Source organism: Sarcophilus harrisii, chromosome 2 (assembly GCF_902635505.1).
Source record: "Sarcophilus harrisii chromosome 2, mSarHar1.11, whole genome shotgun sequence".
NCBI classification, from domain to species: domain Eukaryota; kingdom Metazoa; phylum Chordata; class Mammalia; order Dasyuromorphia; family Dasyuridae; genus Sarcophilus; species Sarcophilus harrisii.
In genome coordinates this window covers 443,477,639-443,710,694 of record NC_045427.1, presented here as the reverse complement: position 1 = coordinate 443,710,694, position 233,056 = coordinate 443,477,639, and the positions used below count along the sequence as shown (strand labels likewise).

At 35.1% G+C, this 233,056-nt stretch overlaps 3 protein-coding genes and 1 pseudogene across 3 annotated transcripts; 2 read left to right on the top strand and 2 right to left on the bottom strand.

Annotated features, from left to right (window-relative positions):
- Positions 1-10,439: 10,439 nt before the first annotated feature.
- On the bottom strand, positions 10,440-11,980 carry LOC116421733. Its single transcript, XM_031954206.1, has 2 exons — positions 11,671-11,980; positions 10,440-11,112 (listed from the first exon to the last, which is right to left on the bottom strand). The coding sequence occupies exons 1-2, from the start codon at positions 11,819-11,821 to the stop codon at positions 10,499-10,501; spliced, it is 765 nt and encodes a 254-aa protein (XP_031810066.1). The 5' UTR covers positions 11,822-11,980; the 3' UTR covers positions 10,440-10,498.
- Positions 11,981-29,768: 17,788 nt separating this feature from the next.
- LOC100931002 lies at positions 29,769-38,110 on the top strand (annotated as a pseudogene).
- A 1,625-nt stretch (positions 38,111-39,735) lies between these two features.
- LOC116421732 lies at positions 39,736-42,718 on the bottom strand. The gene is made up of 2 exons (XM_031954205.1): positions 41,772-42,718; positions 39,736-41,543 (listed from the first exon to the last, which is right to left on the bottom strand). Exon 2 carries the CDS (start codon positions 41,501-41,503, stop codon positions 40,193-40,195), a length of 1,311 nt encoding a protein of 436 aa, XP_031810065.1. The 5' UTR covers positions 41,504-41,543; positions 41,772-42,718; the 3' UTR covers positions 39,736-40,192.
- A 74,757-nt stretch (positions 42,719-117,475) lies between these two features.
- Positions 117,476-227,531, top strand: MEGF9 (multiple EGF like domains 9). Its single transcript, XM_023507383.2, has 6 exons — positions 117,476-118,231; positions 181,300-181,507; positions 204,167-204,306; positions 218,299-218,442; positions 220,145-220,414; positions 222,757-227,531. Exons 1-6 carry the CDS (start codon positions 117,688-117,690, stop codon positions 223,206-223,208), a joined length of 1,758 nt encoding a protein of 585 aa, XP_023363151.1. The 5' UTR covers positions 117,476-117,687; the 3' UTR covers positions 223,209-227,531.
- The last annotated feature ends 5,525 nt before the right edge of the window (positions 227,532-233,056 follow it).

Here is a 233,056-nt window from a genome sequence, read left to right as displayed (position 1 = left end):
TACATTTTGTGGAAACTGTAAACACATACACACACTCTCAAGTCATTGAAAGTTGTCACTTGTCCCTGGTTGCCAAGATTTCTTCTGAAGAGAAATGCTGAGAAACAGAAAACATTGAAATGGGATTTTTCTTTTTTTTTAGGTCCCATTGTCATTGTTGTTCTACAGGATTTTTTTTAGAGGTTGTCTACAGATCAAGAGTTATCTGAACCTCCCAAATTTTATTAAACTATATTTGAATTATATGAAACACTATAATTTCCAAATTGTAAATTCATTAGAAGGCTCATAACACCAGAGATCTAGAGTTGGAAAGGACTTCAGAGGTCCATCTAGTCCACTTCAGTCAGTTTCAAATCAGGAAGCTGAAATCCAAGGCCACACAGGTAGTATATAGCAGGACTAGGGTTTAAATCCAGATCTTCTGCCTTTTTGTATTTCTTGATTTCTAATTCAAACCTTAGTGTCTGGTCCTCTCCCTTTGGAACTCAATAGCTTGTGAAATATAAATTGCTGTGCTATAAAGGAACCCAAGCATCTCATCTATAAAAAACTGCTAAAGAAGTTTTAACAGAGAACCAATAGAGATAAATTGGGTTGATCCATTGTAGTGAACATGATTTAGAGAAAGATGCAATAAAGAAGACTGAGAAGGAGTAATTAGAGAAAGAAAAAACGAGTCATATCATAAAGACAGAAGAGAACGTCTAGGAAAGGGAGGGGAGAGTAGCTAATTGCATCAAATACTACAGAGAAGTCAAGAAGTATGATGCTTGAGAAGGTATTAGACTTTGCAACAGTAAATGGGGAATACAATTTCATTTGATTGGTGAGGTCAGAAGTCAAAATACAGATTAAAAGAGGAATTGTAGGTACCTAGCATAAAGGGTTTCTTAAGGAGTTTAGTTATGAAAGGAAAGAAGTCAGATGATAATTAGCAGATAGTTAAATAAGTTAGGGTTTTTTTTGTTTGCTTTATTTTATTTTTTTTTTTTTAAAGGACAGGAAAGGCATGGACATGTCTGTAGGTACCTTGAAAGATGTCAGATAAGAGGAGAGAGAAAGTTGATGGTGAAGGCAATCTACTAGAAAAGATGGGAGGAGATGTGATCCATGGTACATGTTGAGTAATTGGGCTTGGCAAAAAGGGCAGCTTCTTCAAGACCAGAAGAAAGGATGTAATTGGGATAGATATCTGAATTATATGAGATAAAGAGAATTGCAGGTGAATAGCCTTAGTATTTTCAGTGAAGTGAGGTAGAAGATTTCTGGAAGAAGAGAGAATACCGTGGGAGGCTTGAGAAGAGCTGAGAAAGTTTGGAATAATTCCATTGGAGGTGATTGTCTTGCTGTAATGAAGGCCAAGTTGAAATTAGATAATATAAATGTGTAGTGGACCCAATCAATTCTTCCAACTCTTCAGCAATACATCAGTAGGAGTGAAGGACACAGAAGGTATAAATGATCTAGGGTTGGGGTTTGGCAAAACATGGTCAGCCTCGGAAGGGGGCAAAGAACTGGAGAGTAAAGCGTAGAATCAAATTGAGTTGGTTTACCAAGGGATCAAGATAAGTAATAAAGGAGACTATAGCCAGTATAAGGGTAATGGTCAGAAAAGAACTGAGGAGTGAAAGTGATGGAGTTCATGGTCATGGAAAGTTTTTGGATGAAAAACATTTTAAGAAGAAACAAACAATACTGTTACTGACTTATATTATAGAGTACCTAGACAGAAGGATAATATAAATAAGGAATTCAAGAGACCGGAAGCATTATGCTGTATTATTGAAAGAAAAAAAAAAAAAACTTATGACCTCCATGTTAGGGTAAGTGTTAAAGAAAAAAGTTTCATTTAACATTAATCTGTGTCCAGGCCATTTTTAACTTAGATTGAAGGATGTCCAAACTAGCATAGTTTCCCATGCTTTCTGGTACATCTCTGCTATCTGAAAATTATTTGAGGAAATGTTTATAGGAATCTTGAACCAAGAAAAAGTCATAATATGTTAGTTTGGAATAGCTTCCAAGCTATTCCAAAATAGTTAAGTAACAAAGTTATCCTTTCCTTCTTATACTACTATCTTCAAAGAATCATTGGGTTCCTAGGTAAACACTACTGTAATCAATACATTAACTTTTTCTCAGTGGAGAATCACTCCATCATTTAAGAGGATGTACAAAGAATAGATCAATAGTCCAGTAACTTCAGGGAGTAGGGAAGGCTATATTTTAACCAGATAGGTACTTTCTGTTCTAAATTTTGGTTGCCACCCTTAAAATATTTCTCTAAGAAAGGCTTTCATGGGAAGCCTGGAAAGGAAAAGACTAGAGAAATATATTAGTATTTTCAATTTTACTAAAGAAGAGGCTTTGAATGTGCTTCTACAGTAATAAGGGACTTTACTTATCTGACATATTCTCTTTAAGAAAAAAAGCCAATAGCTATATGACCCAGGGCCTCAGCAAAAAAAAAGAAGAAAAGAGTCAATAATAAATTTACTTAATTGCCAATCAAAAGTGAGCAGACTAATGTTCTTTCTTGCTATAAATTAAACATTATTCAGTAACCTAAGTCTCCAGTTAGGGGAACAGATATGGCTGGCATACATGAAATTTTGCCTGCCTTTAAAGATTATTTCACTTTTCCAAAAGTAGGAGAAAAGGTAAGGGGAACTGCTATTTTTGACTTAATTCTGATGAATAGGTAGGGAGAAACTGTTGCACATCTACTCCCCTTAGAATTTATGATCAAAGAGAGGAAAATTAGGCATAGTCTGATGTATATACCATAGACTTGGGGAGTGCCTGTTTCAGAAAATTTGGAAAAACCACCTTGGGATCTTGTGGACTAAAATTCTACAGGGAAAGTTCATTTTAAAAGGATGAGCAGTTTTGAAGAATGAAATTCTGAAGATAAATAATTGAGATGAGAAAACTTTCTGAAATTTTCTTAAAAAGAAATGAAATTACAAAATTTGAGAGTTGCAAGAGACCTCAGCAACCATCTCTCATTTCAAGGAATCCCCGCTTTAAACTTCTACTTGACAACCAAGGAGAGAAAACCCTTTTTCTTTCAAGGTTATCCTGTTCCCTTTTTGGATTATTAAAATAAAATGATTTTCCTAAACTTGAGCCTGTGCAGCTTCCATCCATTGATTTTGGTGATAGCCCTTTTCCATGTAACAACCCTTAAGACAGTTGAAGAGAGCTACCACAATCGCCATTCCTCAACCACAGCTAACAGATACAGGTAATACCAGCAGCCCTACTGGCAATGATAAATCACCAAATCCATAGAGCTATCCTCTCCTCTTGATATTAGCTAATAATAATAATAGAGTACCTAATATGTGCCAGATACACTGCTAAGTACTTTATAAATACCTAATTTGATCCTCGCAACAATTCTGGGAGATAGGTGCTATTATCTCCATTTTACAGTTGAGGAAACTGAGACATAAGTTTAGTGACACAGTTAATAAATGTCTGAAATTAGATTTGAACTAAATTTTTCCAAACTCAGGCCTAAGACTACTATACCACCTAGATGCCCCATGACAATTATGATTCCCTTTAAATCAGGCCTAAGTACAGTTAATCTATCCCCATATTACTTGACAAGATTAAAGACTACTATGCTAAATCTTTAAAACATTAATGCTATGGGGCCTGAACAGTACCTAAAGCCTAAGAAGAATAAATACAAGATATTCCTTCCACATTATAACTATGGTATTTGATAGATTGTGGGTCAGCATAAATTAAATGGTACTTTAAGGGGCATTTTGCAGAAGTTGCAAATGACACGTGAAAGCCAGCAGATGACACAGCCTTTAACCAAATATTTCACCCAAATTTTACAATAAGATACTATAAATAGCTCATCAAAGAAGAAAATTAAAACTTCTGTAGTATGAAGGGAGTACTGTACTCTTAAATCCTACAGCATGGAATGGATAATTAATGCCAAGACATGCTCACTAGGCTACAATTTGCAGGTTCTTTTCTGTCTTGAAAATGTCAGTACAGAAATCAAGATAGCAGAGTAAGGCCAGGACAGAGGTGAATTCTCCCAACGTTACTCTAAAACTTTAAAATAATTCCTTAAATTAGATTTTGTAGCTACAGAGCCAACAGAAGTGAAGGAGACATTTTTCCATCACAGGAGAGATCTGTCATACAGAAGGTGAAGGCCTGGAACACCACACCAGCTTGGAAGCACCAAACCTTTCAAATTCTGAGAACTAGCTCTGAAAACAGCTGCACAAAACCCTCTGAAGTTTGACCCTACCTCCCCATCACCACAGGAACAGAGGCCAACTCTAACATGAAGTTCAAAGTAAAGAAAATAATAATTTAGGGAAAAATGAGCAAACAACAACAAAAAAAGAACACAATCATAAGCTACTACAATTGCAGAGAAGACTAAGACGTAATTTTAAATGAAAATGGCAGTGTGAAAATGGCTACAGATAATTCCTCAAAGAAAAATGCTAATTGGACCCAAGACCAGCAAGATTTCCTAGAAGAGTTAAAGATAGAGATAAGAGTAGCAGAGGAAAAATTAGGGAAAGAAATGAGTGATTCAAGAAAATTATGAAAAGAGAATAACGATAAAAGAGGCACAAAAAATATTGAAGTAACCACCTTAAAAAACAATAGGCCAAATGGCAAAAGAAGAGCAAAAAATCATTAAAGAACTTCTTAAAAAGCAGAATTGCTCTTTGAGAAAAAAAGAAGCAAAAAAGCTCATTGAAGAAAATAATCCTTAAAAAATAGAATTGGGCATCTGGAAGATAATGAAGACTTCAAAAAGTAATTGAAAAAAAAATCAAAAGAAAGGAAAAAATAGAAGAAAATGAAATATTATTGGGAAAACATTTAAGAGAATAGATTGAGGAAATAATTTAAGAATTATTGAACTACCTGAAAGCCATGAACAAAAAAAGAACCTAGACATATTTCAAAAAATTATGAAGGAAAACTGATGATAAGATATAAAAAGGATATCTTAGGTCCAAAGACTAAAAGAGAAATTGAAAAAATCTATTGATTAACTCAAAAAAAGATCTCCAAATGAAAACATCCAGGAATTTTTTTAGCACTCCCTGATCAAGGAGAAAATGTTGCAAGCAGCCAGAAAGAAACAATTTTAAATATCATGAAGCCACTATTAGGATCACATAAGGCATTGCAACTTCCATGTTAAAGGAACAAAAGGCTTGGAATACGAGGTTCCAGAAGGTAAAGGAGCTAGGATTGCAACCAACAATCACCTATCCACCAAAACTGAATGTAATCCTAAAGAGGAAAAAAAAAATAGATTATTTAATGAAATAGAGTACTTCCAAGCATTTCTGTTGAAAAGACCAGAGGTGAATAGAAAATTTGACTTTGAAATACAAGACTCAAGAGATGTATAAAAAGTTACATGAATATAAAAGAGTAAGTATGTAAGACTCAACTTAAATTGCTTACCTTCTTATATGGGAAGATGATACATGTAAGTTCTACATTGGGCAGTTAAGAGTCTATGTAGACTGAGGGCATGAGTGAGTCAATTATGTTGCAATGATCTCAAAAAAAAAAAAAAAGGGTGAGAAAAAAGAATGCAATGGGAGGAGAAAGGGAAAAGTAAAATGGAGAAAGTTTTTTTTTTCTTTCCCCTCCCCCTCACAAATTTATACTACCCAATAGGAAATAGGAGGGATAGGAGATGAGAGGCATGACTAAATTGAAGTTGGATTAAGGAAGATCAAATGCAAAACAGACCTGAGGAGGAACAATATAAAAAATGGAAGGATAAATAGAAGAAAATAGGTTGGAGAAAAATAAAAAATAATCATAAGAGTGAATGTGAATAAGATAAGCTAACCCATAAAACAAGCAAATAGCAGAATGGATTGGAAACCAGAATTCAACAATCTTGTCTACAGGAGAGAAACTTGAAACAAAAAGATACACAAGAGTTAAAAATAAAGAGCCTGAACAGAATATATTATACTGCAGCTGAAGTCAGAAAGGTAGGAGTAGCAGTCATGATTTTAGAGCAAAAGCAAAAATAAACCTAATTAAGAGATAATCAGGGAGACTGTTACTAAATGCTACCATACTAAACAATGAAGTAATATAAAGCAAGTTTTTTTTTTTTTTTAAATAAAAGCCTCATTTCTCAACTGTATAGGGAACTGAGTTAAATTTATAAAATAGGAGCCATTCCCCAGTTGATAAATAGTCAAAGGCAGCGTTCAGAAGAAATTAAAACTATAGTCATGAAAAAATTGCTCTAAATCATTATTGATTAGAGAAAGATAAAACAGAAGGACCACCTCACCAATTAGAAATGACAAATGCTGGAGAAATTATATACAAATGTAAGGAGGACCTTAATTACATGTAAAAAAATAACTAAAAAATTTTGAGTTCCAAATTCTTTCCTTCCCCCCGAGATAACAAGCAATTTGACACAAATTACATATATAATTATGCAAAATATAGTTCCATTAGTCATTGTTATGAAATAAAACAGACCAAAAAAGAAAAATAGTATGCTTCAATCTGCATTCAAATTTCATCAGTTCTTTCTCTGGAAATGATTGGCCTTTTTCATCATGAGTCTATTCTTGAGAACAATTTGGAAATATTTCCAAGGGACTATAAAATTCTGCATACTCTTTTTGGTCCAGCAATAATACCACTACTAGGTCTGTATCGCAAAGAGATCAAAGTAAAAGGAAAAGTATCTATATACAAAATATTAATAGCAGTTCATTTGTGATGTCAAAGAATTGGAAATAAAGATGTCCATCATTTAAAATGGCAAGAATTATTATGAACTTATGCAAAGTGAAGTGAGAAGAACCAGAAAATCTTTGTGCATAGTGACAGCAATGTAATGATAATCAGCTGTGAAAAATTTGGTCACTGATCAATACAGTGATCCAAGATAACTCCAAAGGACTTATGATGAAAAAATGCTGTCCATTTGCAGAGAGAGAATTGATGAACTTAGAGAAATTGAATTATAGTTTTAAAACTTTTTTGCGTGCTTTTTTTGTTAATGTGCACGACTTAACATGTATAATTGACATCATTGTTGCCTTTTTAGTGGGTAGGGGAGTTGTGGGAGAGGAGAGAATCTAAAACTCAAAATTTTAAAAGAAAGTTTAAAATAAATTTTTTGTTTGTTTTTGTTTTTTAATAATGAATTAGCTGGGGCCATGTCAACTCATTAAACATCTGAGTCTTGGGGAGACTGTTCATGATGATAAACTCAGATACCTTTTGTATTAAAAAAGCAGTCAAGAAGATTACTTACATGTCAAATTTTTATAGATTAAAAAGTAACATTAAAATTAACTCTCTAAGAAAGAGAAATATTTGTGGTTGACCATTTGTTTCAAGAGGATTCTGCCTTATCTGATGGTCTTAGAGATTCCTTGAAAGGCAATTTTGAAATGCTGTTTATATGTAGAAAAACATACTTCCTAAATGGCCAAAAAAAAAAAAAAAAACTCTTGAAGCAGAAGAGGAGTCACAATCTCAGTTACCATTCAAAATGTGTGTGTTCCTTATCTTCTAAGTGTGTAGACAGTTTGTATACATGTGTGTGTATACTTATATATGCATACACATAAACATGTTTGTGTTTACATGTGTATAACATACTATGTTTGCATATAATATGTGTGCGTATATAATTTGTGTGTATGTATAATATAAATTAGATTCCTATCTTCTTGAAGGAACTTCTAAGGGTGAACTTACTGGGTGAGATCATTCTTTCCGTAATTGACCTGAGATTTTATTTCACTCCTGACACTTGTATATTCTATCGTATAAAGTGATATGTATGGTTTCCTTGATTACTGTTTTATTTGCTTGTTTCAATAAAATGTTCTCACACTAAAAATGAAAATGACAATTCTGCTCATAATCATCTTCTTTTTGGTAAAATTTTTATAAATGAGTTTATATTTTAGCCCAATGTTGCCTTCGGCAGCCATTTTCTCAGTTTGGCAAATAAATCATATATTTGCTGTCCAAGTCAAATAATAAGTGATCATAATAATAAATAATAAAATTTTTCTGTGACAGGGTTATGCTAAAAGTATCTGAGATTTTCTGTAAAAGATAATATAACAATAAATGCATGAAATTAAAAAAAAAAAAAAGCTAAGTCTGTACGGTGTTTGTCTTCCTGTCTTGTAATATCTTTTATGTTCCACAAGGATTCAAATATTGCCAACACTAGCTCAATAATTCCACTTGTCAGTTCTTTCAGTACCCAAGGGTATAGTTCATCTGAGCCAGGTGACTGGCAATTAGGCACTTTTGACTATCTCCAAGCTTATTTATATTGGGTATCAACTCCCACCAGCTTCTTCCATTGTCATTCTCTTTAATAGCTTTTCATTTTTCAAAATATATGCAAAGACAATTTTCAACATTCATCCTTGCATTGCACCCTTGTACAAGAAGCACAAATAGATTATCTCTGTGTTCTAAATTTTCCTCCTTCCCCTAGACAATAAGTAATTCAGTAAATGTGTAATTCTTCCAAACACATTTCTACATCATGCTGCACAAGAAAAATCAGATCAAAAAGTAAAAAAAACGAAAAAGGAAAAAAACAAATAACAACAACAAAGGTGAAAATACTATGTTGTGATTCACATTCAGTCCCCATAGTCCTCTGGATGTGGATGGCTCTTTCCATCACGACTCTATTGGAATTAAGCCTCATTGTTGAAAAGAACTATGTCCATCAGATTTGGTCATCACACAATCTTCTTGTTACTATGTACAATGTTCTCTTGCTTCTACTCATTTCACTTAGCATCAGTTCTTTTAAGTCTCTCCAGGCCTCTCTGAAATCATCCTGTTGATTGCTTTTTATAGAAAAATAATATTCCATAACATTCATATACCATAAATTGTTCAGCCATTCTCCAATTGATGGGCATCCAGTAAATATATATTTCAAGAAGATATGAATAGACCATGGAAGCAAGGGTAGTTAATGGGGGATGAATGCAGCAAATGGGTGACAAAGACCTGTTACAAGAATGTCAAGAGCAGCACTAAAGCATGGAATGCATAAAGGTTTGTAGTGAATGCTAAGAACAACTGAAAAGGCTTGTAAAAGCTAGGGGAAAAGAATCAAAAAAAGGGACAATGATAATGAATAAAACCAGGCTAGAAGAGTAATTTATTTGAGTATTTGAAGGGACTATATTATGATTCTATTTATAAGGAGGAAAAAAAAAGTATTTTTACAGAATCCTAACGGCTTCATCAAGGATGAGTTAGGGAGTTAAAAGTTAAACAAAACAAAGGATATAGGGGGTGTATTAGTTCCATTCAGAGGCCTTGAAGAGGAGAAAGAGAAGAAAGGAGGTGGGGCTTGCAATTTCTTGCACTAAAAGTAATGCTCATTGATTTGAGAATGATTAAATTGTAGCATAAAGATGTAAAAGAATATTATTGCACCAAAAGCAATGATGAAAGACAATTGCAGAGAATCTTGGGTAGTATGAGCTGAAGTAGAGTGAAATGAGTAAAATCAGGAGAGAAAAAAAAAGGAAAATATTTCTGAAAGACTTAACTCTGATCAATGCAATGACCAGTTATGTCTTTTGAGGACCTATAGTGAAGCATATTACAAAAAAAAGGGATGGACTCAAGATGCAGAAAGAAACATGTTTTGAATATTGCCACTATGGATTTATTTTATTTGACTGTGCTTATTTATTAAGAACTTTCTTTTTCTTTAGCCATTTTTTTTTCTTTTTGGAAGGGAGAGAGTGAGAAAGTTGGATGGTTAGAAGGTGATGACAGGACATATTTTTGAAGAACCCAAAAGAGGCAGAAGGAAATTCAGAATGAAGCACAAATGAGATAATTTAAAAGTAATCTGTGGACTTTATTATGAATACATATGTGTGTAAATATGGGTATACATATATGCATAAATAGTATATGGCTTGAAAAAGATTCATAGATTCATGTACAATCCTTTTGTGTTCTGTTATATATATGGAAATGCTCTTTTTGGGGAAATTTCAAGTTCAAAATAAAGTTAAAAAAGAATTTCAAAAATGTAAATTTAAAAAAATAGATTATCTCTGGCCTGCTTTAGAGAAATAGCTTATCAGCGTTAGAGAAGACAGAAATTTACTAGCTAAATTTCAGCAAAATGTTTTGCATAATTGGTGGATGGTACTGAAAAATGAGTATCTTAACTTAGTATATATAACTTTCTCTGACGCTATGGATCTTTTGGAGGTTTTTTGTTTTTGTTTAAAGCTCTGACGGTAATAAAAACCAGATATAATAACTAAATGTAGAACTACATATATAACTTATATATATTATAAGTTTATATTAATTTTTTAAAAATAGCCATTTATAGTCAAAAAAAAGTTTAGAAGCCACTGATTTAAGCAAATGGGATTTATTTTGGCATTGCTTCCCTAGGATTAGACTCACAGAATGATCAAAAAAGCAGCACCTCTTCCATATCTAGGGAAAACACCTTCATCAAAACATCATTAACATTTTTAATTAAGGATTCACCATAATTCCATATTCTGTCATCCTTAATGAAAAGTTTTTGAATCATATATTCAGGACTGGCATATCTGCAATGGTATATAAAGCCCACATATGGGCTAACCAGAAAAGTATGATTGAAACTCTTTGGGACCCTGTGGACAGAAATCTGAATCACACTATGGGGTTTGACTATCAATTTCCTTGGTTTATCATATCTCTGTTGGTAAGTTTCCCTGTAAATATGCTTTAGGATATCAACTCCAGGGATAACCATCCATGATGAAATGTTATATTTGAGGTGAGGTGCATAGAGAGTATTAGGGAAGAGAAAGCTCACAAACATGAAAACTCCAAACTTTCCCTGATCTACATCAATAGTTCTCATCATTGTTTTCCAATCAGGGAAACCAGCGGGTAGCAGAATTTCATCAATGTCATTCAGCACCACAAACTGACTTCTATGCATGTTTCGATAGATGCAGTCATTGAGAGCTGTCACTTGTCCATAGTAGCCAATGTCTCCTCCTGCGATATCAAATTGCCAAGTAGAAGAAGCTGTAAGGTAAGATGTTATGGGCCATGGGATGACTTCAGCTGTACCTTCATCAACATAATGTTCCAGGACTTTTTCTAGAAGCTGACTGCAGTTAATTTTATAGATCATGACTGTTTGAGCCCCAAGAATTTTATACATCTCCATGCTTTGTATGAATTGTAAAACATTATTGTAATTTGCAAACATGGGGGAGATACATACTGTGAAGTCTGAAGAAGGCAGATGGGCCTCTTGATTTCTGATTCTAAATCTTGGTATCTGGTTGATGTCACCATTTGGTGACCAGTGAATTGATACATACTGGGCGTTACAGTTCTGGGGCTCCTCACAGAGCAGATTAACAGCACCATAAGAGAACCCAAAACTGTCCTCAAGAGCATCTATCACTGCTCTGATTATGGAAATGTTACCCAAGGGTTGGCAGCAGAACCAGCAATAAAGCTCTTTCACTTCCCCTTGGTGAATGATGCCAATGATGCGGGTGAGATTCAGATACCTCTTATCAAAATAAGGGGCTATGATAAAAGTTTTGGAATTTTCTAAGGGGGTGATTGTACCTCTAGCAATCTTCCCTCTGCATACATCTGCTGGCTTTTGATGTTGGAATGGGTTCTCCATTGATTTCATCCAGTAAAATGACAATGAGTTCAGGATCGCAACAATAAAAATTGTCATGAAAAAAATCTTTACAAAATTTATATTTGGCATTTTGGTGTCAAAGATCTCAATATTTCAAGTTGCAGATATGTGGTACCTGAGAGAAACAGAAAATCTAATGAGATTAATTTCTTTTTTTACACATAGTTGTCTCTGCCCCAATTACAATCCCTTCCTTTGCCTGGAATATGCTTTCTTTTGAAACATACTGTGGACTTTCCCTGTACTTCTTCTATAACATCACCAATTGGCTTTTTCTTCCCTGTGACATCAGGATTGACAAACCAATCAGATTCTGAGTAAGGCCCCCCCACCCTTTCCTATAAAACTGCTGGTTCCCTGAAGCATCTTGAGAATACCAGGAGAAATTATCAGTGTCTGACAGGGTCTACTAGCAGGCCAGGAAAGTATCTCTTTCCTAGATCATAATTTCCTTGCTTTCATCTAAACCTGAAGATCATTGTACTGAGAACCAGGATCTTTGTATATCCTGAATTCTCTGGAGTTCTGTCTTCATCCTTTGGGTGACTATGATAACCATCTGTCTTTTGGTCTTTCTTCTTTTATCTCCCTCCCTTCATCTTTTGTGGGAGTAAAATGAATCCCTAATGAAAAGACCATCTGTATTAGCATTACTAGATGTTTGGTTTTTTTCTCTTCTGTGGGCATCTGTAAGTCTTCAAAGGCTCCTGAAATAATAGGAAGGATATAACAATCCTCATTCCCCACCTTATCCATCTACCTCATTGTCTGCTACAACTGATAGGATTTGAGAGGCAAGGCCCAAGTAGGAAAAATTTTGTTAGCAGTTCAAGTGACTTCACCAAGCATTTTAAAGAGCCTATTATTAAATTTCATTTACAATCTTCAGGCTTCCATATATTTCCTGCTTTCTTTTATCAGTTTCCCTTGGGAAAAAAATCTCAAGTACAATTTTTTCTTCTTCAGACAAAATAATCCAAATCTTACTGTGAGTCCTGAACGTTAACCCCTAAGTCTGATTTATACATCCACAGCCTCAAAGCCAGACACTAGTTTCAGTTTCTCTTTTATTGGTGGCCTCCCTGGAAAGAGACATGGAAAGAATACCTCTGGGGGAAGAAATTGGTTCTTAGACAAGCAGCCCAAAGTTACCAATTACATATCTTACAGATGATGTCTTGACATCACCCATGATATTATTGGTGCTCTTTGAAAATAAAGGATGGACTTAAACCGTTTGCTCAGCAATGCTAGAGACTGGACTTAATTGTCTGGAAAAGGGCAGGATATGAATAAAAAGCTTGATTATATGCTCCTCAAAAAAGTTAACTAAAAGACTTCAACATGTTTATTGATATTCAATAATATTCAAATAACCAAGCTTCTTAATTCTTTAATTTCTTCTACTTCCATAACCTATTTCTCCTATGCATCAGTCACATGTGAGGAATGGTCACATTCTTAATTTTGCCATCACTCACAAGGTTCCTTGAACAAGATTTCCAAAATTCTTTTGTATCCCCATAACTCATTATTTCATCTTTCCCTATGACTTCCCTTAATATATTCAATATCCTTACTGTGACTCTATCCTTCCATTTCTGAGTTCTCTCCCAGGCTACCAACCCAGCTCTTTATTTTCCTTTCCCGTTATCAAAGAAAAATAAGAAAACCACCACATTATATTTAGGGTAATATCTGTAAGGGTCACATGCTAAACATGTAGCTATACTGCTCCCAGATTGATGAGGAGGGGCTTAGGGAAGAGAAAGACAGATAGAGACAAAGACAGAGGAAGGGAGGGAGGAAGGGAAGAAAGAAGAGGAAGGGAGAGAGAAAGAGAGAGAGAGAGAGACAGAGATTCTGAATTCTCTGAGAAATAGAGATGATCTGGTAGCTTCTTTATATTCTTAAAAATAATCTAGATCTTTTTCTTTTTAGTTGAGGATTATATATGTATAATGATACATATTGGAACAATTGTTTATCTCAAGGAAATGAACTCTTTTGCTTTATCAACAAGACAGGACTTAGTATATAACTCCTTGGATGCAAAATCTTAATAGTTGCAGTTCTTCAAAGAAAATACTTTAGCATTTTGTCACATTCTCAGAATTAATAGCTTTTGATTCTGTTTATTACGTTTCCTCTCTATTAGTGGAATACAAATACAATTGATAGCCTTAATTTCTTAGCTTTTACACCTCTCAATTTTATAGTTAGTTAGTTCAGCAGTACAATGCCCTCAACTCTTAAATCCTCTTGCCATGTATGCCTTGCTAGATTCAGCCATGTTACCCCACCATCAAGCCTCCTTTACATACCTACTCATGTGTTGCTGAACAGAGCTAGAGAATGTCATGAAAAGTTGACTGGATCAATAACAAATTTATGTTACCTGATCCCAGCTGAATTTATATTACTTGTTCCACCACTGAAAATGTCTGAGGCAGCATAAAGAAATGGATATAAAATACAGCAATACAACAACTGGTTTCTCAAGGCAATCTTTTTATACCAGCTTACTAGCTGAGTCTCTTCCAGTGGTCAGCAACCTGTGACTCAAGGACCACATCTGGGATTACTGCTTGCTTTTGTATGATGTGAGTATTTAAAATGGTTTTTATATTTTTAACACAATAAAATGTGGTAACTTAATATCTGGGCTATACAAAGGCAGAGGGTGGGCCCTGATTTCTTCTCAAGTCTCCTATAGTACTGCTTTCCTTTACTTTCTGTAGAGCAGGGCTTCTTAAACGTTTTCCATTCGAATATTATTGTTCTTTAAAAAATGACCAGCAGGATGAATACAGAGAGGTTTGGAGAGACTTACATGAACTGATGCTAAGTGAAATGAGCAGAACCAGGAGGTCATTATACACTTTAGCAACAAATACTATATGAGGATCAATTCTAATGGAAGTGGCTCTCTTCAGCAATGAGAGGATCCAAATCAGTTCTAGTTGATCAGTAATGAACAGAACCAGCTACATCCAGCGAAAGAACACTGGAAAATGAGTGTGGACCACAACATAGCATTTCCACTCTTTCTATTATTGTTTGCTTGCATTTTTGTTTTTCTTCCCAGGTTATTTTTACCTTCTTTCTAAATCCAGTTTTTCTTGTGTAGCAAGGCAACTGTACAAATATGTATACATATATTGTATTTAACATATACTTTAACATATTTAACATGTATGGGACTGCCCGCCATCTAGGGGAAGGAGTGGAGGGAAGGAGGAGAAAAGTTGGAACAGAAGTTTTTGCAAGGGTCAGTGCTGAAAAATTACTCATGTATATGTTTTGTCAATAAAAAGCTATAATAAAAAAGGGGGGGGAATAAAAAATAAATAAACTTTTTCCATTCATGAACTCCTTTCCCCTGACCCAGGGGAATATTTTTACGTGACCCAGGGTATATAGGTATATAAAGTAGCCATATAAACCAAACATTTATTGATAATAAATCAGAATTTTATGAACCCCCTATTCAGTTACATGACCTTATGTGGGGTAAACTCACAGTTTAAGAAGCTTTGTTATAGAAGATTTCACCTCATACTTTATTGAGAAAATAGCACCTATTCTCTCTGAACTTCTTCCTCTACTCTATATCTCAAATCACCCTGACATCATCATCTTCTATTCTTTCCTCCTTTAATCATTTAATTAAGTTCCTACTGTGTGTGCTAAGATCTGGGGGTAGGAAAAGAGGCAAAAAGGAATCTCTGCCCTCAAGGAACTTAAAATCTAAGGGAGGGGACATTTTAATTGTTTTTTAAGTCATTCAGTCTATATATCTTGTTTAAATATACTTATATATAACATATGTATATGTAAATATATCTCTAGCTCTATATGTTCTATCCTGTTTGTATATAGCATAAGTGGTCCATCATATTACATAGCCTCCTCAAGAACAAGTACTGGGTTTTTTGTTTTTATTTTTGTTTTTGCCTTTCTTTGTATCCCTAAGCTTGGTACAGTAGCCTGGTACATAGTGAACAATAATAAATATTTGATGATTGTCTAATAGCCAAACTTCTAGAAACTTTTGTTGTTAAACTCAATGCCCCAACTTCTTTTTCATTAATTTAACTTTTTCTAATTTGGCTTGTAAACCTCATTATTAAACTGAAACAATTGTCTCCAAATTTACCCCTGTCCTGCTAGTTGCCAAATCTGTTACTTTTTTTCCCCTCATACCTCTCTTCCTGACTTTTCGGTAACACTGACATAGCTCTCTCTTTCTCTTGGTTCTCCTACTACATATCTGACTACACTCTCTCAACTTTCTTTGCTGGGTCATCCTGGGTCCCCTGCTCTTCTCTCCCCTTCATCCCTGGAGTCCTCATCAGCTCCCATGGATTTAATTACCATCTCTAGATAGATGACTTGTGTATTTCCATAAATCCAGGCATAGACTCTCTCAAGCTTCAATCCCATGTTTCCAATCGCTTGTTGTCCACTTCAAACTGGATGTCTCATAAACATTTCAAACTCAATATGGCTGAAAATTAACTCCCTATCTTTTCTCAAAACTTACCTCTCTTAAAAACTTTTTCGTTTCTAGGGAGGTTACCTCTTCTTCTCTTAATGTAAGTCAGTCAATAAGCATTTATTAAGTATCTGTTTGAGCAATTCTGCTTCACATAAATCCAATTCGTTCACAAGCCATGATATCATTGGTAATCTTTGAAATGAAGGACTAGTAACAATGACCACCATTAAATACTGATTATGTGTCAAGCACTGTACTAAGCATTAGTGCTCCAAGTTGTCAACTTTGAGTCATCCTTGAAAACTCTATTTCCCCCCTTCAAGATGTGTGATCAGTTGCCCAGTCTTGTCTATTCTACAACCACAGTATCTCTTGTATCCCTCTCCCGCTCATTAATTTAGGTTCCTCCCACCACCACCATCAGGATCCCAGGATTGTTTCAGTAGCCTTTTAATTGGTATTTCAGATTCAAATATCTTCCTTCTCCCATACATCATTCACTCAGTTGCCAAAGTGATTTTTACTAAATCTTTGAACATATCACACTCCTGCTTCTAGCATGATCTCCAATTTATTTTGTACATATATTGTTTGTACATAGTTGTTTTTATGTTGTCTCCTCCATTTGACTGTGAACTCTTGGAGAGAAAGGATCATTTTTTGGGGGGGAGGCCTTTCTTTTTTGACTTGTACATAATAAACATTTAAAAAATGTTTGCTGACTTAACTAAGCTCAAATGCAAATTCCTCTATCACTTTAAAGATCCTCAAAACCTATCTCAAATTTACCTTTCCAATCTTATCTGTTACTCACTTTTCTCTATGATCCAGTCAAATTGATCTTCCTACTTCTAATCTCATTCATGGCTCTCCATCACCTGTCTTTATAACTTTGTGCTTGGAATTCACTTATTTCTCACTTTGGCCTCTAGACTTTAATGTTTCAGTATAGACAGGTAAAAGGAATAAATTAAGTAAGAGACCTGACAGAAGAAACAAACTGATAGAAATAGAAAATCAGGATGATGGAGAAAGGCAAAGAAGGAGGGAAAAAAAGGAGAGAGGAAGAGACAAAAAGACAGAGAGCCAAAACAGAGAAAAATCATATTAAGGACTGTACTTCTGTACAGTCATGAACTATAGTAAAAGGACCTTAGTTCTCAAAATAGTAGGCACCACTATTCTCATACCCAGTTAATCACTTGGGCTATATTATTTAAAATGATATCACAAATAATTGTACTTTGAGATGCTAAATAGCAGACCAAATTATTATTCATGATTTTTTTTACCTGTTTTTCATCTTTAAAATTTTCAGAGATTTCATTTGACTCCTAACAAGGGGTCAACTGGTCACAACTCTGCTCCCTTTCTTCACCCCCACGGATTTCTTAATTTGAGAAGAGAGAAAACTAATAGACTATCAGACTAAGGTAGTTGGGGCACAGAGATTTCTACCTAAGAAATGCTGGAAGAGAAGAGAAGGAAAAGGTGACAGCTGTGCTCATGCTGTGGCAGGCCATATCTTCTGTTTCTTCTGTAAGATCATGAGAGATGGCCTCTAAAAGAACAAGCTAGGCAATGTGTTTTTATGGTTGTGCTCCCTACATTACAGGAGTGTGGAGAGAATCATTAGTTTGGAGGAACTGGAAGATCCTGTCCTGTCCTGCCCCATTCAGTCTAAATTCCATTTGTGTTTTTCTTAAATCTATTTTGTTAAAGAATACATTTACCAGATTTTATATTATTTCTCATAAATACCTATAGTTGACCCTTATGTTACTGGGTATCACTTTGTATTATGAAGGCTCTATGGAAGTCATGAAAGAGAAAGGGCCCTTTTCCAGTTAACAGGACTGGAAACTCCTCTCTTCCCCCTATTCCCAGCTCTCTCACTGGAGGCATAATCATCAGATATTTCATATCTACGCTTCTAGGTGTGGAACTACTGTAAATTCAGGTTCTATTTTATAATATCCCATAAGTGCAGTCAAGATTTCAAAGGTTGCCATATCAATCAAGTAGAGAATTTTGTCAATGGATTTCTGTGGCAATGACCAAATTAATATTCTTCGAGCTATTTGCAGGACTTTGGATGTTCACCTTTGTGATTCAAAACTTTAGAAAAATTCACTTGTATTTTTTCAATCTAGATTATAAATTTTGAAAATTAGTAGATCTTTGAAGATTAATAGATTAAGGCACTGGGGGAAAAGTCTTGATTTGAAATAAATAGACAAAAGGGAAAATAAATTATTAGTGGGGATCATTCTTGCTTTAGTGCTGACCCACTGACTGACTCTAGGATCATGGAGAATGGATGATAACTTTTAAAGTGAAATGAAAACTTTGTCATGATTTTCTATTGTAATAAGCATTCTGCTACCTGTTTTGAAAGTCTGCTCTGAATCTCTCTCTCATAGGAACTTTCCATTTGGTGTTGTGAACGATATGTTCTGTCCTCACAAAGAAAAACAAGGAAAAGCTGTCATATAAACAGTAGTGGTAACTAAAGAAAAGACACTCAAATCAAGCTCTTTTGCCCCAGGCAGAATGACAAAATTAGTCTAATTAACATAAGTAGAAAAATAGCTGGGGGACTGGGAGGTAAAAGAAACTTCCTGGGAGCTCTCTTTTCAAACTAGAATTGTAAATGTTGGTCTCTTATTCTGGGTCATCCTTTCTGTTTTTCTTACACTTCCAGAAATAATAATCTGTTCTCATGATTTATGAATAGATATCATGAAAAAACATGGTTAAAGCTTGGTAACCTCTTTCCATAAGATCTGGATTGATCCAAAAATGATCCCTTAGCATTGTTAAACTCTCATATTTTTGTGAAATAAATCAACTCTTCAAAATATTCAAGTACTAAATATTACCTTATTTGAGTTTCTCAATAACTTTGGGAGATAGTAACTTTTTGCTACCTTCATTTTACAGATCAGGAAACTGAGGTAGACAGAGGTAAAGTGACTTGTCCAGGGTCACATAATTGTTCTTCATTCTCAAAGAAGACCAATGACATTATAGGGTGACATCTTGACTTGTACATGAATTTGACTTAAGTGAGGCAGAGCTGCATAAAGTCATGGGCCTCACTTTGACTTCCAGAGTCATTGAACTCCAGTAGCAAGACAAAATTCAGGACAACCTAGGATAATCTAGTTGCAGTAGACACTCATGTCTGACAAAGCTCTAAGTGCTTACAGATGCTTTCATGGCCATTTGGGACAAGTTGTCATCATGTATTCTTTCTACTGAGGGAAGTCTTTACATGCTTGGAATAAACACCCCTCTAACTCACCATTGGGTCCATGGTCCATCAGTTATCCTCAACCTGGTGTAACCCTCCTTGTGAAAGGTTTACTGGGATGTGGCTGCTGCCCATGCTACAGCTTCTTGGACACAGTTGAGACTTGAGCGCCAGATGGACACCAAAGAAACCCTGAAAAGGGTTCAGCAAACCCTCACACCAGAGATCCCAGGCTCTTTTGAATTCCCAAACACCCTTATTACTTTGCTAGTAGGTATCTGAGCCCAGATCTTCCGGAATCTAGGTCTGATGCTCTATCCATTGTACCACCTGTCACAGGAAAGGAAAGGGAAGAAAAGGATATCCAGGTGTGACTGTCTGACTGTCTTTCTGTCTGTCTGTCTGTCTATCTATCTATCTGGATTTTGATTCCAAGCTATAAAAGGTAAAGAAGGAAAATATGTTCATTACGTCAAATGGCTGCCTGCTGAAGTTAAATTAATTGGTGGAAGCTCATGATCCTAGAGAGCCTCCATTGGAGCCAACTTGCAGAGTGAGACTTGGGGATGTAATTCCAAAAGGGACACCACACAAAGTCATTGCAAAAGACCCTTTTATAATCATTAAAGTCCTTATATGGTAACATTTTCTCTTTATATTACTATCTGTATTTGAAAGTAAGAAAAAGTCAATTTCTTTAAGCTAGCTCACAATTCTAAAGTGTTTTCCCCTCAATGTCTTTGAGAAAGAGAGATAAGGGATTACTCCTGTTGTTTTATAGTTAAGAAAACTGAAACTCAGAAAGATCAGAATCTCATAGCAAATAAGTGGCAGAGCCAGGGGGGAGTGTGAGTTTCCTTACTTGGGATCCCGTGTTCTTTCTGTGATACCTGGCAAGATACACAAGAACTGGGATTGGAACTCAGGTCCTTGGACACCAAAAGCACTTTTCCTAAGCTGCTCTTGTAGCAAAGCTTGCCTTGTCTTACCTCCAACAAACTAGTTTTAGAACTAGAAGAGTTATTTAGTGCTTTTTTTTAAGTGAAATACTTCTAAAGAACATAGAAAAAACCTTATATACTATATAAAGACTCTAAATTTAATTTTAAAACTTTTACAAACAAACAATATGAGAAATCAATCAAGAAAGAAAGTCAACATGAATTCCAAGGACACATTTTACCCTAGGATTGTGTTTTTCATGACTGCAGCAAAAATCAATAACTGTTTACTTTGAGAAAATAATCAAAAGAATAGCATTGTTCCCATGAGACTTGCTAAAAGCTTTTGAAAGACTAGATAGACACTTTAAATTAAATCCTAATTCCAGAGGGTATTATCTCTCACCAGAAGAACATTTTCAACACTTGAATATTGGCTATGGTGAACAAAATGACCTTAATGACTCTGAGGACTGCAATTTAGACAATAGATTGTAGATGACCCTTATTTTTCTACTTGTGGATATCCCAGATTTAAAAGTATTTTTGTAAATATGTTGTATGATATTCCCTCCAAAAACTATCTCCCATGATGAATATTATATTAAAAGCAAAGAAAGAAAGCAGAAGATCAAGACTTTCAAAAGCAAAAAGACTACAACCTGGTTGAATTGTTCATTTCTTGTTCCATTATCAATTTCTGGTTGGGACTGCATAGGCAGCACCAACATCAATCAATGTCACTAGCATGTTTGGTAGATGCAATCACTGAGGGATTTCATTTTTCCATAACAGGTGATCTCTTCTATTTCTTTGGAAAAAAGCCAGGAATAAGACATGATAAGATAGGATGTGCTGTGCTAAGACATTACTTCTATTGTCCTCTTATCAATGTCATACTCTAGGACTTTTTCCAAAACTTGACTGCAGCTAGTTTTGTAGATCATGACAGTCTTGAATGTCAAGAGCTTTATACATCTCAGTGTTTTATATAAATTGCAAGACATCTTTGTAATTTCTAAACAAACAATGCTAAGGTTCAAACAGTGAGTTAAGAAGAACTTTTCTTGATTTTTGATTACAGATGTTGGCATCTGATGGATTCTCCTTTCTGGGCCCAGTGAATAGCTATATACTGAAAACAGATCAGCTGTACCACAAGAGAATCCAGAGTTAACTTGAAAACAATCCATTCTTGAGTTGATTAGGGAAATGTGGCCAGAGGGCTTGCAGCAATACATTTTTATGGCAAACCTTTTTTTTTTTTTAATTTGTAATTTTTTTATTATAGCTTTTTGTTTACAAGATATATGCATGGGTAATTTTTCAACATTGACAATTGCAAAACCTTTTATTCCAACATTTTCCCTCCTTCCCTCCACCCACCCCCCAAATGGCAGGTTGACCAATACATGTTAATTATGTTAAAGTATAAGTTAAATACAATATATGTATACATGTCCATACAGTTATTTTGCTGTACAAAAAGAATCGGACTTTGAAATAGTGTATAATTAACCTGTGAAGGAAATCAAAAATGCAGGCGGACAAAAATAGAGGGATTGGGGATTCTATGTAGTGATCCATAGTTATCTCCCAGAGTTCTTTTGCTGGGTGTAGCTGACAACTAAGTCTTGCTTCTGTTCTCTCTTCTCCCTTCACACTGTCACTACCCCTCCCCAATATGTATCTTCATCATCATCCATCTGGAATATAGAAATAGCTGCCATTCAAATGTTGCATCCTCATTTCCTCTCTCTGCTAATTTGTCCTTAAGGCTGCCACCTTAAAAAGATTCAACTCTGAGCAGAAGTCTCCCTTGCCTATGCCACAATCAGTCAATTAACCAGCATTTATTAAGTGCCCGCTATGTGCTAAGTGCTGTGCTAGGTGCTGGGGATATAAGCACAAAAGCAAAATAATTCTTAGCCTCAAAGGACTTACATGCTCACATGGTAAATAACATGTGCACATACTGATATACATAAAAGGAGATATACTAAGCTACTTTGTTGAAGAGGAGGGAAGTAGCAGTAACTAGGGAGACCAGGAAATGCCTTGTGTAGAAGGCCATGTTTGAAGTCTTGATTCCAAGACACTAAAGTGAAGAGAGGGTAAATTCTAGGAATGGGGTCAACCAGTGCAAAGGCATGGAAATAGCAAATGGAGTGTCGTGTGTAAGGGACAGCAAGGACACCAATATGTTGGGATTGTAGAGCATTGGGTCTGGAAAGTCAGAATGAAGCTAGATTGTGATAAATTTTAAAAGCTAGATATGTTAGTTCATATTTGATTCTAAGATCACTCAAAATTTGATAGCTGTAATTGAAAAGCTGTTTCTAAGCTTTTGGTGATCAATATATGGCAAGGCACAAATATAAAAAGATATATTTGCAAAGTGTGTTTACCATTGTCATAGAGACTAAGCTGTGTGAAGCCCAAATTGAAGATGGCTTCCAAGTAGATGATGAGGTACTCCAGATGTTCCTGTTAGTGCATAATATCATATTAATAAAAACAAATTCCATTATAAATGATTCCCTCAGTGAAATGTTTAAACACTTAAAAAATATGGACCTGGAAGTTCACCTAGGAAAATCCTAGTGAAAAAGAAGCAAATTTCTTAGAATTTAACATGCAGTTTAATGGGCAGGGCTATTCATTTAACCTGTCACATATATCATAAATGGACAATGCACTGACTTCAGAATTAAATAGGAAAATTAAAGTCTGGCTTGCATTTATGACTTTGTGCCATATTTTCAATGATCATAAGCTTTATCTTGACACAAAAACCCAGCTTTTTAATATTAAATTCACTCAGTGATATTATGTATTTGTGAATTATTAAAATTGAATTACAAAAAATAAAAATTGTGGTTGCCTCAAAAGGCAATGAAGAGATATGTGGTAGGAGTGAAAAGACTTTACTACTCATAAAACATAGGTGATTGGCCTATGTGGGTCACTCCTTAAAACATAGGCTGATATTCCCTTCCTGGTTTTATTCCAATAGAGAAGTAGATGACTCAAAGGTTTTCACTGTGTGATGAAAAATCTTCTAAAATGGTCACAGAACCAGAAGAATTGATGACTTGGGGTTTGCTGAGCTGGTACTGAGCAAGTATACAAAGAAGAAACCTGCTTCTACATCACTTTCTCCTTTTGCTTTTTGGTTTCTGTTGTTGCAGCTGTGCAGAAACAGGATGACTTTGAGCTATGTCCTCAAGAGCCAGGTGGGAGAAGGGTGCCTGCCTTGGTAGTGGCTGTGAACATCTGGCCATTTTTGTTTCTGAAGTCTGCTTTTTCCCGATCTCAAGTAAATGAATATTTGAAGGTATATGTTGTATCTTTATGAGTTCAAGATATCCTAAAGTCCCATTGGAGGTTCCCCTAGTGACCACAGACAACAGAAACAGCCAACAGAATATTTAATGGCCAATGTCAAAAGAAGTGATTGGAAATGGGTGTAGAAAGATAGACCACCTAAGGATGGTGATAATTTTTAAAAGTGTGAATCTTCAGGAGAGAAATGCCAGAAATGAATTCAAGAAAGGCAGTAATCCTGGGACCTAAGATAAGTAGCACCCCCAGCAGAATTAAACCTAATTGGGGATATAAAGAGGACTATATTGAGGGAGGAAAAGGATTTCTACAATTAGAAGTGGGAGATGTCATTTAACAGATGCCTTATTATTATTGTACTTTACTTTCCCACTTTCCCATGGATGTTGTTCTGAACTTAGCTTTGTAGACCAGTCCTCTGATGGCTTAGACTTATTTTAATAAAATGAGACATTTGGAGACCAGTTAATAAAAGAATATTTACTTAGCATAGTAGGAGAAGGGTATTCAACAAGATAGGCATTGAGAAGAACTCAAATTCATTCCACTGTGCAAAACCCCTTTGATTGAACCCTGATCAAGTTCTGGAGAGTTACTGGAACTTTTTGTGGTCACTGTATTCAAATAGCCAGGAAATGAAAACTACAGTCTGAGCCTTTAATCCCCTGAGTCAATCAAGATTTGAAGTCTGTCTCAATATCATAGGAAGGAAAAATTAGCTTAACTTGCATGGTGGGATGAGTTGAGATAGTGCTCCTATCACATAGGTTCTGTGTATTTGAAGAATACATTCTCAGATTATAAAGAATATGTATTGTAACTACTGTCCTTACTATGTTATTTCAGTAAATCCCTTTTCTAAAAGTTAATGAACTCTGACTGACTGTTAATAGGGGGGATTCTGATGCAATTTTAGGAATTAAAATGCTAGAAACCCCTAGTTATTCCTAGATGACTACATTCTAGTCAGTTGTTCTCCAAGGATCTGGCCTGCAAGAGTGCACATAGGATGGGTAGTGACCTCAGAGAAGGTGTTATACTTAAATACAAGAAACAGCATTCAGCAACATATGATAAGAAAAAAATTGATCTGATCATATAACAAAAGAAAAAACAAATATAACAATTGCTTTCTTTGGTTGTCAAATTTTTTAAATCCCACAAGGTATCTCAAGAACAAAAAATAAGTACCAATTCCTAGGACTCCAGTCACTCTGTAACATAGGAGGTTATCAGGACCTGACAGGTTTTCCTGGCCTTAATTTCCCCATATTGTTAGCTTATCTTGCATTGATAGCTTTCTGGAAGTGAGAGGTAAGAAGAGAGTATCATAGGACAAGAGACCTAGAGCAAGGCTTCTAGCTCACTAAGTAGATCTCTTTTTTTTTTTTTTTTAATTTTATTTATTTATTTATTTATTTTTTATTTAATAGCCTTTTATTTACAGGTTATATGCATGGGTAACTTTACAGCATTAACAATTGCCAAACCTCTTGTTCCAATTTTTCACTCTTACCCCCCACCCCTCCCCAGATGGCAGGATGACCAGTAGATATTAAATACATTAAAATATAAATTAGATACACAATAAGTATACATGACCAAAACGTTATTTTGCTGTACAAAAAGAATCAGACTTTGAAATATTGTACAATTAGCTTGTGAAGGAAATCAAAAATGCAGGTGGGCATAGATATAGGGATTGGGAATTCAATGTAATGGTTTTTAGTCATCTCCCAGAGCTCTTTCGCTGGGCGTAGCTGATTCAGTTCATTACTGCTCCATTGGAAATGATTTGGTTGATCTCGTTGTTAAGGATGGCCAGGTCCATCAGAACTGGTCATCATATTATATTGTTGTTGAAGTATATAATGATCTCCTGGCCCTGCTCATTTCACTCAGCATCAGTTCATGTAAGTCTCTCCAGGCCTTTCTGAAATCATCCTGTTGGTTATTTCTTACAGAACAGTAATATTCCATAGTATTCATATACCACAATTTATTTAGCCATTCTCCAACTGATGGGCATCCATTCAGTTTCCAGTTTCTGGCCACTACAAAAAGGGCTGCCACAAACATTCGTGCACATACAGGTCCCTTTCCCTTCTTTATGATCTCTTTGGAATATAAGCCCAGTAGTAACACTGCTGGATCAAAGAGTATGCACAGTTTGATAACTTTTGAGCATAGTTCCAAACTACTCTCCAAAATGGTTGGATTCGTTCACAACTCCACCAACAATGCATCAATGTCCCAGTTTTCCCATCCCCTCAACAATCATCATTATTTTTCCTGTCATCTTAGCCAATCTGACAGGTGTGTAGTGGTATCTTAGAGTTGTCTTAATTTGCATTTCTCTGATTAATAATGACTTGGAGCATCTTTTCATATGACTAGAAATAGTTTCAATTTCTTCATCTGAGAATTGTCTGTTCATATCCTTTGACCATTTTTCAATTGGAGAATGGCTTGATACTAAGTAGATCTCTTATGGATTATTTATAGGAAGATGTGGAACTCTTTGAGGACAAAGATTGTCTTGCTTCCCATAACAAGGATTTAACACAATACCAGCGTATCTTGGATATTTGATATATACTTGTTGGTTGACAGAAGAATTAACAAGAATCCCACAGAATAATTAGAAGGATGATGCTTTTGTTTTTAACAGAGATGAATTTTTATCTATACTAATAGAAAGAGCATAGCTAGGAGATCAATGACTACTGTATCAGGGAAGAACTCATGGGAGAGATGATGTGTGAATTGCATTTTGAAAAGTGGGTAAAAATTAGACAATAAGAGTTTTGGAGTTGGGGAAGAATAAGTGCCTTCTGAATGAATACTCATGAGACCTATCAACACATTTAATTATGTTACTCTACCTGCCAAATATTTTGTCTAAAATAGCCACTCTATTGACTAGGGTATTCTAATCAAAGATTCATTCATGGGGATCAGTGCCTGTCCATCAAATTACCTGTAAGCTCTCAAGAATGGAATTGATTTAAAGCATTTGGCAATGGCTATGCAGTTCTGTAGCTGGCTATAGCCCAAGCTTGATTGATGAATCTCTGGGGATTTTTATAATTTGTTTATATAATTGATTATGAGGTAGGAACAAGGCTCTAATTTGGACAAAGTACAATGTTTGCCAGGTTCAAAGCAGCTGAGGTAGTACAAGATAAGCAGACTTTTATTTTTAAGGAGCTATTCTATAGCATTTATGATTTTGGCATCTTTTAGATCATTGGATAAGTATTGAGCCCAGAATCTGGCAGTCCTGAATTGAAATCTGACCTCAGACACTAGCTTTGTGATCCTAGACAAGTCATTTAATTGATGTCTATCTTAGTTTTCCTTAACTGTAAAATGGGAGCAATAGCACTTATTTCCCAAAGTTGTTTTGAGGATCAAATGAGAAAATATTTGTAAAGAGATTAGCATAGCATCTATTACATAATAGTTCCTTAACAAATGCTTGTTCTCTTCCTTTCCCTATAAAGAATTTAGTTCATTGTTTTAGTTTGATGGAGTTTAAAAAGGGATCAATAAAAGAGTTATATTTCCTTTGAGAAAGGAGAAATTCAAAACCAGCAGAAGTTAACAAAATATCTAATAAGAATATAGTTTGAACTATAAATATTTAAGCATAAAAAGTAGAATTTTTTAAAAAGGATACAAATTTTGGAACTAAAACAAACTCTTAAGATGGCTCGTTCTTGTGAGGCACATATTACTGATGCCAACAAAAGATAAGAAAACTGAAGCTCAATGAATTTTAGGCTATTGCTCAGGGCCATCTTATGGTTCATGCCAAACTGGGACTTGATTACTTAGGTCATGTACTCTAAATCTAGTAGGATTTCCATTACATTCCAGTGCTCTCTAACATGCCCAACAGTCACACCCTGATAAAACCATCTCAGCTGATGGCCTAAAACAACTAAGGATATAGGGATAGGCAAAAGATATGAACAGACAATTTTCAAATGATGAAATTAAAGCCAATTACAATTATGTGAAAATATGCTCTAAGTCACTATTGATTTGACAAATTCAAATGAAAACAACTCAGGTACTATCTTACACCTCTCGGATTGGCCAAGATGACAGGAAAAGATAAAGATAAATGTTGAAGGGGATGTGGGAAAACTGGAGCACTGGGACATTGTTGGTGAAGTTGTGAAATGATCCAGACATTCTGGAGAGCAATTTGGAATTATGCCCAAAGGGCTATAAAACTGTGCATACGCTTTGACTCAACAGTGCTATAACTGGGTCTATACCCCCCCCCCAAAAAAAAATAAAGGAGGGAAAAGGACCCACATGTGCAAAAATGTTTGTAGCAGCTCTTTTTATAGTGGCAAAGAATTGGGAAAAGAGTGGATGTCCATCAATTGGGAAATGGCTGAACAAGCTGTGGTACATAAAGGCAACGGAATATTATTGTTCTATAAAAAATGATGAAAAACTGATTACAGAAAGGCCTGGAAAGATTTACATGAACTGATGCTGAGTGAAACAAGCAGAACCAGAAATACATTATACACAATAACAGCAAGAATGTGCAATGATTCTCTATGAAAGGCTTGGTTCTTCTCAGTGGTTCAGTGATCCAAAGCAATCCCAATAAACTTTGGACAGACAATGCCATTTGAAACCAGAGACAGAACTATGGAGATTGAATGTAAATCAACACATGCTATGTTCACTTCTTTATTCTGGGTTTTTTTATCTCTTCTTTTATTTTTCCCTTTTCCTCTGATTTTTCTCTCTCAGTGTGATTCATAAAGCAATGTGTAATAAAAATAAATAAACTTACTACACTAAAAAAAATAAATAAATAAAAGGGTAATGGTCAGATCTATATGATAAAACAAAGGAAGAAAGCTAGGTCTTACTATTAAGGCCTTTTGGTTCTACTAATTGCCATGCACTCATAAAAGCCTTAGTTTCAGACATCTGAAGTAAGTCCAGCAAAATACTAAATATTGATAATTGTGAAATGATGTGGATATATTAATGAACTAACCTTAAAGAATTGCTGATAACTTTGAAAAATATGTGGATATATTAATGAACTAACCCTAAAACAGTATAGATAAAAGTTAATCTGTCCCCTCAAAAATCATTTTTTTTCTCTTTTTCATCTCTGAACCCTCCCAAATTATCTTGGGGTTTATTGGCTATTCTTCTTTCTTAAGGACCATGCCTTAAACCAAAAATCAATCTGTTTCTAATTGGCCACCAGAGTCCTAGGCTAAGATCCTATTTGGTCATTGTTTGATTTAATGTAAATTAAATTTACATTAGATTGACTCTAACAGTCAAGATTTAATGTAATAGCAGACATTTCTGCTTTGGCCAGAAACTTTGAGGGTCTTCTGCTCCCAGATTTATTTATTCTTTTTTATTTTTGACTAGGTGAAAGAGGCCATTTTTTTTGCCTCAATTGCTACCTAATTTTAATCAGTGAATAGATGTTACTTCAGTCACACTGAGACCTGTTGAAGATCTTAGCTTAAAAAAGCCAAGGTCTCCCATTTCATCTAGAGCCATTTCCTGTCATCCTGAACTATATGTTGTCACAGGAACCACAGGATGGGTCTGGAGAGGAATGTGAAGCTGGTTATCTTGCACAGCTCTTCCCTCACTCAGATCAAATTCATTTGCATGTCATGTCAGAGCATCACCTCCCTGATGTCATGCTCCTCTTTGAAAATCAAGCAGAAACAACAATAACAACAGAAATCAGAGGAAGACACCCCAGTCGTGGGACGGTAGCATGTGTGTGGCCAGTGTTACTGGTATGGAACCAAATTGTCTAGCCTCTGAGTGCTTTAGGGGTCAGGCTTTAGATGGAAGATGGTAGTGGCGTATGAGCCAAGGATACTTATCTCTAGAGCTAAGCCATGTCCTGGCCGGACCCGGGTTTCTGTTTTTGATGTGGAGTACTGCAGCATTTAGGACATGGGTGTAGGTAAGTCAACCCCCTGCCCCCATCTCACACAACACCCTGGAACACAGATAATATCTGTACCATGGATAGGAACGAGAGAGGTTCCTTTTGTATCCTTTGTAACAACAGTACTTTGAGTCCAGGATCATTGGGGGAGAGTGTCCCATGTGAAGTCTGAGAATGGCAAGAAATTGTGCACCAATTCTTCAGCCCAAAGGAGGTCCTGGGAAAGGCTGCATCCTTGAACAACAAGTGACATCATTTAGATTTGGGCTGAGGTGTTACTAAGGCAAAGGTTGTGCTGCTTGTTGACAGACAATGCCCCACATCTTAGAGAAGCAACGACCAGTGACTGCAAGAATAATCAACAGAATATGGAGAAGGAGTGGGTCCAGGCTGAGGAAAAGCAACTGCAGGTGAAAGGTACAGAAAGAAGAGGGAGGAGGAGCCACAGCATCTGGAGAAGGAAAATTGGCAGTGTAGAAAATCATGAAACAAGAGGATGCCTGGGAAAGGGGAAAAATTAAACCCAGAAGATTGTGGACCTCACTATAGCGGAGATGGGGGTGGGAAATGGGTGGGAGGACAAAGGGCACATCCCGAGGTAGAGTAGAAAGTCTTAACAACTCCTCCTGAGTTACATTTATCCCTGGGTCACCCAGGGAGAGATCAGCACCCTGATAGACTGAAAAGGCAGCAGCTGAGCACTTAATCTGAAGAGGGCCCCTACCTGCCTCTGGTTGTTCACTCCTCTCTCCATCCCTTTCCTCTCTATATTCTGTACCACTCAGAAAGTTCACTATGGATAAACAGTACAACATGAAAGCCTCCAAAGCTAACTCTACCCTAGATTCCACTGAAAGGCTGTCATGTACCTTTTTAACACCTTTATTGCTATGAAGTTCACATCTGAAGAGAAAGATCCATTTTCCAGAAGTCCTTTTTCTGTGTAAAACTATCAAGTAAAACTATAAAGAAGCTACAGGACAGTCTCCTGATGCTAGGAATAGGTGGGTGAAATCTTCCCATGTTACACACAGTGGGCAGAAGTTGGAATATGGCTGGGGAGTTAGTATTGTGCTTGGAGTGATTACCTTAGTGCAGGAGGGAAAGCAGGCAGAACAGGTGAAGGGGTGTGAGTCACTGGGAGCTAGTTGTTAGGGATTAAGAAGTATCAGTTGTGTATCCCTGGCAGGTTGTGTGATTTGTCTGGTGCTGATGCCTAGAGATTTCTAGCATAAGCTTTAATTTGTAGGTATAAGGGAAGTGAAAGAGGATTACGATATTATGATGAGAAAGATGCCCCAAAGCAGCATTATTGAGACATGTTTCTCCTAGTGCCTTGTCACAGTTTTTCTTGCACTTGGGAACAGTGATAATGAGTCCCATGGTGTAGTTCTTAACCTTTGATAGTTTTACACAGAAAAAGGACTGTTTTTCCATAATGAACTTTCTGAGTGGTACAGAATATAGAGCATTGGATTTAGAGCCAGAAAATACTTGAGTTCAAATCCAGTTTCAGACACTTAACAGCATAACCTTGGCCAAGTCACCTAACCCCTGTATGCCTTGGTTTTCTCGACTGTAAAATGAAGATAGTAATAGCATCTAACTCCTAGGGTTGGAAGGTCAAGTGAGATATTTTTAAAGTGCTTACTATATGCCTGGCACTTAGGATTCACTAGGTAAACACTTGTTTCCTCTCCCCTTTTCCTTTTAATACAGTAAAATCCCCAGGTCTTTTCCATTTTCCTTGGGATGCATTGTCTAAGCAAACTTCTCTCATTTTATACTTGTGGGAGATGGATAAGAACTGGACTTGTGATTTCATTGATAATAAAATCTCCTTCTACCGATGTAGACTGAGCATCTTCTTTGAAATTTATTGTCTTGGAAAGCTTCCTGGATCCCTGAGAGGGAAAATATCATGCCTTGGGCCACACAAGCACAATGTGGCAGAAGTAAGGTTTGAACTCAAGTCTTTCTGGCTTCAAGACTAATGCTCGATGTTAGACATATTCGAAGAGCCTTGAACTTTTTCTTATTGGTAGATAAATATACAAAAGGTAAAGAACAAAGGTTAAAATATTTCAAAGATGATAATCAAACTTAACTCCCAAACTTAACTAGGTAAAAGTGTTGCTTCCCTACCTCTGCTGGAGTGATTAGCACCAACACACTTCAAGGTAGCATTCTATTTTCTACTCAAGGATTGAAGGATTCCTTAAGGGGAATGATTAAGGAAGGAATCCTGTAGTTCTAGTCATTTTAGTAAATTAATTAACTATTGTTCTAGAATGTTAATCCAAAATTGTATGAGGTTATTATCTTATTTGAGATAACTTATAATTATTATCTCATTTAAGATAAAACACTCAGTGCAATGCTTGGCATTTAGTAAACACTATATAAATGTTAGCCATTATTAGCTATTGTTAATCTCACCTTCAATTCCCCCCATTGTCCTAATCTATGGAGATTATTAATTTTTTTTTATTCTGGTCCTAGCATCCAAGTATTAGGTATTAGCTACCCCTCTCAACTTTTGACAAGCATGCCTTCTATGGCCTCATCTCATTTTTATAAGAAGAAGATTCCTGGGAAATACCAGCTTCTTGGCTAAGGCCAGAGGGACAATACCAAAATACTACAAAGAAACAAAAACTCTTAACTTTGCCCTCTCCTAAGGTTCTGTAGGAAGGGCAACTACCATTTTTGCATCATTCTTTTTCAGGAGAATCCAAGCCCATAGGATACTTGCATAAGGCTGGAAACCTGGTTGATTGTTGTCCTTTATTCTTGAAGAAGACCAAAATGACATCACTATGTTAAAGTTAAGTTACAGTGTGTCTGATGTGGCTGATCAGATCAATAAGAATTCGGAATGCTCTATCACAGCTTAGGCATAAATAGTTCCTGTGAAGATCGGGGATGGATTCTCTAAATGTGTGCATCTTGCACTTTTTTTGAAGAACTTCAATTCTGCTTTGCTTATGGAGCACAGCACCTTCTTAGATGAAGGTTCTTTGATAATGAGCTCATGCAGGGGGATCCTATGCCAGGGTTTCCCATGTCTAACAATCAATTCCCAAGTTTTTCAAAGACCTCTGTGCTTCGGTAGAATGAGAGTAGAAGAGACTAAAGTCTCTATGTATGCAGAGTGGGTGGAGAGGAGGGAGGCATATAGTAAACACTATATATATATATATATATATATATATATATAAAACACCTCTAACAACTTCAAGTTTCTCTTCTAGGGAAGTCTAGGGAAGCTGGGGAACTGAATAGAGCCCTGGAATGAATGTAGGACTTCTTAGAGGGGAAGAAGAATTATATTGTTTAAGGGAAATAGTTTTTAAATGCATTTAATGCATTTTCTTGAAGGTAAAATAAAGTCTGTCATATACCTAACATTCATTGTTATTTTGAATACTGTATGGGAGTTAGGAGTTTCCCTCCCTTAGCTGTAGAGAAATATATGTGACCTACATGTTATATTCTGATACTTTCCAGTGAGAACCCTAGGTGGGAAGCACAATGGATCAAAGAGAAACGATTGTAGCTGTCCCAAATAGTGCTAGAGCATGACTTGCACTGGAACAAATGTTGACTTAGTGATGCTACCTCTGTGGTGCCTTGGAATCCACTCTGACAATTGTATTGGGAGTAATATGGTGAGCTGGGTACTACTGTCCCCTTCCTCCATGCATTAATTAATTAAAGAAGAGAGCAATGATGAAAGACATTTAGGTTTGATGTCTTCCCAATTGTTTGAGTCAGAGGGTTCAGAGCTCAGTTTAGGTCCTTTAGAGAAGAGCATGCCAGGGGATCCTCAGAGCAGAGGATATCTGTCTCTGTAATTCATGAGAAATGCTAAAGATTATGGAGGGTAGGAAATTTGCTGAATTCAAATTAGGATCATACAACAATAGATTTGTTGTTATTCAGTTGTTTTCCAGTTTTGTTTAACTCTTGATGACCTATTGAGGTTTTCTTGGCCAAGATACTAGAGTGGTTTGCTATTTCCTTCTCCAGCTCATTTTACAAATGAGGAAACTGAGGCAAACAGAGTTAAGTGACTTGCACAGTTAGTATTTCCAGGACCGGCACTCTTATCTACTATTCCACCTAACTGTCTCTGTAGACCCTGGACTGGATAGAAACCATTGTTTCTATATTTCAAAAAGCCATTGAGTTTAATCCATTAGTTTTACAAATGAGGAAATTGGGTTCCTTGGGAAATTAAGTGGCTTTCCTGAGGTTTTCCTTAATCTTTCCTTAATTTTCCTTAATAATTAATTTCTTTAATCTCATGGAGATTAAGTATCAGATATAGTGAATTTATGACTCCAAAGTCCCCTGATGATTAGGCATTTTATTCTATCTTCAGAAGTTATTGTTAAATTAAGACAACTCTGAAGTATCATTACACACCTCTCAGACTGGCTAAGATGACAGGAAAAGACAAGGATGAATGTTGGAGGGGATGTGAGTAAATTGGAACACTAATACATTGTTGATAGAATTGTGAACTGATCCAACCATTCTGGAGAGCAATTTGGAATTATGCCCAAAGGGCTATCAAACTATGCATACCCTTTGACCCAGGAGTGTTTCTACTTGGCTTATATCCCAAAGAGATCTTAAAGAAGGGAAAAGAACCCACATGTGCAAAAATATTTGTGGCAGTTCTTTTTGTAGGGGGAAGGAACTGGAAACTGAGTGGATGCCCATCAGCTGGAGAATGATTGAATAAGTTATAGTATATGAATGTTATAAAATATTATTGTTCTGTAAGAAACTATCAGCGGGATGATTTCAGAAAGGCTTGGAGAGACCTACATAAACTTATGCTGAGTGAAGTAAGCAGAATCAGGAGATCATTGTACTCAGCAACAAGAAGATTATGCTGGCTGTGGCTCTTTTTAACAATGAGATGATCGAGGCCAGTTCCAGTGATCTTTTGATGAAAAGAGCCAGAGAGAGAGGACTATGGAAACTGAATGTGGATCACAGCACAGCATTTTCTACTCTTGTTGTTGTTTCCTTGCATTTTGTTTTAGTTCTCATTTTTTTCCTTTTGGATTTGATTTTTCTTGTGCAGCAAAATAATTGTATAAATATGTACACATATATTGGATTTAACATATATATTTTACCATATTCAGCATATATTGGATTACTTGCCATCTAGGGGAGGGATGGGAGTAAGGAGGGAAAAACAGGAACACAAGGTTTTGCAAGAATTAAAGTTGAAAAATTATCCTTGCATGTTTTGAAAATTTAAAAGCTTTAATAAAAAAGATAATAAAAAGATAAAATTTTTAAAAAAGAAGTTACTATTATTCACCCCATCTGCAAAGGTTAGGTGAAATTGTCTCCATACCTTCTGAATCACATAGTTATTGTATCTTCTTCTGTCTATGTTGTCTACATTGGCACATTTGTGTCTAAGGAAAGGATGGGATCGATGAAGAATGTGCTCTCTGAGTTATGTCCCCTAGAAAAAGTCATGTTCACACTTCTTTCATTAAGAGATATTTGTACCTTGGTTCCATCTAGTTAAGATACTTTCAAATAAAAGACCATGCATTTTGAGGTATAATGAATAGAGGGCTGAACTTGGAGTTATAAAAACTTGTCTCAGATATTTACTGAGCAATTCACTTAAATTTCTCTCTGCCTCAGTTTCCTCATCTGTAAAATGGAGACAACATTACTGATCATACTTATTCCACAAGATTTTTGTGAATGATAAAATAAAATAATGTCTTAAAAAGGCAAATACTATAGAGAATATAATACAGTTTTAAGTTTTGATAGATTAAAGCCTCATCAAAACTTTTGTGACAAATTGTAGAGATGTGAGAAGTCTCTTCCTTCTCTCCTTCTAAAACCAGCTCACATTCTTATTAGATGCAAGATTCATTCTTTTCTTGGCACAAGTGGTTCAATATCATTAACTCTGAGGAATTTGAGTAGAGAATAAAAAAGTTAAAATCTACCTGAGAACTTCCAAGTCTTTAAAAAAAGTGTTTTGAAACATGTATTGAAAACCTATTAGGAAGCTCTCCTTTTGTCCTGCCTCTGTCACAAGAACTCTCCATCTGGTGCTGTGAACAATATGTTCCTCATTCTCAGAAAGAAACAAGACAAAGGACTCAGATAAATAAATCAGAGATCTTAAATATCTTCACCAACCAGCCTGAATATAGAGATTTTCCCTCTAGTCTAATATAGGTGTTGTCATATTTTTGTTAATAGTTTTTTTTAAAAAAACAAATTAAAATTTCTATTTAACAGGGTATCACTCCCACAGACTGTGATCTTTAATGAGAAATTTTGGGGGAATATTCACAACACTTGAGTCTTGGCAATAATAAATGTACCCAATGTTTGGTGGCATCTCTTGGATGGGGCCATAATACTTTATGAGCTGATGGATGGCCATGTGAATAATAATTTGGGGACAGACTTATCATTTTCTTGCATTTTCATATTATACAGTGTGATCTCATGATTCTCTAGACATGTATTACATTATATCAACCCCAGCAATTATATTCCATGATAAAATGTTATATTATAGATTAAAAGAAAAAACAGTCAGGAAAGAGATAGTTTTCAAATTCAAAAATTCCACTATCTGTTTGTACATGATTTTGTCCACCATTGCTTTCCAATAAGGGTAATCCACAAGTAACAGAATTTCATTGACATCAAAGAGCAGCACAAACTTGCTTTTTCAAAAGATCTACTTTGAATGGGATTACCATAGCAGCCTACCAGAAGGGAATTTATTCTTCAGATTATAGCAGTGATAATAAGAGTAATATTAACCCTAAGCTTTATTACAACTTTAAATTCTATTGGTCTGTAGGAGAGCTTTACCATTGACTTTTATGTTTCACTAGTGGCTGACTATCATTGTTTATATCATTGCCATGTTTTTCAAACATTTCAGATAAAAAACCTTGGCTAGGATTTACAATCATCTGAATTAAGGGAGTTATGAACTGGACCTGCGATTTCACTAGTCTAGAGACCAGTTTCTTAAACTGTGGATCACAACCCCATAAGGAGTCTCATAATTGAATGTGGCAATCATGAAATTATGATTTATTATCATTAAATGTTTTATTTTTTTAATTTATATACCTATATATCTGGGATCATGTAAAAATTGCTCAGAGAAAAGAAGCTCTTAAATGGAAAAAGAATCCCTGGTATAAAAAACTAAGATAGAAGATTCCCTTTACCAATGCAGGTCAGCATTTTCTCTGATATTTTTGTCCTTAAAGATTTGCTTAGAACACTGATATGTTAAAAGACACAGTCAGCACAACCAAGAGGAAATGGGACTGGAAATCAAAGGCTAGCTCTCTACCTAGTACCATTTAAATTCACTTTCTAGAAATCATAATTTCAGTTTATTTTTTCCTTATCTTTTACATTAGGCAAGTTTTTCCAAATTCTTCACCCTCCTATTCCCCCTTTCTTAGAGAATATAGGAATTAAAGTTGTAAAAATTAACAAAGGCTACATCTAGTGAACAGCTGCTGGTGCTGGTACTGCAGAAGGAACAGGAGGCCCTGGTAGCCCAGGAGGTCTGGATAGCTTCAGCAGTGGGACCATGGTCATGGCAGGGGCCATGATCCAGGTTTAGGCCATGGTCACAGGGCCCAGGTAGGAAAGACTGAAGATAAGGAATGGGTTCCTGTCACTAAGCTGGGCTGCCTAAGCAAGCACATGAAGATCAAGCCTTTGGAAGAGATCTTTTCTCCCTTCCTATCAAGGAGTCTGAGATCTAGGATCTCTTTCCTGGGATCTTCTTTCAATGAAGGTTCTGAAGATCATGCAGAAACAAACTAGAGTTGGACAACAGACCAGGTTCAAGGCTTTTGTGGCCATTAGCAACTACAATGGCCATGTTGGCCTGGGTCTCCAAGGAAATGGCCATAGCTATTTGTGTGGTGCTATCATTCTGGCCAAATTGTCCATTGTTCCTGTGAGACAAGGCTACTGGAAGAACAAGATTGGCAAGTGTCACACAGTGCCCTGCAAGGTCACTGGGCATTGTGGACTAGTTCCTGTGTGCCTCATCCCTATCCCTAGGGGTACTGACATTGTCTCAGCTCCTACACCTAAGAAACTTCTCGTGATGATTGGAATTGATGACTGCTGACCGTCTGCAAGAGGCTGTATTCCACTCTGGGCAACTTTGCTAAAGCTGCCTTTGATGCCATCTACAAAACATATAGCTATCTAACCCCAGACTAGGTCTCCCTATCAGGAATTTAGTGAACATCTTGTGAAGACTCACACTCGTGTTTCTGTCCAGAGGACCTAGGCAGCTGTTGTGGCTGTTTTTTTTTTTTTTTTTTTTTAATGAACAAGGAATAAACTGAACTATACCTGTTAAAAAAAAATAACTGAGGTGTTTTTTTCTGTTTGTCCCTGCTTGTTGGATGATTATTGTTGGATTGAGTAGTCTCAGAAAAGTGAGGAACTTATGTGTAATTATCAGAATGCACCTATGTCTTGGAAGTGAAAAGGCTTACATCATGAGATGAAGTGTATTCTTTTAATTGCTTTGAAAAAAGAAGCCCAATCCAGGGAGTCTTTGTGTTCTCTGGGTTTTAAATCTCCAAGATTAGTGGAATTTCTGACTGGAGAAGGGTAGGGAATCTTGATTTTAAAATAAAAAGGCAAAAGGGAAAAGGATGAGACATTTTTAATGACAATCATCTCTGGGGTTCTTTCTTGCTTTAAGACAGAATAGCACATAAATCTCATTTACTTACTTTGATTATTGGAGCTGGAATCTTGACAAACAACTTTAAAATTAAATGAGGACTTTGAATCATAACTTTATTCTGCAGTAAGCATATTGTATTGTCATACATGTTAAAACCTGCTATGAAACCTTTTCTCTTTGTCCCACCTCTCCCACAGGACTTTTTGATTAAATGCCATGCATTATATATTTCTCTTTCTCAGTAGAATTTTTAAAACAGGAGAGGAACCTGCATACACTGTAATGCTCAGTACTCATGGCCAAAGAGCTCTCATCAAGTCTTCACCTGCTCCCAGCAGACTGACAAGATTGAACACTTAGGCTAACATAGATAGGCAAATTGCTTGGGAACTGGGAGGAAGAATTCATGTATTTACGCTAGCATTATGGAGTGAAATTGGAGTGGAACAGTTATTTCATTTGGATTCATCTATTCTCTACCACCATAAACTCCCCTCCAAGATTTATCAATAAAAAGGACTTCATACAGAATTATCGGTTAAAGTTTGAGAACATCTCCATTTACAGCAGCAACCTAAAGAGGCTGTTAGTTTTTCCTACTTCTGTGGGATAATTAAATACTTTTGAATACTTGAAATCGGAAAAAATTAAGTAAATGAATCTGTTAATAGTCATATACACTTTTCTATATGTTTAAAACATACTAATTCTCACTACTCCGTTTTGTAAAAATTAAGACTGTTTAAAGTATCATTTGGATAAAAGATTTTGGCAAGCAGATTAACAGCTTACAGTGGATATCTAACCAATTTAGGAAAATAGGCTATTTTCAAGGACTTACCTACTCCTCTTTGCTCAAAAGTTTTAATAATGACAAAATCCCATTATCTTTTCATTTGTGTAAATTTGATAAGATAAATTTTTTCCCTTTACTGCTATTGTCTATATTTAAAAAAGTAAAATAAAATCCATTTATCATGGTTTAATCAGCAGGGGTCCTCAAACTTTTAAAATAGGGGGCCAGTTCACTGTCCCTCAGACTGTTGGAGGGCCCGATTATAGTAAAAACAAAAACTTTGTTTTGTGGGCCTTTAAAACTTCATAGCCCTGGATGAGGGGGATAAACGTCCTCAGCTGCTGCATCTGGCCCATGAGTTGTAGTTTGAAGACCCCTGGCAGTCAAATCAATTCCCAATTACAGACTTATGTGCAAAAGTATATGTTTATTTGAAAGACTTTAAATCTTTTTTATTTTGATAGTGAAAAAGAAAATTTGAAACAATGATTCAAAAGATTCTTTGTAAATTAAATGAGGAACTAATTTTAAAAATATCGATTCCCAGGATTTTATATTTCTCAATGGTCACATTTTTACCAACTAGTGAAAAGTTTAAAAAATTTTTCCATCTCAATGTGTGTAGATAAGAATTTATTCTTCTGAATTGCTATTCTAAGACCATTCTCTTGCTCTTAGGACCTTCCTGAGTTTCTTAGGACATCTCTTTTCTGAAGTTTCTCAGACTTGACTGTCTAGTCTGGATAGCTTTCACCATTTCTTTTGTCTGGTTGTTATTGATCCAATGGGTAGTTTGAGCAGCTAGAATTTCCTTTGGCTTTGCTGAGACCTGTTCCAGAACTTGGACTTCATTTAACTTGGAATGATAAGATTAACATTCATATCCCATTTTGTGGGAATAACTTTTGTACAACTTGGTTAACCTTTTTTACTAAGGATGGACCAAACTGCCAGATTGTGTGATCCCTAACCAGAAGCTTCTGAGAAATATCCCTAGGATGAACATATCTACAATGGTAAAAGAAAGCTAAGTCTGGGGAAACATGAAATTGAGGACCAAAGCCTCTCAATACCCTGTGGACAGAAATTTGAATAACATTGAAGGGAGAAACCATCATTTTCTTTGGCTTATACTTCCAAGGTTGGTAGACTTCTCTGTACACATGTTGCAAGATGTTCACTCCAGGGTAGACCCTCCATGATGAAATGTTGTATTTGGAATTAGAAGTAAATATTGACGTTGGAAAGACAAAATTCTCAAACAGGAAAATACCAGCATGTGGGCTACTTGCTTTTATTTTTCTCAACATGGTGGTCCAGTTGAGAAAGTCTTTGGGCAGTAAGATTTCATCAATGTCATTCAGTAACACAAATTTACTCTTTAACATATTTCGGTAGAGGCAGTCATTGAGGGCTGTCAGCTGTCCATAGTAACCAATGTCTCCCTTCATTTTAGAAAAATGTGAGGCAGGTGAAACATTGAGGAAGGATGTTATAGGCCACGAAATTGTTTGTACTGTCCCTTCGTTGATATAATATGCCAGGACTTTTTCCAACAGTTGGCTACAGTTGGTTTTGTAGATCATGATTTCCTGAACCCCAAGAATTTTATACATTTCAATGCTTTGTATAAATTGCAAAACATTATTATAATTTCCAAATAGGGGGGAGATACACACAGTGAATTCAGAAGACGGGTTCCAGGTTTCTTGGTTTCTTATTTCAAACCATGGCATTTGGTTGAAGTTTCCTTGCTTGGCCCAGTGAATTGACATATACTGGGCATTACAGTTTTGAGGAATTTCACAGAGCAGATTAGCAGCACTGTAAGGAAATCCAAACCTATCACCAAGAACATCTATCCCTGCTCTGATAACAGAAATGTTGCCAGAAGATTGGCAGCAAAACCAGCAGTAAAGCTCTTTTACGTCTTTGTGATGAATGATGCTGATCACTCGGGTTAGATTTCTAAATCTTCTATCAAAATAAGGTGCAATGATAAAAGTTCTGGTATTTTCTAATGGGGTAATCGAACCTCTGGCAATCTGTCCTCTGCACAGAGCCAAGGATACCTTTCTTCTTCTGGGTTCATTTTCCATGAACTTCAACCAATAGAATGATAGTAACCACAAAATCGAAGCAAAAACCATAACTACAAAAAAAGTCCGTAGAAAATAAATGGTTGGCATTCTGATTTCAAAGACTAGTATATCTCATTGCCTTTGGTACCTGAGGGTTACGAACATAAATGGAATTATATTTTTGCCAAACAATAACAATCAGTAACAATCTTTGATTTAGTTGTCTTTATCTTCCTTTCTTTTCCCCCACTCCCCACTCCATGACACCTTTCCTTCCCCTAAAAATGTTCCTGAAAATACAAGAACATCTAGTTCCTTTGTGTATATCACTAATCAATGATTAAAATGGAAGCAACAAATAATAACTCTCCCTTACTTTAAAAAAAGAGGCTGTCTTCATGTTTGCTAGATAGGAATTTAGCAGTTATCTTGATCATCTTCTCATGTGGCTGCTCTTGCTGCTTGTGTGCCCATTGTTTCTGTCCTCGTGTCTCCCCATATAATGCTTTGTTTTTTAAAAGATAATCATAGAAGTGTAGAATCCTAGAACTGGAAGGGATCACAAAGATCATCTAATCCAATTTAATTTAATTCACATGAAGCAGAAATACTCCCTACCACAACCTTGACATCTATATTTCTCTATATTTGTGTCTCATTCTTCATCTTATGTCACATAACATTCCTGTGTGTTAACTGGTGTTATTTCTGCCTTGTGTTCCATAGACCATGTCTCTGTCTTCCTCCTGGTATTTCTTTATCCAATGAATCTTTACTAGCAATCCATGTTATTTCCTCTATTCTATGTTTCTCCCTAAAGCTCATATCTATATCTATGGCCTGTGACTCATGTCCCTCCTTAATCCTACATCTATGCTGGTATTCTTCATCTTCATCTGTTTCCCATATCTCTGATTGTCCTAAAAAGAAAATGGCCTGAGGTTTTGGACTCCAGAACCAAGGATGGGTCTGAGTCCTTGACAATGTACCTGAGTGTGCTCAATGTTTCTACCTATATTCTGTATCTTTTCTTATATTCCCCTTCACATCTTAATCAGTATTCTGGGTAACTGCATCTGTTCTGTGTCTACTCCTCTGCTTCAGAAATCTGTCACTGTTCTATATTTCTGCTTGTGTTCTAATCTCTACATACAACAAGAATCTCTGATAGCATTCATGTCTCTCTCGGGGTTTCTTGTTTCTTTCACCAGCCCCTCCATCTCTTGCCATTAATTTGCTTGAATTAAGCCCTTGAACTGATGCTTGAGTTGTTCAATATCCTCCCCCTGTCCTGCTCTGGGGGCCAGCTACACAAGCACCTGAGAATGGGTGCCCCTCACCTTTCTGTCTCGGAAGTCAGAATATCTCCAGCCTTCTCTTTGGATCCAATTCTGTTTGTTGCCAGGCAACTATAGGAAAGAGGCTCTCTAGGAACACACTGCTCTCAATGCCCTTCAAGGAAGTTCTCTCTAGGATTCAGCTGCTTTCAGGTCCCCATGGATGAAGGCCTCATTAGAGATCAAAAGGAAATGATTATTGTGTTCTGGAACTGAGATTCTAGGTTCTAGGTGAAGATAATGTCTTTTTTTTTTTAATGGTACTATCTTTTTATTTTTTTCAAATACATGCAAAGATAGTTTTCAATATTCATCTTTGAAAAACCTTGCATTCCAAATATTTTTCCCTCTCTACTTCATTCTCCCCTCTCCTAGACAGCAAGCAATCCAATATAGGTTAAACATGTGCAATTTAAAGATAATGTCTTATGATGATCAATTCTGATGGACGTGGCCCTCTTCAACAATGAGATGAACCAAATCAGTTCCAATAGAGAAGTAATGACTTAAACCAGCTACACCCAGCAAAAGAACTCTGGGAAATGAATATGAACCACTTCATAGAATTCCCAGTCCCTCCATTTTTGTCCACCTGCATTTTTTATTTCCTTCACAGGTTAATTGGACACTATTTCAAAGTCCGATTCTTTTTGTACAGCAAAATAACTGTATGGACATGTATACATATACTGTATTTAGCTTATACTTTAACATATTTAACATGTATTGGTCAACCTGCCATCTGAGGGAGGGGGTGGAATAAGGAGGGGAAAAATTGGAACAAAAGGTTTGGCAATTGTCAACGCTGAAAAATTACCCATGCATATATCTTGTAAATAAAAAGCTATAATGATAATAAAAACAAAAAAAATAAAGATAATGTCTTTATTCTGGAATTTAGATTTGAATTTTGTAATTTAGGGATCAGAGAACTAAGTCCAGGATGGACTGAGTTTCACTCAACAAATAAAAAGTTATACCGGAATCTTTTTTGAAAGAGATATAGAGAAGGGAATCTACTAAAGCCTGGATTATAGGTAGTTTTATTTTGTTTTTAGAAAAATTCAGTATTTAATATTATCATTATATAATGTGGGGCTGTCTAAATACAAATTGCCAAGTGGTTCAGTGGATAGAGTACTAAGAATCAGAAATACCTGAATTCAAATCTGGCTTACCAGCTATTGTCACCTTAAGCAAGTCACTTAACCCTGTTTCTTTTAGTTCCTTATCTGCAAAATGAGCTGGAGAAGGAAATGGCAAACCATTCCTGTATCTTTGTCAAGAAAACCCCAAGTGGGAATTCAAAGAATAAGGCAAAACTAAAATTACCTAACAATATATAGACATAGTTTATGGCTGGCATGAATAGATATGATCTGAGATTTAGAACACCTGTTATAGACTCAGAGAAAGGCTCTGCCTAGACTACCAGCAACATAATTGTCTCCAGGCTTTTCCAAGCTCAAGAGGTATATTGTACTTTTATGCCTTATCTATCACGTAAACAAGTTTCTTTGGGGATATGATTTTTAGGGATTTAGAAGAAATGATGCTCCCTTGATCATTCTTAAGGGCAAGAGCAGCTCTTAACTTGCAGTCAGTTCCTTCCTAATAAGTGACCATTACAAATGGTGAAAGGGAGGAAAAAACCCTATTTATCTTCTGATGTAGGGCATTACCACTGGCTTTACTCCATGCCTGAAATACTCTCCCTTTCACATCTCTTCCTGTTGATTTTTTTCAGGTCCCAATTATAATTCCACCTTTTTTCAGGAAATCTCTTCCAATCCCCATTAATGCTAGTGTCTTCCCTCTGTTGATTATTTCCAATTTATCTTGTATTTAGATTGTTTATGCTTGGTTGCTTGCATGTTGTCTTTCCCATTAGACTAACATTCCTTGAGAGAAGGGACTGTCTTTTACCTTTCTTTGTATCCCTAGCAATTAGTTCTATGAGTGGCAAATAGTAATTGTTTAATAAGCATTTACTGTAAGCAGTAATTTATATGAACAAAATAGTCAACAGAAATCAGAAGTCCTACAGTATAGAAGATATCAAAGAATCCATAAGGAGAGAAACAAAAACACCTCTTTAACTAGGAGAAAGATAAGAACTTAGATAAAAGCAGAAGCAAAATAATCTTCCCCAGGAGAGAATAACTATTAGTGATCTTTAGAATGAGGTAAAGGAATATGAAGATGCTAAATCCCATGAATGCTTATAGTTCCAAGGACTTCAGTCTGCTATTTAAAAGTGTCTCTTCACCCCCTACCTGTAGTTTCTTCCTTCACATTTATTTTCAAAGTCTCTGCAAGAAATTGAAACAAGCATCTTATTTAGACAAGCATTATTCTCTTAGTCAAACATAAAACACATCTCCTATACCTGAAGCACACAGAAAAAGGCTAACTGCCCTAGGCTTGGGCAAAATCAAGGTTACTCCAGTTTTATAAATTTCAACAAAGTACATAATATCACTTGACTTTCTAATAAAACATGTCCAAGGAGACGGTTCTTTGATAAATGAGATCATAAGATTTAGAACTGGAAGGGGTCCTACAAATTAAATAGTTGAATATTTTGATTATGTGTTATATCAATTAAAAATTGAGCATGTATTCTTTTATATGTATATTTGCTTATTTATAATATAATCATATACTACTGAACTAATAATTACATAAATTACAAAAACTAACACAAAACTAGAAATGAAAAGAATAGAACATAATATTTGTTCCTTGAGTCAAGCAAGGGAGGGAGATGTTAGTATAACAAGTCTAACATAGTTAGACTTGATTGAGAAAAACCATCCACTTCAGCATGAAGTAGGCATCAAATTGGCAGGCTCTATTAATAGTTACAGCTCTTTCTTGAGTACAGTTCAGTGGGAAAAATTGGAGGAAGGGAAAAAAAATGGATGTGATGAACACATCCATTGAAAGTATGGAGGAGATGAAGAAGAAAAGAGAAATTATGGAGGAGCCCGATGGTTGATCAAGGAGTCAGCTTGATTGATTTGGGTGAAGTGACAAAGGCCTTCCAACAAACCCCTCTGCTAACCATGTGAATGGGGTTCAAGGTCTTGGATGGTGACTGGTGGCTTGAACTAAGGGAAGTTTTCCAGCTTTGCAAGTGAAAACTTTATTTCTAGTTATGGCTCAGGTAGGCTTGGGATAATGTTAATTTTTTTTTTATTCAGTTAAAAGAGAGGCACCTATGAGACTGAGTTCATTGGGAGGCCACTTGGACCACTCCCTATGGGTTTCTTAAATAATAATAATCCAAGTGGGAGGCAATGGGAGGCTGCACTAGGACAGGGGCTGTTTGAGTAGAGACGAATGCAGATTTAGAGATATTGTAGAAGCAGGCTGAGCAAGATTTGGCAACTGATTGAATATATGAAATGGGGGAGAGTGTAGAATGGTTTATATCTCCAAAGTAAAATAAACCCCTAGGTGAGTGAAAGGGTTGGGGTGCCCTTAATAAGGACATTTGGAAAAGGGCTTGAGGAAAATGAGCATTAAGATCTATGATGCATATCCTAATCCACCCATACCTGCTCATCTAGAGCTCAGTTCTTGCCAGAGTTACAATATAATCTGAGAAATCGGTTGTATGAAACTTTGGGGAGGCAGGAAGCAGGAGAAATCTTGCCTGGCCAACTTGTTGCAGGTGCCTGGGTTTGGGTTAGATTTTAACCAAAGCCCTGAGGGCTGATATTCAGGTGTAACCATGAGAAGCCAACAGTGAAAAGTTTGGAGGGAAGGAGTGGTGGAATGTTTAACAATGATAGTTGAATATAATTTAAAATATTTAACATGTATTGGACTACCTGCCATCTAGGGGAGGGAGTGGGGGAAAGTAGGGGAAGATTTGGAACAGAAAGTTTTGCAAAGGTCAATGTTAAAAAAAAAAATTACCTATCACAAAATTGCCTATCACAAAGAGAGTGGGATGTGACCTAAATTCCTATCCTATACCTGACTGACCACATACCACTTGGGGTCATGCCAGTGCCCTGTTAAGTAACACATCCATCTAGTCTAACATTTTCATTTTACAGATGAGGAAACTGAGGGCCAGGGAAATTAAGTGATTTTCTCAAGTAACTTGGAGTAACACAAGTTTTCTTATTTACAGATTTATTATTTCCTAACTTGAGAAATCACTTCTATTAGAAGTATGAATTTTCTTATATTAGGTTTTCCCTTAATGGGGGGCAATCTGCCTTTATTTTCTTCATAAGAGCTTTGCTGTTCAATTGCAGTGATATCCTGTCTCTCTTTTCAAATCCATTCTTCACATCTTCTCAAAGCACAGGACTGTCTACATTTCTTTCCAATTCAGAAATGTATAAGGAATCCCTGATGCTTATGGAACCCCTTCAAGGGACATTCAAGGTCCTCCATCCTCTGACTGTCACCTATTTTTGCTGTCATATTTCACACTTCTCTCCTAAATGTTTTCTGGGAGAAAGACAAATTGGACTATCCCTAGTTTCTGAAGGTCACTTTGCTTTCTCCTGTTTTCTCCAATGTTCCAAAGCTCATTGCAATAACTTTTAAATCTGTTTCAGACCACAATTCTTATCTAAAACCTACTACTTCAAGAAACCTGAACTTGGATTCACAAGACCTCTGGTTAACTCTGACCTTCTGTCCTTCATCATTTCCTACCTATGTGACCTTTAATACCTCATTTAACCAACCTGGGCCTCAGTTTCTCCACTGTTAAGAATTTCATGGGCATAGACTAGACAATTGAAATTTCTTCTAGCATTAAAACTATGATCTATTTGTTGAATCCTTAAAGACCCAATTCAAATACCTCTTCCCTCTAGCCTTCCCTGATTCACAGTCAGATACAGTAGATTACTCCCTCCTCAACTATTTATAGCCTTTCTATTTAACTTAAATACTTAGTATATTCTAATGTGCATCATAGCTATTTGTGTAGTGCTCTCTTAGAGCATATTCCTCTGGCATTCCAAAAAAGAACATGGAGACTTTGGATGGTTCTGCTTCCTAATAAAGAGTTCTCCCCCTCCCTGGCCAATTCCCACACCTCCTACTCCACCATATAGACTTCAGAGCACAATCAGATGTATTCTTAACTGCTTCTGATCAGTTATTATGACTCAGGAGTTCATAAGTATTGTATGATGATGAATAATCTTTTAATGTTTGCCTGCTGAGCTAAGACTATGAATACTCTAAAGGTGGTCTCTACTTGGCAGGATTCCCTTTTCTACTGGTTTTGAAGTGCAAAGATGATGAGCAGTTTGGAACATCAGATGTGGATATTTTCAGAATTGAAGTTTCTCCCCAAATCCTTCCTTTTTTCTAGTTTCCTTTTGACTATTAAGGGTACCATAGCCCTCCCTGACACTCAGTCTCACAACCCAGGTTGTACTCAATTTCTCAATCCTTTTCACTCTCCCCTATATTCAATCTATTGCCAATTTGTGTCAATTTTATTTTATTCTATCATCTCTCACATATGTTTCTTTTTTTCCTCTGATCCTATCACCAAACTGCTACAGGCCTTTTTCTCCTCAAATGTGAACTCTCAGAAATTGCCTTCTGGAAACATTTCCTTGTCTCTAGTCCCCATTCAAGTCTTCTCAAAGTGCCATTCAGATTCTATCAATCCTCCTATCACACCCTATTCAATAAACTCCATTGCCTCCCTATGAACTCCAGCATCAAATATAAAATCCTTTATTAGTATTTTAAAGTCCTTCATAACTTTTCCTACTTTTCCAGTCACCTTACACTTTATTCTCCTCTATATATTTCTCATTTTCCCTTCCCCCTGTTATAGGGCAATTGGAATTAAATGACTTGCCCAGGGTCACATGGCTAGGAAGTGTGTGAGGCTAGAATTGAACTCAGATCCTCCTTACGCCAGGGTTGGTGCTCTAAACCAGGGCTTTTTAAGCTATTTCTACTCCTGTCACCTTTTCTCTGGAAAGGTGTTTAGTCAACCCTTCTCAAATCTGAGTAGAGGCGTTTCTGGCAGTGGTTTGTGCATGCAGGGTGCAAAGTATATGTTATGGGTCCAGAACCAAGTTTGCAGTGAAGTCATATGTTGCAACTCAGGCAAGCACTTCCAGGAACACCTTGGATTTATTATCCATTTTATTATGAATTAATTTCTGGTCATTGCATTCAGAAACCTTTTACTGTTGCCAAATTTTTCATGATCCCCACATTCAATTATGCTACCCTATATGAGATTGGGACCCTATATGGGTTCAGTTTAAGAACCTCTGCACTAAATACTGTGCCTTCTAGCTGCCCTATCATTCTTTTTTTTTTTAATCTAAATGACTTCATTCTGACATTATCTCCTATATCTCATATATATTTAGTTTGTACATAAATGCTTACATGTTGTTTTTCCCTATTAGACTGTGAGCTTCTTGAAAGTGGGGATTTTTTTCTTCTTTCTTAGTATCCCTGGTACTTAGAGTAGTGCCTGGCACATAATAGATGCTAAATAAATACTTGTTTATTAAATTGTTGACCCAATCACAAGTCATGATCTTATAGCCCTCCTAGGCAGGCTATATCTGGGAGGGACTACTTTCTGTTTGTGCTTTTTTTTTTTTTTTTTTTGGTAAGAGGCTTGAGAAATCTCAGAAGGCAGCTGGCATCTTCCCAGGCACCAGATCAGCAGGTTAATAGCTACTGGTTCAGTTGTTGCACACTAAAGAGAAAGAGTAGCTTGCAAATATAAAGACCACTGGAAAGAAAGAATCCACCTGGGGTTGATTAGACTGTGTAACAGTGGAGTTTAAAATGCCAGTGGATAATTAGCCTCCACAAAGAAATTATTTGCAAATGTCACAAAGAGATTAAAATGTTAGTCCTCTACTATTTATACTAAGGGTGATAACTTGCTGGTCATAACTAACCACTTTATGATTCATCATTGCTTGGTATTTCCTTTCTCTGTGGTAATAAAATAACCTGTTCCATGCCTGATTTATATTTGTCTCTTCCTTCCTTTGCTGAGGAGAAACCCTAGACAAGAAGTTGAAGTGGGGGAACTGAGCCAATAATGAGGAACATGAGAACCCTACTCCATTATCAAGAGATCAGGCTTATCATAAAAGAAGGAAAAGGAGTCACACGTGCAAAAATGTAGCAGCTCTTTTTATGGTGGTAAGGAATTGGAAAATGAATAGGTGTCTATAAATTAGGAAATGGTTGAATAAGTTTTGGTCTATGAAAGGATTATTTTATAAAAAATGATGAACAGGCTGATTTTAGAAAGGTCCAAAAAGATGTATATGAACTGATGCTGAGTGAAACAGCAGAACTAGGAAAACATTATACACAGCAATAGCAAGTTTGTGGAATGATCAACTATGACAGACTTGGTTGTTCTCAGCAGTTCAGTGATCCAAGGCAATCCCAATAAACTTTGGAGAGAAAACAGGATTTGCAACCAGAGAGAGAACTATGGAAAGTGGATGTAAATTAATAATGCTATCTTCATTTTTTTCCTTCTTTTTTTTTCTCTTATGGTTCTTTCCTTTTGTTTTGATTTTTCTCTTCCAACATAAGGAAATGTTTTTTTAAAAAAATGAATGTATATTGTAAATAACAAAAAAGTTATTTACATGTAGCTAGGGGAAATAAAAATAAGGGGAAAAAAAGGAGGGGGGGGAGATCAGGCTTCCTAAATTGAATGTGGGAAAACTTCAAAGGTCGGTAAAGGACGCAGATAGACATAGATTGCCAACCCTTCTACAGCTGTCTCCTCCCTAATCACATTGCCTGGCTACTAAGAAGCTAAGAATGTAACACGTTTCTTTTTTACTTTGTATTTCTTATGTTTACCAGATGCTTTTCCACATAGTAGCCACTTAAAAAGTACTTGTCATTCATATGGAAACACTGTTAAAGTAGCATCTCTCCTGAGCCTCCTTGAGCTCCCGTTAGCCCCTCAGAGATGGTTAGAACCATGGAGGAAGAGTCTGGGGTTCAAAGTCAGAAGATCTGGTTCTGGCTCTGCTACTTGCATCTTTTACAAGCCATTTAGTACGTCTGGGTCGGCTCGTTTCCTTGTGAAAGTGAGAGGTTTGAATTCTTGACCTCTAGGGTCTTTTATCTCCGTTTATAATCCTGTGAATCCCAGCTATTAGGGACTGAACGCCCAGTTATACTAGGTTTAGTGTCTTCTGCCACCTAGTGGAGCTTGGGAGATGAATACTTGGGAAGGACTTGCTTGGCTGATTAGGAAGAAAAAGGGGGCTTAGAAGCAGTTTCTCCCTGGGATGCCCAATATGTCCACAGACCGTGAATTCATCAGCACAGACTTCCTCTTCAATAGCCACCACCTGTCCCTTCGGGGGAGAACCCTCAGACATGAAACAAAAAATAGAATTGTCCCTGGAGTGACTGGGGGAGGGACATGAGACAATTCATATGAGAATGAAGACCTCGTCTTAACTATGGAGTTATCAGGCTTCCAAGCTGAACCTGGACAAAGTTCAAGGGTATGTAAAGGACTGCTTGTTCCTGTGCCACAAATCCTTCCCGTGCACCTGCCTGAGGCAGAGCAGAGGTATCCAACACACTGTCCACCAGCCACATGTCCAAGTATGGCCTAAACCAGGTTATAATGCAAATATTTAACAGAATAAATAATTATACAATAAAATATAGATAATGTTAATATGTGGCTCTCTAAGTCAAGCTATCCATTGATACTTATATGTGATTTAGTGGTCTCTGTTTCTATTTGAGCTCTAACTCTAAAGATCTTCCATTAGCTCTTTTAATATTTGTAGATGTCAACACCATTTTTAGACCAACCTTTTTTATCCCTCACCTTCATAGTCAAACCCCACCTCCCATCTCTGGCACCCTCACTAAAATTATTGATGCCTTTGTTGTTGTTTTTGTTGTGATGGTGCTTCAATAGTTTTTCAGACATTCTTCATAATTCCATTTGGGATTTTTTTTGCAAAGAGACTGGAATGGTTTGCCTTTTTCTTCTCCAGCTTATTTTATAGATGAGGAAACTGAGGCAGAGTTGAGTGACTTGCCCAGGGTCACCTAGCCAGTAGTGTCTAAGGCCAGATTTGAATTTAAGAAGATGAATCTTCCTGACTCAAGGCCTGGCACTCTATCTACTCCACCATCTAGCTTTGAAAAGACAAGTTGGAAGCTATTGTAGTTGTTGTTTGGGGAACTGATGAGGCCCTGAACTAGGTCAGTTACAGTGGGAACATGGAAGAAGGGACGCTTGTCTAAAATGTGGCTATAGGAGCGTGAATGGCACATAGTTACTGGTGTGAAAGTAATGAGGATGGAGTATAAATTGAGAAGATTCTGAGTTTTCCAACAGGATAACAGGGAGAATAACAGATCCATTCACAGAAAGCATGACATCAGGGGCATAGTCTCAGCACAGAAAGAAGAAATCAGCATAGTGTGATGGAAAGAACAATGGAGATCAGATAGAGATGAAGATTTTGATTTAACATTAGGAAGAATTTCCCTGCAATTAGAGCTGAACAATAATGGAGCAGATACTTTCTGAATCACGGAGCTTCCCATGACTACAAGAAGAGGCCCGGTAATTGCCTGTCAAAGATATTAGGTAAAAGATTCTTATTCTAGTTGGCATTTAGACTATATGATATTTTTGTGATTTTCTGAGCAGTAAGCTGGTCCAATGCTCTCCTGTTTTCCCTTGTATGGCCTAGTTACTAAGGCTTTGAGGATCCATACAACCCAAGAGAACCTTTTGTTTTCACAAACATAAAGCTCAGGAAATTAAGCCTTGGGACAAAAGGTGTGTACAGGAGTTTCAGGTTGCTGGCTAGACTAGAGAGCATTTTACAGACACTGCCACCCACTTCTGATTCTCTTAAGAAATCAGGGAGCAAACAATGAGCTGTGACAGAGTTCTCTAATTGCACAATCAGGGTGACAACAGGGTTGTGTATTCATTTTTTCACCTGGTGATTCTGTTGCCTAGCTAGTAGCCAGTGAAAATTCTTCTCTGAAAACAAGTTGGTACAGAGCTACTTTGGCTAGAATTGAAGCTTTCAAATTAGGAAATCTATCTGGGAATCCTTGGCAAAGTGTTTTTAGAACCCATCCCATCCCTGAGGTTGTAGACACTTAGGAAACTGATGCAGCTTCCTAGAACTTATGGACAACCTGGAGGTCATTTCTTCATTTTATAGAAAAGGAAACTAGGACACAGAGTGGTTTGTCCAATATCATGCCAAGAGTTAATAAGAGATTGTTGTCATTGTTGTTGTTTGTCTTTCATTCTCAAAGAGAACCATGACATCAGAGAAATGATACCATGACATGCAAGTGAATTAGATTTGTGAGAGAGGGCTATACAAGTCATCTGCCTCACTTTCCCCTCCAGAGCCATCTCGGTCCATTGACCTAGGACAACTGGAGATGGCCCTGGATACAACAGGAGACCTTGACCATTTTAAGCTAAGGTCTTTAAAGACCTTCGGTAATTTGACTGAAGCAACTACCCATTCAGTGATCAAAGTTAGGTAGCTATTGAGGAATGGCCTCTTTCATCTAGTCAAAAGAAAAATGGAGAAATAAATGTGGGAAGGGAAGACCCTCAGGGTTTCTGGCCAAAACAGAAATGATTGCTATTTACATTCACTCTGAGTCAATCAGGACCCAAACAATGACCAAATGGGGTTTGGCTGGGACCTATCAATAAAATCAATAAAGAGTAATTCACTTTTCTATAATAACTAAGGTTTCTAAAGCACTTTCTTTCCAAAACGATAAGGTCGGTAGTTCAAGAATTATGATCACCTGAAGGCCTCATATGCAAAACATATAGAGAATTGACTCTAATTTATAAAAAAATCAAGCAATTCTCCAATTGATAAATGGTCAAAGAATATGAACAGACAATTCTCAGATGAAGAAATTGAAACTATATCTAGCCATATGACAAGATGTTCCAAGTCATTATTAATCAGAGAAATGCAAATTAAGACAACTCTGAGATACCACTACACACCTGTCAGACTGGCTAGAATGACAGGGAAAAATAATGAGGAATGTTGAAGGGGATGTGGGAAAACAAGGACACTAATACATTGTTGGTGGAATTGTGAATACACCCAGCCATTCTGAAGAACAATTTGGAACTATGCTCAAAAAGTTATCAAACTGTGCATACCCTTTGATTCAGCAGTGTTACTACTGGGCTTATATCCCAAAGAAATCATAAAGAAGGGAAAGGGACCTGTATGTGCAAGATTGTTTGTGGCAGCCCTCTTTGTAGTGGCCAGAAACTGGAAACTGAGTGGATGCCCATCAATTGGAGAATAGCTGAATAAATTGTGATATATGAATAATATGGAATGTTAATTGTTCGGTAAGAAATGACCAGCAGGATGATTTCAGAGAGGCCTGGAGTGACTTACACGAATTGATGCTGAGTGAAATGAGCAGGACCAGAAGATCACTATATACTTTAACAACAATACTATATGATGATCAATTCTGATGGACCTGACCATCTCCAGCAATAAGATGAACCAAATTAGTTCTAATGGAGCAGTAATGAACTGAACCAGCTACACCCAGCGAAAGAACTCTGGGAGATGACTAAGAACCATTACATTGAATTCCCAATCCCTATATTTTTGCCCACCTGCATTTTTGATTTCCTTCACAGGCTAACTGTACAATATTTCAGAGTCCGATTCTTTTTGTACAGCAAAATAATGGTTTGGTCATGTATACTTATTTTTTATTTAATTTATACTCTAATATATTTAATATGTATTGGTCATCCTGCCATCTAGAGGAGAGGGTGGGGCGAAGGAGGGGAAAAATTGGAACAAAAGGTTTGGCAATTGTCAATGCTGTAAAATTATCCATGCATATAATTTGTAAATAAAAAGCTATTAAAATAAAAAAAATCATGATCACCATTTTGTGGAAGAAAAAAAAGAAGTCTCCAAAAAGATAAGTGACATGTGACAGCTACAATGTTCTGGATCCAAATTCAGTTCTTGCCACTACCCAATGCAAAGATGGAATCAAGACAGGAGACAGGATGATATAGTGAAAAGAAATCTAGCTCTGGAGTACGTCAAAGGATTTGGAGCATGAAAGGATTTCAGAGCTCACCTTACCAGACTCCTTCATTTTGTAAGACTACAAACAGATTGATTTGTCCAAAGTTACATAGACAACAATCAGTAATAATGTGAACTAACTAGCTTTTCCTGTGAGGAAGAAGCATAAATCCTCTTTGTTTAGAATATTGTGAAGTCAGAGTCTATTGTTAATTCATCCATTCTGTCTCCAATGTAGTTAGTATCTTTAAAGACATTCATAATAAACTTTGAGATATTGATTAGCATATCTTTATATAGGTCTAGAATTTGGTCTACTAAGTGCATTCCATCTAGCTTTCTGACCCACCCCTGAGAAATCCCAAGGCTATATTTCCCCTGTAAAATATCTGTTTATGATGAATATCTTTGCTAAGTTCCTTCCAGGACTAAGCTCACTAAGGTACTCTCTCCTTCATAGTGCCTTCCCTTTAATGGCACCTTTTCCCTTCTACTGGCTAACTTTGAGTAGTCTAATTAAACTCCTCTATGGATCTAACCTGCCAGTCAATGGCATCCTTAGGACTCATGGCATTTTCTTTAAATGGATTCTTTCAAATTCCTTTCCTTTCTAACTATATACTCTTCCAATAGGGATAGGGAAAGAAAGACAAGGAAGAGTGTGATATGGTGGTAAAATCTAGAGAGAGAGAAGCTTAGCTGGTAGGGAAATGGGTGTGGCCTGGCAGGGTTTGTCCCAAAAATGTAAGCCATAAAAAAAAAAAAACAACAATGGGAAAAGAGACCAGTGTGGCAGAAATAGATATAATCATTGGTTTATGACTCTTTGGCCAAGACTTATAAGTTTAAAGATTGCCAGAAGGTGAGTGGATCAGGGGAAATCCCTTGAGATATTTAGGAAGTACTCAGTTGATGGAACCTGGAGGCAGGAAATGGGAAAAGGAACACATACTGGTATCTAGAAACAATCCAGTCAAGGGAAGGAATTTCACTAAGTGTCTGGGGTTATTTGGTGGAGAATGGTATCAGGAATTTGATTGTTTAGGAGAACTTAGGGAGTAAGATTGGATCAGAGGGGTGTCCTCTTTGCCTCACTCTTAGTCAGAAAATTAGGCTTGGCCAAGCTTGATGACAAATGGGCACCACTAAGGCAACTATTGTGTGAAGATAAGGACATGCTAGTTAGTAAGACCTAAGAGAGTGGGTAGGAATCAATCAGATGCCTCAGTGGATTTAATGCTGGGTCTGGAGGCAGGAAGACTCAAGTTCAAATTCAGCCTTAGATACTTCTAGCTTTGTGATTCTGGGCAGGTCACTTAAACTCTTTGCCTTAATCACTGGAGAAGGAAATGGCAAAACACTCCAGTATCATTCATTGTCAAGAAAATCCCATGCACAGGATGACCCACAGGGTCTTGAAGAATTAGACATTATTGAACAACAATAAAGTGGTGAATATGGATCCTGATGGGGAAGGGATAGGGCACTCCATATGTATGTCCCAAATCTCTACAGTCCTTAAGGGTAAAGATTTTATTTTTGTCTTTATATCCCCAGTACCTAGCACAGTACTTTGCTGATAATACATTTAATGCTTGCTGAACTGATTTAAATTGATTTGAAAAACCTGACATATTGAAGTTCCAATCAGCTGTTGCACTGTAGTAGGAAAAGTTTATAATGATATATGTGATCTTGAGCAAGATATCCTCTCTCTGGAGCTCGGTATCCCAGTATATAAAATGAGGATTTGGGACGGGTGGACTAAGTTTGGGAGCCAGTAGGAGAAAATACTGAATTTGAAATAAGACGACCTACTTTTAGATTCTGGCCCTCCTCCTGCTCACTAGCTGCATGACTTAAGGAAATCACTTCACCATTCTCAAAGATTCTGCATCTGTAAAATGAGTTAATCATATTTATACCACTGCCTCACAAAGGAGTATGATGATTATACCATCATACTTTTAGGGATGAAAGGGGCTATCTAGTTCAACTCACTCATTTTATTGATGAAGAGACTTGGGGCTGGGAACATTAAGTAATTTGCTCAACATGATGCAAGTAATAAGAAGTGGGATTTGAACCCAGATCCTCTGAGTTAATTTGTGCTCATTCCATAATATAGCAGTAAAATGAAGCAATGTATATAAAATAATTTATAAACCTTAAAATTCTGTATCTGAATTCCATAGACTAACATTCTATGTCCCAAGATTCCTCCGGGCACTAACATTCTATGTTCTAAAGTCCAGCATCTAATTTTCAATTTTCTAGGGTCCCTTTAGCTATGACATTCTACATTCTAAAGTCTTTTCCAGTTCTATGAGTCTTTGTTCTATTTTTAAAAACACCGTGACAACAGTAAAAAGTTCAGAGTTTTCACAAATGAAAACTTCTCTACTCAAGAACCAAACAGAATTATTTGCCAGCTGCTATGGTTTATACTTGAGAGCAGGTAGAGGCCCTGAAAGGTAATCTCAAAGAAAAGGAGGCTAAATGCAGTGAATAGACCACTCCCTAGTCTCAACTGACAGCTAGCTGGCCGAAATCCCAAGGAGAGAGGCAGAGAGAGGCCTTGCTTTGAATCAGTTAAAGCAGCTGCAGCATTTATAATCGTGAGCCTGGGTGTGAAGAAATGACCCTAGATGACCTCCTTGCCTGCAGCAGGCAGATGCTTAATAGGGAGGTCACCAATCTGAAAGACCCTCTGAGATGCAAATTGAATCTGCCAGTGGTCCGTTTGTACCTTAGTTCCTCTCTTTGAAGAAGTAGGGGCAGTGAGGAACAAGGAAAGGATTCTGGGATTCAGTTCCCTAAAGTAAAATGGGGGATTACAGAAGTACCCAGCTTGGACTGACTCCAAGGATAATAATGACAACTGTTATTTCTATAGCTTTTTAAGGTTACACTGTGGTGTTTTCTCACAACAGTACCAGGCTCTGCTCCTCATTAGCTGGCTAACCTTGGGGAAAATGTATAACCTCTTTCAGTCTTATTTTCTTCACATGTAAAATAAGGGAGGGGTGAGCCAAGTGACTTCTGAAGCCCCTTTCATTTTTAGATCTATGATCTTGTAAGCTCACTATACAAGTTACATATTTCCCATTTTACAGATAATGAAACTAAATCTCAGAGTAGTGGAGGGACTTGCTCAGTGCTACACAGCTAGTAAATGACAGAGCTCAGATTTAAACAGCAGTCCTGATTGGAAGGATAATTCACTTTCGTCTTCAGCAGCAGTGTGTTTTCTTTCTCTCCCTCCCTCCCTCTTTCCCTCTCTCCCTCCCTCCCTCTCTCTTTCCCTCCTCTCTCCCTCCCTACCTCCCTCCCTCTCTCTTTCCCTCTCTCTCTCCCTCTACCTCCCTCCCTCCCTCCCTGGCAGTTGGGGTTAAGTGACTTATCCAGGAACACACAGCTAGAAAAATGTTAAATGTCTGAGACCTGATTTGAACTCAGGTAGTTCTGACTTCAGGGCTGGTTCTCTATCCATTGTGCCCCTGGAGGTCCCTAAGAGCATTCCAGAGGATCCATGAGAAAAAAAACTATTTTCACAATAGTACTAAGATGTTATTTGACTATCCAAATACTCCTTTCTTTTTCAACAACATATATGAGACCAGATTTTCTTCATATACTTCAACCAAAACAACATATTATAACAGATTGAATGCAGAAGTGCCTATGAGAATCCAGCTGTATTCTATTAAACCAGACATTAAAACAATTCTCAAAAATATGAAAAACAATAGTACTTTTCTCATTAATTTTTTTGTTTTGGAAAATATAGTTTTCCATTGAAAGATTATATTAATAATTTAATATTTTACATTTTAATTCTATTTTAGTTTTGATTAATTTTTAACAATTTTATATTTTTTGGAATGTTAACATATGATAGTTGTTCAAATAGATTAATAAATATTTTTAAATGCATTGGTTTTAATTTCTAATGTAGTAAATATCAATAGATGCAATTCATAAACAAAAGCCCTTGGTAGAGGAGTCAGGTGGGTCCTCAATAATTTTTAAGAGTATAAAGGGGTTGCATCAGCCCTGAAATCAGGAGGACTTCAAATCTGGTTCAAATCTGATCTCAGACACTTAACACTTCCTAGCTTTGTGACCCTGGGCAAGTCACTTAACCCCAATTGCCTCAGCAAAAAAAAAAAAAAAGAATAAAGGGGTCAAAGATGGCAGAGTAAAGATTGACTCACCTGAGGTCTTCCCTAAACCCTTCCAGATATCTTTAAATAATGATTCTAAACAAATTTTAGAATGGCAGAACCCACAAATAGATGGGGTGAAACATTTTTTCCAGTCCAAGACAAATTAGGTCATCAGGAAAGAACAATCATACCAGGTGCCAAAAGAGTGCAGTCCTGTGCAGGTTGCTCCAGTGCAGACCAGTACTCAACAAATCAGGGATAGGCCTCAGGGTTTCTGAACCAATGATGGCAGTCACTGATTCCAGACCTCTCAGACAGTAAAGGGATCAGACAATGAGCCAGAAGGAGACTTACAGATGGGTCTTGTCCCAATCTGAGGAGGAGCACTAGCACAAACAGAGCTTGTGGCCCAAGGGAGCAGGATCCTGGTCACAGTTCCAGGGGAATAGAGTGCTTGTGGTTGCTCACAAAACCATGCATAGTATAGAGGAGTAGTCAACACACTTCTCCCTAGATCATACTACCTTGGAAGAACCAAAACTTGTAGGTCCCCAGAATTACCTCTGAGAACAGCTGCACAAAAAAGGTGAATCTTGGCAGGGGGGAGAAGGGAGAAAATAATGCCTCCTCCATTTGGGAAGCGAAGTCCTACTTTACAATACAGTTAAAAGTCAAGAAATAGGCTGAAAAATGAGCAAGCAGCTGAAAAAAATTCTGGACACAGAAAATTATTTTGGTGATGAGGAACATCAAAATATATACTCAGAAGAAAACAAAGTCAAAATTCCTTCAACCAAAACAAAAGAAAAATATGAATATGGTCTAAAATCGTGGAAGAGCTCAAAAAATTTTAAAAATCAAGTAAGAGAGGCAGAAGAAAAGTTGGGAAGAGAAATGAGAGTAATGTAAGAAAATGATTTAAAAAAAGAATCAACAGCTTGGTAAAGGAAGCATAAAAAATATACCTGTAAAGGGCTGAAACTCTGAGTTGATGCACTGAGGTTGGACCACCAAGTACTTAAGTCTAATTACCTATTGGACAATACTCTATTAGCATATGCTTGGAAAATGCCCCTTCCCACTATTCTGTGCTGGTTCAATCTTTTGGTATATACAGAGAATTGTGGGAAGGATTAGGGGGTAGATTAAGACAAGCCAGAGTCACTTTGGCCATAGATGAAGAGAAGGAAGGTCATGGAGATCCTGTGTCCATCCTGTTCACTTCTACCCCTAAAGACCAAGAATAAAGACCAAGGACTTTTGCTTATGCTGACTCCAGCTGATTCTAAATGACAATGTTGGAGAAAATGTAGGAAAATTAAAACACTGATGTCCTATTGGTGAAGTGATTTAACCATTATGGAGAGCAATTTGGAACTATGTCCAAAGGGCTATGAAACTATGCCTATCCTTTGACCAAGCAATACCACTACTAGATCTGTATCCCAAAGGGATTTATAAAATAAATAAAAAAAGGAAATGTGTATGTGAACAAAAATATTTATAGCAGCTCTTTTAGTGGTGGCAAAGAATTGAACACTGAAAGGAATATCCACTAATTGAGGAATGACTGAACAAGTTGCTGCATATGATTATCATAGAATACTATTGTATTTTAAGAAATGATGAGCAGGATGCTCTCAGAAAAATATGGATGGATTAACATGAACTGATACAAAATGAAATGAGCAGAATCAGGAGAGCATTGCACACAGTAACAGCAATATTGTGTCATTTACTATAAATAACTTAGATCATCATATTGCTGAAAATAGCTAAGACAATTCTGTAAGACTTAAAATGAAAGGTGTTGTCCTTCTCCAGAGGAAAAAAAATGATTTGAATGTAGATCAAAGAAACTTTTTTCTTTATTTTTCTTTTTTTTTTTTGTTTATGTTTTCTTTCATAGAATGACTTACATAGGAAAGTGTTCAGCATGCCTATACATGTATAACCTATTTAAAAATGCTTGCCTTCTCCATGTGGGGTGGGTGTAGTGGTGGAGCAAAGAGAGAGAGAAAAAATTTGGAATTCAAAATTTGAAAAAAAATATTAAAATTGCTTTTACATGTAATTGGGGAAAATAAAATATCAAAAGAAATTTAAAAAAGAACCCCCCAAAATCAAACATTTGAAAAAGTTTTTTCTTTTAAATAAGAGTATAATGGGGTCCTGAAACCAAACAGTTTCTTAGTTACTTAATCACTTAGTATAATGGAAGAATCATTTTAGAGTTAAAAATTAAAGATCTGAACCCAGCTTAGCTCCTTCTTAATTAACTAGCTGTATGATCTTGGCCTATTTCCTCCTGTAGAAAATGAAATGGTTGAATTAGATGGTCCCCAATAGGTCTAAAACCTTATGAAACACAATACCTTAAAAAAAAATGGGAGGAATGAACTAAGAATAGTTCTCATTCAATTTGCACATAGGACTAGTATTGTATAGGCCTCTGTAAACTTATAAAATTTCCCTTTGGTTGTTATTTTAACCCTGTATGTTTCTCCTGTGTGGTTAGTAGTAAAACTCTTAAAAAAAAAATTAAAGAGCAGTGTGTTCTGTTTCTAGGAAGAAAAGAAAAACCTCTGAATGGAAAGAGTAATAAGTCAGGAAACCTGGTTTCTAGAACTGCCTATGTTGACAACTCATTGTGTGATTGTGGGCAACTCATGCCCCCTCCCTGCATCTCAATTTCTTTACTTCTAAAAGGAGAAAGTTGGACTAATTTGTCCTTAGTTTAATATGGTGCAGTCTAAGAGCCAATCAATCCCTTAGCAAGCATTTACTAAGAACCTCCTATTTGTCAGACATAGTGCTAAACACTGATGCTATGGATAGGAAAATGAAATAATGCTTTCCCTAAGGGAGCTGATACACACACACACACACACACACACACACACACACCCAGAATAGATACAAAATGAATGAAGACAGGAAGGACACTGGGGTGGAAAAGGATTGGGTGTGAGGAATGAGGAAAGGCTTCATATAGAAGGTCCCACTTGAAATGAATTTTGAAGCAAACCAGATTCTATGAGACAGGAATGACATTCCTGTTATGGAGAAAAAGTCAGTGCTGGGAGGTGGGAGAGAGAGGAAGAAAGTAAAAATAAACTACTATATGACTATGACTTGTGAGGATGGAAGGAATGTGAAAAAAGATTGAAAACTGAAAAAGAGGCCAGATTGTAAATAATAATGACCATAATAATGCCCACTAGCACTTATATAGTGATTTAAGGTTTACAAGATGCTTTGAATATATTTTTCATTTGATCAGAACTTTAAATATCAGATAAAATAATTTACATAAGTGATTACAGAATTAACAGGGGGTCATTGTTTGAGTAAGAGGTGACTAATTTTAAAATAAAAAAACTGAGTTTGGAAAATGGATTTGGCAGTTACTAGCTATTAAGTAACTTAATTTCCCTGCCTCAATTTCCTTATCTGTAAAAATAGTTATAATGGTACTTTTATTACTGAACTCACAGTGTTGTACTGGGGAAAGTATTTTGGAAGCCTTAAAATGCTCCACTGATGTAAATTATTGAAATGAGGTCGGTATTGTGCATCTTCTTTCGGAAACCTGGAAGCCCAAAGCATCTGAAACTCAAAGTAATATAAGGGCTGGAAGAAAATTGTAGTGCTTTCCTCTCTACTGCAGTCACTAATTTCAATCTACTCTTCAAGCAAGCCCAAGGCACTGATCATCTCCATAAATGAGGAGAGAGTGCGTCATATCAATGGGCTTTGAGACTAAGGTTATATTCCTATTAATATTATGGATACCAGGTGATAACTTTTTCCCCCAGTTCCAGCAGGTCATAAGGATCATCCATCAGGGAGTGGAGAAACTTTTTATTATTTTTTTATAATAACTTTTTTATTGACAGAACCCATGCCAGGGTAATTTTTTACAACATTATCCCTTGCACTCACTTCTGTTCTGATTTTTCTCCTCTCTCCCTCCACCCCCTCCCCTGGATGGCAAGCAGTCCTATATACGTTAAATATGTCACAGTATATCCTAGATACAATATGTATGTGCAGAACCGAACAGTTCTCTTGTTGCACAGGGAGAATTGGATTCAGAAGGCAAAAATAACCCAGGAAGAAAAACAAAAATGCAAACAGTTTACATTATTTCCCAGTGTTCATTCTTTGGATGTAGCTGCTTCTGTCCATCATTGATCAATTGAAACTGAGTTAGGTCTTCTCTTTGTTGAAGAAATCCACTTCCATCAGAATATATCCTCATACAGTATCGTTGTTGAAGTATATAATGATCTCCTGGTTCTGCTCATTTCACTTAGCATCAGTTCATGTAAGTCTCTCCAAGCCTCGCTGTAGTCATCCTGCTGGTCATTTCTTACAGAACAATAATATTCCATAACATTCATATACCACAATTTATTCAACCATTTTCCAATTGAAGCCACTACAAACAGGGCTGCCACAAACATTTTGGTACATACAGGTCCCTTTCCCTTCTTTAGTATCTCTTTGGGATATAAGCCCAGTAGTAGCACTGCTGGATCAAAGGGTATGCACAGTTTGATAACTTTTTGAGCATAGTTCCAAATCACTCTCCAAAATGGTTGGATTCGTTCACGATTCCACCAACAATGCATCAGTGTCCCAGTTTTCCCACATCCCCTCCAACATTCATCATTATTTTTTCCTGTCATCTTAGCCAATCTGACAGGTGTGTTATGGTATCTCAGAGTTGTCTTAATTTGCATTTCTCTGATCAGTAGTGATTTGGAACACTTTCATATGAGTGTTAATAGGTTCAATTTCATCATCTGAAAATTGTCTGTTCATATCCTTTGACCATTTATCAATTGGAGAATGACTTGATTTCTTATAAATTATAGCCAATTCTCTATATATTTTGGAAATGGGGCCTTTGTCAGAACCTTTAACTGTGAAGATGTTTGTGGAGAAACTTATTAACTGCTTTAGTGGAGGAAATATCATTTCTGAAGTATTATGAATATGAGTATATGCTTCTCTAGCAAACAAAGCTAAGTAGCAAGAATTTAACTCAGAGAGGAGAGTTTGTATACAGAAAGAATAAGATACCATCAAGACAAATTCAGGTAATTCCTGATGAAAACAGAGCTACAGTAGAGTTAAAGTACCATAAGGAAGAAGAACTAGCTTCTGTCAATTTTTTCCCCTAAAAACCCAAATAAAAGAACTTTTTTAATTTTCCTTGCAGATGCAGAAATTAAACCCATCTAGTCCCTGCTTTTTCCCTGTCCCTTCCTGTTGGAATTCTTACAAAGTGTTGTCATTAGAATTGATAAACAATAATTATCTAATTTAGCATGGTTCAGTATGATTGATCTGATCCTATGAGGAGATGTTATGGGCCAGAACTTGAAACAAGGTACTAAGCAGAATTGAGGAGACAATGTTTAAATCTAGTTTAGAATTGATTTAATCCTACAACAAATAATGGTTTCCCAGTGATATAATGATTGGTGTATACTCAGTGTACAGAATATAAGCAAGAAGCTTTCAGGGCCAGGGACAGAAGCCCTCTCTCGAAAGCAGAGCCAGATTCATTCATCCCATCTCATACCACCGTGGTGGCAGGCTCTCCTCCTTCACTTCTCCACTGAGTCAGAAGTCAGGAGTTCAATTGAAAAGATTGAGAAGGGAGTGTCAGTTGGAGATTGAGAAGCCACAAGTCGGAGTTGAGCCAGAGGCAGAAGCTAGAAGAGCTAAAAGACAAGCTGCAAGAGCTCTTGGAACCAAGGAGGGAGATAGGCCTCTAAGAAAGCTAACCGGGCTAAATTGAAGGAGACAATAAAAGATTTGAACTTTTAACACCTGGCTGCATTTGGAGTGATTATTACTCTGAAATGAAACTAAGGCTGCCTCCAAAAAACCTCCCCCAAGAAACCTGCTCCCATGAGAACCATCGTATGTTATAAAAAAGAAGAGAACACCATACCTTCCCATCCCTTTGTATATGTTACTGCATTTTTCTTTTGGTATTATAGATAAGAGCAACCCATAGAAGACGCAAAGAGATGACTTGGATCCAGGAATCATAACATGGATTCAAATCCCACCTCTGATCACATATTGGCTTTGTGATTTTGGACAAAGCACTCAATCTCTTGGCAACTTGCTAAGACTATAAACTGGAGAACAATTGCAGATCTGCATTGGTAGAAGAAATTTCCTCACTGCTCCCTATGCTGATGAAATAACAGACCATGGTAAAGAAAATCACTGAGTATATTTCAAATTCCTTGCAATGCGATATTAGGCAATGGTGACAGATATTTTTAAGGTAGTGCAATATCTTGGTCTGTTTTCATGCAATCTTCTAGGCCTCAAAGAAAGAAAGGGAGGAAAATTCTATTGTGTACTGCCTCTGTCAAAGCCTTCCAAGAGCTTTATCTCCAGTTCTTGATGCTTTGTTTTAAGAGGGATCTAGATCAACTGGAGAATAAGCAGAGAAGGGTGACCAGAATAGTGAGGAGGATCAGAACACTATTGTGTGATAATCACTCGAAATAAGTAAGAATGTTTAATTTAGAGAACCTTGGTAGGTCTTGAGAACTGACTTTAAATATTTGATTGGTTGCTATGAGTTAGAGAGATTCAATTTATTCTACTGAATAGCAGAGGTCAACATAAATATTAATGGATATAAAGTCCAGGGAGGTAAATTTCAATTCGGTATAAGGAAGAGCTACCTAACAATCAGTTGCCCAATTATGATTTAGAATCATAAATCTAAAATGGAAAAGGATGGAAAAGGCAGAGGTTAGTTCAATTGCTTCATATTACCAAAAAGTAAATGGAGGCCAAGCAATTTTAAGAGTTTTGCTCATAGTCATAGAGATAATAAATATCAGAAATCAGTTTTGAACTTAGAATCTTTGTACTTTTTGCTGTTTCACATTGGCTTCTAAGAATGGATGACCACTTTACTTGCTTTACCAGGAGTATTAATTTTTTAGAACCTCTATCCCCTCTTTTCTGAATTAGAAATTGGTAGAAAATAGCTACGTTATTGATCATTGTTTCCCTCCTTGCCCATTAAGTACTATGGATGACTTGCAAAAGTGACCTTTAGAACATAGGTGAGCTTGCTAATTCTTTAAATGTTTTCCATCTCTGAAATTTTCACTTGTCACAAAGATGAGACTGGGTTGTTTTTCTATTTGGGTTAAAGTTGCTCTTCTCTGATTTGAATAGGCATTTCCAAAGGGGAACAGCCAATGAAAAACTAAGACTTTAAGTAGGGTGGAAAGACCACCCCAGAGTTGGCTGGATATATCCTCTTAATGCCAGGACACTGGGCAGAATGTCCAAGGGCCATGACCAGCGCCTGGGCAAAATTGTGAAGTAGGGGAAAGTTCAGCTTTGGACCTCTAGCCTTCCTCATAATATTGATTCCTCATAGAATTTATGTATTTATATTATAATTTTTATTGATACATATTAAAAAATTATGATAATGAGGAAAATAGATATCTCCTTTATCAGCACCAAGGAGCCATCCCTTACAACAAAGATTAATTTAAAAAAATTTTTTAAATGGGGGAAAATTCAGTTTGGCAAAACTAAACAAAACCTCAGTTAATATTATACATGGAGTTCCATACCCATAGTCACTACCTCTGTTAATATGAGGAAAGGTGGCCTACCCATACAAAACCTCAAACTGTATTACAAAGTAGTCATGATCAAAATAATCTGATATTGGCTAAGAAATAGAAAGGTGGGTTAGTAGAACAGATTAGTTACACAGTGCATAGTAGTAAATGACCATGGTAATCTAGAATTTGACAAATCCCTAAAGATCCAAGCTTTTGGGAAATGGGTTTACTATTTGACAAAAATTTCTGGGAAAATTAGAAAGCATTCTGATTACATTGAATTAAGAAGTTTTTGCACAAACAAAACAATACAAACAAGATTTTTAAAAAGTGGAAAACTGGGGGGGGGGGGGAAACAAGTTTCTCCGATAAATGTTCCATCTCTCAAAGATATAGAAAATGGAGTCAAATGATATGAATAGGCAGTTTTCAAATGAAGAAATCTAAGTTATCTATAGCCACGAGGGGTGATCAAATCATAGGGATGGTGAATGGTATCATAGGACAATTGATTACATACTATTTTTTGGAATGGGAGTAGTTGATTTGCTTATACTTCCAGAACATCAAGAAAATATGGTCACATGCTAGAGGATTGAGTCAGAAGTGGAGGGAGTTGGCCAGCACCATGATCTAAAGATGGCCAGACTAAAAAAAAGGAGGGGGGGAGGGCAGCTAGGTGGTGCAGTGGATGAGCACCAGCCCTGAAGTCAGGAGGACCCGAGTTCACTTAATACTTCCTAGCTGTGTGACCCTGGGCAAGTCACTTAACTCCAATTGCAAAAAAAAAAAAAAAAAAAAATCAGCAAAAAATAAATAAATAAATAAAGATGGCCAGACTTCTGTGAATCTATAAAATCACAGAATCAAATAGTGCTGTAGCTAAAAAGGAACTTAGAACAGAAAAAATGGATTTTAAAAGAGTAACCTTATAACATGTGGTTAGTTACTGTTTGCATTAGACATCTGGCAGGAAGCTACTGATTGCCAATGAAAATCAATTGGGCAACTCACCTTCTCTGGGAGGATAAAAGTGCTATAAATTAATAAAGGTTTGATTTGATCAGGAGTTCCCATCCAGGTAAATAGGTGTTGATAACATTAAGTCAAGAATGTAAGCTATAAATAAGAACAAGAGAGCACTGAGGAGCTCCTTTTCAGCAAGTATGTAGGTCAAGAACATTTTGCAATAATCAAATAGATTGGGTGATGTTTGTATTTTTGTCATGGCTGAACAAATGCCATCTTTGCTCAAAGTGCAGTAGCATCCTATGAGAAGAGAAAAAGCTAAAGGGGTCAAAGAACACTTTTTCAACCAGCTTATTGGTAAGAATGAAATGCGCATTAAAGAAAAAAGAAGTAGAACTCGAGCTATAAACAAGCATGATATATCTTCCTAAGATAAGAGAAACTAAAAGACTTAGTGCTTTCAGAATATAGATGTTTTGGCTTTCAGGTTCATACTGGTTATGAAGAGTGTGATGAAATCTCCCCTCCCCATTGGCAAATGACTTTGGACTTTGGAGAGAGAATGTATACCAAGGTGGTTAGATAGTGACGTAGGAATGAGGTGGTATGAAGGAGGTTGTTAGATGGCTAGATCCAATTGGGTGGATCTATGGGTGTCATTATCCATAGCAGAGAAACCTCACTCTTGTTTGCCTTTCTGTTTAACTACTTCCTTTTTATCTTGACTCTTTAGGAGAAAAAGAATGGGAGGAAGTAATTTTGTCTGCTTGAGAAGGTTCAGCCCTAGCTTTTTGAGGCCACAGATCCTTAATTCCAAGTTCAGAATGGCAGTAGAAAATGTCTGTAAAGAGGACAGGATACGGTTTTTCTTCCCTAATAACCTAAAGGGTGTGTGTGGGGAGGGTGGGGGAAGAGTATGGGTTTTATAGATCCCTTTTTATCTTTTTTTCCAAAAGTTGGTAGGAATTAAGAAATAAAGAATTAAGAGACAAGAGAGAGAAATTCTCAGGCAAAATATTTCTGGTAAAGAGCTGGTAGCCACAGTGGTGGTGGTAGGCTAAGTGGGTAAGATAGTTATTTTTTGATGCTGAGTTTGAAAACATGCCCATCACAAGGGAGGAAGAATGAGTTACTAAAATAGAAAGTCATGCTTTCATGTAGGATGTTCATGGTAATATTGCCATGGGAATATATTACAGACAGCCTGTACAAAAGAATAAAATTGATTTGGCATTTAGGAATGTTCTCTTCAACACATGTGCAGATGGGCTCCCTAGACTACAAAGGCAATTAATAGCTCTGCCTGACTTTTTACAGTAGTAGCCTTCAAGTTGGTCTCCATGCCCCAAGTCTTTCCTTATTCCTATCCATCTTCCACTCATCTGCCAAAGTTATCTTCCTAAAGCATAGGTCTGACCATATCACTGCTCCCGCCAAGGTCAAATATAAAATCTTCTATTTGGCTTTTGAAGCCCTTCACAACCTGGTTTCTGATTTTAATTTGTATCCAAAGATCAAAAGATAGAAGAATATAACACAAAGGACGAAGAGAACAAATTTGGACCTAAATTATAAATAAAGTAGACCCACTCAGTCAAGAGAAACTGGCAGTTAAATCTGAATGGTCTCTTTTTTTACTGCCCTCCCCAATCTAATGAAGCAGGTGAGTAATCAAAGCTGAACAAACTATGATCTTTCTCCTAAAATTGCCCCTTACATGGACTAAAAATAATACAGTTCATCTCACATTTTTATTTAGATGGAGCACACTTCAAATTCAAAAAGGTGTAGAAGATTCAAGCAGATATCTGGAGAAGACCCCAGACAGAGAAAATGAAAGAGAAACAGAAATTCTCTAACCAGTCTAGAACTGCACAAAAAGATGGAAAAAAATCCAACAGAGACTGGAACAGGAAGCTATAACGCACTGAAGTTAAAAAGTATATATGAAGCATTTCCCAAATCTTAAAATATTATGTAAATGCTAATTATTATTCTTGTTATGGTTATTGAATGGAATCAAATTCTATGAATCAAGGTAAAGGTGGAGGGAGAACAGGCAACATATGAATAAATAGAAGAAAAAAACACAATAAAGAAATACTTTGGGTTAAGAGAAGTCCAAGTGATAGCATAAAGGAACATGACAAATACAAGGAGAAAATGAGAGGTCAAATAATGGATTTGTCCTCAAGGAATATAAGAATAAAGAAATATATAAGAAAAGTATAAGAATGGAAGAAATGAAGCAAGAGATACTAAATGAAGTTCTGGACAAGATACTTGATAACTTTAGTGGTTGGTGTGGGTGAACTTCTCTAATGGATTCAGTTATTATTGCTGAAGATGATTCTAATCTCTCTCTTTTTATAGGCATTTTTCTCCAGAATATAGGTAAAAGAAATTTAGAAGAGTTAGGAGTTTAGACTCACACAGTATGGGGAGAATATTAAATTTATGCCAGCTTATGTCTTAAAAATAGAATTAAAATCAATTTTCAACTTTACATAGACAATATTCTCTTTCTCCCTAATGTTTCTTCACTCTGCTTAATGAACATTTCTATCTAAGGTCTCATAAGCCTTAAATTCAACATGTTCAAGATGGAGTTCTTCCACGTGCCCACCCCAAACTGGTTTCCTCTTCCAAATTTCCCTGTGTTCCATTGTTCTTTTAGTCACTTTGATTTAGAATCTAAACGTCATCCTTGACTCTTCTACTCCTTTATTCTATATCCATTTAATTGCTAAATGTGTGGGTTCTGCCTCCTTAATAGCTTTCGCACTTGTCTGTTTCATTCATTCAAGCACCACCCTGAATAGTTCAAGCTCCTGGTACTTTTCACCTGAACTATTATATAAGCTTCCAAATTGTTTTATCTTTTCTCTAATCCAGTTCTTCCACAGATGCCAAAACAATCTACCTAAGTCTATGTCATTCTCCTGCTAAAAAACATTCAGTGAATCACTATTAGGCGTTGAATAAATTTCAGACTCCTCAGGTTGGCATTTAACAAACTACATCATCCAATTTCAACCTATTTTTCTAGGTTTATTTGTTATGACTCTATGACTCCTTCATCCTTTCTACAGTGGTCAAACTAGACTTACTAGTTGTTCTCCAAGGTCAACATTCCATAGCTTTTGTCTTATACAAATTGTCTCCTGTTCCCAGAATATGCTTTATCCTGTCTCTTCCACTTAAAAATTCTTATCTTCCTTCAAGTTCAAATGCCAGCTGCCTAAAACTTTACCTGATCTTCCCCACCTAGTTGTAAATGTTTTATCTTTCCTCAATTACCTTGTATTTATTTGTTTATAAGTTATAGTTGCCCATGTCCATCCCCCTCCTCCCTAAAGAGTGCTGATCTTGAAGTTGAAGTGGCTGCAATCAAGTATTGCCTCTGTAAAATTGAAAATTGATTTTAGCTCTATTTTAAAGATTTAAGATGGAATTATATTAATACTCTTCCCACACCTTATAAGTCTAAACTCCTTAGCCTTGTAACTTTACCCTTTATCTATATTCTGAAGAAACTTGCTCAAAATCAAACTTCTGTTGTGTAATTAACTTCACCCTTTATTCCTGTAGAGCAGTGGGGTGCAGAGGATGGAGTGCCAGACCTCAAGTCAAGAAGGCTTATTATCCTTAGTTCAAATTTGTAGCTGTGTGAACTTGAGCAAGCCATTTAAATCCTGTTTGGCTCAATTCTTCATTTGTAAAATGAGCTAAAAAAAGAGATAGCCAGTTACTTCAGTATCTCTGCCAAGAAACCCCCAAATTGGGTACAGTTGTACAGGAATGAACAACAAATTATTCAGATAGCAGTTTGAATCATAATTCTATTGTTTTAATTTATATCTCCACCCTAGTATTACAATATTTTTGTACACTTTTGTAGATAGCCTCATCTACTACCCATTTAACTCAAATAAAAGTTTCTTTGTAACCTCACCTATTATCCACTTAAATCAAATTCATTTTGATTTAATCAAAGCTGTGGACGACATCCATGGTTGCAGACTAATCCTATCACCTAAGGATTACTTCCCACCTCCCAAAGAGGAAATTATAGGGAAGAGTTGAGATAACTGTTAATATACTTCCAGAATAAAAACTCTATGATTTGGGATTGTTTTACCTCAGTCCTTACTTAGTATTTGTGGTTATTGAGAAAGAACATTAACTCAATTTATTGGTTACTTTTAGCCTAACTAATAAATTGATCATGTTCAAAATCTTGTCTCTCAGTTTAATTTTCAAACTGTAATACCTCTAACACATATTGGCTATGAGACTTTGGGTGAGCCCCTCTCAATTTTCTTTGCTATTTGTATCAAACTCAAACAGAAATAGTAGTCACTAATCCATACATAAGAATTCCGGCTGGATATTTATTTATTTAGAATCAAAACCAGTCCTTACCTCAAAGAGCAATATATAAAATACAACAAATTATATAAATAAACCACATACAAGATAAATAGGAAGTATGTGAGAAGGAAAGGCATTGGAATTAAGAGGAATTGGAAATGATTTCCTGTAGAAGATGGAACTTTATTTGGGACTTAAAGGAGTCCAGATAAGGCAAAAAGTAGAGGTAATGAGGGAGAATAATCTAGGCATGGGGGACAGCCAGAGAAAATGTCTAGATGAAAATACCCGGAGTATATTATTTGTGGAATAGCTGGGAGGCCAGTATCACTGAATCAAAAAATACATGGCAGGAAATAAGACTTAAGAAGACTAGAAAGGAGGGAGGAGGCTAGGTTAATAAAGGGTTTTGAATGGGCATTTTGTATTTGATCCTGGAGGCAATAGGGAATCACTAGAATTTATTGAATGGAGTGAGTTGTAATATGGACAGATCTCTGCTTTTGGAAAATCACTTTGGTGTCTGAAAGAAAAATGGATTGGAATGGGGAGAGACTTGAGGCAGGCAGACCTACCAGCAGATCAGACATGAAGTAATGAAAGCTTGTATACAATTGTGACACTGATATGGCAGTAACAGAAGAGAGAAGTGTCATGTTCAAATGATATTTCAAAGAAAAAATCAAGAGTCCTTGGCAACAGATTAGATAATGGAGTGAAGGATAATGAGGAGAAGAAGATAGAGATAAGACACATATATAGATGTATATATAAGCACATTGGTATATGTATATATATTTATAAACATGCATATATGTGAATTATAGGTTGTTTTTCTAATCCTGGGATAATTTGTAAAATATATACATTTAATCAAAAGAGCATTAAACTGAAAAGAGAAGGGAAGAAAATAAACTGTATATTTATCAAGCTAGATACCATAGAATAGGTATAGCATAAGAATATTAGGAATAGGAATACCTGGTAATTCACAGGAGACAAAAATCTAAAAAAGAAATAGAAATATAACAAATGTACAAGTAATGATGGGTAAGAAACCAGGTGTGTGTAATCTAAATCAGGACCCTTCACTATCCTGGATTTGAGACATGACTTTGAATCTGAGTGTTCTGTGGAGGTTTTCCAGCTTATCAATGACCTTCCAAAAATATGAAATTCATAACTGAACACAGTACTTCCATATGTACACTGAGGAGAATGGAATGGTACTATCATCTTCTTTGTTCTATGTAGCTTATAATTGCATTCTCCTTTTGGCTGCTATTTCATATTGGTGAGTGATATCAATTTAGCTTATGGTCCACTATTCCCCTGCATCCCACCCTCCTTCAACATGCTGAGATCATGCCATGTGAGGATTGATTGTAGAAATGGTAATGACTGACCTGAGTAAATGAAGGAACAACATGGTAGCTATCTCTAAATATTTAAAAAGGAATAACTTGATTTTAAAGTTTAAGAGAGATTAAGTTTCCTCTGCTTGACTCTACAGATTAGATTTGTAGAAGTTACAGAGAGGCAGATTTAAGGTGTGTAAAAGAAATTTTTTAGCATTTGAAATTATACATAAATTCAATTAGGGTGCCTTGGGATATGAGGTTTCCCCCCCTCTTACTATAGGACCAAGACATGAAGAGAAGGATTTAGAATTAGGTTCAGTTTCAACTAGATGGCTTCTTGAAATTCTGAGATGTTGTTAGGTTAAATCTAGAAGGGACTTTAGCACACAAAAGCTAGACCTTAAGCAGAAATGTTCTGGAAAGATGATTGTTTCAATTTCAGTGTGAGCACTTATATCTCAAAAAACAGTATATTCTACAAATTGGGGCTTGGTTTATTGTTTTATTTATTGTCTAGTCTTAAGAAAGTGATGGATAAAATGCTAATAATATAGATTAACTTTTGAAGTCTGTTTTGAGTTTTTTCAGAAAGAAATATGCCAATTAAAGTGTATTTTAAGTTAAACATTTATCAGGATACCACTTAGACACTATTGCCCAGATCTTGTTTGTTGTGTTATTTAAGTACTGTTCAACTCTTCCTGACCTCATTTGGAGTTTTCTTGACAGAAATATTGTAGTAGTTTGTCTGCCTTTTCCTTCTCCAGCTCATTTTATAGAAGAGGAACTAATGCAGACAGGGTTAAGTGACTTGCCCAGGGTTATATAGTTAGTGTCTGAAACTAGATTTGACTCCAGACTCAGTCCTTCTTGGCATCTACTTGCCCTAGAAGAGACCTTGCAATTAATCTATTTTAGCCTTTTCCTTTTATAGAAAATGAAGACCCCAAGGGGAACTGTCCATGGTCAGATAACTGAAGGTGAGGTGAATGGGATCTAGAATCCATCTCTCCTTGCTTTTCCATAGAGAGAAATGAGCATATGAAATTCCTGATCATGAATCACTTTTTGAATAAATGAATAAGTAGTTATTACTCACTGGGGTTAAAGAGGCAAAACCAAAGACAGTTCCTTCCCTCAAGGATATTACATTCTAATGGGGGAGACTACACAAAGTGAAGCACCAGTCAGGCAGCAGCACTTGGTCTGGATAGTTCTTCTACACTGTAGGTCTTAATGACAATTGCTAAAATCCCCATAAGAATTGTTCGTCAGATGGTGGTCTTGGAGCAATTTAAGGGCTGGAATGTAGTACAAAACGCAAACTCTGTGCCTTTACTGGGACCATGTTGTTAATAGTTTACATTCTGTCAGCTCCTAAATTCTCCAGGGAGGAATATCTGACAAATACTATTAAAATGTTAATAGTCTGTCGGGGTTAAAGCTCCCTGACCCTTTCTATTCCCTTTATGTTGGAAATAGACTATTACTCACCATATCCCAATTGCCTACTATTTGCTGAGAATTATGAACTCTATATTCACAGCATGTTTGTTCACCTAAAAACTCTTTAAATACAGGATTTAATTCAGGGGTCTGCTGATAAATGTTTAACAACCAATCCTGCTCCACCCCCAAAAAAAGCCACTTTAAAGTTTAATGTTCAATATTAACATTTTCTCCATTGCTTTCTTAAATCTAGAAAATCTACAAATTGATAAATCAACCCCTGTCTTGTAGCATTTGCTGATTTGTAAGGTGCAAATGGTCACACTAAAAATTTAATGATCAACTCCTAAGGCTTCTAGCATATCTCTGATAATACAAGCAGTGAAAAAAACAGTGTAGTACAGAGAAAAGAATGTTAGACAGACTCAGGATATCTGGGGCTAAGGTCCAGCTCACCCACTTAATATCCATGTGACTTTGAGGAAATTATTTAGTCCATCAAGGCCTCAGCATCTTCATCTGTAAAATGGGAGAAATAATACTTGTGCTGTCTTTCTCCTAGTATTACATAAGAAAAACACTTTAAAAAATACTTTCTATACATAAGAAATAGCTTTTATCCTGTAGCAAAATTGGCCTTTTATAGTTCCTCATGCTGGGTGCTTTATTAATAATCTTCATGTCTTTATATTAGCTTATGTGATACTGCTCACATACCTAGATTATACCTCCTCTTTACCTTTATCTCTTAGAATCTCTAATATTCTTCAAGATATGAAACTTTTCTATCTGAAATATTTCCTGATTTTTGAACTCTTCCCCCACAGTTGCTTTGAGTGTGAGTTCCTCTATCCCACCTCAATAATCTTGTATCCATTTCATACAAATTTTATGATTGTCTAAGTATATGTCGTCTCCCCTCACCAAAGGGTAAGTAGGTTAGAGACTGAATTTGAAAAGGATAAAGTTCATGAAAATTTAGGAGAAATTGAGGAACATTTGAAGGAGAATAATTTCTAAACTGAAGCTTGATTTTGAGGTGAAAGAACAAGCTCAAGGACAATAAAAGAGAGTATAATAGGATTAGGGAGAATTGAGGAAAGTAATTTGAAGAGGAAAGTAGAACATCAAGAAGAAAAAGGAGAATGTAACTGACAGGTCGAAGTACAGTACAGAAAAAAGTTAATGGAACAATTAGTAGGTAAGACAAGGGAGAGTAAGATTGATGGGTACGGTGAATTGATGAAAGAGATAGGAGATTGATGTAAGGATGAAGAGGAGAGGGTGGGGTTTTGAAACTAAGTTTGAGACTTAGTTGAATGAAATTTTCAAGTTATTAAGAAATGTTTAAATATGAAGCATAAAAAGAAGGCTGAAAATATCAATCAAAATGTTGAGTAAGGAAACACCGAGTGTGCAATATTTCTAACTTCTGTCACAGTTAAATGAGTTTACCTATATCCCCCTCTTGTAGAAGGTGTAGGAATTAGAAGATTACATCTCCATATTCCAGATAATAAAGGATAAAACATTCCTCAAGTAAATAGAAATGATGGTGGAAAATTTCAATGGTGGAAAAGGGATGGTGGAGAATACTTCTATTCTCTACATCTCTACATCTCTATTGAGATGAAGAGAGTTACACAGAGAAAAGGAAGGAAAAATGCAGAGGATGCTGGATGCTCTGAAGATGTTGCTTGTCCTCCAAAAAACATTAATAGTTGAGAGATCATATGATAAGTGTCAAGGAAAGAGAAAGATAGTTGTATCTGAGGATTCCTTGCTCAGGGTATAGAAGCACCTATGTCTTAAATTGACAACAATAGGGGTTTGTTGACTTGCTGAGGTGTGAATACAAATTATAAAAGAGAACTTTCCAAGACTTTTCCTAGTTGAATGAATATCTATCAAGGTTCTCCCTCCCTCATAGAACAGGCTAGTTTTTCTCTAAAAGATGAAAAAAAAAATAGAACTTGACTGGCTCCTAGTAAGGCAAAGTTTAAGCTCTCTCTCTATGGTGAAGAAAATAAATAAATAAAATAAAAAGATAGAATCAATTATAAAATGATAAAGGATCAATCTGTTATTGAACTTATTCTGTATTACCGCTCCATTTTGTATAATTGTCCAGGCCGTATTCTTTATCTCTTTGCCTAAGAGCTGCTTAAAAGTTCAGTTCTCCTGTTTATCACTATTCTATTCTGGCTGCAAGGAAATTTGTTGTCCTTTAGAGATGCAGGTAGATACCAATCTGGTCTAGTATCTTTATATCACCAACTTACCCTTCAGGAATGTCTAGTTTGTTATCCAAAGAAGTCTGGTCCACAATCTCTAACCTTGCAAGTAAAATCAAACAAAAACCATTTCTTAGTCACAGGAGAGAATGTTGTTAGCCCCTTATTCCAAATTTCTGACCAATCATATCATCCTCAGTTCCATGATGCTGCTAGCTTTCTAACCAATTTCATTATTTTCTTCACCTATCCAGTTCTGTCATTGTTCTATTCTTATAAAAAGTAGCTGTGCCTCCTCTTCTTAATCACTGATCTAATTTAGCCATTTGTCCCACTTTATTAACAGGTTTATGTCCTGATAATAAAATTAAAAACATCAGAATTCTGTACCTCAGTTTATCTTTATTAAAACTTGTTGAGATATAGAACCCTGGTTACCTCTGGCTATATTGATATGGTTTCCTGGTGAATTAAGGGCATGAAAAAAACCTACTCATGTAAGATTGTGATTTTTCAGAGATAATAAGATACTCCTAGACCACTTGAATTACCTCATTCTTACTTTTCTGAGTAGACATATTTCCATATGGAGGTTAGATATGTCTGGCTAAGCTAAATGTTACTATATCCTTGTTGAATATCCTTCCTTTTTTTTAAAAATAGTATTTATTTTTCCAAATACATGCAAAGATCGTTTTTAACATTCACTTTTGCAAAACCTTGTGTTCCAAAATTTTCTCCCTCTTTCTTTACCTCCTGCTTCCCCAAGAGAGCAAGCAATCCAATATAGAGGTTAAACATGTACAATTCTTCTAAATATATTTCCATATTCATCATGCTGTACAAGAAAAATCAGATCAAAAGAAAAAAAAACACAAGCAAGAAAAAAAAAGATAAAAATACTATACTTTGATCCACATTCAGTCTCTATAGTTCTCTCTCTGGAATGTGGAAGGCTCTTTCCATCACACGTCTACTAGAATTACCTTGAATCATCTCATTGTTGAAAAGAGCCAGATGGATCAAACTACTGCCAACATCTTGACCATTACCCTTCCCTGACATTCCCATGAAGGTCATCCAAGACCCAATACTCAAAAGCCTTGAGAATAGCAGTGCCCCTTAGACCACCAGTCTTGCTCCCAGCATGACCCCAGCAGTGATTAAAGAATATAACAACTTTTGTGGAAGCCTGGTAATTGCCTTGCAGGTCATTCAACTCCATTTTCCTCAGCAATTCTATCTACAAAAATCTCAGAAAAGAAAATTCTTGTCACCAAAGTTCTAGGCTTTATTAATCAATTAAACATCAAAATCTTTCTTACCAGTGGAAATGACATCAAAAAATATGGATTACCATCTGTTTTTTCCAATAAACCCTAAGGTCCACTGCACCTTTCAATTTGTCTTGCAGTGGAAACCTCCTCTACATATTGTCTCCTCATTTAAGGATGCTTGGTCTTTAAAGGTGGAGATTATCCTGCTTTTCCATTTTCATCTTTAGTGCTTAGCAGAGTGCTTTGTACATAGTAAGTATTTAATAAAAGCCTTTTCTTTCATTCATTCTGATATTTAAGTCTGTGCAGATGGTACTGCCAGAAGGAACCCCCCAAATGTTGCCACTTTACAAAGTTTTGGGCAAGAAATTTAAGAGCATGGGAGCACAGCTTGTATTTTCTTCATTGTTATCCACAGAAGGTAAGACATGGAAAAGTGGAAAATTAATTTGAGAAATGAGCAGCTGGCTAAGAATATAATGTTTGAGAATAGGATTGATACTATTAGAATTCCAGACTATCACTTAAAATTTAGGAATGACAGATTCCTGGTCAGAAATGGAGTATATTCAATAAACACCTATAAATTTATTTGTGGGATATCTTATAAATATAATCAAGTAAGTTTATGTATATCCCTCAGATTAAATACTATAGAATGTATCTATAAGGAAGAAAGAATATTAGTTTAGGCATTAAAAAACTCATAGAAGACAAAAATCCAAAAGGAACCAGTAATAAAATCCATGGCCTCAGATATCTACACACAAATATCAAAACTGTAGGCAATAAATAAGAGTTCTAATTCAAAGAGACAAATTTGACCATAATTATGGAAATTGATAAGAGGAAACACAGGACTAGGTCATGGCTCTGAATGAGTATATCTTTATTATATTCATAAAAGGAAGATTGGGGTAGTACTGTATATATTAATAAGCCATATTCATATAAGAAATGCAGGAAGTAGAAAGAGGAAATATGACAGAGAGTATTTGGGTGAAGGTCAGAGAAACAAATTATTTGTCACCGAGGTTTACTACATATCATCTGGGCAGAAAGTGGGAGATGAAATCACAAGTTTTATACTACAACGTGTGCTTTCTTTATCACACAACTTCCAAATTTGCCTTATTAATAGTTTCATTTTGTAAAAGGTGGAAAAATCAAAATGTAAAGGGTTCAATTTTACTCACTAACAGGGAGGAATTGGTTGCTAGGGTAGAAATGATAAAAAGCCTCAGTGGAAGTAATCTCAATTTCCTAGAGTTTGTGATAGAGGAGAAAAAATTCAGGTATAGTTGTATCTGCACCCAAGACTTTGGCTAAACTAGTACAGGGAAAGTCAGTCCTAGAAGGCTGGAAGATGCAAAAGTTTGAAATTTTGAAGATACAAAGGGGAAACAATTCCAATGAGAAAGAAAAATGGGATTTGTCTAGAGAGTCTAATATGAATACCTAGGGAACTCACTAAACAATTTAGATTTTTTTTTAAAGTACAAAAAATAGAAGCAAGAATGTGGGTAACAGAAGCTGAATATAAGTGCAGTGTGGTCCTGTAAAAATAGCATCAGGAATGATAAAGCTCACAAAGAGCTGAGATTGCTGATGGATACTAAGGATAGCAAAAAAGGTTGTTTTTTTTTTTTTTTTTAAATAGGCTGTATTGGGATGGGAAAAAAAGGATCAAAAAAGGGAATAGATTAGTATATGGGACAATGATAACTGTGGGAAAATAGAGTAGCTCAATTCTGAGTTTGCTTTTGTTTTATCTACTATGGGGACTGACCTTTATATTGAAATTACTAGGGAGTTATACTTAAGATAAGTAAGCAGATAGCAAGAAAGTACATGTATGTTCATTTGGAATTATGCTCCAAAGGCTATCAAACTGTGCATGCTCTGTGATCCAGCAGTATCTCTACTGGGTCTGTATTCCGAAAAGATCATAAAAAAGGGGAAAGGGACCCACACTTGCAAAAGTGTTTGTAGCAGCTCTTTTTTTTTTTTTTTTTTTTTGTACATAATTTTTTGTGGCAGCTCTTTTTGTAGTGGTAAGGAACTGGAAACTGAGTGGATGTCTATCATCTGGGGAATGGCTGAATAAGTTATGGTATATGATTGTAAAGGAATATTATTGTACTATAAGAAACGACTAACAGGATGATTTCAGAAAGGCCTGGAGAGACTTACATAAACTGATCCTAAGTGAAGTGAGTAGAACCAACAGAACACTGTACACAGCAACGATCAACTCTGATGGACTTGGCTCTTTTCAACATTGAGGTGATTCAGGCCAATTACAATAAAGTTGTTATGGAGGGAGCCATCTTTATCCAGAGAGACGATTATGGAGAATGAATATGGATCACAACATACTATTTTCACCTTTTTTTTTTTTATTGTTTCTTGCTTTTTTTTTCTCTTTTTTTTCTTTTGATCTGATTTTTCTAATGTAGCATGATAAATGTGAAATATGTTTAGCAGAATTGCACGTGTTTAACATATATTGGATTATTTTCTGTCTGGGGGAGGGAGGTAGAAGGAAGGAAGGGAGAGAAATTTGGACCACAAGGTTTTGCAAGGGTAAATGTTGAAAACTATTTTTGCATGTATTTTGAAAATAAAAAGTTATTATTAAAACTTTTTTTAAAAGTACATAGATATTCTTGAAGAATGCAAGTCACACCTGCCATCTAGGGGAGGGGTTGGGGGGAAGGAGGGGAAAAGTTGGAACAGAAGGTTTTGCAAGGGCCAATGTTGAAAAATTATCCATGCATATGTTTTGTATATAAAAAGCTATTTAAAAAAAGAATGCATGTCACCTGGCTCATTAGTTACATCCTCAAATGCTGAAAGAACTAGTTTGTGTGATTAATAAGCCACTATTAGTGATAAATAAAAAATCATGGAAAAATAGGAGCATTGTCCCTGCCAAGGTAGCTGTTGGAATGGGAAGCCTCCCAACTCCACATATCTTCTGCAGCAAAACCCTGACATTTAGGGCAGACCAAATAATGACCAAAAATCCAATAAGAAATTATAACAAACACTTTTACCTCAGATTTGTACAAAAAGTCAGCTGGAAGTTCACAGGCAATAGGAAAGGGAGCCTTTCTAACAAAGTACACATTAGTGGGACTGGAAACACGAGATTCTTCAAGGTTCTGTGTCTGGAAGAAACAAGAATGGAAGAATTCAGTTTTAAATTATATGTGAAGAAGACTGAAGATGAAACATAGCATAAATCCATCTCCAGTCAGGAGGAGAATAAGTCAGACTCCAGAGACATATATTTTAGGACATGACCAATGTGAGGATTTGTTTTGCTGGATTGTGCTCATTTGCTGTGAGGCTTTTAAAAAAAAAAGTTCAATATTGGGGAGATGGGAATGAGGAAAAGAAGTGGGAGAGAAGGATATGTTTTTAAGGTAGGCTCATTGAAAGCACCAGGGTGGTTAGAAGTCCTCAGGATAGGGGTTCTGTAAACCCTTAACAGTTTAGTGACAAGAATTAAGGCATGTGGTGCTTAGATTAGGACAGCCCAGGCTCAGGGGCTCTGAGGTCCCTAATACTGTCCTAAAATGTGAGAGATGGTTCTGAAGATCTACTGTTCTGAAGTTCAAAAATTGAAGAGAGATGAAAATCAGCACAAGAACCTAATGGATCCAAAGGAACACCAAAAATATAGAATCCTTTGCTTTGCTAGCTCTTGGTTCATTGCTGTAATTCAGAAGAAATTCAGAAGGAAAGATAAGTAAATCAAAGGAAATACCAATTAATATTTTAAAATCATTACAAATCCAATCTTATAAAAACACCAAGTGGACATTCAAAGAAAAAATTGTTTTTTACCCAAGGAATATTAATAATTATATTTAAATAGTACCTACTATGTGCTAAGAACTTTGCAAATATTTTCTTATTTTATCCTCGCAAGTCTGGGAAGTAGGTGCTATTATTATCCTTATTTTACAGTTGAGGAAACTGAAGTAAACAAAGATTAAGTGACTTGCCAAGGGCCATGCAGCTAGTAAATGTGTGAGGCTGAATTTGCACTGTCTTCCTGGCTCCATGTCTACTGCTCTATCCACTGTACTACCTAACTGATGAACAACATAAGTATCTAGAAGAAATGAAGCAAAAAATAAAATATCAAATAAAAACTTTTGAAGAAAGATGAAATCATATTGCCTTAGACAATTAGGGAATGGCTGAAGAAGCTGTGTTATATCAATGTAATAGAGTATTATTATGCAGCAGAAAATGATGACAGAGAATTCCAGAGGATCCTGGGCAGTGTGAATGGACAGAATGAGATGTGCAGAATCAGGAGAACAATTTATACAAGGACAACAACATCTTAAAGAGAAAAAAAAACAGCTTTGAAGGATTCAAGAATTCTAATGAAAGCAATGACCAATCATTACAAGAGAATATAAAATGTTAACCATCTCCTAACAGAGAGGTGGTAGACATAAGGTACATATATTTTTGGACTTGGTCAATGTGTGGATTTGCTTTGCTTAACTAAAGTTTATTTGTTACAATGTTCCTCCTCTCTTTCTGTTGGTAAATGGGAAAGAAGGCGTTTGAGGGAGACCAGGTAAGCAATAGTGACATCAAAAAAAAGGACTATTACAACAGAATATAACAGGAACAAGTAGGCTGGTTTTGAAAGTATCTTGTAGGGATTTTATGTACTTAAAAAAAAAAAAAAAAGGAAGTGCTGTTCAAAGAGGGGAAGTAGTTTCATATAGAATCCCCTTTTGGGGTTTTGCTGTTTTCATGGAAATGATTTTTTTTCTTGTTTTTAGTTAAGAATTAAAAAAGAAAAAAGAAAAAAAGGAAATGGAGAAATATAACAAGATTAGAGAAAGGTAAATGTAGCCCAGATTCTCAAAAAGAAAACAAAAATGACTAACTACATAGGCCAGTAAAATTGACTCAGATTCTTGGGAAATTCTAGAACAAATCTTTAAAGAAATGATTAGTAAATATCTAGAAAGGAAAGTGTCTTTCTCAAGAATAGGTCATACCAGACTAAGCTTACTTCCTTTTTTGACAGGAATACTGAACTAGTTAATGAAGTAAATAATGTGCCTAGACTTTGGAAAAGGTTTGACAAAGGATATCATGCTATTCTTGCAGAGAAGATGAAGAGCTGTGGGCTAGATGATAAAACAATTTGATAAATTCAGAAATAGTTGAATGTCTGGACTCAAAGAGCAATTGTAAATGGTTCAGTGTCAAAATGATAAGAGATCTCCATTGGAATGCCCAGGAATCTAGACAAGAGCTAGGTTGTATAAAATGTTTATCAATGACTTGGATTAAAAATATCAATAGCATGATCCCAAAATTTGCTGATGATACAAATTTGAGACAGCTAAAATAGTAGACAATGTTCAGGATCCAAAACGACAAGATAATGCATTGGACTGAGCATAATAAAATGAAATTTAATTGGAATAAATATATATTTTACACTTAGGTACAAAATGGAAGAGATATTAGAACTTATTTTGAAAAAGACCTGGGGTTTTAATGAACTGCAAGCTCAATATGAGTCAGCAGTGTAGTGTGACTGCCAAAAAAGCTAATGCAGTCTTGGACTGCATTAAAAGAAGCACAGCTTTCTGGAATAAGGAGGTGATTGTCCCACTGTACTCAGCCCTAATCAGACTTCATCTGGAGTATTGTGTTCAGTTCTGAGCATCACAGTTTAAAAAGAATATTGATGGGCTGGAGTGTGTCTAGAGAAAAAGATCTGTTGAAGGGAGTAGACATGGGTATACACAAAAAAAGAGAAGACTTAATAGGGACATGATCACTGTATCCACATATTCAGATTGAGGCTCAATTTCAGGAAAAACTAAACTATGACAACTGTCCAAAAGTAGAATGGGATCCCTTGGAAACTGATGAGTTTCTCCTTCATTGGAGGTCCTCAAGCAGAGGATGGACAAACACTTGTCAGGTATGTTATAGTGGCATTTCCTGTTGTATGTGGGTCGAGCCTGATGGCTGCTATGGACCCTTCTAAATTTCAGTTCTGTGCTTCCATGATTCCATTTGATATGTAAGGAAATTGAAACCCAACTGTAAAAGGACTTTGCATTCTGGCTCTACAATTTATTAGCTGCATGAATTTGGAAATTTCCTGGTGATCAGTTACTTCATATGTAAAATCAGGAATAATGAAAGAACCAAGACTCAAACCTAAGACTTCAAACCCAGGCCTTCTGATTCTAAAGTCAACATTTTTTCTACTGCAAAACATCCAAATTGTATGGATAATACACCCTTGAAAAGATTCATGTGCAAAATTAGTTCTGTAACAGATTGAATCAATTGTTTTTATTTAGTGGCAGACTGACAAAGAAAGAAAGACCCTCAGTTACATTCTTTTATGTTTTTGTTTATTAACAGCACCATCTGGGCTGGTTATATTAATATATAATTTATTGGTATAAGGACACCAGAAAATACATTAGGGAATCAAGCTGCTGATTATTACCCCTTATATAGAGATATTGAATTTAGAACCCTAAAATGTTCACGAAGGCTGGGATTCCATATACAAAATATGTTGGAGCTATTTATAGAAATAGTACATAATGCCTTGATATAATAATATGAAACAAACGGTTCTAGGGTAGCTAGGGATTGCAATGGATGAATCAAGATGACCTGAATTCAAATCCAACTCAAACAGTAGCCATTTGAAGTCACTTAACTACCATTTGCCTCCATCTCCGCTTATAAGATAGAGGTTCTATTAGCATTTACCTTGCAGATTGTCATGTGGATCAAATGAAATAACATTTTAAAAAGTGCTTAGCATGGTCCCTGGCATATAGTAGGTGCTATGTTGTTGTTATTCAGTTGTGTCTGGCTCTTTGTGGCCCCATTTGGTGGTTTCTAGTCAAAGATACTGGAATGTTTTGCCATTTTCTTCTCCAGATCATTTTATAGATAAGAAACTGAGTCAAATAGGGTTAAGTGATTTGCCTTAGGAAGATGAGTCTTTCTAACTTCAGGTCTGGCACTCTATCCCCTGTGGCACTTAACTGTCCTTGTAGGTGCTATATAAATGCTTATTCTCTTCACTTCCTCCCTCCACCCCCAATTAGTGTCAGATAATTGGAGTACTAGTCCAGACTTACTAGCTATGGTACTCTTCACAAAATGTCCTATGCTCTCTCCATCTTGATTTCCTAATCTGTAAAATGGGAATAATAATATTGCACTAAATATTTCACAGGGTTATTGTGAGGATCATGTGAGATTCATGAGTCAATCAGTCATCAAAAATTTATTAAGTGCCACTGAACCAGGCATTGTGCTAGATACTAGGGCTACAAAACCAAAGATGAAATATTTGTGTCTCAGTATTGGATGTAAAGTAACCTGTGACTTTAAAATGATTGTAAATATAAGTTATTTTCTTATTATTTTTGGATCATCCACTTGATTAGCAGCTCTTCCTCTTCAGAAAAGAGTTTTATGAATTTTCCCCCAGAAAATGCTCTGCTACACAACAATAATAATCTATTTCTATAGTATTTTATAATTTACAATGTGCTTTCCTTATAGCATCCTGGTGACAGATAGGTGAAATATTTATTAAGCATTTAACATATGGTAGGAATAGTTATCTCAACTATCCTTGTTTGCAGATGAGGAAACAAACTCAAAGAAAATCCAGAATCATAGATTTATGGGATCATAAATTTAGAACTGGGAAGAACTTTGGTGACTATCTCATCTACTCCTCTTCTTTTTTACAAAGCCATAAATGTAAAAACAAACAAACAAAAAAAAAAAACTGAGTGGGCCAAGACCTAAAGATAGACAAGAAACTCTGGATCATAAAACCCTAACATGTGTGCTAGCAGAGACATTAAGGAATTTCTAGTCCAAACCCTTCCTTCCCTCCATTTTAGATAAAGGTCCCAAGGGAAGAAGGTAACTTGTTGTGAGTTACTGGCAGAACCAAGATTAGAACTGAAATCTCCTCCTACACTGTTCAGTATTTTCTTCTATGATGGGCATAATATATCAAAGGTGTCAAACACATGGCCCACAGCAGTATGGATTGTGGTCTGAAATAAATTAAAATGTCATTGGGAAATATTTAACAAAATAAAAATATAATTAAGCATACATATTATTAACTTGTGGGTTAATCCACAGGGATTTGTCAGATTTAACGGACCCTATTCCTATTTGAATTTTACACCATCTTATTTAACCCAGTAAAAATTTGTGAAGTGCGGACATTACAGGCATTGTGCTAGGTGCTGTGGCTACAAAGATAAAAATGAAGTGGTCCCTATGTTCAATGAGCTTATGATCTATCTGGGGTATACATCTTCACAGATAAGCAAATACAAGATTTTGAAGGGGAGGGAAAAGGAATATTCATAATTGTTGGGGTGGAAGGGAAGGACCTGGGCAGGTGTTCTAAAGAGGTAACACCTGAGCTGAGGCTAAAGGGAAGAGAAGGATTCTGAAAAGGAAAACACAGAGAAGGAAGTACACTTTAGGAATCATTAATGTCATCAGGGAATGCACAGAGGCAGGAAGGAGCATGTTGAATATGAGAAACAACTTGTAATCTGGTTTGGAATGAACATTGACTGTGTGCAAGACAGGAACCTGAAATTACGCTGTAAAAGTTGGCTGGAGCCAGATTACCGAGAGCCTAAAATGTTAGATTTTATCCTTAATGCAGTAAATTAACAAAGTTTTTGAGCTAGGGGGTGGTATAGTCACATACCTATACCTGAGGAACATTATTTGGGCAGTTAAGTGGAGGAAGGAGGCAGGAGAACCAGTGATGAGGCTTTTATAACCATCCTGAGAGTTGGAGCAGTGGTAATATTCATAAAGAGTAAAGGGACAGAATATGTGGGGAGTAAGGAAGAGGGATGTTCCAAAGATGACTCCAAATTTTGGATAACTGAGGGGAGTTAGTGCTTTAGGCAGAAATAGGAAAGTTGGCATAAAGGGCAGGTTTAGAGAGAAAGGTGATGAATCCCATTGAACATTTTGAGAATGAGATGTTGATGGGACATCCAAGTGATGTTTATCAGGCATTGGCAATGCAGAACTAGATTTCAAGGGAGTGGCTCTTTGCTATACACATAAATTTGGGAATTATCTGCACAGATATGATAATTGAACCTAAGGGGTATAAAAAAAAGATCAAATAAATAAAGAATATATAGAGAGGAGAAGGGAGAAGGTGGGGAGAGAATCAGATGATTCCTTGAAAGTATGCCAGAGTCAACAAATATTTTTTAAGTATTGGAAAAATCTGAGTATGTTTTTTGGCACTGAGAAAGAAGCCTGTAGAAAGATTACAGATAAGAGAAAGGAGGGAATGATTCCGATGGCAAGTTCCCAGATGAGACAGGAGGCATTGGGATCAAGAGCACAAGTAAAGGTCTTGAGAGAATGACTATGCTCAAGAACCAGAGCAAAGAAGAGGACAGGTAGAGAAGAACAGGGTTTTGAGATATGGAGTAGAGAAGATAAGGAAGGTCACTGCAGATGTCCTCAATTTTCACAGTAAAGAAATGGAGAAAGTGGGTAGATGGGGTATTGCAGTCTGAAAACAAAATTTGGTTTGGAAGAATGACTAAAAGAAGTGTGATAGGAAAGAGTTAGAAAAAAATAGGAAAGAATTAGTATAAAAAACGATAATACTTTCTGCTACCTTGTTGTCAGTCCAGTGTATTTTCACGGTTAGACTTCTATATCCAAAGATTTGAGTAACTCCAGGGAATCACCTTGCACCTCTTCCTCTCTTCTTTTTTATTGTCAAGCTTCTAAAAAGAGCTGTCCATTTTCTTATCACCCACTCAATCAATCAACAACTCAATTTAATTAATCAACTATGGGCCAAGCATTATGCTAGGTGTTTAAATCAGCTCAGAATCTGGAGGGAAAGGGGAGAGGAGGGAAATGATGTTTTGTTCCTTGATAGGGCTCTAGCTTGGTTTGCATTATTATTAAACCAAGCCCCCTGTGCTTGGCCTTTTCAAAGCAACACTAAACTGATAGTCAGCAGCTGAATGAGGTTTTCCCAGCCGCTTCTACCTCTGGAAGCTGAATTTCTTGAGCAATGGAGTTGGGAGATAATGCTGAGGGAGATGGATCTCAAACCTGTCATAGATTCCCAATGCAGTGTATACCTTTACCTAAGAGTCCTAGGTCTCTTCCCTTCACTACAACTCACTTTTCCTTGCTGGGTAGGCACATAGTTGCAAAATGAGCTGGGGCCTGCCCAAGGCTGTCATTTTAGTAAGACAAATATTTTGATTCATAGACTATAAGGGCTGGAAAGGAATTTAGATATTAATTAGGTCAGAGGTTCTTCATGTGGCATCCATTAACCATAATGTCCAAAGAGTTTGAGCTTTGTTTAGGGGTTTGTTTTTTTTTTCAAATTATGTGTTTATTTTTATTAACTTGTAACTGAAAATTAACATTTCCTTCAATTATTAAAAAATTATTCTGAAAAAGAGTCCATAAGTTTCATCAAATTTATATGGCACTTACTATATGGTAGGCACTGTGGTAATTATAAATATTATCTCATTTGATACTCACAACAACTCTGGGATGTAGGTGCTGTTATTATCCCCATTTTACAGACAAGAAAACTGAGGTGAATAGAGTGATTTGCCCAAGCTCATACAATTAACTATTACGTATCTATGGCCTTATTTGAAATCAGATTTACCTGACTCTAGGCCCGGATTCTATCTACTGTTCCATTTAGTTACCTCATGATTCCTGAGGACCGATAATGAAGCATGCTACCCACTTCTTGACAGTGGTGATGGATTCAAGATTCAGAATGAGACACACATTTTAAGAAGCAGCCAATATAGAAATTAGTTTTATTTGACCACCATATTTGTTACAAAGGTTTTTGGTTTTGTTTGCTTCCCTACCGCACCTCCAATTCGGAGGGCAGTGCTAGGGTTAGGGTTTGAAAAAAGGTGGGGGAGGGAAAATATTTTTTTAAAAATGCAAATAAAAAAATAGAAGGAAAATCAGAAGAAACTACACATAAATTACATGTTGATTTTTAAAATATATTTTAAAAGAAAAGCCAACTATATATAATGAAGATTTACAATTTCAAATTCAATTTTATTTTTCTGTTCTACTATGTATATGAGAAATGCTTATTTGATGTTTCAAAATTTGAACAAATAAAAAAATCCCATCTATTTGCTCAAATATAATTCTTTCCCCACCCCTTTCCCCAGGAAAAGCACAGAGATATGGTGAGGAACTGTGCTCTGACTTGGAGGACTGATTAGGAGTAGTACAAAAAGCAAAGCTCAGAAACAGAAGGTTTAGGTTAGATAAATAGCACAACTATTAACTTCCTCTGTGACTTTGGATGCATCATTGCTCTATTCTCAGCTTCCAAATCTCAATGTTATAAAGGGCCTGATTAGCATTGGACATTCGTAGTCATAGAGCATTACGTAAGGGAAAAAGGTAGGGGTGGAGAAGCAAAATTCTCTCATATTCTGAGTATCACAAAACCATTGGGTAGGTCAGTTAAATAACACTTTGTTAATGGCTCACAGGGAGACCAGAATAGATAAATCTCTACCTTCCACCCTGTTCTTCAAGAGAGATTTTAATTTTTGTCAGAATGGAAAGCAGGAGGATAGGGTGGTTCCTCTACTCTTCTTAGAGAAAGGGTGTATGAGGCTAGAATTATATCTATCTGTTCCTTAGAAATTGTGAGAATAGGGAATATGGTAGGGCAGCTCGGTGGTATAGTAGATAGAGTACTGGGCCTGGAGTCAGAAAGACTTATCTTCAAATCTGACCTCAATCACTAGCTACGTGACCCTGGCTAAGTCGTTTAGCCCTGTTTGCCTCCATTTCCTTATTTGTAAAATTAACTGAAGAAAGAAATGAAACCCCCTTCAGAATCTCTGCCAAGAAAACCCCCCCAAATGGTCACTAAGAATCAAACTAATTGGGATGATTTGAAGGGATTCAGGCTAATAGTTAAGGGTATAAAAAGAATGGGAAGTAATTTGGGCAACTAGTTGGCACAGTGGATAGAGTACTAGGCCAGGAATTAGCGAGATTCATCTTCAGGAGTTTAAACTTGACTTTAGACATTTAATACTATGTGAGGCTGGGCAAGTCATTTAACCCTGTTTGCCTCAGTTTCCCCATCTGAAAAACGAGATGGAAAAGGAAATGGCAAATTGCTCCAGTATCTCTGCCAAGAAAATCCCAGATGATCATGAAGAATCAAATATGACTAAACAACAGCCAAGGGGATAATAGTTTTCAGGTTTAAGCAAAATTCCTAAAAGCACTTCATTAATGGGAATAAGAAGAACCCAAATTCTATATCTAAAGCTAGTCTTCCTTCCCACCAAATATCAGATCCACAATGGACATACATAGAAAGCAAATAACAAATACAAATCAGAGCAAAACAGATGTGAAAATAAATTTATATGAGAATATATAGTAGACAACACAGAGTGAAGGAGATCTCCCATCGGGATTAAAATAGTCCACCCAAAAGGGAGAGCCCAAGATGTTAGCCAGGGGGAAAAAATTCCCCATAATTTTTAGAGCAGCAAGCTGTGGATAGGACATGAGTTTCTCTGCCAGTTTCATGCCAGCTTCTTCCCAGAGCTTTTCTCCCTTCAGCAACTCAAAGCAGAGTTGGCATTATTCATCTTTCTTTTTAAAGCTGAAAACAAGAAAAACTGGAGAGGCAGAAGAAATTATCTCTCTCCTTTCTCTGCTCAACAACCCTAGCCTGCCCTTCACACAGGTGCTGATACCAAGGTCTGTCAGTGAGGAGAGAATTTCATACCAATGGACTTTGATTATGTAGATGTTATATTTCACCTTGAATCTAGCAAATTGAAAGAGATGATAAAAGATGGGAATAATTAATGTTGGAGAACTTGTAGAAAATGAGCACATTAATGCATTGTTGGTGGAACTTTGAATTTATTTGACCGTTCTGAAAAAAAATCTAGAATTATGTGAGGAAAATAATTAAAATAAAATGCCCTTTGGACAAGAGATTCCACTGCTAAGGAAATCAGTGACAAAAAGAAACATCTCATACATGCTAATATGTTTCTAGCAACACCAATTTTTTTAAAAAATGAAAGCCTTTTATTTTTCAAAACAGTGGACAATTCTTCAACATTAGCCCTTGCGAAATCCTGTGTTCCTATTTTCTCCCCTTTCCCTCACACCCTTCCCTAGATGACAAGTAGTCCAATATATGTTAAATATGGTAGAAATATATGTTAAATGCAATATATGCATACATATTTATACAATTATTGTGCTACACAAGAAAAAAAGAAGAAGCAAAGTAAAATGCAAGCAAACAACAACAAAAAGAGTGAAAGTCCTATGTTCCACATTCAGTTCCCATAATCCTCTGTCTGGGTGTAGATGACTCTCTTCATTACTGAACAATTGGAACTGGTTAGAATCATCTCATTGTTGAAAAGAGTCATGTCCATTAGACTTGATTATTGTATAATCTTCTTGTTAGTAGCATCATTTATAACAGCAAAGAACTAGAAATAAAATAAATGTACATTAACAAATTGTGATACACAAATGCAATGAAATACTATTGTACAGGAAGAAATGAAAAATATAGTGAATATGGAAAAACATGGGAAGACTTAGATGAACTGAAACAATATGAAATAAACAGAATTAGGAAAAATGATACAACAATGCAAATAGAAAGAAAAACAATAAAATACAAACTGAACAATCAGAAATTATAATCACTAAGACTGGCCCTAAAGAAGACATATGAAGAGGCACCTACTCCAGTTCTTTGCAGAGGCAGGGGACTATGGGTATACAGTACTACATATAGCATTACTCTCTCTTGATATGTTGATTAATTTTGCTGGAATCCTCCCCCCTTTAAAAATTTATTTATTATAAAAGGTAGTTCTCTGGGAGAATGTCATTACACTGGAAAATATAAGTAATAAAAACAAAGGATAGCAATAAAACCATCATTTTAAAAAAGTAAGTTTTATAATATAAGGTATTATAGAAGAGAGATGTAATTGGAGCCAGGAAACATGGTTTTGATCTTTAACTGGTTACATGATAGTATATAAATCTTTTTACCTCTGTGAGTCATTGTTTTCTCATCTGGAAAATGGGAATAAAAATATGTATACTTCTTTTTTTTTTTTTTAAACTGACTTGCTATAGGAAGTTAAGGTATTTCCTAAGGCTTTGAAACCCTAATACTATATTAATATGGACTATTGCATTTCTTAGCTGGTCCTTGATATGCAGCCAGGAGGCCAGGTTATCTTGTACATAGCTTGTTTGTCCTGCATGTGATTGTTTACATGTTGTTTCTCCAATTAAATTGTGAGCTCCTCAAGGGCAAGGATTGCCTTTTGTCTTTCTTTGCATCTCCAGTACTTAGTACAGTGTCTGTTACATAATATGTGATTAATGAAAGTTGATTGATGGACTGAGAGGTGACAAGTAAAGGAAAGAAAGCAGAGTTAGGGAAGGTAATAAAGCCCAGAAGTTAAGGAATATGTAATTCTCTGCTATCCATTGTTTCCCCAATCACAATGAAGATTTTCTTCTCTTAATTCTGATCCTTTTCTGACTTGGTCCTTTTCAGACTTGCCAGAAACAGCAGCTGCTTAGAAGAAACATCAATCTAGGGCACTTAACAAAAGCCAAATGCTGCCTTTTTGAAAGTAGCTTGCTAAGTAAGGCCATCCATGGTAGGATCAGCAGGCATGTGGATCCAGGAACATATCGTATTGTTTATTCCTGGATGCTCCCATACTATAGTGGAGAACTTATTAGATCACATTATCTCCTTCTTACTAGATTTTCCTTCTTCCCTTGGTTTTAGAAACCACATTTCCACGGTTTTTCTCCCACCTTCATAATTTGCTCCTTTATTTTCTTTGTGGTTCCTAATATTCTTTCTGACTTTGTTTGTGTTGTACATACTAACTCTCTTCTCTCTATAGAATGTAAATTCCTTGAGGGCAGGGAAAATTTCATTTTTGTTTTATATCTTGGATGTCTATTGTAATGCCTAGCACATTGCTGGTGCTTGATAAATGTGTATTGGCTAATGATTCAAATAAGGTCATAGGATTTAGAATAAAGAAAGAACATAGAGATCACTTACTCTAATTCCATTTTACAGACGGAATAACTGAGGTCCAGAGAGATTATGACCTCTCTCATATGATTTCTGTCATCATACAAAATAGCACACAGTAAATTCAGGATTAGAGCACAAATTCTCTATTATCAGACCCCGTATTCTTTTCAGTGTGTTGTACTGCATATTAATCTGCAGAGTTAAGGATTGTAAACTCTCTAAACTCAAGACCCATATCTCTAATTACCATTAGGGTATCTTTGTGCGATTATACTAAAGTCACTTTTAATACTAATAATAATTAATCAATAATGACATTAATTAATAATAACTAATTAATAAAAATGTACAAAGATGAGTTTCTTATCTTACCTTCCTTCACTTAACTTGACTATTTCTGTCCATGGCATGCTCATTCATCTAGCCTTCCATATTTGTAATAGTGGGACCATCTTTAACTGTTCTCTCCTCTTCCTCTCTAAATATCCAATCAGTTAGCAAGTCCTGGTATATCTACCACCATGGCATCTCTCCAATCTCTTCAATCCTCTCCATTCCTACTGCCACAAACTTTCATTATAACCCAGAGATTGAAATAGTCTCCTCTAAGGTCTCCTGCTGGCACTTTCTCTTTTCCAATCAGTCTTAATATTACTAGCAAAATAAACTTTTTATAGAAAGATTTGGTCATATCATTTTCTATTCAAAGATCTTCAAGGATATCATTTTAAGTGGTACAGTGGATTTGCTGAGTTTAAATCCCACCTCAACTATTGCTTCAAGCTGTGTAGCCTCAGGCAAGTAACAACTGCCATTTGCCTTAATTACATTATCTGTAAAATAGGGATGTTAATAGCACCTAGTTGTGAGGATAAAATAAAATAATATGTTTGAAGTGATAATGTAAACCTTAGAATACTATATCAATACTACTTATTATTATGCTATTATTAAAATTTATACTTTTTGGCATTAAAGATATCTCCCAGTATGGCACCACCCTACTTTTCTGAGCTTATCTTATATAACATTTATCTTGTGTTTTTTTTGTATTTTCCTGTTTTGTGACAAATGGCAGAACTTTGGCTGTTTAGCTGGCAATAAGAGAAGAGTTTGAAAGCAAATGTGGTAAGATTATCCAAGCCAAAAAAGAAGTGCCATGGACAAAGTCAGTGACTAAGGGATACAGAGGAGACCAAAATGATAAATGAGGAAGAAATAATTCCTCTCCAAGTCTAGTCCACCTCGACCTACATCTTTGTTCCTATAATAGATAGCTATAGCAAGAAGCAGAGATTCCTGTTCTTAGAGAATAGTGAAAAGAAAAACACAATCTACAGGATTTTCTCTCTGTCCTGGGTTCTAAGTTCATTCTCTATATTTCAAGGAGATATCAGATCCAAAATGAATTTCTAAATCTTTATCTGGAGATTGGCTTCATTGGATGGTGTTAGTCAAACTTTTCCTTTCTACAGTGGTTAAACTTAACACCTTTAACTACATCTTATGTGTGGTCTATACCCCTAAATAAATCATTTACCACCTTATTTCTGTTCCTTGAATCAAGCTATACCCTATGTTTGTGATAACTTCCCTCTTTCTTTAACTATTGAACTTCTCTTTTTAAGTGTTTTTTTCCCAAATCTAATTCAATTTCATATTATTTTCAGGTCCTTCCCATCTTCCCCTTCCTCCTTGCTAGAGAAAAAGGAAGAAAAACAAAGCTTACTACAAACATATATAATCAATCAAAACAAATTTATGCAATGACCATTTTTTTTACTATGGCTTTTTATTGACAAAACATATGCATGGGTAATTTTTTCAACAATGACCCTTACAAAAAGTTGTTCACACTTTTTCTCTCCTTCTCTCCACCTCCTCCCCTAGATGCCAGGTAGTTCCATACATGTTAATTATGTTAAAGTATATGTTAGGTGCAATATATGTATACATATTTATACAGTTGTCTTGCTACACAAGAAAAATCGGATTTAGAAAGAAGGTAAAAATAACCTGGGAAGAAAAACAAAAATGCAAGCAAACAACAGAAAAAGTGCAAATGCTATGTTGTGGTCCACACTCATTTCCCAGTGTTCTTTCGCTGGATGTAGCTGGTTTTGTTCATTACTGATCAATTGGAATTGATTTGAATCCTCTCATTGTTGAAGATATTCACTTCCATCAAAATACATCCTCATACAATATTGTTGTTAAAGTCTATAATGATCTCCTGGTTCTGCTCATCTCACTTAGCATCAGTTCATGTAATTGGCCACTTTTTTTAATGCTTCAATTTGCACTCTGAGTCTAGTACCTTTCTATCTGGAGGTGGGTAGGATGTATTGTTATAAGTTTTCTAGAACTGTGATTGGTTTAACTATTGAATTTCAACTTATTCTTTAAAGCTCAATTCAAATGATATTTCCTCCACCTTCCCTGATTCCCTTGATCAGTGATGACTTGCTCCTAACATAATACTCTCTTACGTAACATTTTGTCTTATAACTCCATTGCATTCATCATCTGAAATTGTGCATTTTAGTCACCTGTAATATGTAACATTTGTCTAATATGTTGAAAACTACATGAAGGCAGAAACCATATCTTACCTAAACTCTGAATCTCCCTCAGCAAAGATTTTCCTAAATCATAAAATGAGAAAATTAAATTTGATGATCCTTTTGTTGTCTTTGCCCTCTAAAGTCCTATGAAACAGTTCCCTATAAAACTATTAAATTTCCTTTGTGCGAGGAGCTGTCCTAGGTATTGTGAAAATAGCATTTTCATTTTAAATATTTCTTTTCAGAAATTAAAGCTATTAATAGTTACATGAAAAATGCTAATATTAATATCATAATTTTAAACAAATAATTAGGGAAATGCAAATTAAAACAATTCTGAGGTACCACCTCACACCTATCATATAGATTAACATACATAAAAGGAAAATGACAAATGCTGGAAGGGATGGGGTAAAATAGGTATACTAGTGCACTGTTGGTAGAATTATGAACTGATCCAATCATTCTGGAGAATAATTGGAATTATGCCCAAAGGACTTTAAAATTGAACATACTCTTTGACCTAGTTTATATGTCAAAGAAACAGGGAGAGGAATTACATACACAAAAATATCTATCACAGCTCTTTTTGTGGTGGCAAAGCATTGATTGAAGGGATATCCATCAGTTGGAAAATGGCTGAACAAGTTGTGATATATGATTGTGATGGGATACTATTGTACTATAAGAAATGACAAAGAGGATAGATCCAGAAAAATTTGGAAAGATTACATGAACTGATATGAAATAAACTGAGCAGAACCAGAAAAATGATGCACATAATAACAGCAATTTTGTAACAATGAACAATTATAAAGACTTAGCTATGAGACTCTGAGAAATAAATGATCTAAGACAATTCCAAAGGACTCATAATGAAAAGTGCTGTCCATCTCCAGAGAGAGAACCAATGAATTCTGAGAAGAAACTGAAACATATTCCCTCCTTTATTTCTTTTCAGAGGTTGCGGAGAGGTAGAAGGCAGAAAATTTGAAATTCTAAATTTAAAAATGTTTGAAAAAGAAAAAAAAATTTTTTTCATTTGTTTATGACATTTATGCTCTAACAAATGATCTTTTTTTTTTTTCTAAAGGTACTAAACAGAGCTGAGTAATATTTTCTTTCCTCTTTCCATTTAGTAAATGCCAAACATTTAATATCTGAATATTCAAAAATTCTATTTAAACACTAAATATCTTATTATCTTTTTTATCATATTTTTCTAGATACAAAACAGGTATGTGGAGGTTCCTACCTAGTATAGCCTTGATATTTCTCTCAACAGTTCACTTACCTTTTTCTTTAAATATTCAGAAGCTATGCCATGTAATACATATATATTAGATATTGATAATTCATTATCTATTGTGTCTTTAAGCATAATGTGATTTCTTTTAACCATGTCTATTTTTATTACTCTCTAGTTTGAGATTTTGATTATGACTCTTTCTTTTTTGAGTTTATCAGGGACATAATTTCTGTTCCATCCCCTCACTTTATGTGTGAAATGTTGATTTAAATATATTTCTTCTAAGAAAAGGATATTGCTGAGTTCAGCTTTCTAATTCATTATACTTTCCTCTTTTGTTTTATAAATTATTTCATCTCATTCATGTTCACAGTTATGATTATTGATTGTGATTTCCTTCTATCATATCTCCTTATATTTCCCTCCCCTTTTTCCCTCCCAGCCTTTTCTTAAAAATAAAGTGATAAAAAAGAAAGAATGTGATTAAGACTAGTAATCTGTAATTTAAGTGGTCTGCTCAAATTCCATTTTCTCTTCCCTTTTCACCTCATCCAGATCATTATTATTGGTCATTCCATAATTTTTTCCTTTTAATTTCCCTTTAACTATCCATCCTCCAAAATTGAAGTTTGATTTTCTTATGACTATTTCCCACCCACCCCCTCTCCATTCTTCCCCTTAAATCTCCTTTCCCCTCTCATCTTTACCTGTTTCCTAGATGAGTTTAATGTCTTTCAATATCAAACTTTGTATTTCTGTGTATAGGTTACGTGTATGAATGTACATTTGTATGTGTGTATGTATGTGTATGTGTGTGTGTTGTGTGTGTGTGTGAGAGACAGAGAGAGAATATATGAACCTAATCTTTGATTTGTTTAGTGATGTTCATGAGATAGATAGCTGCTCCTTCCCTATCATTTGTACACTCCTCCTTCTCCTCCTCTTCCTTCTCCTCCTCCTCTTAAAATCAGGAATCTTTGAAGTTTTTTGAAGATATTTCTTTTCTTTGTAGGACGATATTGAACAACCACCATACTCAATCCTTTATCTTTTGCCTTTTGACAAGAGAATGATTGATGAACTCTATTATCATTTTGCCTTCTTGTTCTAATAGAGTTGAGCAGTTTTCTTTTATGATTTCTCTAAAGAGACATTCAGGCTTTTTGGGGGGCGAGAGAGTTTGGTCATGGTTTTTAAGGAACTCAAAGATTATGAAATTATCTTTCCTTAACCTGTTTTCCAGGTCAGTTGTTTTTGATAGCAGATACCTTACATAATTTTCTTCTCCTCCCCCCACCTCAATCTTTGACTTTGTTCTGATATTTTTTGTTTTCTCCTAAAATCAATGATTTCTGCTCGCTCCATTCTGTTAGTCTAAATACCAGCTACTTGAGTAAGGTTTTCTACCTTCTGTTCTAAGCTATTTCTTTTCCTTCAAATTTTTCTTTCATTGAACTTATTTCACTTTAAATTTTTGCTAAAGAAATTTCTTCCAGTCATTCTTTTAGTCCTTGTGGCAAAACTGTTTTTCTTATTTTTTTTTCTTTTCCTCTGAAAGTCTGCTTTTAATTGTTATAGAAATAATCTTTCTTTTGAATTTGCCTCTTGGATGTCTCTTAAACTAAAACAGCTCTTTATTATGTTGGGTGTTTTCTTCTGTTTAAGTCATTTTTCCAGCCTTGGTTTTTATTTTATGACTTTGTTTACTGGGCCAGCCTCTGTCACGTCCCACTCTTTTAGATTAGGTTTTTAGGCCCTGTTTGGTCTTGTCCCTAATTTCCAGTACTCCAGTACTCCAGAAACTCCAGTGGTGGTTTCTACCTCTCATGGTATGTCTGAATACAGTGTCCTGGCAAGTTTCAGATCTCCCTGGAGCATTCCAGGTCAGATGCTGCAAAATGTCAGATACTCTTTTTTAGATCCTTATTGGAGTATGTGTAGGAGAACTGTTGGTGCTGGTAAAATAAATTTTATATATGTCACAGTCCCTACCCTCAAATTTAATGGAGGAGAAGATGCAAAATTAGAAAACAATAATATGCAATAAAATAGAGGTGAATTAGAGATGTGCAAAACAAAGAACTACAAAAACTCTGTGAAGGGTTGAAGGAGAACATCAAGGAATGCTGTAAAATGGAGATGGTAGCATTTGAATTACCCTTTAAGAATGGAAATTACTTCAACAGGAAAAGGATAGAAAAGAAGGCATCTCAAACATTGGAAAAATCAAGAGCAAAGGCATAGAGTAAGTAAAGGCAGTGAATCTTTGGGGAGGGAGAGCGGAAGGGGGATGTATGAGTGGGAAATGGTGAGAAGTTATTTAATTTCTCTAAACTACTGCCCAGCAGTAAGTAGTATCAATTATAGCTAAAGTTTTTGGCAGTTAGGGTACAGGCGTTGGAATGGTTATTAATTAAATGATTCCTTCCCGTTTTTTCTGAGATTTATACTCTAGGCATAGGGTAAATTCCCTAAAAACTATCAAAGCATTCAGATTGGCCTGGTAACTTGGTGAGGAGGGAGGAGTCTATGCCACATTAGCAATTCTTTTGGGAAGAATAAACACATGAACTCAACCTTTAAAAAGTTGGTAGCTTTTGCTGGGCATAGGAGATGTTTGAATCTTTTACCTGAGCATGAAGCAGTGGATTTGGGTAGTCCCAATATTTTATTTTATTACTTTTTCAATTTCATGTAATAATGATAGACTGAGTGAATGCATTGCTTCATGGATTACTAGAAATGGAAGATAAGAATTTTAATGGGAAAGGAATCACAAAGTATGACTAATCTATATTTGGGTATTTTTCTTCAAGCAAATTCCTGATTGGGACAAATTACCAGCTGAAGCTGTGATAAATTCAGAAATGTTATATATGAATGACTTACATTGAAAACCTTCATTAAGCCTAAAGCTATCTGAGCCAAGATAATGGGGTGGGGGGATGCTTGTAGCAGGTGAGATAAGTTGCTTCGATGATCAGAGGATCATAGATGTAGAACTAAAGCTACACCTGAGAGATCAGAGTCCAAGCCTCTCATTTTACATTTGGAAGAACCAAGGCTTCAAGAAGTTCGGTAAGTGTTCATGTTCCACTCATACAACTAGTAAGTGATAAGGGTAGAATTTGAACCTGTTGTCTGACTCCAAAGCCCCTGTCTTCCCGATATATTAAAAGTCATCAGTCCTTTTCCTGTGGTCCATCCCCAACAATCCCTCTTTCCAACTAGGGAAGTATACTCTCCGCCTTATCTATTGACATTTATATATAGGAATCAAAAATCTCATTAGAGTTTCTTCCTCATCTATACATAAAATAATTTGTACTTTATCATATTTTACTTTATTTGTACCTCTCACATCATTTGTGAACATATTCTATCTCCCTTCTTTTATTGCAAACTCTTTAGACAGAAATCACCCCCTCCCTTTTTAAATCTAGCTTGCTTATCAAATCTGGCCCAGGACCTTGCACATGGAAGATATTAAATGGATGGAAATGAACTGCTGAATAGCCTCCATAGAAAGTTAGCAAAGGGTTTTACATTTAGCAGAAGCTCAGCAAATGTGGGATTAAATCAAGTATTCCTGATTCTCCCCCCTTACCCCTATTATCTTACATCCATAAATTAGATCAAGGCCTTGTAAAAATTAGGGGCCTAATAAATGTTTTGTCTATTGAACTGAGCTGAGAGAATTTTGGATTTAAATCCCAGTTCTTGGCAGTAGGAAGAAATATCTATGATTTTAAAAAAAATAAATGTTTTTCCCCCAAAACTTCTGCCTGATGTAAAAGAAGCCTCCACATCTCTGAATGCTCCACATTTAAGATGCAGTCTCTTTGGGCTGATCATAAGCAAAAGAACTAAGGGGAGGGGGGGAATGAAAAGCACTCCAGAGATCAGATGGTGAAACAAGAGGGGTAATGGTGTTTATTTAGAAATGACAAGCTCCTTTCCCTGCTACTGGCTTTGCTTCAGTTTTTTGTTTATCCCTAAAGTCTGGATGGAGCTACTGTGTGCTCTGCTATTTTTAGCTCTGGCTAGCTGGCAGGCGGAGGTGGTCCTCTTGCTGACTGTGAGGGGGAGATGGGAATTTGCTGAATTAGGATCCTTGTTCTGCTGGAGGAGGCTGGCTGACTTTTACTCAACTGCAGGCTTTAATGGTAGAAAATGCAGGCCCCGTAGTGATGACTTGCTGATCTCTTCCTCTGGCCTATACTTAATCTTGACTACCTTTACTAAAAGGGATTGTATCACCATGAGTCAGATCCATGTTTTCTTCTCTCCTTCAGAGGGAGGAAACATATGCAAATAGCTTGAAGTTGCATATGAATCATTCATTCATTTGACAATTATTCATTAAATACCTAGTATGAGCCTTCTCCTGAGGGAATGGGAGGGATAAGAGTGAAAAATGGATGCTGATAGAGTCATCAAAGGGCATGTCTTTTCTAGAATCAGAGTTGGAATGAAAGTTAGATTTGGAAAAGGCAGTGTAGTTTAGAAGGACTCACACCAACCTTGTAATCCAAAGAGTGAGCTTGGAGTTGCCACTTCGTCAGTTAGCTATGTGTCTCAGAATGTTAATTCACTTATTGGAGCCTTCATGTTCTCATCTGTAAAATAAGTGATGCAATAATATTTCCAAGAGCAAAAGTGGAATTTGATAGAGAATTGGCCTCTAAGTTAGGAAGCCCTGGGTGAAAAGTCCAGCACTTTTCTAGCACTGACTAACAGTGACTCTGTGGTCTTCAGCATGTCACTTTAGCCCAGGCAACTCTTTAAGAATGCAAATTACATTAGATATGCTGAGCTGCTTTGATAAAGGAATAGCCTCATCTGGAGTGCCCTATATTGATAAAAATCACAAATCCAATAAAAGTTAAAATAAAAAAAAAATGTAGTACTGCTTATCTCATAGGGTTGTTGCAAGAAAAGTGCTTTGTAAAGAGGAAAGAATTTTAGAAATAGAGATTGTTCATATTCTTATGACTACCTCTGACTTCATCTTCACTCCCAATTCAGAATCTGTCTTTAGAAGCCAAGAATTCTCTGGGGTTGCTACGAAGGCCTCATGTTTGTTAAAAAGAAAGATTCCAAAGTGTTTCTTGGGATGAATTCTTAGTGCAATTTCCCCTGTCAGAGAATTTACATCCAGCAATGAAGATTTGAAGGTTTTTTTAAAATGGGATTTCTTTAGGTCCCTGATTTATTTATTTTTTTTTTAGAGCAACCATTCTACATGTTAGGGATTTAGAGATCATATATTCCTGTTCCAGTGTGTTCTTACAATGTTGTGGGCCTTCAAGATATACTAAGTGATAATAAGAAAAATATACACATTCAAAAATTTCATAGCAAGAGAAACAAAAGAGAGTGATATGGCCTGTTCTTTTAGGGCTAGCAACATTTTTTTTCTAAATTGGCTCTGGTGAGAAAGGGCATGTTGCTGTTTTTCAGCCTTTTGGATTTTTAGTCTAATTTGGGACATACTGCAATAAGAAAAGCCCTCAAAGCTGTTGTCCATATTCTCTTTATGAACATCAGTGTGGTATGAAAGAAGAGTCATAGACCAGGGTCAGAAATTTCAGAACTTATTCAGAATTAATGTATGTATACCAAATAACTTCATCTCTGTGGGCCCGATTATTTCCTCTAACATGATGGAAATGGACTAAATGATTTTTTCCAGCTCTCACTTTCAACGTATCCCTTCTGGTTCTAATATTTTGCCAGGTGACACTGTCAAGTAATCTAAGCTTTCTGATTGCTCATCTGTAAAATGGGGATACTAATAGCAATTACCTCATAAGATTGTTTCAAGCCTCAAATGGGATAGCATCTTGAAAAACTCTTCATAAATCTGAAAGTGCTACAAAATATTATTTTTGTTGTTATATGTAATTATTATGTATTATATAGAATTAATATATTAAAATGCTAACATTCATGTAACAAACACTTTCAGATTTTATTATTATTATGTTGAGGAGAGTGGTATAGTGGATAGAATGCTGGGCCTGGAGTCAGGAAGATTCTTGTTCCTGAGTTCAAATGTGATCTTAGATAATAACCACCTGTGTGACCCGGGGCAAGTCACTTCACCCTGTTTGCCTCAGTTCATCTGTAAAATGAACTGGAGAAGGAAATGGCCAACCACTCCAGTAACTTTGCCAAGAAATGCCCAAATGGAGTCACAAAGATTTGGATATAACTGAAATGACTGAACAACAATTATTATACTATCTATTATTATTATATCATTATCATATACATTATATGGGACTTAATGATCCTACCTAGGATTCTAAGACACTGAGTGTCCCATTTACACTTCAATTATTGCATTTTAAAACTCTGAATTATACACTAAAGGGAATTGGGGATGGTGTGATTTGCAACATGATTCTTCTGGTCCTTCTGTTTTAGGAAGAAGTGCTTCTAGTCCCTTGGCATTATCAAGGAAATACACCTGTGGGCTGGCTGTCTTCATCATTCTGGCTTCAGGTTCCTGTGAAATTGATGCTTCAGCCACAAGTTCATTCAACAAAAGGCCCCGATGTCACCAAATCCTGGATCTCCTCAAGGGGTACCTGAGGCTAAAATAAAAAAAAAAAAAAAAAAAAAAAAAAAAAGAAGAAGAAGCTCTGTGGACTTGTCTATTCCCTTTGTGTTTGCCACACTAATTTACCCCATTCCCACCTTCAGGGAGGACTGTTTTATGTAGAATATTGGAAAGTGGACATTGACAGGTGCAGACCCACCAATAAAGGAGGTTCTTTATGAGAGCTAAAGTCATAGAGACCAATCCTGTAAACATTATACAAGTAAGACTCCCCTGGGGAAGCTAGGGTTTCACTGTCTTTGAGCTCAGAATAAATTATTCCATCCATTACTCAGCATTTGGGAAGACAAGGTTTATGCTAGTATAATGTGTGTCAGATAACAATAACAATAAAGAAAAACCAAAAAAGAAAAAAAAAAGTGAATTGTGCCATTCTGACATAATAATATCCTACAATACTTTAGGGTTTACAAAGTACTTTATAGCTATGATTTCAATTGATATTTGCAACTGCCCAATGAGATATATAGAATAAATATTAGTATCTCTATTTTTCAGATGAGGATACTGAGATCCAAGGCAATGAAGTCATTTGCCCAAAACATACTCCTAATAAGTGAAAAAACTTTTGGACTTCAGAACCAGTGCTTTTTCTCTATACCAAACTAAATCTGTTGCTCTCCCTTTCTCTTACCCTTCACCAGCCCCCAATACACACACGCATGCACGCACGCATGTACACACACACACACACACACACACACACATCATCATCATCTCTCTGCCTATGGAGGTAGCTGGTGACACAGTGGATTGAAGGCTAGGCCTGGAATCAGAAAGATCTGAGGTGAAATCCAGCTTCAGACATTTACTAGCTTTCTGACTCTAAGCAAGTCACTTAACCTGATTGCTTCAGTTTCTTCAACTATGAAATTGGGATAATAATAGCACCTATCTGGCATAGGTTGTTATGAGGATTAAATAAGATATTTGTGTTTTTAAATGGAATTTTATTTTTCCGAATACATACAAAAATAGTTTTCAACATTCCTCTTCTCAAAACACAAGTTCCAAATTTTTCTCCTCAAGACAGCAAGCAGTCTGATATAGGTTGTGTGCAATTCTTCTAAACACATTTCCATATTTGTCAAGCTGAGCAAAAAAAAAAAAATCAGATCAAAAGGGAAAAGGAGAAAAGAAAAAAGCAAACAAACAACAACACACAAAAAAGGTGAAGTTACTATGCTTTGATCCACATTTAGTCTTCATAATTCTTCCTCTGGATGTGGATGGTGCTTTCCATCCCAAATCTATTGGAATTGACGAATCACCCCCTAATAAGAAATTTGTTTTTAAAAAAGTACTTAGCACGATGCCCCACACAGTAGCCCCTATATTATTCTTTTCCCCATCTAACTTTTTGCTCTCTATATAGCATTTAGTACAATTTTGCTGATCTAGAATTGTTAGATTGTATTACCATTACTGGCTATATTCCCCTGAGGAGGATCCTCAAGAACACTTAAAGAAACAATTTAATCAATAGACATTTATAAAGCACCTTGCATGTGTTAGGCACAGTACTAGGCACCAGAAATACAAATATGACAATTCATTGTGTTTCTTTTAATAGCAGAAATATTTAAAAGTGTCACTTTAACATTTGACATTGTTATTTTTAAACATCACTTTGCAGCAGGCTTAGAGTTCCACATTGTGTCTTACTTCCTGTCATCATCTTACCAAGATTCCATAGAGCAGGTGTGTTGCCTATAAACACACCCACAGTACCAAACAAATTGGGCAGACATTTTAATAGCAGCTCAATGGTTCATTGAAGTCAATTGCAAAACATATCACTCCTAGTATTTAACTATGGCTGCTAGTACAGAAACATGAAGTGAGGTTTTGGGTAGTTCTAGAAACTGTTCACTTTTGGTTGTTTCCATGAAACCTGGAAGAGAAATATAGTAAAGTGTTAGCACATGGAACGCTAGCCATTGAAGGTTCTTTATAATAGAAATATTATAACTCAGAGAATTAGAATTAGAAAGAACCCTAGAACCTAGATGTGGGGGAGGGATTTTTAGAAAGAAAAAAAAAAAAAAAAGAATGTTGAAAGATAGGACATTAGCACCTGAAGAGATAACAGAACAAAGAAGCACAAGATATTGTCCCTGCTCTCAAGCAGGATTCAAGCCAGTTCTGGGTGATTGGTCATATATATTTAAACAGAACTAGTGATAAAAGTTAGTAAATGACATGAATCACGAAGACAATGGTGCTATAGGAGATCAGAAGAGATAATATTAAGGTTTTTTGAAAGAACTGGGACTTCAGCTGACCTTAAAGGAAAGGGAAGATTTTGATAAAGAAAGAGTAGGAATGTGGACTTTCTAGGCAGGAGGAACTATGGGAACAAATATGTATAGTGTGTTCAGGAGATAGGCAGTGGATCAGTTTTGCTGGAGCCAAGGATCTCCTGCCCTAGAGACTAAAAGATAACCCCTTTATGTAGGATACCAATCAGAGATACCTTTCTAATTTTTGATATGCGGGGGATCAATGTTTCTATTCTAATCTTTCTTATGGGTCATATCTATTTTTAACGTTGATGAGGTGTTGGAAGCATTGTTTTTAATTATTTAGAAATTATTTGTAATTTAATAAGATCTTGGGAACAATGAAAGAAGTAATATGATATACTGGAAAATGTACCTGATGAAGCATCAGAAAATATTTTCTGTATTTTCTGATAACAGGTTCTGGTTGTGGTTCTGCCACTTACTTATCTATTTACCTGTAGATGTGAAGTCAGAAAAAGTGAGTTTGAACCTGGCTATGCTATTTATTATCTAGGTCAGAGATGTCAAACATATGGCTCCCAAGCGGGGCCAGAACCAGATTAAAAGGTAATTGAGAAATATTTAACAAAATAAAAAATACAATATGTGGTTTTCTAAGTCAATATGTGGCCCACAGGGATCTTTATGTATAGTATAATGGTCCTTATTTCTACTTGAGTTTAACACTGCAGATTGAAGGGACTGTGGCCAATTCAGTGTATTTCTCTAGACCCCAGTTTTCTCAGTGGCTAAATATAAGTACTGAAATAGATAATCATTAATATCTTTCAGGTCTTAATCTTATGGGTACTTTGATTTTAAGTCATTTCTTTGTACCTAATCTGTAAAATTAATTCTTCAAACTAGATGGTTGTTAAAGTTCCTTATAACTTTTCAAGGCAGCTAGATGTCTCAGTGAATAGACCCCTGGGCTTCATTTCAGGAAAACCTGAATTCAACTTCATCCTGGGCTAGTCATTTAACCTCTGTTTGACTTAATCTACTGGAGAAAGAAATGGCAAACTCAAATATCTTTGCCAAGAAAATCCCACATGGGATCACAAAGTGTTAGACATAACCAAACAACAATTTATCATTTGGGAATTATACTTTCTAAATCCTTTCTATCTTTTACATTTTATGTTCTGTGACCTAGTAGCTGTTGAAAAATATCAACTGTTATCTATTTCAAAAGGGATTTCAACATATAAAAGTACGTCTGTGGATTTTATGGATTACTTGGGATCATATATCAGGGAACCCAGGAAAAGATAATACTTGCTTGGAGGCAGGGCTCTGGCCCTCCCCCACACACACACCTTCCAGCAGTCCATTTAGCACTCTGCTCCATGATTTTAGAATCTAAATCCAAATGCCCTTGTAGATTTTTCCCTATAGCCAAATCTTCAGTCATCATTTCAGGCATAAGGGATACTTATTGCACACACTGTACCAGAGCTGCATCAGCTTTTCTTCTTCAACAGGGAACTTCTGATAAAGCATGGACACAGCTGATCCAGCATTTTGCAAATATCAGGAAGATAAAAGGGTAAATATTAACTGAGGAAGCACGTGGATGGGCAGAACAGCTGAGGATCACCTCACTTGATGAAAACTGTTAATATAAAGGGATTGTCCTTTACAGGGCAAAATCAGGAAGACTCAAGGCTAGATGTGGCAGGAAGATGAATGGCTTTTCATTTGGACAGTTTTATATAAATAGATGGTACACACCCATATACATAGAAAAAGAAATATGGTGCAGAGTGTGGTGTCCCCTGCCTGTGATCCTTACTTCTGGGGAAGCAGAGGCTTATGGATCATTTGAGCTCTAGAGTTCTGAGCTGCACTGGGTTGAGCTGATTGGTTGCCAACACTAAGTCTGGCACCAGTTTGATAAATTATAGAGAACAGAGGGACCACTAGATTGCTTAAGGAGGGGCAAAGAGGCCCAGGTTGGAAACAAAGTAGGTCAAAGCTTTCATGCTCCTCAGTCATGGGAATGAGTCGATGAGTGGCTACTACACTTTCAGTCTAGGTGAGTTAGGGAGACCCAATCTCAAAAAGCAAAACAAACCAAAACAAACATGGTGTAATGGAAAGAAAACAGTGTTTAGAATTAGGAGAATCTACTTCTAGCTCTGGAGTCTTATCACTCACTGTCACACTGGGTTTTCCTGGTTTCCTTCAAGTCCCAGCTAAAATACTACTTTTGCATAAGAAACCTCTCTTGGGGCAGCTAGATGGCACAGTGGATAGAGCACCGGCTCTGAAGTCAGAACCTGAGTTCAAATCCAGCCTGAGACACTTAATACTTCCTAGCTGTGTGACACTGTGACACTGAGCAAGTCACTTAATCCCAATTGCCTCAGCAAAAAAAAAAAAAAAAAAAAAGGCTCTCTTAATTCCACTACCTTACCTCTGCTGATTACTCCCAATTTTACTTCTGTACGGTTGTTCATATTGAATTGTTTTCACATTGTCTTCCTTAGATTGTGAGCTACTTGATGACAGGGACTATATTTTGCCTTTCTTTGTATCCTCAGCATTTAGGACAATACTGATTTCCCACCTCAGTTTTCTCACCTATAAAATAAGAAAATCAGAATGGATGATCTATTAATTCCCTTCCAGCTTTAAAAGAAGGTGATAAACCTACACCATGCATTGTCTGTTATGATTCTTCTCAGTATATTTCACAGTCCAGCCAAATTTGACTATCACTGTTTGCCTCTAGCACATGTCCTACACATTCCCTCCCCTGTGCCTTTGCACCTTATAGTGTACTCTTGATCAGAAATGCCCTTTCCTTCTTTGCTTGCCAATTTTCAACCTATCTGTTAAAACTCAACTCAAATGGCATCTCTTGAAGGAAGTCGCAAAACCATAAAAAGAATCAGAGTGAATAGCTTCTTTGGAGGCTATCTAATCTTAACCCCTTATTTCACAGATTAAGAAATTGAAGATAAGAGGAGAAGGGAAGAAACATTTATTAAGTGTTTACTATGTGCCAGGTACTCTTTTAAATGCTTTATAAATATCTTATTTGATCTCAGCAATTCTTGGAGGCAGGTGCTTTATTATTTCAATTTTACAGTTGGGGAAACTAAAGCAGACAGAAATTAAGTAAATTTTCCTAGGATCACACAGCAAATAAGTGTCTGAGGTCAAATGTGAACTCAAGTCTTCTTGATTCAAGGCCACTCCTCCAATTACATGTACCACTTAGATGCCTAGATCAAATGGCTTACCCAAGACTATACAACTGTTAAGTCTGTAAGGCAGGATTTGAATTTAAGTCTTCCTGAGTCAAGTCTAGTACCTGCCATGCCACTTAGCTGTATTCAAAAATACTTCCCACAATGGGAGCTGAATCTGAACTATCTGGGTAAAAACTCGGAATCTTAGCTACAAGATTATTTTTGAGATATTCCATGATTTCCTCCTCTCAATTATACCTAGCACTTTTCATTCCTTCTCTCCAGTACTCTTAAAAACATAAACTTAGATATCCTTATCATAGACATAGAACGTTCTGTAATAAGGACATCTATGTTTAGGTTTTTTATCCCCCTCCTGAAAGGTAAACTCCATGAGGGCAGGGGCTTGGAATAATCAAACTTTGTATCCCTTAACATCTAGCCCAAACCTTTGCTCATATCAGGATTCTATTATATGTCCAACAGAGAAATCAAAGGATCTTAAAGCTGGAAGAGACCTCAAATCACTTAGTGCAACTCATACCTAAATGTAAATCCCTTCTATGGTTATTCACTTTCCATTTAAAAACTAATGTTGGGGATCTCACTGCTTGGGATTGTTTCTCCTAAATTCTACCAACAATAGTTTCTGCATCCAGAACATTACAAAACATTTACTGAATTGAATTGGATCTACATACATTGTACTCGGTGTCAAAAGCACCCATTTGTTCTCTAATTTTGTTTCCCAACTTTAACTCCTTGTATTGCTTGTATATTGCACTACTGTGCAGTGATAGTACAGCTGATTGAACACTAGGCTTGGAGCCAGGAGGCCTGAGTTCAAAGGTGACTCAGACAAATACTAGCTGAATGACCTTGGGCAAATCACTTAACCTCTGCTTACTTCACTTTCCTCAAGTGTAAATTGGGCATAATAATTAACAGCTACCCCAGTTGTCATAAGAATCAAATATTTGTAAAGCACTTAGCACAATATCTGCTACATAGTAGGTGCTTAATAAATACTTATTCCCTTTCCCTTCCTTTGAGGACAGGAACTATGTTTCATATTTGCAGGTCTTCCCAGAAATACCTATCACTGCACTGGGACACATAAGGAAAGTATGACATATGTGTGAAATTTTTTCTTCAGGATAAGAATGATGATGGGGACAACTACTTACTCAAAAACTAGAGAGGTAAAGAATAAGTCTCAAATTAATGAATTGTGGCTTCTTTTTATTGAAGAAAATAATTTTAAAAATAAAACTCTATGTGCCAGTCTTCATTAATGTTCTTAGTAGTCTTTAGTAAACCAAATTTGTTTTTAACTTCATAAGTATAGCAAGACTTTTTCATGTTATAATTCTGGTGTTGGATAACATGATTAATGCTTACCTTGTTCACTGTTACATCAGGTTTTTACCATATGTGGTTGTTACATTTTGAGAGACTAAGGTTCTCTGAACCTTAGTTTATTCATCTGTAAAACAGGAACAGTAATACTTGTGCAACCAACTTCATAAGGCTATTATGAGGAAAGTACTTTGTAAATCATAAAGCACTGTATAAATCCTTAGAATATGGAATTGAGTTATTAGTTGGTTTCATTTTATGTTTGACTTTATAACCATTATTGAATTTAACATGACTTACATTTCAGTGGGGAATACAGGCTCAGCATAAACTTTCCTGTGCTGTCATGTACTTCCAGGGCTATGGTCTGTCTTATCCTAACAAATCATTAGTTTCTTTCTATTCCTACTGTCACTACTCTAGGCTGGTTTCTTATTACCTCTTACCTTAACTATTAAAGTGGCTTCTTTCTTATTCAATGCATCTTATATGCCATCACCAGATTAGTTCTAATATATGACCTTTCTTTGCTGAAAATCCTTTAACAGTACCTCATTACTCACCAAATGATTGAATCAATGAAAAAGTATTTATTGAAGACTTATTATGTATAAATCACTGTGTTATAATTGCTGGAGATGAAAATGGAAAAATGGAAAAAGATCACCTTCTAGGGGAGAAAACATATATAGGATGTTTCCATTTGCAAGTAGTTGAAAAGGCATTGTGGACCCAGCAGCAAAACAGACAGTAATTTAACATCTTCTTAATGTCATTTCTGTTGATAAAATCATGTTTATTTCTGATGTTGAATTATTTGAAGGATGTCAAGGTCTTTGGTGTTAAAAACTTAGTATCTTTTGCTGCTGAGGAAGCAAAGACTGCAGCACCTACAAGGTTGAATCTACATAAAGATTGCTCCCATAGATAATGGATGCTAGGAGTAGCTTAGAAGTAGAGTGAGTGCACACCTGTCAGATTGGCTAAGATGACAGGAAAAAATAATGATGATTGTTGGAGGGGATGCGGGAAAACTGGGACATTGATGCATTGTTGGTGGAGTTGTGAACGAATCCAACCATTTTGGAGAGTAGTTTGGAACTATGCTCAAAAAGTTATCAAACTGTGCATACCCTTTGATCCAGCAGTGTTACTACTAGGATTATATCCCAAAGAGATTGTGCACGAATGTTTGTGGCAGCCCTTTTGTAGTGGCTAAAACTGAAACTGAATGATGTCCACCAGTTGGAGAATGGTTTGAATAAATTGTGGTATATGAAATATGGAATATTACTGTTCTGAGGAAATGACCAACAGGATGATTTCAGAAAGGCCTGAGAGACTTAAAGAACTGATGCTGAGGAAATGAGCAGGACCAGATCATTATATACTTCAACAATAATACTAGATGATGACCAGTTCTGATGGATCAGGCCATCCTCAGCAACAGATCAACCAAATCATTTCTAATGGAGCAGTAATGAACTGAACTAGCTATGCCCAGAAAAGAACTCTGGGAGATGACTAAAACCATTACATTGAATTCTAATCCCTATATTTATGCACACATGCATTTTTGATTTCCTTCATAAGCTAATTGTACAATAATTCAGAATCTGATTCTTTTTGTACAGCAAAATAATGTTTTGTCATGTATACTTATTGTGTATCTAAGTTATATTTTAATATATTTAACATCTACTGGTCATCCTGCCATCTAGGGAGGGGTGGGGGGTAAGAGGTGAAAATTGGAACAAGAGGTTTGGCAATTGTTAATGCTGTAAAGTTACCCATGTATATATCCTGTAAATAAAAGGCTATTAAATTAAAAAAAAAAAAAGAAGTAGAGTGAGAAGGCTAAGGAAATGAGGTGCTACTATTCCTAGGACTTTGGCTGTACACATGGGAGAAATTCCATGGTTATTATTGATGTGTAGTGGGGATGGAGGGAGTTGGGGAAAAGTTGGAACCCCTTCTCTACAAGAGTTGTTTGCATATTGGCTTTGGGGGTCAGGTTGGAAGCAGGATATTATTCCAAATGCCTTCGTGTATGTACCTTATGCTCCAGTCAACTAGATTGCTCATTGCTTATGGAACAAGGCCTGAGGTCATAGAGGATTTAGAACTAGGTAGACCTTTGATTTTATTTTTTCATAACCCCTCAATTTATGAGAAAATCGAGGCCCCCTCCCTGCTCTCCTCTTCATCACTTCGTCACTTCCTTACCACCCTCTTCCACTACCTCTCTATAAAGAAACTAGCCCAAAGTCACATGGATATTAAATGGCAGAATCAAGAATGGAATACAGATCTTTTTACTCAAAATTTAGTGTTTTTTTCTATTACACTTTATTGCTTCTTATCCTTTCCCATTTCTATTCAACATCTTTTAATGTTCTTGCTATGCCTTGCATTTGAATCTCCCCCTGCATCTCAAATGCCAGTAAGACTAAGCTTAAAATTTTGTAAGCTCAGTTTTAACAGTATATGAACTGAGAATTATAACAAATACAAACTAGTTTTCAAAGAGGCAGAAGAACTAGAGACCAAATTGCCAACATTTGATGGATTGTGGAAAAAGCATGGTAGTTCTAGAAAACAAAAACAAATCATGTATTTCTGTTTCATTGACTACACTAAAATCTTTGTGAGGATACCAACAACATATGACAAGTCCTCAAAGAGATGGGAATACTAGATCATCTTATTTGTCTTCTGTGGAACTTGTATGTGGGACAAGAAGTAATAGTTAGAACTGAAGATGGAAGAACTGTTTGGTTTAAGATTGAGAAAGAGTATGACAAGGCTTTATATTATCACCTTATTTATTTAATTTATATGCAGAATATATCATGTGAAATGCCAAGCTGGATGAATTAAAAGCCAGAATTAATGTTGATGGGAGAAATATTAACAATCTCAGATATGCAAATGATACCACTCATGACTGAAAGTGAAGAAGAATTAATGAGCCTCTCGACGAGGGTGAAAGAGGAGATTGAAAAAGTTGACTCAAACCTTAATATTAAAAAAAAAAACAGCAAGCTAAGATCATGGTAGTTGGTTCTTTCAATTCCTGGTAAACAGAGGGAGAAGAAATAGAAGCAATGTCAGAATTTATATTCTTGGGCTCAAAGATCACTGCATATGGTTTTTGCAGTCATGAAATTAAAAGATACTCGTTCCCTGGGAAGAAAAACTATGGCAAATCTGGCCTGCATACTAACAATCAGAGATATCACCCTGCCAAAAAATAAAGTCCATATATTTAAAGTGATTTTTTTCCCTCAATAGTAATATATAGTTGTAAAAGTGGGTCCATAAGAAAAGCTAAGCAGCATAGAATAAATGCTTTCAAATTGTGGTGATAAAGAGTACCTTGGAAAGGAAGATCAAACCAGTCAATACTTAAAATTTATTCAGACTGTTCTTTGGAAGGACAAATACTGAAGGTGAAGCTTAAATACTATGACTACATAGTGAGAAGATAGGATTTTAGAAAAGACCCTGATTTTGGAAAATATTGAAGATAAAAGGAGAAGGGGATAGCAGAGAATAAGATGAAAAGTTAGTGTCATGGAAACAATGAACATGAGCTTGGACAGACTTTGGGAGATAGTAGAGGAGAGAAGGGCAAGGCATGCTACTGTCCATGAGGAAACAAAGAATTGGGACAAGATTAAACCACTTTCGGAATCTCTGTGGGTTAAAATCATACCGCTTCCTTCAAGTTCTAGTTCAAATGATACTGTATTCCAGTCTACTTTCACTGAGGTACCAAACAGAAGTGGTACCTTATCTTCCTCTTTCAAACTCTTACAAAACTATCTTCTTTACCACCATGTCTCAAGTGACTTCTCACTTTGTAAGTTCCCTTCTCCCCTGTGGTTGGAGTATCTCTTCTCTCCACTGGCCTCCTCCCACTGATGAGTTCCTCCCAGAAACCTTATTTTAATAAAGGCCCCAGATTAGCTAGCCTTCATTTCTTTCCTACCTCTGCTTCTATTTCAGCACCATGCTCCATCTGCCTCTGTTTCTTTATATTTTGTCTTTCCCCATTAGAATGTAAAGTCCTTGAGCATAAAGTAAGATCTTTCTTTTTGCTTGTATTTGTCTCCCTAATACTTACTATTGTGCCTGGCACAGGGTAAGTGCTTAATAGACACTTCTTAACTTGACTCCCCTTTTTTATTTCCAACATTCTACTTTGTATTGCTTTTGAATGTGTTTCATCTCTCTTACTGAACTGAAAGATCCATGAAAGAAGAGGCCATATCTTATTCAGCTCTGCAAATTCCATATTACCTAGTATGACTGATGATGTACTTCATGCTAAGTACCTGATAAATGTCCAATGAATGAAATAATTATACCTCAAAATAGAAGTATAAGCAACACATAATGATAATATTTAAATTTTTTTTCTTCTAAAGACAATGTTTGGTTTTGAACGGAAATATGTAGAAATACTATTCTGCCCTTCTTGCAGGAGCTCAGCACCTGCCACAGATATGATCTAATTTATTCATTCAATAGCTTTGTAAAGAATAGAAGGAAGATATTTGCTCCATTTAACTAATTGGAAAACCTTTTTTTAAAAAGATGAATTGATGTGCCCAGGGTCACAGAACTGAGTTGGTGGTAGAGCCTGGAAGAGAGAGCTCAGATCTCTTGATGAGCTTTTTCAATTGAAACACACCTCTCACACCTTGATATATTATACACATCCAATGCTATTAAGTAAGGTAGTAGAGTCTGAGTGGTTTTTAGATGGTTAAGAGCTATAAGGGCTCTTAGAGATCATCTCATCCAGCCCTCTCAGTTTACAGGGGAAGGAATTGAAAGAGTGACTCGTGTCACACAGTTCCTGGCAGAGCCAAAATTAGAACCTCGGTCTCCCATCTTCTAGTATATTATTTGTACTTTCCTCTGTACTTTATTACCTATATGAAGCAAAATAGACATGGGATCTGTCCTGGTCACATACCTTGGGCCCTCAAAGGAGAGGTTTCTTTCTTAAAGGGATTTCTTACTAGAATGTGGAGTCAGCATTTAAGGAGGAGGAGGAAGGATGATAATTCTTTTCCTTCTTTATTTTTTTGTGGGCACTGTAACTCAGAAGCAGAGACTTCTGAGCATTAGGAGCAAGAAAATCACCAGCCTTCCATCAACAGTATAATTGGGTGTGTATCTAATTTATATTTTAATATGTTTAACATCTACTGGTCATCCTGCCATCTGGGGGAGAGGGTGGGAGAAAGAGGGGAAAAAATGGAACAAGAGGTTTGGCAATTGTCAATGCTGTAAAGTTACCCACACATATAACCTGTAAATAAAAGTCTATTAAATAAAAAAATAAAAAATTGACCAAAAAAAAAAAAAAACCCCAGTATAATTGGGAATGGGGATGGAGATGGGGTTGGGGTGGAAGGAAGTTTAGCCCTTCTGGGTAGTGAAATAGGCCTTATGGTCTGAATGCCTTTTTCAGCCCATGCACTTCCTGGGAGCCTTAGAAATCATCTAGATTAACTTTCTTATTTTACAGATGAGGAAATTGAGGTCCATAAAATTACTTGGGCAAGATCTTACAGATACCAAGCAGCAGAGACTGAAATCAAGTTCTCTGACTCCAAATTTTTCTACAGTGAGTTCTTAGAACTTGACTCTTCCTGCAAAAGCTGGAGATTTTGCAAGGTACTGTAGAACACACGAAAGAGCACTAGACTTGAGAGTTAGGACACCTGGGTTCAAATTCAGTTCTGATTCTAGTGATGTGACCTTGGAGAAGCCATTACACCTCCTTAAATATCTCCGTTTCCTCGTCTGCTAAATACTGGTGATAACCATACTTTTATTCTCATGAACATTGTTGTGAGAAAAATACTGTAAAAATAGCCTGAACAGTTGTGTTATTGTGAGGCGCTAATTTCCTGCGATCATGTAATAACAGCTTCGAGTTTAATGAAATTAGACAGCTCTTTGGGCTCCTACTCATCCAGAGCTGGGACATCCTTTGCCTCTTCTGGGGAGGCTTCTGCATGTCCTGCCTTTTAGCGTATTCTCTGGATCCCGGAGCTGCCCGAGCGTTCGGGGAGACTGCGGGACCCAAAGACCGCCCTTTGAGAGGCAAACAGCAGCCGGGGCTGCTGGCCCCGCGCTCCTCACCCCCCACCCCATTGTTCGGCGTGTGAAGAGCGAAAGGGGGTGTGTGTCCGCAAGGGGAGAGGAAAGCACTTGACAATCCCTACCCTAGGCCGGGCTGGCTAGAGAAGAGGAACTGCTCGCGCGCGGGGTTGGGAAACAGCGAACTTGGGGGTGCCTTCTTTGTCTGCAGCCCGGACGCCCGGCAGGAAGGGAGGGAGCTCGCGCCCCGCCAGCGCGTTCGCTCTCTCAACGAACAATGCAGCCGCATCCACCGCTGGCCGGGGATGCTGGAGCTCGAGCCCGAGCTCGCGCCTCCCAACCCCCCCGCCCCGCCCCCCCCGCCGCTCCCCTTCCTCTTCTTGCTCCCGGCCTCCTTTGATTGGTAGTCAGGGCACAAAGAGGTCGGGAAGCGGAGCCGTCACGTGGGCCAGAGCGGCCCAGGATTGGTCTGGAGGGTCCGTCGATGCCGGAGAGGGGGCGGAGCCGTCCGTTACGTCGCCCTCCTCCCAGGTCCGCCCGCCCGCCGGCCCGGCCGGCCGCCTGTCAGAGGGAGGCGGAGGGCGGGAGGCAGGGATGGTGCGGCTGCGGGCGGCGGCGTCTCCGTCTCTGTCTCCTTTGCCATTCCGGTCCCTGGTCTGGAGTCGTCTCGGCCGGTGTCGGAGCCGGACGTCGCGCTTGCCTCCCGCGCCGGTGACCGCCTGCCTGAATGAATGACCGGTCGGGGCCGCCGCTGCCGCGCGCGCCATGAGGAGCCTGCCCAGCCTGGGGGGCATCGCCCTGCTCTGCTGCTGCGTGGCCGCCGCCGCCACCTCGGCCCCCGCCTCAGCCTTCGCCGCCCCCGCTGCCTCTGCCGCCGGGACTGTCCCAACCCCCGCGAGGGGGCCGGACCGCGCCCCCTCGTCTCCCCCCGCCGGAGCCGCCGACGCCGGCGGTGACGGGGAACGGGGCCGGGGTGGTGCGAAGCAGGTGGAGGAGCCGGCCAGTCACGCCCCCATCGCAGCCTCCGCGGCCACCAGCCCCGCCGCACAAGAGACCCCTGAGCCCGAGCCGGAGCCCACTCCCCGTAGCACCGAGGCCGCCCCCACGGGCCCGGGCAGCCCCCTGACCACAGCTCCCCACGTCTTGACCCCGACCCCGACCCCAACTTTGATTTTGACTACGACGACCCAGACTGTGGCTGCGACCCAGACCGCGACCCTGACCTTGACTCCTTCAGTGCTTTGGAGCAGCCCCTCGCCCACCCCACCTGCGTCCCAGCCTGGCCAGCTCGCCAGCCCCACGCCCAGAGGTGAGTAGCCGCCCCGCCCCACCCTCTTCTCTCCCCCCCCCTCTGGGGAGAGCTGGCTCTTTCCCCTCCCCAACTAAGGCAGGTGTCACCCCGCTTTTACACGCGCGCTGCTGCCCTCCCCGAAGCTGGTTTAGAGCGGCTTCTGGCCTTCCACCCCGAGATTATCTGGGTCCTGTCCTCAATCCTTCTAATGGGCTCAGGGAAAGCCGAGAGAAGAGGAGGTGTCTTAATCTTCCCCATGTTTTCTCGTCTCAAAAAGAAAGAGGTCGGGTGGAAGGACTAGAAGTAACATCTCCCCGACCTTTCTTGTATCTCTTTTTGGCCTTTGTATCAATGGTCTTGATTTTTTAAGGGTTATTTATTATCGCTTATCCCAAAAGCTTTTAAGGTGGTAATGATTTGGAAACCCAAGGGAACTTGGGTTTCTCCTGGCCCAGCGAATAGTTTCAGCCTTTCTGGGCCACTTACCTTAGTGAGGATGTGAAAGATGCAGGGCATTTATTCCCACCAGTAGTTCTTACGCTTTTGTCTCAGAAACGGGGCAAACTTTTGGTTCATGAATTTTGCTTTAGTTATCACTGTCTCTTTTGCAGAAAAGGAAAAAAAATTTACAAAAAACCCCTTTGCTCTATTGGTGAAAAGTTGTGTATCCAGGACCTCTAAAGCTCTTAGTTTAGTTTTCTTATTCTGCTTTTTGTTTATCTAAACTTTGGGTCTGCATGTGACTGGTGGAGAAAACAGTGAGAGAATCTTGTTTACAAACAGTGGTAGAGACTACTCGTAGAATAAAAACCATAAGGGGTCCAAGTTGTCCAATGACCTGGGTAGATCTTGTGAGATCTGTGAGCTGATTATAGGGGAAATTACAGCACACTATCTAGGTTGAAGACACTAAAAAAAATAGGTTAAAAATCTTTTATGTTCTTTCTTTCCCTCCCTCCTTGCCTTTCCAAGGCACAGGTTTATCTAATTTGGTCTTTTCCTGAGTAGAAATATAAATAGGAATCAACATTTTTCTAAAAACACGGGTGTTTAGATTTTACTTTTGATAATAGTAGCTTATGTTTTTTAGTTCTGCATTTTTAAAGTGCTTTACATATATCATAAATGATATTTTCTCAATCCATGTTGTAAACTAAACTTTTTTATGACAGTCCAAGAAAATATTATAGAAATCCTATTATTTAAAACATTTTAAGATCATAGAATCAGAGTTAGACTTGGAAGAGATGTCATAAGTCAGTCTAACCCCCTTATGTTACAGACAAGAAACTGAGGCACAGGAAACTTTAAGTGATTTGTCAGAGATCTTGCAACTAATAAATTTCAGAAATACAATCTAGATCCAAGTTCTCTGGTGTCTGGGGTCCAAAGGTAGAAGTGAACCCAAACACGTGAATTATAACTTTAAAGTTATTATCCAAAATGACTTTAAATAAGACTTTTCTGAATCCCTTAACTGCTAGTGCAGTTGTAGAATTATTTAAACTTTTTTTTCTCATAAATTGCCCTGTTAGAATTTTTACTTGTGGGATAGGCATATGTCAGATCAAAGTCTTGCCTTGTATTTTGGGGATATTAATCTAAATCAGATTATACATTTTAATTCACCCTTGAAATTTTTTCTTTTCTGGTTTGTTGTATTCCAAGAGGAAGAATGATAAAACTAGCTTAGATTAGTTTATGTAGTTTTTTTCCCTCCAGCATTCTTATAGTTGGATGACATTTTTTTTGTGTAAATGGGCAAACTTTGCTTCTGGATATGTATGGATATGTTTTTCATCTGAAAAACCTGATAGATTTGACATACTTTTAGTAGTACTCAATTCTCAGGTTTTTGGAACGCATCTTGCAACTAACTATAAAGTACTATATAAATAAAAGATATTAACTATTATTTGAAAGCAAAACTAAACATTCAAGTGTCAGAAAAACTGGTTCTATGTCTGGGTTCTGCCACTTACTCTATGATCTTGGATGAATCAATTTTTCTTCTCTGTATTTCTGTTTCCTCAATTATAAAAGAGGATACCCATAGGGCCTTAAGGTTTGCCAAACATTTCACTTATGCAATCTCTTAATCCTTGCTACTACCCTGTGAATTGGGTGATTTTGTCTAGTGTCACATAGCTAGTAAATGTTCTGAGATAGGATTTGAACCCTGGTCTTCCTGACAGGAAGTTCAGTATTTTATCCTTTGTGGTACCTAAAAGCTCCTTTGAAGTTTATTATTGTAGAATTTAAAGGTTTACCCCAATCATTTAGTCCAACAACCCCATTTAAAGATGAAGAATATGAGGCCCAGAGAGATGAAGTGACTTGCCCAAAAATACATAGGTAAATAATATTCAATTTACTAAATAATTTCAATTTACTAATTTATTTTGTAAATTTCAACTTCCTAAAATTGTAAAAACTTTTTACACTGTAAATTGTAAAGCTAGTGTGTGAACCCATGTCCTCTCGATTTAATTCTCTTTCTTTTACCCTTGTGAAAATACTTTCTAATCTAAATCACCCATAATCAATCTCCAAAAGCCCTGCAGTGACAATGCTTTACAAACTATGCATTTCTGTCTACTTCATGCTGATATAATGTACATGTACCTAAGTCTCACTGCTGAAAACACTTGAGTCAGGTTAACAGATTTAGTTCCAACTAGAAAGTAAAGTAGTCAGGTACTGACTTTTCCTAAGGAGAGAATGCCAGATAGCATAACTCTCGACTGCCTTTGTTTAAAGAGAAATCTTCGATTCAAGTTAAGGAAGCTTGTTTGGCTTGCAATGTTTGTTTCCCTGGCTTTGGAAAAATAGCTAAGACTGATATTTATTCCTCTTAGGGCTCAGTGCCATTGGTGATATTCTTACAAAACTGTTTTTAGGTTTTGAAGCTGCACTTATGATTCAATGAGAGATTCTTTCCTTTAAGCCTATAGCTAAGAGCTCCTCAGTTAGGACCTCCTTCTATTTCCTGGGACACTACTCTGCAAACTGAAACTAATTGCTCATCCAGTAGACACCATTCTCTTCCTACCAGAGCAAAAACATCAGACTAGTTTGTATATTTGAGAAGGGAAAGTTGAAGGCTTTGATGATAGAAGACAATAATCACTAGGATACCTTTCAGGTCAGAGTGAGAAGATACTGATGAAATTATGAATGCTTGAATTCTATGAACATGGAAGATCTTTTTATAAGACAAATCTGAGGGCAAGTCAGAACAGGTTATTGTGGCCTCTTAGGGCAATGCTACTGTGGAGATTAGAACAATGTGAATTTAGGTGGTATAGGAGTGAAGGTTAGAAAGTAGTAAGCTATCACAGTCTCTGAGTATTAAAGTTTTTAGATTATTTGCAGGCCATCATGTAGCCAGAGTCACTAAAATTATTTATCTGTGACTTGTTACAAGAAAGAAATCAGTGTCTAAGCTGGGGTTAAAATTCCAGGATTTGGAAACCTAAATACTGTCACATGAGCATGGTGTGGCAGAAATACTCAGATAATGAAAGAAAAGGTCTAAAAATGCAAGCCCTTTTTATCTGTGCTGGAAATGTTAGTTTTGTCCTAAAATTCCCCACTGAATTTTGAGGCTGAATTTTAGAAGAGGGCGTTAATAACTGAAAAATATGCTAAGACCCTAGAACAAGGAGATAATGAGCATTCTATGTTCTAAGGTACCTGCCAGCTCTCAAGTAAACATATTGTCATAGGAAAAAGGGAAGGAAATTTGTATTGAAAACTAGTGACTTTTAGAGAGCTTAATCTTTGAAATCTCTTAGTTAGTTTTTCAGCTTTAGATCTATGAAATAATTGTCCTTACCAATTCTTTTCTGTTTTGGGATATTTTGTAGACCATAATGCCAAAAAAAAAAATCCTATGTATAAATATTTTTTATTTTCCTTTCAAGAGATTCTGTTATGGTCCTTGATGAATGAAAACATCATTTACAGTCATCTTACTCTGGGTCTGGTTCATTTTCCTTCCACAGTTATCTTCCGTGTGCTATCACTGGCACAGGTGCACACAAATCTTGAAATACTTCAATCTCCTGAACAGTTGTCAAAGTAGTATAACTACCTTAAAAAGTTACTGTCTGAAATTTGATGAATCATGTTTCCAAAAGATTTTGTGGGTAACCCACATCTACTATAATATATAGTAAGAATATGACTAGGCCTTTAGTGTGTTGATTTTCCTTAAGATTAATAGAAAAAAAGTGCTCATTATTTTAATCTGAGCATCTGGCACCAGATATTAGCTCAATCTTCTGGCACCCAATAAAAAAGGAAAGACAAATATTGCTTTGTCTATTTTACTGATTAGTAATATATGTTACAGAACTTATTATTAGTAAATTTTGTATTGATGAGTTTGAAGAGAGAGAAAATTAAAATAAAAGTTCAAGATCTTACCTTAAAGACAGGAATATCAGTTGAAGTGGTTTCAAAAAAAAAACCCAAAAACCATTATACATACTTTTATTCAAGTGCATATCATCCTCTCTGGGCCTCAGTTTCTTCTTTATCCAAAGGAAGGATTGGACTAGTTTCATTTCAACAATTCAGTACACAATAATGTGCACAATTCTATGCTAGGAGCTGAGGATGAAGAGAAAAAAGACAAAATGATCCTTGCCATCATGGAGTACTTAATAATCCTTGTCTCTTTAACATCTCTTCTGACATTTTCCTGTGTGCTGACATTCTCTTAAGTTTCCTTACAGCTTTAGCATTTTTTCTGTCTATTTCATTGCTATTGACTTTTTGTTTAGCTATGGGAAGGAAAAATCTTTATTAGACAATTCTGAGATATTACATAGGTTCCTCTGCTGTAGTGGCTTGATCTTTTTCAACCATAGCTTTTGACTTTTCTTTTTCTTACTTGAGCTAGTTAACTACCTCTTCTGCTGTGATCATTTTAGACAAAGGTTGTTTTTTTTAAAATAGAGAGGATAAAGATTATAAGCTTTAGGATTGCATGCATGTAATCTATTAGAATCAGTGAAAAAAAGTTTCCCAAATGAACCAATTTTCTTATCACTATGAATATGGTATGGAATTCATATTGCATATGGCTAATTTATATCAGAAGAATAACAGTAATCCTTTCAATACCAGGAAGCCACAAGCCAGACTGATATAAGAAATGAAATTTTTCCAAATTTCTTATGCTTCTGTGTATATCTTGTTTTCTTCCTTTCTCGCTCATTTTAAAATCTTATTTGTTCCCTTTCTTCCCATATCTTTTGTCTTGTTCTATAAATTTCCCCCATGCTCTTTATGGAAGCAGATAATCTTTTTGCATAGCAATTTATTATTTCCTATATCTCATTCTTTCAAGAAGATTTTCCTAGAATAATATCCTAATTGGAGATATTCTAATAAAGGGATCTGTGTTGTCATTTGGCCTTGAATATGTTCAATCTGTGAGTAATCAACATTTTTTTTTAGTAACTACCCCTTATTAAACTATGACGCCATAAATGACAGCTTGATGTAGTGGAAAGAGACCTGAACTAGGCATCCAGAATATCGGAGTTCTAGTCCTAACTCTGCCACTTCCTAGCTATATGACCTTAGGCACATTAAATATTTCTAAGTTTTGGCTTCCACTTTTGTTGGTGGTTGAACTGCAAGTTCCTGAGGTCTTTAGTTCTATTATTTTCTCCTCTAATGCTATGTTATCTTTCCTTTCTAAACCTGTTTCTTCTGATTTACTCTGTCTTCCATGTTTATAATCCTCTCCCTTACTTTTCATATGCAATCAATATTAAGACCTGTCAAGTTTGAGGTATCTCTTGAATCTCCATCCTTACTCTGTTTTTACTCTAACCACTCTGCTGTAGACTAGAAGCCATGTGGATCACTGCAACTGTCCACTCATTTTCTCTATCCCCTATTTTAACTTCAGACTTTTAACTCCTCTTCCATTTTTCCTTTCTCACCTTCCCCGTCATCCTGCATGTTGCCAGAAAATTTTTTCTTAAGCATGGAGTTAGTTATGTTTCTCTTTTACTCAAAGGTTTTCAATAGCTCATGACTGCCTCAAAAGTAAAGTTAAAACTCCTAATTCTGAGCTTTATTCATGCTGTTTCCTATGCCTAAAATGTCTTTTTTCCTTCCTTAATGAATTCTTAAGTCTAACACACAACATCTTCTCCAGGAAATCTTCCCTGAATGCCCAGTGAGTAATGATCTTCTTCTTCAAGACTCACATATTTTGTTTTACATATCTCTAATGTATTTATTATGTCTGTTGTCTTGCTGGGGGAGACTGAAGCTAGTGAATTGATTGAATTAAAGAATTCTGAGCTATAATGGAGCTAAAGGTGAATTAGTATCTGAAAAGGCTAGTGTCAATATGATAAATAAACCCCCAAGAAGCAATAGGCCTTCAGGCTACATAAGAAGATGAACTGATTGTAAAAGCACTTCATTACACTTCCAATATGGGCAAGATAGAGACACAGTCTCAACCAAACAATTATTTATTGGGTAATATTTTATGGCTGTATTTATATCTTTCCTCCCTCTTGAAATGTAAGTTCCATGAGGACAAGAACCATATTTATCTAAACTTTGTTTCACCCTCCAGTGCCAAGTTTTGGTCTAAAGTCTTATTAAGTATTTGTAGAGTGAATTATAAGATCTTAGAGCTAGAAGAGACATGAGAAATTTAACATATCTGAGTACAAATCTCCTCAATAGTCACCTAATTTCTTCTTTAAAACTCCAGTAATTGGGAAATCACTATCTCCCTTATAGCGCTGACATTCTGATTTTTTTCCCCTCCAACTTCTACCGAGTATGTTTCAGGGGAAGAATAATGAAAGTCCTTTCCTAATAGAAACAGAAACAAATCTGACTAAGTATTCATTACTAAAGATAAGCAGCATTTCTCTTCTATGTGTATCAGAGGTTATTCTTATTATTAAGTGGATATGAAATTACTTATGAAAAATGTTTAAAAGGAAAAAAGTACTCTATCATTTAAATTTTTTAAAAAATTCCTATGTAAAAATAAGCTAAACATTTTGAAAATTACCTTACCTGGACACCCAGGTAATATTATTTGAATTACCTTACTGGATTCCATATGGCATCCTGCTTGATGTGCTTTTAAAAGACAAACGGGAATGGTTTATGGTATGGTAATGTTAATGCCTAAGACACAGATAGCTTCATGCAAAATCTTATTTCTTGGAAATGAAATATATTACTTTTCTATTTCAGGAATCTTTTTGTTCTTAACTTGTCATTTTATTTTATTTTTTGCTGAGGCAATTGAAGTTAAGTGATTTTCCCAGGGTCACATAGCAAGGAAGTGTCAAGTATCTGGGGTCAGATTTGAACTCAGGTCCTCATCACTTCAGGGCTGATGCTCTATCCACTGCACCAGTTAGCTGCCCTCATTTTACTTGTATTGTAGTATTCAGTTCAGTTCAGTTTAGTAACATTGTGGGATATTTTTATCCTATTTTTGTCCTGTTCTTATGCCCTGTTCCCTACACTCAACTTGACCCTTTTGTCCTCCCAATCATGCTTTGATATTTTATTGGCCCCTAAAACAATGAACTTTTCCCCAGGCGTAAGAGATAGATGTGGGTATTTTTTCTTTAAAATTTTATTATCTTTTAAAAATGCCATTATTATTGGAAATTAAAGGGATGCCTCATCAGTTGGGTAAGGATTGAATAAGTTGTGGCATAGGAATATAAAGGAATACTATTGTTCTATGAGAAATGATGAGTAGATACATTTCAGAAAAACCTGGAAAGACCATGAATTGATGCTGAGTGAAGTGAGAAGAACCAGAAGAATGTTGTATGTAATAACAGAAACATTTTTTTTTTAATTGTAATTTTTAATTGACAGAACATATGCCTGGGTAATTTTTTACAACATTATCCCTTGCACTCACTTCTGTTCCGACTTTTCCCTTCTTTCCCTCCACCCCCTCCCCGAGATGGCAAGCAGTCTTATACATGTTAAATATACATGTTAAATAAATACATGTTATAGTATATCCTAGATATAATATATGTGTGTAGAACTGAACAGTTCTCTTGTTGAACAGGAAGAATTGGATTCAGAAGGTAAAAATAAGCCAGGAAGAAAAACAAAAATGCAAACAGTTTACATTCATTTCCCAGTGTTCTTTCTTTGGGTGTAGCTGCTTCTGTCCATTCTTGATCAATTGAAACTGAGTTAGATCTTCTCTTTGTCGAAGAAATCCACTTCCATCAGAATACATCCTCATACAGTATCATTGTTGAAGTATATAATGATCTCCTGGTTCTGCTCATTTCACTTGGCATCAGTTCATGTAAGTCTCTCCAAGCCTCTCTGTATTCATCCTGCTGGTCATTTCTTATAGAACAATAATATTCCATAACATTCATATACCACAATTTACCCAGCCATTCTCCAATTGATGGTCATCCATTCATTTTTCAGTTTCTAGTCACTACAAACAGGGCCACCACAAACATTTTGGCACATACAGGATCCTTTCCCTTCATTAGTATTTCTTTGGGATATAAGCCCAGTAATAGCACCAGCAACATTGTTTGATGATCAACTATGATTGATATAGGTCTTCTCAGCAATGCAATGTGATAAGAGACATTTGCAAAAGATTCATGTGGGAAAATGCTATCCACATTCAGAGAAATAATTGGTACTATCTTAAATGCAGATCAGAGCATAGTATTTTTACTTTTTGGGAGGAGTTGTTTTTTTTTTTTCTGTTTTCTCTTATACCAGTACTAATATGTTAATGTTTTTCATGATTGCACATATATAACTTATATTAAATTGCTTACTTAGAAAAGAGGGAGGAAAAAAAATTTGGAACTCAAACTCAAAATTGTATTTAAAATAATACAAAAAATTTATATATAATTGGGAAAAAATTAAAAAACTTTAAAAGAAAAAATAATCAAAACAACTCTCAGTTTAACAAAGCAATAGACTAAAACAAATAAGTCATTCGGTAAGAATATGGACTTCTTGAAAGAAACAAATATTTTAATAAATAGATGCTTCCTTTAAAAAAAAAAATCCCACCTTTATTATTTGTCCCAATCCTCTATGGAACTCTTCCTTGAAAAAAAGAAAAATAGGTAAGAAAATAGGAACCATGATTATATCTGACTTTCTCTGTATATGTATATATATTTATATGTCTATGTATGTATATATGTACGTGAAACACTTTATGTTGTATCTATTTTGTTATCTAGATGTAATATGGAATGTTATAAATGTATATCTTATACATAATATTTATGTTTTATATATTTACATATTACATAGAACATATTATACCTGTAGTCTCCCACTTTTCTCTGGAAAAGAGAGAAGTGTGTTACATTATTCTTTAGGAGCAAGATTGGATATTACCTTTATTCTGAGTTCAGCTTCCTTTTAGTGTTTTTACTCACATTTTTATAGGTGTGGATATTGTATTCCAGTTCTGCTTTATTTGTTATGCATAAATTCCATGGGTCTTATATTTTTCTAGAGTTGTCATATTGGTCATTTATTCTTATGAATGTTGTATAACATTCATATACCAACATTTGTTCAGCCATTCCTTTAGCTTTAGATACTCACTTTCTTTACAGTTTTTTGATACTTTATCCAACTCTGACATCTATGAGGAATATCGAGTGTTAGGATCACTGAGTTAAAAGGTATGAATAATTTCATCACTCTTCTTGCATAGTTCTGAATAATTTTTCAGAATGTCTGGATTTACAGTTTTACCAAAAGAGAATTAATATGGTTGCCTTCCTATTGACTATTTTCATTGATTCCACTATTGACTGGTTTACATTTTTAAATGCCTTTCAATTTGACAGATGTAATGTGAAGCCTTTAAATTGTTTTAATTTCATTTTTCTTATTGGTGATTTAGAATTTTTTTATATGACTATTGATTACCTATCTATATAGTAATAGCTCGTAGCTATATATTTATGTATGTATGTGTTATCTCTATTCCTTATGTGATTATGACTTCCTACCTAACTCATCAAACTAAAAGTATTGTCATCTAAATTATTTCTTTAAAAAATTAATATGATATTTTTACATTTAGTTTATCTGTCTGGAGATTATTGAAGTATCTGCTAAGATTATATCTTTATAAGTGGTGGGAAACTGGCATCATCCCTTGTCCATCTTTGGTGAATCTCATTCAACCCCAACCCTGCTGTAAAATTCCTTTGGTACTTTTTCCTGTCTTAATGGCAAGGTAGGTTTTCTATTGAAAAAATAGTCAGAGACCATTGGTCTATATACCTTTATATAGTTGTCTCTCATCCCCTCTCCTTCAATGGGTTGATTTCTTATCTTCCCTAGTCTAAGAGTACAGGACTATCAGTATCTCATTGACTATCTAGTCTTATAAGGAAATGTGAGTTCGGACTATAGAAGTCTTCTTTCCTTCCCCTCTATTCCACCTCTCATCAGTGTTTAAATTGTGAAATGGAACAGAAGTACTACCTATAAGTACAATATGCAAGTCATCCCTAGACTGGCTTATGACCCTAATAGATAAGTAACTTTAAAATGAGTTTCTGAAGGAAGGAAATCTTAGAAGATATTGGTTTCATTTTGCCATAGATTGCTGAAGTAATTGAGTGAATTTTGTAGTAAACAGTAATTAGAATTTTACATTATTATGTATGCTGTTATAACCACCACTTTTTTGAATGTGCATATGAATTGTCACATTATATATAATTATTTAATAATTTAGAAAAATATTACATATTTACTATGTACAAGTTGGAAGGCCGAAATTATGATGGTTACAGAGTCAGTCTTGGAATCAGAAAGATCTGTATTCAAGTCCTGCTTCTCACACTCTACCGGTATTGAAAAACACCGATCAAGTCATTTAATTTCTTAGTGCCCCAGGCACTCTGAGATTGTAACTTGTAGAGAGAGAAATTGCAGATCTACATTGGCAGATATAATTTTCTCTCTGGATGTCTGTCCGCCAAACTTGCTTTTATTAAGCATCTATTGGTGCTAAATGCTAGAAGCATAAAGAAATGCAAAAAGAAGGGTACTCACCCTCAAGGAGCTTACATTCTAATAGACAAAGTTACAGAAAAAAGAGGGCCAAAAAGCTAGAGTGGGTGGAGAAAGGCATGTGACATGGAGGCATGATGGAGAAGGCCAGAGGAATGCAGTCTGATGAGAAATAAAGAGATGGCTGGCCTGGGCACCTTCTTTCTTTGGCAGTTCTGGGAGAAGGATTCCAATTAGAGGAAGGGCAAAAGCAGGGGGGCACTTACTGAATTCCAGCACTGTTGTGATCTTTCAAAATAAAGAGGTTTCTAAGTCATGATGGAGAAAGGGAGAAAAGTACAGCCTAGTGAGAAATGAAGTTCTCTGCACCAGTGAAATCAAAAGTCTCGTTTAAAATATAATTTATAGGCCATCCTGCTGGTGAAGATGAGTCAAGTCAGTACTAGTTGAGATTTGTTGCTTATCTTCCCTAGCAGGCTTCTGTGAGTTCTTATCCAATCAAATATTTTGTTGTTGATAAAAAGAGAACTGCTTGTGCGTTTCTTGTATGTATTCGAGCTTTGGTTTCCTAAGTAAGTACCTTTGGGTGTAAAAACTTAATCTGACAGTGTACTAATTTCCTAGTAAAATCTAGAATAATCTCTATACTTTCCTTTATTTTCAGTCATAAGAATGATTATGCACCCAAGGCTTTGAGAGTAGAGCTCTTTGGAGTCTGGCCTACTCAGATGAAAAGACATTTTTGTTATTGTATAATCTATCATAATAAAGTTACAGAACTTGGCTCTGTTTAAAAAAAAAAACAGCAATCATAGCTATAACCTTTCATAGAATAAAATATCTAGTTTTAATAAGAGGTCTGTAGTTGTTAGGAAACCTCAATCCTTGCCCTGGCTTTACTTTTTCCTAGGTGATCTTTGTATTGTTCTGGTTAGTTTTCTGGAGGTCCTCCGAATGGGCCTTGGTTTCAGCAGAATAATCACCAAAGAATAGTCAGGAATAAAGTCCAAAGTCTTTATTATCTCCTTCACAGTCTGACTCCTTCACCTGGGGCTGGGATAGCTTTCTGGAGGACCTTCAGACTGGCTTTGGCCTCAGTGGAGAAGTGAAAGAAGACAGGCCAGTCACCAGGAGAGTCTTTGTCTTCCAGTCTTTGAGTCCTTCTCTGGGTTTGACTCTGGCCTCTTAAATACTCTATTACAATTAAATCCATTCATCATACTGAATATAAGCCAATCATTACATCACTAGGAAATCATTATTTATTGTAAGATTAAACCAATCATACTGAACTAGAGAACTCACATGCTAAACTAGATAACCATTGTCTTATCAATTCCACTGAATTAACACCTTGTTGTAAGAATTATTGTCTCAAGTATATTTTTCCAGAGTTCTGGCCAATTTCAGACCTTGGCAAACCACTTGACTACCTTGGGCCTCAATTTTCTTATATGTACTATGGAAAGAGCACTACATTGGGAGTTGGAGAACTTGAGTTCAACTCCTGGGCCTATTGCTTACTACCTGAATTATCTTTAGTAAATCACAACTGTTGGAATCCTTACAAAGTGTTAAATTATTAGAATTGATAGAGACAATAATTTTCTAATTTAGCATGGTTCAGTATGATTGATCAGATCCTACAAGCAGATGTTATGGGCCAGAACTTGAAACAAAGTACTAAGTGAAATTGAGGAGACAATGTTTAAATCTAGTTTAGAATTGATTTAATCCTACAACAAATAATGGTTTCCCAGTGATATAATGATTGGTGTGTACTCAGTGAACAGCATATAAGCAAGAAACTCTCAGGGCCAAGGAGCACTTTGGGAGATACAGAAGCCCACAAGCCCAATCTCGGAGGCGGAGTCAGATTCATTCCATCTTCCATCTTTGTGCTGGCTGGAGGCTGAAGAAAGCAGAGGCAAAGGACAAGCCGCAAGAGCTCTTGGAACCAAGCAGAGAGATAGGCCTCTAAGAAAGCTAACTGGGTCCAAGGAAAGAAAGACTTGGAAGGAGAAAATAAACGTTTGGATTTTATCAGCTGGCTGCATTTGAAATGATTATTACTCTGAACCAAAACTAAGGCTGCCTCTAGAAAACCTCCCTAAGAAACCTGCTCTCACAGAGAACCATCTTATATCATAGCAAAAGAAAAAGAACACCACACACAACCTCCCTGGGTTTCTAAGGACTCTATGATCTTATTGTCCTTCAATGGTTCAGGCTTCCTTATTAAATGTGAAAAAGGTGTTCAAGCAGAAGCTATCTGATGATCTGTCTAGGCTGCTATTAAAAAAGATGCCTAAATTGAGTCAGATATTGGCCCCAAATGACCTCTGAAATCTTTTTTTTTTACCTTGGAAAGATGGATAAACTCAAGAACCCCTAGAACAATGCTGCATCCACCAGCCTTGCTTCATAGCCATTGTTCAGGGGAGCAGACCTTGTAAACACACAACCTGGCAAATGCCTCTGCAGGTGCTACAACCCTCTCAGCAGCCATAGATAATGAAGATTCAGAAAAGAAAATTCTCACCATGATATTTTCATATAGTTCAACATAGGAAACTCTTAATTTATGATTACTAATGGAAATGACTCTGAGGAGGATACATTACTATCTGACTTGTAAAACCTTCTGTATCTTAGTATTCTTCTTTTCAGTAAATTTGTGCTGAGGTTGATCCAAGTCACTTGACCTTACTTAGGGCTTCCTTTCATATTTTTAAACTTTAAGAACCAACTATAATTTGTTGGTGATTCAGCAAAAATTTATTCTCCTCAAAGTTGTGTTTCATTCTCTATGAAAGGCAAATGTGTGTAAACTAATATGTTTTAATTGTCTAGGCCAAAGATGTCATATCCAAGATAAATGCCTATTTTTAAAAAAAATTGAATTAAAGTGACTAATAAGGAAGGGACAGCCAGGTGGCACAGTGGATAAAGCACCAGTTCTGGGGACAGGGAGAACCTGAGTTCAAATTTGGCCTCAGACTGCTGATACTGTGTTATCTTGGACAAGGCACTTAACCCTGATTGTCTTGAGAAAGAGACAAAGAGAAAGAAAGAAGATAAATTTTCTGTTTCACACAATTTTAATTGAAAAATTCTGTAGACTCTCAGAGCCTGACATGATCTTTAAATAGAGAATGTTAGAACATATAACTGGAAGGGACCTTTGAAATAATCTTGCCCAACTTCATTTTATAGAAGAGGAAATTGAGGTCCGAAGAGAAGAGGCATCATGGTTGCATAGTGGGTCATCAGAAGAGCTTAGGCATGAATGAATGTCTCCTAATTAGATTTGATGACTGATTAGACTCTTTCACCTTTATCATATCACCACTCCCATTTTTTAAAATTAATGAATACATTACAATTTGGTGAATATTTATTAAATACAAAACAACGTGCTAGGTTCTGAGGATGCAAAGGTAAGCAATGGCTTTGTTATTTTCCTTAAGGAGCTTAGTTTTCTGCTGAGGAAGAGGATGAAACATGTATATAGATAAGTATAAATATTAGGTGGCCCCCCAAAAAAATCTGAATAAAATACCCCATGAAAAATATAAAAGAACATTTTTGGTTCTAAAGCAAATAGGGATTAAGGATGACCTCTTGGGAGGTTCCTGACCTGAGCTTTGTAGAAAGATGAGGATTCTGAAAGAGAGTAATGAGGTGAAAGTAGTTTTCCGTTATAGATCATGACTTATGTTAATGTATGGAGGCAGAAGAGCACATGTCAAATTTGAGGGATTTGAGGGACCAGCATTGTGAAAAGTAAGGTTCTAAAGATAGATTGAAGCTTCATTATCGTAGGCCTTAAATGCCAGACTGAGAAGTTTGTATTTTTGAATGGGTTAGTGATGCAGTCAATTCTGTGCCTTAGATTATTTTAGCAGCTGTATAAAAGTTGAATTAGAAACAAAAATAAGTGAGTGGAGGCAACAGGTTAGAGGTGATTCAGAGCCTCAACTAGGGTAGTGGCAATTGAGTGGAAATAAGGGGATGAATATGAGATATGTTGTAGGTGTAGAATTATTTAGCTTTATGGACACTGAGGGAGGGAGAAGAATTAAAGATGATTCTGAGATGTCCAACTTGAGTGACCGGTTGGATGGTAGTGCCACGACAGAAATAAAATCATATAGTATCTAGTTTAGTAAAATATATTGTTATGCTTAAACTCAGTTGTGAAAATTGGAAATTTTGGCATCAGAAGCCATTTAAAAAAAATTATTGCTAATTGATATAATTGATATTCTCCCTTTCCCCCAACTTTGGTTTCATTCTGCTAGTTTGTTTTGCCATTTGTCCTACTAGATGAAGTCCAACCTCCTTACCTTGACATTTGAAACCCTCAGTAGTCTAATTCTACCTTACCTCTGCAACTTTATCTCATACTGGTCTACCTCATTTATTCCACTAACCACTCAAATTGAACTACTTTCTGGCCCTCATGTATACTTTGTACTTTCATTCTTTAACACCTTTGCTCATATAATTCCTGCTTGATTATGAATTGCTCTCCTAAACACTGAAAAGGATTTTTCATGCTCAAATGTTCTTTACTTCCTTTGACCTAAGTTTCCTCATTTGTAAAAGCAGATTGGATTATATGATTTCTGAGAGTCTCTTTAGTTCCAAATTTGTGATCCTTCATAAGGCCTTCCTTGATTTTTCTCCCTATCTATCCTTTCTCTGGTGCTGCTTAATATTTTCATTAGTGACTTGGATAGTTGTTCTTGCAGTTCTTATCAACCTTACAATTGACAGAAAGTTTGGAAATGACAAAATTAGGATAAAGAAAACAAGAAATTTGACAAGCTAGAAGAGTATACCATTTTGAGTAAGGTGAAATTTATAAAGAAAAACGTAAAGTGCTATTCTGTGTTTTTTCTAAAAATTATCTTTAAAATTGCAAGATAGAGGAAGCATGGTTAGATAGCAGACTTAGGATTTTGGTAGATGGCAAGCTTAGTTTAAGATTCTTGTTGTTTGTCCTTTATTCTTGAAGAGGACCATGAATGACTTCAGGGATGTGATGCTATGATATACAAGTGAATTGGATTTAAATTAGGGAAGGCTGTGCAAAGTCACCTGCTTCACTTTTCCCTCCAGTTCTATCAGGGTCAGTGCCAAAATATAGATTAAGATGACTGGAAATGGGCCTGTATTATGTATTACATTAATGTATTATGTTAAGTTTTAGAACTCACATTTCAGGCAGGATATTCACAAATTGGACCGTGTCCAGAGAATGATGAACAAAACTGTGAAAGGCCTTGAGGTCATCCCATATAAGAAACAGTTGAAGGAATTGGGGTTGTTTAGCTAAGAGAAGAGAAGACTGGGGATGGGGTGGGGTAAAATTGTCTTCAGGTATTTGAAGAGTTGTGATATGGAAAAGTTTGATTTGTTTTACTTGGCCCCAGAGGGCAAAACTATGTGAACTGTGGGTGGAAGTTTTGAAGAGGCAAGTTTAGGCTCGATTTAAGAATAACTTCCTAACAGTTAAATATATGTGAAAGTGAATAGGACTCTCTTAGTTTCTTCTGTGAGACTAGAGGTTTTTAAGGCTCACTGACTGCTTTTAGGGACTGTTACAAAGGAGATTCTTGATCAGATATGTTAATATAGTTGACTTTCTTAGGATCCTTTTAATTCTTAGATTCTGTGTCTTTTAGGTTGATTTTTGGGTATGTGTCATATTCTCAATAGTTTATGGTAACATCCATCAGAAAGCAAAGACTAGCTTGTTTATGTTTGTGTTCTTTTTAGTACTAGAGTAGCATTCTGCAGAGAGTAGGTATTATAATGTTTGTTTAATCGAATATAATCAAATGAAACTGTGTGTGTGTGTGTGTGTGTGTGTGTGTTTAAGATAATAGTTTCAGTTAAATTATGAGTGAAGAAAATTTACACATTTGGGAAATGGAGTGAGCCCTGCCTAGCCACAAGGGAAAGAATGTAAGTGGGGCTGTTTTCAACCTGATTGAAGAGTGTTAACAAATAACTCCATTTGGAACATTTTAGAACCTTTAGCTAACTGAAGTTGGAAACTGTCAGAATTTTCTTTTGTTTTAGTCATGCATGCTTTTTAGAAATCAACAAATCACCAGGGATCTTTTTGGATCTGTTTCCTTTTTATTTTATTTTTTTAATATCTGGTACTTTTTCTTGATTTGTATGAGGAAAATAATCATGGAATCTTAGCCCTAAAAGGGACCTTTGAACATATAATATTGGAACATAAACTCTTTAGAAATTGGGGCAGCTAGGTAGTGCAGTGGATAGAGCACCAGCCCTGAAGTCAGGAGGACCTGAGTTCAAATCTGGTCTCAGATACTTAAGGCTTCTTAGCTGTGTGAACTTGGGCAAGTCACTTAACCCCAACTGCCTCAGCAAAAAAAAAAAAAAAAAAAAAAAAAGAAAAGAAAAGAAAGAAAGAAAGAAATTATCTAGCTCAATCTTTACCTGAAACATGAAACTATCTTTTATAGCATCTCAGACATAGAAGTGTTATTGAAAGTTTTTTAGCCTCTGGACATTTTCTTCCTAATAACAGGAAACTCATTTGAGTCAGTTTAATTTTTAGACAGTTCTAATTATTAGGAAGTTTTTCTACATTGCTAGCAAATGCTCAAAATGTGAGCTCTGTAACTTTCATCTAGAAAGATGATCAATAAAATAACCAATCATGATGACAACTGATGAAACCTGCTTGCTATTACCTTTTGGTAGAGAGGTCGTGGACTGTAGTCATAGAATAAGATTTATATTTTCAGACATGACCAATATAATACAAAATTTTGTTTGACTTATGTGTTGGAAGGGAGGGCTCTTTTGGCGTGAAGATTTTGTCAAGGAGGGGAATAAAAATGTTGGGAAAAGAAAAAAAGACAAAAAAGTAAATAAGTGAAACACACAAAAAATATAAGGAATGAAGGATATTTAGAAGGGGTCACTGATAAGAGCTACCATGTTAAAGCTCACAGATAAAGAGATTTCACATGGTAGATTTGGTTTCATAGAAAATTCTACTTCTGTCCTTTTTAGTCCTCTTTCTGGCATTTCTACATGGAAATAACAATGTTGATGAATAAGTTCAAAATTTGAAAAAAAAAGCCAACTTTTTACTCAAGGGTGAGAGTTCTATAAATGTGAAAATATGATGATCAACTGGAAAGAAAGTAAGTAATTTCAAATTCTAGTTATTGTTGTGGATGCTTTTTAAAGATGGGATACTTCTATACTGTGATGCATAAGTAGAACTATGATAATTATTAATAAATTCCATTGGTGTAGATTAAAATCCCTTTAAGACTTCTTTGCTTTGATAGATTTATGATTAATAATCAGGCAGTGTGTTAAAACTTTACAGATACCATTGTCTCATTTGATCATTGTAACAACTCTGTGGAGTAGATGCTATTATGATTCCCAGTTAACAATTGAGGAAACTCAGGCAATTGGAGTTTACATGATTTGCCCAGTCACACAGATAAGTAAATTTGAACTCAGATCTTTGTGAGTTCTAGCACTCTATCCACTGTACCATCTAGCCTGTGATTGATAATCCTTTAATTGGTGTATTGCCTCTATAATGTTTCCTTTTATATATTACTTTTCTTTATTCTGTTTCATTCTATATACTTCTTGTTCTTTCTGTTTCATCCTATATGCTAAAGCTTCTTAAACTGTGGGTTGTGAACCCATATGGGGTCATGAAAGTGAACGTGGAGGGGTTGCAAAATTATGATTTATTATCAGTAAATTTTTACTTGTGTACCTATTTTTATATACCTGGGATTGTGTAAAAAATTTCTCAGGTCAAAAGGGATCATGAATAGAAAAAGTTTAAGAAAGCCTGCTATATAATTCTTTATTTTTTCTGTATCTTACTTCTTAGAAACATTCTTGTTATTTTAGTATTTTATGGTTAAAAGTATATCATCCAAACTATATTCATTCTGCCATGCTTTTGCTACATTACCCAACTATTTTCATTTCCTAGTCTATGTGTACAAATAACCTTAATCTGGAGCATGAAGGAGGGGGGGAGAGAGTCGAATTAGATTATCACTAAAGTGTTTTCTAACTTTTAAATTTTATTCTCCTAGGTCTTTCACATCATTTATTGTACATTATGAGAAAGAAATAGTTTAGTCTTAGATATGATTTTTGTAGCCAACAATATCTTTAAAATTGCATAACATAAATATGCAGAATATAACATCTTCCTGGCCCTTTTTCCCTTCACTTTTTAAAATTTTTGCTGTTTTTAAAAAAATATTTGAGTAGGCAGGATAAAATGAAGTTTTAAAGATTCTCAAAGTATCTCCTATATATGACTTTAAAAAAAGAGTTATTTCTGTGGTTTCAACTGTCTTTAGTGATATGAATATCAACAAAAAGAGACTAAAACTAGAAGTTGTAGACTCATTTAAAGAATGCCACAAAATAGAGTTAGTTAGATCAAACATAATCCTAGAGATTTTTTATCAAAGGATGTACAACCATTTGCCAGGATGTTCCAGGATGTTCCACGGATGTTCCAAAGAGGTGTCTCTTCAGATATAAGGACTAAATGATTTGTGAGGACTCCTTCAACTTTAAAATTTTGCATTTCTATAAGCCTTGTATAGAAATAAGAATTTGGAATTTTTGCTGTAGACTTGCTTAACATTTTATAAGTCACAATCTGACTCTGCTTTGGCTTACTCTTGTCTAAGACAGAGGTTAGCATATAACTTCACCTTCCTGTTATGCTGGGCCGGTTAATGAATACCTATAAAATGTTCTGAAAACACAAAGCCCACTAACTGTTGGGTGTTATTATACTGAACTGTTGATGTACTAACTGCAGAACTATCCTGTTTAACTGGTTTTGGTTTTTAAATTAGGTTGTTGCTTATAGTTTTCCAAAAATATAAGACAATGCGGTTCAGTTAACCAGTGTAATGGAATCAAAAGAGCTGAATTATATGTGATTTGGAATAAGTCTTATAACCTCTCAGTGACTACTAGTTTTTGTCTGTAAAAAGGGAGAAACTATTATTTACTTCTCAGCTTCTCAGAATGTTAAGTATAAATGAGATAGATAGCAGTAGAACAATGTAAAAAAAAATCCCTAAACACTAGACTAGGATTTAGGAGGCCAGGGTTTTAATTCTGGTATTGTCACGTTGGCCAACTTACTCGACTTCTGATACAGAGATCAACTTAGATAAATTTCTGCAAATATAAAGTGGGTGATCAAAGTCCCTTTGGATGTAATAAATTATATTGTCTCTTTTTACCTTCTATCTCCAGGGACTTGTATACAAGGAGGTGCTTAATAAATATTTGTGTGTGTGTGTGTGTGTGTGTGTGTGTGTGTGTGTATATATATATATATATATATATATATATATATATATATATATATATAATATATATATATAAAATTGAATTCTTACAGTCTATATTTCATGATCCCTTCTATCTCCACCATTCTATTTGCTAAAATTATTTGAGTACCTATCTTATACCAAGCACTCAAGGTTATAGTGAATCTACCCATGATTTATATTCTAATGCTCAGTATGAAGCAACTAAATTAAGTTACTTTGAATTTTTCCAAGCAAAGGCTCCAAGAATTTGTTTTCCTTTATTGTTACTTGCTACATTGTCTAATAATGTAATGTAACCAAATGTGAAAAAAAAAAAGCTAAATGAATACTCATTATCTCCTCAGTTGTCTTAATGTAACATACATTTTTTGGCAACAATAATTATTGTGTTTATTATTATTATACTTTATAGTTTACAAAACATTTAACTTGCATGATCTAATTTTACCTCTACAACTCTGTGAGTTAGGAACAACAGGCATTATTTTCTACAATTGATATTTGGGGCCATTGAGTCTCAGAGAGATTTAGAGACTTCCCTATGGTCACACAGTTAGCAAGAATCAGAGACTTTCACACTCAGATATTTCTGACTTCCAATTCAGAACAGTGTCCATTTCACTACCTGCCTCTCTTATAACTGTCATACAGCATATAGCAGGGTGGGAAAAACGGTGAACAAAATCCCCTAACAACAGAATTTTGTGAAGTAACCTCCCTGAATCATGACTCCCAAGAGTTTTCTGATTATGATGGAAAGTATCTGGGAATAATGGGCAAATTAATACCCAGACCTCTTTCTGGCTACTCTTTTCACCTCTCCAGCAAAATTTGGGTCTGTTCTATTCTATTCTGACTTCTTCCAACTCTTGACTCAAGTGTCTGGGTGGAAGAAGGCCACCTTGGGAGCCCCATTCCAGGAAAACTTCCATGAGCCCAATTTTTGGAGGATAGGGATTGGGAGTTTCCTCTGACCTGGCTTGGATTTATCCACATGAGAGCTAAATGGAGGCCATTCCCATCTCAGACCTTTAACTAGACTAGATGGCATGCAGCATTTTTTCTTTTAATGCTGTAATATAATTAAAATATTTGTTTACTCTGAAGAAAATTGTAGTGCTATTTTCCATAGGATTTTATTTCTTAAGAAAATGTATTCCTTTCATCCTACCTTTCCTCCTTTTGCGATATACAACAGTGTTTCCTTTCTATGCAATTTAATGGATACCTATTTCCTGATATCAGTGAATTATATCTATTTTTAAATGTCTTTCAACTTCAGGTAATAGTTTATCCATTTTACAGATGAGGAAATGGAGGCTTTAACTGGAAGGACTCAGAAATTATGACAGAACCCCCTATTTTTCAGTAGAAGGAACTAACTCCCAGATAAGTTGTGATTTATTCACAGTTGTGGAAGTTTCAGGATCCAAGCCCAAATTGGCTTCAAATCTAGACCTCTTTCAACTATCCTGTGCTACTTATAATAGGGTCAGCACTAACAGGGACAAAGTGTGTGCTAACTGTGATAAAAGTAGACCTCTGAAATATGCTCTGAGCTCTTGAATTATCTAGTATGTGACATTGCAAAATAACCTTACAAAATAATAGAATCCCAAAGTTGGAAGAAATTGTCTAGCTGAATTGTAGCTAAATAGGAATCTTCCTTACTATCTTTTTGACAAGTGCTTATCAAGCCTCTGTGTAATGAAAAATTCATCATAGCCAAACCCTTCTCTTCTATTTTCTTCTCTACCCTCTTCAATGTGTGTGCTGGTTAGTGAACTTGGACGGGTTTTCTGACCTGTATTCTTTATACAAACAAGATAATACTTTAAACATCTCTTTCTTCATTGGAAATGACTCCTTGGAAATTTTCTTCTTGTTTCAGTTCCCTTACAGAAAAAGGCACAATGTGTTGCAATGGAAATAATATGGATTTTAGAGTCATGAAAATTCAGTTCAAATCCTAGTTCTGCCATTTACTATTATGTCTTTGATCTTTGGCAAATCCATAATTTTTCTGGGCCTAGTTTCTTTGTTGTGAGAGTATTGAACTAGATGGCAAATAAGGTCCCTTTAAATTAGAACTCTGTGGTCTATGAAGACTTTGCCTATATCTAAAGGGCCTTTTTAAACCAGTTGTTGGTGTTTTTTTTTATTCAGCGAAATCCGTTTGTAATTTATATAGTCAGATCACAAGAATTTTTAAACAGAAGCAAAACTGTAGTGCTTGCCTTTAATATAAGGAAGAGTACAATTGTATTTATATGATTTTTAAACTTAATTTTTTTTAACGAAGAAAAATCCATCTCCTGTTTCCCTCTACTGCTCTCACCCCTGAATTGACAAAAAAGGAGACCACCCCCCCTTTTTTTAAAACAAAGTAAAACAAGTTTCTACATTTAAATTGATCATGGCTAAAAAAATTTGTTTCAATCTATATCATGAGTTTATCACCTATCTCAGGTGTTATTTGCATGCTTTATCATAAGCCGTCTGGGATTGTGGTTAATTTTTTCAAAAGTTTTTTCCTTTCTTACAGTTCTATTTATTGTATAAATTGCTCTTTTGGTTTTTCCCACCTTAATCTGCTTCTGTTCATAGAGGTCTTCTCAGTTGTCTCTCCCTATTAGCATAAAAGGTACTTAAGGACAGAGATGGTCTCTTGTATTTTTATTCTTAAGTGCTTAGCACAATGTTGCTCAAATATCAAGAACTTAGTAAACCTCAAATGACAATGGCTAGATATTACGGCATATTGAATAGAGTAAATCTAGATACAATGGGCAATGTGAGTTTGTGCTCACATGTTCACCAATCAGAATAGCAAGAAACCAGAATTGGAATATCTAAATAAAGAGACTTACTAATGCCAAACAATATTATTTCTTAACTATTGTCATCCCTACATAATACCATGGATTTTTTTATTTGTTGAGTTTTAAGCTTTTATGTTATCTGAGTTTTAAAATGTTATTTCTGTTTTACAGATGAGAAAACAAAGGCTCTGCAAGATGAAGTTAATTGTCTAAATTCATATAGCTAGTGAGTAGTATTGCTACTATGTGAACTCAGTTCTTCTTGACTTTAGGATCAGCATTCATTCTATTCTACCATAAAAGCATTTGACAGTTTGTGTTCTTTTATCCTTGTCAATTCTGACATTCTCTTCCTATGAATTTAATATCACGTTATCAAAGGATGGACTTCTATGGTTGCTTCTTTTCACAGTTGCATTTTTTTATCATTTTAATAAGGTATTTGTAACCAAACACTGATACCCATAAGAAGATCACAAGGGAATGTATGACTGCCAGGTATGGACAACGGCTATTTGAGAGGATTCCCTGGAGCCTTTGCTTAACATTCTGAAAATAAAACCTTCTTTTTAGCCCTGGTCAGGGTAGTACCATTATTGTTGTGTTTTGCAACTGGATTGAGATAATCTTTATTTGATTTGGGTCTCTCGGAAAGGATAGAAGATTTTCAACCCATTGGGTCTACTCTGTAGTGATTCAGATCAGCTATTGGAAAGGATTGGCATTTTAATATCTTTAACACTATGCAACTGTTCCTGCATACTATTATGATGCTATTATCTATAGTTTGTGTCAGAGAAGCTAGTTGAATTCTACTACCTTTGAAATGGCAAAATCTATTAGTGATAAATATATGTTACACTAAATTGATACTTTTAGAAAAAAACTTTTTAAGTTTTTTTCTCTTTGAAAAGTTAACAAGGTGAAGATAGTTGCCTTATTCTGAAAATAATTCACATAACTTTAGTAGCAGTGTTAGGTGAAATTATCAATATATACAAGTTCAGTATGTGAAGTTTTCAGTAGTGGTTGTTGCACCTTCAATCGTGGGTTTGCCAAATTTTCGTTTGGCATTGGAAAAAGTAGAGGTTCATTTTTCTTTTATATAAAAACCAAATAGACTGATAGACTCATAGAATGTTAAAGCCAAAAGAGATCTAGAGATCATCTGGTAAATCTTAACTACTTCTATTTTACATATGAAGAAACTGAGACCTAGAATGAATGTCTTGTCCTGACTTACACAGCAAATTAGTGATAAAGTTAGTACTGGAAACCTGTGTTTTCTAAGCCATATGTGGTACTTTTCCCATCATACCACACTTTGTTATATTCTGTAGAAGATTATATAGGACATTACTGGCAGTTCTAATAAATGAACAGATGGAATACTAACATCTGCCATCACATGATCATTGCTAGCAAAATCTAGATTGCCTCCAAGGCTAACTTGGCCTCCCAGAGGCCATCTGGACTGAGGAAAAAAACAAGATTGCTCTGCACCTAGCCCCGAAAATAATTATTTAAAAATATTATTGGTGTAGAATCAAGAGCATTAGTTTGTAAATCTCTATGTCAAATCTTAGTTTACCTCTGTCACAGGCTTACTGTGTGATTTTGAAAAATTCACTTTGCTTCAGGTTCCATAGTTCTAAAATGTTGTGTAATGTCCTTTTCCTTACCAATATGGTAAAATATGTCTTCTGATATCAACCATTTTAAGGTCTTTTCCAGCTGTTATGTTATATATCCAATTTCTCTTCTTACTCTGACATTGCTTTCCTCCTTCCCAGACAAATTCAATTGAATACCAGTTCATTTTTATAGCATGTCCTTGAGAATAGAAATAGTGTTGATCCCATTTTATAGATGAGAAAACAAAGGCTCTACAAGATGAAGTTAAATATTGTCACGTAGCTAGTAAGTCATAGAGCTAGGACTTAACCTAGTTTTTCTGACTTTAGGGTTAGCATTCACTCCATTTCATTCTAATATTTTTTTGACAGTTTATGCTCTTTCATCCTTTCTAATTTTGACTTTCTCTTCCTATGAATTGCTGATTTGGTTCCACTTGAGAGTAGTCATTCTCAAGTTCAGCAACAATCAGAATGACTCTGGCCTAATTTTTCCATCTAAAAATATTGCCAATGATTAACAGTAGTCATTCTTCTTACTCTTGCAAAAACCAATAAAAATGACAAGATTGAACATGGTTGGCTTGTTGTTGTCCATTTGGTTATAGAAGCGTGCTCTTTTCCACATATTTGTTTTCACAGCAAATTAATAATCTCTCTTATTGCTGTCAGAAATGGTGCAAGATATGTTTTATTGTAACTTCATCTCCTCTCTTCCTCCACTCCCTATAACATGTTTTATTAGGAATTTGGTTTTCTAAGCTAGCTCCATAGAGAGTATCAGGAAGAATGGTTTGTTGGAGGCCTGTCTCAGAGCTACCCACACCAATATTCCATTGCTCTTGTTCTTTCTCAATCTGATGAAGACATTGTATTATGATGGAAAGAATATTGGCATTCTGGGGCTCACAAGACCTGGGCTCTGGTCCCAATTCTACCTGACTGTAGGTTTACTGAATGGTTTGGAATGTCTTCTCTGAATCTCAATTCACATATCTGTAAAACAGCTTGTAGACTAGATTATCTTTGAGACCTATGTACACTTTTAACATTGTTACTTTGTTATATATGTAACCTTCGTCAAGTATATGATGACGCTGATTTTATGCTTGGAGTAAAGGAATTATTCAAGCAAATCTCCCCAAGTCCCTCTTGTTTAAAAAGAAAAACAAACACAATCCAGACCCAATGAAGAAATTGAGATCCAAATTTGTAAAAACACATGAGGGGATAAACACACACACACCCCTACTCAAAACCACTATGTAAATGTGTTTTGTAATCTTGAAGTACTATTATCATATTTCAACATAAGCTAGCACTTAATCATTGTTTTATTTTAATTATCAAATTATCATAGATCCCTGTTTCTAAGTTACCTATTTTAGTTCAGAGTTCTTTATTGTATTAATAGATAGCTCTTTTTGGAGAAATAGATTACCATCAGTTTCTAGCTAATGGTCAGGTTAATTTAATCCAAACTGGAATAAAGTTATCAAAATAAATTGGTATATAAGATCTAATGTTGCTAACCATTATTGTTTCCTCTCACATTATATGTATTCTTAATGTCTCTATTTTTTCTGATTCCAGTTATTATGTTTACTTTTCCCTTGTGGATACTCTAAATTTGCGTCAGTTTACTTCTGACTTATCTTCAGTTTCCTTCATGGTTATGTGGATCTTAAATGTCATTCCCTTATTCAGAAATCTTCATTGGCTTCCCCTTTGCCTACCAAGTTCATGTGCCTCATCTAGGTCGTTAAAGACTGATATAATCTGGCATTACATTGCCTTTTTTAGTTCCTTTCATGAACTCTGCACTCCAGTCACACATACCCTGTTCTCCTGTGGTTCCTTAGGTTGCTTTTGCTGTTTAGAACATTTCTCCCTGCTCTTAAATTCTTTTTATGTATCCTTTATTCTCAGTTCAGAGTTCACGTTTTCATTCAGTTTGTCTTGAACCTCTTGGTTGGTGATAACCTTATCTATCAGATATAACATAGTTATTAAACAAAATGTTTTCTTATGTACTTCTAAAGTATAAAATATTTAGGGATCATATGAGGGATCAAATGACAAAACTACAAAATAAAATAAACTATAAAAATAGTATTTACATAGATTTTCTTGAGGTGGAAATTTATTGTTTTATATTGAATCCTTGTGTTCTACTGTGTACATGGAAGTGTTTTTTCTTTTCTCACATTGTATTTTTAAATTTCTGCTTCTAGCCCACTACTTTTCACAAACAGCTGCTTAATAAATGTTTTCTTAACAAATATATATAAAAGAATGAAAAACATTTGACAGTATGGTGAAGCCGTGAATTATTTCTCAGAATAAAATTATGTTTAAATGTACAATATAAAATACATAGACTCACAAATGAAACCAATTATATTAAAATATACTTATTAAAGTATTTTTTAAAAATTCTGGGCCTCAAGTTAAGGACTGATTCTAGGTAACTTATAAAAAATTTTTGATTTTGTTTGAACTTGGTGTTTTAGAAAAATGTATTTCCTTTGCAAAAAGTATAGGTTTACCTATCCATGTTCAAATCTGGCTAGCCCTAAAGTCACACATTGGAAGGGCTAATTTTAGAGGAAGGTGATAGAAAAGAACCCTAGACTGGGAAGGAGGAAATTTGGGTTGGAGTTTGCACTTTTCTATAACCAACTATAGAACATTGGACAGATCATTTCTCTCTGAGCATCAGTGTTCTTATCTGTAAAATTAGCTAGATGATCTCTAAGATTCCTTCCAATTTTAAGATTCTCTTATCTAAATCAGTATCTTGTTAGCAACAGGTTTTTCATCAGTATTTTTTCCAGGCTACTCTCTTTAGCTACTACTTTGTGTAAAATCACTGATTTAGAAAAGTCAACAAATGATAGTGTTCCCAGCCCTGAATCCCCTCATGACCTATGGATATCTTTTTCCTTTAAATTGCCTTTTTGCTCGACAAATCTAACATGGTAGTTTCTCAATTTTTCCAGTCAAGCTTTTAGTTCTCTTTTTGTCTTGAAATCACTTGAACCTATAATTTTCTTGAGACTCAAAGTATAAGTTAGTCTCTATCACTGTAGTTTAGGCCTAGCATAAAATATTTTTCATTCCTTTTAAGAAAACATTTATTAAGCAACTATTTGTGGAAAATACTGGGCTAGAAGTACAAATAAAAAAATGAATAAGGTGTATGTACTTTCAAGGAGTTTATATCTTGCAGGGGAAATTTAACATGTATACACAAGTGTAATAATAATTGCACTATGGTAAGTATATTAGGAAAGTGTATGATCTCTAAATATTTATATATTTATTTTAAAATTAAATACAATGTGAGAAAAGGAAAAAAACACTTCCATATACACAGAACACAAGAAGATTCAATATAAAACAATAAATTTCCATTTCAAGAAAATCTATGTAAAAATCTACCCATTGCTTTTAAAAGTATCCAGCTTTTTTTTTTTTTTTTGCTTCCTTGAAGATTTTCTTTTGTTCTCTACTGTGCTCTTCTATATGCTTTCTCCCTCTCATCCCTCCCCGCCAAAGCTACAATTAAACAAGAACACACACATACATATGTACACACACACATAAATAACTATAAACATATGCATATATGTACATATACATTCATACACATTTATGTAAGCCTATAGTATGCATACTTCCACTTATCTCTTTGTCTGGAAGTAAATAGTATATTCCTTCATAAGTTCAGGTCTTTCCATGTTTTTCTAAATAAATCGGCTCATCATTTCCTACATCATAGCAGTGTTCACATCCTTTCTGAAATTTTGTTCATGAAAGTTGCCCCCCCCCCCCCAATCTTCTGGATTTCTTCTATTCTTAGCTATATTAATTTTATTTATACAAGAAATTTTAAATGTAAAATAATTGAAATTTTTCATTTTACATTTCAACAATGCTACAACATATTTTAAGGTTTAGTACTGCTAAATCTCTTTTGTTTACATTTTTTTTCTGGTTTCTTTGAAATTCCTGACTGTTTGTTCTTCTAAATGAACTTTGTTATTTTTTTCTAGCTCAGTAAGATAAAATTTTAAAGTAAGTTAATTGGGATGGCATTGAATAAATAGGTAAATTTCTTTTTAAATTATTATATTGGGTTTTCCTATTCATGAATAATGAAAATCAAGTAATGTTATGAAAAGTATTTTTCAAACATTACTATCCATATTCTCATTTTCTTTCTTTGTGTGTGTGTATATTAAATGGATGTATTACACCCCAAAGAGATCAAAGAAAGAAGAAAGGGATCGCTGTATACAAAACTATTTATAGCAGCTCTTTTTGTGGTGTCAAAGAATTGGAAACTGAAGGGATGTCCATCAAATGGGGAATGGGTGCTAGAATGCTATCATGCAGTAAGAAACAATGAAAACAATGATTTTAGAAAAACTTGGAAAGTGTTGTATAAACCAATTCAAAGTGAAGTGAGCAAAATTTATAATTTAGATGGTATCAATTTATATGGGTTATTTATATGACATCAATAATATTGTAAACACAAAACAATTTTGGAAGACTTGAGAATACTAATCAATGTAATGGAACCATCCAGACTCTGTTCCAGAACATTCATGATTAAATTCTTCTCCATCTCCAGAGAGAGAGAGAGAGAGAGAGAGAGACAGACACAGACACAGACACAGACACAGACAGACAGACGCAAAAAAATGATGAATTCAAAGCATAGATTTTTTTTCTTCTGAAACATGGCTAATTGAGGAATTTGCTTTTGTTTTGTCTCTTTTTGCATTCTGAGCCTTTCACCTGTGAATCAGGAGATGAGGAATGTTTTCATCATTAGTTCTCCAGATTCCTAGTTAGTTATTATCCTAATTAGTTATTTTATCAGTTAGCATAAGAGTAATTCTATCACCACTTATATACCTTGACTAATTTTTCCATTCCCCAATTTATGAGCACTTTTAAAATTCAATAATACTTTGCATGTTTTTGCACAGTCTTGGAATTTGTTTTGCTTAGAACTAATCCTTCCTTTAGTCTACTCTCCCTCTAATTTCCCCTATCTCTTTCCCACTTTTCCTCTTTATTTTCCTGTTGAGAGAAATGTCTTTCTGTATTCAACTGTGTATACATTCTTCTTTCTTTTGACTAATTCAGATGATACTGAGGTTCAAGAGCCAACCACTTCTCCATCTATCTCTTCCTCTTTGCTTGTATAGATGTACTCGAATATCCTGATTCTTTGAGATGATTTTCCCTAATCTTCTTTCTTTCCACATCCCTCTCCCCTGCAGAGTATTTCTCTTCTCTTCTCATTCTTTCAAGATCAAAACATAACAGAACCACTCCCAATTCTTGTCTAATTGGATTCCCTCTATAAACTGATAATATTAGGGATCAGAGGAGACACATGTATCAACTCCTCATTTTTGAATATAAGCAGTTTATCTTTGTTTAGTCCTTTTCTAATCTTTATTCATATTTACCTTTTTTTTCTCTTTACTCTTTCTTGTGTTTGAACTTCACAGTTTCTCTCCAGCTCTAGTCTTTTCAACAGCAATGCTTAGAAGTCCACTATTTCATTAAAGGTCATCTTCCCACCCCTCAGCCATATACTTAGATATATTAGATATTTATTATAATTATATTATATACTTATATATAATATATAATGTTATATTATATATCATATATAAAATACTTATAATTATATTATGTTATAATTATTCTTAATTATAAATCTATATTTTTGCCTTCTGGAATACCCAATTCTAGATATTCTTTATATCCATAATATCCCAAGTTCTCTTCTTTATAGTGGTGGCTGCTAAATTGTGTGTGAATCTCATTATGGTTCCTTGGTACTTGAATTATTTCTTTCTGGCTGCTTGTTGCATTTTTTTTTCTTTGCCTTGGAAGCTCTGGATTTTGCCTATGAAGTTCCTGGGAATTCTTATTTTGATGTTTGTTTTATGAGGTAATTGGTGGATTCTTTCTATTTCTATTTTTCCCTCTAGTTCTGAGAGGTCTGGACAGTTTTCTTTTAAGATTTCTTAGAATAAAACATCTAGACTTTTTTTTAAGGACTTGAATTCATATAGTCCAATGATTCTTACTTTTCTCCCTCCAGTCTGCTTTTTGATCTGTTTTCCAGGACATTTGTATTTGCTGAGAGAGATTATATATATATATATATATATATATATATATATATATATATATATATATATATATTATATATTTATATTATATATATTTTTTCACCTTTTTGACTTTGTTTTAATATTTTTTGTTGTTTTTGCTTCCTGGAATAATTGACTTCTATTTTTGTTCATTCAAATTTTAAGGAAATTGTTTCTCATACAAGGTTGTATACTTTTTATGCCAAGATGTTAATTTCTTTCCAATACTTTCTTCCATAGTTTTCATTTCTTTTATAATTTTTGTTCTCGGTCCTTTGTACTCCATTTATAAAAACATTTTTAGCTCTAAAAAACTATCACTTCATTTATTCTAAGGATAAAATAATTTGCACCTAAGCTGTGTATTTTTTCCTAAAGTTTTTGCTTGTAAATGTTTTGGAATTATTCTCTTCTGTATTTGTGTCTTGAATACCCCTGTTACCATTTTGGTGAGTTTTTGTTTGCCTATTCTTCCTGTCTACTTCCTAACTTTGGACTTGAAGTTATGGAAGATACTGCTTCGATTTTTGGAGAGAAAGTCTAATTTGGTCCTGTTGCTATTTTCTTGGGATATTTGTGAATGTTGTGTTATTCCAGGATGTCAGAAACAAGCTGGGAATTTACAAATTTTCAGTGCTCCCAAAGTGGTTTGATTCAGGGCAGAGTTAGATTGCTGCCCCTGGTCTCAGTTCTGCAAGTTATTGATGTGGGTTTGGGTCTGAACAAGAATAGACTGCTGCTAGATTCAGCCTCTTTATCAGCCAATTGAAAAACACTATTGTTTTCCAACAAAACACAGAGTGGCTCCCTTTTGTTCTAGGATGTTCATCCTGGTTATTCTTGTACAGGCTGGAATAGATGCTAGAAATGAGACCCTGCTTTGTGCCTGAGGTCTGAACCATACCGTGCTGCTGCTGGCTTTTGAACTTTCTCCATTTTCCATTGTCTAGGACCTTCATATGGGGAGATGCCACTCCCTTGCTTAAGTTCAGCCTGAATTTGTAACAAAAACTAAGTAGTGGGTGACAAAGCTGCCACTTGGTACTTTGTATGGATCTGAGAATGCCCTGATTTGGATCTGGGTATTTATTCCTTTTGCTCTGGTGCATAGCTTCTCCTTGTGAACTAGAGTGCTCAGTGAGGTGCATGCCCATTGCTTTGTCCTCAGGGTCCACACATCTCATTTGTTTCTTTGGGCTGAGATAAGCTAGATAAATGACTAATTTTAACTCTGGATTTTATCCTTTGGATTCAGTTCTAGATTTTTTTGAAAAAGTTTGTGGAGTAGAATATGGCTGTATTACTTTTATATGCCCTGCCATCTTAGACTGACTATACATATTTGTAATAGGTTTTGTTTTTATTGCTTACTCAATGAGTTGGGAAGTAGAAGTAGGAGGGAGAAAATCAGAACTGAAAATAAAATAAAATTGAATTAAAGCATACGATTATATTAACACATACATATGTGTAGTAGTAGTTTATTAAAAGGAACTACTATTTTATTTGATTGCAAAGCATTTTATATTCATTATATTTTTTATTTATATATTTGAAACTCATAACAACTGTGTGAGGTATATAAGGTAGATATTATGGTCCCCATTTTGTAGAAAAAGGAAATGAAGCTCAAAAGTAAAAAGACTTGTTCAAAGTCACTTAGTTAAGTAGTAGAGCCAGTACTTTTAAATTTAGAGTTCTTTACAAAATACCATCTGGAACAGATTCTGAGAATAGAGTTGCCAGACAGCGAAATAACACTACATACATGTATAATCCCACACTTCTATATATTAGAGTAGGATATTACAACATAGAATGATGGAGCTGGAAAGGATCTTAGAACATGGGATGTATAACCTGGAAGATGTCTTTAGAGGTGATCTAGTGCAAACTCAACTTTAAGAATCATAAAATATGATTATTTTAAACAAAAATAATGAGAGACTACTTTCTGTCCCTTTAAATCTGCCTCAGGATTGTTTTACTTAAAAGCCTTTGTAGACTTGAGAATATACAACAAAGGAAGGTATAGTTTTTTTGGGTTTTTTTTTCTCTTCTGTTATTAAATAAACACATGAAACCTGCTTGGCTTGTTGGTAGCACACACAGATTTCTATTGCTAAAATTAGTGACAGGACAAATGCTATGGACTCCTACTGTTTATATCAAATCATGTAAAACAACAAATGTTTTTTATATAACAGGAACCTCAGATTCTTAATCACATGAAAAAGATAGGCCTCTATCATATCAAAAATATGCAGATTAAAACGGTTTTGAGGTATTTTCTTATATTCATTAAAATGGCCCAAATAATTTAAAAGAAAACTTATTGCTGGTGGAATTGCAGAGGAGTAGGGACATGTTTTCATTGCTGATACAAGTGAAAATTAGTGAAATCTTTTAGAAAAGCAACTTTATAGCATGTAGCAAAAGGTGCAAAATCTCATTTTTTGACAATAATTCTATTGTTGAGAGTATACCCCAACAATTTATTAAAAAGAAAAAAGCAACTATTCAAATATTTATAACTGTCTTATAATGTCTAAAGATAAGTTAAATTGCAACTAAGATTGATAAAGAGGAAGAAATATAGAAGTAAAATCAAATAAACCAGAATGGTGTATACATTATCAAGGTAACATTTAAGGAAAAATAAGTAGCAATGAATAGACAAGAAAACTCAAGATTTAATATATGTGATTGATTAGTTATGATGTTTTATGCATTGAAATTCATTTATTTAAATGTATGCAGTTGCATAGCAAATTTATTAATATTGATGTTTAGTATTGGGTCAATAACATCATTTATTAAAATAAAATAAGGGGATTGATTAGATTAGATAAAGTCCAAATACAATTGGTATATAATCTTTGCTGCTATATTATTTTTCTTACAATATTGGCATTTCCCCATTTTACCATCTGATCATCATGATTTTATTTTGTATTTTCTGGAACATGACAGTATTTTTCTTATCTGGGCAAAATAAATGATACTTCATTTAATTTAAGGGGAATTCTATTCCCTAGCAAAATTCAATATGAGAAATATGTCAATCATTTCTGACCTAAAGAAAATGTCCTACTTAATACTGAGGTACTTCAATCAATTTTTGTAATCACTGAAGAAGTAGCATTGCCAGTCAAAAGTATCATAGTACTGAAGAATATTTGTCCTGAACAAGAAAAGGGCCACCTAATTAAATGTTCATCAGTAGATCTAATAGTAGCCTTTTAATCAATACTCTCATAAAATCACTTTCAATAGTACTATTTTATACTATTGACTCGATATAATACAGTTATACAGAGTCTATGACATGGAATTATAGAATTTCAGAACTGGAAGGAAATATAAGGACTTCTCTTCATTCTTCAGCTAAGGAAATGAGATCAGAGAGGCTACATGACTTACATGACTTCCTAAGGTCACTCAAAAGGTAAGTGCTAGAGTCAGTACTATAATCCAGGACTTATGATATCCCAGATTAGTATTCTTTGTGGCAAACCAAACTATTTATACATCCACCTATAATACCAAATAATACTTATTGGTGCATCTTGTTCTTCTCTAGGTTGCCATGAGTGGGGAAGTTTCTTTGAAGTGTCACATCCACTAGTACAACAACAACAAATAACATTTTCAACAGTTCACCCTATACTCTAAGTCCTCTAACTGGGAATTTATTGATGTAACATAAAATTGGAAAAATAGGGTAGTGCTTTTGGAGAACTTTGAATGCCAATTCCAATTATTATTTCAATGTTTATAGCCCTCTGTTCTCATAATTTCTCTAATATTTTATGATGGCTATCCACAAGTGATAGGAATAATACTGTTGATAAAAGTTGCCTTTGTTAATATGGTTGCAAAAATGAAGCATTTTTTTCCTTTGTTTTTTCCTTAGTTAGTCTCCCCAACTAAGGGTGCCCTGGATAGACTCCTACTTTGGAAAACATCTGTGTGGGAAGACTTTTTGGCTATACTGTCCTCATTGTCTTCCCTCATTTACTCAGCCATCTCATTTCTTATACAACACAAGCACACAAGCATTTCAGAACTCTATCAGTTATTAAAATGAATAGAAAAAAATTTATTTAGATAGTGAAAAAGATGCATATTCTCAGCTATTTGGACATTATATTCAAATGAAGTCAATCTCTTAAAAGATGACCATAATGATTAATGATAGTCAAGCTTAGTCTTCTTTTTATATTGTCATAACTGTTTTAGGAGGTCCATTTGATTTTATGTAATTTTTCTTTATTCTGGGAAATAGATACACTGTCATGTTTGAAACCTTAGAGTAACTTCACACTCTTCCCACATTGCTCTTTTCTTATCAGTTATCATGTCCTTTGGATTTTACATGTACAGCATCTTTTATATATGTTCCTTCTTCTCCATTCTCAATAATATCACACTAGATTTTTTGTTTTGTTTTGCTTCATTTATTTATTTTTACTATTTTATGATAAGAAAATTATCAAGATTTAGTGAAAAATTCAACATTCATGAGTCAGAGGATCTAGGTTTGAATCTTGCCTCTGCCACTTGACTAACTTCTTGACTTCAGACAAGTCATTTAACCTTTTTTAGTCCTAAGTTTTCTCATCTGTAAAATAAGTCACAAGATTACATGATTGTCAGGGCCCTTCAAGCTCTAAATTTGATGAACTTAGGAACTAGATAACATAACAAATCACATAATAGGTTCATTAATTTCATTTAACATTCTGTCTCTGACAGAATGCTACAATGGAACAGTTTATGATAATGGGAGAATATAGAAAGTTGACTAAGTATTTGAGAGACCCTTGAGAGGCCACTTTTGTTTTAAATGGAGCTGAGTTCAAGGCCTAGTATTTACATTTGCACCAAAGAATCACAAATGATAATAACTGAAAGGATTTTAAAATCATTTAATCAAATGATGGGTTAGATGACTTACCTAATAGGACACAACTTGCAGTTGTGTTGAATCCAGATTTTCTGATTTTTAAAGTCAGTATCCTTTCCATATAGCATGTGCCTAACCATTTGTTTGGTTACTGAGCAAGTCATTTACCTTCTCTGGATCTTAAGTTTTCTCATTTGTAAAACAATACTACTTACTTTACAAAGATGTTGTAAGGAAAATACTTTGCAAATTGTAAAGCTTTATAAATGTGAGTTTTTAATGGACTTTAAAAAAAATTATGTTAAATTATGGTCAAATGAGAACTGAATTAGTCCTTGTAAAGGATATTGTAGAAGAGATTCATCCACCAGGCATGAGGTTGGACTTGATTCCTCTCTCTATATGAAATATTTATCTTTTTGGTGTCTCAGGTTATTGGGAAGAAGGATCAGGTGATGAAAACAACAAAATGTTGTGACCTCTGCTGTTATAAAGCTCTTTTTTGGATATGAGAGGTTGAAGGGTTATCCAAATGCTTAGTCATTGTGATAAAAAATTAAAGAACTTGTACTGACTGGTGAAAAATATTTACACTGGGTAAGAGTTGAATAATAGTAAAGTATGTCAAGGAAGTCAGGAAATTTGTCAATATTTTGAATATTAAATTAGATACTGAACATAATGCAAAAATATCTTTTTTCTGAAAAAAAGGCCAGCTTTAATTTCTTTAAGAATCATTGGGAGTGACTCTCATACCCCATTTTGTGAAAGCAGTGTGAATAATACAATCTAACAAGTATAAACTTGCTACATTTCTGGGCACTCAAACAACTGTAGAATCTGAATGATTTAGAATTTAGAATCATATGACCAGTTCTGATGGACCTGGCCATCCTCAGCAACAAGATCAACCAAATCATTTCCAGTGGAGCAGTAATGAACTGAACCAGCTACTCCCAGAGAAAGAACTCTGGGAAATGACTAAAAACCATTACATTGAATTCCCAATCCCTATATTTATGCCCACCTGCATTTTTGATTTCCTTCACAAGCTAATTGTGCAATATTTCAGAGTCTGATTCTTTTTTTACAGCAAAATAACGTTTTGGTCATGTATACTTATTGTGTATCTAATTTATATTTTAATGTATTTAACATCTAGTGGTCATCCTGCCATCTAGGGGAGGGGGTTGGGGGTAAGAGGTGAAAAATTGGAACAAGAGGTTTGGCAATTGTTAATGCTGTAAAGTTACCCATGCATATAACCTGTAAATAAAAGGCTATTAAATAAATTTTTTAAAAAAAGTGAAAAAAAAAGAATTTAGAATCATATCATAAAAAGTTAGAATTTGGGATACAGAATAATAGTAGTAATAATACAATTAGACCTATTTATACACTTTGCTTTGTGAACTTGGACAAAAACATTTTTTATTATCCTCAAACATCTCCTAAAGACTAGCAGTAGTTGTAAAACAGTTCTTCATTTTCACTTTTGGAGAGAATTTCCTCATTAGGAATTCTCTATGTGAATGAAATCTCAGACCTGAATTCCTCTCTCTCTCTTTTCCCCCATCTCCAGTTATTTTTTTAAGCAAAGTCTTTCTCACCCCACAACACTCAGAAATTGTATATGAGGAAATTAGGGTTTTAAAAAATGACTTGATTAATAACTTTTTCACCCTGCTAGTAACATAATTGGACCCAAAGCTTGAATTTTCCTACTCCGAAGACACACATTAGTGTGCTGCATATAGAAGAGACATTAAAAGCTCATCTAATGTAAAATCTTCCTTTGGTAGAGCAGGAAACTGAGGCCCTCGGATGGTGAAGTGACCTGGATACAAACTAGTTAGTGTTAAGAGTCTTGTAACCAAAGGAAAGCCCCTTAATTGCTTGAATACATTTCTTCTGAGTCTTCAGTCTAGGGCTCTCTCTTCATTTTGGAAAACCAATGCTCTTAATTATCAGAATAATGCATAAACAGATCTTGGTCATTGTATCTAAACCACAGATCACAGATTCTTAACCTTTTTTATGTCATAGACCTCTTTGACAGGGTAGTGAAACCTATGAACCTTTTTTCAGAATAATATTTTGAAAGGCATAAAATAAAATACGCAGGATTATACAGTAAACCAATTATATTGAAATGCAATTATCAAAATATTATTTAAAAACAAGTTCGTAAACCCCCAAGTTAAAAATAGAAGCAATGCATACTGAATGCTACTTTATTACTTCAAAAGTGCTGTCAACTCCTCTAAATGGATGCTTCTTTCAGTTGGACTGATCATGATTTACATACTTTGATTTATCTTTTGTCACTCTTGCCTGTGTTCTCCCAGAAGTTTCCCCCAGAGGTGTGAAGTAGATTGATTCACCTGTCATTCTAGGGGCCTTTCTCTAGACATCCTGATATTGCATGTATTTGAGCAGAGCATACAGACTATTGATTGTCCCTCTCTTTTGCTACATGATTGGCTCACCTTTTCTAATAATGCCTTTCTTTGACATCTTCTATGCCCACATATCCTGCGTTCTCTTCTCCTCCATTAACTCTGGGTGACTTGACCCTTTTAATTCTTCATATACTGAAGGATGCTTTGGGGCCATATAGCATTGGCAAAAATGTATCTATATTTAAAAGTGGTTTATGTTTAGGGAGAAGCTTTAGCTCATTAAAAGCACTGTGCAGTTTCTCAAATGCTAACCCAATCTAAAAATTCTGTGCCAATTTTATGGCCCACATCTGATATCTATCCAAGTTATAAATACTGATGAAGTATGAGTCATCTATCCAACTGTAGAGCCTGGATAACAGACATTCTCCATCCACTTAGTTTTTCTTATGTGGATGGTTAGCCCAAAATCTTTGAATCAGCATAGATGTCATTCATGAGGCGCTGCAGTTTTCTGGAGCTTGATACAATTAACAAAATGTCTTAGTTCTGTTATCTTGTCTAGATTATGATATGCATACATTACTGCCTAGAGACTAAACATACATTCATTAACCTCTAAAAGTTCTATCCAGTATCACAGTTATTTGAATTTGTAAATATCATCTAAGGTTACTTCTTTGCAAATGAGAGAAAGTTCTAAAGAAAAGTTATGTTATTTTTAGTTGAAATCAGACTAACAACTAGCAAAATGCCTTTGGCCAGGAGAATGTATTTTAACAATTAACAGGCGACAAGTATTAAATCATGGGGGCATTTCTTTAATTTCATTGTGATTATATGAAGGATCTATTTGCCAGAATCAAATACAAAGTTCTCCATCTCACCAGTAGAGAATCATGGACCTGTTTAACAGCTAGTCCAACTATGTTGTCTTTGACTTAATCATTTGACTTAGTGTGTTCTTGCTTACAGGTTAAATCATTTCAAGGAAGAAATTGCATTTTATCAGAATTATGTGGTTTTTTATAATATGTTGTTTTTAAAATAAAGAATAAAACTTGTTTTGGTGCTGGAATCAATGTCTTAGGTAGTTTGTCTTTTTGTAGGCTGTTGTGAAGGAAAGCCAAAATTATTATATCTTTTAAAAGAAAAGATTATTTAAAGGATTGTTTTTAAAAATAATCATTTAAATCATTAAATAAATACTATAAAATTGATTTATTTATACATATATTCATTCAGCTTATGTTAAGTACATACTAAAATCCTAGAACTCCAGGATCCTAGGATATCAGAACTAGGATATCAGAACTTAGAAATAACATTTCGGGGCAGTTAGATAGCACAGTACCAGTCCTGAAGTCAGGAGGACTTGAATTCAAATCTGACCTCAGATACTTAACATTGCCTAGCTGTGTGACCCTGGGCAAGTCACTTAACCCCAATTGCCTTAGCAAAAAACAAAAAAGAAGAAGAAGAAAAAAAGAAATTATTTATTCCTACCCTCTTAGCAAAAAACAAAAAAGAAGAAGAAAGAAATTATTTATTCCTACCCTCTAATTTTATAAATGAAGAAATTCTGAGTAAGGGGAAGTAAAAGTGATGTACCTAGGACTAGAATTTCTCTTACTTCCAATCCAGAGCTCATTTAACTGTACCACATTGCCTCTCCATTATATGCTATACAGTGGGAAAGATATAGACACAACTAAGATAGCGTCTTTTTGTTTAACAAGGTCAGTAGTCCAAATTCTTTCAACCATACCACCTCAATTATACTTTCTTCAAAGTAATGTGAGGTTACCTCTTTACTCCTATGTATTAAATAGCATAAATTGCTACATTGGAAATTAAGTAAAATTTGAGTGATGCATGCCAATCCTTTGTCCTGAATAGAACTGATGAGTATAAATTGCCAACAACTATTCCTTGATTCACTGCATGGTCACAGATTACTTTACTTTAGGTACCTTCATAATTTTGGGTATGAATATTTCAAATGTAAATTCCCTTATTTAAGACATTACTTTATATCAATTTTATTAGTAGTATATTTAATTAAGATATATCAGAAGACTGACATGTCATTATCCTAAACACTATGTTCCAAGATAATTATATAGATTAGATCTCTGTTTAAAGGACAACTCGCACTCTGTAAACCACTTAAAACTTTATTTTGGATTCTACCTCTACCTATTCTGTCTTTTAGACATTCAGCACCATAGGAGGGGAAAGGGCAGTAGCATAGTGGAAAAAGCCCTGAACTTGACATCAAATTGCTTAGGTAAGAGCCATGGCTTTGCAACTTAATATGGCCATTAATAAACCCCTTAAAATTTCTGGGTCTTAGTCTAATCATTTGTAAAATAGAACTAATATTTGTTCTACTTGTTTCACGAGGTTGAAGTTAAGTATCACATAAGATAATGGGTATGAAATCATTTTGAAACTATTTTTATGTATATATCTAATATACATAATTGCTGCATAAATGTAAGCTGCTTTTATTGCTATTTCTTTACTCTTCTCCATATGTTAATGTAAGGGATGAGTCAAAACCACTCCCATTTTAGCTCTCTTACCCTTAACTAGGTGAAAACAAGGTTTAATCAAAGATCTTAGACTAAATATAAAAAGGTCTTTGAATTAACATGATATGGTATAAAAATCCTATTCAAATAGTCCAGGAAGGTTGACCAAATGCCACAAATCCCAATCTGTGTTGAGAAGAGGGAGTCCAGAAATTAAAGTCAATGTGGACCTCTAGTTGAGTCTTTGGAACCCCAGGGGAAAAAGGAAAAGTTTCGGCTTTGGACTTGATTAGGTCTCATTCCTCCCCTCATTTCTTTGGACCTAGCCAGCTTCCAAAAATGTTAGATTTCCCCATCTTCTCATCAGAGTCCTAAATGACATCGCTGTATCATCTAGTAATAGTGTTTACATCATTGGAAGCCAAAGACAGACCAGATTCAGGCCTCTTCAAGCAGACCAGTAAAGAGACTACACTAATTTATGTAATAGTATTTTATGAACCAATAGGTTTCTTATTCTTCTTTAGATTAGTTATTGATCTTTCCTCCCCCTTAAATGAATACCAAATAATTTTGATGATTATTCCTTCATAATATAAAATGAGTTTTGGAAGTATTATTCTAAGAGATATTTCCTTAAAGCATGGAAGAGATCATAAACTATATAATAAATTTAATTTAGATTGCATAAAATTAAGACTCTTTAGTAGTGAAATGATTCCAGATAGAATAGGTTGTGAAATGTGTACAAAAGGGAAAATTTACATAAATGTATGGATAAAGTTTGCTGTCCAAGATATATAACAAATTAATGCAAATATATGACCAAAAGCCATTCTCCACGTGATGTGATCAAAAGATGCAAATAAACACTTTTTAGAAGAATTGTACATCATGAGACAACCTTATGAAAGATTACTCTAGATTGCTAAAATGTCCATATCATTTGACCCAAAGATTCCATTGTTAGATAAGTCCTTTTATACTAACATTTTTCATAGTAGCAAAGAACTAGAAACAAAGTAGATATCTAGTAATTGGGGAACAGTTAAATAAATTGTGGCATATGAATATAATAATAGGCTATTGTATCTATAAGAAATAATGAATATGACAAATTCAGAGAAGCATGAAAAGGCATATGATGTAGAGTAAGTAGAACTTACAATACATATACAATACAAATACAATAAGACATATGATATAACGTACAGTAAGTAGAACCAGGAAAACAATGTATATAATGGCCCTTAAGATAAATGAAAGAATAACAACAACAAAGAAATATAACTGAAAGGAAAGGAGGGAAATAAGAATTTATTAAGTGCCTACTTAGTGCCAAGCACTGGGGTGAGCACTTTATAAATATCTCATTTGAGCCTTACAACAGCCATTTAAGGGCTGTTATTATTCCCATTTTACAGTTAAAGGAAGTAAAGCAAATAGAGTTTTAAGTAACTTGCTCAAGGAGGCCACACATCTAGTATCTGAGGCTGGATTTGAACTCCAGTTTCCTGTCCAATGCTCTATCCATTATATCATCTAGCTAATGGGTAAGTACAATACACAATGAAAAGGTACTCAGGAAGTTGGGGATATGGAATTTTGGATTGTTAGATTATGATTTTTCTCTAATTATATAGAATTAGTTCCCTATAATAATAGCTTATAGGTATAGCATGTAATCTAAATCAGGGGCATCAAAGAATCTGTCCTCAGGCTACATGTGGCCACAATACTCCCGAGTATAAACCAGACTAGATTAAAATGTAATTGGGGGAGAAGAGAGCAGCTAGGTGGCACAGTGGATATAGAGCACCAAACCTGAGTTCAAATTTACCCTCAGATGCTTGATACTAGCTGTGTGACCCTGAGAAAGTCACTTAACCCAGATTGCCTCACCCAATACACATACAGGAAAAATACAACAAAATAGTGTTAATATGTCTTTTTCTAAGTTAATATGTGGCCCACAAGAATCCTTATATATGGTTTAGTGACCCTTCCTCCTCCCTATTTCCATTTGAGTTTGACCATTGCTTTAAGTGATAGTCATTTAAATTTTTATTGGATTTGGATTAACATCTTTTCTTGTCTCTGGAAATGGGTATATACATGGCATGCTTAGCATGTTTTGTCTTCCAGTTACTGGCCAGACAAGTAGATTGAAATTAGGCATTAAAGAGTTCCCATTATCAGATGATCAAATTGAAAGTATGAAATACTTAGTTATACTTTAGATAAGATCAGAACAGTGACCCTAGGCACTGGGAAGAGTTGGTAGGAACTTCCATTGCATATGCAGTTATTCTGGACTTGGGAACCTCTTCTTATAAAGGCATCCAACTTACAAAATTTTCCTAGTAGAATAGGTGCCCATCTGTCTAAAGAAAGATGATGCACATCTTGGCCTAAGGCAGGAGCTTAGATTTTGGGGTCCTGTAATTGACTTTATTGGTCTTTAATGTTTTTTTTTTCAACTATTTCTCAACAAAAATAAGGATCATCTTTACTTTTATTATGGTAGTGCTTTTTTCTACCTTTGCCTAAAGATTTATCATCAGAGAAGTCTACCACGTTACCTTGGCAAATCATTTCCCCGACCTGGGCCTTAAAATATCCTGCCTGCACCTACTATGACAAGCTTGTCAGTTTTTTCATCAGTTAACTAGTGATAATAATACATGTTCCAATTATGTCCCAAAGCAGTTGTGGGAAAAATGTTTTATAAACCTAATTTATAAATAGGAATGGATCATGATGATATTCTGTGTTTTCAGTACAAAAAATTATTTCACATATGAATCTATATAAAAATGATTCAAAACTTGGCCAAAATAATTTTGTTGACTTTTTTTTTAAATACATTTTATGGAGGATGTCAGACAATGCATAATGTTAGTAGGAACAAATTAAACTTTGTCTTTTGGAGGTTATGGAACCATGTGTGGCTGAGTGCTACAGTTGAATTAGTTGCCAAAATTTAACAGCAAAGGGCAAAGGCAGACTTCTGTATGCTAAGTTATAGCTTTGCTGAATATTTTTCAAAGCTATATAATTTTACATTATTATAATTCATTTCTGAAGGGACAACTTGTAAATGCTATAAAGTGAAAAGTTTAAATGAATTTCCATCTTGAAGAAACAAAAGCGTTCCTTAATCTTTTCAAATCCTATTTAGCAATTAAGGTTCAGTTCGTGTTCCACTTTATCTATGAAATTGGTTATCCATGACTACTGCAGCTCATTACTAAGATTGTCCTAGAACTATAGATTGTTAGGTTGGAATGAACTTTTAGTGATAATCCTAACCACCTGGGAGTTCCTAAATATTATTTTGTGTCTTTGGCAATCTTTTGAAGCCTCTGGATCTTTTCTCAGAACGTTTTATATTTGCAAAGTTAATTTGAAGAGATATGAAAAAAATTACAAAGAAAACCAATTATGTTAAAATAATTCACAGACTTAATTTTTTTTTAATTTTAAAATATTTTTATTATAACTTTTTATTTACAAAAAATATGCATGGGTAATTTTTCAACACTGCCCCCTGCAAAACCTTCTGTTCCAAATTTTCCCCTCCTTCCCCCCACCCCATCCCCTAGATGGTAGGTATTCCAATACATGTTAAAATATATGTTAAATTCAATATATGTATACATATCCATACAATTATCTTGCTGCACAAGAAAAATCTGATCTAGAAAGAAAAAAAAAACCCTCAGAAGGAAAACAAAAATGAAAGCAAAGAACAATAGAAATAATGAAAATGCTATGTTGTGGTCCATACTCAATTCCCACAATCCTCTCCCTGGGTGTAGATGGCTCTCTTCATTACTGAATAATTGGAACTAGTCTGAATCAATTCATTGTTGAAGACAGCCACATCCATTAGAATTGATCATTGTATAGTCTTGTTGTTGCCATGTACAATGATCTTCTGTTTCTGCTCATTTCACTTAACATCGTTCATGTAAGTCTTTCCAGGACTCTCTGAAATCATTCTGTTGGTCATTTCTTACAGAACAATATTATTCCATAACATTCATATACTATAATTTATTCAGCCATTCCCCAATTAATGGGCATCCATTCAGTTTCCAGTTTCTAGCCACTATAGAAAGGGCTGCCACAAATATTTTTGTACATGTGGGTCCCTTTCCTTTCTTTAAGATCTCTTTGGGATATAATCCCAGTGGAAACACTGCTGGGTCAAAGTGTATGCACAGTTTGCTAACTTTTTGAGCATAGTTCCAAATCACTCTTCAGATGGTTGGATCCATTCACAGTTCCACCAATAATGTATCATTGTCCCAGTTTTCCCACACCCCCTCCAACATTCATCATTATTTTTTCCTGTCTTCTTAGCTAATCTGAGAGGTGTGTAGTGATATCTCAAGAGTTGTTTTAATTTGCATTTCTCAGATCAATAGTGATTTGGAGCACCTTTTCATATGACTAGTAATAGTTTCAATTTCTTCATCTGAGAATTGTGTGTTCATATCCTTTGACCATTTATCAATTGGAGAATGGTTTGATTTCTTATCAATTTGAGTCAATTCTCTATATATTTTGGAAATGAGGCCTTTATCAGAACCTTTGAATGTAAAAATGTTTTCCCATTTTATTGCTTTCCTTCTAATCTTGTCTGCATTAGTTTTGTTTGTACAAAAACTTTTTAACTTATTATAATCAAAATTATCTATTTTGTGATCAGTAATGATCTCTAGTTCTTTGGTCACAAATTCCTTCCTCCTCCACAGGTCTGAGAGGTAAACTATCCTATGTTCTTCTAATTTACTTATGATATTCTTTATATCTAGATGATGAACCCATTTTGACCTTATCTTGGTATTTGTTGTTAAGTGCCTAGTTTCTGTTGTACTAGTTTCCAATTTTCCCAGCAGTTTTTGCACAGACTTAAATTTAAGAACCCGTATACTAGATTTTGTCTTTGAGGATAAATTTAAACCCACTTAGATCTCTAAGGTTCTTTCTAGCTCTTTCATTTTGAGCTTGGTACTACATTCTAAACTTTTTTGGGGGGTTATTTCAGAACTTACCCAATGTCAGAGTATGATCATGATCCATATTATCATGACTTTAATAAGTATAGGTTATACCACACAAAACACTTCCTTTGTTGGCATAATTAATAGATCAGAGAAATGCTATAGATAGTGTACTTAGATTTGGAAAATAATTTGACAAAGTCTGTCTCGATGTTGTTACAAGCAAATTGAAGAGATGAGGACTAAAGAATAGCAATTAGGTGGTTTGGAACTGGTTGAATGACTGGACTGAAATATTAGTCTCAAATGATTTGGTGTCAATTTGGAAGGAGTTTGTGAAAGTGTTGTGCCCCAGATGGAAACACTGAAGATGTTGGCCCTGGGCACTTTACTTATTTATTTTTTTTTATGATGAATTAAATATGGCATACTTAACAAATTTGCAAATGAAAAAAAGTTGGGAGATAGTTAACATATTACATAACAGAGTTTGTATCCAGAAGGGCATTGATTAGCTAAACTTTGAATGATATCAAATAAGAGTAAACTTTTTTTGATCTAGACCTGTGATTTCATTGATATGGGAAATTCCCAGTATAAAAACTCCCTTTACCAATGCAGAATGGCATTACTGAGAGAGAGTTTCTTAGGGCACTAAGAAAACATGACTTGCCCATGGTCAGAGATATGTATCAAAGACAACAATTAAACTCAAATATTTTTCACTTGAAGGCTAATTCTCTCTCTATCCCCTATACTTTGTAGTTAAGTGGCACAGTGACTGTTGGGTTTGGATTCAGGAGTTCAAATCCAGTCTCAGATACTAGCTGTGTGACCCTGGAAATTTAACTTCTATTTGCCTTATTTTCCTCAGCTGCAAAATGGGGGTAATAACACCTAGTTACCCTGCTGGGCTGTTGTGAGGATCAAATGAAATTATATTTACAAAGCTCTTAGCATATAATTGCTATGTATAGTAGACTCTATGTAAATGTTTATTTCTTCTCTCTCAAAATGAAATACAATAGGTATAAGTATAAAGTCTTACACTTGGTGTTCAAAAATCAACTTCCTAAGTACAAAACAGGGAAGCTTGGTAGTAAAGACTTTCATCTGAAAAGGATCCAAGGATTTTAGTGAAATGCAGGGTAAATAAGAATCTAGAATCATACTATAAACCAAAAAGGTAGTGTAATCTTAAAGTACATTAAGAGGGATTTGTTGTATCTAGGACCATGATATTCATGCTGTATTCTGATTGGTTCAGACCTCTAGAGCCTTCCTTTCATTCTAAGCACCAATTTTAGAAAGAACATTGGAGAACATTCCTGGATAACTGGAGCTGGAGAACATTCAGAGGATAAGTAGTATGGTAAAAGGTCTTACAATAATACTACATAAGGATTGGTTAAAAGGATTCAAAGTGCTTAGTTTAGAGAAGAGGTTTTCTTTTTGGGGTGGGGGGAAGCAGCAGCAGATCTGTCTTCAAGTTTTTGAAGGACTATCAAATGGAAGAAATGCTTCTTCCCCATGCTAGATGGGAAAACTAGTAGTAATGGAGATTGTGAAGAGGCAGATTTAGGCTTAATACAAGGGAAGACTCCTAACAGTTAGAACTAGCCATAAGTTGGTTTCTCTGAATATAGTGCCTCTGAAGGCAGTACATTGCTCTTCAGGAAAGGTCTTCAGTTGAAGTCTGAATGACCCAGTGTCAGCTATTTTATGGGGATTTCTTATTCAAATTCATGTTAGACTTGTAAGTCCCTTCCAACTCTGAAATTCTTTGAATGGTTTTCGAAGCTCTTTTATATAAGGCAGAATAAGATGAATTAACATAAATAGTGCTTACTAGTCACATGTAAAGCACATATACTCTTTATAAACATGCCAATATAAGAAACCTGGATAAATATAAGGAGGCTCATCAGAAGATTAACAATTAGATTATGATTTTTTTTCAACCTGAAGACTTTTGAAACAGAATTTCAAAACATTCCATTAATTGTCATTGTATCCTTATGTGATAGACATTTTGCAAATCAAAGGGAAATGAAAACTATAGAGCACATTCTTTCCCAAGACACAGTGAGAGATAAAATCTTGGATGATCAGTTTCTTGTAATCATTAGTTAAATTATCCTAAGACAGTACAGAAGTGTAGAATAGAAAGTAGATGTGAGGATAATAATAACTTGATTAGTAACTGATGGGCTTCTTAAAGTCTCACAAAGCAGATTTCTCAAAATTATGGTAAAAAATTCCCCGAACTGAATTATAAGATATTAAAATATTAGATCTGAGGAGACTTTAGAATATAAAATGTGAAAACATGGAACTATAGAGCTGAAAGAAATTTTAGAGAGCATCTCAATCAACTTCCTCATATTATAGACATGAAACTCAGATCCAGAGAAGCATCATAAGAAATAAGATCATAGTGATTCTATTTTTTTCTGGTTTGTTCTGTTTATATATATCAGGTAATTTGAACCCTCTTTGTCTTTTATAATATTGGTTTATTTGAGGACAAGCCTTGATTGTCTTTTGTATATTTTATACAACTGACATTTTTAAAAGAAGACAATCCCAAATTAAATTTGATAGGTGGTTGAAGAAAGTAGTCACTACAGCAATGATAACAATTCTCTTTAAGAAGTACCTTAACTTTGTATGAGATGACCACATGTCCAATGTACACAGCTCTTTTATTTCATTTCTATTATATAGCTAAAGAAAGTCAGGGTACTTATTCCTCTTGTTAAGGATCAGTATTCAAGGACATCCAACTTTATATCTGAGAAAGGCATAGGTGAGAGCCTTATTCTGTTGTGTAGGAGAGAAAGTTTATTAAAAAGCCCGAGGAAATAAGGGACATATTTCTTTAACTCAGATGTTACTAGGACTGATCAAAAATATCTGAGCATACACTCAGCGAAAGAACTCTGGGAAATGAGTATGAACCACTACATAGAATTCCTAATCCCTCTATTTTTGTCCACCTCATTTTTGATTTCCTTCACAGGTTAATTGTACAGTATTTCAAAGTACAATTCTTTTTGTACAGCAAAATAACTGTATGGACATGTATACATATATTGTATTTAACTTTAACATTTAACATGTCAACCTACTCTTTGGGGGAGAGAGTGGGAGGAAGGAGGGGAAAAGTTGGAACAAAAGGTTTTGCAATTGTCAATGCTGAAAAATTACCCATGCATATATCTTGTAAATAAAAAGCTATAGTAAAAAAAAGAAAAGAAACACACACATGCACACACACACAAAATCTGAGCGTGCACTATCAATAATAGGATACAAAGAAAAAGTTGTTGTGAAGTCATGTGGCTAAAGTAATACAATAACCTATTCAATACTTGACTTTACCTCCATGATTTTCTATTTCAGATTGCTTTTCTTTGATCTTGTCAACTCTAGTTTCTTCCATGGTAGTTAGTGTCTGAAATAGTTCAGGAGATCAGCCATGTATGTAGTTTTAACATGTTAGAATAGAAAGGGATCTTAAAATATATTGGAGCTGGAAGAGGATCTTAGAATTTTATGAGAATAGAAACAAAGAATATGGAACTTTAGAGCTGAATAAGACATTGGAATACAGAATGTTGGAGCCAGACAAATTCTTAGAAATTTTCTTTTTCAGGTGAAACTGAGACCCAAAGAATAGAATTGATTTCCATAACCACAATGAATTTGTGGCACATTTATAAGTCTCATTTCTATATCCTAGGCAAAATTCCCTCTACATAAGTTTTATTTTTAAAATAAATATCCCTGAATGGAAATCAACAAATAACTTGATGATAACATACAAAATCTTAGACAGTTAATTTTCCCTTTATGGCCTTAGTTTCTTCTCTTATATTCTGTGTTTTGATGAAGCTTATTTCCAGGAGTAGGAAACAAATAGCAAACAGGAAAGCTATTGTATCATGGTAAATAGGATTGGCATGCATCTTTCATGTCTAACCTGTGCCACTGACTAGCTTTGTGACTTTGATTGGGGAAACCCATTTGCTGAGCTTTAATTTCTTCATCTACTAAAATGAATCGATTAGTGATATCAGAGGTACCTGACTGCTCTAAAGTTCTGTATTTTGTTTTTCTCTTTTAGGTCACTGCAGCATCTTTCTTTGAATGTTTCCTCAATGTTACTGTTGACATATTCTGTCCTTCCTTGTTAAGTCCTCTGTAAATGTTGCAGAGAAGATGTCACTTGAATTATTCATTTACCTGAATTATTCATGTGTAGATTAAAGATTCTGAATAAAATGAAGGCCAGCCTTTAAAGAGGGAGGCTGGAGAAGAGTTGGAGGCAGTGTTATTTGTTGACTAAAGAGCTAGAGAAGATAGAGTAGAAAAAAAAAAATGAGAATCAGGAGAGCTGAGTTCTTCACTTAGCTTCTTGTTCCTCAGTTTCCTCATCTGAAATAAAAGGGTTTGACTATATCTAGTGTTTAGCATGGTGCCTGGCTTGTTGAGTTGTCTTTACTATATGCTCTTTAAGTTCTTATTCTGGCAATTGACCACTTGTTATAGAAATCTGGTTTGGAAGTTGGAAGAGCTGAGTTCTAATTACGGCTGCACTTAAGTTACTCTTCTTTTTTTAGCCTTCAATTTTTTCAATTCTAAAATAAATTGCTTGGACTAAAGGATTTCAGCGTAATATCCTAAGGACTTTTATAAACCACTTATTATTGGATGATAGTAATCGAAGCAAATAAAAATGAGGACCAATATTGTTTTGTAGATGGAAAGCTGGCCTTAGAATCAGGAAAATCTGGCTTCATGTCTCATCTCTCACATGTACTGGCTATATGAGCATGGAAAAGTCACATGCTCCCTCTGTACTCTGGACAACTTTCAGGTTATCAGAACAGCTGGTGCTCTTTCTTATAGAAGGGATGTTTTCATAACGACTTCTCTTCACCAATGAAATGATAGTTCAGACTGAAATAAAAGAGTAGCTAACATTTCTCTATCACTTTACAATAAAAAAAACCCTTTTCAATCACAATAACCTTAGGAATTGGGTAGTATTTGTATCATTCTGTTTAATAAATGAAGAAACAGGTTTAAAAAGATGAAATGACTTAAGTCATTTGATGAGTGTTAAAGTTGATATACAAGTTTTGTTCTATTGACTCCTATAGAGTGTTCTTTCTAATCACCATCCTAGTACATTCTACATTTTGTCATTCTCTATTCTAATGTCCTTTCTACTTGCAACACTTTGTGTTTTAACATTTTAACTTTTGGGCAAATGGCCTAGTACTTCAAGTGTGATCAAAACTTTTTACAGAAAAGCTTGGGCCAAACCCTTTTGTTTTCATGGAATGAATATAAAGTGAACAAAAGGCATTTCATGAATGTGCATTTGGAATTTTTTATGTGGACGAGTTTTTATTTTAAGAGATCAAGCTTTTCTTTGACATTTTCAGCTTGTAAATTTCCATATCCCTAGACATGCCTTTTTTACCTCCAGAAACTCATCAGCTTTATTCCTAAGTTTCCTAGCTATGGCAAGATTTGTAAGAGGCAGCCCTAGGATTTCATAAATGCGAAGTGTAATTCTAGCTCCACTTTTATACGAGAGCAAGAATGTTATAAAAATATAAATCTCTCTGTTGATAATTCCTTTTCACTAAAATCAGGACTTTTCTAAGATCTCTCCATTGTAAACATAGAAGGATGAAATATGTGTCTAATAAAATGTACATTTGGAAATAAATGTTCCATAGATATAGGAAATCAGGCTAGCAGCCAGGTTTAGTGTCATGTGGGCTTTTTCATCTATTGACACATAGGCAGAAATAAGTTGTTAGGTAATGCCTGGTTCTCCACTGTTCAGTCTGTTAATCAGTTTGTCTTTTTCCATGCCATTTTAAAAGCAGGAGAGCATACTATTTTTCTAGCTTCTATATTTGGTTTGTGATGAAAGATTGCTTTGTTGGACTGGGGACTGTCTAAATTCAAAGATAGCTATGCTTCTGCAGAAAGAACAGTGGTCTTGGATGACATAGAAGATGCAGATTTGAGTTATTCTTCCTCCACTTAACTAACGTGTGATTCAGGGACAAGCCATTTTACCTCTGTCAGTTTCCTTACCTAACACACAGTTTGGTAATTTGCTTCTTTTTCTTTACATTGACAGTATTTACATTGTGTGTATAGAAAATTGAAGGATCTGGGCCAGCAGTAAGACCTTTCTCCCTTAAATCCAGACACTACTATGACTGTGCCCTTACAATCATTGTGCCATTGTCCAATTGGCTAAGGGTCCATAGAGGATGGGAGCTAGCTTTCTAAATCAAAAGTTAGGTCTTTGGGAAAGATTCATTGATTCTGAATGTGACTGCTCTTATAGGATAGATATAGTAGTTTTTAAAACTTTGCATCCTGGGATTCATTTGGGAAATCTTTATGGGAATTTCTAGATATCTTTCCATATTTATCTTCTTGAAGATAAGATTCTTCTTGAAAAGATGTTCTAGATCACTACTGATTAGAGAAATATAAATTAAAACAACTTTGAGGTACTACCTCACAACTATCATATTGGCTAATATGGCAGAAAAGGAAAATGATAAATGTTGGCGATGTGGAAAAATTAGAATACTGATGCATTGCTAGTGAACTTGTGAATTGAACCAACCATTCTGGACAACAATTTGGAACTATGCCCCAAAGACTATAAAACTATACATATCTTTTGATCCAGCATTATCATTACTAGGTCTATATCCCAAAGAGATCATAAAAAAAGGGAAAAGTGCCCCAAATACAAAAATATTATAGCAGTTTTTTTTTGTGTGTGATGGCAAAGAATTAGAAATGCCGATTAGTTGGGGAATGGTTGAACAAATTGTGATATATGAGAGTATGCCATTACTTTCAATAAGAAATGGTGAGCAGGTGGATTTCAGAAATACCTGAACAGACTTAACATGCATTGTTGTTGAATGAAGTGTGCAGAACCAGGAAAACATTGTATATAATAACAGCAGCATTGTGTGATGATCAAACATCATAGACCTAGCTTTTCTTAGCAATGTAATGATCCAAGACAATTAAAAAAGACTCATGATAGAAAATACTATTGATGTCCAGAGGAAAAAACTATGGAGTCTGAATACAGATTGAAGCCTACTATTTGTACTTTTAAAATTTTTTTGTGGTTTTTCCCTTTTGTTCTTCTTTTATAACATGACTAATGTGTAAAAATGTTTAATATTATTAGAAAGATATAATCTTTATTCAATTCTTTGCCATTTTGGGAAGGGGAGGGAAGGAAAAAAATTTGAAACTCAAAATCTTATAAAAGTGAATATTGAAAGCTATCTTTACATGAAATTGGGGGAAAAAATACTGTTAAGGAAACTTCAAGATCTAGCTAAGTAGAACTGTTCATAAGATTATAGGGTCATCATATTTAGACTTTGAAGAGGCCTTAGAGCTCATTTATTTTAATTCTGCCTATGTCCATCCTTCCAACCCTTTCATTTTCATCATGGTACAGGAAACTGAGACTCAGAGCAATGACTTTCTTAAAGTAGAAAATAGAAGTAGAATTCAAATCCAGCTCTTGGTAACACTAAATCTTGTGCTCTTTCTACTATAGTATACTGACTATACTGTTCTCTCCTCAGATGCTATCTTCCAACATGTCTTATTGAATGCTGTTGATTATTTTGGAAGTGTTCTCATATCTATTGTAATCTTTCTTTTCCTCCAGAGCCTAGTTATGGTGCCAGCTACTTCATGAAGCCTTAACTATTTCTCTTCCTTCACTTTCCTTCCAGCTGTAAGATTGGTAACTTCTTCCTAGAATATCTCACATCACTCTTTGTACTTACCCTATGTATTTATATTTTAACTTTTATAGTTATTATCTAAATATTTGTCTATACATGTATCTATATATATATGGTCAATATCTATATATTACAATAGATTGTAAGCCTCTTCATGGCAGAGATTATCTTATCTCATCTTTACCTCTTTACCAGTGTCTAGTAATGTGTGTATATGTATGTGTGTGTGTGTGTGTGTGTGTATGTATATACACACACACACATACATATATACAGTCAATCCTTAACTTTTGTGAGAGTAATGTTCCCAGAAAATGGTGAAAAATGAGAATGTTGGTATATGGAAAATGGGGAGTTAGTTTCCTATGACCATTAAAAACTGTACTCTTTTGTTATAGAACATTGAAAATATACTTTTCTGCATTAATTCTTTATTAAAAAACATTAATTCTGATAATATGCACTTTTCTTAACACAGTAATCTTGAAATAATCTGTAAAATGCTGCACACTAAACAAAATTGGTAACATGTAAAACATTATCACTAGTAATTTTCTAGAATTCTGTGACTTTTTGTGATAACATCTGGGGGGAAAACACTGATTTCAGACAATATTTACTTTATATAACATGAAATTTACTGTACCAAAAATATTTTATAACAAATAAAACCTGGATATTACCTTCACAAACTTGGGCACCTTGTTCCCCTCATTTTTCTCTTTACTGTGCATAGATATGAATGTGCATGATTGCCAATGCAAAAGCGAAAATGAGGTTATTGATAAAAATCCCATGACTGTATGAAGTTACAAAAGTTAAACATGTGAATGTTGAAAATCAACTGTATATATAAAACTCAACCTAGATTTCTCCTAGATGGGGAGCTACCAGGGAGGAAGTAAATCCCTCTACCAATTCATCTGCAACTATTCTTCAATTTAAAGTCTCAAGAGAGTGGCTGCAGAAAGATTAAGAAATTTGTTTAATTGAAGTCATGCATTCAGTATGCATCAGAGGCAGGACCTGAACTCAGGCCTTCAAGCTAATTAGCTTTCTATGCTACCATGCTTCTCAAAGTGAATATAATAAGTTATATAATAAGTAGTTATTAAATATTTAAACATATATACAAAATAAAGTCCAGAACCATTATAAAAATACTTTAATTTGAATATTTTATCTATCATTCCAAATAAGAGTCTATAATGTAAGATTACTGTTTTCCCAAAGACGAAAACCACAAAAATGTCCTAGGGGGAAAAAAAAGCTTATGAATTTGTTGTCCCTCAGTGTTTCCTTCTTTCCCCCCTCCTTATTTTTTTTTATTTACATGCCCACACATTTTAATAAGATCTTTTAGATTATGCTTCATTTTCTGGATTCAGACCAGAATCCCACACTACCTTTTATAGGCTAAGTGAATAGGTTGCCAAGGATTCCTTTCTCTATGTTTGAAGATGCTCCTCTGTTAGCCTTTGTGTTTACTCTTTACTCGGTTCATTGCTCTGTAAGATTCCCTAAGATTTATTGGACTGTGGAAGAAAAAGTATGAAAATTTGAGTGATAGAGGAGTATGCTGTTTTCTCTGTGAAGTGAGCAGATGAGCTTTTCAGAATTTCATTCTATATAGTGTGCTTAGTTTTCAAGTGTTCTTTCTTTCCTGTCTTCTTCCTCTCCTTAGTTGTATATTGATGACATGCCATCAGTCATACCATAGTCCTGTTTTTGCTGCTCTGAAGTATAAGAATTGGCCAGATTAAAAAAGCCAATATTGTTGGTCCTCCTTACTCTTTAATCAGATGAAAATTTTTCTTTCTTCTGTCTCATACCACAAGTCCTAAAGTGAGGACATTGCATTATTGCTATACTTAATACATAATTAAAGAAAAATTGAACAAGGTCATCTGAGTATATCTGCCAAATCAAGTAGAAGCTGCATGGGATACTGCAAAGAGCATTCAAGTGCAAACCCAGAAGAGCTGGGTTTGCACTTTGCTTTGCTACTTGTTTATATGACTACTGGCAATTCTGACTATAGTTTTCTGACCATAAGTTTCTTCCCATCTACCAAAAAATACTAGTTGTACTACTTAAATAATATTAAATGATTATGAGAATCAGATTAAATAACACATGAAATATATTGCAAACTTTTAAGTATACTATAGAATTACTATGGGTATTTCCTTTCCAATATAGCTTACTACTCCTATGTATACTCATTCATCTCTTGTTCATATTTTCTCATATAGGATCTACTCAATACAAAAATGATATGTTAATGTTGTTGATTGAGCTCTCTTGTTACTGCCTTTTATACCTGTTACATGATTACTTTTATCATATGTGAATAATTAAATTTAAAGGACAATATATTCCATGCACTATACTAAGTGTTGGGGATGCAAATACAAATGGAAGATTGTTTCTTCTTTCAAGAGACTTCTAACAGGAGAAGATAACACGTAATAGGGAGTGTTGATCCCAAAATGATGTTTTGGTCAGGAGAGTCACAATGGTGCGTTAAACTATAGGTTGGACAATGAAACACACCCTTTCAAGAAAGAAATGATTGTACTGATTTTGTTTTCCTTACTAATGCAAGAGGTGGAGGTAGACAAGGTAAGGATGGCTGAGGTGAAAAATAATTGTATCTTGCTCCTGCTAGACTTTTCTTGCTTGACTTTCACTAGTCAAGATAGTATGGCTAACAGAGAAAGAATTCCAAAGCAGAAGGGCTTAACTCCTTCACTAAAAGAATTCTTTGGAATTCTGGATATGTTACTGTTATTATGCATGCCATATTGGGTCTGGCCTATATTAACATGGATTAGTCACTTAAACTCAGTGCATCCAGGCAAATCTCTAAGTATATTTTACAAATCAGCAGTTAATGAGCTGCTTCAGTAAAAGGATTTTTTTCCTAGGAAGTTACTCACATTGGATGGCATCTTAAACTCAAAATGACCGAAACTGAACTCATTTTACCTTCCAAACCCTTCCTTCTTTCTAACTTCCTAAAACTACCAAGAGAACCTTTATCTTTTCTTTCACTCAGACTTGCAACCTAGGTTTCATCCTCATCTTCATTCTCTGTAACCAATCAGTTGCCAAGTCCTGTCAATTCTTTCTTCATAACATCTCTTGTATAACCTTCCTTCTCTCCTTTGACAAGATTACCACTCTAGTGCTGGCCCCTCATCCCCCCATGCCTGGACATTCACAATAGGCTTCTGTTTGGTTTCTTTGCTTCAAATCACTCCCCATTCCAGTCCATTCGGCTTCATATCTTCCTAAAGTGAAATGACTGACCATATCACCTCCCTACTCAACAAAATCCAATTGCTCTCTGTTACCTTCTAGATCAAATACAATATCCTGTTTGTCTTTTAAAATGTTTCATGACTTGACTCCTTCCTGCTTTTCCAGTCTTCTTGCACTTTAGTCATCTCTATATATTTTGTGATCCAGTGACACTGGCTTTCTTGTTAATTCTTGGCACAGGATGAATACTTAATATATGGTTATTTGCTGATCAGTTGTTATCAGAGGAATGAGTTTTTTCTCCCTAAATCTTTATAATCTGACAGGTGTGAGGTGATACCTCTTTAATCAATAGTGATTTAGAACAATTTTATGTGACTGTTGTTCCTTTGATCCTTTGACCACCTTTCAATTGAAGAATGACCCAGACTATTATAAATTTGACTCAGTTCCCTATATATTTGAGATATTATGGGGTTTTTTAGCAGAGAAATGTGCTGTAAAAAAATGTTTCCCTAGTTTCCTGCTTTTCTTCTAATCTTGGCTGTATTGTTTTATGAAAAAAGATTAATATAATCAAAGCTATCCATTTTATATGCCATAATGCTTTCTGTCTCTTGTTGGGACACAAATTTTCCCTTATCCATAGATAGGACAGGTAAATTATCCCATGCTTACCTAATTTGCTTTTGATATCACCCTTTCAGTCTAAATCATATATCCATTTTAACTTTTATTTTGGTATATGATATGAGATGTTGGTTTACATGTTGTTTCTGCCAAACTGCTTTCCAGTTTTCCCAAAAGTTTGTTAAATAGTAAATTCTTGTCTAAATGTTTGCATTTATGAAATGTAAGATTTATCATAATTCAATAACAGGCCTTTTCTTAATCTTCCAATTCTCTTACTTTTTACTCTCCTCCATGCACTCTACAATTTAGCTATTCTGGTTTACTTGTGCTTACTCAAATTACCTGGCACTCCATCTCCCATTTTCATGCTTTTGTACTAGCTATCCCCAGTGTTTAGAACATTCTGTCCCATCACCTCCACTTCTTTATTTCACTAGCTTCTTTTAAGACCCTGCTCAGATTCTCCCTCTGAAGGATATCTTTCCTGGTCTTCCCAGGTGCTAGTGCCTTCCCTTCATTTGTGTATCGTATAACATATGTATGTTGTGTGTATCTACTTATTTTCATGTTTCAACCTCTAGAGAATGAATTTTTTGAGGTCAGGAATTATTTCTGCTTTTCATTTTATCCCAACACTTAGCATAATTTCTAGCACATACTAAGCTCTTAATAAGTGCTTCTTAACTGACCAGCCTCATGTAATAAGAGTTACAGAAGCAGACTAGATCCTTGGAGTGAAAGCTATGAGGGATAACAGAGATGATTTAATCCAATGCCATCATGTGACAGATGAGGAAACTTAAAACTAAACATTCTCCATACTTTGCTGGGTCTGCTCTTGTAGCCACCTTCTTTCAGTGGTGAGTTCTTTTTGGAGAAGAGCCCAAGTTAGGTATTCTTCATTCTTCAATTTTTGTTACTATCCCTCTACAAAGGTATTGTCCCCATCAGATTCCACTCCTGCTTTTTAGCGCCCTTCTATGTATTGTCATACCCCACTAGGATGACAGTTCCCTGTGAAAGAGAACTGCCTTTCTTTTTGCTTGTAATCATATCTCCAGCACTTAGAACAGTATTTGGCATATGGTAAGCACTTAATAAATGCCTGTTGATTTGATTTGACTAGATACATGAAGTGAGTTGCCTGAGATCACATAACTAGTTAATGTAGAATGTCTCCTAAGGCAGTCCTCTTTCAATTATACCATCAGGTTTCCTGTATCTAAATCCAACAGCATATAATGAAAATATGGGTGTTGTATTCTTAAAGGTTAGCAATTAAATTCCAATAGGTACTTAAGGATCAATAAGGCTAGGAGAGACAGCTAAATCAAATCTGTATTCTTCTCTTAAATGAATCATTTATTTTCCCTTAGCCTTGGGTTTCCTAATAAAAAAACTAAGTAGAGTAGATTAAATGGTACCATCCTTTTCTAAAATCCCACAATATCTGGCTCCATTTAGAATCTAATAAATATTAGTTCTGTCCCATTGCACATAATGCATTGCATTAATTTAGTTAACTAATTTTGCTTAGGTAATTAGCAAGGTACATTCCATATTGAGGTTGCCAATAGAATTGGGCAGTGATTATATTTACTTTGGGACATTTTAGTACCCTTTCCTCTCCCAAATTAGTCTACCTTTCCTTCTTAAGTATCTGTCCATGACCTCATTTCTCCTTAAGGTGGACAAATGCCAACAGTTGACTTATTTTTTTTTAACTTTCTCTGAAACCCTAGCTTATTGTGATAACCCATTTTCACAGTGCTTGAAGTTTTTCAATTCACTTTTCTCATACTCCTACTGTGAGATAGATAAAACAGTTATAGTTATGTCTGCTTTACAGATGAGAAAACCTGGTTTCAAAACAGTGAAGGATTACACAGGTCATAAGTCAAGACTTGAACTTTCTTATTAAAGCTATACTCTTTTCATCATGTTATATCTTAATTTGGTAGAAAAATTATATGTACAAATATGGAATGTTGTGTGATTAATGACTATTTGATTAATCTTTTAAACTGATGCTGCTCTTGAATTTCTGTAAGACACAGAACTAATTCTGCTTCCCAGAACTTGTCCAAAACTGGCATAGTAATGAACAGAATTAATTTATTCCTAGAGTTGGATCACTCAGTGATGGTATATGTTGTTACTGTAATTTCTGAATCCTCTATTGATTGGTTACTTTGGAATTCTCAATCTTTTTGTGCTAGGCTAGATTTCAAATTTAGTCCCATTCTCCTACCCCCCCAACATAGTTGGTTTTTTTCTGGCACAGTCCAGGATTAGTGAAGCAAAGTTTATCTATATCTCATCAACAGTAACTTTTCAGCAGATCTTTCCTCTGGCACACACATCAGATTAGGATTCTTCCACCTGCTGAAAGTTGCTGGAAGCAACTTGGCCTTGAGCAAATGCTCTCCTATATGGAAAGCAGGAAAATGATTTATGATGTTATGCTTTTGTTGCAATAAGATCTTTTGAAAATAAAGTGATATACATCATCACCTTTTTCCTCCATAGTCTTTTGAGTGGTGGTATTGTACTGAAAGCAGTACAGATAGATTTGATTTGTCAAGCTTTTTAACAAGTCAAATAATTAGATGACTAATTATTATTATTCTATGTTGTTTTCCCCATTATAACCCTCATTTTTCAGGCTATGTCAAAATTATAAGGAAAAGATCTTGTTTGAACTTCTACAAATGATTAAAAGGCAAAATGTATTATTATGTTTTGTTTTGAATTTTACTATCTTTAAAACACTTATTACAGTTGAAGCAAAATGCTAATCTGAGGAAACAAAAATTCTAAGCAGTTAAAGTAAATCTTGGCATCTATAAATTATGAATGATTTAAAAGAAGTGACCCCTTTCTACTCTTTGAGTCTGTAACTGTGAATAAAATGATAGAGCATTATAGAATGATTGAGCAAGAATAGACATTAGAACATGAGCACAGAATTTTAAAACTTACATTAAATATTAGTTAGAAAGGACCTTAGAGGACACCTAATTTAATTTTCCAATAATTCCAACTACAAAATTGTTTAGAGGATATTAAAGAGGCTGTCCTGGCTGTACAGACCATTAAATAGTTACAATGTTTGCTTCTCATTGAAAGTTTATCCATTAGCTTTGGGTGATTTGCATATTTTGTTGTTGTTATTTGTTGGGTGATTGGAAGGATTTTTGTTGTTGTTGTTTTTGTTGTTTCAGTAAATGTTTTCATTTCATTTAATAGTACTTAGGTTCATTTAGTTTTATTTTATTTTATTTTTGGTGAGGTGGGTGAGGGAGAGCAGTCACTAATCTTATCTTACTCACTTGGGACAATGATTCAATTTCCCGGATGGAAGTGCATCATTGGTGGAATAATGGAATAAAATATTCCATGCTGATTATAGGGTCTTTGGTGTTCATCATTTGAGATAGGCTTACTCATAGTCAGTCCAATTTGGTTAGTTTAATGTGTGGTAAAATTGGTCAAGCAAAAAAAAAAAAAAAAAAAAAAAAAAAGGAAGTTGAATGTATAGTGTAATTCTGCCAATTTCCAGAAGAAATAAGTATCTTTTTCAGAGCTGTTTTCATTCTTTGGGGTGAGAGTCTTGCCACAAAAGTACCTTTGGCAGATTTTCAAGCCAATAAATCTAGTTCTGTCTAGAGAACCACATATTCAAAAAGAGTGAAATGAAAACCTAAAAAGGGGAGTCTTGTGAAAGAAATGTTATATGTAGGTATTGTAATCATAATATTTCTCATTGTGAAAGAAAATTGATTGTCCAGCTCAGACACAGCATGAAATAATCTATACTCTATATCACATAAAATCATAAAGCTATAGACAGGGTAAATATTATGGAACTTAAAAATCCTATTCACAACTACTCAGTGACAGTGCATCGACCCAAATCCAAAATTTTCAATTTCTAAGTATATGATGAGCATTAAATCTCAATATATTTTTCAGCTCATTTCTATCTATTTGGCTGGATTTTCTCTATACTTGATTTTAGCAATAAGCCTTTTAAAATACAAATGTATGCTAATTGTACTAATGACCATTGGATAGGGGCTTAACACAAAAAATGGATGTATTTGCTAAAAAGCCCCAAAGAATCCTGACTATCAATCTTTCTTGTCCTCCCATCCTCCTACCATGTATATTCCACTGAAAAGAATGAGCATTTTCAGATTGGAAATGTTTTTAGCTCTATGAATGTATGAATTAAGATGCTTCCAAATAAAAGGTTTGCTTTCCAACAGTTTTCATGGGAAGTGTTAATCTCAGATTAGTATAGATAATTAAATATTATTCAAGATGAACCTGTATATTTTCCTAGATATTTATTGTATATGATACTTCAAAGATCTGTCATAATGTTTGTTTGGATATAGACTTGATGTCTATAAAAAATAGTGAGGCCAAAAAAAAAAAATTATCACCTTGTGACCAAACTGGTAATGAATATATTTGAACTTGGCTAAACTGGTGCTTGAGGGACAGAACAGTAGTTTATTACTGGATTAATTCTTGAAACTTTTCCAATATGGCCAGGACTGTCAGAACTTGCTGTCAGAACTTAGATTATGCTGGCCTAGCCTTTGAGAAGCTAGACTTCACTTTAGGATGAGGCAATAGAGGACTTCAACAGAGAATTCATACTATACTAATCCTTAAATACTAAATTACCTTTGGCATTTCTTGTTGTGGGCAGAACATGTTAAGCCATTTACTAGACATTTAATAGCTTCATCTTCTGACTCTAGCTGTGGAAATACTTTGTAAGAATTGATGTGGTATACCATAAAATAGCATTGGACTGGGAGTTAGAAGACTTGGGTATGTGTGCCAGATGTGTCATTTACCAACGAGGTGGCAAGTCATTGGAATAGTTCATTTTTCTCTCTAAACATTATTTTCCCCATCTGTGAAAATCCATGAGACTACTTTTACTACCTTTTTCAGAGGAGTTGTGGGCAAAGTACTTAGTAAACCTTAGGACACAATGTAAATGTGACTATATTGTCCTATATCTTGCTACAGCTAATTGTAATTTTCCATCTGTGGCACTTAACGCATTTGTGTACTGGAGTTATGGAATAACCTTGTGTTCATCACTTGTATCATAAGAGGAACTGCCTACTACAGAAAGAAATGGAAGTCCGACATTGATACTCCGAAGAAACAAAAAGTACAGATAAATACAAGGGCCTAAAGATGAGAGCTAAAAAGTTGTTTCTTGAAGAAGAAAGAGAGGTTAAATTAATCTCCTGAACCTGTTATGAAGCCTTTAATTTTTTAAAAACAAGTTTATGGTCCTACATATATATAAAGCATTAGATGCTTAGTTGATGAAAACTCTTTCTTCTTTTATTGCAGAACACATATGTAATTGCAGTATAGTTGGAAGCCTGGATGGGAATCGATGCAACCAAACCACAGGGCAGTGTGAGTGTCTTCCAGGCTATAAAGGGCTTCACTGTGACTCCTGTGAGGAAAGCTTTTATCCAGCCGGCACCAGTGTCCAAGGGCTGTGTCTGTCTTGTGGGTGCAACCTCCATGGAGCCACCAGCTTAATTTGTAGCAGGTAAGCAGATGAAGGAGGAGAAGAAGGTGCTGATTTGGGGAAAGGAGTTTTTACTTACCAGAGAAGTAAAGTCATTTGTAATGGACTTTGGCTAATTTCCCATATGGAGTCTTAATGTTCATAGGGAAAAGGAAGTCTGCTTTGCATCCAACATAAAATAAAGCATTACCATTTAATCTACAATCCACTAAATCTAGTCAAAGTTTCCCCTTTTGTTATTGGTTTTCTCAACTACAAAATGTGTGATGATGGCTAACATTTAACATAACTAAAATGCTTTTGCATCTGTTATCTCATTTGTTCCTCATACCTCACCTATGGGTAGGTTAATGAAAATACTATTATCTTCATTTTATGGATTAAGAAATTAAAGTTCAGAAAAGTTAAGTGTTTTGTCCATGGACAAATAGTAGATTAGCAGATCTGGTTCAAGAAGATGACTCCTTTGATTTCCATTTACAGATAACCCAGAAAATAATTTTAGTGCACTTAGTTAAAATACAGTATGAATAAAATTCAAGATGCTGATTTAGAAGGCATGATGAAAGGAGCACTTTCTTTGAAGGCAGATAAAGACTTGGATTCAGATTTTAACAATTTACCTTATTCTGGGCAAGTCACTTAATCTCTCTGAGCCAGTTTCCTCATCTGTAAAATGGCAATAATAGTACTTACACTATTTTATCTATCTTGTTGCTATAAGGAAAATACTTTACTAAACTGTTCCGTAAATGTGAACTTATTGCTAAAAAAAATAATGCAGGGAAATGCATTATATTGCTAAATTTAGCTTTTATTTCCTCTATTTCCTTGCCAGAAACTATATCTCTAACACTAACTAGCCACTTTTCAAATGTATGGTACAATGAGAATAACACTTACCTAAAGATCAGGTGATCTGAATTCCAGTCTTAGCTTTACCAATAACTGGCTAAGTAACCTCAGGTAAGTGTCATTTCTTCTCTCTGAGCATCACTCTTCTTGTCTGTTAAAATGAAAGCATTAGACTAAATTTTCCCAGGTGAAGGCAAATTCATTACCACTTTTCTAACAAAATTTACTACCAAGGCAATAGTATAGTCTTTGTATGTGGAAAACAGGGTCTGTCCATCATTTTCTAACTTGTTTGTTAAAATGCAGAAGTCAGTGGCCCCAGTTGAAGCTAATTGTCATGCAAAAGGTAGCCAATCCCTGTAGAGATGGAATAGCATTGCAATGACTTTAATGTTGGTTCTGGCTTAAGAAATCAAGGGTGGATATAAAAGGAAATGCTTCATTAGGCTTGCTGTACCAGGCTTCCCTGAATGTTTATGCATTTAGTGCTGTGTAAGATTTTACTTTCAAAGAATTTGCATTTCTATTGGATTACTCTTTTTAGTTTGGAAATCATATTATACAAACACTGGATTATTTGTATTGGAAAACAGGCCATACAGGAAACAAGAGGAGGGTATTTTCTTTCTTCAGCTATATGAAGAGCTGACATATGGACAAGAGAGAATTTTTGTCCGCTTAGCTCTAGATGTAGGAGCAAAGTGGAAGTTTTAAAAAGGCAAATTTTGGCTGAATGTGAGGGGAAACTTCCTAATAACTTTCTTTTTGTTTTTTATTTTTTAAATTTAAAAAAAAAAGAATAAGAAAAACAGAAAAAGAATACAAATAAAATAAAATAAAACAAAAGAATATGTTATGTGCCTAACAGAACATCAGCAAGGATTCAAAATATATAATAGCAAATTATCAGATCAAGAAAGAATATATATATGTATATATATATAAAATGTTAGGAGAAGAAATTATATACATGAATATCCATATTTTCTTTGTTTTCTTTAAATTGTCATTTTGTTTTCTGCTGTGTGCCTTCTTTACTTTATTCTTTTCTATAGTCCTATTCTATAGGATTTATACAATTCTAATTATAGCCTCAGGGTATTTGAATTGTTATTCTTGTTTCTTGCAAAACTTTCTCCTTTGATTTGGGAGTTTTGAAATTTGGCAATAATATTCCTGTGTGTTTTCTACAAAGATCTTGTTGAGGTGGTGATAAGTGAATTTTTTCTATTTTTATTTTCTCTTCATTTTCTATATTTCCAGGACAGTTTTCTTGGATTATTTGCTTGGATTGTTTTCTGGATTATTGTGTCAAGGGGCCTTTTTTAGTCATAACTTTCAGACAATTCAGCTATTCTTATATTTTCACTTCTTGTTCTGTTCTCTGATGAGCTATCATTTTTCTTATAAGACATTTCACATTCTGTTCTATTTTCTCATTCTTTATGTTTTGTTATTTCTTAGTCTTTCATAGTTTCACTGGCTTCCTCTTGTCCAATTTTAAATTTCAAAGAATTATTTTCATCTTTGGGACTCCATATCTCCTTTTCTAGTTGCTTAAATTTTTTTCATAATCTTAAGAATTTTTCTCAGGTGGTTTCAATTAATTAATTAATTTTTTAGTTTTTCCTTAATATCTCTCATTTGATTTTTAAATTCTTTTTTGAGTTCTTTTATAAATTCTCTCTGTGCAGGAAGCCATTTCATGTTACTCTTTGTGTTACTCTTTGGGGTAGAAGATTTTTTTTTTTTTTAACTTCACTATTCTCTGAAGCTGAATCCCAGTTGTTCTTGTCTCCACAGTAGGTTTCTATGACGAGGTTCTTTCTTCTTTGCCAATTGACTTTTTTTTTTTATTAAGAGCTGTTAGTATAAGCACCTCTAATTGTGGGGTGAAGAGATGGTGCCTCTGGCTTCACTTCTGCTCTCTCCTCTGACCAGGAATCCCAAAATCAAGAACTTCCCCCTCCTGCAAGTGCCAGCAGCTAGCAGCACCCCTACCTTCCTGCCTCTGTACTCCCAAGTGTGCTGGTTCCTTCTTTCTTAGGGTGTCTCAGCAGCACAGTTGGACCTGACATTCCTAATCATTTAAGTTTCCCTCAGTCTTCCCAGGCTCAGACCCAAATTCCACAAATAGTTTAGGAAGTAAAGTCTCTGTGGTTCCTGCTGAGGCTCCAGTCACACCTACTTAACCCAGGGAATCTCCATTTGGTATTTCTGCTGAACTACCCTGGAGGAATTTGCACTTCACATAGGTTAATCCTAACCTGAGGTCTTTCTTCAGATCTTGTTAGATTGTACCAGGAGGACCCCATTCTGCCCCAATCTTCTTGATTTTTCACCAGTCTGTCTTTGCTTTGAGGTGCAAATTTGTTCTATTTGTGGGGGAAATGTGCAGAACTTGAAATTTAACTATCTACTCTGCCATCTTCCCAGAATCCTCTCTCTAATAGTTTTCAAAAAATGACAAGCAAAGAGTGCTTGACTCCTTGTTGACAAAGCTATAGGTATTGTTTGGATAAGATATGACCTTTGAGATCTATTCCAACTCTGAGAGATAACTATTACTAGCCATATTTTGTAGATCATGAAAATGAAGTACAGAGAGCTCCCCTGTCACACAGATGGTAAACTGAAACATGGGCCTTCATTGTCTGTTGGCTCTTTCTACTTGACCATGCAATCACAAAACAAACAAACTAAAATGGGATCATGGATATAATACAACTGGCATCAAACTACTATAATGTAGTTTGCTTTTCTCAGTCTTCTATTGGCTACTTCCTTCATCATGATTAAAAAACTAGCTCCTCCGAGAGAGATAATTAAGCCACTGATTCCTAACTTCAAAAGTTCCATTGTCATATATGTGGCTTTGTGATGACTTCTCTGAACTTCCCTGAAAGAAATCATTAAAAAGAAATCTGCTGTCTCAAAAGCTCAAGTTCTTTACAAGTCTTTTGTTATATGTTGTTAACATAGTATGAGTTTCAGGAAACTTGCTCATTAGTGGTTTAGCATTTTCCTGATTTAAATAATAAACAGTCTTTCCCTTGAAGTTTGAAGCATAGTTTATCCTAAGCTATAATCCTAAGAGGGACAGCTAGGTTGGCTCTGGGTCAGGAAGCCTCATCTTAGCTTCAAATGCAGCCTCAGATACTTGCTAGCTACGTGATTCTGTGCAAGTTGGTTCACTGGAGTTTTCTCATCTGTAAAATAAACTGGAAAAGAAAATGGCATGTGGAAAAATTAAAAACATTAATATACTGTTGGTAAAGTTGTATACTAATTCAGCTATTCTGGAGAGCAATTTCTCTCTGCTTCACCCTTCCTAAATCCATTCTTTGTTTTCACCAAGACCTACAAATCCTTTATCACTCAGGAGTTTTTCAGGCTATTGCCCCACCCCTTCCTTCTTTTCGGATAACTTGCCACTTGTCTTCTCACTGTTCATCTTTTGCTAAACTTTTAATTATGTGAGTTTATTCTGAGGCATATGTAGTTTATACTCTTAAATAAACTGGTGCTCAAATTCATGCTGACTGAGATGATGTTGATAAAATACTTATCAAACTTACATACCACTTTAATATTGCATTTTGCTGTAAAATACAGGAATGATTTTTATCTAGGATTCTTAATCATATTTTACTCACTACTTTGGAATAACAGCTTTTTGTGTTAAGTTTTTATTTAGTAATCCTTGAAGATGTTATTAAAATTTTTAGAGGGACTGACTTGAAATAAGGCCATAAAGATAGATTACAGAAACTGGGACCTAAAATAACTGAAAGGCTACTATGTGGAAGAGACATCAGACATATTCTTTGTGTCTTCAAAAGGCAAAATGAAAGGAAGTTAAAGGAATCAGGTAGCTGCTTAATATAAGGATAAATTTCATGACAATTAGAACTGTCCAAAAATGAAATGGGCTGCTTGATGAAATAATATTCAAGAAGAAGCTGAATTAATTTTTCACAAATATCATGAAATTGTTTCAAGTAATCAGGAAAAGATTTTGACTAGATCATTTCTCAGCTACAGTTAAACTCCAACATTCATTGAAAATTACTTGATCACTAAAAACAAATATTAACATTTGAGTAGGGTTTCTAAAAGATATTGTTTACCAATCCTAGCAAATCCCACTCTTTCTTTAGGAAAGTAATGCAAAGACATACCAGTTACTATGCTATCATTCTTTAAAAAAAGAAAGTTCTATGCCCTTTGGACATTTGGGCTATAAAACAGTACATATCCTTTGTTCCAGCTATGTCACTACTGGATCTGTACACCAAAGAAATCATATAACAGGAAGAAGAACCCAGATGTACAAAAAATATTTGTAGCAATTCTGTAGTGGTAAGGAATTGGTAATTGAGTAGATGCCCTTAAGTTGGGGAATAGCTGAATAAATTATAGCTGAAATAATAGTTGAATAAGTTATAGTTATATATATATATATAAGTTATGAATGCAATGGAATATTATTGTTCTATAAGAAATGATGAGGAGGCTGATTTCAGAAAATCCTGGAAATACTTACATGAACTAATGCAAAGTGAAGTGAGCAGAACCAGGAAAACATTGTACACAGTAACAGCTAGATTATGTGATTATCAATAATGATACATTTAGCTCTTTTCAGCAATGTGGTGATTCAAAAGACTTAGGATAGAAAATGCCACCTGCATCCAGAGAGAGAACTAAGAAGACTGAATATGGATCGAAGCTTAGTATTTTTATTTTTTTTTGTTTGTTTGCTTTTTCTTTCTCAAGGTTTTCTTCCTTTCTTCTAGTCTGATTTTTCTTGCACGGTATGATAAATATGGAAATATGTTTAGAAAGATTGTACATTTCAAACTATATTGGATTGCTTGCTATTTGGGGAGGAAGGTGGAGGAAGAAGGAGGGAGAAAAAATTTGGAACACAAAATATTACAGAAATGAATGTTGAAAACTATCTTTACATGTATTTGGAAAAATAAAATACTGTTGAGGGAAAAAAAATTTTTTACAGTTTTACAATATACCCAATTTTCAATTTATATAATATACTAATATTTCAATACAGAGATTTAGTTTTTTAAAAACATAATTACTTAAAACTATAGACAAAATAGCCTCCTCCTTTAATTCTATTTGGGTAAAGAAAATATGCAATATCATGTGGTATGCCAAGCCAGGCATAGTATAAGGGATAATGGACTAGAAGATGAGAGATCAAGAGTTCTAGTCCTAGCTGTAACTTGAGACAAATAATTGTTTTCATCTCTCCTTTTCTGTTACCATGTAAAATTAGTAGTTTGGAGTAAGTGACCCTGAAATTCCTTCTAACGTTTAAAATTCTCCATCCCAAGGCTTCTTCCAATTTGAGTCCATTCTATGAGTTCGAGGCAAAAGTGGACTAAACTTGTAGCTTAAGATTCCATTTAAGGTAAATAAAGAGCATAATTTGGTTTTGTTATGAAAAAAAAAAGCAGTGGGTTTCATGATTAAGCTTAAATGATAAATGGTGAAACATCCAAAAAGTCTGTATATTTTAATACATTCAGTCATAAGGCACTTTCTTATTTACAGTGCATAATCTTTCCACTCATTCTACCAGTTATTAACTAGACATCTGCTACAGCCATTTGAATAGAGGGAGAGGAAAACTCTTTCAGATATGACATTGATCTTGTGAACATTAGTCTGACATATTGTGATTATAATCATCATTCCTACTCTTTTGTAGTATTGTAAATAAATTATTTATATATATATATATAGTGGACTCCTTTAGTTCAGTTTACTAACTGTTCCTGGTGCAGTAATTTTGGAAATTAAATTTTTTTTTTTGCCTATTCTATTCTTCCTTGCTTATTCTAAAATATTGGTTTTTTTATCTATCATCCTTTCTCTAAATAACATTAATAAAATATATTCAGTATCATAGTATTGATTCATCCAACTTTATTGAATGAGTCAATGAAAAAAGCATTTAATTGCTATTTGCTAAGGACTGTGCTGAGCACAAAGAATACAAGTTTAAAAAAATAGACAATGTCAGGGAATTTAGGTTCTAGTGGGATGACAGCACCCCAAGAATCATCAGGGAAGGGGCTTTTTTGGAGTTAAAAAGATGATGAATTTGAATGGATTGATACATTTCATCTATAAGTAATATCCCAGTAAGAGAAGAAATGGAGACAGTATCTCAATGGAGGACATGATTGGAAAGTCAGGAATGAAGTAAAGCATAGCTGAGGCTTTTCCTCAAATTGTGATCTGAGCAAAACTATTTACTATTCAGGAGAGTGAGATCCTAGGGTGGAAGTTTCTCCAGGATGGCAAAGCTGGCTAAAATGGCTAAGGAGGATATGTTTGGAATGTCGGAAATGAAATACTCACCCTATCTTCTGCCAGGTAATCTTGGGGGCATAAGGGAAAAGTGAACATGGCAGTTCTCTGGCGCCTATTAGGGCAGGGAATTAATATAAAAGAGATTCTTGGAGTAGTCTCCATTGCTGTGTTAATAAAACTGCTTTATTTTCTGTAGAGTGTATAATTTCTGTTTCCTCAGTGAGAAGCAGTTATATACTTGGAAAACCCCAGAGAATAAGTAGCAAAATTAAGACAATAGCTTCAGCATTATTGAATACAAAAATAAATCCACAAAAATCTATACAGTACTAATAAAAACCAGGAACACTATCCAAAAATAATCCATTAAAAGTATCTACAAAATGCATAAATGACCTATGAGTTAGCCTACCAGAACATACAAGTTTATACAAATAAACTATATTAGATATTATTATGAAATAAAAGGAGTCAAATAGTTGGAGAGCAATTTACCTTTTGTGGTTGGTCATACCATTATAATAATAATAACGTTGTTAACCCAGAAGCAGTTCAACGTAGTGGGAAAAGTATTGAATTTGGATTTAAGTTCCACCTGTGCCACCTTGGGCAAATCACTTAACTTCTCTGGACCTCCATTTTTCTAATTAGTAGAATCAGGGATTTTGGAGTATATGTTCTGTAAGACTCCTTCCAACTCTGATAGAGTGTAGATTTAGAGCTGTCATCAAATTTTTGATACTGTTTTAGAAGTAAACAAAATAAAATCTGAAAAAAAAATGGTTTAGAACTCAAGGGAATTAGGGAACAAAAAATATTAATTTTAAAGAGGGCATAACATTATGAATAGTTACTACCTATACTAAAATAAGCTCAAAATATGTAAACTAATTTCCATGGTTCTTAGGGTGCAGTGGCAAAACACATAGTGATGTTGTTTTTAATATAGTTTTCACTGATAAAAATAATCATATCTTTTGTCTAACCATTTGTTAGCACCAAAGACTGGTAGCAAGAACGTTCATTTCTGGATCTTCAGTAACTATGGCTTTAGCAGCTTCAGGAGCAATAGAGAGGTTATATCTCCACAGAAATTGTTTCCCAGAATAGTGGCTCCAAGCACTACATTGGAAGCTTATTCCCATAGATTTGGGGTTCAACATTGGGCTGCCTCTATCAGTGGCATTTGGCCAAGATGATAGTGGTAGTTTGATTGGCCCAACTTGTACTGCTTCTTGACTCTCCCTTGGGGTGTCTTGCTGCTTCAAACATCAGATATAATTTCACTTTTATCTTTCTTCAGTATGAATCTTTTCTATGATATCCCAGGAGGTGACCATCTACCCTACTTTTTTCTTGAAGATCATTTAGTGATAAGAGCTTAGTATCTACTTTGTCTATTTATTTAATTTTTGGATGGCTTTAACTGTTGGGAAATTTTTCCTTTTATATGCCCAAATCATCCTCCCTATAATTGTTTTTATCATTTATTTATTTATTATTTTGATTTTTTGGTCTTAGTTTTTCCTTTAAGAAGTTAAACTGAACAAGTTTAATCTTTTTTCATACAGTAGTCCTTCAGGCATTTGAAAATGTCCTAATTCAAAAAACTTTTAAAACTTTAAGAAACTAGTAGGAAAGGTGGGCCTTAAACTCCAAATTTCATATGAGAAGCTAATTTGATTTTCAAATATTAAACCATCATGAAATATCCTAGGAATCATTAGTTTTTAAAATACAGTATTTTAAAGAAATTTTTAGTATGTGTAGAATAGTCATATCAGAGAATGAGTTTTTTCTGCATTTGGTGCTCATAATGGAATGAATTACTCTTTAAACAAGTTCTATAAGCTTTATGTTTGAGCCTTATAGGACTGAAGCAGTTATACCTTTTTATGGGAAAGCAGAGGAAAACTTAGGCCAAATGTTTCAGTGTTACAGTTCAGACCCTGAATTAGTTAGAAGGGCTCAACAGTGTTTCTGGTCTGCTTTACCCTTTAGGTAGCATATTTCATGTCCTGAAAAATACAGCTGCCTTGGAAAAAGGAGTGCTGATTAGATTTTCTAATGTAAGGGTTTCTCTGAAGAACAAGGGTCCTTCTGTTTCTAGCCTGAGCCTACCAATATCAGTTTTAGAGGTTCCCTTCAAAACTGCAAATAAAAACAATACCAGAAATAGGAGTTTGCAGTTCTATATTCTTAGCGTCAAGAACTTCATAATGATTAGAACTGTCCCAAAGTGGAATGAATTGCTTCATTAAGCCGAGAGTTTACTGTCATTAGAAGACTTCATGAAGATATTAAATGAAAATTTGTCAATAATATCTTAGAAGAGATTCACATGTCAAGTAGAAGTTTAAAATAAAATGAAATATAAAATCCTCTGACTTTTATCAATCATTAAGCACTTATTAAGCTTCCTATATGTTAGGCTCATCTTCTAATGGGGGAGAAAGCATTTAAACAACTTTAGAAAAGAAATACAATATAAACAGGAGGGCATGGCAAAGAGAAGAAACAGGCAGTGATGAAAAGGGAAAGGCCTCTAACAAGAATTTGAATTTAAGCTAAGACTTGAAGAAAGCCTGGTGATAAAGTTGAAAAGGGAGCATATACTAAATGGCAAGAGAGACATCAAGTGACAAAACAGAGTAAGAAAATGGAATTTTGTGTCAAAGGAGCAGCAAAACTAGTGTCACTGTCTCATTGAGTCAGTGGAGGGGAAATATAAAAAGACTGGAAAGGTTGCAAGGGCTTTAAAGGTTATAAAGGGCTTTTAGAAGACAAACTGATGATGGTGGAGGTAATAGGGAGCCACCAGAACTTTTGAGTGTGTGTATGGGATGTGGTGAGGGGAGGGAGATATTACATGGTCAAACCTATACTTCAAGAAAGTAATTTTGCTAGATGAGTGAAAGATGAATTGCAGTGCAGGAGAGCAATCATGACTAATGCAGTTGTGCAGGCATGAGAGGATGAAAGTCTGCATCAGCTTGGTAACTATGTGAATAGAGAAAACAAGGCATTCCCATTATGTGTGTGTGTGTGTGTGTGTGTGTGTGTGTGTATGCATGTGTGTGTTTGCCCATCTGTCTTCTCTATAACTTATCTTCAGTCCAGCTGCTCAAGTCTCTCCAGTCTCCCCAATTCATCCTATATTCAGCTGCCAGAATGATTTTTACTAAAGTGCAAGACTGACCATGTCATTATTCTACTCAATAAATTTTAGTAGCTTCCTATTATCTCTAGGATCAAATATGAAATCTTCTTTTTGATGCTTCTTCATAAATTGACCCTACCCCACCCTAATCTTTTCTGTTTCCTTATCCTTTATTCCCTGCCACATACACTTCAATCCAGTGGCACTGGTCTCCTTGTTGCATTCCATCTCTTGGCCTTGGCCATTTTCTCAGGCTGTTCCCCTTCTCTGGAACGTTCCTCATGTCTGCCTCCTAACTTCCCTGGCTTCCTTCAAGTCCCAAATAAAACTACCTTCTATAGGAATTCTTCTCTTAATTATTTTCTATTTATCCTGCATGTAGCTTATTTCTTTGCTTGCTTTCTTCATTAGTTTGCAAGTTCCTTAAGGGCAGGGACTGTCTTTTGCCTCTTTGTATATCCTCAGCACTTAGCACAATGCCTGGCACATAGTAGGAACTTTTTAAGTGTTTATTTAATGACTGAGAAATGTTATAAAGGAGGTAGAACTAGTAGGGCTCAGTAACATTGGATTTATGGAGTGAGTGCAGTAGAGGAGCCCAGGATGACCAAGGTTAGGAGCTTCAGTAATTGAAAGAGTGCTAGTGCCCTAGATACTAATAAGGAAATTAAGAAGGAAAGACAGTGAGTTGTTTTGAGACATCTTAAGTTGGAGATGTCTAAGAGGTTGTTGGTAATATGTGTGGAACAATGTCCTTTAAAATATGACCCCTTCCTACCTTTTTGATCTTTATCCATTTTATTCTCTCTTCCACACACTACCTCCCTGTAATCTAATTACAGCAGACTTTGTGCTCTTCTTCACACATAAGGATACATCTCTCAACTCGGTGCTTTTGCACTGGCTATTGTTTCCTGTGCTTGGGAGTTCTCTCCTCACTAATGCTTCCTGGTAGAGACATTTCCAGGTATTTGTTTTCCTTACACTCTAGCCTCATTTCTTTAAGATAGTTTTTTGGTTATGTTGCATAATATCACTTTTATGCATAACATAATGTATTATATAATGTGTATGTATATATGTACTCACATACATATACTATATGCATATGTATAATATGTACATATATGTGTATATAGTAATTTATATCTTGTCTCCTTTACAATGTAGGGATCATTGAAAGTAGGGATTATGTTTCTTGCTTTTCTCTGTAGCCCCGGATTTTAACATAGTGCCTAAGATATAGTAAGTGCTTAATTAATGCCTGATGAATGTTAAATAAAGTAATAAATGAAGTCATTTCATAAATATTTACTATAGTTCAGGCAATTTACTGAGCTCTAAATATTAAAAAATATACAAAAAATTAAAATAGATTATCTACCCATAGGGAATTTCTGATCTAATAGGGAGAAGACACCATAGGGAAATGTTTTTCAAGGAAGAGAATCAAAAAGTGCTTTTCTGGGAATTTGAGGGAATCTAGCGCATCAGAGGGATTTTTGGTTATATACGTAGTCCAGTTGGTTAACATATTCTTTCTAGGAGCAATGAAAGTATTGATTTGCTTACTATTCCTAGGCAAGAGATGAAAAGTGACGGTTGGGAAAGGGAAGAGGCTAATGGTGTTAGATAGCTTGGCCTTAGGACAAGAGTTCTAGAGCTGAGTGGATTGATTTTTGCAGGAACTAGTGACATAGATTCTAAAGGTCCAATATAGATGCTAGTCCAGGTAGAGAGAAGTATGACATCAGAGGCAGATTAGATGGCAAGATGATCTTAATAGAGCCATGAGTAATGATCTGTAGCCTCCCTTCCATCTCTGAGATTCTGTGACTCTAAATGAAACACTGCTGAAATAGACTTGTCAAAGTCTATTTAAGACTATCAAAGCAGATTAATAGAGATTAGATGATTTACAGAATTTTGAGCTGGAAGGACCTTAGTTATTATCTAGTCCCTTATTCTAGGGATCAAAAGAAGTAATATGCCCAAGTTGATGTGGTTAAAAAATTAATGACTGTATTTTGAGGATTGGTAACACATTTATAAAATATTATAAATTTCCAAGTATTATACATGCATTATCTCTTGACATTTTTTTTGACAGCTTGTGTCTATCATGAGTTTTTCAAATGTTTTTCCCAACTTTTCTAATACAAAGTGATCTGATGTTTCATATGAACTATATAAAGTTATTTCCCACTTTCTCGCTCTGTGGGGGTGTGTGTATTATATATGCATATATATGTATATATGTGTATATAGATAGATAGATAGATATGCAAAGCATTTGGGGGTTTAAGTGACTTGCCCAGGGTCACGCAGCTAGTAAGTATTAAGTTTCTAAGTCAGATTTGAACTCAGATCCTCCTGAATCCAGGGCTGGTGCCATCTAGCTTCCCTTATTCTTTGTATATGAACTACATAAACTTTTTTCTTACATCTCCCTCTAATCTCTTTCTTCTCTGTCTCTTCCCTATCCTCCTCTTGTGTTTTTTTCTAATATTTTCTGGGGTGTTTACTCCACAGCATATTTTACAAACTATATTTTCAGATACTGGAAGAGGACTTGGTTTTGACATTCTTCTGCCATGTACTGTAAGTGCCCTGAACTTTACATCTAAAATAATAAACTGAAAAAAATCTATATATGTATATAATGAAAACCAGTGCCTGTTTTTATATAACAGTTGAGCAGAACTTGCAGTATTTCATCACAATTGAACTAATGAACTGTCAGCTATATTTCTCTAGGGACAGATTTATTTTTTATGGTCTACTGGTGACAAGCAAACTGTAATCTGTGAGCAACATTTAAAGAATCAAGTGCTGATAAGAGGCATATTGTAATGACGCTTATAAAGTTCACCTGATTTTATTAAATACTTATTAAAATAAATTCACTTTATTTTATTCTGTGACCTGTTAATTTTTAATTGTGTAATAAGCTCCCATCAAAGGTAAGTGTTAAACTTATACACTCATATGCTGAATAATATGAGTAATTCAAGGCTTTGGTTTTTTCTCTAAATTCAATTGCATTGTTAGTTCAATAATAAAATCAAAATAGTGAAATAGAATACTGAACTGGATGTTGAGATTTCCATTCTAGTTTTATCATTAACTCGAGACCGTGAACTAGTTTCTTCCTTTCCTCTGAACTTCACTTTTCTAAATCTATAAGTGTTTTATACCAGAGAAACACCATCATCATCATTACTCATTTAATTAGCTTAAATAAGAAGCATTTCAAGATACTATTAAGTTCAGTATATACCAAAAATTCTATTCCCTATTATCTGATCTCTTCTGGCAAAAGAGAATGAGCAACTAGGTGGTACTGTGGATAGATTTGTAAGTACAGTATTATGTTGGGGAATTTTTAAGTATAATAGAGTACCAGGCCTCAAGTCAGAAATATCTCCAGATACTTATTATTTGATCCTGGGCAAGGCATTTAACCTGATGGCCCAACTTTTCTCAACTATAAAATGAGGATAATAATAAAATCTACTTCCCATAATTCTTATGATAAAATATTTGCAAAGCATTTTAGCACAGTGTCTGGCACATAGAGAGTGTTTAATAAATGCTTGTCTTCCCCACTTCCACCCCCTCTCCCCCTTCTAGATTGTTTATTCAAAGGTCAGTAATTTAGCTTTCAACAATGGTGTAATACCTAAACACCCAGGACAACCATAAGGTTCCTTGCTAAGATATTTCACTTCTTCCCTGACTGAAATTTGGAATTCCTGTCTTTTGGAGAAAGAGCAGCCTGATACAATCCTTTGAAAAGAGTTGAGAAAGATAACTAAAACATTCTCCTGGTATTCAGAGAGTACTTCATTAAAACTGGTTAAAGTTATGTTAAGTATGGATCATTTGAAAATAGCATAACAAAATAGAAACTTACATGATCAAAAATCCACCAGGAAATGCTCCCAGATGTATCAGAGATTTGCTTTAAAACCCATGTAACAAACATATTGTATTGTAATAAGCTTAATTTACTAAATTATTTTAATAAAGATTATAATATGCAGAATATTGTATTTAACTAACTTCAAATTTTAGTTTTGTATAATGGTTGCACAACTGGAAGGAATCATCTATCTCAAGTCCTTGCAAACTAATATTATTATTAAAATTACGAGTGCTTAAAAGGATTACTAGCCTTCTACCATCACAGAATGTTTGGGCTGAAATGAACCTTGGAATAGAGGATGTTATAACTGTAGAAGACCTTAGAGAATATCCAGCAGTTTCCTCATTTTACTGATGAAGAAAGTAGCTCAAAGATTGACCCAGGGTCATACAGGGAATTAGTTACTATACATATTGACTGATTGTCTCATATTCATTCCATCTTCATAAAGCTTCCTTAACACTTCTGATGAAGATTTTAGAAAACCCACTGCCCAAGAGGGTAACCTGAAGCAAGCTCATTTGTATTCATACTGCTTATAAAATACATTAGTAATTACCTACCCTAGTTGACAATCACTTAATCATAACACAGTCAGAGTTCCATTCCCACAGTTGGGTATTCCCTTTGTAATTCTGCCCTAGACACTCAACCGACTGATTCAAGGGGCATCCTTCTACTTTGAGAGCCTGTCCTTTTCAGTAGCTGCCGAGAAAGGGAAAAACACAGACAGAGGCTGATAAACTAGTTGAACAGTCTGGATACCACCCTTTACTTTTTTCCTGGGTAAATTTAAAATAACAGGAAAAGGAATTTTTTTTTAAGGACCCTGGGCAGGAGAGGGGATGGGGGAGGAAATGGAGACTGTTCGTTGTAAAGCTGCACTGGTAGTGCTTTCTCAACATGTTACTCATGGCCCAGGGCCAAGTTCTGCATGTGTAAGAATTAAATCACTCAGCAAATAGAAAGCTTTGCCTGTGGTCACTTCTTTTATGGAATAAAGCCTTTACAACACCCCCTTTCATGCTCTGCCTCTATTAGAGACTGTTGAACACTCCTCGAAGCAAAGGTCAGTGATATAAATGCAATGAAGCCACAAAAAAAGTCCTGTTAACAGACCAATTGTGCTCATAAAAATCCACAAGCTTGAAATAAAAGGCCTACAGTTTCATACTTGCAGAAGGAAGATTAAATTGGATCTTGATGAGGAGGCAGAAATTTTAAAAATGGAGAGTAAGAAACAAAAGATTTGAGATAGAATCTGTTCTTTGGATGTTGATCATTGAAGACTCTGGCCATGACTTGATGACTAGCTTATATGACTTTAGCTGCTTAATATAAGTGTGTATAGATTAAAAAAAAAAAAAAAAAAAAAAACTTTGATCACTGAATCATTGAAAAATATAAAATGCATTCAATTTATGTATTAGCAATTATTTAGGAGCTAATTATTCTATTTTAGTATAATTCAGATCCTTTGTTTGGCCTTCCATAATCATAAGTCATTAATATTGGAAAGAATCTTAGAGATTATCCTGTGGTTTTGATGTCCTGGAAGAATCCTGGTTAGAAAACCCAAATTCAAACCCTGTTTTTGCAACTTATTGGTTGTGTAATCCAAGGCATTTTACCCCTCATTGGGCCTCATTATGAAATAAGGTAAAATGCATTTTGAGGGCCCTTTAAATTTTAACTTTGTTTTCTTTATGATTTCTAAGGCCTTTTTAAACTCTGGAATCTAGAATGCTCTGATTCTAAGTGTTGATTCTCTAAGATGATTTGAAGATCCTGATTAGTATGATCAAGGAAATAGAAAATGTATTTACTAGTATAATTTTTGTGCTTTTATTAGAACAGTCATTTATATGGTTTCCATAAGATAGTTAGATTCATGTTTCTTATTAAAATGATTATCAAAGTTAACTCTAGCCTTATTTTCATCATCTTTAAGTTAGGCATAATATTTGTAATATCAACTTCATAGAGTTATTGTGGAGAAAAATGCATTGTGAATTTTGAAGTGCTTTGTAAAGCTCTGCCACTACCTGACTCTTTTAATGTGGACAAATCATTTTATGAATTATGAAGTGCTCTGTAAAGCTCTGTTGCTACCTAGCTAATGTGGGCAAATAATTTTGTTTCTAGGATTCTTTTTTTCCTTTCTAAAAGTAATGAGTTTAGGGTAGATAGTCTCTGAGCTTCTTAACAGTTTATGTTATAAGATCTCTTCTGATATTCCATAATTTTTGGAACACAAATCCTCTCTACAATCATCCCTTATTTTAACCATAATTAAGATAATATATCTACACATGGCACACAAATTCTAAGCAACTTTAGTATTTAGGAAAGTACACAGAATCAAATATCATTTAGCAGTATTTAATTTTATATTCTTGCTTCTGTGATTTTATTTTTTTCTTTAATTTTAATTTTTTAGAATTTTAAAATTTTAAAGAAAAATATTTTTTCTTTAGAGCCTTGCTCTCCCTAAAAGAGAATTTAATTGCATGAATTGACATTTTGGTGTCAGTTCTTCTTTGAATATTGCCCTCTCCACTAGCACAACACATACTTTAGAAATCATTATGCAATCAGTAAAGCTTCTTTGGTTGAAAAAAAGGGTAGCTTTATCATTGAAAACATTGGGCCTTTGTGCTAAACATTCTTTGCTCTTTTGAGAGTGAGTAGCCTAAAACATATTTAGAGGGAATCCATCTATTGACTGAAATTCTTCATGTTCTTAAAGAACATGCCGTAATATCAAAGATGGTTTTTAATAACTGATCTTGATAGAATGAAATAATTTTTAAAATGTTCACTTGAACATTAAAAGTTAACTTGGATAAAACTTTTGTCATTGTCTCTTGACAGCCATAATATATACATCAAAGCTATACATGCACTATCCTTTGATTGAATGTACTACATTATATCCAAAGCTATTTTGAGAGAATAGATATGAAGAGATAAAAAGACAAATCCTAAACACTGATCTCTTGAATAGATCTTACTCTGTCACATTTTTCTACTGAAGTTCATCAATAACAAGATGTAAAAGATTTCCTTAGTGAAAGACTAAGTTTCTTTTTTTTATTTTTATTTTTATTTTTTTATTTAATAGCCTTTTATTTACAGATTATATGTATGGGTAACTTTACAGCATTGACAATTGCCAAACCTCTTGTTCCAATTTTTCCCCTCCTTCCCCCCACTCCCTCCCCTAAATGGCAGGATGACCAGTAGATGTTAAATATATTAAAATATAAATTAGATATACAATAAATATACATGACCAAACCGTTATTTTGCTGTACAAAAAGAATCAGACTCTGAAAAATTGTACAATTAGCTTGTGAAGGAAATCAAAAATGCAGGTGGGCATAAATATAGGGATTGGGAATTCAATATAATGGTTTTTAGTCATCTCCCAGAGTTCTTTCTCTGGGCGTAGCTGGTTCAGTTCATTACTGCTCCATTGGAACTGATTTGGTTCATCTCATTGCTGAGGATGGCCAGGTCCATCAGAATTGGTCATCATATAGTATTGTTGCTGATGTATATAATGATCTCCTGGTCCTGCTTATTTCACTCAGCATCAGTTCGTGTATGTCCCTCCAGGCGAAAGACTAAGTTTACTTCCAATTTCTGAAAGTTTGTTCTAATACATTGATTTTAAGTTGGTTGCTGCATAACTACTCAGGCCAGTCCACAAAGGACCATTTAGTCCATCTTATAACTAAAAGAATTCATACACTATGTAAAGTTCTTTGCAAACTTCAAAATACTCAACAAATACAGATATGGAATGAATTTGTGATTTCATCACTGTATGGAGCTTCTGGTGAGAGAATTTCCCTCCCAATTCATGTCAGCATCTTCTCTGGAACTTAGAATCTTAGAGAGTTATCTACAACATGAAAAGGTTATATAATTTGCCCAAGTCCATATAACTATACAGTCAGAAATAAAAATTGAAACCAAAAGATCTGAATCTCATAGCCATATCTTATGTGATTCTGATCCACTATGTGAGCATGCTGTCTCACTTTGATAGGTAATTCTCAGTTATTGTTTTTGTTGTTTTCATTATTTTTCTAAGTAAAAATTTCACATCTCTTTGAAGTGTGATCTTGAACTTATGATAAGCCAGAATCCTATTAAAGCTCTTACAAGTCCTGAATCCTTTGAGCCCAAATCCCCAAAATTTAACTTCTCTGTATCCTAAGGAAGAGAAAAATATTAACGATTGAGAACTAAGCAAATTTCATGACAGCATAATGGATTAATATTTTCATTTCATATGCTAAATAGTTAGTAGTCTTATAAATTTGAGTCAGTTCTCTATTTTAGAAATGAGACCTTTATCAGAACCCTTGGATGTAAAGATTTTCCCCCAGTTTTGTGTTTCCCTTCTAATCTTGTCTTCACTTGTTTTGATTTAATAAAACTTTTTAATTTAATATAATCAAAAATATCTCTTTTTGCATTTTATAATGCATTCTAGTTTTTCTTTGGTCATAAATTCCTTCCTTGTCCACAGATCTGAGAGGTTCTTTGTTCTTTGTTCTTCTAATTTACATATAATGTTATTCTTTATGTCTTAAATCATAAACTCATTTCAACTTTATCTTGGTATAGGATTTTAGGTGTTGTTCAATGCCTAGTTTCTGCCATACAATTTTCCCAGGAATTTTTATTAAGTAGTGAGTGCTTATCTCATAAGCTGGGGTCTTTGGGTTTATCAAATACTAGGTTACTATAGATATTGATTATTGTATCTTGTGAACCTAACCTATTTCAGTAATCATTCTATTTCTTAACCAGTACCAAAGGATATGAACCGACAATTAAGAAGATGATGATGTTAAAAGAAGATGAAAAAGAAATTAAAATCATTTCTAGTCATATGAAAAAATACTCTAAAACATTATTGATTTAGAAATGCAATTTAAGAAATGCAAATTAAGACAATTCTGAGGTATTACTATATACTTCTCAGATTGGTTAAGATGACAGAAAAGATGACAGGCTGATATAATAAATGTTGGAAGGAATGTGGGAAAACTGGGACACAATTACATTTTTGGTGGAGTTGTGAACTGATCCAACCATTCTGGAGAATAATTTGGAACTATGCCCAAAGGGCAATCAAACTATGCATACCTTTTGATTCAGCAGTGTCTCTACTGGGCCTGTATCCCAAAAAGATCATAAAAAAGGGAAAAGGACCCATATATGTTTGTATGCAAAAATGTTTGTAGCAGCTCTTTTTATAGTGACAAGGAATTGTAAACTGAGTGGATACCCATCAATTGGGGACTGGCTGAATAAATTATGGTATATGAATGTTATGGAATATTATTGTTCTATAAGAAACGACCAACAGGAAGATTTCTGAGAGGCCTGGAATGACTTACATGAACTGATGCTGAGTGAAATGAGCAGAACCAGGAGAACATTGTACATGGCAACAACAAGATTATGTGATAATCAAGTGTGATAGACTTGGCTCTTGTCAACAGTGAGTTGATTTTGGCCAATTCCAATATACAATAGACTTGTGATGGAGAGAGCCATCTGCACTAAGAGAGGACTGTGGGGATTGAGTAGATCACAACATAGTTTTTTTCATCTTTTTTAATTATTTCCTAGCTTTTTGTTTGCTTTTTCATTTTTTCCCCGATTTCTCTTGTCCAGCATGATAAATGTAGAAATGTGTATAGAAAGATTGTACGTGTTTAACATATTGGATTGCCTGATGTCTAGGCAAAAGGGTAAAAGAAGAGGAGAAAAATATGAAATATAAGGTTTTACAAAGGTGAATGTTGAAAACTATCTTTGTATATATTTTGAAAATAAAAAGCTATTAAAAAACTGTTAGCATTTGTTGTTGAGTTGTGGAAGCTGGGATATCTGAAATTCTGGAGATGAGAACAGAGACAGGCAGTGGGGCAAGGCCATTTTCAATAGTAGTTGAGGAGTATTAGGTGTAGAGGTAGGACAGCAATGACCATTTATACATATGGAGCATTGGTCCGGGAGGATCTATACACGTTGGTAGAAAGCCAGAATGAACAGTTTCAACCCACTCAAAGAACTATAGACATGACAGCCAGTTTACTTCTTTTTAAATAGATATGACACAATTCCAGAAAATAATTTTTTTGTATTTATATCTTCGGTCAGATTTTTGTCAGTCAAAAGCGTTTCTCCAGCAATTTTTAATCATCCTGAAGGCTTGTATGATAAAATGTTATTTGATGTTTGTAACAAATGAGATGTGCCTTTAGCATTTTTTCTGATCTATATGAAGAGATGATTTTCTCCCCTGATATTGGAGAGCCAAAGTTTGCTAGTTGTTTTTGACTCTAATTTCATATTTTCCTATTCCAAAAGGCACCCTAAAAGGGTCTTAATATCCACTCCACAAAGTAGACTGCTATGCATATATAATTATTGTGTTGGTAGTTTTGCAGAATTCTAGTTTGCTAAAGCTGTCAGAGATTGTTGAATCAGTAAAGTTGGATTACTCTATATTCTAATTTCAAATCCTCCCTTTAGAAAGCTGCCTCTAATCATCCCCTTTCCCTTTCTCTCTTACTGTCTCTCTCTCCTTTCTTCTTCCCTCTCTCTCTGTCCTCCATCCTATATGATATAATTCCATGAGGGAAGGACTTATGTTTTATACAACTTTTCTATCTCTCTCAAAGTCTTAACATAGAACTCTGTACACAGTAGGCTCTTAATATTTATTGAATAAATGAATATATGAAGACAATATGGATACTCTTTACATCTCATTGTACCACTGCAAGGAGTGAACGAATGTTTTATGACATATAGCCCTCTTCTCCCTTTGTAATAATGATAACCTATGTGTCTTAAGAAAAACATCTTGTGGACATGGCTCTCTTCAACAATGAGAGGATCCAAATCAGTTCCAATTGATCTGTAATGAACAGAACAGCTACACCCAGAGAAAGAACACTAGGAAATGAGTACGGACTACAACATAGCATTTCCACTCTTTCTGTTATTGTTTCTTTGCATTTTTTTTCTTCTCAGGTTATTTTTACCTTCTTTTTAAATCTGATCTTCCTTGTGCAACTAGATAACTATATAAATATGTATACATATATTGTATTTAACATATACTTTAACTTATTTAACAAGTATGGTACTACCTGTCATCTAGGGGAGGGTGGGGTGGAAGGAAGGAGGGGAAAAGTTGGAACAGAAGTTTTTGCAAGGATCAATATTGAAAAATTACCCATGCATATGTTTTGTATATAAAAAGCTATAATAAATTAAAAAAAGAAAAACATCTTGTAATCTATTAAACCATCTATAGATCTCAGCAATTATTGTCATATATAATGATAATAATATTTATATTGTCTTTTTCTCTTATAAAGTCATACTTACTTATGATGTCATTTAGCCCTTATTATAGCCCTCTAACATAGGCAAGATAGTAATTTATATCTGAGGGGTAATTCTTCAGTGTCCTACAATATGTGACTACAATGTGAATTGGGCCTTCAATCTAATCCTTCTACCTTTAAGTCCTATGTTGTTTTCACTTTATCATATTATGATTTTATATTATTTCACATTGTATTTATATGACATATCTAATTCCTTTTGCCCATGCACCTCCAATTTTTGAAGTATGTAAGTTTTATTTTGAAATTTAGAATTTGTTAGCTGCTAGAAAAAGTGACTGATTCAATTACATTCAACCCAGATCCCAAAATTCTTTTTTAGCTTTAGCATTAGATGTTCTATTATGTTGCTCCAGATCATTTTATAACTCTTAACATGCTATGGTTATAATAGTCTATAACAGTCTTTTTCTATGGACTCCAAGGAGAGTGTTTTTTTTTTTTTTTTTGTGTGTGTGTGTGTGTGTGTGTGATTTTTGTGATTTTTTTTTATTTGATTTGTGTGTGGACAGATGTTAATTATCATGATATCTTTGTCTTCATTCTTGTCAAATGTGAAATAGAATATATAATAAGTGATATTTCTTTACTTTCTCCATGTTCTGAGAGTGAATTCTAATGGAATATAAGATGATTCATGAAGTAGATGGCTACATCTTAATAGCCATCTTGTTTCTGGAAAGTTGAGATCTTGTGTTCCATGAACATTCATGTTAAGCTACCCCAGAATGCAGAGGATGAAGGTGTCAGAAATGATGGGATCAGCACCATAGTAACAGTAGTTTAGTTACAGGACTTCTACTCTTTCAGTTCATGAAAATCATTCCTAATGCTCGTAGTTAAATTTGTTTCCAGGAGTAAGGTTTCCTGGTATGGGTTGTTTGACAATAAAAAATATTTGAGATTATTTAGTTTTTGTTCAATTTCCCTGTTTTTCTTTGCAGCTCTGGGAAATGCCAGTGTAAAATAGGTGTTGGAGGTTCTAAATGTGACCGCTGCCAAGATGGGTATTATGGCTTCAGTGAGAATGGCTGTCTGCCCTGCCAATGCAATAATCAGTCTGTCACTTGTGATGCCTTCTCAGGTAAAGAATATCTTCATTTCAAGGTGTTGTTTTAGTACTTAATTTGTTCTTAGCTTTCCGTACAACTGGATTATAAGTTCTTGAGGGCACCACAACTGTGTCTTATATATTCTAAAAGTGCTTAATAAAAATTTGTCTGTGAATATGTTAATAAGTCCTAGGAGTTAGATACTGTTCTCTTTGTTGACTTTTTTTGATAGTCCTTTCACATCTAATATCTATAAATATTATTTTAAATTACTTATAATAATACATGTAACTACCACAGGAATATTGTGAAGATTAATAATAATGTTTCTAAAATAATCAAATATTCTTTCATTGAAAAGACCTGTCAAAAATAAATAAAAATAAGTATCACCAACTACATGATTAAAGCCATGTTCTTCCATAGTGCTTTCTGTGTAGTTAACACAAGTTATATTTACTTTGTTGCAGGACTGTGTCTGGGTTTTTTTAAGTTAAAACCTTATCTCTAAAGAACTCTATACTTTGACTAAATCCCCCTACCTATTTCTCTGTATCCTATTACTAAAAATCAATTTGGGGAACAGGTTAGTGAATATACATAAAATTATTGTAGAGGAAAATATGGCTTTTGTTTTAGAAACAATTCACAAATATAAGTACATATATGTGATCCTTTTCTTTTTTTCCTCAGCCTGATGATGATTTTATGTAGATTGATTAAAACAAGGCATGGTTCTTAAGGCACCTGAAAATGCACTTATCATTTATTTCTTGTTCTAAGGATATGGTTTATTAAAGAGTATCTTTTTAAAAAAGCAACCATCTGAATCAATGAATTAATTCATAATATTTCTCATTACCTAAATTATAGTTTGTTATATATGAGAATATTATCTATGTATAATGTGCATATTATGTGTATATATTGTAAGCTAATCCTAATATTCCCTACTTCAAAGTTTATTCTAACTCTGTGTTCTATATCTCTTGTGGCTTTAACATTCTATGGTTTTGTAACTGGGAGTAAGGCAAGGAATAGATGCATGTCTGAATTAATTTAATTTGGGGAAACTTCTAGGGATTATATTATAGGTTAAAGTTTTTTTCCCCTTTTAATAGTCTTTACAGTTTATTAATGGCTATATACTGACTTAATATTATAGAGATCATGAACAAAATGGTAAGTTCCCTCAATGTGAAATTATTTGCAAAATTCCCTTTGTGCTATTAGATAGATAACAACATATCTATAGAAATAAGAATTTGTTTTTCTTACAAATATCAGATGAAGATGACATTTTAGGTCATGTTAGAAAATTTTTGAGAAGTAGAGAGTACAAGGAACACCTGTACTTTTCCCAATCCTGCTAGCTTTACCTAAAATTCATTATTTTTGTCATCACTTTCAGCATAGTTTTCCCATTACTGATATGCTATGACTGCCCCCTGGTGTCCAAACATTGTTTATTTCAGGATTTGCCTATACTTAAGGAACAGAAGTGAAAAAATTTTTCAACTTTCGGCTTACCAAGAACTTCCCCCAAGAACTTAAATTTTCATATATCTTATTTTATCTTACCTATCTTAACAATATTTGCTTGAGTTGGAGGCATGATTATAGACTATAGTACTATCCCATTTTTTTTTTTTTAAAGGGAGGAAAATGGAGTCTAGAACTAGAGGCCAATTTGACTTTTATTCCTGGCAAAAGTTGTAGGAAATATTATTTAAGCAATGGTTAGTGAACTTCTAGAAAAAAAAAGTTTTATTAGTAACTGGAGTACGTGCATAGTTATCTGATTTGCATATGACACAAAGGAAGGAGAGACAGCACCTCAAATAACACTTTAAATAGATCTTGGTAGGCTAGAATGTTGGGCCAAATCCCATAAAGAATAAGTTTTTTAAATTATACTTTGAAAAAACTGGTTTCACAAGTTGAGATGGGAAATTAGGGTTAAAGAAATCTGAGATACTGTAATTTTATGAAGCACTATAAATTATTTTATGAACTGCCAGAATCACAATTCCCATTTTATCTTTATCCATAACCACATGAAATAGCCCCATCATCTTGAACATTGGTACTCAGAATTCTAATATTCAGTATATTTAATGATGATGATGATGATGATGATAAAATGATGTTGATCTTAATAGGGGATACATCGTTAATAAAGAAGGGTATGAAGTGGACAAAGACTATTGCTTTTTGTTCAGAACTATTGTTATTGTTCAGAGTAATAACAATTACTTCTGTTTATAGAATTATTTAAATTTGTCCTTAATTTGGTATCCTCTGAAGGAATGAAAAGTAATTATTTACATTTTATAGATAAGAAATCTGTAAATCATAGGCTCTTAGGTCTCTTTTAGTCCCAGATCTACTATTTTAAACTTGAAACATCATACTTTTTATAACAATCAATTTGTACTCTCTAAATTTGTTCTCCAGACCAAATATTTCTGATTTCTTCACCTGCATGCATGGTATGCCCTCTCTAGTCTTGTTCCATCTTTGTTGCCTTCCTCTGAACCCACTCCATTTTGTCATAGTCCTTTATAAAATGTAGTGCCCAAGGTCAACTAAATCTAATTTCTAGCAACTAAAATCCCCCAAGATCTTTTTCAAAATCTTGTCTAGTTATACATTTCTTATCTTGAAATTGTATACTTGCTTCAAACTCAAATGCAGGATTTTAATGTTTAACTTCTCTCCCACCAAGAGATTATAGGAGAACAGCTTTCTTTCACTACTAATTATTTAATCACTTCTAAATCTTTTGAATAAAATAATTATCAACCCCATATCTCTTCATCTTTACTTTAAAAATAATATGGGATTTTCTTATCTTTTTTTAGGTGGTGGTGAGAGAGATTTTTTTCCTTATTTAATTATTCTACTAATACTGTCAAATAAGGGAATGAGATTATTATTTATTACATTCTATCAAGATTGTCCTTGAACCAATATAGGCTCTTAATGATCACAGTTTTCCTGTCTAAATGCTTATAAATCCCATTAATAATTCATTTTAGACCAGAAGAAATGAGAAGGCATTTCCCTCTTTTTTTTGCAAAGTTGGGGATAGGAATTATTTGTCCAACTGCATATAGTTGGACTGGGTTAATATGCCAGTTATTGTTGCTGAACTCCTTTTTTTCCCCCTTTCTTTTTTATTTTTTTTGTATATAAAGTATAACTGTCTGAGTGGAGAAGAGGGAAGGATGGATTGGGAAATGAAGATGATGTAAAAATTAAAATATCAAGTAAATCTTTTTTTAATTGGACATTATAGGATTTTGAAAGGACTTGAATTTAAGGTCATTGGTTTATGTTATGGTATTCAGTTTTTATATATGTGTACATATTTAAATAATTATAATATATACATATATACATATAGTAATTATACTAATGTAAATAAAGACATCAAAAACTCAAACTTGAAAAAAAAAGTACAATGGGCAACATTGGCACCAAATTTTTTAAGTTTAGGCATACAAGTTTCCCTTTTATTAGCAAATGATAAAGTATAAAAGTGAAAAATTAGGAATTTATATAGAATATTATTGTTCGGTAAGAAACGACTATCAGGATGATTGCAGAGAGGCCTGGAGAGACCTACATGAATTGATGCTAACTAAAATGAGCAGAACTAGGAGATCATTGTACACGGCAACAAGAAGACTATATGATGGTCAGTTCTGATGGATGTGGCTCTTTTCAACAAGGAGATGATTCAGGCCAGTTCCAATGATCTTGTGATGGAGAGAGCCATCTATACCCAGAGAGATAACTGTGGGAAATGAGTATGGACCACAACATAGCATTTCCATTCTTTCTGTTACTGTTTGCTTACATTTTTATTTTCTTTCTCAGGTTTTTTCTTTCTTTCTAGATCCGATTTTTCTTGTGTAGCAAGATAACTGTATAAGTATGTATACATATATTTTAACATATTTAAAGGACTACCTGCCATCTAGGGGAGGGGGGGGGGGGAAGAAAGGAAAAAGTTGGAAGAGAAGATTTTGCAAGGGTCAGTGTTAAAAAATTACCCATGCATATGTTTTGTAAATAAAAAGCTATAATAATAATAAATAAATTACTGGGGGAAAAGAGAAAAGAAAAATGAGGAGTTTAAACTTCATATGAGTGAAGAAGGAACTGTTAGAGCATCTAGAGGCCTCAATGAATTCAGATCTCTAGAGCCAGACAAATTAATTCAGGGGTGGAGAAACAATAGGTAGATATGTCATGAAATCCATTTTAATTCAGATGTTTTTGCCTATTTGCTCATATTTGGGAACATTTGTATAATGTATATTTGTTGAGTTACATCTGCTGCATCAAAATGTATCCAAAAATTTTTTTAATTAAGAAAAAGTCACTCTTTTCCATTTTGATCATTAAGATACTTGTCTATTTCCTAATCTTGTCATTCCACATAATTCTTTAGAGAAAATTGATTCTAGCTTAGAAGTAATTTCTGTCAATTGTTTCATAACCCAGTATCTAATTTATCTGGGCCTGGTGACTTAAACTCATTGAAATAACTAGGTGTTTTTTTTTTTTTTTTAACCATAATTGTCTGCCCCCACTTCCTTGTTTTAACTCTTTACTAATCACTTTTGTTCTAATGCCTGTCTGAAAATGATTCTTATTGGTTAAAAAAAAAAAAAAGTAAACTAAGAGTTAAATAGTTCTGTCTTCAGCTTTAATTATCATTATCCTTTCTTCTCAGAGGAGCCAACAGCCTTTTTTGGGGTGAATTCAGGGGATTTGAAACTGACTCATCTTGACTTAATTGTTTTTTCTTTGTTGTAAGTTGTGTTTAATCTAGAGGAGGGAAGAAGAGGTATTTTCTGAAACTGAGGGTGTTGTAAAAAATAAAGAATTTCAAAAAAATATTTTTAAAATCCACCTGCTGACTTTGCTATAGTTTTAAAAGTCTTTTTGGTGTTCAACAATTTGCCAACAACTTCAGCTCATTCTGAGCCATAGTGCTTTTGCACTAAAACACTTAGAAAGCTTCTTAGAAGAACAGGTCATACTTTTGTTTTAAATTTACCTTGCTTCCATCTTTATTCGTGTCTTTAATATCTAAGTTGATTTATTAGTGCCCTGACTAAAGAACCAAGACTAGAGTCTTTTTAGACAGCTCCTCCTTTAATCCTCATCAAATTCATCTATATTTATTTCATAGGAATATTACCATTGAAAACTTCCCACATCTTTTGGATCAATTTCCTTTATCAAATTTTAGGCCCTAGGATGCTGTCACTAAATTTTTTGAAGTAGACTCTCAAAATCTAGGGCAGTTTTCCCTTACTTCTCTATCACATATTCTTGAGTGAACTGGCCTTAATAATTTACTATGAACTGGTTATTTTGAAACTTCTATTTGCTATTTAATTGAAACGTAGCTTACTATTACATTTAGAATTCTAGAGGAATATTCACAAAACTAAGATAAACTCATTAAGCTATATCCATTTCACATAAAGAATTCACTTAGTAACTACTAATTAATAATACATGAATCATATAGAAATATAGAAATGTAGTTGTTTTCCAGGAACTTCTGCTTGGCAAAACTTTTAATAAATTGAGTTACCCCTAATAATTAGAATCACGTATTTGTTTTAAATAGACCTTGGAAATCATCCAATTTATCCCCTTCATATTTCAAAGTAGTAAATTGAGATACAGGGAGTTAAATCTTTAAATCCATTTTACTTTCCACAATCCCATGCTGTTTCTCTCTTGCTTGGATTGTGAATTATAGTATCATGTACAAGTTGTTTTAAATATCTCCAGTAGGAGTAGACTCTTCCAGAACATTTTTCATTTTTGAACATAGGTAACATCTGCCTGCTTGTAGTTCCAGCACGTGTCCTAATTTTACCCTCTTGGTCAAGTAGAACAAGTCATTACTTTCCCTACAATCCTTTTTATATTAAAAAGAAAAAGAAAACATGCCTATCTATCATCTTAATTGATTTTCATTTGTTCTGGTTTTCAGTCCCCTCTCTATTCTGGCCACCATTTTAGGTCATGTGTTCTAGACAATTTGTATGAAGGAAAATTACAAATTCCACTAGATTTTCAACAACGAAGTTGCAAAATTCCTGAATGTCTTTTCTGGAAAATTAGTTTTGATGCAGCCAGAAAAATTTTACTCTTTTAAGTATGGATGAAAAACAATGTTTTAGAGATTCAGAAATCTACTGAAGGAGCAGCCATCAGGAATCGTGTGGTAAAGCATGCTGTGTCATTGGTTGGTCATTGAACAATTTCCAATAATGCCAAAAGATAGGCTAAATGTTCTTTAATGGTTGTCTTATATTATGGACTTCAGTTTTTGACTACAGACTTTAATATCTAAGTTTCTACTCAGTACTGGAGGAACAAGGTCTTGGAAATTGCTTGAATTTGATTGAAGACAAAAGGAAAGAGGGGCCAACAGAGGATGAAATGGATAGATAGTTTCATGAAGACAATGAACATGAACTTAGACTGACTTCAGGAGATAGTGGAGGATAGAATGACCATGGAGTCACAAAGAATCAGAGATTACTGAACAACAATGACAAAAAGGACTTCCCTGAATATACCTTTGTATTGTTCATGAAGATGACTGCTCTTCTGAAGTGAAGGACTTGGGACTTAGCAGCAGTGGTGAAGATATCAATGTCATTATCCTAGATGAGGATATACCATGGAACCAGAGGAATTTGATTCTAATAGAAGGAGACTTTGGGTTGGCATTCAAGAAAGGAAAACTAAAGGCAATCATCAAAACTCTGGCTGTGCCCCAAAACAATAAAGTATAGTTTCTTATCATGAATTGTCTTATTTGTTCATTTTTTTTTCAGATAGAATATGAAATTTATTCATAGAACAAAATTTTTACCATCACTATTTGGCAAAGTAGGTAGAGGTCTTGCCTCTGGTATGTATTAGTTATGTACATACTGTGAGCAAATCACTTAAATTCTCAGTGCTCCTGGCAACTCTGCTACAAAACAGTTACCATTATGCACTAATAGGAGTCCCCCACATCCATGAAATTGCAGGCCTGGACCAAAAAGCAAACAAAAAACACAAACCCACTACAAACTTATACATTCTTTAATAGACATCATTTCCCTGACACTTTGGGTTTTAAAAGCTGGTATTCTCTCTTCTCTTTGTTTCATATGCAAATATCCCACAATAATTTTTATGGAGTACTAATTATAAGGTATTAGGAATAATGCAAACAAACTAACAGTATATTGCTGTTTGTTCTAGAAACTTCTTAACATTTTGAAATAAATGAATTTATTGAATAAAAAACATTGTGATATTTGCAAAGACTAGAGCTCCCATATAAAATTTTAGCAAGTTAGCACATAAAGCAACTTTCATAACTTTAAGCCTGATTGGATTATATATGCTACTCAGGACAAACATTTATTATGGCACATATATAAATATATATTTAATATCAAATATAGCTGTCCTGTCAATTGACTCCTAAAGGACTAAATTATTAATGAACACCTGAGTTGCTTAGATACTTCTTCCCTCCCCTACCAAAGACATTTTATTACCAGCACAAAAAATAGAACTCTGGACTGTGAATCAGGAAGTTCAGATCCAAGCTTTGACATTTCTTAGTAGGGTGACTCAAGAGTCTACATTTTCTTATTTATAAAATAAGGAAAACACATGTACCACTTCTAGGGTTATTGTAAGTATTACAAAAATAGTTTATAAAACTATTAGAGAAATCAGAGAGATTATTTCATTAATGCCTTATTTGCTTGATTGTGAATCCTGACATAGTAGATACTGCTTTTTTTTTTTAATAGCTTTTTATTTACAAGATATATGCATGGGTAATTTTTCAGCATTGACAATTGCAAAATCTTTTGTCCAATTTTTCCCCTCCTTCTTTCCCCTCCTATGTTAAATACAATATATGTATACATGTCCATATAGTTATTTTGCTGTACAAAAAGAATTGGACTTTGAAATAGTGTACAATTAACCTGTGAAGGAAGTCAAAAATTGGGGGGAAAAATAGAGGCATTAGAATTCTTGAAGTGGTTCATAGTCATCTCCCAAGTTCTTTTGCTGGGTGTAGCTGGTTCATTCATTATTGCTCTATTGGAACTGATTTGGTTCATCTCATTGTGGAAGGGCCATGTCCATTAAATTGATCATCATATAGTATTGTTGTTGAAGTATATAATGATCTCCTGGTCCTCTCTTTCCTGTCATTCATTAAGTCTCTTCAGGCCTTTCGAAATCATCCTGTAATATTCTTCTCTAAAATTAATTTCTCTTTTGGGGTTTCCTTGGGGTTCTGGGCAGCCTTAGTTTCAGTTCAGAGAAATCCCCCAAATCCAATATTAAAGTCCAAATCCTTTATTGTCTCCTTAAAGTCTTGTCTCCTTCATTGGGGCTCAATGTTTTCGGAGGCCTTCTTGGTTTCAATGTTCTCCACAGGACAGTCTGCCACCACTTCTCTGTCTTCTTTAGTTCTGCCTGACTGCCTTCTTTGGCTTCTGAATCTCCTGAACTGAATCTTGACTGAGGCTCTGAGAGCTTCTATTGCGTGCTTCTGGCCCTGAGAGCTTCTCCTTATATGCCCCACACTGAGTACAAACCAATCATTATATCACTAGGATACCATTATTTGTTGTAGGATTAAATCATACTAGATTTACTAGTATGCTAGATGCTAAACTAAATGCTAAAAGCATACTAGATGCTAAAGTAGATTTAACCATTGTCTCCTCAATTCCACTTAGTACTTTGTTTCAAGTTCTGACCCATAACAATCCTGCTGGTCATTTCTTACCGAACAATAATATTCCATAATATTCATATACCCAAAATTTTTCAATTCTCAATTGTGGGCATCCCCAGTTTCAGTTTCTATAAAAGACTACAAACATTTTACATACAGGCCTTTAAGATTCTTTGGGATATGCCCATAATAACACTGCTGGATCAAAAGGGTATGCTTTGATAACTTTTGAACATGTTAAATTGCTCTCCAGAATGCGGATATTCCTTCCAAACAATGTTCAGTGTCCCTGTTTTCCCACATCCCTTCCAACATTCCCATTATCTTTCCCTGTCATTCTAGAATCTGACGGGTTGTGTAGGTGTCCCAGAGTTGTTTTAATTTTGCATTTCTCTGATTAATAATGACTTGGAGCATCTTTTTCTATGGCTAGAAAAGTTTAATTTCTTCCTCTGAAATTGTCTTTTTATCCTTTGACCATTTATCAATTGGAGGATGGTTGATTTCTTATAAATTCTCTTATATTTTGGAAATAGGTCTCTATCAAACCTTTGACTGTAAAATGTTTTCCCAATTTATTCTTCCCTTCTAATGTTGTCCATTAGTTTTGGACAAAAATCTTTTCAATTTGATATAATCAAAATTTTCTATTTTGTGATTAATAATGATCTCTAGTTCTTCTTTGGTCATAAATTCCTTCCTCTTCCACACGTCTGAGAGGTAAACTATCCTATGTTTTTCTAATTTATTTATACCATTTGGACCTTACCTTGGTGTACAGTGTCAAGTGTGGGTCAATGCCTAGTTTCTGCCATACTAATTTCCAATTTTCCCAGCAATTTTTGTCAAACAGTAAGTTCTTATCCCAAAAGCTGGGGTCTTTGGGTTTCTCAAATACTAGATTATTAAAGTTATTCACTATTTTGTCCTTTGAATCTAACCTAATCCACTGATCAACTAGTCTGTTTCTTAGTCAATACAAAATGGTTTTGGTAACTGCTACTTTATAATATAATTTTAGATCTGGTACAGCTAGGCCACCTTCATTTGATTTTTTTTTTCATTAGTTCCCTTGAAATTCTTGACCTTTTGTTTTTCTATATGAACTTTGTTGTTATTTTTTCTAGGTCATTAAAATAGTTTTTTGGGAGTCTGATTGGTATAGTGCTAAATAAATAGATTAGGTAGTATGTGTCATCTTTAGTCTATTTGCTCACCCTATCTAAGAGTATTTAATATTTTTCCAATTGATTAAATCTTACTTTATTTGTGTGGAAAGTGTTTTGTAGTTTTGCTCATATAGTTCCTGATTTTCCCTTGACAGATAGGTTCCTAAATATTTTATACTATCGGTAGTTACTTTAAATGGAATTTCTCTTTGTAACTCTTAACTGTTGAATTTTGTTAGTGATATATAAGAATGCTGATGACTTATGTGGGTTCATTTTGTATTCTGTAACTTTGCTAAAGGTGTGGATTATTTCTAATAGTTTTTTAGTAAAATCTCTGGGGTTCTTGAAGATACTGCTTTGGATTAGGATTTGGAAATCTGAATTTTAATTTTGGCCATCACTAGCTAATTGTATAAATTTGAGTAGCTCTCATCCTCTTTTCTGTTCTTAGTTTCCCTTCCATCAAAATGAAGATAAGGATGGAATATATATAACCTCTAGGGTCACTTTCAGCCTTAATATTCTATGATTGTTTTTTAACTGTTGCCAACTTGCTTTTTTCTTGATAGGGCTAGAGAAGATATGCCAAAATGATAGGGATATCATATAAACCGCTCCCAGATCAGAACTTATAACCTAACAACTTATCATAAAGGATGCATTTCCTTAAAATCATTTCTCTGCATTAATTTTTTTAATGGGAAAGGGGAATTCAAAGATGGGGAGAAGATAGTATAATCACTCTTTTGGGGAAAAGCAGCTTCTCCTCTTTCCCCTATTCCTTTGCCTCTTCCCCGAATAGAGTCTCTTCAGAATTTAAATCTATGTATTTGACCACCTCTCTCACCAGACTCATCTTGCCTCACTCAACCCCACTTTCCTACTCCCACTCCACACATACCTGGCCATTTTTGAAAATAAATAATCTATAAAATGTAATGTATCCTACTTATTCAGAGAACAGAAAAATTTGAAAGATAGGATTAAGTGCTGTTCAGAACTAAAATCTAAAACTAATCAACAGGCATTTTCTAACTTATTTAGGGATTGTATAGCATAGTAAGTAGATATTATTACAGTTAGGAAGGCCTAGATTCAAGTTCTACCCCTTAAAACACATTGGCTTTGTACCCTCGGTAAGTAATTTAATCCCTCAGTGCCCAAACCAACTATGACTGTAAATTTCAGATGAGTTGCCCATCTACATTTGTTTTATTTTGTTTTCCTTTTTTTAATTGAAGCTTTTTATTTTCAAAATATATGCAAGGTTAATTTTTCAACACTGACCCTTGCAAAACCTTGTGTTCCAATTTTCTCCCCTTCTCGCCATCCTCTCCCTTAGAAGGCAATTAATCCAATATGTGTTAAACATAGTAAAAATATATGTGTACATATTTATACAAGTACCTTGCTTCACAAGAAAAATCTGGTCAAAAAAGGAAGAAAACTGAGAAAGAAAAGAAAATTCAAGCAAATAACAACAAAAGAAATGAAAATGCTATGCTGTAATCTATACTCAGTTCCCACAGTCCTCTCTCTGAGTGTATATGACTTTAATCATCACAAAACCACTGGAACTGACCTCAATCACCTCATTGTTGAGAAGAGCCACATCCATCAGAAATGATCATCAGATAATCTTGCTGTTGCTGTTTACAATGATCTCCTGGTACTTCTCATTTCACTCAATATCAGTTCATGTAAGTCTCTCCAGGCCTTTCTGAAATCATCCTGCTGGTCATTTCTTACTTAATAATATTCCATAATATTTACATACCATAACATTCATATGCCATAAGTTATTCAGCCATTCTCCAATTGATGGGCATCTACTCAGTTTCCAGTTTCTTGCCACTACAAAAAAGACTGCCACAAACATTTTTGCACATGTGGGTCCCTTTCCCTTCTTTAGATCTTAATCTCTTTGGGATATAAGCCCAGTAGTAACACTGCTGGATCAAAGGGTATGCACAGTTTGATAACTTTTTGAGCATAGTTTCAAATTGCTCTCCAGAATGGTTGGATCCATTAACAACTCCACCAACAACGTATCAGTGCCCCAGCTTACCACATCCCCTCCAACATTCGTTATTATCTTTTCCTGTCATCTTAGGCGATCTGAAAGTTATGTGCCCTTCATTTGTGGGGAGAGTTTCTACATCAGAAATTGACCCTGCATCAGTGATATCTGAGGTCTGGATCCTTCTCCATCCAAATAGATCCTTTGAAGAAAACAATCAATCATTGGACTGAATGTAGTCTATACTTTTCTCCCCAATCTAGGTCAAGTACAACCTGAGAGTGATTTATAATTGATGCTATTTTTCACTGTATTCGTTATATATATTTTTCCCTTCAGGAAGATTTAATTTTGCTGATATATTTATAACAGTAAATCACAATATTTAGGGAGACTCAGATTGTTAAGCTTAGCAATTGAATTGTGTCAAGTTCAGCTTATCTTTATCAGTGTACAAATATAAATTCCTTAAAATATTTACGAGAAAAGGCCTCATTTCCAAAATATATAGAGAATTAACTCTAATTTATAAAAAATCAAGCCATTCTCCAGTTGAAAAATGGTCAAAGGATATGAACAGACAATTCTCAGATGAAGAAATTGAAACTATTTCTAGTCATGAAAGATGCTCCAAGTCATTATTAATCAGAGAAATGCAAATTAAGACAACTCTAAGATACCACTACACACCTGTCAGATTGGCTAAGATGACAGGAAAAATAATGATGATTGTTGGAGGGATGCGGAAAACTGGGACAATAATGCATTGTTGGTGGAGTTGTGAAGCAGATCCAACCATTTTGGAGAGTAGTTTGGAACTATGCTCAAAAAGTTATCAAACTGTGCATACCTTGATCCAAGCAGTGTTACTACTGGGATTATATCCCAAAGAGATTATAAAGAAGGGAAAGGGACCTGTATGTGCACTGAATGTTTGTGGCAGCCCTTTTGTGTAGTGGCTAAAAACTGGAAACTGAATGGATGTCCATCAGTTGGAGAATAGGTTGAATAAATTGTGGTATATGAAAATTATGGAATATTACTGTTCTGTAAGAAATGACCAACAGGATAATTTCAGAAAGGCCTGGAGAGACTTCATGAACTGATGCTGAGTGAAATGAGCAGGACCAGGAGATCATTATATACTTCAACAACAATACTATATGATGACCAGTTCTGATGGATCAAGCCACCCTCAACAACGAGATCAACCAAATCATTGCTAATGGAGCAGTAATGAACTGAACTAGCTTTGCCCAGAAAAAGAACTCTGGGAGATGACTAAAAACCATTACATTGAATTCCCAATCCCTATATTTATGCACACCTGCATTTTTGATTTCCTTCACAAGCTAATTGTACAATATTTCAGAGTCTGATTCTTTTTGTACAGCAAAATAACGTTTTGGTCATGTATACTTATTGTGTATCTAATTTATATTTTAATATATTTAACATCTACTAGTCATCCTGCCATCTAGGAGGGAAGTAAGAGGTGAAAAATTGGAACAAGAGGTTTGGCAATTGTTAATGCTGTAAAAGTTACCCATGTATATATCCTGTAAATAAAAGGCTATTAAATTAAAAAAAAAATATTTACGAGAACAAGTTCGAAGTTCTGTGCCCTGCCTCCATGCTATTGCACAGACTGTCAGTCATGCTTATATGCTCATTCTCCCTTTTTACTGATTGAAGCCTCCTCCAAAAGCCCTTTCATGATTCCTTTGATTTTGTCAGTGTTTTCCCACCTCTGGAGCTGTTTTGTATTTATTTATCATCTGTGATCCTATCATCTGTGTATATGTTCTCTCACCTTATCTCCATCACAAGAGAAGGTAAGCTACTTAAGGATGAAGACTGTTGAGTTTCTTCTGTGGATACAATGGATAAAGCCCTGGATCTGAATGAATTCAAATCTGGCCTCAGATACTTACTAATTATGCAATCCAAGTGTAATATGTGTTTTACCTTAAACAAACATGAGGCTCCTAAAACGCTAAAAAAATTTTTAAATAATTGCTTTCAGGTACCTGTTTGAACTGCCAGGGAAACAGCAGAGGAGACCACTGTGAAGGATGCAAAAATGGTTTCTATAAGAGCCCCACTGCCTTCCATAAATGTCTTCGGTGCCCTTGCTCGGCAGTGACATCTACAGGCAGCTGTTTCATACGTAAGGCTATTCCATAAATCTATATTCTGGACAAGTTTAACATTTATAGTAGTCAGTTAACATTTATGTTAACCATTAGCTGAAGTATGAACTAGTATATCATTATACATTCGACTTAGAAAAACTTGATGAATGCTGAATCAAACTTCTTTATTGAACCAGATGGCTGTGTACAGCTGAAAGAGCTCTGAGTTTGGACTCAGAGCTCTTGTATTAAGTTTGGCTCTACCTCTTTTCCCTATATAACCAGTTGCTTTATCATTGTGATTTCTTCAATTGCCAAATAAGGACAGTAAAATATAATCCCTAACATGTACTATTCTATTTCTAGCTCTAAAATACTGTGACCAAATTCAGAAATCAAAATTAACACATATATGGAATTAACTCACCATAACAGTATGATTTTTATCCAGACAATTATTTATTTAGATGATACTGCCATGGGGAATATCATTAATCCTACAAAATGGGAAGTGCTTCCTGTGTCAGAGCTCTGCATTGGAAATATTTTTCTCACCTGTCAATTGTTTAGGTTGCTATTATTTAGACTTCCTTTCTGAGTATATTTCATTCCTTTCCTACTAAATAGCTAACCCAGATTTCCCCCTCATAGTCCCTGGAAATCAAGCAGCTAGTAGAATAAATGAATTCTAAGATGTTTGAGTTTGAAGGGACTGTGTTTGAAGTAAATGTGAAATAGAAGGGGCTTCAGAATCTAGATTGTAGTGAAGTGCCAGAATTTTTGTGTCATTGATTGCCATATATTAAATGTTTAAATTTTTTTGACTGAATGGGCACATTCTATAGAAATCACCTAGTCTAGTTCCCTAATTTGTCAACAATATTATTGTGGCAACCAAAACTAAAAAAAAAACCCAAAATACAATAAAGTTTTAGACAATAGTAATAGAAACATGACTTGCAGGAAATAAGGAGATGATAATCCCACTGTATTCCCGGTTGTATCACACCTGGAATATTGTGTATAGTACTGAGTACCATAGGTCAGAAGAATATTGATAAGCTGGCAAATGTGCAGAGTTGTCCAACCCAAATAGTGAAAGGCCTTAAGTCTGTGTCATAAGATCAATTGAAGTCTGAATTTCGCCTGAAAAAAAGATGTAAGGCCGAGGAATTAAAGCTGTCTTCAGAAATTTGAGGGAATCATGAAGAATAGAGATTAGACTTATTTCACTTGGCCTCAGAAGGAAGAACCAAGAATAATGGGTAGAAGTTGCAAAGAGATAAATTGAGATTGATGGCAAGAACTTCCTAACTATTAGAGCAATCCAGAGGTGAAATAAACTGCCCCTTGAAGAGGTATCTGTTGCCCTCCCTAGCAGAGGCTTGATGACTACTTGTCAAGTATAAGATGGTGGGGTCTCCTTTGGGATATGAGATGGATAGCTGAGCTGCCAATGTCTCTTTTAACCTTCAAACTCTGTGATTTTATTAAGTTGAAACACAAGAAAGAGGGTTAATTGCCAAAAACCATATAACTAATTATTGGCAGAACTGTAATAGAATTCAGGTGTATTATAATTAATACTGGTCTCATTAATTTTATATTGTTTTTCTCTTGGTATTAGACTGTAGAAAGTAGGAGGAATTGGTTTAAAAAACATTTTTCAGGAGTAGCAATATTATTGTTATTTTTTAAGCCAACATTTGAAAATATATTGATATTTTGTTTCTTTAGATTCAGGGGAGTTGGTGCCTAAATGTGATCAGTGCAAAGAGGGTTATACAGGTCCAAACTGCAATGTCTGTGAAAATGGCTATTACAACTCTGACAGTATCTGTGTAAAGTGTGAATGTGGTGGTCATGTGGACTCAAATAAAACTCCAAAGATCTGCAAGCCAGAGAGCGGTGAATGCATTGACTGTCTCCACAATACTACTGGTTTTCATTGTGAGAACTGCTGGGAAGGCTATGTTAGAGACCTCAAAGGAAACTGCATCAAAAAAGGTAAATCCTCAACTAAGAGTGTAAATTTTAAGCCTCCCAGAAACATTTTCAGGAAGAACTCTCAGCTTTGTTCATTGCAAAATCAATCATAGTTCCTGTCTAGCCCCCAAAATGCCCTTCCCATTTCTGCCACTACTATCCCTTCACACTTCCTTTGATTCAGGCAGTGTTTTTGCAAGATTTTATATTTATAGATTTGACGAATATTCTATATATGTATGGTGGTCATTTGAAGAGCGTAGGACATAAATATGAAGGGATTAGATTTCAAAGAATCTCTAGCAAATTCAACTGCTATGACTTTATTCAAAAGCAAGAGGAGATCCTAAAATCTTTGACTGCTGTTTCTTGAGAAAATTTTGTTTCCATTTACTATTATTTCCATTTCATTGGCAGCAAAATGAGCTGTTCATATTTCTATGTTTATGGATTCCAAAAGTGGATTTTGACAGATGATTAGCTAAGGAAATCTCTTCTAATTTGCTTGCCTCCCTCCTAAACTTTCATTGTCTACTCAGGAAATTTGAGGTCTGCCTTGGATTTTAGGCAGTCATTGTGTGTGTTTGTGTCTGTTTTGTCTGTTTTGACGGGGGAAGGCAATTGGGGTTAAGTGACTTGCCCAGGGTCATACAGCTAGTAAGTGTTAAGTGTTTGAGACTGGATTATTATGTGCATTTTACATGTTCATTTGACCTACATTGTTTCCAAATTAGTAATTAAGATGTCCTCTCATTATTTTTTGTTCTCTATAGTTTCATACTGCATCTAGCAGCCATCCAAATTCTTTCCAAATAGGTCTATAGTTTGATAGTATACTTCATTGACAGCCTAGAGGTCTTTGGAAGAGATATCTTTGAGTTCTTGTCATAATCACCATTAGTTTTTATTGTAATAATAAAATAATGGCCGCCCATATTTATGTGACAATTTAGCAAGCACTTGCTCACAACAGCCTTTGCAGTTGAGAAAATTGAGAGTCAAAAAATGAAAGTTATTTAGTACAGGTAATTATTTTCCCCACTTTATAGAAAAAGAAAGTGAGATTTAAATCAACTTAGATGACTTGCCCTAACTAACATAACTAATAAGTGGGACAGCTATAATAATCCTGGTTGTTTTAACTTTGAAGTCCACTTTCCTCTCAAGTACATCATATTATTTTCTTAGCTGTAGAGATTGGAGAATAATTGCATTTTGCTATTCAAAACAAATTATCATGTAACAAAGCTTTTTTTTTTGCATGTAGAAAATTAAAACAAAATTACAAAAGATTTAGATATATTGATGAATGGTATATAATGTATTGAGAAAGTCAAAATGCTCAAGATGTTAGTAAACTAATAGCCCACATTTACAGTTTGATTGTAAAATGCTTTCACTTCTAATATCTCATTTGATTTTTATAGCAAATCTCTAAAGTAAATAATACAAATATTATTGTCTCCATTTCGTAAATGAGGATACTGAGACTCAGATAACTGAGATGACTTTACTAGTTATATACTTAATGAGTGGCAGATCTGAAACTTAAATCCTATTCTACTATGCTGTGCTGCTTTTGTGAAAATCTCTAGTTATGTTAGCATTACTTGAGTTCAAGTACTTACTATAGAATTCTATATGGATACATCCTTATTACCTACCTTAACATAGGCTTTAGGTATCAGTAATGACATATTCAGTGACTTGGAAGAATTTATACTAATCCACCAAAGGGAATCTTAAGACACTTCTTGAAAATGTTAAGATGGTATATATAGGGGCAGCTAGGTGGTGCAGTGAATAGAGCACCAGCCCTGAAGTCAGGAGGACCTGAGTTCAAATGTGACCTCAGACACTTAGCACTTCCTAGCTGTGTGACCCTGGGCAAGTCATTTAACCCCAATTGCCTCAGGGAAAAAAAGATGATATACACACACACTACACACACACACACACACACTAGATGCGATGCCAGCCATGTATATACTCATTGTTCTAGATTTCTAGACTTCATTCTTATCAAGATACTTATTTTAAAAACTAGTTCTTTCCTTTTTTAGTGCATTGATAAGAACACTTGGTATAGTGTTCTGAAAGAGCAATAGCCTGGAATTCATGAAGCCTGAGTTCAAATTCCAGTGGTATAAAATCAATCAAGTTATTTAACTTCTCTGACTTGAATCTCAATTTCCTTATTTACTAAATGAAAGAGTTGAACTAGATAGATGCCCTCTAAGACTTTTTTCAGATCTGCTAATCTGTAACTTGATATTCTTTGTTCTAAGATCTCTTGTAGAGCTCTTTTATAGTCATGCCCAACACTAGATAATTCTGTTTTTATTTTATGTCTTTATTTTCAGAAATTGTTGTTACTACGACTGAAGGGTCCACCACTTTGGTTTCTAATGCCACTTTGTCTACATCATCACCCACTACGGTTACAAATAGTACATTTACCCCCACCACTCTGCAGCCTATCTTTTCAATAGGATCTTCTGAAAACAGCACTTCAGCATTAGCTGATGTATCGTGGACTCAATTCAACATCATCATTTTGACAGTCATCATCATTGTGGTGGTCCTGCTCATGGGATTTGTGGGGGCTGTGTACACATACAGGGAGTATCAAAACCGAAAACTCAATGCTCCCTTTTGGACCATTGAACTGAAAGAGGACAACATCAGCTTCAGTAGTTACCATGACAGCATTCCCAATGCTGACGTGTCTGGCTTATTGGAAGATGATGGCAATGAGGTGGCACCCAATGGACAGCTAACACTTACAACTCCTATACATAACTACAAAGCTTAAGACCTGAACAGAGTGAACCAAATTCCTCTAGTGTTGTTAAATCTACAGTGCTTATTGAAGGGAGCAGCCGCAGCCATGTTGCCCAGGGGCAGAGCCTGGCCTTGCTTGATGAAAAAGCAAAGGTGTGTAGTGCATCCCAAAATTTCAGGTAAAAATTTGTAATGCCTTCAGCCTGTCATCCTTCATTTCCCCAAGAAGATCCATAGAATTCATTGTTGTTAAGGACTTGAAGCAAAATATATTTTTGTACCCAGCCATGCAGGAGTGTGTAGCAAGACCAAACTCTGTAGTGAATCTCATATCCAACTTCCTGAGAAGCTCCTGGGGAAACCAGTGTCCACCAAGCAATCTGCCACAGGATGATTGATGTCTTTTTAGGAAGGAAAGGACTGTTGGAAGTCTTCATATACATTCCTAATACACATTTATTTTCAAGGTGGGACAGGGATGAATCTCCATTTTACTCTCCTGAGAGATTTCAAAGAGAAAAAACTGATGAGCCACAAGCATTGCAATAAGCAGTTCTCTATTGTTTCTGGAATTGGGGACAAATGAATTCCTAGGAGATTCTTGGAAAGTTTCTCCCTACTGAATTATCACCTAGTGATATAATAAAGTGTAGGATGAGATTCTTGGGCTGAAAGCTAGAATAGAGCAATGTCCATGAAGAAGAAGTCTACCCCTTCCGGGTCTCGGTTTATTATTAATGCCCCTTCCTAGAAACAATGTGTATATAGATAATGTAGCATATCTTATCAACATTGAATTTGTAACTATTTGTAAAAAAAAATCATGTCATATTTTATCATCTAGAATTTATTTGTACAGCAGAAGTTAGTGGCATTGTAAAAAAGAAAATACAAGAATTGGTTAAAAAAAAAAAAAAAAACCCTGTAATATAGATGGCAATATTGCTGGAGCTGGGACTCTGGTGAATATCAATCATTTTAAGTCTCTCCATGGACGTCAGGGGCAATTTTTAAGAGATTGCATATTTCTTTTCTATTATCTTCTTACCTTCAGTCCCTCCTTCCTGCAACTCAGCCTTAGAATTACCCACCTTTTGATTTTAAAAGGATGTGAATAGTTAAATATAGTTAAAATAAGGTTCAGCAAATTTGGAGGCTACCTTGTGTTGCAAAATCTTGTCACCACTTAATGAGATACTGCCTCACTCTTCATAAACATCTAATTTTACATCATGAGGACGAATGTAAAATGGTAGTTGATACATAAGTTTCATTTTGCTAGTAGTCTCCTGGATGTAGATGATAGTCTTCCAAAAGAAATGGGGAAATTCTCATTTCAAAAGAAATGAAGAGTTGTTGTCACTTCACCAGAGGCCCCTATTCTTCCTGTCAGTAAAATTTCTATATTTTGATTCCTCCCTCAGAAAAAAATGTTCTTACTCAATTGTCAGGCCACTGTGCCAATTATGATCTATATGATGATGCAGATATAACAAGCTATCCAATTTGCACAGACTCTCTACTTCTCCATGTTCCATAGTTAGGGGTTAGGGGATTGTGCCTGGAAGGATATAAAGTGCTCACTTACTAAAACATATATTAATTCATATTTTCTTCACACACCCCTCCAAGACAGACTATATGTATGAAGTAGTTATAAAGCAATATACTGTCTCCACTTTGACATCTTTGAAAACTAAGTCTTCTAGCATGTTCAAAATTTAAGGTCTAGATTACACATAAGCCATTTGGACATGGGTTAAAATCATCAATCAAAATGATTTTTTAAAAGAAATATTAAGAGGTAAAGGAAATAGCAGTAGGATATATAAGAAAAGAACCTGCATTCTGGTTCCTGCTCTGTTGATGATTAGCTATATAACTTAGCTAAGTCACTAAACATCTGTGAACCTGAATTTCCTTATTTACAAGGTAAAACATAATCTTTAAGATTCCTCCTAGGTTTGAAATTCCAAGATTCTAAGTCCTGATGTCAATAAGTAAGATGCAATGAGAAGTATCTCAAAAGGAGAATTCATGATCAGAATCAAGGACTAGTTCAAATCTAGCACTAAGATACTACACTTGAGTTACGTTACTTCTAGGTCAGTCCCTTGCCTTTGCTTTTAGTAGTTTTAATAGTCTGGTTATTTATTGCTTTTGGCCTAATAGCAATCGCTTGGGGGGTGGGGGGAACATATGGTCAATTTCTTCATTCAGTCATGTACAACAGAAATAGGAAGAAATTCCATGTGTGGGAGAAGCCATTTGTATGGATTTTTTCCATTGTTTTAGAAGGCCATAACACTGATGAGCTCCAGCCTGTCTTAGACTTCACTGAAGCTGAAGTTGATTCTATTTGTGATACTAATAAAATGTCCAATTTGCTTATGTTCTGTTAAAACAGACATGAGAGAAATTCATTTTCTGCAATTAGAATTAAACCAATTGGGAAATAAGGTAAAGTTTGATGTAGGTAGTCAGGACTTTTATCCATACATAGATATCAGAATCAAGCCCTTAAAAGGATCTATAAACAGTTGAATGTGCTTATTAACTACTTTTTTCATTTCCCCTACATATACACCATCTTGTATAATTCCAGCCAATGAAATCTCTTTCAATGTTTTAGTACCCCTAGTCTTGTTCTTAGAAATTTCTCTTCATCATAATAATCAATTAAAATATGACCCACTACTTGCAATAGAATGCGAAAACCCACAATATTTTGAGTCAGAAGCTCTGGAATTTACAATTTGACAAACTTAACAGCTGAATATGACTTCTCTGTACATCATAAAGGAAAAGGTCTTCATAAATTATGGGATATTGAACATGATTTGAAAAACCCAATGGTTGGAAGGATCCAGATGTTAGAAATCTTTAGGAATTAGTGTATTGCTAAATCAGACAAAACTACCTTACATGAATTTGATTGGGAAAAGAGCAGGTGCCGACTACTACCAGGAGATGACATCATCTCTGCCATCTCTGTCATCATTTCAGGAGATAGATTCCCAAATGGAGTCAGTTTTAGACAAAATTTCTAAAGAGATCAATTTTGTTCTGAGTATTTATTATATGCAAGGCATTGCATGCTCTGCTGAATATCATTTATCTTTTCTTTGTTCTCTTAAACCTTTTAGAACACAAATATCCAGTAATCTCCAACCACCTGGCTTTTTCCATTCCCAGAGAACTCATTCATTGATGAATTCATTCCATTTTCTGAGGGACTCATTATGTCACCCATAAACATATGTTTGTGTAAAAGAGGATAATGGATGTTGGGGATAGAAGGGAAAGATTTTTTGAATTGGGGACCTTAAATCATACTATATATCAGTCTACTGTGCTCACCATTTTTGGTCTCAAAGATCCTGGGAAATTCATATCTTGCTAGGATTCTTCCTCTTAATCAGGGACCCTTACTTTGTATCTTGAACTGAAAGTAGCACTATAGGACATTTAATTTGGGCCTGTAGAGATAGAGATGGCGGTACTTCATAGGATATATATGTGTTGATCTATGTTCCCTTCAAGAGAGTTCTTTATCAAGGAACTTGTATCATCATTTAAACTATTTCTTCTAAACTTTCTGAGCACCATCTGGTCCATGTATATTAAGAAAATAAAATTCACTCATTCATGGAAAATTCCTAAAAGACATATTTTAGATAGGACAGAAAGGTGAAAGAAAGGAAAAAAAAAAAACCCTGACAAATCTCCCAAAAATTCTTTGCAAATGGAGAGATGGTTGGTCATCTTTGGTGGGGATGGGATGGAAATGGGATGTGGATTGGTAACAGAAGGGTTATTTGTCTGTGCTCTGAATATTAGCTGATGTCTGCCCAGGGGAAAAGTAAGAGCCATTTTAACTAATAGGAACTTGTCTGAAAAAACCAAATGATATCCTAGGGACCAAAGGCTTTTGATCAATGAGGTATCAATGGTTGAATGATGTATTTTCCAGGATTGTTGTAATTGTAATCATCCTTATTCCCACAGATGCAATTCATACTTATATACTAAAAGCAACTAAAAGATGTGAAGCCAGGTCCCAAGCCTAAGTCAAACGAATGATTTAAAACTAGATTTGATTTAAAGGCACAAGAATTCTGCTAGTCAATTCAGTCAACCTATTGTGATATATGTCTATCTGAAGCAATGAATGAACTTCTCTTTATCTCACTAAAATCCTAATGCAAATTTACAAACATGTCTCATACATTTACTGTACTAGCTTCAAAATAAATTTCTAAAAATGTGTATGATTTGAATATATGAAAGAATTTATACAAGAGTGTTATTTAAAATGATTAAAAATAAATGTATATAATTTGTACCTATTGTATATTGGCTCTTTGCCTTTTTTTTAGATGTAATCTAAAAATATGTTTTAATTTAATAAGGCCCCTGACAGGGAATCCATTGGTTCTCACACAACATGTTTTGGGCTCTTCACTCAAGGAAAAAGAAACCATATACACAGAACACAACTGAATTTCACATAAATCATTTAGAGAATATCAACATAATTAATAATCAATTTTCCAAACAATAAAGACAAATTTATTAATCTTTTTTTTGTGATTATAAATTTAACATTCACAATAAAAAGTAAATCTCCAAATAAAATCCTAAAAATCAACTGTTACTCTTTTAAGTATTGTTGTGTTTATATAAAAGTGTTATCTGAGATTTTATCAGTGATTCTTCCCTAATACAACTCATGTCGCTTCTATTGTATGGCTTCCTATATGGTCTTTCCAAGAGTTGCTATGGCCAAAACAACCTTCACCCTACAACTTGTCTGATGATGAACTTCTCTGACTGAAGTTGGTACTTAGAAAACAGAAATAATAGTCTGACTGGTCTCACACATGAAACCATCCCAGATTGATGTAGGTTCCAATAAAATTGATAAGAGCATAAAAAAAAGCCAGGTTCAACTCCATTCATAATGAGCCATGAGAAGAAAACTTGAGTAAAGAATTAAAATAATAAACATTTTAAACAAAGTAAGAATAAGTTCTGGTGCAATGGTATATACCTATATTCCATACTTCTGGGGAGGATGAGGCTTATTGACTTGAGTTCAGGTAGGCAAAACTAATAGGCATTCTTATCAAGTCTAGCACAATAATTCCCCCAAAAGTAAAGGGCCACTAGGCTAATTAAGTAGGAGCAAAGCAGACCAGAAAAACACCTTGGGATCAAATGAGTGAACACTGCACTTCTGGCAGGAAAAAAAATCAATGTCTTTACCCTACCTTGTATCCCATTCTATAGCATTTTTTGACTGATTCAATCCAGCAATATTTAGTGCTTGCTATATATAAGACATTACACTTGGCATTGTGGATATAAAAACAAAGCAAAATTCAAAAGCCTAAAAGAATTTTCTACTGAAATAAGACATATCTTGATAAGAAAATAAGTCTGGAAATAATGTATAGTACTACATTGACATCAGGATTTTGAACATGGGAGATTGGGTAAATGGTAGTGTCATTGTTGAGAGGAATTGGTTTTGAGGAAAATAATCTTTTGGAAAGGGTTGAGGCGGGTGTGAATAGGGCAGAAGCAAAGGCATCAGAGAAGAATAACCAACTTTACAACAAAGGGAAGGAGAAAGGTATGATGCTGAATGGGATTGAAGGATTAAGGATAGTTTTTTAGAATTGGAGAAAACCAAACATGCTGAAGAAAGGAACCAAATGAGAAGAGATTATTTCTAGAGTAAAATATAAGAAGATGCAGGAAAAAATGAAATCAAGAATGAAGAGAGAAGTTCTGTGAAGTAAATGGAGGGCTTAAACAATTCCTCCTAATGAAAGACAGCATGGCTTAAATGGTCCATTGAAAGAATAGTGGATTTGAAGCAAAAAGATTTGGGATTAAATCCCAGTTTACTATCTAAAGAGATAGATTTCTGGGCCTAAATTCTTTAAAAGAAAATGGTTGGATTATATAGTTTATTCTAACTGAATTTATGATCCTAATGACTATAGCCTTAGGGAATTAAGAGGCTAAGCTACCTACTACCCTGGTCAAAGTTGGAGTGTATTTATGGGTTTAAGGAGATAAGAATGGGTTTAGAGTGTAATTGTATAGAACAATAATCCAAATAAATAATTATCTTGTAAGTTCGTCTCTAGTTCTAATATTCTCTAAGTTTTTAAGTAATATTCTATGATTCTTCATTATTGTAGCTTCTGAATCTTCCATCAAAGCAGTTGAACAAGTTGGCACATAATCCTTTACAAATGGCAACAAACAGCAAATTGGCCTCAGATACTTGGTCATATACTAATCAGTAAAATACTGAGGAGGGGGAGTTCTTTTAATTTATCCAAAGTATCTTGGCGATAGATGGTAACTGCCTGGATGAATTTTTTAATGGTTTCTGGAATACAAAGGACATCTAAACTGAAGATGTTGCTGTTTGGCAGAAATCCATTCATATTTTGATCTTTTTCTCTTTTGCTCAGGCAAAACACATCTGCAGCAAAAAGAATGGAAAGTGTTTATTTTATAAGAATTCTTTTGAAGATAATAATATCCATTTTGATGATATGCTCAGTATCATTTTCTAAGATAAATCTTATTAGCAGCTCACCAAAAAAGTAAAAATAAGTGGACATATGCAGAGGAAAAGATTGCCAGAAGAAAAATCATCCTTTTGGAAAATAACAAAACATTTATAAAAGCTCCTCATTTTGATAGAATACAAAATGATATTGTATGTTTAGCATTATTCACCATGTAGATAGAGCTTTATAAGTGGCTTTGCTGCCAGCCTACTACTAATATGTTCATAATCAGAACAAAAAGTAGATTTTTTTTTTTCAGGCTGATAGTTTTGGATTTTTTCACACCACATGTTTTGAATCCCTTGACTCAGTTTGTGTCAATTCAACTGAGTCCTAAAATGGAGTTATCAACAAGATAAGATTTAGAATCAAGTTAAGACGTCTATGACCCTCTTTCAAAATCCATAGAGTAAACCTCTCCTCTGTTTGGAAACCACATACTCATTTCAGCAAAAACCTTAAATTCCCACCAAGTGAGATATAATATTCAAGAAATTCAGTGAGAAACTAAAGTTATTTCTTCAACCTAAGAACTAAACATAAAGTCACTAGGGCCAACATTTGGAAAGGGGGCCAGTGCCAAAACTTTGTTTGCATAAGCAGCACATCTAACCTGAGATACTTATTAGCTATATGACCATGTACAAGTCAATTTAATCTCTATTTGCTTCAGGGACCACAACTGTAAAAATGAGAAGAAAAATAATATCTGCCTCCCAAGTGTTGTTGTGAGGATCAAATGAATATGTAGCAGAGTAAATGACATATTGTAGGAGCTAAAAAAAAAAATGCTCTTTTTTTTCTTTCTCTCCTAAAAAATGAGAGATCTTTTTTTTTTCCTTTTTCCCCCGAGGCAATTGAGGCTAATTGACTTGCCCAGGATCACACAGCTAGGAAGTGTTAAGTGTTTGAGACTCAGATTTGAACTCAGGAACGCCTGACTTCAGGGCTGGTGCTCTGTTCACTGCACTACCTAGCTGCCCCCAAAATGAGAGATCTTAAGACAAAATATTCCCAAAACCAAAAGAGAGAAGCTTATACCCAGGAATAACTTTGACCTCTAAAGATGAATATTATCTTCCTAGGGGAAAAATAGATCTTTAATGGAATAGAGAACTCTCAAGCATTTCAGATGAAAGAGACCAAAGCAGAGTATGAATTAGAAAATTTAACATTTGAATTTAAATTAAATTTAAAAGTTAAAAAACAAGTTTCCTGAGAAACCTAGAAAAATAAATTTATTTAAGCAACTGAAAGGAGCTATATGATGATTCTAATAGGAAGAGCAGAAGCACCTCTTTAAAACCATAATATGTTCAAAGGGTACCGAGGGATTCAAAAGAGATCCTGGGTAGAATTGCTTCTTTCTGAATGTTTGATGAAAAAAGAGAAGGCATGGTAAACAAAATGTTATTTGTTGTTTAGTCATGTTTGACTCTTTGTGACCCCAGAGACCATACTGTCATGAGATTTTCTTGAAAAAGATACAGAAGTGGTTTGCTATATCTTTTTCTACTGGATTAAGTAGTAAACGGAGATAAATGACTTGCCCAGAATCCCAGAACTAGTAAGTGTCTGAGGTCGAATTTGAACTCTGGTCTTCCTGACTTTAAACCCAACAATCCATCCACTGAGCCACTTAGCTCCCACCAACATAAATAGTTGAGATAGAAAAAGAAGAGGGTAGAACTTGCTATTTCTAATTAGAGTGGATAAGAAGAGCACATTGACTTGCAGGGGATATTAGTGGAATGGGTATCAAATGAGCCTCACTCTTGCCTGAAACAATGGAATTTTTTTAATACATTCATATTTTGGTGCAGAAATACACCACCCTCAATAGAGAAACAAGCTGGAATGTAGAAGTGGGGCTAGGAAAGAAAATAATACCAAAGGGAGAAGTATTCACATGCATAATAATCTTCCCAATACTGATGAAGGGATTAAAAAGAAGTGAAAAAGGAAATCAAAGCATACAAGTGAAAGGTGATTCCCATCATCTGAGAAACTGTTAAATAAATTGTAGCATATAAATCTAATGGATATTATTGCACTGTAAGAGGCAGAAAAGAGGCAATTTCAGAGAATCTTTAATAATAAGAATTTCTTCAAAGTGAGGAGGACCAAGAGAATTTCTACAAGGATGGCCAAATTGTAAGGAAAAAACAACTTTGAAAGGTTTAAGAACTTTGATCCATGTAATGGCACCCACTCCAGAGAATATATGAAGAAACATGATATCTACCTTGTGACAGAGAAGTAATGGACTCAAAGTACACAACAAGAGATACAATATTGGACATGCTTAACACAGGTTTGTATTGCTTTGTATGCATATTTGGTACAAGGTTCTCCACTACTACCCTCCCCCTCCATTTTTAATTGGGAGAGGGAAGAGAAGGCAAAGATGGTCATTTTTTTAGAATTCACAAAAACTACTCTGAAGGACTTAGGATGAAGAATGCTAACATACCCAGAGAAAGAACTGAATTATATCTGGATACAGATTGAAGTTTACTTTTTTTTTAACTTTATCTTTCTTGAGGTGTTGATTTGTTTGTTTGTTTGTTTGTTTGGTGGGTGGAGCTCTATGTTTTCTGTTGCAACATGACTTTTATGGAAATGTTTTGCAAAACTTCATATCAGTGGGGAGAAGGGATGGGAAGGAAGAAAGAGAATCTGGAACTCTGGAACTCAAAATTTTAAAAAACAAATGTAAAAAATTGTTTTATATGTAACTGAAAAAAAATAGTAAGAAAAAATAAAAATTCACAGAAAGTGCATGATCCAATGCTCTACCCCCAAAGAAATCAAAGAAAGAGATAAGTGGGAAAAAAGATACCTCTGTACAAAAATATTTATAGTTCTTTTATGTGATGGAAATGAACTAGAAATCAAAGAGACACCCATAAATTGGGAAATGGCTGAACCACTTATTATAAGTGAATGTAATTGTATACTGTTTTGCTATAAAAAATGATGGAAGGAATGGTCTCAGAGAAACTGGGAAGACTTGTATGAATTAATGCAGAATGAAGTGAACAGAACTAGGAAAACAATTTATACAAGAACAACAGCATTGTAAAGACAAAAACAAAAAAACAAAAACAAAAAAAAAACCTTTTAATGATGTCTGATCCATACGATATGGACCACTATTCCAGAAGAACAGTGGTCATACATGTTGCACACCTCCTGACAGAGAGCTGATAGACTCAGGATGCAGAATGAGGCATATGTTCTTTGAACATAGATAATTTATTTTGTGTATCATACATATTTG

Excerpts from the sequence above, each read along its gene's own strand:
- LOC116421733 (XM_031954206.1), bottom strand. The coding sequence starts at position 11,821 with ATGCCAAATATAAATTTTGTAAAGATTTTTTTCATGACAATTTTTATT. Across the intron at positions 11,113-11,670 it reads CAGAGGGAAGATTGCTAGAG|CTTCTTCTACTTGGCAATTT; the intron begins GTACAATCACCC and ends CTTACCTTACAG.
- LOC116421732 (XM_031954205.1), bottom strand. The coding sequence starts at position 41,503 with ATGCCAACCATTTATTTTCTACGGACTTTTTTTGTAGTTATGGTTTTT.
- MEGF9 (XM_023507383.2), top strand. The coding sequence starts at position 117,688 with ATGAGGAGCCTGCCCAGCCTGGGGGGCATCGCCCTGCTCTGCTGCTGC. Across the intron at positions 218,443-220,144 it reads TACAGGCAGCTGTTTCATAC|ATTCAGGGGAGTTGGTGCCT; the intron begins GTAAGGCTATTC and ends TTGTTTCTTTAG. Across the intron at positions 220,415-222,756 it reads AGGAAACTGCATCAAAAAAG|AAATTGTTGTTACTACGACT; the intron begins GTAAATCCTCAA and ends CTTTATTTTCAG.